Here is a 288,358-nt window from a genome sequence, read left to right on the forward strand (position 1 = left end):
ATTACGAGTTTTGCTCGTGGGTTCCCGACAGCCCGCCAGGTCTCACCAGCGAGCAGAACTCGTGATTGCACCAGCACCGTTATCAACCATGCCGGTGCAACCATGCTCCCCACCCCCATTCTGCCCTATCGGGCATAATGGGGATCGGGAACCCGGCATTACCGCCACCTGCGAATGGTCAATTGCCAGCCCATTCATCTCGTAATGGGCCGGTTATTGCCCAATCGTGGGAGGCAGTGCCGGCAGCGAGCATGGCGATTGCCGGGCCTGCCATACAGGCACGGCTACCGCCAAGCTCGTAATGAGGCCCAATATCTGGTATACAATGGCCTCGTGGGACATGCCATGTGGCTCAAAAATTCCGAAAAGTCAAGACACGTTGGACATAGCATGGATCAAACATAATCCAAAGTAGCTCACCCTTTTTTCTAATGTAAACTGAACATTTCCCAGCTATGTTTTGTGGAATTAAATGCAATTCACAAATCACAGCACTGTGCGGCCTCTGGAAGACTGATGGCAAAAGGAATTAGAAACAATGTAAATGTATATTTAGAACTTACATAAGGTAGATTTTATATAAATGTTTACTAGGAGTTCTTTATGAAACTTTGTTGATATGGAGGAGTCTACATATTTATATTTTATTCCGGTTTTTTTCTTCATTTCTATCGTTATTGTAAGCTAGAATTGTTTTTACTTCAGCATTTTTCCTTTTATTTTCATTCTTGTATAGTTTTGGCCTGTGAGTAGCTAGTACATCACATTCTGCATCCTGGGAATTGTAATATTTTTGGTCAACTAATAACTTTTCTATGTTTTTTAACACATAACTTTCATTTTTGAGAATGTGATGATGGACTGACCACAGAGATTAGCATTTTCATCTTCTGGCACTCCATCTTTAGCAAAAGGTTTAGTCCTTACAGTCTTCTCTAGCCTATTGACCTTGCCCTCAGCAGATAATGTTCCCCTGTAATTGTAGTCCCCATCCTTTTGAAACAGGTTGGTTTTGACTTTCTGGATATGGTGTTTGATCAACCGCTGTGAATAAACATTATGTATATATCATGGATGCCTAACATCCACCTGAGTACTGACAACATGGTGGCATCTGCCTTTTTTCTGAAAATAGATTTAGTGCCTAGAAGGTACAGGGCACAGTAAAAACCTATTTTGAGACCCTTTTTTAAGAAGCAGCAAATGTTAAGCTGTTTTTTACCTTTAGTTCTGTTGCCCCTGAAGACGGATTTTATTGATTCAAAATATCTTGGACTAATTGAAGGCATCATGAAAGGAATAGGATCTTCAATATGTTGAATCATAAGGTTACATTGATTATGAAATTAGTTTTCTACTTTCATTTGAATTTTTGATTTACACTCTGTATACAAACCTAATTTGAGAGTAGCTTGTTTTCTTCAGTGCCCAGCGAGGATAGGGGGGCAGACTAGCTGGACCTTCCAGACAGCATTAACTATCCCATGATGAGAGAAACATCGAAGATTTCATTATGTCTCCTGAATATTTTACGTCTCTGGGTTAAACGGGATTTGTCACCCAGTAGTGGTTGAGCAGAAATAGAAAACACACTTTTTATTCCTTTAAAGGTCTTTCCCGTAGTGAGATGCTAACTATGCTTTACAATACCAAGACTGAATCTAAAGACTGAATATCCCTGCCCCTTAGTACAGCCAATCTCGAAACAACAGTAACAGAGCTATTAGGAGACAGGACAAATAGGAATCAACATTGTACATGCACGCCTCTTGGAGAAGGGTGTGTTTCCAGCCAAAGTGAAGTCACGGAGGCTCTCCTTTCAAAAAAAGACTAATATTAATACCCAACCTTGGAATAATTATGGATCTAGTTCTTATCTTCCCTTTCTCAGAAAAATCATAGCGATGGCCATTGCAATTCACCTCTAGATAAACATTGATAAAGCCAAATGAAATTAACAATATCAATATGCTTTCCGGCCTAGTGCCATATTGAGAAGGTGAAAGTCCATGAAGCGACTGATACTCTTCAGATGCTGGATATGGGGAGGCCTAACCACTTTTGCTGACAGATATATCTGTGGCCTTTGAGATGGTTGAACGTGGACCATCGTTTTCCACATTATGCCACTCTAGGATGACACAGGAGAAAGCCCTGTAGTTGTTCACATTTTTCCTATCTAGATGCAGTCAATTCATCCATATGAATTCTTCCAGGTCTACCCACTGCCTGAAACCTGCAGACTGACATGGTTTCACTCATGATTTTTAATCTGTGCATGGAACCACTGGGGTATCTGGTGACAGAGCGGACTGTGGGGGTTTTGAGATGCTATTATGCAGATGACAAGCAGCTCTATGGGAAGGTGCCTTCTGTGGGCGGCATCCAGTGCTCGGAGGCGTGTCTGCTTTGCCTTGGAGCCAGAAGGGCCCCAGTGAGCCCGAAGCTGAATCCATTTCAGATAGAACTCATTCTGCCGTCCTCAGGAGGGAATTTACAGCAAATCCAAACATAGACTTGTTTTTTCCAACCCTGTCCTCTAGTGCTCAGCCCCTGTTTCTTTGTTATCCACCATGTTTCACAGAAGGATTAAGTAACTCGCTTTCATCTACATCTGCTAGGTCACCTAGATGGGGTAAATGCCCTTAAGGCAGAGGTACCAATTTCAACTCTTGTTACAAAAAAAGGTAATTGATGTCATTTCACAGTGAATTTAATGGGAAAGATAATATGATTAGATGACACCCATCCGGATGGATGACTTAGCACTGGTTGCCTTCAGAAGCACATCTTCTTTGGACAATTGGTTCTCTTCAGATACTTGGCTTGTAAATAAATGGCCTCATGGACAGAATGTGTAACACATATTTACGACGTGACAATCTGGAGATATCAGAAGTGTTTTCGTTGACCCTCTACACCCTCCCGTCCCCCGCCGCCCCTATCCTTCTCTCTCTGCACGCTCCTTTGGCTTCGTTCAGAGCTTGTTCCTTCCTTGCTCGGTTCATGCTAAATGCATCTCATTCCCTGACACACCTGCACAGGAGAACCAGGACACCTGCCATGAATTGCGGAATTATTCTCCCATTGCATTGTGGCTGAACCTAAATTAAATTGTGAGAAAAGGTTTCATTTTCTGTTAGCTCAATATCTTTCAATTTGACCCTATAAGCTTGAGCGGCGCCCTAGAAAGATTACGAATGCTTCACGAACATGTGTAAAGTCACAGTTATATTAAATCATGTTTTTGGACCAATTTGAGTGCTTTCAGAATGTTCTTTTCGAATGCTATGCTTTTTAATATTGCGAAATATATATATATCTCTCAGAATTTTTCCATTTCAGAACCTGACATGTATTTATTAAAAAAAAGCCTAGGATCTTTTTCCTTTGATCTCATCATGTTAAAAATAAGTTCAATCAATATTGAGGGCAGCTGTTCAGCAAGGGAAAGCAAGGACTGATGCAGTGCCATGATGGAGGCGGGCGTCTGCCTGGTCAGGGTCATGCATGGTGCTGCTTCACATGTGAGACTGAGTGTGCAGCCTGCAGAGGTAGCCGTGCAGGGAACAGGGTGGAAATCCATGCTTCTGAACCAGAGATGGCGCATTGCCATTGTACAATTGTACAACCTTAGGGGAAGCTGAACTGAAAAGGTGAATTTTATACTAAGTATTCCGTCAAGTAATTCAAGTCTTGGAAGCAATATTGCTCTGAGAAGGGTCTCTGAAATAGGGTCTTGTTTCCTTATTTTTTATCAATGTAGTAAACGGGGGCACGCTTCAAAAGCAATTCAATCATGAGGAAAGTACCAAGCAGACTGTTACTTAAGAGCTTCCGAAAGCAGATCGCAAACAACCTCTGTCAAATACTGAATTAAGATTTCAGATGTGTTATGCTTCATTTGTGGAGACCTTACTTGCTTGAATGATAACTAAATGAAAACATGGTCACGTTCCATGAAGGTCCCCATTACAAAATGGGTGGATTTCACCCTGGAAAGTGTTCATGGGTTAAATATCGTAGCAGCGTGTGGAGTGGTAAACAACTCTGCATTGTGTGTCTGCATGTGGAGAAACCAGAAAGTCTCCATGCAGTAAGTGGGAAAGACTGGTACTGCATGCAGACCTTTCCAAAAAGACTTTTATGCTGACTATTCACAAAAGACTGCTACATCCACACAGAAGCATCCAGGCCAAATGAAGGGCCAGTCACAGTCTGTAGAGCATGTAGAAGGCCCTCATAGAGCTGGTAGTGATGGGTGCCACTGTAAGGTGAACTTCACCGGGGTGGGGGAGGCAGCTGAGGAGGTGGCAAAGCAGGCAGGCCCGCTGGCTCTTTTGCCACCTAATGAATTATTCCAATGACCAAAGGCGGACTCGCTAGCGGGGAGCCGCTGTGGAAGGACCTCAAGTTCCTGGCCTGCTTAATTGTGGCTGAGCACTGGAGGGAGAGCATGGCCCCAGGAGCAAGACCATTTACAGTGATTCCAATGACCGTAATTAGTTTGTGGTCTTCTAGTTAGACTCTTAAATGTTGACCTTTTTCTTAATTTCTTTTTATATGTGTGTGTGTGTGTGTTTATGTCTGGGTAATATGGGTGATAGGAGGGGTAGGGTAGGGAGGGGTAGGGTAAAGAAGGAGGGCAAATAGGAAACTCCCCATTTAATAAACCCAAAAATAGGTGACATTCAGAACTCGAACTAGAAGACCGCAAACTAACTGTGGTCGATGGAATCACGTAGAACTGTGGAAGAAATGGTCTGTCTCTTGTCCTTAGACAGTGCAAGTAGAGGGGCCTATGAGTCATTGACATGTGTGGAATCTGAACATTGGCTCCCATGAGGTGACAGCAAAAATGTATCCTGAGGGCAGAATGTCAAGGAGTCCTGCACTGCCCTGTGTATAGAGGTGAGCTGTCTTGGGGATCTTTTGTGGTTTGAGACAAGGGGCCTCATTACGACCTGGGCGGTAAGGGATTACCGGTACCGGTAAGGGCACCGGTGACTGTAATCCCTTACCGCCCTATTCCGAGGTCCCTTTGCGGGTCCTCCCTTAACGGCTGGTAAAACCAGCCGTTAAGGACGGGTCCCGCAAACGGACTTTAGAGGTAATAACGGTACCGCAATTTGCGGTACCGATTACCGCCTTCCCCATTCCCATTGAGCCCTATGGGGGCTAAAATGGGAATGGGGAAGGGCCAAGGTGAATGGGGAATTACCGCCCCCGCCAACCTTGGAATGGGGCGGTAATTGCTCCATTCACCATGGCGGAATCGGTAAGGTTTTGGAGGCAACCATGGCGCTTATAGCGCTATGGTTACCGCCCAAGTCGTAATGAGGCCCAAGGTGTATTCCCCACAGCAGGGTCTGAGCCTATGGGAAAACACTGTTTGTTTCTAAGGCCCTCATTTGGAGTTTGGTGGTATCCCATTGCTAATTCTGTCAGGATACTACTGGCAAACTCCACTTACCGAACCTGCTGACCGATATCCCAGTATTACCGGGATATTACACGTAGCAGAGAGCCAGTAAGTTCCCATTCCCTTGTAGTCCTATGGTACCGGTGATTAAGGCATTTATCTACCGGTGGGGGCCTGATCTACCTGCTGGGAGATCCGTGGCCTCCAGGTGCAGACTTGAGCTTTGCCGGTCTGAAAAATTGCCAGGTGCCGGAATTACCAGCATTTTTTTCCTGCATTGTTTCCAGACCAGACCGGCAAAGTTGTACTGATGCCGAATATGTTGACTATTTCAGTGAAGCAAGCTTGCAACCAATGGTAGCGATGCTTTGATGAATTGCTCACAGCATGATATCATGAACGCGTCCTTTCTAACCAAGGATGTAACTGTGCACTTGAAGTCCCTTGGATCCCCGTATGGGGGATTAAAGGAAACTCTGGCTGGAAAGCATCTCCAATGACAGAGTGCCCATGGAGAGTAGTGATAGACAGGTGTTCATGCAAGCTATAAGGCTCTCAGCGTGCACACCCATGATGATGTTTTTAAATATATTTTGGGGCAGTTTGGTCCTGGATTGGAAAAAGGTAGTCTATTTTTTCTTTTTAAATCACAACATTGCGGTCACGACAAATGTTATGAGGTCGTTGAGAGATGCTGACATTTGAGCAATTGGAGGTGGTTTAAACAAACAGAGGGCTAGTTATGACCTTGAAGCTAGGTTTAAATCAGGTCTGTCATAGAGAAGTTTGTGTGTGGTCCTCTGTGGTGAGAACTGCAGTCTTGTGGTGTTGTGGCTAATTTTGCCTGGTGTTTACTGGCCTATCTGCAAGCTTTTGGCTGGGTCCCTTTGATCTGTGTTACTTGGCACTGGTAGATGGTTGTAAGGGTCGAGTTAAAAATGTTTGGACTTTGTCAGGCAGGATCGAAGCATGTGGGGGTTAGCACAGCCATTGTCACTGTGCCACATTCGCTTTACATGGGCAGAGTTTTGGGTTAGTTAATGTTGGCATTCATAGGTGATCCCTGGCAGCATTAAAGCTCCTCCACCATCATGGGAACCCCACGTGCCATCCAGCCTTGTGAATCCTGCACATGTGTCCGATTCCCCTGTGGGATCCGATTCCCACATAATTGGTTGATTTCAACATTGTGTGTCTAGTTTCCTTGATATGATAATGATATGATATGATAGGTTATTTATAACGTGCCCACAGATTTCTAAGCGCGTACCCAGGGAGTGAACCAGTGTTGCTCCGTGTCGTCTTGTTTCCAAGGCGAGCACCTTGCCCCTGAGCTATCCTCCTGAGACCAACACAAGACCTTAGAGAGCAACACAAAATGCTGGAAACGGCACCTGACATTGCTGATCTCTGCCACGCGCTTGATTGCCAGCTGGAGTTCATCCTGAGACCCTTGACTGATGCAGCAACTCAAGCGAATCTCGGGTTTGCTCCGCCATCACCTCTCTTACGTGCCTCTGGTGTTTTGCGCAGATGGATCAGAATGCCCCAAATACGCCTACCCTCACAGATGCACAACCCGCCAGGATCTTTCCAGGGGTTTAACTCCCAAGCTTCCGGGTCCTGATTCATGGAATTTTTTTTTAAAGTGTTTTTTTGCATTGAAAATTGACTTTGCACTGACTTTGCACCACTCTGTGAATCATGGTGTTTGTTGGGAGTGCTGTCACTTTGCACCAGTGTAAAGTCACTTTGCACCACGCTAACAATTCCATGACATGTCTTTAAAACCTGGCCTTTCTTACACTAGGAAGTAAGTTGAAGGGAGGTTGCTATGCTATGCCGTGGTGCATTGTTCAAATGCACCCACACTAACAGTGACCACCAGGCATTGTGGAAGGCCTCAAAGCCTGACCGCTCCTGAGCCACAGAGAGGCTCAAATCATAGACCGTTTCCCACAAAAGTGTGTGAGACTATCACTGCATACAAAAGGACAGACATCTACCCCACCCCTCCGCACGCACTCTGTTTGTCGTCTCCCCCCCCCCCACGTTCACCTTTCACACATTCTGCTCTTGACGTAGACACCCTTGCTGCTAGGATTGGAAGCCCCACAATTATTGTTATGAAGCTTGTTTGTTGGAGAAATTAAATTCAGCCCCGGGCAATACAAGCAGACACCTTCAAGGTGGGTCAGCTTGCACACAACTCCAGTCCATCACACAGCCACACAGTAACACTAACTGTCACGCAGGCCTGAAACGAAACTCACTGACAAGATGGAAGAGGACTGTGCAGCGGACATCGTGTCTATTCTCTGTGCCCCCTTCTGCGTTGCCACTGCATCAAAATGGTTCTTAGAGGTAAATCAAGGCGTAGAAATATTACGCCTTGCATTTACGCCCTGGTTTGCCTCTCCGCCCCATTTAAAATGAGGCTGGGTGTGTGTTTTTGCTATCTGCAGCATACATCTGATTTTAGTTTAGACTTTGAAAGTAGCGCATAAGAAGCACACATCTATCTAGAATGCACCCACTTAAAAAAAAGAATTGAACTTCTATTTAAGCATTCCTTTCTCCTGCTACTTGCCCATGAATGCGTTTTCGCCATTGCATAGCTAGGTCAGTGCATTTCTAGGTGTTCATTGTCCCCCTTTTCTCTGTATTGTTTTTCTCTCTGCTCGTAATGGGCATTCAGCATTGTTCGACATCTACCCACGTGAATCTTCGGAGCACACAGGCATGGCCGGCATTTACCGCAAAGCCATTTCAGAAGAAGACACGTCGCTTGCGCCCCGTAATGAAAGGGTCCACAAACCACAAAATGCACGATGTTCTCGCAAGCATGAGGTGAACAGTTCGTCATGGACTTGCAAGTTCGGTTTTAATAATAGATATAAACACTGATGCGGTGAATGTCAGCTGATAAGGGCTCCATATTAAATGAGTTCAGAATCCATTCCTTTTTGGCTTACTGCACAAAAACCCAGACTCATTTAAAAAGTGGAAAAGGTCGCTTTAATGTGACAGGCCAAAGCTTACAATTCAAAATGCTTAACTGGCTCCATGGCCTAACAAACTAAATAAATATTACAACAAACAATTAAATAATTAAACATTCTCCTTTTTCATTTTCATCTTCCCAGCAATTAAATAAATAACTCATCTATCGCCTCCCTACTTACCCCTTGGAGCCTACCGTCTCCTTGCCCTTTTCCCAGGCGTCCCGCTTTCTCCCAGGGGCCATGCCCCTCCAGGCTCAATACCTGCTCCCCCGGGGTGACCTGCTTGTGCAAACAGCGCCACCCCCTCCTTTCCCATGTCATTCCCCATTGTGCTTCCCTCCCCTCACATCAAAAGGGGCCATGCCCCCGGCACCAGAAAAACCCTCCCCTGAGGAGTTCTTTCTGCCCCACTCCCCCTCCCCCTTTTTTTTTTTTTTTCTATCTCCAACTTCTTACCCAGTCTCCCAGCCAGGAACTCAGATCCGCCAGGTAATAACTATTCCCATACATGGACAAGTGTACTCCGTCCTCTCTAAAAATAAGGAGCCCTTCATACGTTATGTCTATGTGGTCCATCACCTGTACCGCCACCGAGGCACAAAACTTGACCATTTCCCTGTTTATCCCTTTCCTTGTCCTCTCTATTGCTCCCTCATTTCTCGCCCCCCTCCAAACTCTCCGCGGCAACAACTTGGTCCAAACCACCTTTGTTTTAGGCCACATTTCCCTCATCCAAACTAAATCCCTCTTCATTTTCCTTCACAGAGAGACCCCCGTATCCTTCACAAGGTCATTCTCTCCTGCGTGAATAATTACCACATCTGGAACCCCATAGCGGCAACAACTTGGTCCAAACCACCTTTGTTTTAGGCCACATTTCCCTCATCCAAACTAAATCCCTCTTCATTTTCCTTCACAGAGAGACCCCCGTATCCTTCACAAGGTCATTCTCTCCTGCGTGAATAATTACCACATCTGGAACCCCATAGCGTTCCTTCATCCCTGCTAGTATAGGAAGCAGCTGATCCCAGCGCAGGTCCCCCAAACCGTGCCATCTCACCACCACCTCCTTATAGCTGCATCCCAGCTGCCTCCCAAACACCCTTTTTTCCGCCTCCTTCCCAGCCCACTTAACAATTGAATGGCCCACAATCCACACTTGCGCCAACTCCCCTTCCTTTCGCGCAGCATCTGAAACAAGAAAATTAACAATCACTGGCAAGTCAAAACATCACAATAAGAGCAGTCCTCCCCAAAATCCTTTACCCCATCTCATCACACATTCCCTTTATCGAAATCCCTGACGTACTCCTTGTATTTCCCAGACCTCCAACGCCCCAAGCTTTTCACTTTGTCTTCGGAAAATCCCAACCTACTGCCTTCAGATGCTGCGCCCATCCTAAAAGAATGAGTCCCAAAATCCTCTGCTTTTTCACCCACCACTACCAACGCCTTCCTCAATACCCCCAGCACATGTGCCGCTGCCACCGGCGACCCATCCTCATGCTGAAACACCAAGCCTGCCCTACCCCCACAATGCTCCTTCCACACCAATCCTACCTGTACTGGGCATAAATTCCTACTCCCTCTACCCAGTAGAACCCAAGAACCCCTCCCCTTCTGGTCAGTCTTGGATCTTCTGATCTTGATGTCCAGACCTTCCTCTGTAATTCGTACATCATCCCATTGCAGTCCTCCTACCCCCCCTTTTCCCCCTACCAACTCCGAAACCCTAAAAGCCCCAAAAAATAACCAAGTAAAACAAGTCACAAACAGTTCCCCCTCCCATACTGACCAGCAAACTCCCCCCACCACCTCAGTCAGCCTCTGCAACAATTCCGCCGATATCGGCCTCCTCTTATCCTTGTCCCTCTTACTCTCCCTAGCCCAACCTTCCAACATCCTATTTGCCATTTCCCCACCACTTGGTTGAAAACCCCAAAACCATTTCCCATAGAAAGAAATCCCAGCTAACTTCCCCACAATCGTTGCCTTTGACCACCCCCTGTCCATACACCTCAGGAGAAAATTCATAACATCATCTCTCCTCCTCTCTTCCGCGTCCCATTCACCCTTCCAACTACACGCTCCCCCTCTAATAAAGTCCTCCCAGGCCCTCCTATATGCCTCCTTAGATGCCGAGGCCAATGAACCCTCCACCAGTGAAAGCGCTCTCAGTTTCCTATCTTCCACAGCTCCTCCGGAATCTGTTGCCCCTCCTGCTCTGCATCTGGAGCCAATCCACGGAATTTCTGCCATTGAAAACGAGATAATGCATCAGCGATGCCATTATCCTTCCCCGGCACATGTGTTGCCTTAAACACCACATTCCATTCCATGCACCGCAGCACAAATTCTCTCATCAATCTCACCACCCTCTGATCCTTAGCTGACTGCCTATTCACCACATGAACTACGCATTCATTGTCAACATTAAAATTCACCTTCTTATTCTGAAAATCCATCCCCCACAACTGCAATGCAACTAGAAGTGGAAAAAATTCCAGAAATGCTATACTCCTTCCTTCCTTCAGCCACCATACTGGCCATTTCTCCGCACACCACTTTCCTCCCCAGAAAACTCCAAAACCTCCCGCTCCTGCTGCATCAGAAAATATCTGAACTTCCCAAGTCACCGGGTCTCCCTGCAACCACATTGTCACTCCGTTGAAATTCTCCAAAAAGCGCAACCAAATTCTGCAATCCTCCCTCACTGCCCCTGACACTCTTTTTCGATGATGTGGGCACTTCGCTCCCGCCATAGCCCTCGCCATGTTCCTGCAAAATGTTCGCCCTGGGGCCACCACCTTGCATGCAAAATTCAGATGCCCCACCAAACTTTGCATTTCAACTAGCGTCATCTTCTTGGCAACCACCACTTTTTCCAACAAAACCACCAATTTGCTCACCTTGTCGTGCGGCAAGCGTGAGGTCATGGCCACTGAATCCAGCTCAATTCCTAGAAATGTCAATACCACTGCCGGCCCCTCAGTTTTGCTTTCCGCTAATGGCATCCCCAGCTCCTCCATCAGCTCCTGAAACAACTGCAGCATTTTTTTACACTCCTCCACTCTTTCTGCCCCGCTAATGAAAAGAAAATCATCCAAATAATGCAGCACACTATCCCAACCCGAACCGAATGAAAAGACCCACTGTAAGAAAGAGCTGAACCGCTCAAACAAAGCACAGGAAATTGCGCACCCCATTGGCAAGGCTTTGTCTATGTATATACCTTCCTCAAACTGCAAACCCAACAACCAAAAATCCTCCGGGTGCACCGGCAATAGCCTGAAAGCCGCCTTAATATCACACTTGGCCATGAAAGCCCCTCGCCCTTCCTTCCTTATCAGTTCCACCGCCTGGTCAACACTGGCATACACAACTCCGCACTCTTCTGGAGCAATAAAATCATTAACTGACATACACTCCGGCCATGACAAATGATGTATCAGTCTGAACACCCCCGGAGCTTTCTTCGGCACCACCCCCAGTGGGGATATTACTAAATCCCCTGGCAAGTCATCAAATGGGCCCACTATCCTTCCTGCCTCTATTTCCTTGGTCAATGTATGTCTCACCACGTCAATATTTTCTCTTGCTGACTTCAAATTTTCAGCCCACCTGCACACTCTTGGGCCCTGGTACCCTAATCTGAACCCCTGACAGAAACACTCACTCAAGATCTTCGCCCCTTCTCTGCCCGGATAAAATTGTAACCATTTTTCTAGCACCCCCACTTTAATTGGAGTAAAAGCTTTTCCCCACAACCCCTCTACCTGTCCCCCTCCCCCTCCCCCTGTCCCCTTCCTGGAAACACTGCGTGAGAGGGTGTTTTCCACCACACTTGCTACACTCGTGCCTGAACCTACACAGGGTCCGTGCACATCCATCCTTATTATACCCCCAGCACGCTGCTGATGACTGCCCTCTACCTCCTCCCCCCGCCCCTTCGTGGGCGGGGCGACCAAGAAAGGGCCGGAAAGGTACAGGCAGCCCGCTCGCCGTGTGCAGCGTCGGGGCAGGCCTCGTTGGAGCCATCCATTGCAACCAAAGATCCATATCTATCTCCCCCCAGACCACCTGACTGTCCTCCGCCAATCTCGCTCTGAATTCCTCATCATACCTTACCCATGCAAAACCCCCAAAACTCATGAAAGCCTTCCTGATAACATCCATATATTTAAGCAGAGCCACGCAACGCTCTGGAAATTTTTCACAATAAACGCTGGCATAAATGATAAATGCCGACGTCCAATTCTCAATCGTCACCGGGACCCTTGGGCGCGACGCCAGTTCCCTTTCTTCCTCTTTAGACCCCTCTTTTGCTCTCACTTCCCTATGTAGCAATTTGAACACATCTACAAACTCCCCTGCCTGAATCTTCTCCCTTGTCGTTGCCATCAAGTGTGCCCCCAATGGTTTTGTTATCCCCATGTACGGCAATTTTTTCTCCTTTCCTTTCACTTCAATCTCTTTTTTATTACCAGCTTGCACTTCAAGCACCAATGGCTCCAACGCCTTATCCGTTTGGACCTCCACTGAGCACATGCTCTTTTCAACCCCCAAAGCTCCAATGGCCTGCACACCAGCTTCTTTTCTTACCCCATGCAAACTCGTCCCTTCATTCCCCGTCACCCTTCTCGTGACCCCTCTCTGCCATGCAGAGGACCATTCCCGTTCCTGCTCACCTCTTTCCACGCCCGCCGTCTGTGGTCTGGCATCCACCCCGATGCTCCTCATCTCCTTTCTGAGAGGGCTCCTACTGCGGGGACAAAACATGTCAACAGACTCACCCAACCAATAATTTCCCCGACCCCTTACCCCCCTACCCCCCTCCCTTTCCATATCCCACATCAAACTTCTTTTCTCTTCCCCCTTGCCCTTGCCAGTCTATGACCCTCTTCCTCCCACTGCCCCACATATTCCTCCAATCCCACTTCATCATCCCTTATGTACCACTGCTGATGCGAGCTCCTGCTCAAGTTGAGGCGATCTTCTTCTTGCGAGCCTGGGGCGTACGCCCCGTCACTCCTTTGACGTCTTCTTGGCGGGGCTGGGGGGACCCCTGCCTGGTCCTCTTCTCTCGGGCGAGGCGTTCCGTCCTCCACCCTGTATTCCTCATTGCTAGGGGCCGTGCTGCACCCTCTAGGCTCTCCTTGTGCTGATCGAGGTGGGGCCGTACTAAAACCCTCAACCTCACTCTGACCAGTGGGGTCTGCGCAGCGCCCTCCACCCTCCATCCTCATACCCCTGGAGGCCGTTCCGCGCCCCACTCTACTTTCCTCAATTGATGGGGACCTCTCCCTCCTTCTCCCTCCTGTACTCTTCTGCAAATATTTTCCCCCTCTTCCCCTCTGCCCTGCCACCCCCCTCAGCACCCTCTCGCTCGGGTCCCCAAGAGCCCTCTCCATCTGCGTACTCCCCTCTTCCCTAGGGCTATTACTCACTCCCTCCCTCAGAGGCTCCCCACCTGAAATCATCTCTCCCTCAGACGCTCTCCTGTCTATCTCCCTTCTCATCCTCCTTCCCCTGGATTCCCATACCTCCCCTCTCCCTGCCGTGGGGGTGCAAGCCACCACTGCCGCGAGAGCCCCATATGCCGCTGCTCTCCGCTGCGGCCTCCCCCCACTTATCTCCCCCTCCCCAGTGCCCTCTCCCCCTGTGACCTCCCCAACTGCCCCTTCCAGTTGGGCCCTAGATGCCCTACTAATTATTGCCAAGGCCTACTTAAGAGCCTTGGAATCAACCAACCCCTTCCTGTTGGCACCCTGGCCCACCATCGTGCACTACTAATAAATTGTTTGTGCACCACAAATATATATATATACCCCTTGAAAAATGACCTAGCAAAACTAAGCCCCCGAGCCGAACTACTCGTGGAAATCTTAAAAATTTGAAACTGATAACTTCTAACTCAACTTTATTATTATTATTTTTTTTTTTTTAATTTGCCCCACTAAATACCCCCAAAATACTGCCCTAACCCTTGTAGCCCCCTGCCCAGGAGCTAAGTGCCACCCTCTAGAGCAAAAAATCCCACAAAAAACAGCCTAACCAGTAACCGGGACTATTTTCTTCCTTGACACACTGCCCCCTGGCGGTTAGTGAGCGCCACCGCACCTCAGGCCCACAAAATAGCCGAGGCCCCTTTAAATGGGCGCGCTCTGCCCCCTCTGTCCTTCGACAGACACCGCACGCAACGTTCCCCTCTCCCTGCTTGCCCAACACGGGACCTCGGATCCCGTATCACAAGAAAACTGCTATTTCCCCCACCCACTCCCGAGCGGATGCCTATTCCAGGAAGCCTGATGCTTCCAAAATCCCGCCCCCCGCCGGCGAGCGAACGGAGCACGGATGCTCTTATACCAACTCCCCCCCGCACGCCCACGGCACCCCGCGCCCTCGATCCGACACCAACAAACCACTCACCGCGACGCGGACCCGGAGCTGCGGTAAGTCCCAGGGGGTGTCTTATTTACGGCACCCCCAAAATAACCCTTCCCCAACAGTATATAACTAGTAATGTTATAATTATTATATTTTTTTTTTTTTTTTTATACTAAACAAAGCTAAACTGACCGCCCACTATACCCCACTACCCTCGCCAATCCCCCACCTCACCTGCTCTACCCCTCACACTCCTAGGCCCAGCTACACAGGGAAGGCTCGGGAGCAGGCGACCAGGACAATCTTCAAGTCCTAACCGTCGCCTGGCTCCCGAACCTTCCCTGAGCCCCTTAAATACCCCGGGAGGCACTCTGCCTCCCACGGCCACTCGCTGGCCGTGTGCAGCGCCAAAAATCTCCCCGGGGGGAAACGCTACGCGTTCCCCCCGGGGCCCCCCTTCTTAAGGAAAATCGGGAAGTGTAGTGCGCTGGGCGAGTCGTGTCAACATTTAAATGCCATGCGAATTCTAAAACATGCTTCCATGTTTGATCTAAATGGACAATAAGGGTTTAGAAATGCACAACTTTTCATCGGCTCTCAAGATATACGAGAGATTTGCATTTACGTATTTCTTTATTGTTTCTAACATTCAAATGTTGGGTGAGGGTGAAACCCAAGACGCAACTTCCGTGGCGCTTTCAGGGGTTCATTCCATTGGTTTGTCACTGTCATGCCTTGGTAGGAAGCCATTGTACAGCAGCGCGGCTGGGTGAAAAGAAACGGGCCAGTCTCTACCTGGGAGATCCAGGTGGTCCTGATGGCATCTCTGTAGTGGACACTTTCGCTGCTCTTTTGAGAGTGGGCCGGTTTGTCAAACCGGATATTAAATTATACCTCTTATTACAAACGATTTGTATGTATATTGGCCTACGCCAAGTTGCTTAAAAATTGTATGCGAATAACTCTCTGCGGCAAGGTCTTGACCTTAGAAATTGATGTAAGCCGCCATCTTGAATCAAGCCTCCATTTTAGGTTAGAAACCGCCATGTTGGGGTTTTTCACCCTGTAATCTAAAATGGCTGTCTTGTGTGTCCTTGTTCTTGCCTTAACCTCTCCAACCTCTGTAGGGGAGTTAATGTCCAACCTGCCCTCAGGCTACATGTTAGGGTCATGTAGACCTTGTCCTTTGTTGACCTCGGGAGCAGGGGATTACTTGAATTAGCAATGTTAAACTACAAGTATACGAGAACAGTAATGCTATCCGAATATAATATGCGTGTTTGGTCTGTGTTAAAGCAATATATAAAGAGTGTAAATGTTAAATTGAAGAATAATGGAATGTGTTAGTAAATGTATTGAAAAGTAAACCGCATGCACAAGATATGTAAATTAGGAAAGTGAACCTGGCGGGACCCTAGCCCAGTGCATGATTAACCTGTAAGGGCTGGACATCATTTTACAAATTGTATAAATGCGTCGATGTCCAGCTAGGAAATTCCCTCACTGCTCATATTGAACCCTGCTGGTGGTCTCTGTGATGTATTGATGGCCGAATAGCTATTTGTGTACTTTGTTGAATACTGTTCAGTTTTGTAATAAAGATTCTGGGAATCTTTATGAGCCTGTGTCGGTGTATTTTCCTTTGCTCGGTGTAACAGCCGTAATATTGTATTTTTTCCGATTCCACAGATGGCGCCCGAATAGGGACCCTCAAGATTGACTTCGTCTCGTTGAAGGTTAGCCCGGCTATCGGACCGGGATCGGACGGTGTCAACAGGACCGGCCACTCTAAGACAAGAAGTGAATTCCTCGACGAAACTGCACGATCCGATCCCTGGACGGTGAGCTATAGCCCGAGATGACGTCTTGACGAGGGTCCATATATTTGAGGTGGGTAAATTTGCAGAAAATCACCAGACACGTTGGTCCTTTACATTGTCCTTAGTAACCCGATCGGGCCTCCCAGTCCTTTGGTCAGGTGAATCGTGTCCCGATTCTTAATTTAACCCTGACAAATTTGAATTTGGAGCATTGTACTCGCGAGCACAATTATTTAACCAGGTAACACCAGAACTTTGATATGCCTGGGAAATTGTCTGCCTACTTTAGGGCATTTTTCCGCAGTGACAGACAATCTTTGGAAGATAGCCGTCCCGCACCACAGGAGGGGTCGCCGGCATGTACTATGTACTGTAAGAAAGGCTTTAGGTAGTATAGCATTTAATGACATTTGGCACAGACAAACCAGACATAATTCTAATCTTCGTAGGCCAACCAATGGTAGTTTTGAAATCCCTTGTATAGAATATTTAAAGTCTGTATTAGTAAAGAAGAAGGCTAGGCCTGCAATATTTGACGTGTTGCACAGTTGGAAAATAGAAGCTTTGCAGCAACAAAAGAGTAGAGAGAAACATATGCGTCGACATATGACGAGTGTCGAAAAGGCATGGTTATATGATCAAAATAAGCAATTGGAGTCAGTTAGGAACATGGACAGGGCATTTCAATTAGGCATTCAGAAAATCTACCCTTCAAAAGATTTTCATACGTCAGACAAATTGATTAATAAACTTTTGCATGAACAAAGGCCTGATGCCTCCGCGCCAGCTCCATATGTCCCTCCTCCTGGCGCTTTGCCCCTTCCTGTTGTAGTTCCCACTCCCATAGTTCCTCCGATCTTCCCTGTTGTTCTTCCTGTTGTTCTTCCAGCCGTCGCCCCTTTGCCTGCCCCCTTGCCTTCACCTGTTGTTATTCAGAATGTGCCTACTCTTTCTCTCCCAAGTGATCCTGCATCGCTTGTATTAGACCAGGGAGCAAAACCAAGGGTTGTGACTCATAATACTTTTTTATTTTTTTTATTTATTGTGATATAACCACATTTGGGTTTTTTTACACATTCAAAAACAAAAGGTATATACATACAGACATCACATTATAAATTATATCTAGATAACATTTAAAACTAATTCATCACAATCTTATAAAGTTAGCATATTAAAATTGAATTCATCACATCATTATCTAATTTTCCTATAAAACAGTTTTCCCCCTTACTTCAACAATCAATTAACAGTATTCTGACGATATAAAACCTGTCAATTGCAAAACCCTTAAAATGTTAGGGTCAATTTTGTTTCATGGCCCGCAATCATTCTTTTCCAGAAAGCGTCGGAGGATAATCTATCCAATGACCCAACTGAATTCCCTAAATGTTCCACCCTAATTTCCCAAGTGCCTTTACAGAATCTTAGCAGGTGCTCTAGGGTTTGTTTGCTTAAATCTGAGCATTCCGTGCATAGACTCCGGGCCCCTTCAGTGACTCCCCATTTGGTTAGTACTGATCCGGTTTTAATCAAGTTTAACCGTACCCTCATAAAGTTTTGTCCTCCTTTTGGGTTTGGGAACTTCATCAAGTATCTTGGTACAATACCCTGTTTTTTCCCGTACTCCGGAATAGAGGATGATCTCACCATATCCCCTGTTGAGATCCAATCTCTCAAAGATAAGGACTTCTTGACTTTCAGCGGATTTGAGATCAGTATTAATTTATCTGATTCACAATAAGGTCAGCAGGTTTTCTGCCGTCTTTTTGAGTTCTATCAAAGTTAATGAGGATTCAAGATTCATATTTTCTAGGAGATTTCCGTATAGTGTATTAGTCATTGACACAATAATTGACCTATACAAGGAAAGAAGTTTCCAATCAACTGCGTATTTTAAAGATTTTAATCCTAGCTCATATCTGAGTGTTATCGTATGTAATCCTTTAGGCAATCCTAATACCTGTTTCCAGATATAACCTTCTATTTTTTGCCAGTCTATTGACCACAGCAAAGGTTTGGCCTCAATTCCGTACAATAGTACAGGGATTACTTTGGCCACATAGAAGTTTATAACAGGCATAATGGAAAATTTACCATAAAGGCTAACAATCTTCTTCATCTGGGCTATTAGTTGTGTCCCTTTAGCCAGGATTTCACCATACTGCATCCCAACTGTAGGGGTCGCATTCACAGTAATGCCCAGATACGTTACTTCTTTTACCACCGGTTTCTGGTTACTGCCAATTGACCACCGATATTTTGTTTCTTTGAGGCCTTTCCGCTCAAAAATTACAATCTTAGATTTATCAGGGTTTACCATCAGGTCGTTTAATTTCATATACTTGTCGAGGGCATTCAACAATCTTTGTAGACCGATGGGAGTCCTGTCAAGAAGGACTATGTCGTCCGCATACATAAGCCATCTTACAGCCAAGGACCCCACCTTTGGGCTTATTAATGATGAGGATTCTAAGGCGGCTCCAAAATCTCCCAGATAAAACTTAAAGAGAAATGGAGCCACCATACAACCCTGTCTGACCCCCCTATCTATAATTATATATTCTGACAAATGCCCGTCCGTATCTAATCTTACCCTGGCTGTATTTCCTTCGTGAAGTTTTACTAGTATATTAATTAGCGTTTTCGGTGCCCCTTTCTGTTCCAATTTGCTCCAAAGTTTATCTCGATTTACCATGTCAAAAGCACTTGACAGATCGATAAATGCTCCATAAAGTCTTCCTTTATTATTTTTATCTTTCAGATTTGTTAATGAGGCTAATATTATACCATTCAGAGAGGTTGAATGGCCTCTTCTGAATCCGGTCTGCTGTTTAGGGATTATGTTGTTTTGTTTCGCCCATGTTTCGAGTTCTCTTAATATCAGACTGGTAAACAACTTACTCTCCACGTCAAGCAATGTAATTGGCCTGTAACTAATAGGGTTTTTGCGATCACCCTTCTTGAAAATCGGGATTATAATCGCGGTCTTCCAAGAAGATGGAATTATTCTATTTGCAATCACTTTCTTGTACAAGGTATATAGGATTTCAGCCCACAATGTCCCATTTCCTTTGAGGACTTGATAAGTTAGACCATTTGGGCCCGCAGATCTCGACGCCAAGGATTTTATGATCAGATTCAAAATACCCTCTTTGTCAAAGTTTAAACCCCAATTTCCGTTGTCACCTATATATTTTTGTCCTCCCACTGGTTCCTGATATTTTACGCCGAAATAGGTTAGCCAACTTGCTTCCGACACATTATTTGTCTGAGCAATGGTTTGATGTATTTGGGGAGCATTTACTAGTGACCAGAAGTTTCGCGAGGTATTATTTTGTAATGCACGCAGCATCTCTTCCCCATCCTTCTGCCATAGTTCTTCTCTATGTTGTCTAGACCAGCTCTTCAGATCATTCTTAATTTTTTTTGATTCTATCTCTAATTCTAGTGAGCTTTTAGCCCGTTTCTTAGCGAGTCTTAACTGTATTTGCGTCTCGCGTTTTTTTACCCAAACTGCTTCATCGAAAAAGTGTTTGTGCACTCGCTGAAAGCCCTTCTGGGTACTTAACGGGGGGTCAATTGACCACAGAAATTCATGGAACCGTGATGGGTCACAATGCTGATGCAAAATATTTTGATCTCCCCAGTTGGAAAGTCCATCCAGGGCTTTATTTAACCGCTCCCCTTCCCTCTTGTATTTTACCAACCGATTTCTCTGTGCATTAACTTCTACTCTCTGGTCCCAAATCTCTATTATTTCCTCACTACACCAGTTTAAATGTGCAACTAATCGCTTATGGTCATTTGTTCCACCATCTGCCACTGAGAAATGTATACAAGTATCAAGACACTCTGTTGATAAAAGCATATAATCCAATGTCGAGTCTGATGAACCCCTCTCCCACGTTGTAACCAATGGAACATCACCTTCTATGGAGCCGTTCAAGAATTTTAAGTTCCAATCCTCAAAGAAGTTCAACCACTTTCTCCCGTTATTTGTTACTTCTTTCATTTTCCCTGTATAGCATTTGGAATTGATACATTGCGAATTTAAGTCTCCTGCAACCAATATATGTGCCCCAGGGTACGTTATATTAATATCACTAAGGGTTACCGCAATTGTTTCTAGAAACTCTGAGAGTTTTTCCCTCACGGGGTTCAAATACAAATTCACAATTATTATCTCCTTAGCTGGAAGGCTTTTGAGGGGAGTGACCACTCTCACCACCAGAATTCCTTCCTGTTTACAGGATAACATTGATATTTCTTTGAATAAAATCTTTCTACAGGCGATCAGCAAACCTCCCGTCGGTCTACCATTGGCTTTACAGTTAGCTGATTGTGCTATCAGTTTAAAGCCTTCGAGTTCTGGGGTGTTTACTAACCATGTTTCCTGTAACAGGATCAAATCGTTCCCCCCAAATAACAACGCACTCATTTTATTATTTTTAAATGAACTGGATCCCCGAGAGTTCCAACTAGTGATCCTCAATTTGTCACTATTAAAGAGACCTCTGCAATACACCCAGCTTCTGGCAGACTTGCATAATTATCTCTGGTAACATTGACCAAGATGGTGTTTGTAACCCTTCATTGATGATATTTTCATTTTTTCCCCGATGGGTCTCATGCAGTGAGGAGACATTTCCCTGAGTTAACTCGTATTCCTCAGTTTCGGCCGTTTCTATTGCATGAGATGGCAATTGCTCATACACTTCCAAACCCAGCTCCCTTAATCTTTCTTGTAAGTTTAGAAAAGCTTTTACCCCCAATTTAGAAACAAATCCTACTTCAACTAAGCTGATACACTCTGGTTTAGGGAAACGAACATATTCAATGTCTTTTGTTGAGAAAAAATATAGTTCTGGAAGTTTTTTAACCAGTGATAGAATCGAACTCCCATTCAGTGGTATACCAGACTTTCGATTTTCCTCATTAGTGAACCAAAGTCTCGGGATTGCATATGGATTCGGATCATCTTGGGGATTTGTTATTCTTTCAGTTGCCATTTCAGAGGATGAGTTTCCCACCAGAACATTCATAGTCTCTTCTCTTCCAACCTCTTTGGATTGATCTTGATAGTCCGTATTCGATGTAGATGTTTGAATACGTATTGTGTCCTCTGCATGACCCATCCTAGAACTTTGGGTGGCCACCAAATCTCCAGTCTTTGTTTTTGTTTGATTGAATATTGGAGCAATTCTTAAACCAATCTGGGTCTGCATCGGTACTTCAAAACTTCCCTGTAATCTCTGATCTAATCGAGTGGTGTTGTTGTTGATTTCTGTCCAAGTCTGCAATTTTTCCTTCTGTTTCAGTACTCATAGATTTCTTTACCATATGTACATCTCCCTCTGCTTCGGGAATTCTATCAGTCTCGAATCTTTTTCTTTGTTGTTTTTTGGATTTGTTTACCCTAACGATTCTTTCTTGTTGTGGAGAATCATTACCCATGCTCCTACCATCTTTGTCTGAGATATTTTGATTCTCAGGGATTTTCTCAGGATCTGAAATCCCCTTGACGAAGGTATTTACCTTTAATTTTTTTGATCTAATATTCTTCACATTTTATGTTTTCTTTACTTGTCGACCTCGTGATTTTGAATCTGTATTTTTTTGCTTTTGGTTCTTCCGCCTTTCTCTTCTCCGTCTCTTATAGGTTTGTTGCGAACTCTTCTTCCACATATAGCTGTTTTCTGCCTCTTCTTCATGATTCTCAATAACTTCCCCTCGGTCTTCCACCAGCTGTTCCACCATTGACTCAGCAATCTGTGCCAATCGGCAGAATTCTTCCATTACTGATTCGGATAAGGGAGTGTCATCCGCAAAAGTATTCAATTCAGAAACTAAGTCTTTTGTTTTAATTGCTAGATCTTGGTTTAATGAAGAAGTCGATACATTTCTTGCATTCATTTGTAATAACAAATCCTTGATCTCCTTATTCTCCCTCAGTAGAGAAGTCATTTGGTGCTTAATTTCCATTAGGTCTCCACTATACTTTGTAAAGCCATCTTCCATCTTTACCATCATGGGCAGAACTGAACAATTTATTACATTATTTTGGCCTACCACTGAAAATTCAAGTTGTTCAATATCCTTTGTCATTTCTATTAAAATCCCTGTGTGGGTCTGTACATCTCTTTTTAGAAGGTCAAAAACCTTCACCAAGGAATTTAGAACAAAATTTAAAGCCGAGAGAGAGGAATCACCATCATTAGGGTCATGATTCTTGTTTCCCTGTGTCATACTTGGTATTTGCACCGGTTGGTCTAATAAAATTCCATCAGACACAACCGTGTCCCCTCTCGATATCGCTGTTGAGTTTAATCTTTCCTCATGTGGTTGTAAATTCTGAACCAAACTCAACAGATGATTTGGGGTCCTTGAAAGTTCCGTAACTGGATGAGTAGTTCAGACCCGCTGTTCTCCGTTTGTAAGTTAATATTTTGATTTAAAAGTTTTAAGGAATGTGGCATAGGTCCATTTAAATTTTCTTGTGCAGATTTCTGGAAATAATAATCAATAGTCCCTTTTATATTAGTTGATGTCAAAGTAAAGTCTTTCGACTGTCTGAATGGGGTGTTTCTTGTTGAGTCCCTTAAAATTTCTCCCTCCGTTGATTTGTCCACTTGAAGTTCTTGATGAATTTGTGCCTCTATTATGTTGTTATTTGTTGTCGAGGCAATCGGAGTTTGAGAACTTACGAGGTTCACATCTTCATGCAGGGACTTTTCAATGTAGGAACCATCCCACTCTGGAGCTCTTAGATCATCAACGTGTTGTCCACTCCTTAAGTTGTAGCGGGCCATTTCTTACCCCTTCGTTGTCTATGAGAATTAGGCAAAAGAAAAATGAGGGATCAAAGGAGTAAAATCTCCCACAGTCTCCCCCCTTTTTAACTTTTTATTGCCTAAACAGGGCCCCAGCCGCTCCCTTTCCACTGTCCACTCCAAATTGCCCAGACTCCAAAATTCCTGTCAGCGAACTGCGGGCTGTCTCAGATTAATCTCTGAGGCTCTTGTTTAAGGGGGCTTACAGAGGGGCTTACAGCCAGTGGCCACTGCTGTCTAATGCTAGATTGCAACAGCCCACCACATGCAGGATAAGAATTTCTATTCTGCAACCCTTCAAATCCTCAACCCACTACCCTTTATCAATACCGGTATCAATATGTTTGCACAGGCCCGAGCCCCGGTTCAATCACCGTCTCTCCGGCAAGCTCAGGCTCATACTCAGGTACTGAAGGAGGAGGAGGAAATTGGCTCTAGCTTGGGCTCGAACTCAGACAGTTACCATACTCAATAGTCCATGAAATGGCACAAAAAATGCAGAAGGTACCGATAGTGCAAATAATACAGACCTCACTGTCAGTGTCTGTGGAGCAGATCAAAGCGGCTGCCGCAAATCGGCTACGCGGCTGAAGACCCACCGGCACCCACCAGCACTGATACGGGGCCTCCAAGCGTCATACCGCACCTCCGCGGGTTTCGCTAGGCTAGCAGCCGAGGCTGCCTCGGGCCGCCGCGGTCACCCACCTCTGTGCCTCCCGGGTACGCCTCGATACACGATATCAGTAATATCGAAGCTCAGTGCCGGTCCGGTCTGAGCTCGTTCTTCTCTTTAAACGCCGCCGCCGCCGCCGTCTGCTCACCGTCTGCTCGCAAAAAAGAAAAATTTCCTAGGACTTCCTGGGGCTTCCTACTAGAGGAAAGGACCCATACACGAACACTTGCACGTCACCGGCAGTCAAGCCGCACTGAGGATCTGTACGATCGAGCCACAAGTGTACAGAGTGTCAGCCGCTTCCGACCGCTTTGAATTATCACGCAATCACTGATGACTATCTTAATACTGTGTCGCCAGACAAGAGGACTGAATTGACTGCTTGGGCTAAACATTGTATGGAGAAGGGTGAACAAGCTAACGTTTTTTCCACACTCGAAAATGTAAAAGATATTCCTGAGAAAAAAAAATTTATTGAAGGATTAGGGACTCATTTAAGTATAATGTGGAATAGACTAAATGATGTAGATTTCCCACAAGGGTTATGGGATTTGAACGCCTTAGCATTGTCCAGAGATACTGCAGAGAAGGCATATAAGCATGTTGAGAGGATTTGTGAGTATAGGAAGGAGTTGGAAGAGTTACAGAACGCGGAAGTAGATGGTGATAGTTTAGGTACTATGTATTTACAGAAACGGTTTTCTCCTCGTCGAGAATTAAAAGGTAAGGAAGCACGAATTTGTATAAAGGACGCGATAAGATGGATTTCGGATATGTCGATAACTCCAAATGAAGTATATGACACATACAGTCAATATACGTTAGAAATGCAAAAGAAAGTGATACAGGTGATGGTAGAGCAGCTGCAGAATGAGTGTGTAAGAAGAAAGATTTGTTGTCCTGCAGAATTGTTGAGTGTTTATAAGAGAGCTTTTTCGATTGATACTTCTTCGACTGCCTTAGCGCTTGATTTGGCTCTGTTGCTTAGTAAGCATTCGGAGCTGCCTACTTCTCAGTTGCCTATGAGAGAGGTCCCTCCGACATTTGTCCCAAAAGTTGAGATTGCGGCTGATGCTGCACGGGGTATAGTAGCCGGAGAAATTCCTGCACATTACGTTTCACAGTTTGTTCACGTCCCGTTTTCAAGACAGGAAGTGAACACCATAAAGCAATGTATTCCTGATATACGAAAAAATCCGACCGGATTCTATAAAGAAATAGAGTCGGTCTTACAGTCGTCGGTATTCACTCTAAGTGATATTGACCTATTATTTCCCATACTCCTGCCAGTTGATTTGTGGAAGCAGATTAGGGCTATAGATGACATACCTGGGTTGGGAGATACATGGGATAACATGACTAGGCTGGACAGAGAAAGACCAGCTGGCGAACGACCACCTCAAGTGATATTAACCTTGCCTGATAGAATTATTGTAAAATTGAAAACTATGGTTCCAGAAAAAAGAATCATATGGGACAAGCTTACGGCCTGTGTCCAAGGAAAGTCTGAGGGTGCTACCGATTTTTTCAATTGGTTCGAGCAGGTATTCTCGGATTTCAGTGGACAAGACTTGGGCACAGAGTCAGGGAAAAGGTTGTTTGTCGACAAATTTGTATGTGGATTGCTGCCTGACATCCAGTTACAGATTATGTCCTCTGAAAGTGCTTGGCAGGCGAAGTCCCAATCAGAAGTATTGCATATGGCTCAGTATTATGAAAATCGTGTAAACACTGAAAAAGAGAAACTTGAGAAAAAAAAGGGTGACTTGAAAACTAAAGTTTTATTGCAGCAGATTGTTAGAAACCCTAGAGGGGGTAATCAATTTAGAGGTCAGTACAGTCCACAGGGAAGTGCCCCCTTGGCTCAGGTAACTATTAACCAGTGTGCCTATTGCCGGCAGGAAGGTCACTGGCACGCACAATGTCTGACCTTACAGCAAAGGTCATTTGGGAACATGGGTAGACGATCCAGAGGTCGCCCAGGTGCAGGGGGCCCTGGCGGAGGTCAGTTTGCACCAGAATCACAGCAACCTCCTTCACAAGATAAGCAAGTTTCGAATGTGGATAATAGAAACATTTTTGATCACCCTTCTGCCGTCTACCTCTCCGAAGAACTTCCTTTTGATAATATTCACTTTAGCGTTGTTGATCTTAAAAACGCGTTTTTCAATATTCCTATACACAAGGATAGTAGGTATTTGTTTGCGTTTACCCTAGGTGGACGCTCGTTTACATTCACTCGTGCACCACAAGGGTACACTGAGAGTCCAAGTATTTATAGTAGGGCATTGAAAGAGCAGCTTGATATCCTCGAGTTGCCTACTACTTGCACGTTACTATAGTACGTAGATGACCTCCTCTTGGCCGCTGATTCTGAGAGTGCCTGTAACGAAGGCACTGTGTTGTTGCTTTGTCATCTAGCAAAACATGGCCACAAAGCTTCACTTAAGAAATTCCAATATTGTTGCCAGGAGGTCACCTATTTAGGCTATCTCCTGTCAAAGGAGGGAAGACGGTTGACACCTGAACGAATAAAGACCATTTCTGGTATGCCTGTCCCAAATAGGCAGAAGGAAGTTAGAGCCTTGATAGGTATGGCTTCTTATTGTAGATTTTGGATCCCAAATGTTTCGTTAACGATTAAACCAATGTTGGCTTTGACAAAAAAGGGCATTTCTTTGCCATTGCCATGGATCTTGGAACACCAGACAGCATTCGATTTGCTCAAATCCGCGCTGTGTTCGGCGCTGGTTTTAGGAACTCCGAATTATGATAAGGCCTTTGTATTGTTTGTGCATGAACATGATGGATGTGCTTTGGCTGTGTTAACGCAGGAACATGGAGGGAAGAATAGGCCGTGCGGCTACTATTCCTCCGCCCTTGATCCTGTAGCATGCACTTTGCCAAGATGTTTGCGCGCTGTTGCCGCTGCTGCTGCGTCTGTAAAACAGAGTGAGGGAATGGTCCTGGGTCATGCGTTAACCCTAATGGTACCTCACTCTGTAGATATTCTATTGAATAGAACTCAAACGCAACAACTCACTTCTGCACGATTGACAAGATATGAACTGATCTTGTTTGCTCCCTACAATCAAATTCAGAGGTGTTGCGTATTAAATCCGGCTGAACTTTTACCTGTCTTACAAAATATTGTTGATGATGATGATACGTCACACGATTGCCTTTATATGACAGAACAAGAGACTAAAGGCAGAATCGATTTGAAAGACACGCCTTTGAATAGCCCTCAAGGAGAGCTATTTTGTGATGGCTCTTGTTTTAAACTTCCAGACGGTACATCCACGGCTGCTTATGCTGTCACTACTTTAAGCACGGTTGTGGAAACTAAAAGAATTATGCATAACTCTGCGCAGGCCGCAGAAATTATAGCGTTAACTCGAGCTTGTGAGCTTTCTGAAGGGCGTACAGTGAATATATATACTGACAGTCAGAATGCCTTTGGGGTGGGCCACAATTTCGGTAGACTTTGGAAAGAACAAGGTTTCTTGACCTTGCACGGAACGAAAATCCAGCATGGCACTTTAATAGTGTGATTGCTTTCAGCACTTGCACTCCCTGTTCAGTTAGCTATCATAAAATGTTCAGCACATCAAAAAGTTACAGATGATGTAGGAAAAGGGAATTCCTTCGCCGATCAGATAGCTAAACAGACTGCCACTGATTTCAGTTCAGAAATGTATGCTGTAAAAGAAGTTGTAAATGTTTGCACTTTGGGAGAAAGTATCGATGTTGTAAAAGATATTCAAGCAGATGCTACCATAGAGGAAACTAAGAGATGGATTGAGGGTGCAGGACGATTGGATGATGATGGGTGTTGGGTAGACAATGTTGAAGGAAAATGGTTACTCCCTGACGCCTACATTACAATGATGGTTATTATGGCTCATGGTCCGACACATGTGTGTGCGCGTGGAAACTAACAAAAATGCTATGCAGTGTATGGGCCAATGATAAGATTTTCAAAATTGCGGAGCGTTTTGTCCAGAACCTCATGGTTTGCTTGCAGCACAATGTAGGGAAAGGTACCTCAACTCCTAGAGCAAGTTTTACTCCACCTTCTGTCCCGTTTGAGGTTATTCACTTTGATTTTATTGAAATGGAACAGTGTAACAATCTTAAATATGTATTGGTTGTTATTTGCGCCTTTAGTAAGTGGGTTGAGGCATTCCCGGTTAAAGATCCAACGGCAATAACCATGTCAAAAAACTCTGTTGAAAGAGTTTTTTCCTAGGTTCGGGATGCCGAGAGTCATCTGGTCTGATAATGGGCCACACTTTATTGCCACTGTAATCCTGCAAATTTGCAAAGGACTGCAGATTGACAAGCGGTTCCATTCAGCTAGACATGCCCAGAGTGCCAGATTAGTGGAAAGGCACAATGGCATTATAAAGAACAAACTTGCTAAGACGTCTGCTGGCACCAAGCTAAAATGGCCGGACACCTTACCGATCGTGTTACTATCGATGAAAACGACCCCTCAAACTAAGACTGGGCTCTCTCCCTTTGAGGTGGTAATGGGGAGACCTGCTAATATTTGGGATATGCCAAAAAGTCGCTCATTACGGGATATAGAAAATGTGCTTCTTTCAGACGACTGTAACCAGTTGACTAAAAATCTGTTTTCAATTTATCACCAGGTGCGAGAGGCATTACCTGTACACTACGAGGGCCCCGGTCACAGTCTACGACCGGGGGACTGGATCCTCACGAAGGTTTTTGAGAGGTCATCTTGCCTTGCACCTCGGTGGAGGGGTCCCTACCAAGTCCTGCTAGTCACCCAGACTGCTGTGCGGGTAGCGGGTCATAAACACTGGATCCATGCGACGCACACCAAACGGATCCCACAGCCCGTGCCATACGATACAGAAGACACAGAATCTCTTCTCACTGCTGTAACTCGCGTGCCTCAAACAGCAACAACCAACAAGGGAGAATCGGAGACCGCTTCAGAATCCGCAGGGCCGGACAAAACGGCCATCTTGTCTCCGCACTCCCCAACAGTGGAACTTCCGGATCAATTCTTTCTTGATCCCATTTCCGTCCGTTCACCACTTCCAGGAGGAAGTGATGACACTTTGTTCTCACCAGAAACTGCAAAATATAATTTGCGCCCAAGGAAATAAATGTACAGCATGGTCTGACTGTGCAACTGAAAAAAAATCATTTGAGGGCTTGTCTTTTTGGCCCGATTGTACGGAAAGATTCTGTTGGCTAAGGGTTGTGGGAAAGACATTAAGAAGACGCGCGACTGGAGTCGCCAGCAAACGAACAATTGCTGTTTTTCGATTGAAGACTACGATGTCTGCACCCGCTACCGCTCGTACTGAACTTTTAGATAAAAATGTGACTAGCAGAGACAATGATCAAGTATGTGAGGGGACCCCCAAAGTGTATTGTTGCTTTCTCGTACTAATTACTGGATTTATAATGACTTTTGGGTTTGGGTTATGGTATCTGGAAGAAGCATATCCGTTAGAGGACTTTTTACCTATTGAAAATGTATCTGTGATTCGCACTCCTTCTGTGCAATTGCATACTTTGTCGCCTAGAGATTCTTTGCATAGACAGAATTATCAGAATAATACCCTTTTATTAATAATGAATGCCACTCATGCAATTTTTAATAAGACCAATTGCTGGATCTGTACACATTTACCACAACATGGGGATAAAGGGCTAGGTTGGTATATTTACCCTTTGCCTCTGACAACTGCCTGTTACGCTTCTCTTAGAGCACTATTTTTTGGTCGATGGAATGACAGCATCTCAGGGAACTTTGATGGTACAAATTTAAATAGTTTTGAAAAGAATGTTTTGATGCCCCTGGGATGCTCGCTTTTTGCAAATAGAAGCAAGCCAAATGTTACTTCTGTTAGGCCCTCTGATAGATTGTCTCGTCCTTTTCAGTCTTTAATCTCTTTCAAAATGGCTCCTATAGGCAATAAGGATGCCACGCCTCCATCTTATTCTCTTAATCACAGCCCCGATTCAGTGTCCTTTTGCATACAGAGGAATGGAACACAGTCAATGGGTAATTTTAGAAAGTGCGCCAACATTGCGAATTTGACTAGTGAAAACAGACCTCTGTACATAGGCGAACCTGTCTATTTTGTTTGCGGTAATGTGGCATTTCCGTGGTTGCCCAGGGATTGGCAAGGAACCTGTTATTTAGGGATTCTATTACCTGGGGTATTTATTGCCAGTACTACAGAAATTTCAAAGACTCGTCCACGACGAGGTGTAAAAGGGGATACTCCAGCTCAAATTTAGGAGATATTATGAAATCTTTTGTGCCATTGTTTGGGCAAATTACAAATTCAGAAGATATTAGAGGACTAGCGAGAGTATTGGAGAGAACCATCAATCGGACCACTGACATAACTCTCTGCGGCAAGGTCTTGACCTTAGAAATTGATGTAAGCCGCCATCTTGAATCAAGTCTCCATTTTAGGTTAGAAACCGCCATTTTGGGGTTTTATACAAAGTCACCCTGTAATCTAAAATGGCCGTCTCGTGTGTCCTTGTTCTTACCTTAACCTCTCCAACCTCTGTAGGGGAGTTAATGTCCAACCTGCCCTCAGGCTACATGTTAGGGTCATGTAGACCTTGTCCTTTGTTGACCTCGGGAGCAGGGGATTACTTGAGTTAGCAATGTTAAACTACAAGTATACAAGAACAGTAATGCTATCCGAATATAATATGCGAAACATTGTTTGGTCTGTATTAAAGCAATATATAAAGAGTGTAAATGTTAAATTGAAGAATAATGGAGTGTGTTAGTAAATGTATTGAAAAGTAAACCGCATGCACGAGATATGTAGATTAGGAAAGTGAACCTGGCGCGACCCTAGCCCAGTGCATGATTAACCTGTAAGGGGGCTGGACATCATTTTACAAATTGTATAAATGCGCTGATGTTCAGCTAGGAAATTCCCTCACTGCTCATAGTGAACCCTTCTGGTGGTCTCTTTGATGTATTGACGGCCGAATAGCTATTTGTGTACTTTGTTGAATACTGTTCAGTTTTGTAATAAAGATTCTGGGAATCTTTATAAGCCTGTGTCGGTGTATTTTCCTTTGCTCGGTGTAACAGCCGTAATATTGTATTTTTTCCGATTCCACAGGTTGGGTTGACCCTTTACTTGGGGATCCAGTGTGCTGGAATGGAAGGAGTCACCACTAAAGACGGCTGTGGTCCCTGCAGCAATGTGCAGTGGCTGTAGCCATGGAATGGATGGGAGTGGGCTGGGTAGGGCTCCATTGTTTGGGACATAGGCCCAGAACTGGGGCTGTGACTGGAACCGATGGGATATGTCTGTACGATGGGTCTCCGGGGAACACTGCAGTCTGGATTCAGGAGGATACAGTCCTTTCCCAGCAGTGTGCATGTCTTTCTCAGTTCCTACACCTGACCCCCTGCAGCACAGGGCCAGATGGTCTCTTGTGCCAGTGCCAGTGATGCGGCTCAACCAATCTTGATAGGCTCTGTAGTTGTGCTATTGTTGAATGTTGTCAAGGGTCAAGCTAGGAGGCTAGGGGTGACTATGACTGACCCTGAGCACGAACTGGAGTCTGGCTGCACCTTGCTGTTAAGCCGTACCCCTCTTGGTTCAGGGGCTGCAGCATCACTACCACCAACCAGTGCAGTTTGTAGTTCGTTTTCTGATAGGGGTACACTGTATGTGCTGTACGATTCTGTCCAGCTGTTTGTCAGTACTGTGGGTTCCATCTTGGACACTTGAGGGCCCAATGAGACGCACTCGGCACTCTCCTCTTGGGCCACTTTTTTGGTTTTTCTTCTGTACACCACATGTTTCGCTATGATTGGTTTTTGGTCCTCTTTGTTTTATGGCTATTGTCACGAAGCAGTGCAGAATTAACAGAAGAGTGACACAGACGTTCCAGGTAAAACAGGCAGCATTTCTAGGAATTGTTGCACAAGTGGTCCAGATATAGAAAATAGAACTCAACAACTGGGCGGCCATTGGCCTTATGAACCAAGCAACACAAATCTGTGGGTTTTCCAATTCTCTATTCAGGGGTTCTTTTTTTGGCATATTCCTTTCACTGTTCCAACCCAAACATGAACACCTCATGCAGGGTAAAATAAAGTGTACTTTGAAGCCCGAGGAGCAAAGCTCTGCCTTCCAGAGTAATGACCATGAGCCGGAGCGGTAGCCAAAGTTATAAAAGCATTACAGCTTGCTTTTACGCTTGGGTAACCCACTCTGTGCACTGCAAAGTGACCCACTTTGTGAATTAGGTCACTATTGTGGCTACCGCCCTTTTGATGAGCGCAGACTCCATAGAAAGACATCTAGCTTTACTATACCACACAAACTGTTGCTATCCATATTGAGACCTATGCAGAATTCCAAGTGTAACCATTCATCGGTGTAACAACTCTACAATCAACCTGGAGACCATGCAGATCTTTCTACAATCCATGCAGCCTTTGCCACTCTGGGGGCGTTCTGTGCTCATTAAAGACCTGACTGGGAGCAACTATAGCATTAGCTCAAGGCCTCACATCCTGCTTTAGCCTCAGGTAATCCTGCTTCCACCGCAAGGATTGAGTTGATCTGCAAGCTTCTTCACTGCAAACACGTGTTGAACAAATAGCTACTTTAGAACTTCCTGCAACAAGTTTGAGAGGACTGTCTGTCTCTTGTTGTAAATTGTAAATCTCCTGGGCGCCCGTCTCTTCTGCTGGGCTCCACTCCTCACTGCTTCTGTTGGTGACTAAGAGAAGCAGTGAGGCGCAGAGCCTGGCACACGAGATGGGCACCCGACGATTTACAATATTAGAATTCGATAAATAGGTGGGAAATGAAATCCCACCGTGACCAGGCAGATCTGTCACCCTTCTGCAGTGTTAGACTCCCGACTATGAATGAGGGGTTTCTGGACGATTTCTACTGGAAGGATTACATTGTTCAAAATGTGGAGTATGCACATTTTGAATTGATGTCGTCATGAGAAGAACAGAGGGGCACATTAAATGTAGTTTAAAAAAAGGTTTTCTGTCCTGATGAAGGCTTTAAACACATATGAGAAAGAGGAAAAATATTGTGTATCCTCGCAAAGTGGCCGAAACACCTGGTGTCAACGGTATGTCCATTTGGAACTTCCAGTGAATGTTTGTAACCACTGAAGGCTTAGTCCATCTTGGGGGAAGTGTGACACATTCACGTGTCATTACGAAGCACGCTTTGAGTAATGTTTAGATATTGAAATAGGCAACTGGACCAGCCTGATAACTGGTTATGATTGTTTAACAATGGAAAGCTTGTGATTCATATCAGCTAAATGATGTTGATTCATACTGCACATTAGCACTTTACTCACCCCTCTTTGCACATTCACTTGTTTTTAGGGTTACCTTGTTTGTGAACAGTTTTAAACATGTTTGTATTGATTAAAGATTTAAAGATATCTTTTAAGGATTATACATGTGTCCCTATTCGTCCACAGTCCTCTAATGAGATGGTCCTCTGGTTGTAATTTTGAGTATTGCCAATACCAGTGTTTTGAGGACATCGCAAATTTGGAAGTATCTGGTTCTCCAATGTTATTATTTAGACATACTGACTGAATGAAGAGAATATTGATTCCTGTAAGGTACATGTGAATTAAAGCATGTCATATCTCTCCCACAGGCACTCAGGGCAGCCAAGCAGGAGATGAGGGGCCACGCCCATCACGACAACATCTGTCACCTCCACCCCTTTGCCATCTTCTGGGCACACATCCAAGGATGCAGGGCATACATCTGCAACTCGCTGTTAATCCTAAATCAAGACAACTAGGGCCCTCTTCTTGTCCGCGCCCCCCACAGGTGTGTCCAAAGATCCAGTGGAGAAATAAACCACGAGCAACATTCCCCTCCAGACATCAGGGACACTAGTCCCAAAACAACCACAGTGACCAACACCATTACAAAAGCTCACCACTGTGCCTAAAGCCATACCAGTTCTGGCGCAGCCTGCACACGTGTCCACCACCATGCCTTGTGTGCCAACTGGGGTTAGCAGGGAAATTCACCTGCCAAACTCCTCTCGCTTCCCATCCTGTCCCCCTTTCTCATAACTCCCTCACGCGTATCCAGTGGCCATGCACTGCAGAGGCACCATGGTAGCTGACCCTGGCACCAATGCTGAAGACACAACAGTGCCTGGTGCTCATTCATCAGAGAGGGAGTAATCCTCCAACCTATCATCCCAGGTACGCCAGATCACCTGGCAAACAATATGAGAGAGACTGAATGAGATGGAGCAGCACCAAGAATGCATGAAGAGGATTGCTGAGGAGCAACTGGGCCATTCACAAGCTATGTGGGATGCCATGCAGGAGGCATCAAGGCGGCGGTCAGTGGCATGGCGAGGCAGAGCAGGCGCATTGCCGATGGCACAGCTGCTATCACCCTGGTTGGACAGAGGGTGTAAGAGATGACAGAGGTCATTTCAGCCAGCAACGACGCAGTCCTTAGAGCTATTATGCTGACACCCATTCTATTAGAGGGGACACATCCAGCTCCACCTCTACTACTCCCACAGAGTGGTCCCTCCTCAACACTCTGGTACAGAAATCATGTCGGATACTGGCTCACTCCCCACCACCTATGCCAGGACATGCCATGCTCATACGGTCTCGGGAGGATAGTTCAGGAGCAACGTCATCGCCTTGCAAGCAAGACGACACGGAGGAATACAGGTTCGATCCCCGGGTCCGCACTTAGAAACCTCTGGGTATTAAGCGCGTTATAAATAACATATCATATCATATCATGAACAGGCGAAAGTAGGGACCCTTTAGCAAAGTCATTGCTTCTGGGCATGGGTTGTTGTGTGGGCATAGGTGGTGGGAATTAGGGTCGTGGGTGGGTATGGGTATGTCACTGTATAATAGAATTGTTAGAATTCCACCAAAGGTATCCAGTGGTTATGTCATGCTTGCCATTGATTTGTTTTTAGCGATGAGTTCTTGTACAGTGAAATGTAAACCCATATGTATTTCACAAATACTTCTCAGGGGGCTCCTGGCGGTTCATGCGTCCTTTCCTTCATCATCACATTCTCCCCTAGGTGACCTGTGATGAGACCTTCATCATCATAATCAGAGTCTGGCTGAGCATGGCTGTCCTCTGGAGGCATAGCAACATTCCTCCTAGTGCACATTTTGTGCAGCATTGCACAGGCCACGGCCACCTTCCCCACTATCACAGGGCTGTACATGAGTGCCCACCGGTCCGATCTGGGCACCAGAATCTTGCCTTTAGCAGTCCAAATGTGCGATCTATCTGTGCCTAGTTCTATGCCGCCTCCTGTTTAGTTGCAGGGTTTCCTTGCAGGGTTTCTGATGGGTGTCATCAGCCATGGCAGCTGCAGATAGCCAGAGTCACCTTCAATAGGTAAAAAAAAGTACTTAATGATTGGAGCATTTGTTCAAGCAGTCATTATTGTACTATGCTGCAGGGCTGTCTTTTTCATCTGGTACATCATCAGAAATAGATAGCTGCTTCCCTTAAATTAAGGCTGTCTTTGTCTTAAAATGGGTAATGGGTAAGGAGTGCTGTTCATCATGTTGCATGGGGAATGAGTTGGCCACCGTTCCCGCCTCACTATCTCAGTTGCAACATCGCCCTTACTCAATTCTATTGTCCTTGTCAGTTGCTGCTATTCAATGGTACTCATGCTGTGCATTGTTGGGAGGTATTATCATGTTTATGCCTTTCTCACTGTTACAGGGTGTTAGTTATTGTCAGGGATAGTGGTGCATACTTCAGTGCATCCTCTGTGTTGTGCCTGGGGGAGGGTGTGATGTTTGCGATGGCTATTCACTCTGGAGTTTAGAGATCTCTTCCACATGTAGGCCGGCATTGTTTGACTCACTTGCATCATGTACTGACAGCGGTTTGGCTATGCATGTTGTGTATTACACTACCCCTGTAACCCCCGCCAAGTTATTCCCTTCTCATTCTTTGCTCCACATATGCATTGCATTTTCTGTCATTTTTTTTTACCTGTTATCCATGTGTTCTGTCCCCCGTGAGAGTTGATGTATCCTAGCAGGGTGCTGTTTCGCAGGACCATGGCGTCATGGGTGGAACCTGGAAAACAGGCACATCATTGGCTCACCGTTAGATTGGCATCACACATAATTTGCACATTCATCGAATGGTACTACTTCCTGTTGAGGTAGATTTGTACCTTTGCTTGGGGTGGGACCAAAGCCACATGCGTACGGTCCAGTGCAGCAATCACATATGGGAAGTGGGATGTTACCTAGAACAGGACTTGGTGGCATACACCTGGTTCCGGTGATGAGAATTGTTATGTGATTTGGTGCATGTCGCATTAATGCATCAAGCACCTGTGCCAGCACTTTTTAGAAGGTTGGCTGTGATATGCCATGTAGCGTTGCAATGATGTGCTGAAAGGTGACCATTGCTAGGAAGTGCAGGGTGGTCGCCAGCTTCAGCAGGGGTGCAATGGCGGTCCTGATGCTGATCTCACTCTGGAAGTCTACCTGTATGAGAGTGAGCAGCTCTGCTATGGTGTCCGTGTTCAGCTAATTCAGTGTGATTATCTGCTCGTTGGTCATTGCCCAGGCAGAGGGTCTGACACGAGCTATCAATGTCCTCCTCACACATCTCCTCTGCTTTTGCTGGGCCAGGATCTTTGGCAGCTTCTGCACTACATGTCTCTCGAGCTTAATGTACAACTGCAAATTGATGAAATCCCATAATTCATTGTGGGTAGGGGCAGAATGTTGCCTGCACATGGGTTTGTTCAAAGATGATGGTCTCAAATACTCTTTTGGATGCGACTGGATGCATTCGAGGTTTACTTTTCATCACCTGCGTTCATTTACCTCCACCTCTGAGGTGGAGATAACTGCATGCTATTTTCGAAGACTTACTGCTTGTTTTTGGTGCCATTATGAAGATATTTCACATTGTAATACGGTGGAATTACCGTTTTATTTTTGGTGGTAATTCCACTTGCAGAATTAACACTGGAGGAATTACCTGTGGTTTTCGTGGTAATTCCCTCAACACTAATTAGCGCTGGAGGTATTACTGTAGATTTTGTATTGCCTGTAAAAGTGGTAGTAATTCGATGACTGCCACTTTTTTACCGCACTGCCAAACTCAGAATGGGGCACTAGCTTGTTTAAGGCAGGTGTCAACATTCAATCATACATGCTGCTGCACTACGCTAATGACGTGTTGGGCTGAATGTCTGTTGAAAAGCAGTAACATCAGTTTGAAGAGGAAGATACCTGATGTATATGGATTCAGAAGTAATTGTGAAAGATAATTTGTGAATGGAAACTCGAAACTGTGAAGGCTTCCCCAAATGGTGATAGTAAAGGCCTTGTGTTAGAATTTACATTTGATGACTTGACAGCTGCCAATGCTTTTATGTTAAGTTATCTGGTGAACATGAATGAGAGGCCAATGAAAGGGGGTATGCTTGCCTTTCCTTCTTGAGTGTTGCTCTTTGCATCAATAGAAGAACATTTCAGAAAAAAGTATAGCAGTAAGCAGCACCACCTGAATTAATTAATATGATAAAACAGGTGAAAGGTTGCGTACATGAATACAGGAGTGGTGATTAGTTGTGTTAAAGAGGATTGGTAACAGAATAATTCTGCTCTGTGAGAAAGGTTTTGTCTGGGTGTTGTGTTTATATGTAAAGTATCTGCATTGTTGAAGAAATAGGTTAGAAAGCACAATGGTGCCTTTCTTGTTAGTATGTTAAGATATGTTAAAGGATATTTGTACCCTGCACTATCACCACCAGAGTGGTCTTCTGGCGGTCTGGTGCATCTGAAAAGCAAGAGGGTAGGGTAGGTTAGTAGGACATAGCAGAAAAAGGCTCAGGAGAGCTGTGGTGTGCTGTTGGCAACTTCAGTTTGGTTTACACCATTTGCTGAGCGAGGGTGTGATTTCTTTCGGTCTGTAGATGTCATTTGCTACTGTGCGAGGTTATGTGTGGTTTGTTTAGTTGTTACAGTGTGGTGAAGTATGTGCGGTTTGTTGTTGTATTGCTTGCCAAGAGTGCACGGTCAGTTATTTATCCCCAGTAAATTGCATTGCAGAGCAAATACTTTGAACGCAGGTAGACGAAAGCAATGACTCACACCCACACACGCTCTTAGAGGATAAGCGCTACTATACGGCTATTTATTCATAATTAAACATACATAAAGCAGTAAGTGATAACACAGAAGTAAATCACAGAAAAGATAATAAGCTAACAAGAATACATCACCATGGGCGTAACTGAATTCCTCATCTTGCCAGAAGCAGCTGGAAGACCCCGGTAACAGCCAGACTGAGAGCACAACAGCCCATGGGTATTTCAGAACAAGACGTCCCCTTCCGACTGAGGTCTTTCTGCTTTTCCCCGCCTGACCTTACCAGAGCCCTGCATTATATGCCCTCCCCAAAAGGGGTGGCAATTTCATAAACCTTCTGGTATTAGCCCTTGCGTGTTAATGCGCGACCGTTGGTTGCCGGCCGGGTCGACAGACGGTAACCCCGCATTATACGCCTTCCTCAAAAGGGGTGGCAATTTAGCAAACCGTCTGGTATTAGCCCTTGCGCGTTGATGCGTGACCATTGGTTGCCGGCCGGGTCGACAGACGGTAACCCCAAGGAACAAAGTGCTTCCCTCTCCTAAAGCACCACAGAAAAAAATCCATAACTCATCTTCAACCTTGGCACAGGGCATAGCAAACCTTATCGATTTTGGAAAAAGATATCAGGAGGAAGTTTGGAGAGTGGAGGGAACCAGAAATGCTAACGACAATGGAGCAAGCAAGAACAAGAAGGAATAAGAGGGTACAAATAGTCACAGGGACGGGGTCAGGGTGAGACCACAATCCGAAGGGGTCAAGCCCACAATGGGAGGAGAAATGAGCAGGTGGTATGGTGGCCGGGATAGTTAGGACGAGAGCAGTAGGAGAGAGTGGCTACACAGGGTCGAAAACAGGAGCCAAGACATGGGAGGTGACATGGTGCTCTTAAACACTTCTGAGTAGACTAGTAGCCCCACACACTGCTGGCTCTGCCTGCCAATAGGAGAGAAACACTATCTAAATGTGTGTCTTGCGGCATATGCTCAGCAACATGGACAGAACCAGCAGTTGGAGATACTCATATCAACTCATATCAACAGTTCAGATGGAGGACTTTTTGAAGAAGAGACACAGAAATGGTGAGTGACAGGGAGATCACCTGGAATCTGCAGGCTGTAGAAGGAATCATATTAATTGGTGGAGCTGGTGACAGCAGACTGTCCTGAAATTCTTGGTGGGTTTGAGTTTGCCCGGAGGAGGAGATGTTTTTGTTATGTTAAGTAACCCCTTACTGGAGACAAACTAGGAGACCTTTTCCATAAAAAACTGTGAGTGGTGGGAAAGTGCCTTGAAATTGGCTAACCTCACATAGATATGTGCAAAAGTACAACCATTTTTGTTTGTTGAATAGGGACTGCCATTGATACTCTCTTCAGAAAGACAGAAATAGAGAAAGGGACAAGTCCAGTATTTTACTAAAGGCCCAGGAAGGGTGGCAGGAGAAACCAACCTAATTGCCCCGAAGAGGGCATTTCTTTTTTTGTTAAGAACTGGTAATTGGCTTTCAAGAAGTTTTTGAAAGACCTATCAGGCGTAGAGAAAGAGCTTACCCAACTCAAACTTAGTAGAAGGGAATGCAGGTGGAGTCCAGTGCAACTTGCAGAATTGTTTGTGTTTTATGCACCAAGATATTTACAAAGAAAGAATAAAGTTCCCCAAACCCATGCGACAGGCTTAGCCAATTCTGTTAATCAATGTCCAAGATATGATATTTGTTCAAATGTGACTGCCTTCTGATCGCCTTGCCAAAATACGTCTTTAGATCTGTTAATGAACACAATAGCATGTATGTGACTTTGTGTGTGTGTGTATGAATGTGTACTTTTGTTTGCATGTATCCATGAATGTCTGTGTCTACTTGTGTGTGTCTGAATGTGTGTACTTGTGTATCTTATGTCAGGTCATGTGTGGGTGTGTGTGCTTTTGTGTGCATAATGTGTGATTATCGTTAAAAATCTTTATTTTAAAATAAATTCCGTGAAAGTGCACTCTAAGTTAAAAATCTAACAGAGAAATAATTCAAATAATTCATAATGCATAAATCAATATGAGCAATCATAAAGAATCCATCACAGAAAAATAGAAAAACACAGAACAGTAAAAGCAATTGCTAGGATACAAATTCAAGGGTTTGATCCAATTTACATAAAGTTATAACTGGCTCACACTGTGGTTAAGTCAATGCCTTTGGGTGAAGTAATGTAAAGCATTCCAGGTCTAATTGCATAAAGTGCATAGTGTGCATAGCACCATAGAGATCTAACATGCACAAATCACCTCTTAACTGTATTACGCAGTGGTTTACTCTGCATCATTAGTGGTCAAACCACTTACAGGCAAAGTGCTAAGTAACTGTGAAACCTTATCACTTTCAATGTTTTTAAACCCAGAAGAGATAAGATACATTTGACTCATCTACTATCCTCCAAAAATGGAAACATCTTTTCTTAACTACAGAACCCTGTCAACCTTTAAAAACCTTACCGTCAGGGGTGACTTTAATATCAATTTTGATATGACAAACGATTCGATCTCCAACAGCCTTCTAGCGAACTTGGGCAATCTACCTCTGATCCCATGGGTATGAGTCTAAGCCCATGATAAAGGTACTACACAGTGAACCCCAAGGATCGATTTTGACATTAATTCTGTTAAGTTTGTTTATGGAACCACTGGGGGAGAGTTCAAGTAAACATAAAGTGCATGTACACCAGTATGCTGATGATACGCAGCTATACATCAAGGTCTCCTCTAAATCAGCAGTCATGCAATTGAGGGTATGTTCAAAGGAGATTGTTGAATGGATGGCAGCACATGCAATGATGTTAAATCCTGCAAACAGAGTTTTTTATTGTTTCTCACAAAACACCAAACCCCCTTATGAGGAATTGTTTTTTTTTTATTTGAAGGTTCTGGGAATGCAGGATGCCAAGATTGGAGACTTGGGGAAATACTTATGTTTCATACTGGATTCTAAACTATGGAGGTCATGACGAGTCTGGAGGTAGCCATGGCGCTATTAGAGCCATGGCTGCCTCCAAACTCGTGTCTGGGTTCTCTGAATGGAGAATTACCGGGTCATTCCAACCTTGGAGGACCCGGTAAGTCCCCATTCAGAAAGCCATTCCCCAATCCCATTCGATCTCCCATAGGGCTCAATGGGAATGGGGAGGGAGCTAATTACGGGCCTGTTATTAGCTCCCCGGTCCCTTAGCGGCTCCCGCTAAGGACGGCTGGTTTTACCAGCCAGCCTTAGTGGGACCCGCTAAGGGACCTCGGAATGCGGTGGTAAGGGGTTAACGGTACCGGCATCCTTAACGGTGCCATTAAGCCCTTACCGACGCACTCGTAATGACCCCATATGTCTTTTGCCACTCATAAATGCTACGGTGAAGGCGGTACACTTTCACCTTTTTAAACTGAGAGCAGTGAATCCCTTCATCTTTGATGTGAATTTCCGCCTTCTTGTTCAAACCTTGTAATGTCTCGTATAGATTTTGGAAATTCACTGTTAGTGGGTCTTCTGAGACGCGATTTAGCCACATTAAAAGCTGTTTTCAATGCAGCTGTGCGGCTGATTGTGGGGGCAAGAAAATACGATCACGTGACTCCAATTAAAAACTCCACAGTGGCTTCCAATAGAACAGAGGATTGCTTTCCAATTCCTCACTATTATGTCCATATCACTTTATTCCAAGACTTCAGTTTATTTTCCATGAAAAGTGAAAATCTCTGGAGGACAGAGAGGTTTAAGGAGTCGTGGCTCTTTAAGATTAAAAGTACCCAAATTCAAAAGGTTGAATCGGTTAAATCGGTTATTCTCTGGGGCGCTCTCCCGCTGTTTCAACTAAGTAAATTATTTTGTGGTAATTTACTTTCTTGCAACCACTTCAAATCACTTTCGAATTTGGTACATGTATTTAAGGGGTAAAACGGTGGGTTTGTGAGCTTGGGGTAGGGGTGTAGTGAAGAGGTAGGGGGGTATGGTGAGGGAGCCCCCAAATTAAAAAATAAAATTGAAAAAAACATTTGGAGTGATTGCAACGAAGTCAATTATCACCAAGTAATTTACTTTGTTGTAATAACGGGGAACCCTCTGGGGCATCAGCAAGATACTGGAGTTCACTTCCCAGTAATTTAAGAATGACACCTGATTACCTACAATTTCGTAAATTTTGATTTTGACGTTTAGTCATTCAGTACTTTTAAATAGATTTGTGAGATTAGCCACGTATCACACTTAGATTGTGAAGTTTGGCCACGCATCACTTTTAGATATATCTGTGAAGATTTGCCATGCAGCGCTTTTAGATACATTTGTGAAGTTTAGCCATGCAGCATATTTAGCTAGATCTGCAAAGATTTATCATGCAGTACTTTTGGATAGATTTGTGAAGATTAGCCATGTAGAACCTTTAGATACATTTGTGAAGATTAGCCACATGTCACATTTAGATACATTTGTGAATATTAGCAACATCTCACATTTAGATACATTTGTGAAGATTATCCACGTGTCACATTTAGATTGTGATGTTTAGCCATGCAGCACTTTTAGCTAGATTGTGAAGATTAGCCACACAGCACACTTAGAAAGATTGTAAAATCTAGCCATGCAGCACATTAAGATAGATAGTGAAGATTAGCCACACAATAGTTTTACACATAGATTGTGAATTTTAGCCATGCAGCACATTTAGTTAGATCTGTGAAGACTAACCATGCACCACTTTTAGGGACAATTGTTGAAGATTAGCCACATGTCACACTTAGAGTGATTGTGAAACTAACCTTGTGTATCACTATATAGATTTGTGTAGATAGGCCACACAGAAGAGCTTAGAGAGTAGCCAAGGTACTAACAAACCCTGCTCCTGCTTCCTCCAGCACACCATCCAACACTATACACACCCACTGGACTAGCCATCATATACACTGATACACAAGTAACACAAGCTCACAACAACAAACCTGGCCACTGGACCTTACCCATACGGATAAAACAAGCCAGTGTGCACAACCTGCAATACAATACAAACTACACATAAATCACACAGAGACACTCCTACATAACAAACAGTAACATTGAAACAGCCCAAGTATTGGACCATACCCATACAGACACAACAAGCCAGTTTGCACAACCTTAAATACCATGCAACCTACACATAAAACACACAGACACATTCCTACATAACAAAGAGTCACACAGAAACGATCCAGGCTGTCATGGCCACTGGGTAAGGGCCCATGTCTTCATCAACTACAGGGTCCAAATGGACCCAGTCCTGGCGCCTCTGGCACCATGCTCATAGAAATGTGTGCTTTGCGCACTTTGTGCCTAAGGCACGTGCATCAGGGCCAGGCGTGACCATAGAGGATCATTGGGGAGCACAACAAGAACCTCTGGGAGTGGCAAGGTGAAGCCGCAAGGCGAGGCCAAAGGGAAGGGCCGGGCCAGCCTTTTTAAGGCCAACCCGCCCACATACTGGCGCTTTGCGTTAGTCTGCTTTCTGCAGTGTAACGCTTACCGCCGTCCTTACCTGTTTTCCCTGCTCTTCTCCTCGTCGTGCATCTTACCTGATTCTAGCTACTCCATCGCTGAAGGGGCATCTTACCTGATTCCAGCCACTTCATCGCTGAAGGTGCATCTTACCTGATTCCGGCTACTCCATCGCATATATAAAGTTTATATACATTTATATACATTTATATACATTTTATATAAAAATGATATCAAAATGTGTTTATATCATTTTGATATAAAATACATATTTAAATACATTTTATGTATAAAATACATATTTAATATAAAGTGGGTATAATTTTTATCTGTTTGATATAACGTCAATATACATTTGATATAAAAATGATGTAAATATTGGAACAGCGGGTTGTAGTGTTGCTTGACCGTCTATGGTGGGCGAAGTGAGCTCTGAAGACAGAGACTGTGAACCCTCAGGGTTTTGCAGAGAAATGCGACAATGAAGTTGGAGAGGGGCTTGGCCTTTAATGTTATAGGAAGCGAATATACATTTTATTGATAGCATAAATGACATCATGATGTTATAATTGTAATGACACTGGATAGACAGCGAGTATAGCTGTATATAGATTTGATATACTAACTAACGCTCGGCCGCGCCAAACCTAAGCCTAGCGTTCTACATTAAAAGCCAAGTTACCATCTAGTTCAAAGGCTTCATCATCCTCTGGGAAATCACTGGACTCGCTCCAAACACCGTGACTCCAGGCAGCCATCTTCACACCTGTAGAGGAGAGAAAAGACATTGCAAGAATTACAAACTATAATCACAGCAAAAGACATTGCATGAATTACAAACTACAATCATAGCAAAAGACATTATAATTAACAAACAATAATCATTGCTAAAAGACTCACCTTCTAAGTGGTTGGTCGCAGCAGGTCTGCATCGCCACTTCCACAGGCCAGTTAAGCAACTAGGTCCACTCCAAGTGCCCCTGCTACAAGAAACAGGACAGAGAGCTCATCATTACAAATAAATAGGTGAGCTTGCATGGGTAAACGCTGCACACTTCATTCTGGCACGAAAGGGTTGAGGGGGAATCACGACACCACCACGCCATTCTGATTGCCTCTCATCTTCTCTCAGGGGCAGTATCAGCATCCAGACCAGTTGAATCCGTAGCAGCTGGGTGAGAGAGTCGATCCCGGGGACCCAAGTCGAGGGAGGGCTCCAACCGTGCACCAACATCCCCGCAGAGACCAGGTGAGCGTAACACAGGCATTGGACCTTAGTCACACGGATACAATAAGCCAGTGCACACACCCAACCATCCGCAAGCCAACACATACAGATGCCAGTTTCTACTGGTTCAGAATCTATCCTATCACTCTTCCCTCTCCCTCACTAACCAACCGTGTCCTTTTTCTTGCAGAGCCACGTGAGCACCTGGAGACTGCCCTTGGGTGATAGCAGTGCATGGTATAAATCAACATAACATAACATTAACATTAATGGTTTAGTTTGAATTTGAAGTGTTTTTTAATTATAACTGATTTGTTAGATGATGTTTGTATTTTTAAGGGCTGAAAGGTTTGTACAGCACTAGGATACAAGTCATTTGTCAAGTTTGCACTATATACAATCTAAAAATTAATAAATAAAGGTCATAAACTTAAAAGGCTCTAGATTTAGTATTCAGTTCCCACTTTTTTGGTCAGATTGAATGGAAATCCTATTCATTACAAATATAGAAGGGAAACAGACTAGCCCTAAATCTTAAAAATACAGACAGGAGCGCAGAACTGCAAAGAATTTTCCAGAAGTGGCTCCCTGGAAAATCTCTCAAATATAGAAGCAAGAGTAGATACTGCAGAGAGTGTAGACTATTTGCTTCTAGCTTTTAACAGCCTAATGAATACCAGTCTGGATGAGCATTTACCAGTAACTAAGAGAAACATTAAACCTATTAAACCATTCACTAAATAGTTGATGGCAAAAATTAAACCACATAGTATAGCGTTAAGACACGAAAGTGCAGGCCGAAGAGGAGAAGTTAGTGGGGCCCCCTTTTCTTATCATGTTAATTTTGACAGGTGGACACGCCTCCTGCTTCTGACCTTAGTCCTGCCTTCTTTTTGATAGGGTTTCTGATATAAAGTTTATATACATTTTATATAAAAATGATATCAAAATGTGTTTATATCGTTTTGATATAAAATACATATTTAAATATATTTTATATATAAAATACATATTTAATATAAAGTGGGTATAATTTATATCTGTTTGATATAACGTCAATATACATTTGGTTTAAAAATTATGTAAACATTGGAACAGCGGGTTGTAGTGTTGCTTGACCGACTATGGAGGGCGAAGTCAGCTCTGAAGACAGAGACTGTGAACCCTCAGGGTTTTGCAGAGAAACGCGACAATGAAGTCAGAGAGGGGCTTGGCCTTTAATGTTATAGGAAGCGAATATACATTTTATTGATAGCATAGATGACATCATGATGTTATAATTGTAATGACACTGGATAGACAGCGAGTATAGATGTATATAGATTTGATATACAGGTAATATATATCTTTTATATCAAAAATGAAATTTAAAAAATTGATATTTTTATATAACATGTATATACAAATTAATATAAACATTTATATGTGTAATATAAAAATGTATATAAGGATGTATATACAATAATAATACAAAAAGTTACATACAAATTATGTTTTTTATATAAAATGAATGTACATTTTTTATATAAAGTTGGCTAAAGAAAAGATATAAAAAATGTGTTGATATAATTTTGATATAAAAGGTATATCAATTTTATATGATTTGGACATCAAATCTATAAATGGTATAGATGAGGTTTGCTCCATCACCTAGTAACATTAAACATGGATGTAGATTTTATATAGACTCTAAATAGAGGCTGGCAGCCCAAAATAACCCTATGGGAATTTGTTTTATAAGCAAAGGGCGTTTCATAGAGCTTATATAAAAGTTCAATCTATTACTATGGCAAAATACAAATGACAGAGTGCAAAGTGTGTTTCACAGAGCCTGTACAAAAGTCAAAAATATTGCTATGGAAAAATATAAATGACAGAGCACAAAGTATCTTCACCAGAGTTACACTAGAGAATGATGGTCTGGACAATGCTTGTTTATAAGAAAATATTCAGACCAGTTTGCTTTTATATATTTAAAGTGTGGTTTACAGCACCAATGGAAACGACCACTGCATGGGTAGTGCAGGGGGTTCTTTGCCAAATAAAAAATATCAGTGGCAGAACCCATCTCTTGTTAGCCAGTGAAAAGTGTTTGCTTTTTAAACGTTCATGAATGGATGACATTTTTGCATTTTGCAGACCTCAGCAAAAAAGACATGTGTGACTCTTGATAAGAATGATTTGTATTTCACTGCGTAACCATCGGAACAACTCATGAATGGATGATGTAATGCGTTTTTTACTGACATTTTTGCATTTTGCAGATCTCAGCAATAAAGACACGCGTGGCTATTGATAAGAATGATTTGTATTTTGACTTGTAAGCACCAGTGCAGAGTTGGTTATTTAGAAGCATCAAGGTAATATGAAGCAAATAGAAAGTAGATGTATCATATTGTGACTGTTGATATAATGTGCATTTTTCTGTGTCATAGAGAACACATTGCAGAGTACATGTCGGTTGACTGCTGATATTTGTACAGACCATGCGTTTCTGTTAGCCGGAGGTGGCAGGCAGGGTGTGTTGTTTTTGTGCTCCCTTAAAAGGGCCAGTTTTGATAAAGGAGGAACAGCTGTTGTGAACCATGTGTATTTTTATTTGGAATTACATTCTGACAGAAGAATCTAACTGGCAGTTTTAGCTGTGAAGTACAGAGCTCATTGTCAACAACCAACTTTCAGGACTGTAAAAGGTGAGTTTTTTCTCCAAACTATATGTATGTGATGTGTTGTTATTTAAAGCCATGTGCTCTAACAACCTGTAAATTCACCACTTATTTGTGGTTGTAACATCTGTGCTAGCTTGAATATTTTACTGCCTGCAAAGTATGTGCTGGGTGAGATAAGGAAGGCTTTTATTTATACTCATATTTTTTCACTGCTGGGGGCATTCTGCAGGGCTTATCTAGTCCTGTTTCTAGATAATGTCATTACCGCGGCTTGATCAGCGTTCAATTGGGGTGTCTTGGAATTTCCTAGTTGCATCTTCATGTATTGTCTGAATAATTTAGTGTTTCTTCGGGCCTATTGTGACACGTTAGCTGTGTGTATATAGTTTTGGGCTGTTTCATATCTAGAGGTTGTGATGTATTAACCAGCACAGAAATGTAAAGGCTGTATTTGATATTTAGACTCCGGGCCTGGACAAAGTCCTACATTGAAATGGTGTTGGCACTGTGCCTATTTTCTGTGTGCTAGGGAGGCTTAGAGTGTTAGGACTCAATTCATACATGTGAAAGCTGCAATGTGTGCTTTATTAATTGCGAGTTAGACGTGTTATATTGTGCGCTAGCAATTTGAAATACAGTTTTAACTTTTGCTGTGTTTCATAGAATATTGACACAGCTTTTTTAAAATGCCGTGCTTTGTGAATTTATAGTTTGACCGGCGATACGTGACAAGGTTTGAGTGTATGTCAGAGATTACACATTTGATGTGGCGTAGCCAAGATTCTTTTATACAAATGGATTGAAATGTTTATTTTTGTTAAAATGGTACAAGTGCTAGGGTGCTGCATTGGTATTAGGACTCTAGCTGTGTCTTTGCAACATTCTGTGTCCTGCTACAGTTGGAATATTGTTGGTTAATATTTTTAAAAGAGCTGACTGGTGTAAAAGCTGGCTTCTTTTAAGCTCTAATCAGTGTGTCAATTCATGCTGTGCACTGTGCTGGACTCATTAGGTATTTTTAAGTATGTGCTACAACTTACATTTTTGTTTTGTGCACACAAAGTAGTATATGTTACAGCATGTGCTTTGTGTACAAATACATTTGTGCCTTTTTTCTGTGCGCTTGGAAGGTGAAAGTGCTAGAACTCATTTTTACATGAGAAAGCTGCAATGTGTGCTTTGTTAATTATGAGCAAATGTGTGAAAGGGTATGCTAGCAAATTAAAATACAAGTTTAAGTCACACAATACTGACACAAATTTTAAAATGCAAGAATTTTTGGATTCATAGTTTGACAGGCTGGGCGTGACAAGGTTTGAGTATGTGTCAGAGATCACACATTTGGTGAAGTGCTTGTTACATACATAGACTGATAGTAAGTGCCCTTTAAGAGCACACGTTATGAGCAGGGGGAAGAGGAGGAGTCACGGCCGGATACAGTCAGTAATAAAGTAGTAGTAATAGCATATCACGTCTCCCGTGTCCCACTTTCCAACTCCTGTTTGGAGTTAACAACTGTCGACGAGGCGGAATGAAAGACCGTCATTGTCCCCCTGCGCCTGTTGCAGCATCCTCCAGTGCTACAGGGTAGCAATTCCAGTGCATCTGTTGACACGTCCTGCTGGCTCGCCCAGCTCTCCCGCGTCCCATGACGCGTACTAAGATGTCGCTGCATCTGCAGCTCCTCATTCAGTTGCACCCAGAGTGGCCGCCATCCCCTCTGGGATTTGGCCTGGAATGCCGCTATGTGCCACAAGCATCCAGCTTCTCCTGCAGCTTCCGAGCTACGATCAGAGCCTGGCAACTAGCTCATAGTAACCACACCCATCTGGAGTGCGCAGTTGGAGACCTGCAATCCCTATTGACATTTTTTGCGGGTGATTGAAGTGTGCCGCATAGTGAGCAGCAGGCTCCAGTTCTTATGATTAACGGCAGGCTACAGTGATTATGCTAATGTTACTACGTTTCTGAACATTAAATGAGACAGTCTTTGCACAAGCTGCAGGGTTTATCAGAAGGATGAGTGAGTGCTGCCAGTGAGTGCACAGTCGACTTGAGATTACCCATAGGACTGCACACTGCCTGACCAACACGTTCCAGTTGGCTACGTACAGTTCTCCACTGAAGCCCAGAGTACACACCCAGGGAAGGCCAATTCACTGGCACCATCAGCACGCTGGTCTGTAGCGTGGGGCAGCGCAGGGGAGGTCTGCGAGTGGAAGAAGGAGATTGGTGTGCTCGCTGACAGGGGCTACTACGTACAGTGACTTTTGTGCCGCAAATGAAATTACACACCTGGAGTGCTCCGTAATCCAGAAGAAGCCAACATGGTGAACCAGGCTGACACTCAGGGGGTACTACAGCAAAGCAGCACAAATGTGGCCTATTTGAGGAAACTGTGCCTGTTTAACCTACAGCCCCAACAAGATAAGGGACCGCTATGGACAGCGTGGGTCGAAGACTTTGACATCTTCTTCTGGGCCACTGGGGAGGAGAAGTCGCCGTCTCTGAAGGACATTTTTATGACTCTGGCTGCGAAGGAAATTAAAGGCATCATCAAGACGATCCCAGCTGAGGACAGAACCACCTATGATGACCTTGTGATGGCTCCAAATAAAAAGCTGGTGATGCAACCCAGGTGTCAAAAATACAGTATGCGTAACGCACAGGCACCTAAACAAAAAATATATGCGTATGCGATACCAGTATAGCTTCAGAATAAAAGGAAAAAGCAGTATGCGATATGCAGTGGCACCCAGCAACACATGAAAAATGTACTTCAGAAAGCTACGAGAAAGGTATGAATAGTGGTATACAGTACACAGGGGCACCCACAGTTGAAAATAATGCATACGCCACTCACTGCTAGCCTCGCAAAAATCAAAAGTAGATGCTCCTATGCGCAGAGGCAAATCTACCACCAAAATAAGAAATTTGTACGGTCCCTGAAGTGAACGGATTGTGTGTCACCCCAAAACAGGCCGTACTCCACTTGTCCATCTCCTTCCCTTCGCACGCACATCCGGAGTTGCTTCTACACGTACCAATGTATCCTCGAACAAGGTGTACTGAATGCCTGTGTGCAGCGTGTGTCACGTATGTTTTGAGGGCCATTCCTCGGATTTCACTTGTCCACGCTCATTTTTTACACGCAATGTCCCTTCACTCTGTTTTCGGCTGCCTACATTGAGAGACACTGAAGACCCATGCTCCTGCCTCCATGCCTGCCTCCTACTACCCTGTGCTGCCTCCACCTTAGCCATCTGCTGCTGCCCGTCCAGTGTGTGTGCCTGCTGCCCACCTGCACTGCGTTTGGAGTGCCTGCTGTCCAGCTATTGCCTATGCTCTTGTATTTGGTCCTGTGACCACCTCAGCTGCCTCATTGGCTCCCACCGTGCCATTCAAGCACTACCGCATCACATCCCAGCTTTGATAGCTCTTTTTTAAGCCAGTCCATCTCTCCATTCCAAGTCATGTGTCTTGTGGCATGCATGCTTGTGTGTTGTTGTTGCTGGGATGGTTGTGGATGGTAGGATGCACATGTGTCTGACATGTGGGGGTGGGTCCATCAGACGACTGGGTCTGCACTGTATGTTTTCATTTGCATTCACCTGTGCAGCATCACTGTGTGTTTGGCATCAGTGTGGTTGGGGTGAGGGGAGGTGGGCTCACTGTGGAGGATTCCCATGGTTACGTTAATAGCACGTTTGTTTGTCATTGCTGTGTAAAAGCCATGTTGTGCAGACATGCCCACCATCATGTGCAGTCACATACTGCCTTCTCGCATGTGTTGCTGAACCTCTACCACTGGAATACATTAGTGGGCTATGTTTGCTCTTCCGGAGTGGCTGCACAATTCTCCAGTCTCAGTGATGAATGCTCCCTCTGACTGCCCTACCATCACCCATGCATGGCCCTGTCATGTGATTGTTCCATGACAGGTATTTTGCCACCCTCTCCACCCAGGTCACTGATGCTCAAGCTGTGACATGCCTGCCCATTGTTTGTGTATCTTACAGCATCTTTTGGTAGGTTTGCTTCTGTCGTGGGCACACATTCAGTTACTGTGCTTTCATGGCTTGGCAATGTGCCATGGACAACATGCACATGGATTTGCATTTACTTGTCACGTTTTTATGGGGGTGACTGATTAAGTAAATGTTGGTGTTGCACTTCATGGTGCTGTCAAACCATGGAAATTCAGGTGAGCTGCTGACATGCATGGCACTGGCATTGTGGGAGACTGTCAGCGGGCTACCGGTGGGGGATATCCAGTCTGGAGGGGGCTGCCTGAGGGGGTGTCCATTCTGGAGGGGGCTACATGGGGGGTGTCCAGTCTGGAGTTGGCTGCCTGGGGGGGTGCCCAGTCTCGAGTTGGCTGCCTTTGGGGGCGCCCAGTCTAGAGGGGACTGTCTGTGGGGGGTGTCCAGTCTGCAGGGGGCTGCTGTGGGGGGTGTCACAGGTGAGGGGGGTTGGTTTTTTTTGTCCAGTCTGGAGTGGGCTGCCTGTGGGGGGTGTCCAGTCTGGAGGGGGCTACCTGTCGGGGGTGTCCAGGGTGGAGTGGGCTGCCTGTGGGGGGTGGCCAGTCTGGAGGGGGCTGCCTGTGGGTGGTGTCACATGTGAGGGAGGCTGAGGGAGGTGTTCAGTCTGGAGGGGGCTGCCTGGGTGGGGTGTCCTGTCTGGAGGGATCTGCCTGTGGGCGTGTCTGTTCTGGAGGGGGCTGCCTGTGCAGGGGTGTCACAGGTGTGGTGGGGTTGGGGGTGGTGTCCAGTCTGGAGGGGACTGCCTGTGGGGGGTGTCCAGTCTAGAGGGGGCTGCCTGTGAGGGGTGTCCGGTCTGGAGATGGCTGCCTGTGGGGGGTGTCACAGGTGAGGAGGGCTGGGGGGTGGTGTCCAGTCTGGAGTGGGCAGCCTGTGGGGGGTGTCCAATCTGGAGTGGGCTGCCTGTGGGGGGTGTCCAGTCTAGAGGGGGCTGCCTGTGGGGGTGTCTGGTCTGGAGATGGCTCCCTTTGGGGGGTGTTGCAAGTGATGGGGCTGAGGGGTGGTGTCCAGTCTGGAGTGGGCTGCTTGTGGGGGGTGTCCAGTCTGGAGTGGGCTGCCTGTGGGGGGTGTCCAGTCTGGAGGGGGCTGCCTTTGGGGTGTGTCCAGTCTGGAGGGTGCTGCCTGTGGGGGGTGTCCATTCTGGAGTGGTCTGCCTGTGGGTTGTCCTGTCTGTAGGGGGTTGGCTGTGGGGGGTGTCCAGTTTGGAGTGGGCTGCCTGTGGGGTTGTCACAGGTGAGGGGGGCTGTGGGGTGGTGTCCAGTCTGGAGTGGGCTGCCTGTGAGGGGTGTCCAGTCTGGAGTGGGCTGCCTGTGGGGGTGTCCAGTCTGGAGAGGGCTGCCTGTGGGAGGTGTCCAGTCTGGAGTGGGCTACCTGTCAGGGTGTCCAGCCTGGAGGGGGCTGCCTGTGGGGGGTGTCCAGTCTGGAGTGGGCTACCTGTGGGGGTGTCCAGTCTGGAGAGGGCTGCCTGTGGGAGGTGTCCAGTCTGGAGGGGGCTGCCCATGGGGGGTGTCTGGTCTGGAGGGGGCTGCCCATGGGGGGTATCCGGTCTGGAGGGGGCTGCCTGTGGGGAGTGTCACAGGTGAGGGGGGCAGGCAGTGGTGTCCAGTCTGGAGGTGGCTGCCTGTGGGGGGTGTCCAGTCTGGAGGGGGCTGCCTGTGGGGGGTGTCACAGGAGAGGGGGGCTGAGGGTGGTGTACAGTCTGTAGGGAGCTACCTGTGGTGGTTGTCCAGTCTGGTGTGGGCTGCCTGGGGGGGGTGTCTAGTCTGGAGTGGGCTGCCTGTGGGGTGTGTCTGGTCTGGAGGGGGCTGCCTGTGGGGGTATCACAGGTGAGGGGGGCTGGGGTGGTGTCCAGTCTGGAGTGGGCTTCCTGTGGGGGTGTCTGGTCTGGAGGGGGCTGGCTGTGGGGTGTAACAGGTGAGGGGGCTGGCAGTGGTGTCCAGTCTGGAGGTGGCTGCCTGTGGGGGGTGTCCAGTCTGGATACCTTGCGGGTTGAGGCGCACGATTTCGCTAGGGTGCAGTCTGGGCTTGCGAGGAAGAACCTGCATTTTCGCTGGGGTACAGCCTGGGCTTGCGGGGTGAGGTGCCCGATTTCACTTGGGTGCAGTCAGGGCTTGTGAGGTTGGACCCACGTTTTCGCTGGGGTGCAGCCTGGGCTTGCGAGGTGAAGCACGCGATTTCTCTGGGGTGCAATCTGGGCTTCCAAAGGAGGACCCGTGTTTTTGCTGGGGTTCGGCGTGGGCTTGCGAGATGAGGCATGTGTTTCTGCTGGGGTGCAGCATGGGCTTGCGAGGTGAGATGCCCGATATCGTTGGGGTGCAGCCTGGGCATGCGAGGTTAGGCGTGTCTTCTCACAAGGGTACTGGATGGTGGGCCCGGGGTGGCGCGGAGGCTTGTGCCATCTTTGTCCTTTTGCTTTCTTTTTGGTGAGCTTGGGGGCGTATTGTGGGTGTTTCTCACGCAGTCTTGGCTTGCGAGGAAGGACCCACATTTTCGCTGGGGTTCAGCCTGGGCTTGCGAGTTTGGGCGCACATTTTCGCTGGAGTGCAGTCTGGGCTTGCGAGGGAAAACCTGCGTTTTTGCTGGGGTACAGCCTGGGCTTGCGAGGTGAGGTGCCCGATTTCACTTGGGTGCAGTCTGGGCTTGCGAGGTGGGACCCACGTTTTTGCTGGGGTGCAGCCTGTGCTTGCAAGGTGAGGCACACGATTTCTCTGGGGTGCAGTCTGGGCTTCCGAGGGAGGACCCGTGTTTTTGCTGGGGTTCAGCCTGGGCTTGCGAGATGAGGCATGCAATTTCGCTGGGGTGCAGTCTGGCTTTGCGATGGAGGGCATGTGTTTCTGCTGGGGTGCAGCATGGGCTTGCGAGGTGAGATGCCCGATATCGTTGGGGTGCAGCCTGGGCATGCGAGGTGAGGCGTGTCTTCTCACAAGGGTACTGGATGGTGGGCCAGGGGTGGCGCGGAGGCTTGCGCCATCTTTGTCCTTTTGCTTTCTTTTTGGTGAGGTTGGGGGCGTATTGTGGGTGTTCCTCACGCAGTCTTGGCTTGCGAGGGAGGACCCATATTTTCGCTGGGGTTCAGCCTGGGCTTGCGAGGTTAGGCGCACAATTTCGCTGGAGTGCAGTCTGGGCTTGCGAGGGAAAACCCGCGTTTTCGCTGGGGTACAGCCTGGGCTTGCGAGGTGAGGTGCCCGATTTCACTTCGGTGCAGTCTGGGCTTGCGAGGTGGGACACGTGTTTTCGTTGGGGTGCAGCCTGGGCTTGCGAGGTGAGACACGTGATTTCTCTGAGGTGCAGTCTGGGGTCCCAAGGGAGGACCCGTGTTTTTGCTGGGATGCAGCCTGGGCTTGTGAGATGAGGCATGCGATTTTGCTGGGGTGCAGTCTGGCTTTGCGATGGAGAGCATGTGTGTCCGCTGGGGTGCTGCATGGGCTTGCGAGGTGAGATGCCCGTTTTCGCTGGGGTGCAGCCTGGGCATGCGAGGTGAGGCATGTCTTCTCACAAGGGTACTGTATGGTGGGCCAGGGGTGGCACAGGGGCTGACGCCATCTTTGTCCTTTTGCTTTCTTTTTGGGGTGCTTAGTGCGTCTTCTGGGCGTTCCTTGTGCAGGTTGTTTTTACTTCCGCAATGGATAGTAATGCATCTTTAAATCCATAAATATGCCTGGCATGCAAAAACAAATCTGCACACAGCTCGCACAGGGTCCTTCTCGGCATGCAGCCCTTGCGCTATTTCTGCTCCCGATTCCATGAATCAGGCCCAATGAGTTCAGCCAATGTACAGCATGAACTGACTCACTAACTTCAGCTTAAAAGAAGCCAGCTTTTACACCAGTCACCTCTTTTAAAAATATTGACCAACAATATTCCATTTGTAGCAACACACAACATGTTGCAAAGACACCGATCGCACACCAATCGCGTCCTAATAACAAGCACCTTAGCACTTGGACCATTTAAGTAAATCAACATTTCCATCCACTTGTGTGAAAAAATCTCGGCTGCAGCACTTCACCAAATGTGTGACACATACTCAAACCTTGTGATGAAGCGCACAATATTTTTACTTCAATATTTTATTACAGTTAACAAAAGCACTTAACACCCCATTGGCAGCTTTCACGTGTAAAAACGAATCCTGACACTCTAAGCTTCCCTAGCATACAGAGCGCTTTGCTTGCACAAAACAGAATAATGCCAATTGTTGCACTTTGTCCAGGCCCTGAGTCTAAATTGCAAATATAGCCTTTATATTTCTGTGCTAATTAATGCATCAAAACAGGCTGCAACAGGGACAAAACATCTAAGGTCTGTTATAAATCACACTTTCCAATCAGGCCCTGAATATATTCATAGATATATAGCCTTTTTTGGTTGTTGGTGGTCAGTGCTATTGCCAGTGGCATGGAAACACCAGCTGCTTGTGCTGACGCAACTGGCTGGGGCGAAAGTGCCAGTGGTAGTGTGTTTACCGTGACACAGTTGAGGTATTCTATGTCTCCTTTTCTTGTTATTTGGTTTCCTGTGGGGTGGCGTGGGATGCAGTCTGCAGTGTTCTGGTCCCCCCGGTTCTGTGGATGATTGAGTAGTCGTATTCTTGCAGGCATATGCCCCACCTCTCAATCTTCATGGCATTTTGGTCCTGGGATTCCCAAAGAGTGAGAGGAGGGCCTTATAGTTTGTGATCAAAGTGAACTTCTTTCCTATGACGAAGTTGTGGAAATATTTACATGCCGAGACTGCTGCTACGCTCTCTTTTTCGGCCTGCGAGTATGCTGTTTCTGTGGCCGAGAGAGCCCTATTCGCATATGCCACTATGTGTCTGGGATGCGTTTCCTCACCGCTGGTCTGGGCGAGTATGGTTCCAAGTCCAACCGAGCTGGCATCCACGATGATCTATGTGTACCAAGTGAGGTCAAAGTAGGCAAGACGTTTAGCTTCGGTCATTGCTTGCTTGACGCTGTCGAATGCACCCTGGCATTCATCGGTCCACTGGAACGGCGTGTCCTTCTGTAGGAGGTGTTGTAGGGGTTCTGCATGCATCATGTAGTGCGAGATGTATCAAGCGTGGCATCCTGCCATTCAGAGGAATGATCGTACGTCCGCCACTTGTCGAGGTGCTTGGAGGTTCGTGATGGTACTCACTTTGTCTGGGTCAGGTGTCATCCCTGCGTCCGGGAAGATGTGCCTAAAATATCTGAGCTGTTTCTTATTGAATCTGCATTTTGCTATGTTCAGTGTGAACCATGCGTCCTGTAGTGCCTTGCACGTGAGTAGTAGCGCAGTGTCGTGTTCCTCCGGTGTAGCTCCAAAGACTAGGATGTTGTCGCTGTAGCTCAGCGCGGACTTGATCGGGCAGATGACTTGCCTGATGGCCTCCTGAAATATCTCTGCTGCCGAGGAGATGGCAAAATGTAAGCATCGATCTCGGAAATAGGCCTTTGTGAGTCAAGAACGTGGTGATGACTCTTGACTCTGGGTGAAGTTTCAACTGGTGGTACCCCTGGACCGGATTGAGTTTCGAAAATATGCTTGCTCTGTTTAACTGTACTATCATGTTTGCGATGCAAAGGCTGGGGTGCCGTTCCTGTTGAATGGTGGTATTGGCAATTCTCATATTAATGCATAGTCGTATGCGTCCACCCTCCTTAGGGATGATCATGAGTGGAGAAACCCATGGGGTGGGTCCTGTGGCTTGCTCTATGATGCTGTTTCTTAGTAGCTGGTCTAGTTTCTCTGACACCGCCTTCTGGAGATGAAATCCCACTCTCCTGGGGTGCTGGGGCACAGATCACACTATCTCATTGATGTGCAATTTGATTGGTACGTTCTTCAGTTTTCTGAGTCCTTTGCACAGGTCCGGAAACTTTGACTGGATGATCTCTTTTGTAAATGGGTGGTCCCTGGCATGCATGCCGGACATGGAGTATTTTGTTTCTGTCGCTGTCTCAGTAGACTAAATTACATCACAGTTTTGATAGTGTATGTCTATTAGTCCTAGCCGGCTTGCATTGTGGTAGCTTAACAGGCAGCAACCTTTGGTGGGGCTTCTAATCACATGTATGAAGGTGTTGAATGAGCAGCTATTGTGTACCAGCGTGTGCCGAAATTGTCCTACGGATTGTAGTGGCTGGGCGGCACCCCACTGGAATATTCTCGACGATGTCTTTGTGAGGGACGGTTTCACTGGAATTTTTAGGAATTCTTGTTCCTCCATTATGTTCACTGTTGCGCCCGAGTCCACCAAGAAGTGGTAATGTCTGTTTCTTAGGTTGATGGTGATCCTGAGTGCCTCCTTTGCTTCCTGATAATCACGAATGAGATTGACGTATTCATCTGCTTGAGCGTGGTCGTAGTCATAGGCGTAGTTGTATGAGAATCCTGGTTGTTGCTGCTGCTGGTCTCCATGGTACTGATACTGGTGTGGTGGTTTGTCGTATTATTTACTTATTGTTATTTATCTGTTTCTCCTCTGCTTCGCACTTTCCACCTCTCCCTCCTTTCATGCACTTTTCCCCTCCCCCCTCTCCCACGCACTTTCCGTTCTCAATGTCACTGGGCCTAGTAAGATCACTGCTTTGTTCTCCCCTGTTCCCCTCCCTTGCCTTGTCGCGCTCTGAAACACTTGTGTACGAGTGCAATAGAAATAAAATATCAATTAATCAATCAATCGTATTCATCCCCGAATCGTGTGCACAAATGAAATTGATCATAGCTTTGCTCTGGGTCCTGACACGTCGTCTCGTCCAGGGCTCTTACGAATCACTGGTCACTATGAAACTGTGGCGGCTGGGGGCGTAGTGTGCAGTGTGGCTGTTGAAATTTCCTGTTGAAATGTCTACCCTGGGGTGGGAAGGTTCATCCTTGGGGTGGGGAATGGCTTCCCTTCCCAACTGACAGACTGGAAATGCCCTTCTCTTCCACAGTTTGAAAATGTTTGGGTGAGTGCCGAGCTCATTTCCGAGTGTGGGAAGTTCAACCCGCTCCAAAAGCATTGTCTTTGAGTTCGTTGGAATGTTTGGTTGCTTGGTCTCCCTGTGGGAGGTCCCACTCTGAGATCCGCTGGGGGTGGATTGCTGTGATCGATTCACTCTGCCCTCCTTTGTCCCTTGGCGCATTTTCAATGGGCGCCGCCTGTGTGTCAACTCTCTCAAATGTTCTTGCAAGTTCGCTTACCTCATCAATGGATAGTGGTTTCTTGAGGAGTTGTTTCCTGAATGTTGGTGAGAGGCAACCTTCGATTACTTGTAGTCTAATCGCATCTTCTACTGAGAACTCATGAAAACGACAGTGTGTGCTATTTAACCGCAGGCGTTTGATAAATTTATCTATGGTTTCGTGTGTCCTTTGGAAACACTGGTTGAAGACGTAGCCATGATTGGATTTGATGATGAGTTTTTTGTTGAGTGCCTACATGAGTGATGCATAGCTGTCTTTCTCATTTGGAGTGATTGCCTTGATGAACCCTACATGCTTGATGAACATTTCACACAGTATAGGTGACTGCTCTTCTCCTGCTTACTTGACAAAGTAGTTGAAATCTTCGAACCATTCAACCCATCTGGGACCTTTGTCACTCTGTGGAACTAGTGTGAACAGGAGAGGCTTTCTGAGTAGTGCAGCCTTTGACGTTGTGCCCATGATAGGGTGTTGAGTCCCCTAGCGTGTGAGTGAACTTGGGCCGTTCATGGTCACCCAAACGTTGTATGAGTGTTGCTTCGTCCCTCTCCTGACTGTTGCGTTTCTCTTAGGTCACTGACTGGAGGGTTTGTGATTTATTGACTGTTTGATAGGCTGCAATTCCCGTTACCGCCACGAGGTGGTGTTGTGAAGTCTCTCTGTTGCTGTGGACTTTCACCTGTGAAATGTGTTCCCTTGAAGGTAGGTGGTGTTTTTGCCTCCACACAGGCGTGAGTGTGTGTGTTGCAGCGGGTGGCCTGCGGGGCGCAGGGCTCACCTGCTGCTGCTTGCACTCACACATGTCGAGGGATGACTTGTGAGCCGCGTTGCTGGGATGCTGGTGCGTGGCTCCTGCTGCGTAGCTGAATGGGGCCTGTAATTTTTCTGTGGGAATGCCGTGAAATACAAATTGCTGGATGGAGCTGCAGAAACGCTGTGGAGGATGGGTCGGTGGGATTGCCCTAGCCTCAGATGTCGGCAGACTGCCATGTGGATGGAGATGTGGCGGGATAGCCTGAAGACAGGAGGACGGCAGACTGCCATGAGAGGTGAGCGGAATCGCCTGGCTTCACCTGACAGCGTTGCAGGATCTCGGTGGGATCACTGTGGTACGTTGGAGGTTGGTGCACCAGACAAACCTCGTCACCGTATGTTGTACCCAAGTACAATGAAGGACGCGACACCAAGTTCAGGGAGCTCCTTCCCTTTATTACCTCCTTATACACCATACAAGTATTAACTGCTGTTTACCCTTGGCTCTGCCCCTTTCTCCTCCTCCCACTTCCCGCTCTGCTTTTCTCATTCAGCTTAAAGACACAGTCGTCTCCAACAGGTGCTAATTCAGCTTTACTACTTTCTTATACATTAGAATTATCTTAACTTCATTGCACTAAATTTACTAACATGTTACTACAAGTGCTTACAAAAGAAATATATGTACATTCAACCTCTCTTACCATTTACACTAGATGACCACAGGTAGAACCATTGGCTTTACCACAGCTCGATCTGAGCCAGCAGCCGTAGCTGATCAAGTGTGGTAAAGTATTGAGAAAGCCACACAATATTTCAACATGTAGTGTCCCAAACAATTAAATTTAGCACAGCCATGTCAAGAATTCTGAAACTGCTTGAACCCCCAGCTAAGTACTTTCATTTAGGACTATGTGACAGATGCTTGGTTGACATGTTTTTTAGTAAGCATTGCGCAGCTTAATAGCTGCAATCAACCCACTACTTTGGTCAGCTGTTTTGACGCGATTTTACTGCAGATAACCTAGCGGATTCACTACTTGTGATATGCCTGGCATATACGCTTCATGCCACAATTGCCAGAAAAAGGAGGCAAGCCGACTAACTATACCATTGATTTTTTTCCTATATAGTTGGCTAAAGACAATAATAAAAAATTGATTAATGATAGTAACCAGGAAAAGATGAATATGCACATATATGTGTGTTTCTGTGCGTGAGTGTGGTGTCTGCGTGAGCGTCTATATATGTGTGTGTGTGTGTGCTGTGCGCATGTGAGAGAGAGCAAAAAGTCCACATTGTGTTCATGTGCTAACTCTATCACGTGCTTTCGTCTGCATCATGTGTGTCATTCTCATATCCTGCGCACCCATTGCAATTCTGCATGGCAATGGCAATCCTTCCTCGTTAACGACAGCCCTGTGTGTGGCGTGTGGCCTGGCAAAACCTCACTGCACTAACGCTCATGCCGTCAAACACCGTGGCACGCTCTTTCCCCCTGCTGTCTCCGCTAGCATTCCAATAGCATGCGCGCGCTGTCATAGCAGCAGCCCGTCTTCGGATCGTTGCCTTGTCTAGGAGCAGATGGCCACGTCGTGGGCTGTATTCCACGAACAATCCACACAGGGGATTCATAGCTACCCCTTCTAAGGATCGTTGCCTTGTCTAGGAGCAGATGGCCACGTCGTGGGCTGTATTCCACGAACAATCCACACAGGGGATTCATAGCTACCCCTTCTAAGGATCGTTGCCTTGTCTAGGAGCAGATGGCCACGTCGTGGGCTGTATTCCACGAACAATCCACACAGGGGATTCATAGCTACCCCTTCTAAGGATCGTTGCCTTGTCTAGGAGCAGATGGCCACGTCGTGGGCTGTATTCCACGAACAATCCACACAGGGGATTCATAGCTACCCCTTCTAAGGATCGTTGCCTTGTCTAGTAGCAGATGGCCACATCGTGGGCTGTAATCCACGAACAATCCACACAGGGGATTCCTAGCTACCCCTTCTAAGGAGGGCGAGCAATGCCGTGGAGCTCAGTTCAGCTCCTGACTTTCTGCAAACTGGCCCAAACCCCTCTGTGTCCCTTTCAAAGTGTAAGTGAATGAGCGTCACAATGAATATAGTGCACACCGTGGGCTAAGCGGCCTCTGGCCCTGCAAGGGTCTCACTCACTTCATGAAGGTGACCTAGTTATGCATGTCTTAGAGGCTAGCTGCACCTAATCTGAGACATGTTACTTTAATCTAATTCAAACATACCAGGCATACCTTCACATGCGTAAGCCTGACTGACTGGCCGGTGACTGATATATGACGCATTTGCATCATCACTATAATGTCAGGACGATATCAATGAAGGGGTGCCATAGGCTTGTAACCAGGGCTGGTCTTATCGGCAGCAGCGCCCTGGGTGAATTGGCGCCCCCCCACCACCCCAGTGCGCCCTTGGTCAACAGGGGGGGCAGGATGCGCTACATTCTCTTAATACCTCCTTGCTCTGGCGCCTGGCAGGGAGCTAATCATTGGAACAGGGCGCTCATGCTAATGTATGAGCGCCCTATTGCAATGAAAACCGCCTCCCTCCCGCGTCAGAGTGAGCAGGTCATCATGTGTGGGGCGCATTTAATAACAAAAGGGCGCCTGTCGCACCTTCCCCCACTACACCAGCTCAGGGGAACCCTTGAAAGACTCCCCTGAGCTGGCGTGGCGGGGGGCTAATGACAGCCTGGGGGCATGGCGCCCCGGGAGGTCGCCCGGCCCACCCAGCAGGGCCCTAAGGCCGGCCCTGCTTGCAACTGAATGGATCTCTTGTTGCGGGTTCAACAAATAGCCGGGGTTGGTTGTGATCACAAGCAGTCGGCCTCCATAGGTGGCGGACGCAAGGCCAGGCACTCATGGCACCTTCGTACAGTACAAAAGGTCAAGGCCATGAGCGAGATGACCCCTGCAACACCCCCACGCGCTCTGATAAGGGGTAAGATGCGTTGTCAGTGACAGTGTTTCTGTTGCCTGCTTTGCCTGCACTCTGTCCCACCTGCACAGCAATACATGCTCTTGGCCCAGTGGTGGAAGTGAGCACAAGTGGTTGGGAGCAGTGCTCCTCTACTTTTTTTTAATTAACTTTTACAGTTCCTATACTTTTTTTTTTTTTAAAAAAAACCGTTCTGGAATGGTTTTATAAAAGTGTAAGAAGTTGAAACGCTCCTTTATTTATTTTTTTATTTATTTGCATTTATATAGCACACACACAGCCCAGGGACATCAAGGCGCTTTAAACAGTAGGCGTGTTTGTTTGGGAAGTTTGCATTGCGCGTGGCAGGGGGGCGTGGTGATGAGGTTTGTGAGGAGGGGGCCAGGCCAGCAGGAGAGATAGTTCCACTACTTCTTTTCGTAAAAACTTCGACCACTGTCCAGCTGTGGAAGTGAGCAGGAATGGTCGGGAGCAGTGTTCCACTGCCTTTTATGTTTTACTGTTAACAGCTCCACTACTTTTTGCAACCATTTTCACCATTTCGGAACTGTTCTTTGTGAAGTTAAAGCACACTTCTCCATTTTACCACCGGATATCAGTCGCTGCTAAACTGAAATCTGCTTCAACTAAATTGGCTGCCAGCCAGCATGACTGCAACCCTTGAAAAATGTACTGCAAGTGGCTCAATTCCTTCCTACTCAGTCCCCCGCCAGAGTCACAATTCCATTGCTTTTTTGGTACACTTCTATCACTGCCTAAGGTCCTCCGAGGCTATCATTAGAAGCTGAAACATTTCTTTTGAATCCTTTGATTGTAAATGCAGGTTTCCTTTGTAAAGAAATATTACTCCTCCCTCCCTCCCCATAAGTAACATGGGTGGGAGGAGGAAAGGGCCTATGCCAGGGGAGCCCCCCCCTTATAATCCATCCAAAGTTCCCCCACTCACAAATCCCTTTCGAAACTCAGCCGCATGGGGCCCCTTCTAAAGGAGGGCCGGTTCCCACCGAGTGTTGCGCCCACCTGTGCATGCATGTCCCCTCCAGCCCTGGAAAGGGGGTTTGTTTTGCTTTGACTCCACTTTAAATCCCCTCAGCAGTTTACCATGAGCCTTCTGCCGTGTCTGTGTGAACCTTATTGCGAAACCCGCACTGCGTGGTTAGCGGACAGCCCCAGACAGGTACCAAGGAGTGTCATCCGGGTAATTAAAGTCTAAACAATGCGCCGAAGACCTGCGGTTTGCGAGGTGCAGACCCATTGAGAGGCATTTGCCTAATCTGGGGACGCAGCCATCTGTGTGAGCACAACTTGCCCAACAAACATTCTCAGGCAGTGCAGCAGCAAAGCAAGGCTTTCATAAGCACAGATGTGTAATATATTTCTGGGAATTCACCGGCTTCATTTCAGAGCTCATTAGAGCAGAACACACTTTCAACCTAATTCTGCTCGACTCCCTGAGAACTTGAAATCCAGCCCTTAGCGAAGGAGGGTGCATCCATTTAAAACTCTGTTTGTCCTGGGCATTACCTTTCAAATGAATGAACAGAACTGTAACACAGAATATAGACAAACAAGAAAACCCAGCGAGTTCAATAAAAGTATGGACCTGCCTATGTGTTTAAGGCTAACACTGCATAGCAACTATGGGCCTGGGACAAGTGAGGTGTATAGCCATAACTCGATAAAGATAGAGTGGGCAGCGTTCCTGTAGCGTTCCCGTAGTGTCACGCGAGGGCTTATTTTCCAGCTGGAACCTTGAATCAGTGCTACATATTCTGTTCCTTCTACTCACTACAACAGCACTTAATTCAGATTTTTTTTTAAATGGTAGAAGACTTACCATGTCCTCCCAAATCTAAATTTCCCCCCAAACGTACTCCATAGCGTTTTTTAGGGCCTCATTATTTCTTTTACCGCTGATTACCACTTGCGCTAATTACCATTATCGCATGCAGTAATGTGAGGGTGTCTGCGGTATTTGCGCTTTACTGACCTACCAGCTGCAAATCTATATTTCTTTAGATATACATGTGCCAGTTTTGAACATCTGCCTGTTTAGTGACGTTTTAAACATTGCCTTCCCACCCCTGTTTGGGGGGCAGACCTGAGTATGGCACACTAGCAGATGGCACCACTAACGACCCATGCAGAATAATGAACAGCCGTGTCTGTGATGACTCTTTGGTTTTGGTGCATCATGTCCGAAGAGGCTGAGAAAGAAGGCCTCTGTGATCCCCACATGTGCAGGTCCCGTGCAGCTCCACCCGCATGCCCGTGCTCCTAGTGTGCACGGATGCACACGGGCAGCCCTTCACATAAGGGACATGTTGCTGCTGTCATGCAGATGGGGCTTAGATGTATTCCTCTGTCTTTTGGGTGGGAATCCATTGCATGCAGATATCTGCAAGGAAAGGATGCCGTGTTTACTGTATGTGGTATCGCACACAAAATGACATGAGGTAAATACCCCCTGACCTATGATCAGGAAATTGCTAAAAACAAGAAGTATTTGAAATGCTGATTATTTTCACTGTGACCATCTGATTCTTAAGAAGGGCCTTTACTCCATCAGCTCAGAGCTGATTATGCCAATCCACCCTGTATGAGCTTATTTACTTTAAGATGTGTGTTCTCACTCTAATGGAAGGAGGGTGGTGGTGACTGTTCATTAGCTCATTTAGGAAAATCTCTACAACATCAGCTTGCATCTGATTGATTGTGTGCATTTATACTGTATCAATTTTCCTTGGTGGTCTCTTAGCAAGCAAATGGTTGGACAGTGCATGGAAGCAAAGTCCATGTTAAAGCGCTCTGAACCACAAACCATGGTCTTCGGTTTGGTCATGACTAGCATTTTCATTGTGTTGCAAGGACATGTATAGAGAGACGGGCCCTCATTACAACACCGGCGCTAAACCATGGCGCTATTAGCACCATGGTTGGTGCCGGTGTTGTAACGGGTCCACCATGATTCAATGGGGAATTACCACCCCATTCCAAGGTTGGCGGGGCGGTAATTCCCCATTGAACCATGGCCCTTCCCCATTCCCATTTTCGCCCATAGGGCTCAATGGGACTGGAGAAGGCGCTAAGTACGGTACCGCAAATTGCGGTACCGTACTTAGCACCAAGGTCCCTTTGCGGGTCCCTACTTTAACAGCTGGTGTAGGCCAGCCGTTAAGGTCGGGTCCCGCAAAGGGACCTCGTAATCATGCATTAAGGGTTTAACGGCGCCGACACCTTTTACGGCGCTGTTAAACCCTTAACTGCAGGGTCGTAATGACCCCCACTGTCTGTAAGACACAGGATATCTAAAGTGACATTTTAGTGCCAAAAGATAACTTTGGAAGATATATTTTCCATAATTGGTAGCCAGTGTAAGCATTTGCTAGCTTCAGAAATGCAGTCTTTTCTTCTGTTCACAGATCAGGCGGACTAATCTATCTATCTATCTATCTATCTATCTATCTATCTATCTATCTATCTATCTATCTATCTATCTATCTATCTATCTATCTATCTATCTATCTATCTATCTATCTATCCATCTATCTTTTGTCTAGCACCACACACCCAGAGGCCTCAGAGCGCTGACAAGACAGACAACAGTAAAGCACACATGCTCGAGACTATTAAGACAGCAACCTCCTTAATCTTTGCCTTTATCAAAGAGGAAGATCTTCTAACCTTTTTTAAAAAGGGCAAAAGATGGTATTGTCCTAAAAAAAAGAGCCAGTGAATTCCACAGCATGCGAGCGCAGACATCAATGCTGGTGCCATCAAGCTTTTTTAGATGGAAACGTGGACAAACCAAAAATACATCCTTATTAGACCGCAGAGTTCGTCTTATGGGTGCCCTTTGGATGCGAGAACAAAGATACAGAGGGGCATCACCCGACAAACACGTGTGAACAAGGGAATTCGCTTTATGCTGTACTCTCTGCTCCACAGGGAGCCAGTGTAGCTTCCGACGAGCCTCCGACGCATGCGCTAGCCTCCCCAGCCCACATATCACTTGGACTGCTCCATTCCGAACAGTTTCGAATTTCTTAATATTAGTCTGTGGGGTGTCCACCAAGAGACTATGACAGTAGTCAAGGTTTGCATTAAAAGTGGCAGATGCCACTACCGCCCTATTCTGTTCAGATAGATATGGACGTATCTGCCACAGCAATCTTTTCATGCATGAGCATGATTAACTCAAATGTGCCTCATGCTTATTTTATGTCAGGAGAGTCTAACTAGACTCCCAACATTTTTACGTGCAGGACAACAGGAATAACATTGCCCGCAATCAGAAATTGGCTGTATTGGGAGTCCATTTTCTTTAGCCTCACACTGTTTCCAATAATCAGCAACCCAGTCTTCTCATTATTTCGGGCCAGGGAGTTTAAGGCCATCCATGACTGGATTGCCAGAAAAACCTGGTTGGCCCTTTCCACGTCCTTAGAATAAACCCCAGAGAGTTGAAGAAGAATCTGGATTCCATCCGCATAGTTGACGAACTGCACACCCAAGCTATCCAAACGGTCACATAAGGACCTAATATAAACATTAAAATAATAATGGGGAAAGGCAGGGTCCCTGTGGCACACCACAGGCCAGAAGTACAAAAGCGGATTCATAATTATTTTTGATAAACTTAGCTTGTCTAGTCCCATGAAATGATCTAAGCCACTTTGCAGAATTATCTCAGCATTTCCCTATTGTAACAAGTCCATCAATCAACAGTTCATGATCGACTAAATCAAAATCAGACGATAAGTCGAGCAACAAAAATAATACATCTGGCCTTTGTCAACAATTTTTACAAGATTAGACTTTACATCCAACAACACCGTTTCCGCACTGTGTTGTGAATGAAAACCTGACTGGCCTGACACAATTATTTTGTGTTGCTCAATAAATTAATAATATCGACGATAAGCAATTTTGTAAAAAATCTTCAACAAGAACGGCACATTGGTTATAGGGTGAACATTTGCGGTTGCAGTTGGATCTAAATTATCTTTTCTTTAAAAGAGGAGGGATCCAGGCTTCTAACAGACAATTCGAACCTAGGCTTCAGAAAAGGGTATGTTAATTAATTTTGCCACCCACGGTAGCAATGGGAGAAGACAGTCTTTAAACAGGGAAGCAGGGAAGACGTCACCTTTACAGGAGACTGGTTTCATGGCTTGAACCTCTGTTTCCAATATTTCGTTAAATCAGAAAAGTGCTATTGATCCGGCAATTCTCCTGAACCAACCTGAGATTGGGGTTCAGCCAATTTTCAAAGAGAACTCGTCCTGGATGTTCTCACACCAACTATCAACATCCACACAACTGGGCTTGAAGAATAGAAAAACGTTCAGGTGAACTAGATTTGGCCGTAATAATTCCGTCATTAAAGTTGACTTGCTGGGCCATCGAGATAGCCTCTTTATATTTTTGATGGCCGTTTTATAGGCCATGATTGTGGAGATACAGGAATTCTTCCCCAGCTCTGTTCAGCTGCGTGTTTGTTTTTCCTAACTGGGGTTATCGCAATAGTAAACCAGTGCTTAGAGGCCTTTTTCGGCCTAATGGGATGTAAAGGTGCCAGGGTATCCAATGCACTATTAGTAATTATTCTAAAGTGCTTTGCAAGGTTTTCCAGAGACATGTAAAGTGATAGGCTGTCTAATTGTGGAAGCACCACAGAGGAAAAAGCCTTAAAGGCCACTTTCCTGATATTCATGTCTCTCCTTCTCTCCTCACATCGCGGACCTTGCTAAGAAAGCCCACTATCAGCTGCACCTCCTGAGAGGTATTCTCCCTTTCCTCACCTTCCTCTAGAAACTCAATGTCTTCAGAGCTCTTGTCCTCTTTAGGCTTGACTTCTGTAACAGCCTCTTCCTCAATCTTCTTTCATCCTCCCTTCAAGTAATCCTGAATAGGTCTGCAAGACTTATTCTTGGCCTCTGTTGAGCCCTAATTTCTCACCACTGGCTCCCAGTTGCTCCTAGGACCATACTCGAGACATATTCGAGACCCTCTGCATCATTCACAAGGCTTTCTGGGGCCTGGGAACCATTACATCCAACTCCCTCATCCTAACTACCTCCCTGCTAGAGCCCTTCTGTCTGCTAGCTCCAACTCTCTGCAAATCAGTTGCTTATCTAAGCAAAGAGTGGGGGGTAGATGTCTCTCTGGAATGGTCTCCCTGCCCCCATCAGGCTTGATCCGGATCTCCTTAAGTTCCAGAAGCTCTTCAAGACCCTCCTTTGCTCCCCCTCCTTCACTCTCTTCCTCCCCGGCTAACACCTTCTTCTGCCTCAGTGACTGGCTGCCCGGTTCCCTCTGAGTACTATAGGGTCCCAGGCCCCCCGTCCACTCTACCTCCCATTCCCTTCACTTACCTGCATTCCCTGGCACTTGTCCTCTGGCCTCTCCCAAGGACTTGGCCAACCTTAGCACTTTTGGGCAGACCAGCACTTCTCCCCAGCCCCCTCCCGCGTATGACTTGTTCTGCACTTGCATGATCCGAATGTCACAACACCAAGTATGACCGTTATTGTATCTTTCTCCCTTACCCCCCACCCCTTTGTCTTGTGGTACCTTGAAACACCACGTGTTGTACAGGCGCCATACAAATATCCAATAAATAAAGAAATAAATAAACATGTCTGACCATTACATGCTTCATTACCTCAGGAGGACAAGCAAGCAATGAACCAGGCAGGGGGAGACTAAAGGTAATACAAGAATGATCAGACCGGGACAAACATGCGCCCTAACAGGTGATATGTTAATATTGCTGGACTGGTAATATCCAATCCAGGATATGTTCACCACTATGAGTAGAAGCCTTTGCATGTTGTAAAAAAAGAGATGGATCCAGCAGATTCAGAAGAGACAGAGCATCCACATCTAAAGGATTGTCTGCCCAAAGATTAAAGTCTCCTAATATGAGAACATGAGAGGATCACTTCAAGGAGGCACCCAAAATAGCCAGCAATTGCTCCTTAAATTCTACTGTTTTAATAGGTGGACTATAAAGTACTAGGGAACTCACGGTGGAAGTTTTATCAATGCTTGGTTTGACCATCATAGACTCACAATGATCTAGCTCCAATATGACTGTACTGTGAATTTGTAGATGATCTTTATATATTAAGGCAACACCCCCACTCCGGGAACTACCACGGTCAGCTAGTAAAATATTAGATCCATCTGGAGAAGCAACAAGGGAGGCATGAGTTGCATTTTGGTTCCACTGCAGTGTACTGATTAGATATGCGGGAGGCCAACGTGGAGCGTATTAGCAAAGCTTACTCCAGCATTGATGGATGTATTCACTTTCATAAAACCCACAATATCCCGAATGGCCAGTGGAATTTCTGTAGATCTAGATGCCTCAGCCACCAGTTAGAACGATCGTCTCTCATTTTGACTTATTTATCTTGCTTGGGGAAGTATCCTGAACCCAACACTATCTTACTTCCTCCTTTTCACAATGGCTTTGCGGGCAAAAGTAGAGGCCTCATTTACCTCACAATCAGTGAGATCCTCCACCATGTCCTGATTCCTTCAGCCCAGTAATGGCCAGGCAGCTCACCCCACCCAAACACAGCAGTGGGTGTAACCTCTGGTTTCTTGAGATCTGCAAGTTCAGTTGCAAAGCCATGTGTCGGTACGTGATCAGCAGTGCTATTCTACCTAATGGCTCTTCCTCCCTTGTTAGCCTTCCTTCTGGCCTGCGCTGTTCTGAATCTCAACCACATGAGCTGCATACAGCAGTATCTCAGCATGCTAATTAACCTGCAACAATCCCTGCTGCCCACTGCTACTGAACATTAACTTTGCATGTGCTTTGGAGGGCAGCTAGCAAACACACTCCATAAATACATTTGCCGTTTTGAAAAGTAGCTATAAGAAATGCATGTAATTGGTTCCATTGCTTTTCTTATGTAAGCAACTTAATTGCCGGCCAGGACTCTGATGGTGACTGGATCTGAAAAGGGGAAGGAGCCCCACTACCTGTCATGAATCAGGCTCCACTGAATATAATAACTTACACTCAACAGTAAAATCTTTGAGCATCTGCTTGTTGTGGAAATCAGATGAAGGTCTCAATCTCTGGTTTATTTAGTTTGACAAATGTGTAATAGTAGCACTGCAGGTGAACACAGACTAGAAGAACACACAGGGCCCCATGCAATTCTAGACGGTGTTCTCTCACCATCTAAATCAACCCGTTATGTGCACTTTTCATTCCATTGGTTTGAATGCAGTGAGCGGAATATCCTATGACCTCTTCAAGGAGGGGTTCGATCTTTTCCAGTTAACACAATGCCAGGATCTCTGGAGTCTGACCATTCCAAACATCCACAGTCAATGCTGAGCACCCATGAGATAACTTTTGGAACTCCATACAACAAATACAGTTTCGTATTTTCTCCTAACAGTGATTGTCAACATTCTGAATGCATATATTTGCATGTGTTCCTGACATTCTGTAGGCACAAGCTGGAGACCAATCATATTATGTACAACAGAAAATGAAATATGTGGCCCTTGGAAAAGAAAACATATCAGTTCTCTTTAACAAACCCACATCGCTATCTAGCGACAATGGGGATTCCAGGTTATTCATGTTTTTGCATTTTTCTGTTATTCCCCTCTCTTTTTGTTGGAGACACATTCTCAGAGCTGGTTCATGACCAGTAAAGTGTGCTATTCGTCCCACCTACCCCTGCAGCCTATTAGAATGTGACAGTTGCCTAATGAAAACATCAAAGTCTTTCACACTCAAGCAAATAGTCTTCTGTAGAGGGCAAGATAGCCTTTCCATCAGATTGACAGAAAAGGCATCCAATATAAACTGCTACGCACAATTAACAAGAAATGAAAATGGCAAGATGTGAGGGTGGATCGGATGCCAGCTATCCCTCCCTCCACTTTATACCAATTGTTTCGGCACATGATTAGCAGCACTTGTTATGTTATCTTGGTGCCGCTTTATAAAGCGCAACAAATACCCAAAGGTGTCTTGATGCTTCATAGAGGAAATGGTATGACACTGAGGGGCCGATTCATGGAACAAACGTGCGCCGAAAATCTACACGCAAGCAGGCGCAAGCGGAAAAAAACAGGCGCACGCGTGCGATTCATGGAAGTCCCTGCGCGTGTCTTCCTCGGGATGTGCGCCAAACCCGTGTATGGCGCACACGTCACTGCAACATCCCGAAAGACGTGCGGGACGCGCACAGTGAAAGCGCAGAACCTCTGCGCATACACTAGAAAGTGGGCGGAACATGGGGCGTAACGCGCGGAATGGGGAACAACTCGCGAAAACAAGGGCGTAACTGGGGATGTACTGCAGGGAAGCAGACGGAACGCCCACACGCAGCCGAACCACACGTATTCATGGAATCGAATAGGGTAAAGCCACGCACAGCGAAAGACACTCAAAAGCTCAAACACGTCCGCCACACGAAGGCAGGCGGTAGCGTCCGTGCGCATTACAAAAGTGGCAACATACAGCAATAGTGCCTGTGCGAGCAGGGTACGCGTATCTTAGGGGTGCGCGGGAAGTTCCACACGCGATTCCATCAGGGTACGTGTATTTCGGGGTGCGCGTGAAGTTCCACACGCGATTCCATCAGGGTACGTGTATTTCGGGGTGCGCGTGAAGTTCCACACGCGATATCAGCAGGGTACGTGTATTTCAGGGTGCAGGGGAAGTCACACACGCGATTCCAGCAGGGTTCGTGTATTTCAGGGGTGCGCGGGAATTTCCACACGCGATATCAGCAGGGTACGTGTATTTCAGGGTGCAGGGGAAGTTACACACGCGATTCCAGCTGGGTACGTGTATTTCAGGGGTGCGCGGGAATTTCCACACGCGATTGGGCCCGTGCGAGCAGGGTACGCGTATCTCAGGGGTGCGTGGGAAGTTCCACACGCGATTCCATCAGGGTACGTGTATTTCGGGGTGCGCGGGGAGTTCCACACGCGATTCCATCAGGGTACGTGTATTTCGGGGTGCGCGTGAAGTTCCACACGCGATATCAGCAGGGTACGTGTATTTCAGGGTGCAGGGGAAGTCACACACGCGATTTCTGCAGGATACGTGTATTTCAGGGGTGCGCGTGAAGTTCCACACGCGATATCAGCAGGGTACGTGTATTTCGGGGTGAGGGGGAAGTTACACACGTGAAATCAGCAGGGTACGTGTATTCCAGGGGTGCGCGGGAAGTTCCACACGCGATTCCATCAGGGTACATGTATTTCGGGGTGTGGGGGAAGTTCGACACGTGATTCCATCAGGGTACGTGTATTACAGGGGTGCGCGGGGAGCACCACACGTGAATTGCACGTGTGGGCCCTCCCAGGTGTTCCCTCTACACCCTCCACGGCACCTGCAGGTGGCTCACACCACAGGGGCCTACCCTGCACATGTCCTGCAGGCACCCCATCCACCATGGCCATGCCCCCAGCCAACCCACATGTCAACTTGCACTACTGCCCACCAACGCATGTCCCCCTGCACCCCCAGGCACCAGGGGCACCAACCACCAGGCCCCCACCCATGTCTCCCACCACCCCCACCCCCCCAGTCACCAGGGGCAGCCTCCACCAGGCCCCCACCCATGTCTCCCACCACCCCCACCCCCCAGCCTACCAGGGGCAGCCTCCACCAGGCCCCCACCCATGTCTCCCAGCACCCACACCCCCCAGCAGTGCAGGGGCACCCACCACCAGGCCCCCACCCATGTCTCCCAGCACCCCCACCCCCCAGCCACCAGGGGCACCAACCACCAGGCCCCCACCCATGTCTCCCACCACCCCCACCCCCCCAGTCACCAGGGGCAGCCTCCACCAGGCCCCCACCCATGTCTCCCACCACCCCCACCCCCCCAGTCACCAGGGGCAGCCTCCACCAGGCCCCTACCCATGTCTCCCACCACCCCCACCCCCCCGCAGTGCAGGGGCACCCACCACCAGGCCCCCACCCATGTCTCCCACCACCCCCACCCCCAGCCACCAGGGGCACCCTCCACCAGGCCCCCACCCATGTCTCCCACCATCCCCACCCCCCCAGTCACCAGGGGCAGCCTTCACCAGGCCCCCACCCATGTCTCCCACCACCCCCACCCCCCAGCAGTGCAGGGGCACCCACCACCAGGCCCCCACCCATGTCTCCCACCACCCCCACCCCCCAGCCACCAGGGGCACCAACCACCAGGCCCCCACCCATGTCTCCCGCCACCCCCACCCCCCCAGTCACCAGGGGCAGCCTCCACAATGCCCCCACCCATGTCTCCCACCACCCCCACCCCCCCAGTCACCAGGGGCAGCCTCCACCAGGCCCCCACCCATGTCTCCCACCACCCCCACCCCCCAGCAGTGCAGGGGCACCCACCACCAGGCCCCCACCCATGTCTCCCACCACCCCCACCCCCAGCCACCAGGGGCAGCCTCCACCAGGCCCCCCCCATGTCTATCAGCACCCCCACCCCCCCAGTCACCAGGGGCAGCCTCCACCAGGCCCCCACCCATGTCTCCCACCACCCCCACCCCCCAGCCACCAGGGGCAGCCTCCACCAGGCCCCACCCATGTCTCCCAGCACCCCCACCCCCAGCACTGTGGGGCACCTGCCAGCAGGCCCCCACCCATGTGCAACCCATGTACCCCTGCACCCCCACCCCCCAGCACTGTGGGGCACCTGCCAGCAGGCCCCCACCCATGTCCAACTCATGTTCCCCACCACCCCCAGCCCCCAGCACTGTGGGGCACCTGCCAGCAGGCCCCCACCCATGTGCAACTCATGTACCCCTGCACCCCCACCCCCCAGCACTGTGGGGCACCTGCCAGCAGGCCCCCACCCATGTCCAACTCATGTTCCCCACCACCCCCACCCCCCAGCACTGTGGGGCACCTGCCAGCAGGCCCCCACCCATGTCCAACTCATGTTCCCCACCACCCCCACCCCCCAGCACTGTGGGGCACCTGCCAGCAGGCCCCCACCCATGTGCAACTCATGTACCCCTGCACCCCCACCCCCCAGCACTGTGGGGCACCTGCCAGCAGGCCCCCACCCATGTCCAACTCATGTACCCCACCACCCCCACCCCCCAGCACTGTGGGGCACCTGCCAGCAGGCCCCCACCCATGTCCAACTCATGTTCCCCACCACCCCCACCCCCCAGCACTGTGGGGCACCTGCCAGCAGGACCCCACCGATGTCCAACTCATGTTCCCCACCACCCCCACCCCCCAGCCACCAGGGGCAGCCTCCACCAGGCACCCACCCATGTCTCACACCTCCCCCACCCCCCCAGCAGTGCAGGGGCACCCACCACCAGGCCCCCACCCATGTCTCCCAGCACCCCCACCCCCCAGCCACCAGGGGCACCAACCACCAGGCCCCCACCCATGTCCAACTCATGTTCCCCACCACCCCCACCCCCCAGCACTGTGGGGCACCTGCCAGCAGGCCCCCACCCATGTCCAACTCATGTTCCCCACCACCCCCACCCCCCAGCACTGTGGGGCACCTGCCAGCAGGCCCCCACCGATGTCCAACTCATGTTCCCCACCACCCCCACCCCCCAGTCACCAGGGGCAGACTCCACCAGGCCCCCACCCATGTCTCCCACCACCCCCACCCCCCAGCACTGTGGGGCACCTGCCAGCAGGCCCCCACCCATGTCCAAACCATGTTCCCCACCACCCCCACCCCCCAGCACTGTGGGACACCTGCCAGCAGGCCCCCACCCATGTCCAACTCATGTTCCCCTGCACCCCCACCCCCCAGCACTGTGGGGCACCTGCCAGCAGGCCCCCACCCATGTCCAACTCATGTTCCCCTGCACCCCCACCCCCCAGCACTGTGGGGCACCTGCCAGCAGGCCCCCACCCATGTCCAACTCATGTTCCCCTGCACCCCCACCCCCAGCAGTGCAGGGGCAGCCTCCACCAGGCCCCCACTCATGTCCCCTATCACCCCCACCCCCCAGCCACCAGGCACCCTTCCATGTCCAACTCATGTTCCCCACCACCCCCACCCCCCAGCACTGTGGGGCACTGCCAGCAGGCCCCACCCATGTCTCCCACCACCCCCACCCCCCAGCCACCAGGGGCAGCCTCCACCAGGCCCCCACCCATGTCTCCCACCACTCCCACCCCCCAGCAGTGCAGGGGCAGCCTCCACCAGGCCCCCACCCATGTCTCTCACCACCCCCACCCCCCAGCCACCATGGCCAGCCCCCACCAGGCCCCCACTCATGTCCCCTATCACCCCCACCCCCCAGCCACCATGGGCAGCCTCCACCAGGTCCTCACAATCCCCAATCATGTGCGTTATGGTCAGCCTCCACAGCCAAAAAGCCCTACTAAGTAACCCATTCACCCACATGGAAATGGAAATTACATGTTACACCCCCAATGTTCATAAAGCAAATGAACCCATGTCCGTCACACACAATGGTTGCAATTGAATGGGAAAACACCCAACATGACATGCATGAAACCAATGAGATGATACCACACAGTGAAGTATGAAAACAAAATTGTATTAAAAAAAAAGAATGCAAAAGAAATGAAACAAACTACAATGGCAATGAAAAAAAGATAAGCTGCATGTCCGTTTAAAAAAATAAAAACACCAAATCCTAATCCAAAAAAATGTTGTCCAAAGTCAAATGAAAAATAAAATCAATCCAATGAAGAACTATGTACAAAACATCCAAGGGTCCATGAGCCCAACTGTACAAAGGAAACCTACAAAAAACCCTAACTAAAATGCAACTATATACAAAAAGTGGAGCAGTGTCCGTCGACTCCAAATCATAAGAACAAACAAAGGAAACCTAAAACTAAAGAACTATATACAAAGGCGGCGGGCAAGTCCAGCGGCTCACTCCGTGGTGTTCCGGGCCAGGGCATCATCGAACTCCTGTTCGATGTCCCGGAGGCGGTCCTGTTCCATGGCCCCGAGGGTCCGCAGGGACGACGCCGTGTCCTCCTCCAACCCCCTGCGGATTGCCTCGAGGCACTCGGCCCGCCTCAGGGCCCTCCGCATGGAGTTCTCCGCCCTGACCATTGTGAGCCGCGCCTCTTCCGCCCGCCGCCTCTCCGCACCTATCTGCTGGCCCAACCGCTGCCACACAGAAGACACACCCCGTCCTGGGTCAACCTGCCCTCCGGCCGATGCCTGCCCCTCCGATGTTGAAGGCCCCGAGCCTTCATGGCTCCCACCACGTTGCTGCTGCTGCTGTGCCTCTGCCCGTGAACTGCCTCCAGCTGCCTGCACATCCTCTGCCGGCTGGGGTGCAGTTGTTGATGTGGCCACCCGTGCTGGACGTCCGACTCCCGACTGTGGCAGGAATGCCTCCTCCACCAGCCTGGCCGCACCGTCAGAGGCAGCTCCACAGGGCACCCAGGTGACTGATGGGTGGGAAGATGGCACAGAGGACGACTGGCGCGTAGGGGGTCCAGTTGAGGAGGGGGTCGGAGCAAGCCCCATCAGACGGAGGAATCCGGCCTGGGTGACCTGTCCCAGCAGGCTGACGTGGTCAATGAGCCATTCGAGATGATGTGCAGTCTCTCCATGAAAAGACTGCAGGTCACCTCGCATGGCCCGTTGACGCAACGCCACACCAGCCAGGACAGGCTCAACCCGGACCTGGATAGCCACGTCCGCAGGCAGAGGAAGACCAGTTGACGTCAGCTCATCCCCTGCCTGAAAACGGGTCTGGACGTAGGCATCCCTGCTGGTGCAAGATGATGCAGGGACAGGATCGGGGACAGGATTGCACACAGGCACCTCCGTGGCGGCCTGTGCTGCCTCCTGTCCCTGGTCCTGCACTGCACCACTAGCACCAGTGGGATCCCCACCTCCAGACCCCGTCTCTGGTGCTTGCACGGCCTCCTCCTCCACCAAACCCCCCACCAACCTGGATGACTCCGTGCCATCTTCCCCTGTTGGGCCCTGTGGGGTCCCAGCTTCCCCTTCTGCTGCCGAGGAGTCCAACTCCAACCTCCGCCTCTTGGACCTCCCCCCGGCAGCTGCAGCCTGGGACGCGGCACCGGATTCCTCACTCCCCGACGAGATGACAACACGGGAGGGGAGCCGGGCCTTGCGTCTCCGGCTGGCGGTGGGATCCCCGCCGCTGTGCTCCACAGCACCTTCTCCGCCCTCTTCATCAGTTGACGCTGCAGATAGGGAGAAACAAAACACAGGCATCAGGGCACTGTACAATGGACACATACACACATGACAGTTGCACATGAGTGGCATTGGCAAACCTCAGACATGTCATCACAATCCCCAACACACATGTCATTACAACTCGCACACATGAGCCATACCACAGCCATATCGCAACTGCCACCACCATCCATACAGATACAACAGCATGAGCAGCCAAAGGTGAGCCAGACATCACATGCAACACAGGAAGTGCACCACACATGTACACACACCACCACACTTGCATGCATGTGTACACCTCTGCCAAGTGTCGCACTGTTCAGACGGGCATCCATGTCACATCTGCCAATCAGGCTTCCACATACCGCTGTCACATGCATCCATGTTGCATCACTGTTGCACCCTTGTCAAATACACACACATGCACATGTACACAGTGCTGATACATGCTGCCGAAAACAACATACATGCGTGACATCACGGACATGTCTACTTACATACACATTCATCCAAACATGTGTGCCCACACAACTGCATTTGGCATGCAAGCCTACACACACAAGCACCATCCATGTCTCACACATTACAGCCCTCGCATGTGTCAGCCCCACGGCCCTGTACACCCCCACCCATACTCGACCCCATACAAACAGATGTGCAACCTGCACACTACTGAATAATCACCACACGCACTGCTCACAATCAGGATGCATGTACCCTCACCGCTCGACTCCAGACGGGTCTGCTTCTCTAGAACCTGGACGTGGAGCGCTGGGGATATGCGTTCCAGGACCCTCATCTGTTCTTCCGACAAGTGGCCCCGGCGCCCCTTGGCATCCGCTGCCTTCAAGAGGCGCCGGGCCTTGTTCAGGGTCCTGGACCTGAAGTCCTCCGAGCGCTTCCTGACATGTTGTAAGTCGCGGACTGCCACCCCCTCCGCGTTGATGGCAGTCATGATGTCAGTCCAGATCCGAGTCCGTCCTTCCTTGTCGGCGCGGGAACTTCCGAAGAGGGCATTATACTGCCCCAGGACTTGCTCCACCAGGACACCAACTTCGGTGGCACTGAAGCTGGTGCCCCTCTGCCTCTCTGGCCGGGGGTTGTCAGTGGTCACAGATGGTATTTGCCCCGACATGACAACCCCAGAGGCAGGAGTGGGTGGGCAACTGGGTCCTGGGGCTGGGCTGTGGAGCGATGGAATCCCAGTCGGGAGTCTTCGGTTCCAGCAGGGGTGGTCACAGCAACAGCACCCCTGGCTGATGTGCAGGCAGCAAATGGCAGTGCACGTGGGCAGCAGGCAGTCAGGCAGCAGCAGATGGCAGGTGGGAGCGTGCTCGGGGCTCTGGGGGGCAGTAGTTCGGCCTTCTGGGCAGGAGCGTGGTCTTCTGTGTGCTTACGCGTGGCCAGCTTGATACGGAGTGATTTGGCACGTGAAAAATCTGCACGTCAGCGTGTAATTCGAGGAAAGGCCCTTAGCGCGTAAGCGCGTCTGCACGCATACGCATTTTCATTGGACAGAAGGCCCCTCAAGCGCAAGCGCCCCTGTGACGTGACGCGTACAGACGTGCATGGGCATTTCAGCGCGCGTGAAAAACTGCACGTCCGCGTGTAATACGAGGAAAGGGCCCATGCGCGTAAGCGCGTGTGGAAACTGCACGTCCGCGTGTAATACGTGGAAAGGGCCCATGCGCGTAAGCGCGTGTGGAAACTGCACGTCCGCGTGTAATACGTGGAAAGGGCCATGCACGTAAGCGCGCGTGGAAACTGCACGTCCGCGTATGATACAGGAAAGGGCCTATGCGCGTAAGTGACGTGACGCGCGCGCGCATTTCCCTCAGCACGGGTTAAAGGTGAGCGGGCCCAGCAGTTCGCTGTACGTGCCTTTCGTGGAGACCGACGTGTGTTGCTGCTTCCTGTAGTTTCGCGCGCCATCACAACTTCACAGCTATCAAGGACGTATCTCTTCTTTTGGCGGGGGTATTGGCTACGCGTGTTTTTCTGCATCGCGCTAGTCAGACGGTGAGTCACACACGCTCTTTTTCCCACTGCGGGTGCCCCTGTGTCTCGCACCCATTTTCGATGTCATAGTAGCCTGCTTGTCCCACGCGTCCGCGTTATTCGTGTTACTGGGTGCCACTGCGTACTGCGGGAGGTTGAATCCATGCACGTAGGCTGCAGGGTTGCGTGCACGGTTTTACTGCAGTTTTGGGGTGCCTGAGCGTTGCGTGACCCGTCACCACATCACCGGGGTCACATACAGCCTTGCAGGTGCAGGGGGGCTGTTAACATCTTGCTTCCCACCCCCTTCACACCAATTGCCCAGGTCAATTGTGGTGTACACCTCCCATTGGCACCACTCCATCTGTGCCAGCACTACTACATCTGTGCCATGGTTGGGAGGCCACCAAAAGTGAGGGGCGCCTCAGCTGGGCGTACTCCACGTGGCGGGCGTGGTCGGGGACGTGGCCGTGGTGACCAGGGAGTAGGGGGACTCCAGGGTGTCCAGGGCAGCCACAGAGGGGGAAGAGGCAGGGGTGCGCCACTTGAGCACAATGTTGTGCCATGTGTCGGTGCAGCCATGCCACCACCCCCTGTGGTTCCGGGGGATGCAGCTCCTGCATCTGGCACTGGCACCCATATGACCCGGCAGTCCGTTCCATCGACTGCCACGGGCCCAAGGGTGGTGGTAGCTGCAGGTGCAGCTGTGGACACCGCCACCCAGGCACAGGGTCTGCCAGCGCAGGCTGCGTTGGCACTTGAAGAGCCCTTGGTAGATCTCCAACAGGCCAGGGGGGAAACCATAGGGGCAGGCCGGGCTGCTCAGACCAAGACACATGTCCTTGGGGCAGTCATGTCATCTGCTGCCCCGAACAGCCGGGTGTTGGCAAGTGCAGGGGCAGATGCACCCAACAGCACCCCGGTTGTGAGTCTGCCAACCAGGACCGTTGCGGTCAATGACCCTGCCACAGCTGATGTTGCTGCGCAGGGTCCATTAGTGGGCACCCAGCTGCCTCTGACACAAGTCAGGCCTCTGGTCATCCCTCCACCTGCCACTCCCTTGGCTCAATCCACGCCATGCTGGTCAGGGCGGCATTAGCCAGCCAGGGTCTGCGCCACAGTCCAAGAGGAGGAAGGTTGCACCTGCAGCACAGGCTGGGACCCCACACACAGCCACGACCTCCTGCACGTCGAGGAAGAAGCCTTTCTGTAAGCTGGAACTGGACTTCCTCGTGGACTACGTGCGGAGCCACAGCCGTGACATGCTAGTGGGTGCCAATAGTCAGACCACGGCTGCCCAACGTGACACCCACTGGAAGCATGTTGCGGAACATGTCAGTTCATTCGGCCATGAGGTGCGCACGGTGCAGGAGTGCAAAAAGCGTTGGAATGACATCAAGCGCAGCACTAAGGCCAAGCGTGCCTCAAATTACAACTTGACTCTGGTGACTGGCGGTGGGCCTGCACCAGAGGAGGCTCTCGTTGCGGAGTTCATACCACCTGAATTGGTCGAAGGAGTGGGAGAGAAGCTGGACTTTGATGCCCAGTCCAGTGAGTGTTGATGCGTGTTTGTTGAGGACGTGTGTGTATCACTTGTGGGATGTGTTGTGCATGATTGCTGTAACATGTGACGTGTACATGGTTCTGATGTGTAATTAATGCAATGCTACCGTCATGCATGTCTCCTCTGCCTGCATGCGGGACTCCATGTAGGCATGCTCCCTTGCCCCTCCTCCGCCACTCTGCACCCCAGTTCCACCTTTGCACTGGTCTGCTCCAATCTTGCCAATGTGTAGTTTCTTGTTCATGTATCCTGTGTAGATGCTAACTTCCAGCGTAGAATCTGCCAGACATATGCCATGTGGTATAGCCTTAGTACTCGATGCAGGGTATCTCACTTGTACTGTGCATGGGTCAGATGTCCCGCAGAGACATGAGTGCCCATTCATGCTCCATGTGCATTGCACGCATGCCCCTATGTGTCCTTGACTGGATGATCACTGTAATATAAGTCCTTGGTTACATACATTGCCTGCCATCTCATCAGCCTTCCCATGTCAACTGTGACTCAGTCCTGCGTTGCACACATGTTTAGGCTCTGACAATCTGTGTGGCTCACAGGCCTCAGCCTGTTCAATGGCCAATGACTCTGTCCAACTCTTGTTGTGTCTTCTTCACACGTGGGCGGCCTCCGGAGTTTCCATCATGTGTCCTGCCCACTGTCCCAGCATCATTTGCAGTGTTGTAATTTGAATCACATGAAGCTGTTGATGCCAGTCAACACTGCCTGTCAATACACAGGTGTATGGTCAGCCTTTTGATACCATGCTAGGCATCCCTGCTTTGGTACTGGGGTGGAGGGGTGCTTGGCTTCTAGACATGGTACACATTGAATGCACAATGCACGTGATGTCTGATTTTGACATTGCACTGCCTTCACATTTCCTGGCACACACCATGTAGTGCTTGTACATGTAGGTAGTGAGTGGCGTACACCTTTTCTGCACTGCATAGACCCACTTCCATGGAAACTGCCACCTTTCAACAGGTCTGATCACAGAAGCTATTCAAAGTAGACCCAGCATGCATGCCAGGTCATATGTTGTGTGTCACATGTCTGCCTGATGCCTTTGCTGTCGGTGTGTGTGTGTGTCGTGTGCTTCTGACATGTGTATTGACCTTTTCCTCTCTATTTTTCAGGTGATGACGCAATGGAGGCAGAGGATGGTGTTGTCATGCCAGACACAGGGTTGGTAACGCCACATCAACCCGGCACTAGTGGGGGTCGTGGGGTGGTAGGCCACGAAAACCCCCAAGTGCTGCAGTCCATCTTGTCTCTGGCTGCCTATGAGTCCAGCCTTGATGACGACTCTGACGTCCATGTTGAGTTGGATGACCATCAAGTCCATGTGTCAGGGGTGAGTGATTCTGATGTGGAGACTCCTCTGTCGGCGACCCCTGCACTGAGGGATCAGACAGTCTTGGTTCCTCCGCCCGTGGTGGATCGGGACGCAGGGTCACCCTCCACACCAGTCACTGATGTGCCTGGGACATCACGTCAACGGGGGCATGTAGTCGTGCAGCCGCAGGCGGTGCCAACACAGCGAGGACCCCCGGTCCTTGGGTCCCGCAGGGGTCAAGCCCGGCAACGCGGTCGCCGCGCGCAACCGCTGTATACTGAGTGGGAGCAAGACATGACTGCCAATTCCAAACGGCAGGGGGCAGCAATGGAGAACATCGCTGAGAGCATGGAGCGTGTGGCCCGATCTGTGCTCCCCACTGCTAGGCAGGTGCTTCTTCAGCAGCAGGCGGCACGGTCCATGGCCCGCTCGCTCAGGCTGGGCATGGCGGCCTCAGACAGGGCACGCCAGGCTGAAATGTCGTCTCTGCGTCAAGCAATTGCTGCTCACGCAGAGGCGCACATGGATGCCTTGAGGGAGGAGTATGCTTCCCTCAGATCCACTCTGGGTGTCCTTATGATGTCCCAGAGGCAGCGGGCAGAGGAGAGGTTTGCACAGCTTGAGTGTACCATCTCGGCTGAGCTACAGGCTTGCCGGGAGGTGCAGCGGTTGTCCAGCCAGGCCTTGCAGGAGGAACTCCGTGTTACACGTTCTACCTTGCAAGAGGAAGCACGTGTATCACGGGAGGTTCTGCATGCAGACCTACGTCACATCGCCACACAGAACCAGGCTCACCCGTCCGGCAGACTTGCTGCCGACGAGGGGCAAGCTGCGGCTAGGCGTGGCCAGGCTACTGTGCCACGTCCTCCTTTCCAGGATGAGCCAGACTCGGACGACCATCTATCTCCCACATAGGTCGTGCTGTGCAGGCGTTGAGCCCATGGAGGGTTTGTTTTGGCTCAGCATCATCGCATGTGGATGTTGAGCAGCACCCTGTACTTCCCCCCTCCTGGGTGCCTCCCCTCCCCCCGGGTCGTATGTGGCCATTTTTGATTTTTCTTTTAGTTTAGTTAGTTAAGTTTCAGTTTGATAGTTAGTTTAAATAGGTAATGTAGGTTTTCCATAGTTAGTGTAATTAGTTAATAGTTGATTTAGTTTAAAATTGCTAGTCTATTGTGCTTTCATGTGACGGTGCGGTGCTTTGTGGCTTTTGAAGGCATCCACTGTCTGTTCCAGCTGGGCCCTTCATGGTTGTCTTGTGTATGTGTTTGCTGCTTGGGTTCCTTGACTCACATATGCCACTCCTGCCTCCCTTATCCATGGGCTCGCAAGGATGGTTCGGTGTTACAGCATTTTACACAAGGGCATTGGACTTTCATATCTGTGGCATGTCTGGTGCTGTGTGACTTGTGTTGACACCCCTAGTGGGGATGATTTAGGTGTCATTGTCCACTGTTCAGCTTTTGCTAGATGGGGTGTGTCATGATTAATGTGGACATTGATTGGTATGCATTGTGTAGTATGTTTCATTTCTTTCCTGTACATGTGCTTGTTGCAATTCATGCTGTAGATAGTGTTCTACACTTTGTAGGTGAAAGACGGACTGATGGTGTGATTTGTGATGTGACTCTCTGACATGGTCAAGTAATGAGATGCCTGATGAGACACACACAGATGACTTTGAAGCATTAATCATGTGTTTCATGCCCTTTCTGCAGGGGGATGAGCCTCCAGAGCACCTTTGCCAGCAGACATGTCCCATTGGACGACGGAATTCTGGACCCGTTTGTTGGTGCCCACATGCACATGTGTGCAGAAGCAGAGGCACAGTGATTGCAGACCCACATCCTAGAACTGCTGACATGTTCCAAGGAACTCCAGGCAAGGTGAGCATCACAGGGGGGCCACGACACAGCAAAGCTTGCACCAGGCGAGTTGCACATGCAGGCTTAGTCACAGCACTGAGGGTGAGCTTAGACGAATATTGGTGTTGAAGCACACAATGCAGCTCAGATGTGTTTGTGGACTGATGGCTGCTGATAGTAGGGTTGTCTGGGACACATGCAGGGGCAGTGCGCACATACCCTCCGGTACACCAAGGTCCATTGAGGCACTTGTATCAACCATGTAGCCTTCCGAGACATGGAAAGGGGCAGCTCACAGGGACATGCAGCAAGGGACATACTCGGGTGCAGTGCATGTCTTTTCCACGTACTTCATTATAAATGCACTGCCAACTTTGTTTCGGTCATGGTGGTACGCAACTTGCTCTGTAGTCATGGCTTGCTATATGGGTCTGTCTGCTTACCCAGGGAACATTGCATGTTGTGTGAATTGTGACACATTGGTGTTCCATTTGCCACGCACCCAGCAGCGGCTGCCTTACTGCATTGACTGTGTATGACCCGTCACAGGGGTGATGTTATATATGGGTACGAAGCATCAACCACAGATTGTCTGTTTGTAGAGTAGTCTGTTGCTATGGGGCATGTTTGGTGTTGTGTTTTCGTGCAATTGGCACGTACAGGTTGTTGACTGTGTCTCTCTTTGCAGCATTGCAGTGCTCCTGTAACCGGACCTGAGAGTGCGCAGGCAGGAGGCCAGCACTCAAAACCAGAGCTAAGTGTCTTGTTGTTTTTCTTACAAACTGCTCTGCATAGGCTTGCTGGGGAGTGTACTGATGCATGGATGTGTGTGTGGTTCAATTTGGTATGTTATTTTCTCCCTAATCACCTGTGATCCTATGCAATTTCGAAACCTGTACCCTCTACCCGGTGTTCCTGCTTCCCGTGCCTATCCAAGCAACGTTCCCTGACCCTCTTTCCCCACTGGGGTTGCGGATGCCTGTGTAAGCCCCGAACTTGCAGGCGCCAAAACCCTAGAGGGGGTGGTTGGTTCGTACCACTCCTGAGCCTGGACTACAGAAGTCCATGACAATGATGTCCAAGTCTGTTTGGATTGTGTATGTGTTCATGCAGGTTGTACATTTTCGTGCATTCCCTAGTTTCATGTGTCATTCCTCCTCCCCTCTCCTGCCGCTCATTCCAGTCATCCAGTGTGTCAACACCTGTCCTGACTGCATATCCCTGAACCTCCTTCCCCACCAGGGTCTCAGGGGCCTGTGTGAGTTTGACCTTGCAGGCACCCGGGACATGGTGGGGGTGGTTGTTTCGTGACACTCCCGCGCCTGTACAGGGGACCTCTGACAGTACACATCCATTCATGGTGCATCATCCTATGTCATGTACCACACATGTCTCACATCCTGTCGTGACATTGTTTTGCTGTGCTACCTTGGTTGTTGCATCATTGTGGTAGTATTTGGCCTTTGTGAGGTACTGCTACGTCAAGTCATCTACTGGAGGGTGTTCGGGTTCGTTTTTATGCCTTGGATTTTGGGATTTTGGAAATGAGTGTGGATTCTGAGGGTTCAGGCATCTTTTTACACACAAGGTGGGAGATGGTGACGAAGGGTAAAGGTGATCCTGTGGCCAGGTGGAATTGAGGTTTGGAGGCTCCATGACCCAGGTGCAGTTGTTCAGTGGGTCATGGTCATTTGTGAGGGAGGGGGGGTTGTTGTTGATAGTTGCCTTGCCCTGCAGTGTGATGGGAACTCTGACATAGTAATGGTGGTATCCCATGTACATGTTGTGTTCTGCTGATCAATGCCTGTTCATGTGTTGTGTTTTCCTTTCAGGTGCGAGGGGATAGTTGTGGTTTGACATGCTGGGGTGTACACATGGTGGATGTTCACATGTGATGTGTAGGGAACACTGATGGTCACTTGAGTGCACATGCATATGTGGAGTGCATGTCCTTGCAGAACCACACACTTGCACTCTGATGCACTACATGTACTCCCACCCTTGCATATCCACGTGTACACTGTTTGCCTTCTGGTGCCCACTGTGTCCCGGCAGCACATGTTCTGTGACCGATCATGGATCCAGTACATGCCTAATTTGATGTTTCACGTGGTCTGTCACTTAGATGTGATGCTCAGGGTGTGCATCACACACAATGGCTGTTCACTGTGCTGTGCGCTGAGCAGTGTGATGCAGGAGTAGGACACTGCACACATGAGCTGCAGTGTGGATTTTGCAATGCATAATGTGCATGTAGACAGGCATTCATTGTGATGTTACGTCTACGACTGTTGTAATGCATTTGGAAATGACTTATTTTGGGTGGGAGTTTGTTGGTCTGTCATTTCATCTGATTCCGGGTCAGGCAGCAGTGTCCGATGCCACTGTGCATTTAGGACATGGCAATGTGCACCTTATCGTTACTGCATTGGTGTATGGGTATTGCGTGCCATGTCATGTTGATGTTTGGGAGGGTTTGAGTGACATGACAGTGATGGCCATGGCCTGGTTTGCAGGTGTGTGTGATGCACACCTTGCATGTCCGTGTCATCCGCTTCTCAGAGCAACTAGCTGGGGGTAGATTTCTCTCCGCAGCAGGGCCCTCCCCCTGGAACAGACTTCTGGCCTGACTTGAACTTGAGGGGAATCATCTCCAGTTCTGGAAGCACCTCAAGACCTTCCTCTTTGCTTCTGCTTACTGTCTGCCTCTCCCTTGCAGGATTCTCCACTGGAACTGCACAGGAGCTGCAACTGGGCCACTCTCACCGACCTCGGTCCCTGGCCCAGCCACTCTCCACTTGCACTGCCTCCCTGGCAACCCCTGCACTGCAGTACTGTCTCTCTATCCCTACAGCCCTCCCTTCCCAGCACTTGTCTGCACTTACCTTTGTAGTTGCCACCAGGCGACCTATGTATTATTTTTTTGGGCTACTTCCCCTGTACTGGACTCCCCCCCCACCCTTCCCCTTGCACTTTTCCCATTCCCCCTACCCCTGCACTTGCACGATCCCAATGACACCTGGCCTAGTAGTACCGTTCTCTGTGTTCCCTTGTTCCCCCCTCCCTGCCTCATTGCGCCTTGGAATACTTGTGTATGGCCCATATCATGTCATATGTCATATGTGTGCCTTTTGGTCACACAGGATTGCTTGTGTTTAAGTAGCTAGGGATGCAGACGATGTGGCACTTCCATGGCAACAATCTCAGGGTGGTAAGGTTGTGACAGTTGACTGTTGTGCCAGGCCTGTGTGCACTCCGCAGGGGTGGGAGTTTAGGTGAAAAATGTGGCCACAAGCTGGGTCCGGGCTTCCTCGCCACGTGCCCTGTCCCCTCCCATGGGCAGCGCCTGTGGTTGGGGATGTGGGGGCACCACCATGTCCACCGGGACGCCCTGCCGTGTTGCAACATTGTGCAGGACACATGCTGCCACAATGATCCTGCACACTACTGGTGGTGCATAGAGTAGTTGCCCACCAGAGCGGTCAAGGGAGCGGAAACGTGACTTGAGCACTCCGAATGTGCGCTCCACTATGCCCCTGGTTGCAATATGGGCGGCGTTGTATCTTACCTGGGGTGGTGTGGTGGGGTTCCGGATTGGCGTCATCATGTGGTTGCTCAGAGGGTAGGCACTGTCCCCTGGGGAGATGATAATAGTTGAGATTGTTAGGGTTTGGGTATTTGTCTGTGTGTGACTTGCATGCATGTGCAAGGGCATTTGTACTGACCTAGGAGCCATGTGTCGCCATGCTGCCCAGCTTCCATGGCCCGGCTCAGGGCGGACATTCTGTATATGAAACTGTCATGGGTGGAGCCAGGGTAGTTTGCATAGACAGAGGTGATGATTCCCTTTGCATCACATACGACCTGTACATTGATGGAATGCCAGTGCTTGCGGTTTCGGTAGATGTGCTCAATGGCCCAAGGTGGACGTAGGGCCACATGGGTGCAATCTATGGCACCGAGCACTTTGGAGAAGTGTGCCACCCTGAAAAAATCCAGGACAACGGCCTGCCTTTCTGCGGGTGTTCTGGGCATGTATATGTGCCTGCGGACTGAGGGGCGCGCTGTCATGATTGCCAGTACCTGGTGTAGGCAGCGTGACTGCGTGGCCTGTGAGACCCCCCCCACTATGGCAGTGGTCCGCTGAAATGACCCAGTGGCCAAAAAATGCAGGATATTGAGCAGCTTCTCCAAGGGGCTCAATGCTTGGGAGCAAAGGGTGGGGGATGTGAGGTCATCTTCCCACTCCCTGACCAGGTCTAGGATGATATGGGGTGGAAACCTATACCTGCCATAGACCTGGTCGTCAGGCATCCCAAAAAGGCTTGTCCGTGGTGCGAAAATGCGTGCCCTGGCTATTCTCCTCCTCCTCCGGTGTCCCACGATCAGTGCAGCGACAAATGGGGCATTCATCGTAGCTGTATATACACGTTTGTTGTTTGCGCGCACTTTTATGCTGTGCGCGGGGACGCTTCCGCCTGCCTTCGTGTGGCAGACGCGTTGACGCCTGTGCACGTCTTTTGCCGTGCGCGGGTTTCCCGTATTCGGATACGGTCCGAGTGTCATCGCGTGTGATCGGAGGGGAGTGCGCGTACACGCAACTGGCCTGGGTACGTGTGTTTCGGGGTGCGCGGGAAGTTCCACACGCGATTAGCCTGGGTACGTGTGTTCCGGGGTGCCGGGAACTTTCACACGCGATTGGTGGTAATCCACGTGTGTTCTGTCATCACGTGCAATGAGGGAAACACCAGCGCGCGTCACGTCACAGACGCGCTCACGCGCTAAGGGCCTTTGGTCCAATGAAATTGCATATGCGTGCTGCCATGCATACGCGATAAGGCCCTTTCCTCGTATTACACGCGGACGTGCAGTTTTTCACGCGCGCTGAAATGCGCATGCACGTCTGTACGCGTCACGTCACAGGGGCGCTTGCGCTTGAGGGGCCTTCTGTCCAATGAAAATGCGTATGCGTGCAGACGCGCTTACGCGCTAAGGGCCTTTCCTCGAATTACACGCTGACGTGCAGATTTTTCACGTGCCAAATCACTCCGTATCAAGCTGGCCACGCGTATGCACACGGAAGACCACGCTCCTGCCCAGAAGGCCGAACTACTGCCCCCCAGAGCCCCGAGCACGCTCCCACCTGCCATCTGCTGCTGCCTGACTGCCTGCTGCCCACGTGCACTGCCATTTGCTGCCTGCACATCAGCCAGGGGTGCTGTTGCTGTGACCACCCCTGCTGGTACCGAAGACTCCCGACTGGGATTCCATCGCTCCACAGCCCAGCCCCAGGACCCAGTTGCCCACCCTCTCCTGCCTCTGGGGTTGTCATGTCGGGGCAAACACCATCTGTGACCACTGACAACCCCCGGCCGGAGAGGCAGAGGGGCACCAGCTTCAGTGCCACCGAAGTTGGTGTCCTGGTGGAGCAAGTCCTGGGGCAGTATGATGCCCTCGTCGGAAGTTCCCGCGCCGATAAGGAAGGACGGACTCGGATCTGGACTGACATCGTGACTGCCATCAACGCGGAGGGGGTGGCAGTCCGCGACTTACAACATGTCAGGAAGCGCTGGGAGGACTTCAGGTCCAGGACCCTGAACAAGGCCCGGCGCCTCTTGAAGGCAGCGGATGCCAAGGGGCGCCGGGGCCACTTGTCGGAAGAACAGATGAGGGTCCTGGAACGCATATCCCCAGCGCTCCACGTCCAGGTCCTAGAGAAGCAGACCCGTCTGGAGTCGAGCGGTGAGTGTACATGCATCCTGATTGTGAGCAGTGCGTGTGGTGATTATTCAGTATTGTGCAGGTTGCACATCTGTTTGTATGGGGTCGAGTATGGGTGGGGGTGTACAGGGCCGTGGGGCTGACACATGCGAGGGCTGTGATGTGTGAGACATGGATGGTGCTTGTGTGTGTAGGCTTGCATGCCAAATGCAGTTGTGTGGGCACACATGTTTGGATGAATGTGTATGTAAGTAGACATGTCCGTGATGTCACGCATGTATGTTGTTTTCGGCTGCATGTATCAGCACTGTGTACATGTGCATGTGTGTGTATTTGACAAGGGTGCAACAGTGATGCAACATGGATGCATGTGACAGCGGTATGTGGAAGCCTGATTGGCAGATGTGACATGGATGCCCGTCTGAACAGTGCGACACTTGGCAGAGGTGTACACATGCATGCAAGTGTGGTGGTGTGTGTACATGTGTGGTGCACTTCCTGTGTTGCATGTGATGTCTGGCTCACCTTTGCCTGCTCATGCTGTTGTATGTGTATGGATGGTGGTGGCAGTTGCGATATGGCTGTGGTATGGCTCATGTGTGCGAGTTGCAATGACATATGTGTTGGGGATTGTGATGACATGTCTGAGGTTTGCCAATGCCACTCATGTACAACTGTCATGTGTGTATGTGTCCATTGTACAGTGCCCTGATGCCTGTGTTTTGTTTCTCCCTGTCTGCAGCGTCAACTGATGAAGAGGGCGGAGAAGGTGCTGTGGAGCACTGCGGCGGGGATCCGACCTCCAGCCGGAGACGCAAGGCCCGGCTCCCCTCCCAGGTTGTCATCTCGTCAGGGAGTGAGGAGTCCGGTGCCGCGTCCCAGGCCGCAGCTGCCGGGGGGAGGTCCAAGAGGCAGAGGTTGGAGTTGGACTCCTCGGCAGCAGAAGGGGCAGCTGGGACCCCACAGGGCCCAACAGGGGAAGATGGCACGGAGTCATCCAGGTTGGTGGGGGGTTTGGTGGAGGAGGAGGCCGTGCAAGCACCAGAGACGGGGTCTGGAGGTGGGGATCCCACTGGTGCTAGTGGTGTAGTGCAGGACCAGGGACAGGAGGCAGCACAGGCCGCCGCGGAGGTGCCTGTGTGCAATCCTGTCCCCGATCCTGTCCCTGCATCATCTTGCACCAGCAGGGATGCCTACGTCCAGACCCGTTTTCAGGCAGGGGATGAGCTGACGTCAACTGGCCTTCCTCTGCCTGCGGACGTGGCTATCCAGGTCCGGGTTGAGCCTGTCCTGGCTGGTGTGGCGTTGCGTCAACGGGCCATGCGAGTTGACCTGCAGTCTTTTCATGGAGAGACTGCACGTCATCTCGAATGGCTCGTTCACCACGTCAGCCTGCTGGGACAGGTCACCCAGGCCGGATTCCTCCGTCTGATGGGGCTTGCTCCGACCCCCTCCTCAACTGGACCCCCTACACGCCAGTCGTCCTCTGTGCCATCTTCCCACCCATCAGTCACCTGGGTGCCCTGTGGAGCTGCCTCTGACGGTGCGGCCAGGCTGGTGGAGGAGGCATTCCTGCCACAGTCGGGAGTCGGACGTCCAGCACGGGTGGCCACATCTACGACTGCACCCCAGCCGGCAGAGGATGTGCAGGCAGCAGGAGGCAGTGCACGGGCAGAGGCAGAGCAGCAGCAGCAACATGGTGGGAGCCATGAAGGCTCGGGGCCTTTGACATTGGAGGGGCAGGCATCGGCCGGAGGGCAGGAGGACCCAGGACAGAGAGTGTCTTCTGTGTGGCAGCGGTTGGGCCAGCAGATAGGTGCGGAGCGGCGGCGGGCGGAAGAGGCGCGGCTCACAATGGTCAGGGCGGAGAACTCCATGCGGAGGGCCCTGAGGCGGGCCGAGTGCCTCGAGGCAATCCGCAGGGGGTTGGAGGAGGACACAGCGGCGTCCCTGCGGACCCTCGGGGCCATGGAACGGGACCGCCTCCGGGACATCGAACAGGTGTTCGATGATGCCCTGGCCTGGAACACCACGGAGTGAGCCGCTGGACTTGCCCGCCGCCTTTGTATATAGTTCTTTAGTTTTAGGTTTCCTTTGTTTGTTCTTATGATTTGGAGTCGACGGACACTGCTCCACTTTTTGTATATAGTTGCATTTTAGTTAGGGTTTTTTGTAGGTTTCCTTTGTTCAGTTGGGCTCATGGACCCTTGGATGTTTTGTACATAGTTCTTCATTGGATGGATTTTATTTTTCATTTGACTTTGGACAACATTTTTTTGGATTAGGATTTGGTGTTTTTATTTTTTTAACATGCAGCTTATCTTTTTTTCATTGCCATTGTAGTTTGTTTCATTTCTTTTGCATTCTTTTTTTTTTAATACAATTTTGTTTTCATACTTCACTGTGTGGTATCATCTCATTGGTTTCATGCATGTCATGTTGGGTGTTTTCCCATTCAATTGCAACCATTGTGTGTGACAGACATGGGTTCATTTGCTTTATGAACATTGGGGGTGTAACATGTAATTTCCATTTCCATGTGGGTGAATGGGTTACTTGGTAGGGCTTTTTGGCTGTGGAGGCTGACCATAACGCACATGATTGGGGATTGTGAGGACCTGGTGGAGGCTGCCCATGGTAGCTGGGGGGGTGGGGGTGATAGGGGACATGAGTGGGGGCCTGGTGGTGGGTGCCCCTGCACTGCCGGGGGGTGGGGGTGGTGGGAGACATGGGTGGGGGCCTGGTGGAGGCTGCCCCTGGTGACTGTGGGGGTGCTGATAGACATGGGTGGGGGCCTGGTGGAGGCTGCCCCTGGTGGCTGGGGGGTGGGGGTGCTGGGAGACATGGGTGGGGGCCTGGTGGTGGGTGCCCCTGCACTTCTGGGGGGTGGGGGCGGTGGGAGACATGGGTGGGGGCCTGGTGGAGGCTGCCCCTGGTGACTGGGGGGGTGGGGGTGGTGGGAGACATGGGTGGGGGCCTGGTGGAGGCTGCCCCTGGTGACTGGGGGTGTGGGGGTGGTGGGAGACATGGTTGGGGGCCTGGTGGTTGGTGCCCATGGTGGCTGGGGGGTGGGGGTGCTGGGAGACATGGGTGGGGGCCTGGTGGTGGGTGCCCCTGCACTGCTGGGGGGGTGGGGGTGGTGTGAGACATGGGTGGGTGCCTGGTGGAGGCTGCCCCTGGTGGCTGGGGGGTGGGGGTGGTGGGGAACATGAGTTGGACATGGGTGGGGGCCTGCTGGCAGGTGCCCCACAGTGCTGGGGGGTGGGGGTGGTGGGGAACATGAGTTGGACATGGGTGGGGGCCTGCTGACAGGTAGTGCTGGGGGGTGGGGGTGGTGGGGAACATGAGTTGGACATGGGTGGGGGCCTGCTGGCAGGTGCCCCACAGTGCTGGGGGGTGGGGGTGCAGGGGTACATGAGTTGCACATGGGTGGGGGCCTGCTGGCAGGTGCCCCACAGTGCTGGGGGGTGGGGGTGGTGGGGAACATGAGTTGGACATGGGTGGGGGCCTGCTGGCAGGTGCCCCACAGTGCTGGGGGGTGGGGGTGCAGGGGTACATGAGTTGCACATGGGTGGGGGCCTGCTGGCATGTGCCCCACAGTGCTGGGGGGTGGGGGTGCTGGGAGACATGGGTGGGGGCCTGGTGGAGGCTGCCCCTGGTGGCTGGGGGGTGGGGGCGGTGGGAGACATGGATGGGGGCCTGGTGGAGGCTGCCCTGGTGACTGGGGGGGTGGGGGTGGTGGAAGACATGGGTGGGGGCCTGGTGGTTGGTGCCCCTGGTGGCTGGGGGGTGGGGGTGCTGGGAGACATGGGTGGGGACCTGGTGGTGGGTGCCCCTGCACTGCTGGGGGGTGGGGGTGGTGGGAGACATGGGTGGGGGCCTGGTGGAGGCTGCCCCTGCACTGCTGGGGGGTGGGGGTGGTGGGAGACATGGGTGGGGGCCTGGTGGAGGCTGCCCCTGGCGGCTGGGGGGTGGGGGTGGTGGGAGACATGGGTGGGGGCCTGGTGGAGGCTGCCCCTGGTGACTGGGGGGGTGGGGGTGGTGGGAGACATGGGTGGGGGCCTGGTGGTTGGTGCCCCTGGTGGCTGGGGGGTGGGGGTGCTGGGAGACATGGGTGGGGACCTGGTGGTGGGTGCCCCTGCACTGCTGGGGGGTGGGGGTGGTGGGAGACATGGGTGGGGGCCTGGTGGAGGCTGCCCCTGCACTGCTGGGGGGTGGGGGTGGTGGTAGACATGGGTGGGGGCCTGGTGGAGGCTGCCCCTGGCGGCTGGGGGGTGGGGGTGGTGGGAGACATGGGTGGGGGCCTGGTGGAGGCTGCCCCTGGTGACTGGGGGGGTGGGGGTGGTGGGAGACATGGGTGGGGGCCTGGTGGTTGGTGCCCCTGGTGGCTGGGGGGTGGGGGTGGTTGGAGACATGGGTGGGGGCCTGGTGGTGGGTGCCCCTGCACTGCTGGGGGGTGGGGGTGGTGGGAGGCATGGGTGGGGCCCTGGTGGAGGCTGCCCCTGCACTGCTGGGGGGTGGGGATGCTGGGAGACATGGGTGGGGGCCTGGTGGAGGCTGCCCCTGGTGGCTGGGGGGTGGGGGTGGTGGGAGACATGGGTGGGGGCCTGGTGGAGGCTGCCCGTGGTGACTAGGGGGGTGGGGGTGGTGGGAAACATGGGTGGGGGCCTGGTGGTTGGTGCCCCTGGTGGCTGGGGGGTGGGGGTGGTGGGAGACATGGGTGGGGGCCTGGTGGTGGGTGCCCCTGCACCGCTGGGGGGTGGGGGTGGTGGGAGACATGGGTGGGGGCCTGGTGGAGGCTGCCCCTGGTGACTGGGGGGGTGGGGGTGCTGATAGACATGGGTGGGGGCCTGGTGGAGGCTGCCCCTGGTGGCTGGGCGTGGGGGTGGTGGGAGACATGGGTGGGGGCCTGGTGGAGGCTGCCCCTGGTGACTGGGGGGGCGGGGGTGGTGGGAGACATGGGTGGGGGCCTGGTGGAGGGTGCCCCTGGTGGCCGGGGGGTGGGGGTGGTGGGAGACATGGGTGGGGGCCTGGTGGTGGGTGCCCCTGCACTGCTGGAGGGTGGGGGTGGTGGGAGACATGGGTGGGGGCCTGGTGGAGGCTGCCCCTGGTGACTGGGGGGGTGGGGGTGGTGGGAGACATGGGTGGGGGCCTGGTGGAGGCTGCCCCTGGTGACTGGGGGTGTGGGGGTGGTGGGAGACATGGGTGGGGGCCTGGTGGTTGGTGCCCCTGGTGGCTGGGGGGTGGGGGTGCTGGGAGACATGGGTGGGGGCCTGGTGGTGGGTGCCCCTGCACTGCTGGGGGGTGTGGGTGGTGGGAGACATGGGTGGGGGCATGATGGAGGCTGCCCCTGGTAGGCTGGGGGGTGGGGTGGTGGGAGACATGGGTGGGGGCCTGGTGGAGGCTGCCCCTGGTGACTGGGGGGGTGGGGGTGGTCGGAGACATGGGTGGGGGCCTGCTGGCAGGTGCCCCACAGTGCTGGGGGGTGGGGGTGGTGGGGAACATGAGTTGCACATGGGTGGGGGCCTGCTGACAGGTGCTCCACAGTGCTGGGGGGTGGGGGTGGTGGGGAACATGAGTTGGACTTGGGTGGGGGCCTGCTGGCAGGTGCCCCACAGTGCTGGGGGGTGGGGGTGGTGGGGAACATGAGTTGGACATGGGTGGGGGCCTGCTGACAGGTGCCCCACAGTGCTGGGGTGTGGGGGTGGTGGGGAACATGAGTTGGACATGGGTGGGGGCCTGCTGGCAGGTGCCCCACAGTGCTTGGGTGTTGGGGTGGTGGGGAACATGAGTTGGACATGGGTGGGGGCCTGCTGGCAGGTGCCCCACAGTGCTGGGGGGTGGGGGTGGTGGGGAACATGAGTTGGACATGGGTGGGGGCCTGCTGGCAGGTGCCCCACAGTGCTGGGGGGTGGGGGTGTTGGGGAACATGAGTTGGACATGGGTGGGGGCCTGGTGGAGGCTGCCCCTGGTGGCTGGGGGTGCAGGGGGACATGCGTTGGTGGGCAGTAGTGCAAGTTGACATGTGGGTTGGCTGGGGGGCATGGCCATGGTGGGTGGGGTGCCTGTAGGACATGTGCAGGGTAGGCCCCTGTGGTGTGAGCCACCTGCAGGGGCCGTGGAGGGTGTAGAGGGAACACCTGGGAGGGCCCACACGTGCAATTCACGTGTGGTGCTCCCCGCGCACCCCTGTAATACTCGTACCCTGCTGGAATCGCGTGTGTAACTTCCCATGCACCCCTGAAATACACGTTCCCTGCGGAAATCGCGTGTGTAACTTCCCCTGCACCCTGAAATACACGTACCCTGCTGATATCGCGTGTGGAACTTCACACGCACCCCTGAAATACACGTTCCCTGCGGAAATCACGTGTGTAACTTCCCCTGCACCCTGAAATACACGTACCCTGCTGATATCGCGTGTGGAACTTTACGCGCACCCCGAAATACACGTACCCTGATGGAATCGCGTGTGGAACTTCCCGCGCACCCCTAAGATACGCGTACCCTGCTGGCACAGGCCCAATCGCGTGTGGAACTTCCCGCGCACCCCTGAAATACACGTACCCTGCTGGAATCGCGTGTGTAACTTCCCATGCACCCTGAAATACACGTGCCCTGCTGATATCGCGTGTGGAACTTCACGCGCACCCCTGGAATACACGTTCCCTGCGGAAATCGCGTGTGTAACTTCCCCTGCACCCTGAAATACACGTGCCCTGCTGATATCGCGTGTGGAACTTCCCACGCACCCCTGAGATACGCGTACCCTGCTCGCACGGGCCCAATCGCGTGTGGAAATTCCCGCGCACCCCTGAAATACACGTACCCTGCGGAAATCGCGTGTGTAACTTCCCCTGCACCCTGAAATACACGTACCCTGCTGATATCGCTTGTGGAACTTCACGCGCACCCCGAAATACACGTACCCTGATGGAATCGCGTGTGGAACTTACCGCGCACCCCTGAGATACACGTACCCTGCTCGGTCGGGCCCATTCGCTTGTGGAAATTTTCCGCGCACCCCTGAAATACACGTACCATGATGAAATCGCGTGTGGAACTTCCAGCGCACCCCTGAAATACGCGTACCCTGCTCACACGGGGCCAATCGCGTGAGGTACTTCCCGCGCACCCCAGTGATACACGTAGCTCGCTTGCTGTGCTGGTACAGGGTTAGCGCAGCCCTTTGCGCTGGATTGGGTATATTGATGCCTTTTCCCTGTGCGGGAGGCGTTCTTGGGGGCGTAACTGGCGCTGCTGCAGGGTCGCTGCACCACTGTGCGCCACGGCTGGTTTTGGTGGCTGGAATCCATGAATACGCTGTACGCGGAAATGGATTTCGGCGCTCGCGGCTGGCACAGGGATTAGCACGCGCACACTGTGCGCCAGCCGCGTGCGTCACTTGTGCGCTGAATTCTATGAAGTACCCCCTGAATGTCGTTGAGCTAGAACATGGGGGGATAGGATGGGATGTCTACGTTGGCATTATTTACGCCAGATTGAAAAAAAGGTTTTGAGCTGTTTCTGAAAGGCCACAAGATAAGATTCTTTATGGAGGGAAAATGGAAGGTAATCCAAATTCTGGTCTCCAGGCCCACAAAAGAGCAGACACATGCCTTTCTTTCCGATATCTGGGTACAGTAAACCTTCTATCCTGATTGGATCGTAAAGGTCAAGAAGATGTGTACAGGCTAAGCCTAGAGGCAAACGGGTTGGAATTTGAATGTTGAAGGATTTTAAAGACCAGGCCCATGCTCTTCAATATAATCGGGTTTCTTAGAGGGAGCCGGTGCAGTGAGCACAGTGCTGGAGTAAGGTGGTCACATTTGTTGTATTTCAGTAATGTGCTGGCTGCTGCATTTTGCACTCTCCTCAAGCGCGAGATCAGACATCAGGGAGTCCCAGGTAGATGTCATTCAAATCCAGGTGAGAGGAAACTAGGGAGTTCATCACAAGGATCTGGTGAGAAAAGGAAAGGAAGGGGAGAATGTACCTTATTTTCTTGATCTGAAAGAAATAGGATTTTGAAACAGGCACTCTTTGGCTGTTCAATGTCAACTTATTGTCCACGTTAAGGGCCAAAGTCTTGACTTCAGATTTTGGGTCTGGGCATTGCCTGATTATATATTTGGCCAGCACAGTGGCATCCAGGTGTTGGGTTTCTCGTTCACTACAAGGATTTCAGATTTATCAGTATTTACTTTTAAGAATTGTAAGTCCAATGAGCATTTAATAGCTAGCAGACAGTCGCTGATCTGAGCAGACAGTGTGAGAAACCTGACGGTGTCTCCCTGGCTGGTTCCCGGGTATCTGTCATCCAGGTGGCCAAGACATGGCCCTCGTTATTGGATCACCTGGATGGGGGGTCCTTGGGGACTGGGAGTGGGACACTGACGGGCGAGACATGGTGTCCCCCTTCTTTTGAAACCTTTTTCCCATCTTACCACATAGGATATTCCAAAACACTGCCCTCCCCCTTTGCCACTTGAACATTTTCACACAACACAAAAGACAATGAACTAACACCAAAGCCGTTTACCTGAAGTGGCCCAATACCAGGGTCAGGCAAAATCAGGCAAATGATCACAATCACACACACCTGACAGCCATTTCTCTTCCCCACAGGGATAAAGGGTGGATCACAAGAGCACAGGACGAGCAAGGCAGACTGCACGGCTTAAGAGGAACTCAACACAGCAGTTCAAGATTAGGAGAAAGACAGTGCAGAATGAGAGAGTCGACCTTGCCCTTTCCCGACCAAAGCCTGTGGAACCTCCGCAGAGGGAAAGATAAGTCTGCGAACAATAGCCAACGTGTATTGCAACAGATGTGCCCAGGAAGCGAGATCCTCCTTCGCTGATTACCAAGCTGGGGAGAGACGCTGGTCTCATTGGTACAAACCTTGACTCCAGGACATCAGAAAGTCAAGCAGTTCATCACAGCCGGTGAGTTGAGGGGAGTGTCGATAAGAAACCAAAATGTGTTGAATGAAAAGTAGTTGAAGGATACATTGAACTTTGAAAGCAAAATGATACTTTTGAGAAAGAGGGGGAAAGCCAGACACAGAGGAGTCGTGGGTGTTCACACAGGAAACTCTGGGCAATTACCCACAAGAAAAAAACTACTGTTACCAGAAGGTCTTGGGGAAAGGTGAAGAATGGTCAAAGTGGTCATACAGGGGTCTCGTAAAATCCTCTATACCGTAGAAAGTCTTTGACTGACAGAACTGTGAACGCTAAGGGAAGTGAATCCTGCATGTTGAAAATTAACACATGAACTGTGGTAATTAGTAAGAGTGAACTCGGATGAGGGAAGCTAATGAAAAGGGACAGAGTCAGAAAGTCCTGTGAGGAATTATTGGTAAAAGTCGATGAGAGTGAACCCGGCAGAGGGAAGCCGACAGCCAAAAGTTGGCGAGACTGAATCCAGAAGAGGGAAGCTGACAATCAGGGGAAAAAGCCAGAAACCTGTCTAAAAAGACTTTGAGATTTGTGAAAGCAAGAGACATTGTAAAGCAATAGGAAGGGAAGTATCCCTCTTGTTATCTAGGGTTCGAGCCCGACTGAGGGAGATCCAGGGGTGGAAAGTTACCATCCAAGTTTCACTGAGAAAGGAAATGTCCATTTAATTTTTAGAAAGTGTTCTGAAGGGTCAGCATCCAGAAGAGGGGAATCGAGGGGTGAAGCCATCACCCAAAGTGTTCTGAAGGATCAGCGCCCAGAAGAGCAGGACCCAGGGGTGAAGCCATCACCCAAGGTTTTCGTAGAACAGAACTTTGTGTTTGCTTGTTGAGAGTATCAGGCCTAGAAGGCAAAAGACTTTTCATTATAAAGAGACTGAACCATCGAAAAGCCTGATAGGCAGTGGTGTAACACAAAATGTGGGGGCCCCCCTGCGAGCCATGCTGAGGGGGCCCCCCAACTCGGCAACAAATCACGGGTTGCGCCACACTCTGGGCCGGCCTAGACTGTCACGCTTGCACAATACGCATGAACGTGCTGCTGAAGGGGTATGCCGCACACTGCACTAGGAAAAAGATATAAATATGTGTTTTAATGCAATATACAGCACACTTTCTGAGATAAATTGGCTATAAAGCCAGAGTGTTTGCAATTGTTTTGTAGGGTAACACAATCCAATACATGCAAGTCACCAACAGTGCACAGGAACATTAATGCTTCCAACTGGCTGCACAATGTAGACCAGTGTAAACACGTAATAACATTATAGTACAGAATGCCAGGCCATATTTAGACATACCTAGACTGTTTTCAGCAAAATGCCAGTCAAAGCAATAACACTCATCAAGAAGAGAGCACACAATAAAGCATGTGTCTCCATGGCCTCGAACAACACGGCCAAACTCTTTAAAATCTGCAAGGAACTGGTCAATCCTGTTGTGGTCTATACCTCTTCTGTTCCCTCCCATGGTCTCTGTACAGCTCTGGCCTCTCATTTCTCTGCTAAATCTCAGGACATCCTGTCCTCTATGTCCTCTTCCTCTCTCGGCCCATTTTGGCCATCTCTTCTCTCCTCCTCCTTTTTCCTCTTTCTCTCTGACAACACCTGACGAGGTTTCTAGACAAGTCCGATCTATGAAAGTGTCGTCCAAACAGGTGCTCCGCTGCTCCTCCAGAACCATCAAAGCCCATATTGACACCCTCGCTCCAGCCTTGGCCGATTTCTGTAATCACTCTTTCGCCACTGCAATGTTCCCCTCTCCCTTTGAGCACTCCCTTGTGCACCCACTCCTCAAGAAGCAGTCTGCTGATCCTACCTGCTGGAAAACTATCGCTCAATCTCCACCTTTCCTGAGCAAACTCTTGGAAAAGCTTGCCATCTCCCAGCTTACTCTCCACACTGAATCTGTTGGTTGTCTCCATGACCATCAGTCTGGCTTCAGAGCTGCCAGAGGCATGGAAACTGCTCTCCTTAACACCTGTGCTGCTCTCTAACCTTGATTCCAGCATTCCTTCTATTCTCATCCTTCATCTTTCCTCTGCTTTCGACAGGGTCAACATCCCCATCCTGATCAATCGACTCTGTGAGAACCTGGGCATCACAGATCAGACCCTAGAGTGACTGACCTACTTCCACTTGGACCGCCACTCCGCTCCCAGGTCGATCGTGGTCCCATTCTCTCCGCCACCTCTCTCTACCTGTGGCATTCCCAAGGGCTCTATCCTCTCACACTGGTTTTTCAACCTCTACTTGGCCACTTTGGCCTCCCTGATCTCTACCTTATCCTCTAACTTTCAGTGTTGTGCGGATGACTCAGCTTTCCTTCAGGCTCCCCTCATCCTCCTTTCCTCTCTTGCTCATTCCTGACTGTCTATCCACGATTCAGGATTGGTGCGCCTCCAACAATCTCTGCCTTAATGCCAGTAAGACAGAGATCCTTCTCATTGGGACCCTTGCCACTGTGTTTCCTCTCTCACTATAGCAGACCACCTTGGGCCCTCTTCCTTTGCCTTCCTGCGAGGCAAAAAACCTTGGTGTCATCTTCAACGCCACACTCTCTTTCTCTCCTAACATCTCGGACATCACCAAGAAGTCCCACTACCAGCTGCTCCTCCTCAAAGGGACTCTTCCCTTTCTCACTCTCCACCAGAAGCTCACTGTCTCTAAGCTGGACTACTGCAACAGCCACTTTCTGAATCTGTCTTCCTCTAGTCTCCTTCATATGCAAATAATCCAGAACAGGACTGCAAGACTTAGCCTTGGCCTCAAGCCCTGGGATTGTATTTCTCCAGCCCTGAAATCTCTCCACTGGCTGCAAGGATCAAGTTCAAGAACCTTTGCATTGCCCACAAGGCTTTCTGGGGCCAGTGCCAACACTAAATCCAATGCCCTCTTCCAAAAAACCTTCTTTCTCTAACCCTTCACTCAGCTACCTCCAACTCTCTAAGGCTTAGACATTTCTCCAGGCAGAGAGTGGGGGTAGACCTCTCTCCTCTGCTGGTGCCTCCAACTGGAATGGCCTCCCTGCCCCTCTCAAACTTGAGGCGGACAACCTGAAGTTTCGGAAGCAGCTAAAAGCTTTCCTCTTCTCTGCTGCTTTCGCTCTCTCTCCCCCCCTGCTGACCTACCTGACCTACATGTCTGCTGTACTGACTGGCTGCTTGGCTACCCTCAGAGTCTCTCTGAGTCCAGGCTCTTTCTTGATTGGTCACCCTTGCACTGCCTCCGGGCCTACCATGCACTTAGGGGCTGTAACTGTAACCCTGCAGTCCATTGTTCTCCTTGCACAACCAATAGCTTCTCTGCCCTGGCTGCACTTACTGAGAGCATTGCTGCCCTGTTTTCCCCTCCCCTCTCACTTGCACTTCCCTGCTCCCTTTTCCCTTGCACTTCTCGTCCTCACAATGACACAAGGCCTAGTGAGATTGTTTGTCTTGTCCTCCCTCTATCATCCCTCCCTTGTGTACACTTGTGTACAGGCGCATTATAAATGACTTCAATCACATCATATCATTTTATCACAGATGCCCAGAAAAATATACAATGCCGCAGTAAGAAATGGCTAGACTGGCAGCACCCAAATGCCAATCTAGCCAGGTAATTAAAGTTAGCAGGACTACTTTATCAGAAATGTCCAGTTAAAAGAAAGTCATACCAAACTGAGGAATGACTAGACTGGCTAAATCAAAATGCCTCTCTAGCCACTAATACCACATATCACGCCTGCTTAGCCTGGACATGGACAACCATTATGATTTATCACACAATCCTGCCCCCCCACACATCCACTCTCCCTCCCACCCACCACCCCAACCTCCACAATCAGCTCCTTGGCCCAGAATTACCTCTGCGTCCCTCTTCCTTGTCCCAGAGCTTTCGTATGAGGCTCCTTGCCTCATAGGTAAGTACTGGGATGAGGAACAGTGGGACTAGGAGTGATGAAGATTACAGGTAGCTAAATCAGGCATTACCTCTATGTACCTCTACCTCTTCCCAGTACTTTTGTATGAGGCAGAGTGCCTCGGACACACGTACTGCCTCGTATATAAGTACTGGGACGAGGAAGAATAGGGCTAGGAGTAAGCAAGGCATTAAACACAAGTAGTAGCGCAACACCATTGAGTTGACTGGGCTTCAGCACTACCCCCCCTGACATTTTGGGCTATATTGACTCAACTTGGCTAACCTTTAGAGCAGTTGCCAGACCGAACAGGACACAGATTTTAAACGGCACCTGGTTTTTGCTGTTAACAAGAACCCAGCAATTACCAACGTAAAGCATTTCACTGTTAGTACCTGCATTCAAATTCCACATTGTTTAGGCGATTGAAATCGTGATGTGGGTTTAGTACTTGCATGCCAGGGGAGTGATTGGAAGGGTAGAGAGGGAACAGGAGACTTATAGGAGAGAGCTAACTGCTTGTAACATTGAATCTGCACTAGAATAGTCTCATTAAAATGCGTAAATAATTTGGATGCGCCCACACAAATAAGTTTCCCCCTCCCCACCGCATGTGAAGTTAGCGCCTCTCCCAACATTTGAAGGGTTAGCCCCCCGAAATGAAGGTTTTCTTGTGCCCCTGTACACAAGCACACACACCATTTACCTTATACACACCCAGTCATCCACACATTTAAGTGTGCACCCTTTCACCATACACTCACACAGGTAGCCACCTATACATTTATGTGTGCACCCTTTCACCATGCAGGCACACCCCCACAGCCACCCATACATTTAAGTGTGCACCCTTTCACCATACACACACAGGCAGCCGGCTATACATTTGAGTGTGCACCCTTTCACCATAGACTCATACACGCACACCTCATGGAGTTGAGGGGGGGCCCTATTACTTAAAAAAGAAATTGGGGCTCATTACGGGTCCAGCGGTAACCGTGCCGGTGCTACCGGCGGGTTGCCGCCAGACCCATAAAAAATTACTATGGCCTGACTTCCCGGTGCCACCGTGCTATTTCAAGTCCGGCGGCTGGGAAATCAGGTGCCGGTAATTTCGTTAAACCCCAGACTCCACGGGAATGGGGACACAGAAGCACCTGCACCATTGTTAACGGTGCCGGTGCTTCCGTGACAGGTATGCCTACCGTGGCTGCTGTGTCTGGCAGGGTCAGACCTGTCGGGCACGGCAGCCCCACCAGGCAGACCTGTAATATGCCGGTCCGGAAAAAACAGTGCCTGTAAGCTTACCAGCACCGTTGTTTCCGGACCGGCATGGTCAGAATGAGCCCCATCGTTTCTTTTTTAAGTCACTATAACTTCATTAAGAAATTATTTCAGTTAAGGACCGAACCATAATCAAAATAATTTCTTTATGATGGCTGAGTGGCTTCAAAAGCAAACAATTTCTTTTTGAAGGCATAGGGTTCCCCCCCCCCCCACCCCATGACATGGAGGCCTCCAGCCTAGGGTCTTCCATGTCATGGGGTACGGGGGCCCTCAGACTTCAAAAAGAAAGTTTCTTTTTGTAGTCACTCTGCCTTCATAAATACATTATTTCTGTTACAGAAATGTTCTTTATGAATGCAGAGTGAATTTCAAAAGAAACTTTTTTTTTTTAGAAAAAAATATATATATATTTTTTTTTTTACTGGGGCCCGCTCCCAGCCATGTGCTGGTGGGGCCCCCCACACCGCGGGCCCCCCCGCACCGCGGGGGCTGCGGGGGCCCCTGTTACGCCAGTGCTGATAGGTGTTATGGAACTGTTTGCCGTGCTTTGAAGGCTCAAGTGTGTGTTGTGCTCCAAAGTCCCACCTTGTCCGGTGCAAAAAATGTGGGGAAGGGAGACATTGAGGCAATCAGATCCTGACTTATTATTTGTGAACACTTTCTTCTTTATTTTGTTATCCTATCCCACACTCTTTCTGTAATTAGTTGTAAGAAATTAGCCATAGGTTTTTCTTAGTATAGACCCTTTTAATTTTACACAACACCACTAGGACTGTCTTATTTTTAATTTGATGGTCGACGCTTGCTCCTATCCTACATTTAGGTTTAGTTTAGTCGTTTTCCCACCCTGCCTTTATAGTTCAATAAACACTCTTGAACTGCGATCACTTGTGTCTGTCTTTACTATTGTCACCATGAGTTCCTTACAACAGGGTATCATCTCCCTCCTGAAGGTCGACCAGAATCTGGGTGTCGTTTATATGATTAAAGAGATGTAAATTAAAGAGGACTGGCGGCAGGGCCGAACACTGTTGAACCCCACATTTCAGTGGTAGGGGATGGGGAAAAAATGGGCATAATGGTATTTTATAGGGGCAGTCTGTCAAGAAGACAGAATCCACTTAAGGACATTGCCCTGAATGCCCAGATTGTAAAGCCTGTCGAATAGAATTTAGTGCTCGACAGGTTGAACAAGATGAATGCACTCGTGCCATTTTTATCTGCTTTCTCTTTTTGGAGGTCCAAGATTGAGGTGGTGATTAGCTCGGTGCTACGTAGTGGTGTGTAGCTAATCTGTATAGAACCAACAGATGTCCACACTCTTGTGGAACTGTCCCGTCCCCTGCACACCCATTCTATTGTAAATACAATCAAAACTCAAAGAACTTAAGTAATAACTTATTAGAAAACAGTATATAAAATAATGCTTTAGAAACCAATTATATCAAAAAAGATAATAATCAATGTAATTAGATTTAGGTGTGAATCACATGCTGTTCATTTACATTTCAGTGTATCAATTTTTTAGCATCTGTATTACAAACTTCATAGAATATATACATTTTCACATTCACCCTAAGTTGTGTTGCACTTACATATTGTACAATGATCCTTGTGGGTAAACAATACACTAATCACACTTTCCTCACTTTTGTGAAGAGATGCCTAATGGCAAATGATGTTTATGGAGAGTGTTATTATACATAACTCGACGCATTTCGGGGTTTGTTCTATCCCCTCCTTCAAGAGTTTTTTACCCTCTTTTAGTCCTTTTTCCTCATTTACCTACAGTATATAATCAAATAATAATCAAAACTTGTTCTTAAGGTCAATTCAGCTTCTGTCATGTTTTATCTTAAATCATAGTTCCTGTAGTAATGACCTGGATGTCCAATGATATATCTCCTTTCTGGATATCCAAAGGGGTTATGCTCTTTTCAATTGAAACCAAATGGTTGTATAATTCAACAAATGGTAGGCAACCTATAAAAACTATGGAGTGGGCTAATTGTAAAAACACGGAAAATAACTTGAATAAGGCTCTCATTTAAAGTACTAGTATACTTCCAACTCCTCATTTGGAGAATGTCTTCATGTAGTGGAGGATGTAGCTCTAGTCTACTGCCCGCATGTTAAATAGGCATCTGTGTAGAATAGGTTTCAAAGATGCATCTGTGGAATACACATATATATGTATATTTCATTATATATAGTCTTGTGATTCATGTTTGCACTCTAGAAAATAACTGTGTGAGTGCTTCTTACTATCCTTATCTCATGTCAGAATGAAAACATGTGGTCCAGTCACTCTATATAAAATGGTGGCCATAAGGAATACTTGGGCAACATCCCCTCATTAGTATGATCTTATGTTGGTCAAAGAAAGTGCTGGCTGTACCATAATATCTTTTAAACATCCATAGAATTACAGTCTTTCATGTCCCTCTCACCTTGATCACGAGATGCTCCTGATAGTATTGCTGCTTCCCACCCCTGCTGGACCTCCGACTCCCGACTGCGGCAGGGATGGGATCTCCACCAGACTGGCTGCGTTGGTTGGGGCAGGTCCACATGGGGCCCTGGTGGCATCTGGGGCAGAAGACGACACGGAGAACGACTGGCGTATAGTGTGCACAGAGGAGGAGAGGGCTAAGACTGGCCGACATATGGAGGTAACCCCCGACCATGGCCCCGTCCAACTGGGTCACGTTGGCACACAGCTCTTCGTGATGACGTGCGTGGTCCCCCCAGGAAGCACGCACGTCATCACGAATGTCACGTGTGTGCAACACGACACCAATCAGGACGGACTCAATCCGGTCACGGGTCCCCTCGTCTGCATGTAGAGGAGTGCCAGATGACGTGGACCTTCCCCCTACCTGCAGATGGGCCGGGGACGGGGCATCCCTGCTGGTGCATGGTGATGCAGTCACAGTGTCAGGGACAGTGACATGCACAGGCCCCTCCGCGGCGACCTGTGCTGCCTCCTGCCCCTGCCCCTGGACTGCACCACTTGCACCTGTCGTACCACCCCCACCAGGCCCCATGTGCAGCTGTGTAGCGGCCTCCCCCTCCTCCGTACACTCCACCAACCTGGATGGCTCTGCACCGTCTTCTGCCATTGCCAGCCCCTGTGGGGGCTCACCCGCCCCTTCCGCTGCAGCCGTAGTGGCGGATGTGGCACCAGTCCCATTGCTCCCGGATGATGGAATTTCCTGGGAGCCTGACTGGGCCCTGCGTCGCCCGCCGGTGGAGGCATCCCTGCCGCTTACCTCCACAGCACCGTCTCCGCCCTCTTCTTCCCGCACCTCTGTGTAAAGGAAGACATCGAACACAAGCATCAGGGGACTGTACAATAGTCCCCAAGACAGAAAGCAATAGCTGTCAAACGTCACTTCCATCATGTCCATCCACAACACATGGGTCAGTGTAGGCAACACACATGCAGGAAGGGGCGAAGGGGCATGGCACATGCAACAAACATTGGCATCCATGCCCAAGGCACCGTAGATACATCCAATGGTGGGCTGATACTCACATGCATCATGGGACATGCTGGTCACATGCAAACACATCACCGGAGGGTCATGCATCTGGCCCTGTATACCCCCAGACACAGTTGATACAAGGATGACTAGGCTGTATCAATGAATCAACACATCGTCACGGACATGTGTCATGCATCCATGGCGCACACACTACTCAGACACACGGATATGTACACCATGCATGTCCATGACAGCAGCACACATCTCTCACACCCCAAACATGTCCAAGTACAGACACAGGCATGCATACATGTGTGCATTCCGCATGCTGCTCCGCATGATGCATTGCAACACATACACCATCCATGTGGGTCGCCCTGACCGGACTCACATGCAGCACCATCATGTCCCTGCACACACACATCCATACATGACCCATGTCACACATGCAGCCAAGTAGCTAACTACCAGCACACTGCAACATGCACTGTTTTAAACGTGAATGCATGGGCACTTACCGCTCGACTCCAGACGGGCCTGCATCCTGAGGATCTGGTGGTGAAGCATTGGGCGAATGCACTCCAGGACCCTCATCTGCTGGGTGGTAAACTGGACCCGGCGCCCCACTGCATCCGCTGCGTCCAAGAGGAACCTGGCCTTCTTGAGGGTCGTGGACTTGTAGTCCTCCCATCGCTTCTGGACGTGTTTGATGTCATGGGGTTCCACCCCCTCCGCGTTGATGGCACCCACTATGTCCTTCCAGATCCTCTTCCGTCCTTCCTTGTTGGTGTGCGATGGTGTGAAGAGGGCATCATAATGCCCCAGAACTTGCTCCACCTGGCTTTTCACTGAAGCTGGTAGCTCTCTGCTGGGGGGTTGCCACGCTATTTTTCCCAATACAGGTGTCCCTGTTAGTCGCGTACCCCTTTTTTTCGGGCATACTAGCCTGCATGTTGATCACGTACGCATTTTTTGTGTTCCTGGCTGCCACAGCATACTGCGTGTGTTCTTTACACGCACATGGGCTACAGGGTTCCCGTATCTCTTTTTCTTGCTTTTTTGGGATGCCTGAGCATTGCGTGACCCGTCATTTTCCCTAAGGGGCCACAGGCCGCCTTGCAGGAGCACCGGGGGGCTGTTTGCATCACGTACCTTGCCCCCCTCACCCAAGTTGGCCAGGACAATTGTTGTGTGCACCACCCATTGGTATTAGTACATCTGTGCCATGGTTGGGAGGCCACAAAAGGTGAGGGGCGGCTCAGTTGGGCATCCTCCACGTGCCCTTTCCCCTACCATGCGCAGCACCTGTGCGTGTGGTTGGGGATGTGGGGGCACCACCATGTCCACCGGTACGCCCCAGCGTGTTGCAACATTGTGCAGTACAGATGCTGCCACAATGATCCTGCACATTACTGGGGGTGCATAGTGGAGCTGCCCGCTAGAGCGGTCAAGGGAGCAGAAGCGTGACTTGAGCACTCCAAATGTGCGCTCACTATGGCCCAGGTTGCAATATGGGCTGCGTTGTATCGTACCTGGGGTGGGGTGGTGCGGTTCCTTTTTGGCGTCATCATGTGGGTGCTCAGAGGGTATGCACTGTCCGCTTGGGAGGTGATGATGGTTGTCATTAGTTTGGTTTGTGTATTTGTCTGTGTGTGACATGCATGCATGTGCACAGGCATTTGTACTCACCAATGAGCCATGTGTCGTCATGCTTCACAGCTTCCAGGACCCGGCTCAGGGCGGACATTCTGTATTTGAAACTGCCATGGGTGGACCAAGGATAGTTAGCATGGACAGAGGTGATGATCCCTTGTGCATCGCATACAACCTGCACGTTGATGGTATGCCAGTGCTTGCGGTTGCGGTGGATATTCTCTGTGGCCCTAGGTGGATGTAGGGCCACATGGGTGCAATCTAGGGCACCGAGCACTTTGGGGAAGTGTGCCATCCTGTAAATGTCATGGACCATGGCCTGCCTTTCTGAGGGTGTTCTGGGCATGTATATGTGCCTGCGGACTGAGGGTCGAGCAGTCATTATTGCCAACACCTGTTGTAGGCAGCGTGACTGTGTGGCTGTCAGCTCCCCCCCCATGGCAGTGGTCCGCTGAAATGACCCAGTGGCCAAGAAATGCAGTACATTGAGCACCCTCTCCAAGGGGTTCAGTGCTTGGAAGCACAAGGTGGGTGATGTGGGGTCATCCTCCCACTCCTAGACCAGGTCTAGGATGATATGAGGTGGAAACCTATACCTGCCATGGACCTGCTCATCACGCATCCCAAAAAGGCTGGTCCTGGGCTTATAGAAATGCGGGCCTGGCTATTCTCCTCCTCCTGCGGTGTCCCATGAACAGTGCTGCATGAAATGGGACAGTCATCGTAGCTGTATATACGTGTTTTTTGTTTGCGCGCACTTTTATACTGCACAGGGACTCTTCCGCCTGCCTCCGTGTGGCGGACGTGTTTAGGCCTGTACATGTCTTTTGGCATGCGTGGGTTTCCCCTATTCGATTCCATGAATATGTGTAGTTTGCGAGCGTGTGGGCATTCCGTGTATTTCCCAGCAGTACTTCCCCAGTTACGCCCTCATTTTCACGCAATGTTCCCCATTCTTTGTGTTCCGCCCCGTGTTTCGCCCCCTTTTTGGTGTGTGCGTTACACATTGTTTGCTTTCACTGTGTGCGTCACGCACAGCGTTCAAGAAGTTGCAGTGACACACGCAGGGCCTTCTATGAATCGCACTTGTGCGATTCGCACGCATGCGCAAGCTTTTTCACGCTTGCGCCAGCTTGCGTCACAAATTTCGGCACACATTTTTTCCATGAATGACCCCCTCTGCTTGCTACAGTACACTGCTGTCAGGTTATTCACACCCAATCTTGTTAAAAAAAGCAGCAAACCACTCAGTTTCATTGCATAATTCATAATTACAAAAATTTGGTTCCATGTCATTTCATCGCGGGATATTTTTATGCAGGGTTTTTTACTGCGATTTTTTTTAACGAAAAACCCATCAAATATTTTTTACATTATTTTTGGGAGGTTGATGAAAGGACATCGTACCAAACATTCACATTTACTGAAATGCACCATGGCATGAATGCAAACACATATTGCTAAATAAATAAGCACATTAGGAGAAATTATGACTTGGAATACTGCTGACATTCTTTGTTGCGCATTTCCCATCCCACTTACTGAAAATAAACCACCTGGCTGGATGGGTATGTTTTGTTCTTTAATCCAACAATTACAGAGCCAAAGGGCCGCCCTGTTTCCGGGCTTTTGATAGGCATCCGTTCTGGGCTTGATATAGATGCAAAGGCCTCGGGCCATCCTAATGCTTTTGTTTAGAATTAATGTGAGACGCTAAAAAGTTCCCAACTCTGAAACAACTTTTGTTGTTTAACATCTATTGGAACACAAAAAATATTATTATGTGAGTCTGTTGAAATCACGCTTGAAAAATGGTACTCGAGAAGGGATGTTGGTAACGTAATAATCTGTGGTGACTTAAATTGCAATTGTCCAGATGCACACGAGGGTCCTGATGAGAAGGGTTCTGTCAAGGCTTAGACAATTGAAAGTGGAGATCCTTGGTTGGAAAACATGCATATGTAGGGCTTCACCAGAGTTAATGGTAATGTGCCGCCTGACTCTCCTGCTAATTACTCTTGGTTTGTGATTGTGAAATGAGCACACTGGATTATATATTTGTCTCAGATGCTATTTTTCCAAATGTATTCTCGCTAAAAGTGATAAACTGTAAAGCTAGCGATCATCGTCCAGTGACTTTGGTTTTGAGGGTTGGAATAGCACAAGTGATGGCTGGCATTTATACACCCATGGTAGAAGTTAATAAAGCTGGGCACACGCTGTCTTGGAAACAGCATTCTAGAGAACAATTCCATTGGGGGTTAGAGAGAAGGCTCATACATATGGACTTGGACGAGTTTTTGGGGATATATAAAGGCACACATTTATTAAATAAATAATATAAATCGTTAGGCACTAATATGAAAAAAGCCATTATTAGAACCCATTGTTGCGACCCTTTAGTAAGAGAGCACAAAATCAACCGACGTAAGAATTTGCGCATAACCAGGCTATTAAACAAGTCGTTATTGAGAGCCAGAGGAAAAGCTCTGTTACATCAACACAGGAATTGGATTCGTAGCCATGAACATACATTGATGATAAGAGATCTGCAAAAGATTCTCAGTGTGTTAGAATTGAAGAAGTTCTGGAAATAGATTACAATGAATGAGAACTCTCAAACCAAGATTCAACTCAATCCAATTCCGGAAAATGCTTGGTCGGCCCACTTGAGGTCAGTTTATTTGAGCCCAGTAGTGGTAAAGATGGTTTATATCCCCCTTGCTGATGAATGGAGTCGCGACTTGGAGCTAGAAAGAATTGAAAGGTTGATTAGATGAAGAAAGAATTCTACAGCACTGGGTCCCAACGTGCCTGAAAACATAAACTTAAAAACAAGTTCTGTGTTATAGGCAGACATTTTAAAGGGGCTATTTGAGAAAATCCTTGGATCTAGAACCATTCCCGACTCATGGAGGTCCTCATTATTAACGATTTTTAAAAAGGGAGACAGGTCAAACCCTACAAATTACAGACCTTTTTTCCCCTCTTGGACATTCCTGGCAAGATGTTTGCTTCATTATGGAAGGAAGGTCTGCTGCTATGGGCCGTGAACAGTGGATTGCTCGATACATCCCTAAATGATTTCTACTAAGTTTGCTTTAAGCAGAAGCGATATAGAAAGATTTGCCTATTTATATTGCATTCATAGACTATTCTACGGCATTTGACAGTATCAATCAAACCCATCTGTGTGTGAAACTAAATGAATGGAGCTGTCCTTTAGTGATATTAAATAGGGTGATTGCCTTCCGTTCAAATACCCAGGTGCTGATTAAATAAAATAAACAACGGCTTCTTTCCTTGCCGCTGGACCCAAACTGGGCACTGAATCGATGGTGTGTTCTCTCTTCCCTTCTTTTTAATCTTTTTGTTTCTGAAATTGTTGAAGTCTTTAAATGTTCTTCCTCGTTCCCCCCCAAAATTGGTCATGAGTCGATTCAGTGGTTGCTGTATGCAGATAATCTTGTGCTCCTTGATTATACGCCAATAGGGCTCCAACGTCAACTAAGGGCTCTTGAAAGCAATGTTTCTAGGAATTATTTAACTGGAAACCAAGATTTTTACATTGAAGGCATGTAGTAAAAAGGTATGTGGAAGTTTTAAGATTTTTTTTAAGCACGAACACTTGGAGAGAGTACATTTTATATGTATATAGGTGTCCCATTGTCCATGAGCTCAAAAGAGATGTGCGTTTTTAGATTGTTTTTAGATTGTTGAAGAGTAAAATCTCTAGTTTGGCCTCACAAGCTCTGATTATAAATCAGGCAGTTCTCGCTCCTACTGATATTGGAATGTTATAAAACAAAAGTAATACCGATTATCACTTACGGGGCAGAGACGGACTATTCCATTGGAAACTTGGTGTCTTTTGGAAGTGATTTCTGCAATTGCAGCAGGGTTGCCTAATTCAGCACTTAGATTTGAGCTTGGTCTCACCTCTTTAGACGCTAAGGTAGGGTGAAAAGGCTAACACTGTTTTGTAAAATTGTAAATGCCCAAGAACATGCAGTATGCAGCATGGAATCTAAGATTAGACAAATCCAATTATGCTTTTAACAATTGGATTGAAGAATGTACGAACATGTTAAAAGAAATTGGAGCAACCGAAGAGTTGATCACAGTAAATCCGTTAGATGTTAAAAAGAGATTATATCATTTTGACTGGATATCCCCACCCCCTCCAGTCCCCCCGTGATGTTCCCTTGTGACCACCCCCTTATCGCACAGAGGTGTTGTCTGTTTTGCTTGATTCTTCTACCGTGCTGCCCATTGCCCTCAGCCTACTTCTGTAGGAGTCTGTCCTGATACATTCTGGTTTCACCATCACCGTCGTGTGGCCAATGCTGGATTTGACTTTTATGGACTTCATTGATTTACGGTGCGTCACCCTTTCTCAACTCTCATGCTGGACTTTATTTGCATCTTGTACTCCTGGTGACCTTGAATCATGCTGTTCCCATCTTCATCTTGTATCCTGGTTTTCAACATTATGTGTTACTACTGATTTCTGCAATTGTAAACGCTCTCCATTCTTACTTCTCCACTCTTTTTGACTGCTTACTCTCTGTTCTCTCCTCCTCTCCCTTTCTCCCTTTTCCTATCTCCTTCCCACCTCCCCTTACTTTCTTCTATGTACTTACTCTATCAGAATTGTCACTGGACCTAGTATGATAGCAACCACGTCTGTCTACTTCCTCCACCCCTTTCCGGCCCCCCCCCCCCAGCAGTATCTGAAATGTTGGCAGGCCTAGTACGATAGTCGCTTGTTTTGTTCCTCCCCTCCCTTTCTGCACCCCTCTCCCTCATCTTTTGATTTTCTCCAGCTCTACCAGAAATGTCATCAGGCCCAGTGCGGTAGTTGCCTGTCTGCTTCCATTTCCTTCCACTCTCCACCTCCCTTTCTTATCTATGTCTTAGCTCTTGCACTATCTGAGACGTCATCAGGCAGAGTACAATAGTTATTTTCACATTCTTACTGTTCACGGCCTGTAAGAATGTCATTGTATTTTCCCTTGTTCCCTGCCTTGCCTTGAAGTGCTTTGAAACATATTGTGTATAGGCGCTATATAAATAAACTAAAATATCATATCATGTGCACTGTTGATGAGATTAAAAAATACAATTCTCTGTTACTAATGGCTACTAAAGTGAAGCCCTTAAATTCTGTTCTGCATTATTTTATTAAGTTTACTAGTGCCCAGCGGCGATCAAAATTCTTGAGGCTTTGCCTGAATTTATAACCCAAAAATGAAATTATGGGGGCCAGAAACATCATTCCTAGGAAAAATCCAATTTAACGTTTTTGTGTCCTATCTGGGAAGGTCGCAACCCTTTGCCATTTGAGTTTAGAATGCATGGCCCTAACGATAACCAGTACTTAGCTCTTCTGTTCTCTTACCAATGATTTTAGAATTTGGGAGAAAATATTGGCAAGCCAACCGAGAGCGTGGGTGCTTATTTTCCCGTAACTGGATGTTGCAACGGAGTAAAGATGAATACAAGGACATAGGAAAGCATTTCCCTTATGTAGAGAATGTGTCTGCTAGTTGGAATATGTTTTAGACGACGATGTCCTGTGCACTCAGTTTTATTATTTCATTTTCCTTCTTACTGAGATTACATAATTTCTCTTTATTCGCTATGTTATGAAATATGTGTGAAATGTATGTATTCTGTTTTAACATTTTATAAATGTCCTTTCGTAATGAAATATGTAAAAAGTTCACGATTTAACTAAAACACTTTAAATAATAAATAAATAAATAAATAAATAAATAAATAAATAAATAAATAAACCACCTTAAACAGCTAAACTTCCAGTCGCTAACAGCAAAGTCTTTAATATGAAATGTATACAGTATAAGGAGCTACTTTGTCAGGAAGTTATTTTCACTAGGGTGTAGATGCAACTATGCCCAAGCACATACAATATCAGCGATTACTAGGTGTTAGGGCACACACCATAAAAATCTTCTTTTCTTGAGCTAAAGTGGTCTTTCAGCAAACCTGCCTAATCCCAAAAGACCGCAGAGTAATCAGACGTGTGCATGCACATCTGCCCTTAGCAAATATGGCAGCTGAGGCACGCCAACACTTAGAAAGAAAACATGGCGCTGGCGACGGTTCTCGTCCCTGCAATGGAATGGGGATGCCTACTATCAAAATGCAGCAGAACACCTGGTTCAGATATTGCTATGCAAGGTAATGGCAATGGAAGATGCTATGCATCCCATTTGTAAAGGTTTTGCAAACATAAGCATATATTAGGTGGCAAATTGAAACTCGCAGTCACATTTGAAAGCATCTGGGGCTTTCAATATTCTAGTGAGTCATAACTGAAATTCAATGGGGCCAATTCACAGATAAGTTATAGTGAATAGCTATGACTTGTACCTGGCATACTGGAAGTCACGGTGGAAGTAAGTCAGGTGTAAGTCAGAATTATGCAGTGTGACTTTCATGACTCATCAATAAAGCCAGCACTGAAAGCAGAGTAGAAGACTGATTCCTGATTCCTTAACCTGGAACACATACTTATTTTTAAGACCTAAAGCCATGTTACAGGTCTTAACGAGGACAGTCAGAGGTTGTGATGATATTTAATTAGCATTGCATTTGTACTGCAAGTTTGAGGCACATCCATTTGCATGTGTACATCCATGTTGCCACTATCCTTGCCATTTGTTTCACCAAACTCTCTATTACCCTTATACAATGTTCATGATCTTATGAATATGACCTCTCTATCTTTACTAAGCATCCCTTTACATTCCACCGATGACCCCATTACACGAATCGTATAGGAAACTGGGCCATTTCACTGCCACCTACCTGCCATCACTATAAATTCACTTACAGGTCAGAGCCAAAGAGCTCTGCATTGTGGGAATGCAAATAATATGAAATGCTTACATTTTGAATCAATTGGAGATCAGTTGTCTGATCCTACAGACTATCCGTAACCCTGATTGTCAGGTACTGAAAACAATTGGCTGCGAGTTCACTGCTTGCATCACTGTTAATCGTCTAATTTACACTGTACGTTTTTGCTAAACACCATAACAACATGTCTGCCACCTGAGGCACGTTCCTACATGTTGCCATGTCCCTATCAGAATAGAAAAGCTACTACGCATAGGTGCTGATTAGTTGGTACTCAAACCACATACACGCCCTCAGTGGCCAGGAGGTCGCCCGGAAGCCTTCCTCAGCTTAGCAAAGAACCCCCATTCAAGGAGCACCCCCGATTCATACAAGTTCATTATAAATAGCACAAAATGTAGACTGTCCTTACATCACCCAGTGTAAAAAAAAAAAAGACCTAAAAAGGGACTTTGTATAAATCCTGATGTGCCTTCATATGTGAACCCCTGGAACATGTACCATCAAAGGGCTTGCTACTGCCTTGTAATGTGGACTACAATATGACAGTCCTATACGGTACGGCTGTGCCCTGTGCCTTCTATGGATATAAAGGGGGCACCCTGCACGTTTTATCCATTTCTGAAGCTTAGTTTCCCTGCACACAGGACTGGCACCTGATCCATGAAGTAGGAACGAGCACAGGAGCATCTGGGGTGCCGTAAGCGAGGTTAGTGAGGGCACTCTACAATCCATTCATGGGAAGGATCTTTTGTGCACAGCCACATATAGTAACTTTAACCCTTGCTTCTCTCTGGGGGCGCCAATTATGCGGGTGCTCTGGGGCTTGGGCACCCCCACCCGGGAAAGGCCATCTGCGTAGAAAGTCCCTATGCTTTCAATGGACGTCCGAAAACATTGTCCGCCGAAAAGTCAACTCCCCTGTCTCTCTCTGCAGGTTCCTCCCTGTTGTATGTAGAAAAGAGAGACATTTTTCAGCTCCCTCCGGTAAAATTGGTAACTGTGTACATCACCTTTCTCCCCAGCTATTATACAACCCTCCATTCCTTTATATATCTACACTTCCCTAGATACGAACATTGACATAAGCCACTATCAAGTTTACTCCATGAAGGTCTCGGGCGGGGACGTCATTTATGGGTCTCCAGAGGTCGCTACCCCTGTGGTCTCCCTTGCTACCCCTAAAAAAAGAAAATAAATGTGTCTTTTTTTCTGTAATGCAGCTCCTAGGCTGTGGCCAGCACCATGTGGCTCTTTACTTCTGGAGTGGCTGGCTTTCTTGTTCAGGCCTCTTAAAAAAACAGAAAAATAAAGAGCAGGGGTGCCACAAGTCTAACACTTTCAGCACTGACTCTAAATAAGAAAGAATAGGAATACCAAATAATGTGTCTTTCTGGAATTCGATACTATAATTGCTAGACTCATTAAAGGCTTAATTCAGGCACACTTCAGGGGGTGAGTCACTGATTTAGTCTATTCTTAAACACCTCAACTCAGCATTTCATCCTTCTGAGGTCGATAAATGAGTACCTACACAGGTTGGGTGATATTGGGTGTATACTTTGTCTATATAAAGCGCTTAAGCATAAGTGCTATATAATAACACATCATTATCATTTGGCCATGCATGTCTGCTTGCATTCACAGTAATTTGTTAATATGGGTCTATACACACTGATCCTAACGATGCATATGGCGATCCATTCTTGTATGAAATGTACATCGAAAGGTCAAGTTCGATCGCTTCCCACAACATCACTTCGGGGTGGGGTCAAATGACATCACTTCCTGTGATGTCATCAGAGGTCAAGGGTCGTGCGATGTCACTTCTGCTACCCCTGGCATTTTGGTGAAATTACATCCCTGTCTTTCACTCTCCCATGTTTCCTCATTCCATTCTAAGAAGGTGGCCAACACCCCAAAAACGCAGCTTCAGTTTAGTTTATTGGTAACATAAGGCAAAAGTACAGCAATAGTAGGACCCCAAAGTGTCATCTCCTTTAGTTCAGAGCAAGGAGACTTCTAACTGCAACTTTACTGCCCAGTGCCCTGCTCCACAATCCAGTCCAACATTCCACACTCCACAATACACATTTACTATCCACTGAATCCAGGCCCGCTATGCAATCCCCTTCTGCCACCCTTCGAGAATATAACACCATGCTTTGCCACTTGTATCACTTTCAATTTTGGTACTTGCAGCTTTACTTATGAAACAATAAATACAGGACCGTGAGTGCAAAAATGCAAGTCATTTGAGCTAAAAGAGAAGTTTTGTAACAAAAAACAACACGTGACAGCAAGACAGCACCCACCATTATATCCTCCTCTGGTCTAACACCCCTTCCACTTCTGAACTTCCCACTGAAACAAATGGTGAAAGCTGTGTCATGGGATCAGGTCACAGGAAATGGACACATTGTGGGTGCGGTAATTATTTCAGCTCCACTGAGTAAATGATTGGGTATGCTGTGGTAGAGGGTGCACGATGTGTAGATAACTTACCTAGTGTTGGGCTCCCTCGTACTCGCCGGCTATCTTCCCATAGCCTAGCTAAATGACGACAGGAGCCAATGAATAGTTCGACCTTCCTTTATTTCTCCATTCCCCAACTGTTCCACTCCCTCCCGTGTCCCTCCCCTTCCGCCCTCTTCCCGCCTGGTGTGTTTCCTCCCTTAAATGGGATGTGTCCCTTTATTCAGTTACAACACCTCCCCCGTGCTTAACATGAAAGCCGGGGTCACATTTGTTCGATGAGTCTCACCGGTCTCCTCACTGTCCTGTGTGGTCTGCCCGGGGACTCTCTGGTTTCACCAATCACTTCGACCGGGGGGCTTGTGCTTTCTTTGGATTCTGAGTCCTCTGTGATCATTTCTGATGTCTCTTGATCTTCGAGATATAGTCTTTTGAAGAACGACGCATTCCGTGTTATCTCCCCTGGTGTCCTGTGGCGGTTATCATGGGTCCCTTTACAGCCATAATGATTCAAGGCTCCGGGCTGTAGCGCGTGTCTGTTTTCCTTCTCTGGTTTTATCGCACTACGACTGTCTGACCTACTGCGAGCTGGGAATCTCTTGCATTCCTCTTTTTGTCAGCCCATTCTTTGGCTTTCCTTTTTCGGCATCTCGTTCCCTTATGGCTGCGTCTTCCTCTGGTGTGTAGTCTTCCCATTGATGGATGCATGTTCAAGGTCTGTATTTCACCATTAGTTCTGCTGGTGTTTTCCCCGTTGCATCATGCAGTATGTTTCTGTAGCTCCTGAGCATGCCGCAGATGGCTTGTGGGTGTGATACTTGCTCGGCTAGGGTGATCCCACGGTACTTCACCTCTGCTGCTGGGCTCACGGTCCGGGAGCACTTTTCCACTGTTGCTGCCGGATGTCCTCTCCCGCAACGTTTCGCTGCTGCTGCAGGGCTCCTGCGGCGTCCTCTCACACTGCTGGGCCACCCGCTGTGGGCGATGGTCCTCCTCTGCTGTGGTCAATAACCGCAACGTTATCTTGCTGCTTAATTACTGGCGGCTGCCTTTTCGTCCTGCTGGGCGGACGAGCCTCTCCTGCTGCACGCCTGGGACAGCGGCGTCGTCGCCAGTTGTTGGGCTCCCTCGTGCTCGCCGCCTATCCTCCCATTGCCTAGCTAAATGACGACAGGAGCCAGTGTATAGTTCAACCTTCCTTTATTTCTCCATTCCCCAAATGTCCCACTCCCTCCCGTGTCCCTCCCCTTCCGCCCTCTTCCCGCCCTGGTGTGTTTCCTCCCTTAAAGGGGATGTGTCCCTTTATTCAGTTACGACACCTTGTTATCAGTCTGGAGCAATTTAAACTCTATGAATTGGAAATGTGAAACAAAGTTCCCAAAAGTTGAGCTAAGCCAAGCCACCCGCTGTAAAGAGACTATTGCAGAAAATGAACACAGAATATTTGACAACGGTTGCACCATAACAATTGCAAAAACACTTTTTGACGCGGCATGGTGCATGTAGATGGTGCCTGATGTAGGGGAGCAAGGTTTGTAGTCAGTTTTGAATGCCTTATGGACATGTCTAGTCAGGTGCCACTCCACCGACTCCTTCTGGAGAAATGGTACGGTCCAGCCAATGCCCTCTATTAAAAGGTCAGTTATCGGGAGCAACTGCGGTTTCCAGAACGGAGCAAGCCATCCTTACCTGTGCATACTTTGAGGCGCAAGAGGTCATATTGCGGGGCATCAACAATTATCCAAAGTCCTTTTTCTTGAGGACTCTCTCTTTGCACAGATGCAGCGCGGCAGGGTTTTTACAATAACAAATTTGGGACACGTTTGTGTTGCGGGTGAGTGCCACCCGCATGCTGCCACCTAGCCAAAGGCAGGTACTGCACGGATGTGATTGGTATGTAGTTTTTGTTCCCACTTCGAATCACTAGGCAGCGGTGTTATGCAGGGACCTGCTGCTGACTTGTGCAGCACCTTGAGATGAACACCCGGACCAATCTACACCTGGGGTTTTCTGTAGCCTGGCCCTAGAGGTGAACACCTGTCTCCCCCATAATATTTACCTCATAGATGAGAAATCCTCTAAACCTTTATTCCCAGTGTGGCAAGGGGGCTAAGCTGCAAGTACTCTTCTGTGAACCACCTTCCTGACCACAGAAGTAAGCAAGGAGTGAAGGCGAGGCGTGTGTGGCCTAAAACACCAGGAATAGAGTGACATTTACAGATCACTAGGGTCGAGCTTATGACAGCTTTGAGATGCTATGGCCCCCTACATCTGACTGGTAGACCCTGAACTGCTTGAACAAGCAGGACTTCTGTCAGATGGCAGCCAGGAATCATGTGTGCTCTTTAATGACCCTGGCCTGTTCTCTGTAAACAATAACATCTAGAGCTCCTAACAGCCTTAATTTGTCCTCGCTGGTGCCGTGGGCTGGGTTAATCCATGGAACCCACAGCACCTGCCGTCACCAAACCACAGAAGGAAGTGGTTTCTCCTTCCCTTGGAGTGCCTGTGCAGCCACTAATCCTCAGTCGCCATCGCATCAGTCTCTTGCCCTGTATGACTAGAGGCGTGAGCACTTTGGCGCATCATGCCATGCTGAAGAAAGCAGCCAGAACTGGTATCTTGAAAATCCCTGACTGTTTTTTGCTGGCTGTTGGAGCCACTTGTGGTTGGCCTGGCAGAGGGCCCCCTGGGGATTGCAATAGAGCCAGAGTGTGGGACAAGGGGCGAAAACCACGGCTTTTGTGACACCATGATAGAATGGGAAGTTGAGGAGCTTAGAGCAGAGTGGGGGCATGGTGGGTTGGTGGGTAGGGGCTTTACTGGTCTTGCTATCCATTGCCCTTAACAAGAGCCCGCACAGCACTGCCTAACCTCAACGGCCGAGCTTACTCCATCAAGCATCCGCAGTTAGTGGGTTCAAGCTGGTCAAGGCATCAGATATGGAGCTCCAATGTAACGGGTGTGTAACATCAGGGTGCAGACATCTCCACCCCTTGCAAGGTTAGTAGCTCATCTGGCACGTTGAGCTCTCCCCATGCATATTTAGCAGCACCTTGGCATATTGGAAAACACACTATACACAGAAGAACACTCTGGCATGTCCATCAAACCCGATCATTTATTTATTTACTTATTAGGCACCATAACATAAACACAGAAGGACGACCATCAAGAAAACAGGACAACAGTCCACGGAGGCTCTGGCTTCAGAAGCGGCTGCTCTTGCAGTGCGGCTTGACACCTCCCCCTCTCCTTCAGCTTCCTACTTTCTTGCAGGGGGCTCTTTTCTAATCAGCCTGCTCGCGTTGTGCCGTGCTGCTACAGTGATGCCTCATTGGAACGGTGTCTCTGGAGCGTCGGCTTTACATCGCCTTGCTACATTGTCCTTGCCACCTCGAGTTGCTGGAATGGGTGCATGGATCTCCGCACCTCGACCCTGACCTGGCTTGGGCACAGAGGACATGGCGTAGCAGGTACGCTCTCGGTTGGTGTAGCACCGTCATGGAGTGTTTCTTCCTCACTTCGTTTCTCTACGGTGTTGCCCGCCAGAGCAGTTTTGTTTTCCTCCTTTAAGTAACATTCCGCATTAGTAATGTCTCTTACTCCGACTAATTCTGTGCCCGCTACCCCGGCTATTTCGTCCTCTCATATAGGGGACTGATTGTCAGAAGTTCTTGCCTTAAGTGTACATAGGAGGCAGCGTATTCGTGCTAAGCACACTGAGACACTTTCTGACCTCAGGGGTTTGCCCACTAAGCTCTTTGTCACTCCCATTAAAGACCAAGACCGGGGCCAATTTCTAACAAGCTCAGTTGCCAAGGCCCAAGTAAGAAAAATGCTCTTCAGCCCATGTGGCAGTCCATTGTGTGGAATTGTTGAGCCCCCACCTCCCTGGAAAGCTCTCGTGGGGTAGAGGGGGGTGCAAAATCTAGCTATGTTACTCCTCTTAACCCCGATAGCAGGGGTTGGGTTGCTGACGTCCACCTCTCTGGCAACCCCCCCACAGCTGGGTGGGGTGGCAAAATCTAACCATGACCCCCCACTAGGCACTCTGGCTGACCCTTAGAGCAACATTATTGCCGAGCCCTGGAGGGATTGGAAGGTCACCCTTATTATGAGCTGAATAATTGTGCTCCTGCTGTGGACTTTGATGCGTGGCTTGTATCTTTAAACATTTCGGCTGATAAATACCATTATTATTATAAATACCACCTTTGAAAGAAGTCTTCATACACTCCAGGTTCTACCTGTGAGTCATCCACCTATCAACAAAGTGAACTGTTCTTCTCAAACAGACTTGTCTCTAAACGAAATTGACATCCATGCGTATACCTCGGGTGTTCATGGTGGTAGTTCTACCCCGAGATTATGTTACCCATGAAGGAAGTATCATCATCCTTTCCTCACCCAGGTAATAAGCAACTACAGAATCGCTGCTCTGTCGCTCCTGAGAAAGTACCTCTGGATGGTCCTTGTGAGTCCATGAAGTCTAAATCGGCCAACCTACCGAGTTTGCAATCCAATATGTAAATTCGCAAAGATGCCTCTATAAAAGCTCTGGTTTTTGACCACCATAATTTAATCATTATGAATGTTATGAAACCTGTTCAGAGAGAACCAAGAGATGCGGTGCGAAACAAAGTTCTTGCATGGCTTCGCGCAAGATCCTGTCCCGGGGTTGTTCGCTACTCAGACTTGAAGTTCCTGCACAGGATAGAACTGGATGATTGATGTGCCCAGGGGAATAGGGACTGCATATTTGTTGGGTGTGGAGTCAGTACTTTGCCCCTTTATCTGAGCAGTGTAAATACTTGCCTAGGGGCTCTTCGAACCTCGGACTCGTAGTGTGAGCTGGATCTACTGTCTGAAATTTTGGGTTGATGGGTCAAACCCGGTCCATTTTATTGTGCCCTCTTTGGTTTTGTTTTTTAATTGTTTGTTGTTATGTATGTTTGTATATGTGTAAATCATGTTTTTTGTAGCGCTTTGAGGCCTAGTGGCAAAAGACTCTTTAAAAGAACTTGAAATAAATAAAGAAAGAAAGAAAGAAATAAACAAGAGCAACTAGATTAGGCTGGAAAAATGCATTTGAACAGATGAGTTTTCAGAGATTTCCTGAATGTAGCAAGGACGGCTTCAGACTGCAGGGCGATAGAGAGTGAGTTCCAAAAACTCTCTGTCTTAACAGGGAAGTATGTTCCCATTCCGTTCACACATTTATGCTCCAGGCAGATAATCTGCATTTTTTTGGAGGAGCGAAGGGTTCTGTTAGGACAGTACTGTGGAATAGAGGTCTTCAAGTAGGTGGGGGCTTCACCAAAATAGCATTTATGCACCAAGGTTCCCGTCATGAACAGGATTCTCTCCTGGATGGGGAGCCAGTGAAGATTCTGGCAGTGTTTAGAGATATGGGTACACCTGGAAGCATTTTTAACAATGCGTACTGCGTCATTTTGCAGAATCTGTATTTTTCTGATACTAGCGCTAGACGCACCAATCAGCAGGGCATTACAATATTCGAGCCGAGCAATGATGGTAGTTTAGTATAGTTTAGTTTATTTATTTATAGCGCACACCTAACCCTCAGGTATCTGGGTGCTTATACTTGAGCAAAAGTTACAGAAACAAAACAAATAGTAGTTGATTTGTGTTGCATATCAAGTCTGCATACAAGAAAGAGGGCACGTATACCATTTGAATGAAGGATATAGGTAAGATGAAATAAATCACATAAACATGCCAGATAGTGGCCACATATACCAAGTGAAAAGATACAGAAAGCAAAAACATACAAAGTTACAAAAAAGGCAATAATCAATCGGTATAGATAAGCAGAAATGTAGGGAATTGTAAGATTTAGTTTTGCTAGTCGAAAAGCCAAGCTTTTACTCTTGTTTCTGAAGGACCAAAAGGATGGTTCAGCTCTAAGTGCTGTGGGCAAGGAGTTCCAAACCTTGGCTGCTAGCACTGGGAAGCTAGATCTGCCAGCTTTTTGTAATTTGTATTTAGGAATGATGAGGCAATGAAAATAGTTTGATCTGATAGGTCTGGTAGATTGGTTCCTGATGAATTTGTCAACCAGGTATTTTGGAGCCGTGTTGGGCAGGCATTTGTGAGTGATTACTAATGTTTGCAGTGAGATTCTGTCTCGCACTGAAAGCCAGTGTGTATCCCATCTGATTGCTGATACGTTGTTGGTTCATGGGATATTTACGGCTGATCTCAGTGCGTTATTCTGAAGCACTCGAAGTTTGTTCAGGTTTTGTTCATTGGTGCATAGATATAGGGCCTCATTCTGAGATTGGTGGTAGTCATGGCGCTATTTACGCCATGACTGCCTCCAATAATGGGTATGGCACCAGCGTTGTTCAATGGGGACTTACCGGTGCAGTGCGACCCTGGCGGGACCGGTAAGCCCCCATTGAACAAACCATTCCCCATTCCCATTTGAGCCCCCATAGGGCTCAATAGGAACGGGGAGGGCGCTAATAACGGGCTCGCGACTTGGAAGCCCGTTATTAACGCCCTGGTCCCTTAGCGGGACCCGTAAGGGACGTGTGGTCAGAACACACATTCCTTACGATCCCTGCCAAGGGACCTTGGAACAGGGTGGTAAGGGACTACCGGCACCGGTTTCCTTACCGGTGCCCATTATCCCTTACCGCCCAGGTCATAATGACCCCCATAGAGTGTTACGATAGTCAAGCTTGGATAAAATCAGAGCTCTAGCGAGAGTAATGGAGCTGTTGGTGGATAGATAAGGTTTGCAGGTATTAATCAACTTGGTAATGTATGCTATTGCTGAGGCAGTTGCATTGATTTCCCTAGTGAGGGAAAGGCTGGAGTCTAAATAGATGCCTAGGGTTTTGACCTCACTGGAGACTTTGATGATGTTCCCTTCAATATTGAAATATTTGTAGAGTGTATCTAGCTTGTTTAGTAGAGATTGAGAGCCTATGATAAGACGCTCTGTCTTATCATCGTTTAGGCACAGGCCATGGGCGACCATCCATGCCTGGACGTGAAGATAGATTTTGTTTATCTTTTTGGTATCTTTGTTTTAGCAGCCCGTAAGAGTGATGAGGACTTGGGTGTCATCTGCATAGTTAGTGTAGGAGACACCCAAGCCGTCGAGGTGGTCGAACAGTAGCTTTGTAAAGATATTGAATAAGGTGGGAGAGACGCAGGAACCCTGAAGGACTCCGCAAGAGATTGGTACTGGTTCGGCGGATGCCGTCGGTGCAAAGACCCTCATGGTCCTGTTTGCTAAAAAGGATTGGATCCAGGTGGCGGCATTAGGGGAGAAAGAGGCTGCTGTAGTTAGATGTTTGGTAAGGATCTGGTGGTCAACCAGATCAAAAGCTGCTGAAAGGTCCAGCAGCAGGAGGATGGCAATGTTTCCTTTATCTTTTAATCCATCCATTTGGATTTTTAGATCAAGGATGACTGTTTCAGTACCAGGTTTTGCTCTGAATCCTGATTGACACAGGCCTAAGAGGTTGTTGTCTTCTAGATGCTTTTGTATTTGGAGGTATGCCGCTCTATCAAGGATTTTCAGGAGGAACGGAACTGGGGTTATGGGTCTGTAGTTGGTAGGGGTGTTTGGATCTAGGTTTGGTTTTTTGAGAAGAAGCATGACCCAAGCCTCCTTAAGATTATTTGGGACTGTACAGGTTTCAAAGGATGCATTAATCAAGGATGTGATAAACGACGCAAGATCCTTTGCTCCTTCCTTTATGGCCGTAGATGGGCAAATATCCCCCTGACATCTTAAGGGTTTTAGGCTGGTTATGATGTATTCTAGCTCTTTAGTAGTGACTGTAAGAATTGGAATGGATGACACAGCATAGGCTGTGGGTCATGAGGCTTGTTGAGGTTAGTGCTCAACGTCAAACCTTGCTTTTTGTCCTCTCTTTTAGATTGCAGCAAAGCTATTTTGTCCAGTAGGGCTTTTTGGATCCTAGCACACCAAGAAGCATCTTTGATGCAGGATTCTGTGGTTGGAACTGGAGTCTCCAGTTCCCTGAGGATGGTGAATAGCTCTTTAGGACAGACAGTGTTTTTTTCCAGATGGCTTCAGTGATTCATTTGGAGCTGCATAACGCTCCTAAGTCTGCAGAGAACCACTTGTTTAGGTGGGCTATTGGTTTAGCTTTTGTTATTTTCAACGGGGTGATTTTGTTTAATGCCTGAAGTAAGGTATGGTTATACATGTACACGAGTAGTGATGGGTCCTTATCAAATCTTTTAGCTGGATCGGTAATAGGATGTAGTAGTGGCAGTAAATTATCCGATGTGATGTGACAATTGTTTCAAGACATGACCTGCGAGGCTAGGATGGCACTTGAGATCAGACACAGGCGGTGCTGTATGGTAAAGGAGATGCAATGGTGGTCTGATCATGCGCAAGGCGAATTGGCAAGGATCGTGGTAGTGCAATTTAGGTCTGCCAGCCAATCCAAGGTTCTTCCCTTATTATGTGGCGGCTGACACAGTGTTCAAAGCCAAGCAGTGAGATAGTACTCTCTACTGCTGTTGTGATTATATCATTCACATCATGTAGACCAAAGTTAAAGTCTCCGAACAGTACAATTTGGGAGCTCAGTTTGGAGTTCCGAGTAAGGAGGAAAGTGATGTCTTCCACAAAGGAGGATATTGGACCAGGGGGTCGGTATATGAGATGTGAGATGTAGCAGGAGAGTATGAGAGGCTGACAAAGGGAGTTTGACTGATAGAAGTTCGCCTGAAGGGAAGCATTCTTTGGTGAGTTCTTTGAGGCCCAGTTGGGTTTTAGCTATGAATGCCACTCCACCACCTCTGCCAGTGTCTCTATCTGCTCTGATAAGGGTGTAGTTTTCAGGGAGCGCTAGGGACAGAGATGGCCCTGCAGCTGGGTGTAACCAGGTTTCAGTTATCGCCAAAAAGTCAAGAAGGTTGGTTGATATGAGATCTGATATGTCTAGAGCGTGAGCAATAAGAGATCTTGTATTGATGAGTGTACCTTTGATGATTGGTACGTCAGATGTGGGTGCTGCATTAGCTGAGGTTCTAGTTACAAATGGAGATGTGTTTTTGTTAGTGTGTTGGGGCTTACCACAGGGTCTGGTAGCGCTGGTGAGTATCGGTTTACTCTTGGTGAAGGATGTGCGGGCAGGTTGAACATCTTTATGCAATTTAAGCAAGATCCTAGTCTAGCATTCCTGACGCTTAGTGGGCAAGGTAGATTAGGCGTAGGCAGTGATGCTTAGAGATGGATCCATTGTGCTGGAGTGATTGGGCAGGAGGCACTGTTGGCAGTTACAGAGTTAAAACTGGACAATGGTAGGTTAGGCTTGAAGAGGGGGCAGGAACCTAGTGGGTGCTATAATGTTGAATAAAGGTAGGAGAGTAGCCACAGTTAAGGTTACTTTACATAGGGTAGCAATATGTGTCAGAGGACGGGTAGCACAAGGCTATGGTCCTGTTGGGAAAGGGGAGATCAGGTAGTAGGTGGGCAGAATAGTAGGATTAGTGCTTTTTAGGTTATGTGCCGCTTAGGCTCTGAGAGTTGTTGTATAAACACTGCGCAAGCAGACCCGTTGGACTGATCTCAGGTAGTAGTCCCAGTGTAGTCCAAGTCAGGCTAGGCCAGGGGCAATGACTCATGCAGCGCTACAATGGTTAGGTGCAACAGATAGGGGCAAAGGGATAGCTAAATATAGCAACTGACTATACAAACAATAAGCAGGGCGAGCACCACCGTAGCACAATGCTAGTAATACAGTTATCTGGTGATATGTGTGAGGAGAAGACCTAGATTAACAGGCCGCATGGCAGAGGCATGTTATTAATAGTTAATGATACAAGACAGGTGCCGTGAGTAGGTGGCTCTAGTACGTATGTTAGATAAACATTGCTCTAGCAGACCCAGAAGGCTAATCTCAAGTAGTGGTCCCAGGGACGGGCAGCTCAGGCTAAGCAAGGAGCAACGCCTCATGCTGCGCTGCAGTGGTAAGGTGCAGCAGATAGGGGCAAAGGGACAGCTAGATGTACCAGATGCGTATGTAATCAAAAGGCACGGCACGCACCAGCTGAATATACAATCAATAAGTGAGGCTAGAAGCAAAGTAGAACAACAGTATTACAGCAAATATCAGGTGACAGGGGTGAGGCGAAACCTCTGGTTGTGTGCATTAACAGTTGATAATGAACATACAATGAGGCGAAAAGGCCCCATTTATAGGTGGCACAGCAATCACAAAGGAAAACGACATAATCATCTAGAGACAGTAATCGCTGGGTTATGCTTTTCTAGTGCACAGGTAGCCCTGGTGCAGTAAAAGTCTGGATGTAAGCTTACTGCAGCAGTGTAATCTGGTACAGTTAAGTCAGCTTGATAGACAGCAGTGGTAGTAGACCGTGAAGAGGGGTGAAAGTTCAGGTGAGCTGCGGATAGTCAGGCCAAAATAGGGAGTGGGCAGCAGTGTTTTAGGGCCTCGGCCTGCGACATGGACAGACAAAGACAGCGGGGCCTTGTGCTAGGGGGCCTTCGGCATGGGGGCCTGGTGTCACGATTCGAGGCTTCCTCCCCTTCCTCCTCACCTGAATCTTCAGAGGCGGATTCCTTAGGATTAGTCTCCGTCTTCTTACGGTCCTTTCTCCTTGTAGGAGTCTTGTCCTTTGGGGTTCGGACCTTCTTTTCGTGTAGATAGGGTCTGGCCCCTCCGGAGGCCACCTTGGCAGAGATAAAACCCTGTCCACGGGGACCCCCAGGGGGTCAGTCCTGGTTCCAGGGAAAAAGCACAAAAGCGGAAAAACCCTGTTTCCAGATGGGTTCAATTTGGGAGCAGTCTGTTCCCTTCTCAATACAATGAAAGTCTATTTCCAGCTAAAACCGAAGGAAGTCGGTTTCTACTCCAACTCTGATGGGTGAAGTCTGTCTTCGCTCTACTGTTCCAATGGAGCGAGTACAGGCCTTAGGAGCAAGAGATATGGGAGGCTCCTTTTTAAATGCTATAGGCACAAAAGTAACACAGGAAGGATTAAGGAAATGAAGAGAGGAAATAAAGGGGATAGAATCAGTACACGTAAATAGCAGAATATTAACAGTTCAGGGAAGGAATGAATAGACAGACAGGTATGCCCAAAAATGACTGTGAAGGGAAGGCTGGGAAAAGGAAGTATTGAAACAAGTGCGCTTTAATTGCCCAGGCTACAATTAGAAAGAGAAAGAAAGATGCATCCAGAGCGAGAGAATGCTCAGTAAGCGAGATGCGTGGTGGCGCTGGGTAGCTGAATACCTTAAGGTGCCGAAGCCACTGAATTAGAATGAAACGGCAGAAAACAAAGAGACAGAATACCGGAAAGCAACAAGAAAGAAACAAGGAAAGGCACAATGCGGCTGGAAAGGACAAGAAGTAAGGTTGCTAATATGGAAGATATGGTCAGAGAAGGCTGTCGCTCAGACAAGGCGGAGCCGCCAGCACGGGCGAGGAGGAAAAGTGTAAACAAGGTAGAAGCAGCGAAAGGCAGCGAAAACTCAGAAAGCAGGTACACGGGGAATACAAGGGAGCAAGTACAAAAGGTAGACACAGGAAGGCAATACTGCAAAGGAGGAAGAATGTTAAGGAGGAAATCCACGGACGAAGTTTCCACACAAACCGGAGCGTTAGAGTAACAGATACAACACATCGGTTTGTGGGAGCAGCCAGCATTTAAAGGCACGACCACCATATTGGGTGACGACTGGAGCGCGCGCAAGGCCAGTCAATGTTTCCAGCGCTTCCAAAGCTTCCATTCACAGTTCCTGACAGTATACCCTGTCTTCTCGGGGGACCCCCAGGTTTGCCCGGATGAAGTCGATGGAATTTCTGCACTAGACGTGGGGCATGTATATGTCTCACAGGTTCCCATGTCCTCTCCTCTACCGGATGACCTTTCCAATGAACCAAATAGTACAACCGCCCTTTGCGGTATCTGGAATCAACAAGATGAGGCACCTCATATTCTTCAGGTGCCGGGGCCACTTGAGCACGCGTTCTGAACACTGGCCTCTCAAAAGGGTCCTCCTTATGTTCCTTGAGAAGGGAGGCGTGGAAGACTGGATACACCTTCCTGAGATATTCTGGTAGTTTGAGCTTGTATGCTACAGGGTTGATCTGTTGCAAAATGGGAAATGGCCCAAGGAAACGAGAGGAGAACTTCCCCTTATGAACCCATCTAGGTAGAAATCTGGTGGACAACCAGACCAATTGCCCTATCTTCCAGCTTGGATTGACACTACGACCCTTGTCTGCCCATTTCTTTTGTGTAAGTTGACTCGCTTGGTGTGCTTCCTTAGCGAGTCTGTGTACCTCCTGTAGGTCCTGTAAAACCCCATCAAGAGCCGGAATTTTGGTAGAAGGAGGACTGAGCCAGGGTAAGTGTTGAGGATGGAATCCGTACGTACAATAGAAAGGACTAATCTGGATCGAGGTATGGAGGGAGTTGTTGTATGCAAATTCCGCTTGTGGGAGGAAGCGATACCACTCTTCTTGTTGTGGACTGCAGAAACACCTAAGGTATTGTTCTAGGCTGGCATTTAATCTTTCTGTCTGACCATTGCTCTGCGGATGGTATCCTGAAGAGAGTGCCTTGTGAATCCCTAGAACTTGGCAGAGAGAAGCCCAAAATTTTGAGGTGAATTGGGGTCCCCTGTCCGAACTATGGTCCTGGGTAAACCATGTAGACGGACTATGTCCTGGAGAAAAGTTGCGGCCATTTCGGAGGCAGAAGGAACCTGTTTGAAGGCTGAAAAATGGGCTAGCTTGCTAAATGTGTCGATAGTCACCATGATTGTTGTCATGCCATATGACGGAGGGAGATCCACTATAAAATCGGTAGAGATGTGTTCCCAGGGACGGTCAGGTAAGGAATGTTGCTGCAGTAACCCCAAGGATTTTCCCGTTCGGTGTTTGTTAGAAGCGCAAACAGAACAAGCAGAAACATACTGGCATACGTCTCTTCTTAAGGTCGGCCACCAGAAACCCCTCTGTAGCAGATCAAAGGTCTTCCTAATTCCGGAATGTCCAGTTAAAGGGGTGTCATGACACCAAGAAATTATCTGTTTCTGCAACTTCTTAGTGGGTATATAGAGAGCTCCTTCATGATAATACAGTCCGTCCTTATCCTGGTTGACAGTTGACGGAAGCTCAGTGCACATCTGATACTGTGGAATTAGGTCTTGAAGGAATGAAACAGTAGAAGCCAACACAGTAAGATTTGGGAAAACCAAATCGTGTCCCTTGTAGGAACCAGAAGTATCCCCACGACTTCTTGACAAGGCGTCAGCGTTCATATTTTCTGTACCAGGTATGTATGTGATCACAAAATCATATTGTCGGAAAAAATACGCCCACCTGGCATGTCTGGCATTAGAACATTACAATTGTTGTAAAACCCGAAGGTTACGATGGTCTGTTCTAATCGTGAATTGATGAGTAGCTCCCTGTAGAAGATATCTCCACTCTTGGCAGGCCAATTTGATGGCCAACAGCTCCTTTTCAATTACTGAATAGTTGCGTTCATTACTGGTAAGTGTCTTGGAGTAATACGCAACAGGATGTTCATAGCCGTCTTCTGACCTTTGAAGTAGCACTGCCCCCACCGCCCCTGTAGAAGCGTCTGTCTCCAGAATGAAATGTCTGGTCTAATCCGGCTGGACCAGGATGGGTGCTGTAGAAAAACATTCCTTTAGAAAACAGAATGCTCTTTGGGGCTCATCACCAAATATGAACTTAACACCCTTCTTCAATAGGGAGGTCAGAGGAAGTACCTTGTTGGAAAAGTTGGGGATGAACCTCCGATAAAAATTGGCCAATCCTAGGAAGCTTTGGAGCTCCTTGATGTTGATGGGATTCCTCCATTCTCTGATTGCCTTTACCTTATTGGCATCCATCTCGATACCCTCCTTGGATAATATGTATCCCAGGTAGGACACGGATGTTGATTCAAATGAACATTTCTCCGGTTTTACCAGCAGATGATGGGATTGCAGACGCTGTAAAACTAGTCTGACCAGTGACCTGTGCTCGATAGAGTCTTGGAAAATATGAGGATGTCATCCAGATACACTACTACCGAAAAAAAACAGCATATCTGCAAAAACCTTGTCCATGTATCTCTGGAAGATGGCCGGTGCGTTCACAAGACCAAATGGCATAACTCCGTATTCGAAGAGTCCAAAAGGGGTACGGAATGCCGTCTTCCACTCGTCCCCTTGCCTGATTCTCAAGAGGTGATAAGCTCCTCTCAAGTCAAGCTTGGTAAAGTATACTGCGCCATGTACTGCCTCCAAGGTATCCCTGATCAAAGGCATGGGATATCTATCCCGAATGGTAACTATGTTGAGACCCCTGTAATCGATACAAGGGCGTAGCTCTGCTGAGTCCTTTTTTGGAATGAAGAACAAGGAAGCCCCACAAGCGGATTTGGACTCTTGGATGCGTCCGTTTTGAAGATTAGCGTCGAGGTACTCTCTCAGAGCCTTCCTCTCTGGTAGCGACAAAGGGTACATCCTTCCAAAAGGGACCACTGCCTCGATATCAGGTCTATACCGCAGTCCTCTGTTCTATGGGGCGGGAGTTGTCTGGGAACAGCATACAGGAATACCTCTGAGAAGTCTTGATAATGGATAGGAACTGAGGCCACTGTTATTGGTTCTTGAGTACTGCTTCGGCCATACTCTAGGGTGTTAGAAGCCGAAGACAAGTTCATACAGTGTGATTCACAGAATGCAGAATTGAAGACTACCTTGTTAGCAGTCCAGTCAATATGAGGGTTGTGCCTCCTTAACCAAGGAATTCCAATGACCAACGGAAAATGAGCTGCTTTGATCTGGTCAAACATCAGGAACTCCTTGTGATGGCCTAACCTCATCCTCAACGGAACGGTCTCCTTGGTAATGGGTCCGGAGGACAAGGGCCTTCCGTCCACCCCTTCCACCAGAATCGGAGTGGTCTTGGGTATTGTGGAGACAAGATGTTCGGTTGCCCACTTGGAGCCGACGAAGTTTCCTGCCGCTCCGCAGTCAAGCATGGCAAATACCTCTGTGGGACCAGCCTCTGACAACCACAAGTGAACTCGGAACACCATTAAACTGTTATCCTCTGGAGTGCTTACTGCTCTTGTGTAGTTGCAAGGGTGCTTGTTACTTCCCCCTAAACTTCCCTTGCTGTAGATCGGGGGTTGAAGTTTCCCTGCCTTCGAGGTGGAACTTCAGGACAGTCTCTCAATAAGTGCTTCGAGGAGCCACAATACATACACAATCCAGCCTCTCTTCTTCTTTTTCTTTCTTCTTGAGTGAGAGGGCCTCGGGCAGCCCCTATCTGCATAGGTTCATCTGTAGCATGGGTAGTTCTGGTGGGAGGAGCAGGAGAGGGTAGACTGGTTGGTTGTGGGAAGCCTCTGGTTCTTCTTCTTTCTGATCGTCTCTCTTGTAGACGGAACTCAATCTGAAGAGACAATGTAACCAGTTCCTGAAAAGACGCCGGTCGAGCCACTCGAGCTAGCTCGTCCTTGATCTCTTCATGTCTGTAGATTGTTTGCTGAGCGGAATCAGCCCAATCTGCCTTGGCTGCCAGTCTCTGGAAACGAGATAGATAGGTTTGGACGTCAGTGTTTCCCTGTCTGACATCTAGGATAACTTCTAGAGAGGAATAGAACACTTCTGGTCTGTCGAATCGTTCATTAAACACCTCCGTAAAACGATCATAGTCACCCAAAATCGGATCGTTTCTGGTGACAAATGGTGTAGCCCATGAGAGAGCGTTTCCAATTAGATTGGCTATGATGAACCCGACCTTGGATCTAGCTGTCTCATAAGCATGGGGCCGAAAGGCAAAATACACCTTACAAGCGTCAAGAAATTCCTTCAGCCCTCCCGAGTGACCATCATATTTGCCAAAGGATAGAGGCATCGTAGGCAGGTCTCCACGGTCGTCACGATGCAACACAACCTGCTGTCGGAGGGCGATGTTCTCTCTTCTCAGGGCCTGAACCTCCATAGTAAGGTTCTGCATAGCTGCTACCAATTCTTGATATTGCTCTAACGATGCCATGGTAGATATCGGGAGTTGTATGCTGAAAGGATTCAAGGCTTCCTCCCCTTCCTCCTCACCTGAATCTTCAGAGGCGGATTCCTTAGGATTAGTCTCCGTCTTCTTACGGTCCTTTCTGCTTGTAGGAGTCTTGTCCTTTGGGGATCGGACCTTCTTTTCATATAGATAGGGTCTGGCCCCTGCGGAGGCCACCTTGGCAGAGATAAAACCCTGTCCGCGGGGACCCACAGGGGGCCAGTCCTAGTTCCAGGGAAAAAGCACAAAGGTGGAAAAAAACCTGTTTCCAGATGGGTTCAATTTGGGAGCAGTCTGTTCCCTTCTCAATACAATGAAAGTCTATTTCCAGCTAAAACCGAAGGAAGTCGGTTTCTACTCCAACTCTGATGGGTGAAGTCTGTCTTCGCTCTACTGTTCCAATGGAGCGAGTACAGGCCTTAGGAGCAAGAGGTATGGGAAGCTCCTTTTTAAATGCTATAGGCACAAAAGTAACACAGGAAGGATTAAGGAAATGAAGAGAGGAAATAAAGGGGATAGAATCAGTACACGTGAATAGCAGAATATTAACAGTTCAGGGAAGGAATGAATGGACAGACAGGTATGCCCAAAAATGACCGTGAAAGGAAGGCTGGGAAGAGGAAGTATTGCAACAAGTGCGCTTTAATTGCCCAGGCTACAATTAGAAAGAGAAAGAAAGATGCATCCAGAGCGAGAGAATGCTCAGTAAGCGAGATGCGTGGTGGCGCTGGGTAGCTGAATACCTTAAGGTGCCGAAGCCACTGAATTAGAATGAAACGGCAGAAAACAAAGAGTCAGAATACCGGAAAGCAACAAGAAAGAAACAAGGAAAGGCACAATGCGGCTGGAAAGGACAGGAAGTAAGGTTGCTAATACGGAAGATATGGTCAGAGAAGGCTGTCGCTCAGACAAGGCAGAGCCGCCAGTACGGGCGAGAAGGAAAAGTGTAAACAAGGTAGAAGCATCGAAAGGCAGTGAAAGCTCAGAAAGCAGGTACACGGGGAATACAAGGGAGCAAGTACAAAAGGTAGACACAGGAAGGCAATACTGCAAAGGAGGAAGAATGGCAAGGAGGAAATCCACGGACGAAGTTTCCACATGAACCGGAGCGTTAGAGTAACAGATACAACGCATTGGTTTGTGGGAGGAGCCAGCATTTAAAGGCACGACCACCATATTGGGTGAGGACTGGAGTGCGTGCAAGGCCAGTCAATGTTTCCAGCGCTTCCAAAGCTTCCATTCACAGTTCCTGACACCTGGCTTCTGCCTTCCGGCTGCTCTTGTAGCCTATAGGAATGACTTGTGTACTGGTTGCTAGGCAACCTGCTGTAAACAAAATACAAGCATCAGTGGCGCTATTCTCTTCACGGATGAACGGGAGAATATTTCTCAGGAGACGAAGATGGTAATCACAGTTGTTGCTCAACAGATTGACATGGGCCTCAGAGTTCAAACTGGCCTCCAACTGGACGCCCTAAGGCTTTACCTTGGTTTGAACAGGAATAGTGTTATCACAGATTGAGAAACACTTAAGGGATAGACTTAACCAGAGTTCAATCTGTTGGTAAATGTTTACAAGAAAAGTGTTGTCAATTAAATGATCCCCATAAGACTCAAAAACGAGCAGGGTGTCATCAACGTAGTTGGTAAAAAACACACCTAAGTCATTACAACACAATGATCTTATGTAAAGATTGAACAAAATGGGGGAGAGGCTAGACCCCTGGGGAACACCACACCAGATAGGGATTGATGAAGAAGCACAAGTTCCCCACTGGATTTTATATTCACGTCCTGATAAGAAGGAGTGCAACCAACCAACTGCCCCATCTGAGCATAAACCCGGTTGACGTAGGCAGTGCAGGAGACATTCGTGGTCCACCAAGTCAAACACTGCGGATAGGTCCAAAAGGACCAATAGACCTACTTTACCCCTTTCCATCAAACCCAACATATGTGACTGCAGATCTAGAAAGGCTGTCTCTGTACTATATCGAGACTGAAAGCCTGATTGACTATCATGTAGAATGTTCTGTTTTTCCACAAATGCTTGACCCTGCACACATGCCAGTTTGTCAAACACCTTATGGAGAAACTAGCAGTTCATTTTGTGTCTAAAGTTGCCAAGGTCCCTAGGATCTAAGTCGGTTATTTTTCACATAGGTGTAACCACCACAGGTTTAAGTGACCTAGGGATCATGCCATCTCTAAAGGAGGCATTGAAAAATCTGGTCAGCAAAGGGGCAAAAAGATCTCTATGTTCTAGAATCAGCTAGAGATGGAGAGAGGATATTTTCAGAACATGAAGTGGGGTGCATAGAGGATAGTAGTTTCTGCATATCTGGAATAGTTATGGCGGTGAAAGCAAAAGAAACAAGTCTCTCTCCAGCATATTCCATGCCATTTATTTCTCTTGAGGTGGCGGAATCAGGCAAAGACTCCTTCATTTTTTTACTTGCCTTTGTTATTGTCATGATTACTGCCCCTCATGTCCCCAGCCCTCCAAGATGTCAGGCTTGAGCCAGGCCACTATCACCTACATGGCCCTCAAGGGCCTCTCCATCCCTCCAAAGACCCCTTGGAGTCAGACTTGGCGCTTGTGGCACCAGACTCACTCACTCCCATAGGATAACATTGGGGATGGGACTTATAGTGCTTTGATGGGGACAAGATGGATGCCCCCACATATTTCGGTTCCAAGAACTGCATGTGCAGTCTAGTCTTTTGGGTGTGGTTCAGCCCAGAGACACCTGGGATACCCAGAGACTATTTAAGCCACGCCCAGGCTGAGAAACATGCTTTTTGTTTTCTGCACCTGCAGCGTGACACTCACCGTGTTCGGATCGGTCTCCAGTAGGCCTCCATCTTTCTTCTGCGCTCAGCTCATGCAAGAACAAGAACACTGTTAGGAACAGCCTTACCTTGCAGCACTTCTGCCCATCATTCATCGCTTCTTCTGTTCTGCGGGCATCTTCGGCGGTGTCATTCCCATCCCGGCACGCCGCTTCCTAAGGAAAAGGGAAAAGAACAGAAAAAAGGCATTAGTAAGCATTCAGCAAATCTTTGCTTATTTTTAAAGACTGTACAAGCTTCAAACGCTTACCTGAATCCCAGCCGCTGTGGGGGAACTCTGTCTCCGGAACTTCTCATCCATCTGCAAGAGGGCAAAGACACTCCAGGTTAGCGTGGAAACATCTAGAGGCGCCGCATACCGTGCTTACTCACCGTATTTCTTCTTCATAACCGTCATCCACGCTGAAAACGTTGCGGCACCTAAAAGACACAGAAAAGGAACTCAGTTCAATACAAATACGAAAGGGTCCCATCGCGCATCGCGCTCTCACTCACCTTCAGCGCTACTCATCTCAGCAGCACGTCGCCATCCCCGGACGCTGGCCATCATCTAAGGAAGGAAACGAACGAAGTTAGAGAACTGTTCAAAAGACTTGTTATACTTACCTGTCGGACTCTTGCCAGTGAAGTAACTAGGCAGCAACGAGCCTGCATCAATCAACGCACGCCTGTGCTGAAAGGAGAACGGAGAGCACACTTTCCTAGAAAACCAGGCCCAGTCTCCAGTTGAGTAGACTCCAGGGAAGGGTTTGAGGTCGTAAGAGGTCAGAACAGGCTGAGTAACGTCCCCGTGGATACCAGGTGAGCGTTACAGAACACAAAGCCTCACATCAAAATCCACCTGGGCGTCATGGAAACATCAGAAACCGACCAGTTAGCCCACATGTTGGGGCAGCTACATTCCGAAGTACATGCAGCCAGGCAGGAGACCAACACCCTGAGGAGAGAGCTGATAGTAGCCAAAGAACGCACTGATGATTTAAGCCGGAAACTTCTCCAGTCACAAGCAGGGCATGCACCATTGCCGGGAAGCGTGCCCTTGATGTCAGCACCATCAGCCAATCCCGTTCAGATAACCCTTCCTGGGGCAGTTCCCTTAGACCCTCCCGAACGATTTACGGTGATCCCAAGAGGTTTGCAACGTTCATGAACCAGTGTCGCCTGCACTTCCTTTGTAGACCAGGGGCCTTTCCGAATGACCAATCACGGGTCGCTTTTGTGCTATCCTACCTGAGTGGTAGTGTCGCGGACTGGTCTGTTCCCTTTGTGGCCCAAGATGATCCTTTGCTGCATGACTTCAGGGGCTTTCAGCAGGAGATGGAAAAGCTGTTCGCCTGTCGTACTCATGGGCAGGCATTAGACAACAAACTTCTGTCCCTACGCCAAGGGAATCAAGACCTATTAACATACATAGCCCCGTTCAATAGACTCGTAGTTGAAGTAGAATGGCCAGTGGAGAAGAGAACCACGTTATTTCATCCGGGTTTGCAGGGGGAGCTCAAGGATGTTCTCGCACAAGTAGTGAACAAGCAGTGAACCCCCCAAAAGACTGCTCAGAATTCATTGACCTCATTAAGGCACCACAGTTCCAGTTGATTTTGGGAATGCCATGGTTGGTAGCTCACAATCCTCGAATCGATTGGCGAGCAAAAGAATTGGCCTTTCCCGAGACTTGCGCCCACACATGTTATCGCCAAGAGAAACAACCAACAGACACCAGAACCTCCACGCTTGCGGCTGTGGCAATCGGCACCCTACCAAGTGAATACCAGGACTTTCAAGATATCTTTCAGAAAGAATAGGCTAATACCCTGCCACTGCATAGACCATACGATTGCCAGATCGACCTGATACCCGATGCACAAATCCCTTGTGGGCGAATTTACGCACTCACGGAACCAGAAAACCAGCACCTGAAGGCCTATCTTGACCAATACCTGACCAACGGGTTCATCCGTCCCTCGAAGTCTCCAGCAGCCAGTCCTCTATTCTTCGTATGGAAAAAGGAGGGGGACTTGAGAACGTGCATCGACTATCGCGCACTGAACCAGATTACCGTAAAAAAACGCTACCCCCTGCCACTGATCTCTGAATTGCTTGATCAAGTCAAAGATGCCCAAATCTACACAAAACTAGACCTGAGGGGGCATATCACCTTGTTCGCATAAAACAGGGGGATGAATGGAAAACCGCTTTTTGCACCAAATACGGCTTGTATGAATATCAAGTAATGCCCTTTGGCCTTTGCAACGCGCCTGCAGTATTTCAATACTTCATGAACGATGTCCTACGGGAATTGATTGATGTCTGTGCTCTAGTGTACATCGACGATATTCTAGTATATTCCGCATCAAAGCAGGACCACGTTAAACACGTCCGATCGGAATTAGAGAAACTCTCAACTCTAGCTCTATGCCAAGCTCAAAAAGTGCTCATTCCACGTCTCCAAGGTGGAATTCCTGGGCTTTATTCTCAGCCCAAATGGAATCTGAATGGATGTACACAAGGTAGATGCTATCCTGAACTGGCCATCCCCAAATTCATTCAAAGGGGTTCAAAGTATGCTGGGTTTTGCAAACTTCTACCGCCGGTTCATCCCAGGATTTTCGCAAATCGTGCATCCCATCGTGTCATTGCTAAGGAAAAGCAACAAAAAGTTCCAGTGGACAGCAGAAGCCGAGGAAGCTTTCCGGGAACTCAAAGCAAGATTCACATCTGCCCCAGTCTTACGCCACCCTCGCCCTGATCTCCCATACCTGGTGGAAACGGACGCCTCAAGCATGGCTATAGGAGCCGCCCTCTCACAAAAGGACCCAGAAACGGGCCAGTTACACCTTGTTGCCTCTGGTCATGTAAATTCACACCCCCTGAACTCAATTACGCTATCATAGACAAAGAACTCCTGGCCATGGCATGATGGCATTACCTCTTGGGCGCCAGACACACAATCACCATAATAACTGACCACCGGAACCTCCAGTACCTAAAAATGGCAAAGGCCCAATCCTCACGACAACTACGTTGGGCTCTTTTTTTGCTGAATATGACTACGTGATTATATTTCGACCACGGGTGAAAAACGGGAAGGCTGATGCCCTTTCCCATATGGGGGTGGAAGAGCAAGTGTATTAGACCCCTGACCCAATAGTAATCATCCCGAGTGACAAGCTCCTAGGAATCACAGCAACCATAACTCAAAAAGAATTACTTGAAGAAATCCAAAACCTGATGTGTCCGGAGCAATTACAAGCGTGGAGTGCACAAGGAGAACATTACATGATAAAAGATCAGTTGCCCTACTTCAGGAATCGTTTATTCTTACCAAACCAAGAACTACGAGAACAAGTCATGTCCGGTTATCATGATTCCGTGATCGAGGGCCACCCCGGAATTGCTAAAACCCTAGCCAAGGTAAAACGAAATTATTGGTGGCCCACGTGGCGTAAAGACATTATCCAATTCATCCTATCTTGTGGAGTGTGTGCTCAAAACAAGTCATCCAAGCAGAAACCGGCTGGGCTATTACAAGCATTGGAAATCCCATCAGCACCCTGGCACACGTTGTCCCTCGATTTTATTACTGACTTAATGGCACATTTCATTCCTCTTAAGGGGCTCCCAAATGCTTCCATTCTGGCAAAGGTATTTCTTGAAGGCATCATACGGCTCCATGGGTTTCCTTCAGTTTTAGTCTCAGACCGAGGTACTCAATTTGTATCTAACTTCTGGAGAAAATGCTGCTCTGTGGCCCAGATCGACATCCAGCTATCCACCAGTCACCATCCCCAAATGGATTGTCAAACTGAGAGGACAAATCAGACGCTCGAGCAGTATCTGCGTTGCATGTTACACCAAGCTGAAGGAAGCTGATTCGACCTATTATGGATAGCTGAATATGCTTATAATAATTCCCTACACACCAACACTGGGCAGACACCCTTTTATACCATGTATGGCAGGCACCCACGTACCTCTGAGTTGGATGTTCCTACAACCCTGGAAATGCCAGCAGTCAAAACCTTGCACACAACCATTTCTCAAATCTTTAAAAGGGCAGCTGAACACCTACTTCAAGCTAAGAATCGCCAAAAGAAGTTTGCTGATCAACACCAAGCAAATGCCCCCAACTACCAAGTGGGAGACAAAGTCTGGCTGGCATCTAAACACGTGTTCATTAAAGGAACCCGAACTTTCCGTCCAAGATACCTGGGTCCATTCACCGTCACCTCCGTGATAAATCCTGTGGCAGTCAGACTAGCTTTGCCGTCAAACATGCAGATTCATCCTGTATTCCACGTGTCTCTCCTTAAACCTGTTCAACCTGGGACCCGGTTAACGACGCCACCGCAGCCAGTAGTAGTCGCCGGGGAGCCAGAATTCGAAGTCAAGGACATCCTGGATTCAAAGTACGTCAGATCCAAATTATACTACTTAGTAGACTGGAAAGGGTATGGTCCACAAGACAGGACATGGGAGCCTTGTGAGTACGTCCATGCACCTCGCTTGCTTAGACGATTTCATCAAAACCATCCAGACAAACCAGGACCAGAGAGAAGAGCCACCTTGAGAGGGGCCTTGGGGGGGAGTGCTGTCATGATTCCTGCCCCTCATGTCCCCAGCCCTCCAAGATGTCAGGCTGGAGCCAGGCCACGATCACCTACATGGCCCTCAAGGGCCTCTCCATCCCTCCAAAGACCCACTTGGAGTCAGACTTGGCGCTTGTGGCAACAGACTCACTCACTCCTATAGGATAACATTGAGGATTGGACTTGTAGTGCTTTAATGGGGACGAGATGGATGCCCCCACATATTTCGGTTCCCAGAACCGTATGTGCAGTCTAGTCTTTTGGGTGTGGTTCAGCCCAGAGACACCTGGGATACCCAGAGACTATTTAAGCCACGCCCAGGCTGAGAAACATGCTTTGTGTTTTCTGCACCTGCAGCGTGACATTCACCGTGTTCGGATCGGTCTCCAGTAGGCCTGAATCTTTCTTCGGCTCTCAGCTCCTGCAAGAACAAGAACACTGTTAGGAACAGTCTTACCTTGCGGGGCTTCTGCCCATCATTCATCGCTTCTTCTGTTCTGCCGGCATCTTTGGCGGTGTCATTCCCATCCCGGCACGCCGCTTCCTAAGGAAAAGGGAAAAGAACAGAAAAAAGGCATTAGAAAGCATTCAGCAAATGTTCGCTTATTTTTAAAGACTGTATGAGCTTCAGACGCTTACCTGAATCCCAGCCGCTGTGGGGGAACTCTGTCTCTGGAACTTCTCATCCATCTGCAAGAGGGAAAAGACACTCCAGGTTAGCGTGGAAACATCTAGAGGCGCCGCATACCGCGCTTACTCACCGCATTTCTTCTTCATAACCAACATCCACGCTGAAAATGTTGCGGCACCTAAAAGACACAGAAAAGGAACTCAGTTCAATACAAATACAAAAGGGTCGCATCGCTCATCGCGCTCTCACTCACCTTCAGCGCTACTCATCTCAGCAGCACGTTGCCATCCCCGGACGCCGGCCATCATCTAAGGAAGGAAAGGAACAAAGTTAGAGAACTGTTCAAAAGACTCATTATACTTACCTGTCGGACTCTTGCCAGTGAAGTAACTAGGCAGCAACAAGCCTGCATCAATCAATGCGCCCCTGTGCTGAAAGCAGGACGGAGAGCACACTTTCCAAGAAAACCAGGCCCAGTCTCCAGTCGAGTAGACTGCAGAGAAGGGTTTGAGGTCGTAAGAGGTCAGAACAGGCTGAGTGATGTCCCCGTGGATACCAGGTGAGCGTTACAGTTATTTTAGCCTCAAAGTCTAGTTTAACAGCAATAGCCTTCTGGTGTGTCGGCACAAACAGCGTTAGAAGGGCTTTATGTTTCTCCAGGCGTCTCAGAATCGCAAAGTTTTCTGGGACATTTGGAGGCCTGGTTAATCTCAAGGTTATAGTACTCCTTTTTCAATGCTGTGATTTTATTTTTATAGGTTCTGTCTAGTTCCTTCCGTGCTGCTTTATTTCCTTCGGTTGGATGTTTTAACCCCAGGAGTTTCAATTTACGTTTCACCTTTTTCATGGTTGTAAAATGGGGTGTAAACCATTTTTGGTGGCTGGGGTTCTCTCGCACAACTTTAGACCGGAGCAAGGCTTTTTCGTTGAGCATTTTCAGAATGGTATTGGACAAGGAGGTGACTAGATGATCAACAGAGTCCCCAATGTTAGTTTCATTCATAACCGTTATTAAGCATGCAGAGAGGTACTGAGCCCTCATGCAGCTACACCCTGGCAAGTTGAACGGTACCTCAGTGTCAATGGCAGCCCATCTTTATTTTAAGCAACACTTTGATATCAGTGGCAACACGCTTGGTGTAATGAGCAGCACCCTGGCATTTTGAACAGTCATCATATTAAAGATTCAGGCATATGAGCCACACCCCGAAATATGGAGCTTCAGCCATGCCATATTGAGGGCCTCCCTAACATGTCAAGAGGAACCCTGATATTACTGCCTGCAAACCACATTGGACAACATCAATTGAAATAGTATTTCATGTTAATGGCATGCTAATTTTGACTTATTACTGGCAACTGAACTTTGATGAGAATTACGCCCCAGGGCATGTTACTTCAAGTGGATGTAATTTCTGCTCGCACATGATTTATAATCAGAGTAGGAAAGGGTCTGTAGTGGGCCAGAGTGATGCTACGGCAAACATTCTCTAACCAGATTGTCTTTTGGGCTCTACAAAGTTGGGCTTATACCCACCTTTCCTTTTTCTATATTGCCTTGTACTCGCATCAGCAGTAACTCACCGAAAAAATACAATGAAACCATTTGGGTAGCCAAACAGGCTTTTTGGCTGAAAACCTATCAAAAGTTGCTCACAAATAGATGTGAAGATTTTGACCAATTATGTTGTACACAAAATACAAACTACAATGGATTGCATTGATCTATCTGTTAAGCCCAATTCTATTCCAAATGTGTCGCCACTCATTATGTCCCGCTCCATTTTAATTTGCCCGGTACAGGAGGCACCAATCGTCTCAGGCTTTAGGAGGGTAAAATGGATTAAGTTACCAGGTGAAGGTATTCCAAGCTGGAGTGTGAGAGTCTGTGCAGCAGAGATAACCCGATTTGTTGCCAGTATTTGTATCTGCTGAGTTGAAGAATGTGTTGTTTCTACCTCGCTTAAAAAGGGGTCAGTAAAGTCATTGCTCAGTGGGCCTGTGACCGTTAGTAATTACTGTTCCTTCACTGTCCGTCTGCCTATGTTTAAAATCCTGCTGATAAATCCAACCAACTTCACCCTGTGCAATCAGAGTGCAAACCAAAGCAAAGGACTGAGTCGGCATTCGTGTTAGTTTGAGATGATCTCTTGACTATGGCATTTTCTGGGATAGCATCACTGTTGGTGTTACTGGATCTACTCACATACTTTGACACATTTGATTTTTCTATCTTCTTGTCTTGATTTCCAGCGGTTACGGTTCTGGTACCAGATAAATTAAAGACGACCTTCATCTTTCTTAGAAGCATGCACTTTATCGTTCAAACTGCGTTAGCAAGAGTGTACTTGGCCTATTTCATCTTGAGGAGGGCCCCAGCGCTCTCCACGTTCTCCATTTCCTTCACAGCTCATCAGCTCCTTTGACGTAGACTATGATTCAAATGTGGATGACACCCAGGTACCAGGCCAGGTTGTATCGTGGAACTATACATCCATCTCATCACTATGGGGGCTTCGATGAAGGACAACTGGACACAGGTAAACACGGGTAAAACCGGGATTATTTTACTCGGAGTGGCAAAGAAAAACTATTCGGTGGCAGGCTCCCTGATTTCTTCCCTGCCAACATAAAGTACAAATTCCAGGGGTTCTACTGGACACTGAAATAATGTGTCAGCCCAGGTGCGCCAGCAGTCGCTGCTATCTTTTGATCAACTTCACTGTTTAAGACAAGCCCTGCAAAATATACCTCCATGAGATGGGGCACTCGAAGGGGTGTCTTTTACCAACTGCTGATTGGACTATTGCAATGTCTTTTTGCAGGAATTGCTAAGGGCCTGATTGTTCCGCTGCAGATCGCACACAGATTGCTCTGTAGTCTTCTTAAAAGGGACCACATCTCTGCCCATAAAAGCTCCTTACCCTCGGCCCATGTTAGCGCCCATATCACTATGACATTAGGAGATTTCTTGACTATGGCATGTTCAGGGATGCCTTTATGGGAACACTCTTAGCTATCCAAAAAAGAAAGATGCTTCGTCACGCTCCCTCCTGGGCATTGTGAACTCAGAGCTTAAGCTTGATCTACATTCCCCATTGGAAAAAGGCCAGCTGTGTTTTTGGGCCTTCTGTGTGCATGTCCCCAAGCAATGGAACAGTCTCCTAGTTGAGTTGGGATTTAATAGCAACATATGCTCCTTTAGGGAAAGAAAATCATTTGTTTTACTAGTAGTTGTGCTGGTGGGGCCGAGAGGCATTTCCATAAGTAGTGGCTAGATGACCAGCACCTCAAGGTGGTTACGTTCATGGGAGTGTTAATTGGTGTTAGTCTTCATTGATTCATTCATTCATTTACAGTACTCCTTAAAGTGGTGATTGCTTCCAGCTCTGGCACAGCTGGGGCACAGTACGCAAGACAGGGACGGCTTTCCTAGCAGGAGGAATGTTTTTCTCCTGTGCAGCCCAGGCTTGCACTGGACATAGAGCACGTAAGGAGCACAAAGATGTGTTTGCTGCCGCAGAGGCAACATTGCTGTAGAGAACTAACTGTGCTTGACGTCTTCTATTATTTCACGCGCTCCCAGTGGAGTAACTTTGCTGAAAATGTTGGGTGGTGGGTATAACATCTAAAGGACAGTAGCACGTGCCAAATGAAGGGGACACAATGGTGTACCACGAATGTTGGGGAGGGCAAACACACTTGTCCCCTTCCCCCCCTAAAATTACCCCCATGCCAGTCCCCCTTTTGATTGTAAAAATCTGTCCTTGTACTGCAACTATACTATTCCAAAATATGCCATACAATATACTTAAAAATGCATCGTGTAATTCTATTTTTCAGAAAGAATTCTTGGTGGAAGACCCCTTCATATTCATCTTAGAAAGGCTTCTGCACTGTGCTGTAACCATTCTGACTGTGAAATTGGGACAGCACTTTGCAGGCTTCTACGCAATGATACTCTGATGCAGAGTTCGTTTCACTGACATCTTGGTTCCATTCCTCTGGCACTGGAGTTTTCTGAAAATTACCCACTCTCTGATTGCTGCTCTAGGAGCAGACCTCTGCAATCCCAGAGTCCTTGTTACTTTGAACTGTCTTCTAAGGCTGGATCTCCAGCTTGGTGTCCTCAGAGATGGCTTGAACCCTTGGATCCACGTGTCTTGCATTGAGGGACTTCATTGCAGACCACTTTACATCCAGCTTATAACTGTGACAGCTCCACTTGCTGCCATCAGAGATCCACTCTGTAATCGCCAGGTCGATATGGTTGTGAGTTGCCTTTGGTGAATGGACTTCTTCAACGTGATCAACGCTGCCTCTTCTGGTTCTTCTTGGGCTCCTCTGACTGGTGTGGGAGAGCCTGGGGGGCTTTGTGTTGGAATCCTGTCCTTTTTTTTGGAACACGAAAATAATCAGAATTAGTACCTGACGAGTGGGGTGTGGCAGCCTCCCAGCCAATGAGGAGACTCGGAGCAGGGGTTTAACCACACCTCCGAGCCTCGTCAGAGCGGGTGGCCACCATCTTGCCTCACCAGGTTTCCACGTAAGAGCGCTGCCTCACTTCCCAGCGTGCCTAATAAGGCACCTCCACCCCTCCCCACTTACCTTCTTACTCCTTGTCAGTAGTACAGTACAGTAGTGTTCCGGCGCAGCACCTATGTCAGCAAGGCCACTATGGAAAAGGAGAAGGGACTATGTATAGTCCCTTCCTCCCAATCCATGGTTGACATTTTATTTTGCTGTTGAAAGTTGTGGTTTCACAACGTACAAACTATTAGTACCCCAGTACAACGGGCTGGGGGTACTAATAGCAATATTACACGGGCGGGGGGAGGCATTACCGGGCCTGGTAATGTCCCAGGGCTTTGTTAAAGCCCTTGCTTTGCTCAGGCCTATAACTATGGCCCTGGGGCATTACCTGGCCCGTTAACACCCCCCACCCCCATGTAATATTGCTTAATTAAGCTCTATTCTGAACAGAATAAACCTTATTGAGGTTGAAGGGATTTCATTCTAGAGTAGCTTGTTTGTCTCACCAAAGATGCTGGTGGTCTTTGCTGAGATTTTTCAACATTTGTATGACCCTCTGTGGTCATGTTCTGGAATGCTTTCCACTTCCAAAATGTTATCACTTAACTGTAAATTGTTGCTATTTTCCTTGCACAGCCTTTATATATTGTGTGGATCGTCTATCTGTGAATATATTGAACATGTTTTCCATCCTTCTTCTTCCAAAGAGTTTGCCTTGACTGTTCAGCCATCCTACAAGTAGGAGAGTCCATATAACCCAGAGGAAACAACTTGTGAGCCAAGCAGCCAAGTAAAGCCTAAGAAAAATATCCTTGACAAATGGCTCCTTAATACCCCAATCGTTTTAGTCTGGTATGATGTTGTCTTTCTTGCCTTGTTTGACTTGTAATGTCATCCTAAATGGTTTCTGTTTAGATCAGCCTTTTCTTGGTGAAATATTTGTATTTTGTATTTATATTTATTTTAGGAACAGTTCGATCAGAAATTACTTAAAATAACACATTTACAGATGTTAAGGCATTCCCTGGAAAGGTGCCTGTGCAATAGCACGAAGAGGAGAACAAGTGGTAAGCCAATTGATGAGGGTGTGAACAAAAGAAGAGGAGCATAGGGGCATGATAGTGGGTAGACAGAGATACAGTCAGACCATTGATAGTTTTGTGGACTAGGAGAAGGATATTGAAAAGGGAGCAGTTGTTAATGGAGAGCCAACCAGCATGGTGCCAGTAGGTAGAAGTGAGGGAAGATCTGGGTGGGTTGTAGGGAGTGTGGGTAGTGAAGTTGAGGTCTTTGTCTAGGAGTAGGAAGGAATAGAGGGGAAGGCAAATGAGTAGGCACAAGCAGTAGTCACTTTTACTGCATATGAGGGTAGAGATGAGAGTTTTTGTAGAGTGGTAAGAGATAGATACATTTCTGAATGTTGAGAAGGTTAATACAAGCAGCTGATGCAGTGGTAGCGATGGATTGTTGCAGTCAGAGGTCGCTATCCAAGAAGACCGCAAGGTTGTGAGACTTTGGCGAGGGAGCAAGAAGATCAGGTAGGAAGGAGATAAGAGAAAGATGGCACCAGGAGAAAGATCACTTCAGTTTTTGCAGAGTTCACCATAAGTTAGTGAAGACCCTTTCAGTGATGGACTACAGTGAAACAGTTGGTAATCCGTTCTGAGCTGCCAGGGTTGAAAGAGGGAAAGAAGAAAAAGGTTGGGTGTCATCAACAACAAGTTGATAGTGTAAGCCAAAGGACAAGATAAGTCTTCGTCGGACACCGGTATAGAAGCTGAAGATCAGAGTGCCATGTAGCGATCCTTGGGGGATGCATGCTGAGAGAGGTGTGGTCAGATGTTAGGTAGGTGATTTTAAATGAGGTAATACAGGCGAGAGCAGATTTGTGAAACGTAAAGTTGAAAAGTTAGGCAGAGAGAGCAGTTGTTGAAAGAGTATAGAAGAGTTAGGAAATTAGAGAAACACATGACTGCAGTCTCGGTGGATTGTTTAGTACTGAATCCAGATTGAAGTGGATATCCAAGGCAATTATCCAGAAGGTACTTAGTGATTGATTTGAGACAACCCGCTAAGGACCTTTGAATAATGGGGAAGAAAGGAAACTGGGTGATAGGTTGCTGGGTCTTTTGGGCCAGCAAAGTGTTTCTTCAAAAGAGGTAGAACAGTTGACGATTTGGTGGTTGTAGCGAAGTGTCCAGCGAAGAGAGAGAGGTTAAAGAGCTCTGAGTGGTAAGGGCAGATGATTGACAATATATCTTAGACTGTTTGAGGACCAATTAGGTTGATACCATAAGATGGATTGGCGCTGCGAAGTATGGGTGCTAATTCAGTAGAAGAGCTAGGGGAGAAGTAGTTGGAAGTAGAATGGGTGACGAGAGAGGTGGTGGACAGAAGGATGGTAGAGGACGGCTGTGAGAGTGTCATGATTTTCAGAGAATTTAGAGGAAAAGAAATGAGCAAAGTAATTATCAGAGAGGGAGCAGGCAATGGATATTGGTTTGAGACGTGTGAGCAAAGCTTGGAGGATAAATTAACATTTGTGTGTGTGACTGCGAAGGGAGGAAAATAGGTTTGTGAAGCAGGAGTCCAGTGTAGAGGTGAGGGCAGCGAGGGAATTTTTGCAGTCCAGGATCCCTGATTTGCAACAGCATTGTAGGCCATGACACATGTTTGTTTTGATTGTCTAAATCTCAGGCGTGACCTAGAGCTGAGGAGGGGGATGGGAAGGTGTGAGTGTGCGTGCAGGATATTTTTGGCCAAAGAGAGTCTTAAGTGCATAGTGAAAGTCAGAAGAGGCATGGTAAAATGAAGAGCAATAAACAGGGGACAGAGACAAGAGAGAGGTCCTCACATCTGCAAGGTAATGGGAAAGAGAGTGCTGCTTGAATTTCCTTTGAGAATGCAGGATGTGGCACAGAAATAATGTTAAAATTACTTTCACTATTTGCACGTAGTTGTAGTATTTACTCCAACATATCTATCAATTGTTTTTCCCACTGCATGCTTCTCTCTCTCTCTTTCTCTCTCTCTCTCTCTCTCTCTCTCTCTCTTGTGACTCAATGCCAGTGCACATTGGAATTGCCATTCCTGAAATTAATCTTAATATAGTTCTCATTCTCTACTATTCAGACATAGGATGTAACAATTCTGCCTGTAGATTTATCTTGAATCCTTGTGGTCTTCACCTCTGGCATTAACATTGAATGATTAAATGTACAAATTAAACATTACTTTCCCTTTCCTTGATATTCCGTTACTTGTGTCCCTCAGGACTTCATATTTCAGGAAAATTCAAAGTGTTCATTTTTATTTTCATTTTTGTTCTGGCTACATTAGTCCAGCTCCAAGCTATAACCTCATCTGATCACATTTTCTTCACGTTCCAGCAGAACTGGACACCAAGCTGGAACTCTCTGTTTCTTGGGTTTGTGGAATCCCCTTCCCGACCCCAAGTAACATTCTGCCTTTTTATGGTCACGTATAGGTCATTCTGAGACTAGCAGTAGCAGAGTATACCTGAATGGACCATCTTTGCAAGTTTGTTTTCCTCTACCTCAGATTCAAGGCATTGTGGACCCGCGGGTCAACGCAACTTTGTGGAAAGGTAACTCGCATGCGGCAGCGCTCTGTTCAGTGATGCGTGGATAGTCTGATGCTCATGACCACAGTGCAGATTCTCAGGGTAATTCATAGATTTCAGTGCAGAGGCAGCGCACGCGAGCAGCGCAGAGAGGTAGCGTGCGCCAGCGTGCGCCAGCCGTGTGCACTAAACAGCATTCTGGAGCACCGCGTATTCATGGAATATCAAAGCCATTTTAAGCGCTGGCGCAGAGAACACCTTGCAGCGCCAGTTATGCCCCCAAAAATGCCCCCTGGCAAAGGATTAGGCATTGAAATCCCCAATGCAGCGCAAAAGGGCGCGCTAACCCTGCACCAGTTCACAGGGAGGGGACAGTGCATTTGGCAGATGCGCGGGAAGTTTCACACGCGATAGGCCTTGGGCGAGCGGGGTACGTGTATTTTGGGGGTGCAGAGGAAGTAATACACGTGATAGGCCTTGGGCGAGCAGGGTACGTGTATAACGGGGATGCGCAGGAATTTTAACACGCGATAGGCCTTGTGCGAGCGGGGTACATGTATTCTGAGGGGTGCGTGGGAAGTTATACATGCGATAGGCCTTGGGCAAGTGGGATACGTGTATTTTGGGGGTGCGCAGGAAGTAATACACGCGATGGGCCTGGGCGAGCGGGGTACATGTATAATGGGGGTGCGCGGGATGTTTAACACGCGATAGGCCTTGTGCGAGCGAGGTACGTGTATTCTGAGGGGTGCGCAGGAAGTTTGACATGCGATAGGGCTTGGGCGAGCGGGGTACGTGTATTTTGGGGGTGCACGGGAAGCAATACACGCGATAGGCCTTGGGCGAGCGGGGTACATGTATAACGGGGGTGCGTGGGAACACCCACATTTTCACGCGTTGTTCCCCATTCCGCGTGTTACGCCCCGTGTTCCGCCCACTTTTCTTGTGTGCGCTACACTACGTGCGCTTTCCATGTGCGCGTCGTGCACGCCGTTTAGTGACGTGTGAGCCTGCGTGCGCCACCCACGGATTTGTCGCACATCCCAGCTTTTACTGGCGCCGCGCATTCCATGAATCGATCAACGGCTGCGTGCGCGGCTCTGGCACGCGTGCGCTGCGATTTTCACACTTGCGCTCCCCTTTTCGGCGCACATTTATTCCATGAATTACCCTGTCTGCCTGTTCTGACGCACCCACTCAAACCAGGCACAATTTGTCAAATTTCACGAGCGCAGGTGGCGGCAAAGGTTGCAATGGCACCTAACATTTTTCATCTTCGTCCCGCGCATGCTCAGGGCATTGCGCATGGTGGAGGTGTCAAGGGGATCACGTGCATTGACAGACCCATTTTATGAAGAGTTATTGTACATATGCAGCAACTCTTCATTCCACCTCCTATGTACCCAGGGATAGTCTGACCACTGGATGCCATGTCAGTTGGGATATTGCCACATGCACAGAATGGCCATGTAAGAGTTTTCCCTTATTCAATTGACCTTTTCTTCTATTCGTTTTTTTCCCGGCACCTGGCAATGGTGAATTACCGGGGCATTACAGCCCCGGCGGTCCCAGTAATTCCCCATAGCCAGGGCCGGGAAATATTACTCCCCATTTCCATTCGAGTCCCATAGTACTCAATGGGAATGGGGAGGACGGATGCACCGGCACTATGTGAAACAGTGCCGGTGCATCCGTCAAGGTCTGTGAGCGGGTGCACCCGTCGAAAGGCACCCATCGCAGAACTCGGAGTATGACTGTCCAGGTAACAACAGTGCCGGTAGTTTACCGGCACCGTTGTTACCGGATCGGCATACTCATAATGAGGCATTTCGCTTTTTCTTGTCTCTTTGTGCCCGTAGATGGATAAGGAGGAGGGGCAGGAGGCGTGTGATGATACTGTCCTGGCTCCCCTTGTACTCTAGCTCGGGAGGAATTGTAAATTGCTTTTCCTACACTTAAGGCACGGTATTGCGCATATTTGGTATTTTCTTCACTGCTGCCGTTAGGGAAGGGCTTGGGCCTCATTACAGGTATGGTGGTCACGGTATTAAAAAGGAGTATATAAATTACCTACTTTTAAAACATCCCCCTAATTACAGGTTGGGATCTCATAGGATATTTACAGCATGGGCTGCACAGAAAGTATTGCCTGAGGTAGATATGGAGATATGGGTTATTTTGGTTATCCATTACTTTTTCTTTTAACCCTATGCCGATGGGGTAATTATAATGTTATGCATGGGATAGGTTTGGGGTATTTACCCCATGTAGCGCTTTCAATGTACCGCTTCCAGTAAACAGCCAATAAAATGTCAACTTGTAATTGTGTTATTTTAAAAATAGGTGGTATTTAAAATAACACTTGTTTTCACTGTGACTAGCATACTTGAAATAAGGCCCTTAATACCTATTTAGCCAACCCCAATATCATGCTTATTTTGCAGATAGGAATAGGGAATAGTAAGCTACTCTCTTCTACAGTGTCCTCGTGCAGATGTAAATGCGCAAATGTACATTGACTAAATGTGAGCATTAAGACCACATCAATAATATATATATATATATATATATATATATATATATATATATATATATATATATATATATATATATATATATGTGTCACTTAATTAGTGATCGAATGGAAGAAGAGGGCTCACGTGAGGGAATGGTAACAATGATCTCATCTTGTGGGTCTATTGCAAAGTAGCTGCAATAGAACCCACAAGCCACATCAGTAGTTATTAATTAAAAGAATACTCTTGGAAACACTGTAAACAACATTGTCCAAAAAAACATTTCACAATGCAAAGCACCTGCATGGTAAATTGTTCACTCCTACCCTGCAGGCAAACAAACCGCAAGTCAGACAAACAGCTTGCAGGTGGAGATCTTCAGGTCTTCCTCCAGGAAAGAATGACTTACTCATTTAGGAGGAGGTTTCCTACCCTGAGGCAGCTTTGAAGTTTCATCAATACGTTCGTCAAGAAACACCACATAGGAGCTCATGTTCCATAGGGGTAAAACATTCATGCAAGGCGTAGAAGCATTGAGTACAGATTTAACGCATTCCATTAGCTTCACGCCCCATTTTCAATCATTTGTATGGCGTAGAGGAGGGGTGGAACGCAACTTGCGTTTCTGCCACCTTCCTTCCTCTCCACCATACAAACAGCATTTCCACCGGATATTCATGTAGGCACAAATGCTGAAGATCCCTAAGGGGTCCGCGACTTTATGCATCAGCATAAAGCCGGCAGGACTCACAGGGATCTATTGTGGCTGCTGCGTTCCATGCTTGCATGGCAGGCAGCGTGTACAATTACATTGAAAAGGTTGAGCATGTTGGCCAGAGTTAATTGTAATTGTGAATGCTGCTTACCATGTGCCACGGTAGCTTTTGCGATCCATCTCCTTGAACTCCTAATAGATAGTCGTAGTACACTTAATGAAACACAATGTGCATCATTACAAGTTTGGCGGTAGCCTTGCCAGTAAAAATGGCAGGCTGCAGCCAAACTTGCGATTTTTCTGGCACATGTCAATGGGCAATTACCGGGTCCCATAGGGCTCAATGGGAATGGGGAGGTTGGATGCAACTGCACCAGTCAGAATGGTGCCGGTGCATCCGACATGCTCTGCTCGCGGGTGCCGGTACGCCCGCCAGGTCAGACCTTGCGGGCAGGAAGGCACCCGCGAGCAGAACTTGTAGTTTGCCGGAATGGTAACAATGGTACCGGCAAGCTTACCGGTACCGTTGTTACCGCACCAGCAAACTTATAACAGGGCCCAATATAATTTGCTTGAAGGTAAATGGGACTCAGGAACATTCAGATAAAAAACTCTTCAAAAGTAAAAAGAGCACCAATAAACAATTATTTCAGTAAATGTTTGTTATACAGGTTTGTCCATTTAATATTTCAATATTTCAGGACTTTTTCCTAGAATCAGTTCATAAAATTATATTCTCAGCTCAATACTTCTCCAGGAAAAGAAATTCGTGATCTGAGTGTATTAAACATGCAAAAAAACATTATAAACCGTGTACGTACGTATTTGTCCATTTTCAAAATACTATAGAAGTGCATTTTCTGACTTATTCTGCAGTGTACCCTTTACAACAGTAAACAGACTGGATAATTTCCCCAATATCAAGGATCTATTTTGCTCATGGCCATTCAAGTCCCATTCTTCTACTGGTCAATTAGTAAAGCGTATACATACATTCATCCAGCACTTACATACCCTGCATAGACTTCAATGAGAGCAGACAGAGCAGAATGTCTCCTTCTCTAGTTCGTACTTATAGTACAAAAAGTTGGATAAAAAGTGCTTAAGATTTTCCTCCTCCAATGCTAGTCACATGATCTAGGGGACCTTTGCAGGCCTTTTCTCCAGATTCCATGGCTGTCGTTTAGAGCGAGGCCGACTTTTAAATGCGTTCTTATCCAACGGCTTTTTAAAGAGCTTTAAGTCCATGAGGTAGAAGTTTAGTTCAATGTTGCTGAGGGTGGAGACTGTATCATCTCTGAAACTTAAAAATGGATCACAGAAAACGACACATCTTGCATTCACATGCAGGGTCGGACTGGGGCGAGAAATAGGCCTGGCCACCCAAAAAAAGTACCCCACCCCTCGCCTCACGACCCTTGAACTCTGGACCCCACCCCAAAGTGACATCCTGGGAAGCGTTGAAACACGACCTTTCACCCCTTGACAAAACAGGAAGTGTCATCAAATAGCATTGTTCCTAAGTACACTGAATTACTGTGAATCCCAGCAGATGTCCAAGGCCAAATGATAATGTTATTGTTTAGGGCTTAAGCTCTTTTTTATAGAACAAATATGCATACAATATCACCCAACCTGTGTTGGTAATCATATATCGACCTAAGAAGGCTTTTTGAAAAGAAAAAAAAATGAACAAAAATATATATTTTTTTCTATTCTTTTTTTTCCAAACCGGCCCAGGCATAGCCAGAAACCTCACAAAGGCCAAGGGGCGAATCCGACCCTGTTCACATGGGTAGGATATTCAATAGCCCACAAGATACGGCCCTTGAACATGTGAAATATTTGACTCGAGGCTGGGGGGTTGAATGCTCTCTATCGCACAAAGCAATATTATATGTATAAAAAAGGTTATTTTGCTAATTTACCAGGTTGATTCTGTTATGTTTGCCTGCACTGTAGGTCTGTGCCTCTGTGACAACATTGTAGTCTACGAGAAGTGAGCTAATAGTGATTTTAATTAGTATACACTAGGAAAATGCATGCATTTGGACTGACACGATGAGGGTACACATTTGTTTTTCATAAATCGTCAGGCTGGAGTTATATTTGAGCCAGGCCTGAACGCTGCATCAGAGCTTGTCTGTGTTTGCCTTGCCCTGTTATTAGATATATTCTACGGGTCTTCTACAGGTGCAGAACATGGCTGATAGAATTATTTAGAATTTTACTACATTTGATAGGATCTCTTCTGCCCATCATGTCTTGCATTGGCATCACAGTAGAACACCAGGTAGGCTTGAAAGTGCTCTGCTTAACCACTATTTATTCCCCACTAAGAGCATTGCATTTACCTTTTAAATGGGCGGATGGTCTTTTTTCATGCTGGAATCATGCATTGAGGGGGAGGGGGCCTCACTTTTCTGGCCACTTCAGTGTGGAACTTTCTTACCGAATCTATCGGCCTCCAAGATAACTAACTATCTGAGGTGTTGATGGTGGTTATTTGACAGTAAATCCACTGACAAATCGATCAAAATCATTTACCGTTACCAACACTAGGTCCTGTGAATTTACCACAGGGTTACAAGTGGTGGCAGGTGCTATAAATCAGCATTTCTGCAAGCCGTCGGATTACATGGGAATTTTAGCAGATTTACCTTGAGCAGTAATTCTGTCGTGGCAAATCCACTGATTTTTGGAGTTAAAGTGCAGGATTTACCAGCAGCATTTTGCTGGAGGTGAATCCTCCACTTTATCTCAAAACTCTGAATTCAGCGGTGCAGTAAAAGTGGCAGTAGTTCCTTTACCGCCCGAAAAATGGCAGTCACAGAATCACCAAAACAAAAACAAAGAGGTGATGGGCAGAAGGTTTATAATGCATCCTAAACCTCTGGTAATTGCTCGGGGTAATCCTCCAGACCATCGTTCTTCACCTGCCAAGCCATTACAGGAAGGGGAAAGACCATATGCAAATCAGGTTTGGTTCCACTCCCAAAGGAGCAGTCCAGTCCAAACTGCTAGGTCACATCCCTTCTGCATGAGACCACAAGCATCCCCAGACAAGTTTCGGCCTCATTGGGAGTCATCCCATGCCCAGCAGGCATGGGACCCATGTCTGGGCATACCTGTCGTACTTGGGATGACAAAGAAAAAAAAAGAGGTGGCGGTAGGACAGTTTACAATTAGTTTTAAACCTCTGGCAATTGCTCTGGGCAACCCTCCAGACCATCGTTCTTCGCCAGCCAAGCCATTACACGAAGGGGAAAGATCATATGCAAATCAGGCTTTGGAGTGCCGGCATAGAGACTCTGGTGGCAGTCTGCACCACCAGCTACGTTATGTTGTGTGCATGTAGAGTAATGGGAGGTTCTCCTGGTAGCACCCACAGCACCGGATGGACTGGAGGGAGATTGCCACATTAATATAAAACTACACATTTTGTCAATTTGAAAGCACCATTTTTTGTCTATTGCCATGCAGTCCATGGATCCTTGAAAGTAGGACCTGGGTTGTCACATTTGTTTGAGTAGGCAACAGGATTTACAGATGCAAGATATTCAAAGTTAATGCTCACCACTATTGCAGTCAGCAGGTTTACAGATACAGATTGCACTCAATCAACAATCATCAGTACTGTGGAGAGTGGACAACAGAACGGGGAGTAGACCGTGCAGGTGCTGGTTCTACCTGCAGGATCTGGCATCTTCGGTCTACCACACATGCACAGTTCTAACAAACAAAGATGGTATACAAGCCTTTTAGAGGTTCGGTCCGCATCCAGAGCAAATGAAGTAGAATTGGTTGAAGCACAACGGACAAGGGTAATCCATTAGCCGCCCACTACTTCCTGAAAAGCATTAATCAGGATACCCAGTTGTGGGGCCTTGGGGAAGACTCAGCCCTGAGGAATGTAAATGGGGGATTTAAAAGCCCACAGTGGGAGCGCAGCAGTGTGGCTGGTTGGAGTAGCAGAGCAGTGAGCTCTGAAGAGGCAGAGGCAGGTAATGATTGGAAGGAGCTAAAGGTGCTGTAGAATGTTGAGGTGCAGGGAGAGCTGGTGGTGCAGGAGGAGGTTGAACATCAACGAGAATTGTGAGATACTAGGGGCAGTTGTAGGAGGTGAGGAGTTGGAGAGAGACAGAGGCAGAAAGAGGGTGAGAGAGAGAGAGACATAGAGAGAAAAAGAGAGAGAGAGAGAGAGAGAGAGAGAGAGAGAGAGAGAGAGAGTGAGAGAGGGGGATAGAGACAGACAGAGAGAGAGAGAGAGAGAGCGAGATGTGACACAGTCATATCGTATGGGGGGCTAGGTACCCCCCCATCCTGCAGTGGGAGGCATGTTAGGTTTGATACCAGATCCAATACTTACCAAGAAGAGGGGTGTTGGAGTTGGGAGGGCCCCAGCCCCTACACCATTCCCATGTGCCTGGTTGCATGCCAAAGGTCCTGGGAGGATAGCTCAGGGGCAACGTGCTCGCCATGGAAGCAAGACGACACAGAGCAGAACAGGTTCCATCCCCGGGTCCGCGCTTAGAAACCTCTGGGTATTAAGTGCATTATAAATAACCTATCATATCATATCAATAGTACCACTGTTTATCACCCCAGGCCCGCACAGCCCCATTCTGGCCAGTGTCTTCCTATTTGCCTAGAGCCAACAAACTCATCACCCATGACAGCAGCACTAGTAGATAGTTTTAAGGGAAGTATAGCAGACAATAAAGCACCAGAAGAACCAGAGAATCAGCCCAGAAGCAGCCAGCTGCCACGCTATCTAGAGTGTCAGTGCAGAGCAAGGTAGTAGTCGCAGACCTTGCAGGTACTGTGCATCACAAATGTAATATGCCGATGTCAGACACCCGGAGACGCCTGCTCAGGACATGTCAGTCACCCATGCATAAACTGCAGTTCGCTGTTCTTGATGAACCACCATTTTCTTAACGGGAGATCCTCACGCGAACTGGGACATTCACTTTGGCACACTGCCATAGTGGTAGGCCTCTTTTAAAGAGCTTGATGTTCTAAAATCTTCCTGGTGAAATGAGCAGCCAGTGGTTGGCCTGGGAACCAGCAGAGATAGCTAACCAATGAAGGTGACAGTGGGAGGATAAAAGGGAGGTTAGGAAGCAGGGTGGTGTGGGTTATTCGGGGGAGGTCAAGGGAGGAGCAGGAGAACCAAGAGACCGGGCGGAGGAAGCACAGAGCAGGGAAGTGTGGAGGAGACATATTGGAGGAGTGTGCAAGGTGAGGTATTGATTGGTGAGAGAGAGTGGTACTGTAGTTTGAGTGTGCATGAAAGATGATTGAGAGATAGTAGTAGTGAGAGAGTAGAAAGTGAAAGGGGGGTGACTGGGAAAGTGAAAGTAGGGTGCTTGAGGGAGAGAGTGTGGGCAGAGTGAGTAGTAGTTGTAGTGTGGAGAGGGGAGTAGTTATAGAGAGGAGAGGGGAATAGTGGTGGTGTGGAGAGGTGAGAGTAGTAGAGGTAGTAGAGAGAGGAGAGAGTAGTAGGGAGCAAGATCAGAGGTTGGAGGCAGATAGTATAGAGATGAACATTAGAGGGAAAGAAGAGGAAGTGTTAGGGAGAGAGAGAGGAGATGGTGGATAGAGTAGGAGTAGGAGGGAAGAGAATTGGAGGAAACTAAGGAGAATGATAGAGAGACCTAGGGAGAGAAGTAGTCTGGCATGAAAAGGAAAGAGCAAGTGGGGCGTGAGTGTCAGATAGGCACTCAAATCCTATCTAACTCACACTGGGGATCTTATAGCAGGGACCACCTCAATTGATCCATGTGGGAGATTTAGGTCATCCCCGTTGATAAGACAGGCGTTGAACAGTAGAGATTACCGATCTCCAGTGACCAACCTAGGGTTGAGGGAAATGAGGGGTAATGAGCAACTGCCCATCTCTAGATTGGATAGAGAGGAATTGCTAGAATTAGGGAGGGACTGCTCAGCTCTAGATTAGATAGAGATGGTTGGCCTTTAGAGAGCCCTTTGGCTACTAAGCTAATACAACTTGAACTGTCTTCAAGAGTCGGTGTGCTCTTGAGCTTGAGGCCCTCTCTGACAGAGAGACAGCACCTGTCAAGAATAAGGAAAAGAAGTGCAAAGTTCCGTGGAGGTGTAGGGATGTTGATAGTTAGACAGTATTACAGCAGTGGGCCATCATATGGTTGAGAGGAATGGAAGAGGAGCAAGCATGTGGGGCCATGTAGAAAAGGTTAGGCAACAGCCAGATTGAGGAATATTGTTAAGGTTCAGCATTAGGCCCCATTCCACAAGTGAGTGGCAAATCAGTGATGAGGGGCGTGAGACAGGGTTGGGTGAAAGCAGGATATGGACCAAGAGGCAGAGAAGTGAGCTGACACCCCACCATCCACCTAAGTATCCTCCTGGCCCTCAGCACCTCTGGGAGGCACTATGAATATTTCTGCAACAGATCCTACCGGAAAGGAATACCCTACTTGGGTCCTCTCACGAAAGGCCAACTAGTGACATTGACATTGCTCGTCAGAGGAACCTTGCACCTAACAAATGTGATTAACACCGGGGAGTGATACAGAGAGACCTTTGAGAAACTATTGAAGCAAGACAATTTTCTCTGTGCCATTGTGACCATTTTTTGAGTTGAATACATTTGTATATAGTCCTATAACCTATGAGTTGCATCCTCTATGGATCCTCTACGTTTCCTCTTGCCACCAGGTAGTCTTCTCTGCCTGGAAAGATTGTCTTTACAATTCAATCTTCAGCAAGATGGAACAACTGTCCTGCCGTTTCTAAGCATTCTCCTGTGCACTACTACTACTGCCAAAATGGATTCTGACAATTCTCTTCCTTTCAGGAAAAGCCGAATATGAGATAACTCTAAAAGAAAGTACAGCTGGAGATGGGAGAGTGTGAAACAAGATAGTGAATGTATTGTATTTAGAACATTGTAACGCGCAGACCACAAGGAAGTTTACCGGGCAGAATGAACTGCATCTGGCCGCAGGTGGAACAGTTGGTGAACATCTTGTGTAAGTATCAACAACCCTGTCAGGAGCTGAGATCGTTTTGGTGATCAGTTGGTAAGAAAAAGTTGCATTTTTAGGTTTTTTTACGAAAGGCCATGAGGGAAACTTGGGAGCACAGTGAATGAGGAAGATTGTTCAAGAGCTTAGGTCTGAGCACAGAGAAGCAGCACCTATCACCTATGGTAGAATAACGACTAGTGGGGACATTGAGCAAGAGGATATTAGAGGATCGGTGAAGATTTGCGGGTTGGTAGAGTTCAGTACATTCAGTGAGATAAAATAGAGCCAACCCATGTATGCATTTGAACACCAGGCATCTTGAATCTAATCTGAGAGTGGACAGGGAGCCAATGAAGGCTACTCATAGCAGGAGAAATTGAAGAGCGTCTTAAGAGTTTACAAACAAATCAAAACATAGCATTCTTAGCCACCTACAGCCGGTGAATCAGATGTTAGTCTGGCATGGAGTGTGTTAGCATAATCAAGCCTGATATTAAACAATGCTCCAACTACCGGGGCGTGTTCAATGTGTGGTAGGTAGGAAAGAACATGGCGCAAAAGACAGATACTTGAAAAACTTTCCTAAAACTGGCATTGACTTGTTTAAGTAAAGACATATTGGGGTCAAAGACGACCCCGAGATTTATTACCTTGGTGGTTAATGTGGCTGGGAGACCAAATAGAGAAAGTGGTAGTGGACATCGATCGAGGTTTAATAAAAGATGTTTGGGGCTGAGGAAGATTGATTCTGCCTTAGAAGCATTGAGCTGGAGGTTACTTGTGACAAGCTAGCTTTTGATTTGGTCAAGGCAGGCCTAAAGCTGGTTGAAGGAATTTTCCAGTCCTGAGATTTTGATGTATAATTGAATGTCATTTGCATATGAAATATTAAAATTGGCGGTGATGGACATGAGTGGAGAAATATAAATCTTGGAAAGAAGAGGAGACAGAGAAGATCCCTGGACGACACCACAGGTAACTTGTGCTGAAGACGATTGTAGGGATTGAAGTTTGACAGTTTGTGTTCATCCAACTGAGAAACTACTGAACTATTCCAGGTCTGCTCTCTGTGTCTCTATTGTGCCTGCATGTCATGATAAAAGGATGGAGTGATCCACTGTATCAAAGGCAGCAGAGAGATCTAGTATGACCAGTAGCGATAAGTGACCTTGGTCGGAATAGTGTAAAAAGTCATCCCAGACAGCAAGCAGCTCAGTTTCTGTACCGTGGTTGGATCGAAAGCCGAATTGAAGGTTGCGAAGTAAATGATTGTCTCAATGAAAGACGTACGTTGTTGCATGATTATCTTTTCAAAATGTTGGTAATCCAGGGAAGACCCGCTATAGGACGATGGATATTAAGGACAACGGGGTCCAGTTGAGCTGTTTTCGGGAGAGGGCTGATAAGGGTTCCTGTAAGGCCATGGGGAAAAACACCTTCCTTAAGTGAGAGATTAGCAAGGTTGGTAATGCAACTTGCAAGAATCAGGGGCCTTGGCTTGAGCCACTAGTGCTGGGAGTGAATCATTCTGGGAGCATGTGGGTTTGAGCGTGGAAAGTAGTGGGAGGATCTCATCCCTTGTGACTTCTTTAAAAGCACAAGAGCAAGGAAACAGAGTGGAATTGTTGGATGCGATGTTAAATCTATCTAATGCAACCTCATTTAATAAGAAAGAAATTGTTACATTCATTAGTCTATTTGATTGTAGGTCACATTTGCTGCCAAATGCTGGGGGGTGAGTGAATGTATGAATAGCAGTGTTTTGTAGGCCTCTTAATGGCCAAATTAATGTGGGCATGCAGGAAGTCCATTTTGGCCCTCAAAATGGCTTTTTTACGTATGAGAAGTGCAGTGCGGGCAATCCTGTAAGTGGTTTGCATTTCTGGTTTTGCTCCACAATTGTTATTTTTTCCTAAACTGTTGCTAAAGTAGCTTAGGATCCTGAGAATACCATGGGTTAGAAGAAAAAGGGATTGCATCGATGATAATCCTAAAAGAAGTTAGACATTAATCGAAAAAGGAGTTAGATTGCCCTTCAGGTGAGCAGCAGAGGAGAGCTTTTTCTGACGGTGTTACATTAGGTAAGGTGGTTGATTTAAAATTGGTATGAGGAGTACTTTTTAGCATACATATCTAATAAAATGAAAACTCGCTTGATGCAGCCTTTCCCTTCTGCAACCTATGTGACTCTTTCTCCCTCACCATTATTCCCTGTGGTCCATCTCACTCAGCGGGGCACCCTCTGGATGCGCTCATCTTAGTTGGCCTCTCTCTCTCTAACCATCTCATTACACCTCTCTCTTGTTAAACGGAATATTATATTGTGCCTCCTTTATTGTATATATTGGCCTAAGCCCAGTCGCTCTGCGAAGAAATCCGCGTTGCAAAGTTCTGATCTTAGATCAGTTTAGCAGCCATTTTAGGTTCATCCGCCTTTTTGATTCTCACTCCAAAGTCACCCTGTGTTCTAAAATGGTGGACAGTGTTCTTCTGTTTGTAACTTGGCCATCCTGACCTCTACATGTAAGTTAATGTCTAAACTGCCCGCAGACCAAATGTTAGTGTCATGTAATGAGACCTTGTCCATCGTTGACCTGTAGATCAAGGATTAACTGTGCCAACGAAACTGATCCGCGAGCATATATTAAGCACAATGTTGTTTAAATACTGAATGTGAACACTTGTTGAACTACATTGTATAAAACATGTACGAAGGCTTAATGTTAAATCCAAAGATACACTGTTGCCATTGTGACTTATTTGTTTATAAACTAGGAATAATCCATATGCATATAGGTGAATAAATTAGAATGAACTCGGCACAAACCCCTAGCCCGAGCAATAATTAACCTGTAGATGGGCTGGACATCATGTTAGAAATTGTATAAAAAGAGTGAGTGTTCTGATGTACAGCCCCACTCACTTCTCACACCGAAAGTGCTGGTATTCGCTGTGATGTACTGAGGGCCAGATATCTATCTGATACTTTTTTCCTTTGAAAACTGTTCAGTTGTAGAATAAAGATCTGTGTATCTTTGTAAGCCTGTGTTTGATGTATTTCCTTTTGGGGTACTCAGCCTCGATAGTCTCTTTTTGCTTTTACAGATGGCGCCCGAATAGAGACCCTCAAGATTAATGCCAGCTCATTGAAGGTTGACACGGCTATCGGACCGGGATCGGATGGTGTAAAGGGGGCCCCTTTCTTGGATGAGACGCGACACCTCAGCAGCGCTGCACGACCCGATCCCTAGGCGGTGAGCACGCGGTCCGAGTCGGCATCTTGACGAGGGTCCATATATCGAGGCGGGCACATTTGTCGAAATCACCAACCCCGAGGAAATCTTTGTTAGAAAACTTTGTAATCTGATCGGACCTCCTTAGGATTTGATCAGGTGAGTCGTGACCCAATTCTTAAGTATCCTGATTATTTGTTTTGGCGCATTGCACTTGCGAGTTCAATTATTGACCAGGTAACACCAGTATTCTGATATACCTGGGAAATTGTCTGCCTGCTTCAGGGCATTATTCCGCAAGGACAGACAATCTTTGGAATTTGGCCGACCGGCACCAATGGAGGGGTCGCCGGCGTGTACTATGTACTGTAAGCATGGCATTGGTAGTATAGTATTTAACGATATTTGGCACAGACAAACTAGACATGCTTCCGAACTTCAGTGGCCAATCAATGGTAGTTTTGAAATCCCTCGTATTGAATACTTAGAATCTATATTATTGAAGAAAAAGGCTAGACATGCAGCATTTGATGAATAACAGAATTGGAAGAAAGAAGCTTTGCAGCAGCTCAAGAGTAGAGAAAAGCATGTGCGACGTCATATGACGAATGCCGAAAAAGCATTGTTGTATGACCAAAATAAACAGTCTGAGTCATTTAGGAATATGGAAAGGGCTTTTTCACTTGGGATTCAGAAAATGTATCCTTCTAAAGACTTTCATGTTTCTGATGAACTTATCAATAAACTATTAAACGAACAAAGGCCTGGTGCCACTGTGCCACCTCCGTATGTTCCTCTTCCTGCTGTTATTCCTCCTCCCATAGTTCCACCTGCTCCTCCTCTTGTTCTTCCTCCAGTCGTTGTTCCTCCTCTTGTCGTTGCTCCTCCACCCGTTCCTCCACCTTTGCCTGCTGTACCAGTAATAGCACCTCTGTTCCCTCATGTTCAAAACTTGCCTACTCTGCCTCTTCAAAGTGGTTCTACACCACTTGTATTAGATCGGGGAGCAGAGAAAAAACGTGAGTTAACTGTGTGGGCTAAGCATTGCATGGAGAATGGTAAACAAGCTGATGTTTTTGCCACACTTTCTAATATAGACAATCTTCCTGAGAAAAACGTTTTATCGAAGGATTAGGAATTCATTTATGTGTAATGTGGAACAGGCTAAATGATATAGATCTCCCACAAGGATTGAGGGATATGAATACTTTAGCGTTCTCTAGAGATACTGCGGAGAAGCTGCTAGAGCATGTTTAGAAGATTCTTGAGAATAGAAGGGAGCTGGAAAGGTTACAGAATGAAGATGAAGATGGTGATAGCTTGGACGTTATGTTCGTACAGAAACGGTTCCTTCCTTGTCAGAAATCGATAACTGAGGAAACACGAATTTGTATGAAAGATGTGATTAGATGGATCTCAGACATGTCGATAACTCCCGTAGAAGTATATGACACCTATAGTCAGTATACGCCAGAAATGCAGAGGAAAGTGATACAGGTAATGGTAGAGTACTTACAGGATGAGTGTGTAAAAAAGAAGATTTTTTGTCCTGCAGAGTTATTGAGTATTTATAAGAGGGCTTTTTCGTTTGAGACTTCTTCAGCTGCTTTAGCACTCAATTTGGCTCTGTTGCTTAGTAAGCGTTCGGAGATGCCTACTTCTCAGTTGCCTATGAGAGAGGGCCTTCCGACATTTGCCCAAAAGTCGAGGTTCCAGCGGATGCCTGAACGGGTGCGCAGGCCTATGATATTCTTGCACATTATGTGTCGCAGTTCGTTCACGTCCCATTCTCGAGACAGGAAGTGAACACCATTAAACAATCTATTCCCGACATTAGGAAGAATCCGAAAGGGTTCTATAAAGAAATAGAGCCTGTCTTGCAATCATCGGTATTCACCTTAAGTGATATCGATTTGTTATTTCCCGTACTCCTGCCTGTCGACTTGTGGAAATAGATTAGAACTGTAGATGATGTACCAGGGCTAGGAGATACATGGACTAACATGGTTAGACTCGATGGAGAAAGGCCAGCTGTCGAAAGACCGCCTCAGGTAATACTAACTTTGCCTGACAGAATAGTTACGGAATTAAAAACTATAATTCCTGAAAAGAGAAATATTTGGGACAAGCTTACAGCCTTTGTCCAAGGGAAGTCCGAGGGTGCTACCGAGTTCTTTAATCGGTTCGAACAGGTATTTTCAGATTTCAGTGGACAAGACTTAGGCACAGAGTCTGGGAAAAGATTATTTGTGGACAAATTTGTGCGTGGATTGCTGGCTGACATCCAGTCGCAAATTATGTCCTCCGAGAGCGCTTGGCAAGCAAAGCCTCAGTCAGAAGTATTGCACATGGCTCAGTACTATGAGAATCGTGTCAATAACGAAAAAGAAAGAGTTGAAAAGAGAAAAGGAGACTTAAAAACAAAAGTTCTATTGCAGAAAATTGTTGGAGGCCCTAGAGGGGGTAATTCGCAATTTAGAGGTCAGTACGTTCCGCAGGGAAATGCGCCCTTGGGTCCTGTAAACATTAACCAGTGTGCTTATTGTCGACAAGAGGGTCATTGGCGTGCACAATGCCCGATCCTCCAACAAAGGTCAAATAAATATTTGGAAATATGGGTAGACAATCCAGAGGTCGCCCAGGTGTAGGGGGTCCTGGTAGAGGTCAGTTTTCACAGGATTCACAGCAACCTTTTTCGCATGACAATCAGGCATCGAGTGTGGATAATAGAAACATTTTTGATCATCCTTCTGCTGCTTACCTCTCTGGAGAACTTCCTTTTGACGACATTCTGTTTCGCTAGGATTTCCAGAAACAGGGTTTGAAACCAACACCTATTCCCGTTAATCAGAAAGGTCCCTACGTTGAGATGTTAGTGGGAAATAGGAAACATCTATTTTTGATAGATACAGGGGGAAAGAAGTGTTCCATTGACCATTCACAGGTCCCAAACATTCCACTGTCAGGGCAAACCAATGTTTATGTAGGGTTTTCTGGCACACCAGTTGTCTGTCCGGTTTTTTTGCCGGTACCGATTACCTTGGGTCAATTTTTGGACCATTGTCCATTCCTTTTGACTAGAAATTGTGGAGAGAATTTGTTGGGGTTGAATCTGTTGAAGGAATTAAATGCGGTAATTCATTGTTCTTCTGATGGAGTGCGTTTGACGATTTCACCACAGCAACTTTCTGTCTCTCAATTCTTGACCAGACCTTTACCGCCAGAATTTAGTGATGTTCCGGAGTGTTTGTGGGCTATTGATGATAATGACGTTGGTGTCTTACAAATTGAACCCGTTAAGATTGTTTTGAAACATGGACTGAAGTTGCCACGTATTCCCCAGTATAAGATCTCAGTCGATGGTAAGCAAGCCTTGAAATGCATCGTCTCCGATTTTGTGCATCAAGGGGTGATTGAGGAAATTGCAGGTAGTTTGTGCAATAGTCCGATTTTACCCGTGTACAAAAAAGGCGATATTGCAATTCCTTTTCGTTTCATAATTGATCTACGTGCCATCAATAAGATCGTTGCTCCACAATTTCCAATTGTGCCTGATGTGACGACAATATTAACCATGATCCCGGCTTCAGCTACTCATTTTAGTGTTGTGGATCTAAAGAATGCTTTCTTTAGTATTCCTATACACAAAGACAGTAGATACCTGTTTGCGTTCACCTTAGGGGGACGTTTGTTTACCTTTACCCATGCACCGCAAGGTTGCACGGAAAGTCCTAGTATCTATAGTAGGGCTTTGAAAGAGCAGCTCGATACCCTTGAGTTGCCCTCTACTTGTATACTGCTTCAATATGTTGATGACTTGCGTTTAGCTTCAGAGAGCGCTTGTAAGGAGGGCACTGTGTTATTGCTTATTCATTTGGCTAAACATGGACATAAAGCTTTGCTTAAAAAATGTCAATACTGTTGTCAGGAGGTCGCCTATTTAGGCTATCTCCTGTCAAAGGAGGGAAGAAGGTTGACGCCTGAACGGATAAAACTCATTTCTAGCATGTCTGTCCCAAATACGCTGAAAGAAGTTAGAGCCTTGATAGGTATGGCTTCTTACTGTAGGCAGTGGATCCCCAATTTCTCACTAGTGATTAAACCAATGTTGGCTTTGACGAAGAAGGGCATTTCTTCGCCATTACTGTGGAACTTGGAACACCAGCAAGCATTTGATGTGCTCAAGACTGCATTGTGCTCTGCACCAGTTTTGGGCACACCAAACTATGAAAAGGCCTTTGTGTTGTATGTGCATGAATGTGATGGATGTGCTTTGGCTGTTTTAACGCAGGAACATGGAGGGAAGAATAGGCAGTGTGGCTACTTTTCTTCCGCCCTTGATCCTGTAGCATGCGCTTTGCCAAGATGTTTGCGAGCTGTCGCTGCTGCGTCCGTAAAAAAGAGCGAGGGAATGGTCCTAGGCCATGCTTTAACCCTGATGGTACCTCACTCTGTAGATGTTCTATTAAACAGAACACAAACGCAACATCTCACCTCCGCACCATTAACAAGATATGAATTGATCTTGTTTGTACCACACATACAAATTAAGAGGTGTTGTGTTCTTAATCCGGCTGAACTTTTACCTTTCCCGCAAGGTACTGCTTGCAGTGACGAAGAGTCACATGACTGCCTTTACACTACCGAACAAGAGACAAAGGGTAGAATCGATCTGAAAGATACCCCTTTGAACAATGCACAAGGGGAGCTGTTTTGCGATGGCTCCTGCTTCAAACTTCCGGATGGTACATCCACAGCTGCTTATGCAATCACTACATTGAGCACATCCTTGCCCCTGCCACGAGGATCCGTATGAAGCCTGCCTCCAAGTGCAACCGTTGGTATGATTCCTACCTAGACTCACTGAAAGGCAATGGCAAAGTTGTGGAACGGAAGTGGTTGGCCTCTCGCACATCCTCTGACAAACTGGCCTGTTGCCTGCTCCAAAGGCTTTACAGACTCTCTATCTGGTCCAAGATGCAGGCCCAATTTCAAGCCTGCATCTCTGGGGCCACCAATAACACAGCTGAACTTTTAAAAATTATGTAAGGAACTTGACAATCCTGCTGCAGTCTCTACTTCTCTTCCTTCCGAGGCCCTCTGCACATCTTTGACCTCCCACTTCACAATCAAAACTCAGGACATCCTATCCTTACTCTCCTCTACTCCCCTCTCTCCTCCCCATGCACTTAGGCCTCCTTGGCCCCCCTCTCACCACCCCTCCTACTCTCCTCCTTTGCACCCATAGCACTGATGTGGTCACCAAGACCGTTTGCTCTATGAAAGTCTCCTCCAAACAGGTGCTTCCCTGCTCCTCTAGAACTATCAAGGACAACATTGCCTCCCTTGCTCCATCTTTGGCTGAGTTCTGCAATCACTCTTTTGCCACTGGCTTCTTCTCATAATCTCTCAAGCACTTCCTTGTGCATCCCCTCCTAAAATAGCCATCTGATGACCCTTCCTGCCTAGCTAACTATCGCTCCTTGGGCAAACTCTTGGAGAAGTTGGTAATCTCCCAACTAATTGACCTCTCTAAATCTGTTGGCTGTCTTCATGACCACCAGTCTGGCTTCAGAGCAGCTAGGGGCACAGAAACTGTTCTCTTGAACGCCAGTGACGATTTGCTCTCAAACCTCGAATCCAACGCTCCTTCTGTTCTTTTCCTCCTCGATATGTCCTCTGCCTTTGACACTGATAATCATGTCACCCTCTTAAACCTACTCCAAGATACTCTGGGCATCACGGACTGGGCATTGGCTTGGCTGACCTCTTTCCTTGCGAATTGGTCCTCCCAAGTTCAAATGGGCCCTTTTCTCTTCTCTGCCTCGCGCTATACCTGTGGTGTCCCTCAGGGCTCTATCCTCTTGCTGTGGCTTTTTAATGTTTATCTTGCCCCTCTTGCCCACCTGATCTCCACCTTCTCTCCTCACTTCCAGTGTTATGCGGATGAAACTCAGAACTCCTTTAAGCTTCCCTCCACTACCTCCTCTCCTTCCTCTCTCATTCCCGACTGTCAGACTGCTATTCAGGCATGGTGTGCTGCTAATGATCTCTGTTTTAATGCCAGTAAGACAGAGATCATTCTCATATAACTCCCCCCTACCTTCCTCCCTACTCTGTGACCGCCCTCATTGGCCCCCCTTCCCTCACCCTATTGTAAGGCAATAAACATGGGTATCATATTGGACTCCTCTCTCTTCTTCTCACCTCAAATCACTGACCTTGCCAAGAAGGCTCAATCTCAGCTTCACCTCCTCAGAGGCATTCTCCCTTTCCTCACCTTTCCCCAGAATCACAATGTTTATAGAGCTCTGGTTCTCTCCAGGCTGGACTATTGCAAAAGCCTCTTCCTCAATCTGCCTCTTTCCTCCTTCTGCCCTCTTCAACTAAGCCTGAATAAGACAGTGAGACTTATCCTTGGCCTCAAACCCAGGGACTGCATCTCTCCAGCCCTCAAATATCTCCGCTTGCTCCTGGTGTCTGCAAGGATCAAATTCAAGACCCCCTGCATCATCCACAAGGATTTCTGTGGCCTGGGATTGTGCTACCTCCAACTTTCTCTCCCTAAATCCCGCCCTGCTTGAGTCTTTCGGTCCTCTAACTCTAGCTGTCTGCAGGTCAGACGTCTCTCCAAGCATAGAGTGGGGGATAGATCTCTTTCTTCGGCAGGAGCCACCCTCTGTAATGGCCCGCCCCTCTCAGACTTGTACCAGACCTCCCTAAGTTCCAGAAGCTTCCCAAGACCTTCCTTTTCTCCTCCTCCTTCCCTCTACCCCTTCCGTGCTAATCCCCCCTGCTGCTGCAACTGGCTGCTGGTCCCTTCTGAGTCATACAGGGGCCAGGTCCACTGTCAATCAGTCTGCCTCAATCCCCTACCCCCCACCAGCACTTGCCTTCAGGCACCCCTCCCTGACTAGACTATGGAGTCTGGTCCACCACCCACACACAAGTTTACCCTCATCCGGTCCACCAGCGCCCTTGCCCTCCAGGTTCCCCTAGCACTTACCCCGCCCCTGGGGCCTCTTCCCTCCAGCATCTCCACTCTCCCCGTCCCCTCACCTTCACTTCACCCTTAGCTGCCACCCCCTGCACGTCCTGTTGGCTGCACTTGCACAATACGAATGTCATAAGGCCTAGTAAGACCGTTTATTGTTGTTTATCCTCCTCTGCTCCCCCTTCCCCCTTAGTCGTGTGGCACCTGGAAGCAATTTCTATTGTATAGGCGCCATACAAATGTTCAATAAATAAAAAATAAATAACTCCACGTTACGGGAAGAGTAGAGTCAATGGACAAGGCCAAATTAGAGGTGAAAATTACATCCAGACAGTGTACTCCAGTATGTGAGCTAGAGATAACAAACGGGTGTAATGCATGTCAGCTGATTCTTTCCAGGAGCTGGGAAGAATTAGGGGTACAAGAGCCATCAAGTCGAATATTAAAATCCACAAGAAACAAGGGTTTATGTTATGTTTTGTGATTTATACTGTGCACAGCTGCCATTTTATGGTCTCCAGTGTTGGGGTGGTCAGAAAAGGTCTCCACGAGCAAGGGGAGGGGCTTATGTTGCATGCACCATATTGATGACTTTGGGTGCAACGAACTAAGTGCGATGTTGCATTTTCATATGCATCGAGTCTAGTTGATTGTGGCTGGAATATGTTACTTTTTAGTGTCACTTTTTTGTCTAGAATGGATACATATTAGCTTACACGCAGACAGAAAGATAAAATGTTAAAATCACCAAATGAAACATAAACACAATGCACACATGGGTGCTCTGAAACATGTGGAAACTGAGAGAAAGGGAAGGTTTTTAATGTGCATTTAAGGAAGAGGACTGGTCACATAGAACCCACAGTGAAGAAAATAGGACAGTCATTATACATGCGTGCTCGCTGATACAAATACATAGGGAATTTGTGACTCTAAATGTAGTGGATTAGAACATGTCAGTGAGGGTTGTTTGCCAAGTTTACTTTGACTTTGAGAAACTGACTCTGCATGACTTCAGAGGCCAGAGGATGGGTAAATAAGCAACTTCAACCGTCACAGTCAGCCCAGCTGAATGAGAGGGCCATGGGGTTTATGGTCTGATAAGTATCGCAGACGGCAGATGTAATCTCCTGAAGGCAGAGGAGCTTGACATAGGGGTTTCGATATTTCTTTTTGCCCAGCAGTAAAACATGGGGTGAGTCAATGCCCGAGGCTAAAGTAATTGGAATCCAAGAATTTCAATTGTATTTTCAGATGTGCTGTGTGCATTGAAGTGGCACTTATTTAGATCAGAATGTTCAAATGAAACCAGTGACCTGGGGAATGAAATAGTATCACTAATCCAAAGAGAACTTATTTACCAAGCCTTCTTCATATAGCTCGGAAATGTATGCGAACCATGTATACTCAAGAGTTAAGGTTAAAAGGGCTCAGGGCAGTTATTGCTACTAATAAATTATGTTTGCATATACATGTTTAACCATGTGCTGATGTCATGATCGACCACAAATGAATTCTAAGAAGAGGTGTATTTGTATTTGTATTTGTATTTGTATTTTATGTATTTATATAGCGCACCAGGCCCAAGGACATCCGGGCGCGTTACTTAGTGTTACACTTCGGCAGATAAAAACTTCCCTGCTGCATACGTCCCATTCACAGGCTCCTTTGTGGAGCAAATACAGGTTGCCATGGCGTTTGTACAAGCTATGGTGGAACCCGTGTCAGCCGACACGTCTCGTACGTGAAGGACATACAACAAGGCACGCCCCCCTTACGGGTTTAAAACTACCGTCTTCCAGCGGGCTTGTTGCTGCTAATAAGTGTTTCTTACTATTTGCGGTTACGTCCGTTTTCCTTCGTGAAATCTTGTGACGAAATCCCAACTTGATCTCCTGGTTCCGAACCTTGCCCGAACTTTTGGATTGTTACGTCTCCTATTCCATTAGCACTTCTTAGACCGCTACGGTATCGACCCGGACTGCCCCTGGACTGCCTTCTTTATGCCCTTATCATTGTCGTGATCTTCTGGTATTTGACACGGAACGTTACTTGGATTGTCCTTCCCTGCTCCTGCTGTCTTTGCAACTAATTCGTCAGCAGTTACTCGGAACACTTCAGTTGCTCCAACCTTCGTTTGGGAAGCATGTGTTTCAGGTAACCAACTGTGTTTATTTTCTTCCATTTCTGCCAGCGCCATCTTTGACTATTGTACCGTATTTACCTACTGCTCTGTTGGTATTCCTCTCTACTGGATTTGGGACATTCATTGAACTACAACACTCAACAAACTTATTTTCAAAGTGCATATTGACGCTCTCCTGATCCTGCACCAACCCGGCTCTAGCGCGACCCTCGTGCCGCCCGGGTTTACTTCCCTGTACTAACTTCCCTGTTTATTATTTTGTCCTTACGTTTTCTACGATCCTGGAAATCGTTAACCCTTGATAGTCCCACAATTCAAGTCTGTAGTTTTGGCTAACACTCTCTATAGGAAGAATCCATTAGATTATAATTCACTCATTAGGGTTTACTTCTTTACTTGTAGGTCCATTCCGGGGAAGGTTCCACTCCAATCCCTGCCTAGGTATTTCCTGTCCCATACTGTGCTTGATTGCTTATTTGTTTTCTCAGCACTGTCTAATATCTTTGTATTCCTTTGCAGCTTTGGTATTGGCGGTGTGTGTTCTCCCCTTTCTTTTATTCAACTGACATCTCTGCCTGTTCCAATAGAAACAGCAGAGAGGTACATTGTAAAGAAGAGCCCCTCTCTTGAGGAAGCCTGAGTCTTGTACTCAAGGGAGCTGGAATTGGAGGCTGAATATCGATTCCTGTGTGCATATCGTTTCCAAGGTCATCTATCTATCTTCCTGACCTATTTACGGAGCGGTGAGTAACACTTAGGTTACATAGCAGCTTTACATAGACATAATATACAGGTTAAATGGCAGATTGACAGAGCATAAAATACAAGGTAAAATACAGTAAGGAAAAAGAAGTATAATTTAGAATCATAGCAGTGTGATAGGCGGGACCAATCACAAGCACAAGTTTGTGCAGGTAAAGATGTAGGCAAAGTGTTTACAGGACATATACACAAGCAGCTTTATACAGTGAGGCAGAAAGCACAGGTGGTAGGTAAAGGCATGCTAGTGCTGAGTGTTTTCTACACATGAGCTGAATACGGTAGTTAAGATAAACGGCTACCAATAAAGTGTAGCAATTGGAGATAGATGGGATTTCTTTGAGGAGGGTTTTGTCGAATCGCATGTGGGGGTGGAATGTAATAAAGTATCTGGGAGTGTTTTAACTGTTCCAAAAATGGATATAAAATGTCAACTGATGTAGTTTTGTTGAGACTTAGGTTAGTTTGGTTCTACAGCACCATCTAACCCCCGCCCTGCATACTTACTTTACGTACAAAATGTGCACTCGTTCCTCAGGTAGTGGGCCTGCTTGGGTCAAGGTGATTAAGGGGTCTGCCCCCCAAAACTTTGATGAGCCAGATAGGAGCACAAGCTTCCCGAGATGTTGGGGGTCTTCTGTCCACACCACTCAGCTAAAGCACCTCAGTGTGGGGTCCAGTCATTCATGAACAGTAAAAAAGAGAGGTTTGCTGATGCCATTTGGTTAATGGTCCGTATGCTCCCCAGAGGCGTGGTGCTTTGACCCAGCTCTACAGGATGACTTGACGGAGCACCACATCAGAGTGCTTTGGGTTCATGTGAGTGCACGTTTGGGGTGTAAAGTAAGAGCAGAAATAAGGTTAAAAAGGGTCGTTTCTTTGATTTAAGGTGTTGTGTAAGGGTGGACTTGGAGTGTGTGTGTGAAATTAGTTGAGGTTGTAGGGATTGGAAAAGTGGATGTTTCTGATGGAGTAATTAAACTGTTTTGTGTTGTATGTTCCTTGTATATATTTTTTACCTAGTTTGTTATTTTAGAGGTATGCGGTGGTTTCCTGCCCCACACGCCCAGTGTGAGGTTTGTCCTAATACCCTTTAGTTTGCTTGTCTGGTTGGCGGGATTCCTCACCTGAAGGTGGGGTGGCAACTTATGGTAAATCCAACCGTAGTTACCTTTCTGAAGTAGGCCTTTGACATTATTTTGTATTAGCCGTGCCGGTGGAGCCCGCGCCTTGATTTTCTTGGTTAGTTCAAAGTAGTGAAGGGGAAACTTCCTGCAGTCAGGGAAAGACGGTTTTGTAGTAGAGAAGGCCATACTACCGATAAAGAGAGCGAGAGCACAGGTGCTGTAGTAGAAAGCATTGTGCCCCAACTATGCTCGAGTGGTGGGAATATCTCAGAGATATTGGCCGGCAAGTGTTTTTGATAAGATACTGTCTTTTGTGTAAGAGTTAGAAGCAGGATTAAAGCTTTGTGAGGTAATTGCTGTATAAACATGTACTGTAAGTGATTATTGTAAGTGTCATTGTTTATTTGTTAAGCACTTATACATAAGTGAAGTGCTTCAAAGGGCTTCAAGGCGGGAAGAGAACAAGGGAATACAGTTGCTATTCTTAGGCCTTGAAGATTCTGATTGATCTAACAACCATAACTAGTGTACTAGGCCAGAAGCATATCTACTAGTAAAGTGCTTGACAAAGGGTGAGGGGAGAAAAGGGGGGGGGACATACAGATTAATAAACTAGAGTACTGGTCTAGCTGCTTGGTGGTTGGTCATCCAATGTGCTTATGTATGTGTATTTCAAGCATGACCAAGCTGGGGGGGGGTGCGTTCAGAGGGAGGACTGGACATACAGACTTGCTAGGCCTAAAACATTTAAGGTTGAGTAAGTACGGAGAACAGGAAGTGTGAGGGAGGGGGAGGGGGTCAAGTGAGCCCAGCCTAGCAGGGTCCAGGGTTAAGTGCAGAGTGGTTGTCCCTATCATGGGGCCTATTGCAGTAGTGCCAGGCACAGTACAGAGGCCCGGTGACAAGGGGAGGACTGGCGGGGGAGCCTGTGACCTGTGAGGTCCTGGAGGTGCAACAGGCGGCCAGCCAGCTAACTGAGCAGGTGGGGAAGAGAAGGAGGGAGGGAAACAAGCGAAAAGAGGAAGTCCAGCTCAAGATGAAGAGAGGTCCAAAGACTGTTCCAGAGGGAGGCACCTGCAGAGGATAGGGATCTGCTCCCAAATCTATGTTTGGAGAAATGGCTCACCCGCAGAGAGTTGGAGGAATCCAAGCGAAGGGCTCTAGAAGGAAAGTATTTGGGAAGACAGTGTTGTAGATAGTAAGGGCTGAGGCCCCAGAAAGCCTTGCGGACTATGCAGAGGGTCTTGAACTTGATCCTTGAAGCCACAGGGAGCCAGTGGAGAGATTTCGACACCGAAGAGATGCGGTACCTGGGCTTGAGGCCAAGGATAAATCTTGCAGTTCTGTTCTGTATAAATTGAAGAGATCGGAGAGTAGGAGTAGGAAGATTGAGAAAGAGACTGTTGCAGTAGTCAAGTCTGGTGAGAAGCAGGGCTCTGGAGACAGTGAGCCTCTGGGGGAATGTGAGAAAAGGCAGAATACCTCTGAGGTGGTGCAGCCGGTAGTGGTATTTTTTGGATATGTCCAAGATGTGAGAAGAGAAGGAGAGAGTAGAGTCGATGCCAGATTTCTTGCCTCACCGGTGGGTCGGGGCGCAGGGCCAAGGGAGGCCAGCCACAGTGAGAGTGGGAAAGTGGGAGCAGAGGTCCCAGTGAGGATGATCACTGTCTTGCTGGCATTAAGGAAGAGGTTGTTAACAGTACACCAGGACTGAATTGCAGACAGACAGTCAGCAATGTGAGAGGAGGTGGAAGAGGCCGAAGGTAGCCTGAAAGAGAGCTGTGTGCCATCTGCATAGCACTGAAAGTTGGAAGTAAAAGCAGAGATTTTGTGGGCCAAAAGGGCCATGTAGACATTGAAGAACCACTGGGATAGATTACATCTATGGGGGACACCAAGAGTAGAGAGGGTAATAACAGAGAGAAAGGACGCAAGTTCCACTTGGGAAGGACGTTCAGAGAGAAAGGACGCAAGCCACACCAGGGCCTGATCTGTGATGGCCAAGGTATCACAGAGACGGGAGATCAGGATTTTGTGTTTTACGGTATCAAAAGTAGAGGAGAGGTCAAGGAGATGAGGACAGAGGGAGAGTTGAGGTCAAGGTTTGAGAGCAGGTCTTCAGGGGTGTTCAGAAGAGACGTTTTTGTGCCTCTGGATGCTCTAAAGCCAGACTGATGGTCATAGAGACAACCAACAGATTCAGTGTGTGGGGTAAGCTCAGAGATCGTCAACTTCTCCAGGAATTTACAGAAGAAGGGAGTGAGGGCGAATGGGAGATAGTTAGCCCGATAGGATGGGTTGGCAGAGGGTTTTCTGAGCAGAGGGTGTGCAAGAGAATGATTGAGAGAAGTGGGGAAGACTCCAGTGGCAAAGGAGAGATCGCAGAGGTCTGCCAAGGCTGGAGCTAGAGAGTCAATGTTGTCCTTGATGGTTTTGGAGGGGCAGGGGTCCACCTGTTTGGAGAAGGCTTTCATGGACTGGACTTGTCTAAAAACCTCCTCAGGTGTGACAGGGGGAAAGGAGGAGAGACGGGGGATGGTGTGGACAGCCGATGGGGGGGCCAGGAGATGATGGTGCACGAGTGGGTGTGGAGGAGAGAGAGAAAAGGGTGTCCTGTGTTTTGGCAATGAAGTGTGCAGCCAGTGCCCCACAAAGGCCCTGGGTGGGTGCAATAGAGGATAAGGCTGCAGTAGGATTGGTCAGTTCCTTACAGACTTTGAAAGGTTTGGCCGTATTGTTGGAAGCCGTGGAGATGTGGACTTGAATATGGATTATTTTCTTGCACTGGATGCAGAGTCTATATTGCCTTTGCAGAAGGTGGCAGGCCAGCTTACCAGAAGGTGCGCCTGAAGATTCCCATTTATGCTCCACTGCCCTGCACTTGCGTTTAAGGTCAGCTAGGCCAGAGTCATACCATGAGTTGCACTTTTTGGGGGGCTTCAGGCAGACCCTCATGATAGGGGCAAGGATGTCGAGAGTATTTGAGATGGAAGGGTGAAAGTTAGGGAGGGTTGTGTTAGGTTGGGAGTCAGCCGCAAGAGTATGAGGAGGAGAGTTGGTGGAGGCAAAGGCAGCCACTGACACTTTTTTCATGGGTCGGCAGACCTTGTATTTGGGAGGCAGTGCAGGGTGTACCAGTGTTGAAGGAGAAGAGAGCTTCTAGTGAGAGGAAAGAAGAGATTGATCAGTCCATGAGAGTAGGTAGTGGGAGGGATAGAGAGAGGGATGTCTGTGGAGATGAGAGCATTCAGGATGTGGCCAGCAGTGTGTGTTTGACCAGAGGGTAGAATGGAGAGAGAGGACGAGTCGCATAGGTTGCGGAAAGCTCCGAAAGAGTCGGGAGAGCCAAGATGGATGTTGAGATCCCCCAGTAGGAGGAGTTGGGAGGCGGAGGACAACAGAGAGGATGCCAGGTCAGCCCATTCTGAAAGGAAGAGGATGGAGGGGCCCAGCGACCGATAGAAGGTGGCCAGAGTAAAAGAGGAGACAAGGGAGAGAAAAAGCCTGCAGACCAGGCATTCGAAAGAGGAATAGGCCTGAATGGTAGAAACAGGGATCCACTCAGGACAGATCAGGGCAGCTACCCCTTCTCGCCCGATGAGCCTGGGCTCAAAGAGGATCTTGTAGCTTTCAGGGAGAAGTGTGTCAAAACCTGTAAGAGAGCTGTCCTTAAACCAGGTCTCAGTGAGCGCAAGTACATCAAGGTCCAGGTCTTCAAGAAGGAGGCAGATGTCAGAGGAGTGCTTGACTGCAGAGCGAGAGTTAAGTGTGGCAATGTGGAGCAGATTGCCATTTTTGAAGGACTTACCGGGGTGCAGGGGACAGAGGTCCCAACCGTAAGTAGCCTGTGTGCCAATGAGGTAGGGCCAAGAGAAGGCAGAGGGGCCAAACATAGTGCAGGCAAGGGATCCTGGACAATAGTAGAAGGCAAGGGATCCAGTGGAGTATGTGCCGCTGAGTGCAAGGGAGCCCCAGATGCATCGGACGTGGGTGGCAACGGCATCAGCTTGGGAGATGCGTGAATGGCAGAAAGTAGGCACACACAACAGGCCGGCCGAGGCTGAACACAGAGAGCGGGTAGGAAGGCACCAGGTACATTTGGTCTGGAGGTATTCTGCCCCCAATGCATGCAGCGCCCGATAGACAATGCAAAGTGCCTTCAACTTGATTCGCTGCGCCACCGGAAGCCAATGTGGGGTGCGCAGCACAGGAGAGATATGGGCCCCATAAGGAGACCCCGTTGCCACCCGGTTGGGCAGATTTTGAAGGTGCTGAAGCTGTTTGATCATACCCTTGGGCTGAGCAAGGTATAAAGAATTACACTAATCCAATGTGCTCAGCACCAAGGCCACAACTGTCACACTCACCTGTGTCTCTGCAGGAGCGATGGACCACCTCCTTTGACCCCAAGTACACACTTCCCTTGTTCCATCCCAGAGGAATACCTGTCAAATAAAAGATCCACACTAAGATCTGGGTTAACCTGATTCCCTAGAGCTCCCTCCCTACTCCCTAGAAATGTGCTGTGATGTTCCCCAAAAGGCTTACCTTGGTTTTTAGTGGGGTGCGCACTCCATCCTGTCTTCGCAGTGGCACGATTCTATTGGGAGGACACGCAGGTATGATGGCCAATGTCTGTTTGCCTAGTTCTGATGCCACACACTGTTCAGAGTTCAAAGCGAGTGCAGTAGTGTGAAATTGTCTTGGAGAACTTGCACATTTTCTTGACTATAAGGCACAAGGACTCGAAACTAGAGAAGGGGTTAAGGAGGATGTATGAAAAAGGCAGGAAAGGCCATAATGTTGAAATTGTGACGGAAGGACTAAAAAAGGAGGGTGCAGGAATTCCTTCTACTAGAACAATCTACTACGCAATCTACTCCAGTGGTTGCAAGACAGACACAGGTGATGCCTCCATCAGCAGCGAGTCCTATCAAGTGGGATTTCTAGGGAAGTGGAAGGATAACCCCTTCAATGGTTAGGGCTGCAAAGAGGTTCAAACGGAGAGCGGAAAGGGAACAACTCTGCTAGATTAGCAGACAGATTAAGGGTGGAGGAACGAGAGAGAGTAAGGGCGTCAGCTAGAAGTGTGGGGGAAGGAACGAGAGCAAGGGAGAATGAGGAGGCAGGGCCTTTTCCTGCTAGGATAGAGCATAGGATGCAGGAAGTGGTAGAGACAAACGACTGGGAAAAAATTAAAGTGCTAAGTCTAGCAGAGGAAGATGTAGTGCTGCTGTGGCAGCAAAGAGATAAAGAGCGGGAGGAAGTGAGAAGGCAGGTAGGGGATGTAGAAGAAAGAAGGTGGAGACATGGGCAGGTTCTTGTTAGGTTGGACAAATCCGTTATCAGAGTGGTTGAGGTGGATATGGAGAACAGGGATGCTGCCACACGGGCTGAGCAGTGAGGATGGGGTTGGCACCCTATGGTAGTGCTAATTATGCTTCCGAACCTGAAGAAGGGTCAGTGGATGTGGTAACTGGAGTAGGAGATAAAGAGGGATGGGAATCGGATTTTGAGCAGGGAGAGCAGGGTGTAGTCGCCCTGCCTCCTGCTCCAGTAGCAGCAATAGAAAGTACACCATGGAGCCATAGGACATGCCAGGGTGCTCGCATGGCTGTAGCAGGGGAGAGATGGGGAAGCCCCAGTAAAAATGGGTGTAACTTGGTGTCCTTTGCTCCAGAAGGGTCTGGGAAAGGTGTATTATGTCCTGTAGTCATATATGGACTGGAATAACTTGATGAAGACACTCCCTTCGCTCACTGCAGGGGTGGGGAAGTGGATGTATGCATTAGAAAAACATCCTGCTGGTGTCATGTTGGCCATAGGGGACATGAAGAGCGTATTCACGCCCTTATGGGGGTGCGGTCATTTGAGATTTGGAGGAGCTCACGGTATCCGGGAGTTCCATTGGATGCAAATGCCCAAGATGGAGCCAATTTTAATAATTGCAGGGTGCAGGTATCAGAGGCCTTGTGGGTTATGTATCCCAAAATGCCTGATATAAATTTGATTCTAGCTAAAATGATGAAAATTGGATGATGATCCTGCCAGACACATCCAATTAATTCAGGAGATGTAGTGGGCAGAAACGGGAGAAGCATGGGACCAAAATGTGGTGATTTCTTACCATATTCTAAGGAAGGGACTTCCCAAGGAAGTTCAGCACCATCTAGATAAGTGGTAGGAATGGAGGCCAGGGGTTGGCTAGAAATTCAAGCACTAATTGTGCACTTTTGTAAAAGAAGGCAAGAAAAAAGAAAAAGGAGAGTATAGAACAGGCATAAAAAGCAGAGGCTAAGCTTGTCCAGAAGAAATTAGTGAAGATTTGTTTGGAATGGGCAGCGATTACTTACTCTATGGAGGGACAGCAAGGGCAATTGGAACAACAGACACAGGGTGAATCGGGTAGGACACAGGACTGGATGGACGGGGATGCTCCCGGTTCAAAGCAAATGAGAGGGTTTCCGAGAGGTAGGGGAAGGATTTCTGCAGGGAGGTGGGACCTCCTGGTGGGACCTCCTGAGCAAGTTTACAGATGTCGATTGCTTTCACAGAGGAAGGTATAGTATGCTTGACCCCAGCGTTGTATCCGATAATGGAAGCAGCACATTTTCAGGCCTATTGTAGTGACAGCGCAATTAGAGGGGCTACCTTACATTCAGCATTGTTTCTTTCTGGGTTGATGGTTTTTGTTGAGTTGGTTCCCGGGGATCAGAATTCAGATATGGCGGGTATCGATTGAGTCAATAATCTGCTGAAGCATACCACATAAATCCTCTCTTGGATTTAGAGGACACCGTTGGTGACAGATCCTAGGTATCTGCGCCTCCGCAAGACATATAAGCCACTGTCAAGTTGTGTTCATCTCACCTAGGTCTAGTCAAGAGCTGCATGTGTCAGAGACACCACGCTGCAGGGCCTCCGGCTGCCTGCTCTAGAACACTGTGGCGCACAGCGTTCTACAGCAGGCAGCCGGATGCTCTGTAACATAAAGCGTTCTACAGCAGGCAGCTGTAGGCCCTGCAGCGCCGTGTCTCTGACACACGCATGCAAATGTTTAACCATGTGCTCATGTCACAACCCACCATGAATGAATCTGAAGAAGAGGTGTGTTCTGCACATGAGCTGAAGATGGTAATTTAGATAAACGGCTAACAATGACAGTGTAGGAATTGGAGCAAGATGGGATTTGTCCAATCACTTGTGGGGAGATTTGAGTTAGTTTGGTTCTACAGCACCATCTAACTGCTCCACAGATAAGTGTACGATAAACTTACTTTATGTACAAAACGTGCACTCATTCCTCAGGCCGTGGGCGCACTTGGGTTAAGGGTATTAAGGGGCCCACCCCCACACCAGGCACTCTGGCGGATCTGAAAAGGAAAGGGGGTGGGGAGGGTTTAGCTAGTGAGATTGAGGAAGGTGGGCAGTGATAGGGAAGGAGGGATGGCTAGAGTAGGAGAGGGAAGTCCAGAACCGAGCGCAGTAGCGTTTGATTCCCAAATAAATACATACATAAAATCCGGGCCCGTTCAAGAGTGGAATCTCTCTCAACTTACCAGGATCTTGTTGGAGGAAGCTCCTGCACAGAGCGTGGATGCAGAGGGGAGGGCCTGGGGGCAGGTAGAAAAAGTTGGGGAGCCAAGAAGATCCTCTATGCTAGACAGAAAACTACTGGTAGACCCAGGGGTCTATACCAAAAAATTACTTTATTGAAGTCAGTAGCAGATAGTTCAGAATAAATTGTTTCTTGATATGTTTTGTATGAATGCATGATGGTGTGATTGGTGTGATAGTGTTTTTTTCGTTAGGTCGATAGGGTTAAGCACTTGCACTTTACAATGGAGTGTTCTCTTAAATTCGTTTAAGGTATGTTCACTCAAAAAGTAACAAGGTTAAACTGTATAAATAATTCATTACAAATAATTCTATAAATTGCATTGCAGATGGAGTGTTTTCTTTTTGAAACTGATGTCAAAAGCATAAAGGGTTATTCTTACTGTAACGTGTTCATGATAAGCCTTTACCCCTCTGCAACAGAATTATTAATGGCTTGACCTCACAAAATGTGTCTGTTAACCCCCTAAGTGCGAGGCTATTATGCAAGTCTATGCAAAAAGGAAGAGCATACTCGTCCTTGGCACTTATTTATGAGTTCAAAGCAGCAAGTGATGAGGATAGTGCCTCGGGATTGTCCAGCTGCTGTCAACCTCAATGAAATGGAACCTCTGCACTTTAGAGTTGGGCCTGTCGCACTCATATTTTTCAGGTTTAAATGGCACTGATGGTGTTGACTTCAATGCAGTGACTGTTTCTCAGTGTCAATATGGAGTTGGCTTTAATTGTCCTGTCAGCCATCTGGGCAGGTGAGGAGCCACAAAGGTATCTCTACTGGATGCTAGTGTTTGATGCATACCGTTGTATCCTTACCTGAATGTATACGCCTGTGCCTGTGCCAATGGAAATGGGGTGCAAAGAACACCCAGCAATGACAAGTAGGTGCAGTGAAGTGGACACCATACCCAGGTGGCACTGGGCCACAAAGACTAGTTTGAATTGCATGAGAGAGGAAGGCAGTGTGACTTGATGTCCTCACAGGCTCGATCGTGGGTTACAGCCTCAGGTCTTTGACTTGTTTTAGAGGGACATTTCAGTTCTCAGGTGGTCCTCAGACCCAACAGGAAGATCACTTTTCTGGCTGAGGCATGGGAGATTGCACAAGTGTGGATACTTTGTCCCTCCTTGTTCCAACATGACAGTCGTCTTAAGCACAACGTTGTGATCTTGTTTTGGAGGGTAGGAAGCTGGCTTCCCATAGACAGAAGACAGAGCTTTTCAGTCAGAGGAATTTGGAGAGCATTTGGTGGCTGGTACCAAATGATATCACATCTCATCTTGAGCGCATCTTCGTGGTCTACACTGCAGCAAGTAACTAGCATGAACTCCCCATATGTATGCGAAATTGTAGCCTTGAAAAAATGTGAATCTGGTATCACCCATGCCCTGGAGAACCTGGAGGATTTAAGAGCACACCTCAGGAATCTTATCCCTATCAAGCTCTGTGGATCAAATCTCTCCAGGGAAAGTCATGCACACCACAGGTTGTCAGACAGCAATTTGGACACATTATTTTAGGAATCCTGCAAATGTGGTGTGAGTGCGTAGAGGGGGTGAGTGCATAAAACTAGGGAATGCTTAGAGGGGGAGAGTGCGTAGAAGAGCACATGACGAATATAGTATGACTTAGAATGCAGAGAATGTCTGAAAGGGCATATAACTCATCTTATCTAACCACCACGCTTACTCTCTCCTTACATAACCACTCAACTAGAACACAGAGATACTATGACACCATTCGGTATAACTGTTCTCATAGCACCACTCGCCGCTCACTCCACATCATTCTAAATCATCACTGCTGGTTACACACCCCACAGCCAGGCGTTCTCCTCAGGCCTAACGCAGCCACATCTGATCTGGAAAAATCCTGCCAGAACAAACGCATATTCCTGACCTCTCTACCGGCACACCTATCGCTAGAAAGCAGCTATCACACGGATCCCGCACGAGCTGCACACATACCTGGTGCTCACTCGCACCCTTTTTTTGACTATCTCTACTCTCTCTACTGATATGAACTTCGGTTCCCAAGGGCGTTCAATCTACTAGCGTCTTTAGACCATACCAATGGTCTATAAAACGGTATATAAATGCAAAATAACAATAACAATAACAAATGTGATGTAGTTTATGATCCATTCTTACATACTGAGAGAAAAATCTAGACAGAAGAGACATACAACAGAAGGTTAAATTCAACTTCGAGTAGAAAAATACAAAGAAAGATGAGCCAACGATATTAACGATCCCTAATGCATCATGAGACAACTTCGAGGGGGGTGGCTGACACGGAATGAATTCCCTCTTCCCCCCTGCACTCAATGCCACTCAATGTCCTACTCTAGTAAATAACAAGAAAGCTGCTCTTCATAGAAAGTGTATTCTGAGATATGTGGTCTTAATAACAGGACTTTCCTCAGGAGGTTTCCTGTTACTTATCCTCCGAGTTTGTGGCCAGTTGGAATTTGGCCTCTGACTGTGTCGGTAATCTCTTAGAAAAGTGCCCACTGAGCTCTTGACGGACTGATTTAGGGCCTGTGGATTGAACAGCTGCTCACAGGCTTTGTGGTTACTCCAAATGGGATAAGCCAAGAAGGCTAGAGGGGAGTGTTACATGATTTATCACTGCTCTGAAACCACAGGAAGGCTTTGTTAATGACTTCCTGTACAAGGATGCCTATTTAGTAGTGTAGCCTCAACAGTTAGGTTAGTCCAGCTCCTCGCATGTCAGTTATTCCGAGCTTTGGGGTAGTGATTTCCTAGTCACTCACATATTCTCTTCGTGCGTTCGTCAAGCTCATTGTCTCCACAGACAAAGATGAGTAATGAGCTTGGGACATAGGAATGCAGGAATTGTAAACGTTTTAAAAGTTAAAAGGGACGTCAATCTTGCAGCATTGAACTTGCCAGGCTGAGGACAAGATTGCTCAAAGCTTTTTTGCTTACGGCCAGGTCAGGGGACAGGCTATTTAGTGGGTTTCTGCTAAACTTGAGCCATCTTACCAAGAGGTACAAATATACCCCACAGAGAGGGGGTTGAGGCATAGTGATGGACCATTCACAGATAGGTGAGTATTTGAACTTTGCAGATCAATTGTAAGTTTTGCTTATTTTAATGATATGGTGGTCTTGCTTGGGGTGTGGGCTTGGTGGGATAGTAGTGTAAAAAAGGAAATATGCCCTACCATCTTTCATGAGGTGTGGGTACTGAGGAAGTGACCTATGCAATCTAGAATATTAGCTACAAACATAGCCTAATAAAAGACTAATTTAAATTTGTTGAATAAACTGCTTTTATTTCCAAAGAAGAACTTCTTGTAGACGTGATGACACAAATACATTTCCAAAGAAGATATTTTCTCAGAGGAGAAAACACAAGGGGCCTCATTATGAGTATGCCGGTCCGGTAACAACGGTGCTGGTAAGCTACTGGCACAGTTGTTACCGGACCGGCATAATCCGAGTTCTGCGTGCAGGTGCCTTCCCATCCACCAGGTCTGACCTGGCGGGCGGAACGGGGCGGAATGGGACTCGAATGGGAATGGGGAGGCATTGGGGAATTACCAGGACCGCCGGGGCTTTAATGCCCCGATAAGTCCTCATTGCCGGGCGCCAGAAAAAAAATTACTCTGGCGGCAGCCGTGCCGTTTTTATCGGCACGGCTACTGCCGGGGTAACAATGAGGCCCATGGACTCTCATCAGAGTGATATGTCGTTAGAAACTGTGGAGAGGAAGAGGATGACGTTCTAAGGGTCTACCTACTGGATGTTCTGGTGGTTGGAACCAAAAGCACCCATAAAGAGGGTGCAAGTCTACAAAATAGAAAGTTTTCTTTGCTGTAAGCAAGGAAAAGAATAAGTTAACAGAGGATTCTCAGCCTGATGTCAGGAAATATTCACAGCATGTGAATCTATGAAAGATCCAATGCTGGAGAAGTATTGTAATGCAAATGCGCTATCCTGCTTTCATTTTAACGTACCATCATTGCTGGTGACAGGGGTGCACCAGTAGAGGTGCAAGTGTACTGTTGTGTGGGGGAGAAATAGATACATTTGTTCTACTCCAAGATAGAAGCGCAAGTGAGAACCATTTGGCTTAAGCCAAATGCGTCATTAGCGGCTGGGGAATGTGTGGGGAGGGCTGTGTTAAGGTATCTAGCTGTCAGTCTTAATGATCCGTAGCGGCTGGGGGATGTGTGGGGAGGGCTGTGTTAAGGTATCTAGCTGTCAGTCTTAATGATCCGTGTTTATTTTATCAGGGCGGAATGCATCTTATCAGACACTTAGATATTTGGTCAAGTGTAAGCTCACTTTAATGCTGATGTACTGGAGGGGTTCCATCAGGAGTGACCCCAAGAAAGATGCTAAGTAATGGATTAACGAACCACTATAGCGCAACGCGGTCGCAGTGGTGTGTACAAAGGCTATCCGCTGTGCCCAGCCCCTTTAGGGGTAACCTGCTGCTTGGAGTACCAAATGGACCTTCTCCAATGCTGTTGTGATTAGAAGAACTTTGTGTTAGAGACTGACCTTTGGCAAGGGCATTCCGCTGGGTTGAAAGTGTGTGCCAATGCATGAATGCAATTGTATACCTCCAAAATAATCACATTGAATTACCCCTTTCGGAGCCCCCACCACCCCCGATATGTTTTTGTGGGGTGGGTCTAGGTTCCTTGGCAAAGAGGGTAGTTAGTTCTTGAGCACACTAAAGGTGAATAGAATATGGTCTGAGCTATCACTCACCTGTGCATAATACTCAGGTTTATGTCACGATGGATGGAAGCATGGAACTGTTACACACGCAGACTGTTGCACCCTCATTACAGTTGTGATGGGAACAGTAAAAAAAGCGTTATTAGCAAACGCCCATTTCACCACACACAACAACATAGGTTCATATGTATTTGCTGCTGCTGGTATTACAAAGGTGGAATGCAGCAGGTTAACACCTCCAACTATAACCTCCACCCAAATGGTGATGGTAAAGATTGAAGAAAGACTCCCGTAGGTTTATACGCGTTTTTTTTCCTGTTGTGAAGCAAAGTGCATGCAGTTACACATAGTAACATTTCTGAATGGGGATCCCTAAAGGAGTGAGAAAGTAGCAATCCCCGATTTCCCCTTCTCACCCCTTTGCGATGCAATGCAGGGAAGGGTCAATAATGGACACCCCTTGGATTGGGAGGAAGATAGATACCCTGGAAACTGAAAAGGAGAAGAGCAGAGGGTATTACAAATATGTCTGGATGTTATTGTGACAGATGACAGAACACCCTCCAAACACATGTAGCACCTATATATTATCACTCAAAGCCTGAGCTGCCAAGATGGAGGCGAGGAGGAGACTGGGAGATGAACATTGGAGGATCTGAGCTGGAGGAGAGGAGGAGGCGAGGAAAAGAGGGGTGAGACAAAAAAGAGGTCACTTGGAGAAAGAAGAAAGAGGAGCTGATCTGGAGGAGAGGAGATTATTGGGAAAGCTGGGGAGGAGGAGAGTTGGAGAGGAGCAGAGGAAACCGTCTAGAAGAAGGAAGGAGCAGGGGCGGAACAACAAGGGAAGGTGCAGGAGGGAGAGATCTCTAGGATTGGTGACAAAGGCACCCCTAAGATTGGGGAGAGAACTACCGCTAGCATTGAAAAAAGCCCTTAGGAATGAGTGGAGGAATGCGCCTAGCATTGGGATGAGCCGTAGATGGGAGTGAAACACCCCGCGGATGATGGTGAGTGATACCACCGAGGTTAAGAAGGAGAAGACCCCAGGACCAAAGAAAAGAGAGAACCAAAAAGAACCCCCGAGCGCCTGAGGCAGCGTGTACCCCTGCATTCAGCTGGAGGCATTAGATCTTTGCATGCTGTAATGATAATTACAGCATGTCGTAATCCTAGCAAAATACAAGTTGCAATGGGTTCAGGTTTCAGCTGTGGATGGAGAGCAGCGAGCTGACAAGATGGCGGTAATGTTCATTATATTTTGTGTTGCATTTTAGATATAAGAGCAGCCGTGTCCCCACCTGATCCTTTCCGAAACGCTCATGTGTGCTCACAATAAGGTCAGGAACCTGAGAGTGTGACGTAACTGATATCGTACAGTGAACGGTCAGTGCCATTGTGAAAGGAGTGTTTTTACTACTCTATTGCTTCAAGCAAACTCTTCACGTGAACCCCAAACATGAATGCAGCACTGGCTGGGGTGGGCGTCACAACTCCTGCCTCAATTGTGACTGTTTTTACTCATGCCCACTTACCTTTTTAATCCATCAGTTTCAGAAGGCCAAGAACACTGCAGTAACAGTGGCTGCTGGAATCCAAAAAGGAAAGTCCAGCCTGGCTGTGCACAAGATCACACAAGGCTCTGCCTCATTGGGGACCTGGTGAAGAGTGATGCCCTGGTATCTAAAAACTTGTACTTCGGCAGTTGCATCCGTGGCAAAAAACGTGTTTATGTAAAAGGGGGATTTGTTGAAGGAGGTCCGCGGATAGGTCACAGCCACCGACTTGTAAACGGAAGGAGAACCCTCAGATGTTTCAATGCCTTCGAAGGTTTGTTGAGTCGCTGATTGTTGTCTTTATTTTTCCAGGCTGCTTTAATGCACACGACACTCGGGAGGTGCCCCCGGTGTCCCGCTGCTTGTCACCCCTCACACTGATGGTCTTCAGCTCCATTGACACCAGCTGAGTGACGTGAACACAAAAGGACATCTGCAGCACTTGCTCTTGGGCTCTCTTCCCTGGACTAGCCCAACTTGGTGCTCCCTGTTGGCAGCACCCATCCTCCCACCACCCCTCCACCTGGCACTTGCCACCCTGGCCTGCTCAGCACTTTCCCTCCCCCCACCTATGAGGGTATCCCACGCCTGCACTTCTCCCTTTACCCTCTTCCCCTTGCACTTACCACCTTGTCATGCACTTGCACGTAAGGATTGTCACAAGGCCAATATAACCGTTTTTTGTTGTTCTACTTTTTTGATTCCCATGTCCCCAACCCCCCACCTTGAGTTGTGGTGCCTGGAAACACCTGTGTTTAGGCACCATACAAATGTCCAATAAAATAAAAATGCAGATTCAGATCAGGCTTGGGAAGCAAATCAAAGCAGGTATGAGATTAAGACTGTGCAATTTTAAATTTGAACTTTTCCCTCAGTGGCAGCTTATGGACTTTCTGGGATGCAGTAATGCGGTCAGACTTCCTTAGGTTCAGCCATTGCCTGGCTGTCAAATTCCTTTAACTGCAACATTTATTTTCTGTAAGTTCCAATGTAGACTATGTTGCATTAGTTTAATCTTGACAGTAATAAGGCACTGGTGAAATAAAGCCAGTCATTAGTCTGGTGGTATGTGTGACCCTGCCTTACTTTAGGGACTGGGGGTGGTGTTTCTCAGGGGGTTTGAAGACACCACCCCCTACCAGATGCAGGGACTGGTGCCAGTGTGCGGAGGATCCCTCGGCAAACACCATCCAGAATGGTGAATGCCACAGGGACTCATCACAAAAGTGGCACAGTAAATATGGCCCTTTATGAAGGAACAAGCTGCTGGCATAGTTGCACAGACAAGCGGGAGTAACACATGCGCAAACCTCTATTTTATGGACCAGAGACTCTGTAGGGCATGATCACAGTTACCTGTTATCAAGTTTGTTTGTTTGTTTGTTTTATTTGCTTGTATAGCGCACCAAGCCCAAGGGTATCTGGGCGCTTTTCTTGAAGTATATGTTACATAGTTATAGGCAGTAATATGATACAAGGTACATTGAGTTGCAAACCCTAATGACTAATCCTACTTGATGGTAGGTGTGGACTCCGGCAAACTGGCCAGCTTTGTTCACCCATACACTACTGCATGGCTTGAGAGGTGCACGCTGGGCCGCCGACTGCCAGATGCGACCACGAGGCTTCAGTCGACTATGAGAAACCAATATAGCAGACCACTGAGAAAAGGCCTTGGTCTGCAGAGCAAGAGGGGCAGAGCCAGAAATACAAACTGGCAAGATACATTGCCAGGGAATAAACATAACTAATCAACAGTACAGGTGCCAGACACTGCACACCTACAGACCATGGGCCTGAAACCAAGCACATGGGTGGGGTTCGAAAAGTATAAGAGGCGTACAAGGGGAAAAGGGTACTGTGCAGCGAGTGGAGAGAAGGAGATGGAGAAGGAGTGGACCAGAGAGAAGAAAGAGAGAGATTCTGTTCTGGTTAGAGGAGAGGAGAGGTGACTTGGAAAAGGAAGGAGGCAAGCTGGAGGAGAGGATGTGATTGAGAGAAAGAAGGATGAGCAGCAGATCTGGAGAAGATAATACCTATTAGATGTATTAAGATTTTGTCATACCTGGTGGATTGCTCAAAGAGAGACAGACAATCTCTTGGATCAGACACAGTGATGTCAGGTAAACAACAATGAACAACAGTGGGCTTTGTGAGGAATTGATGGTGGCAATTGTAAAGACAGACACAAGTCATCAAATTTCAAGGGCGTTTATTAAACTGTATAGCTGGGTTGGAAAAAGGCCTAAACCTAATCTAAAATGGGAGAAAGCTACGACCATCAAATAATAATAAGGCAGTCCTTGTGGCAAATGTTTAAATAAAAGGGCCTATACTAAAAAAGAAACTATTGCCAATCTTTACAACTAAATACAAAAAGAGAGTGGGATAGCGTTCACAAGAAAGAATTACTCACAAATGATAAGTCAGGATGTGGTAGCAGGGGATCTCCCTTCCCCAAGTTTTGAGCACAGGACAAGGCGGGACTCCAGAGCACAGCACACACTCAAGCTTTCCCAGAACGAGACTACAGTTCCGTTCTCAGGTATCAGGACCTTCGGTGGTTAAGTCTCTTTTCTATAAAAGTCTCTTGCCTCCAAGGACCTGAGGTGTTCAAAATAACAAACAAAACGTTCCTTTCAGATCCTTCTCAAACGTTTGCCTCCCTCTGTCGGGTTCACTACGGCTTTTTCCAAAATAATTTCACCTGTAGTATTCGCAAGTCTTAATGTCTTTTTAAACAATTCACTTTGGACATCCCTCTCTCGGGTTCATTCTTGTCAACACAATGTTAATTGGAGCATCAGACTTCACCCCGTTCTATCAGCATCCCTCCGTCGTGTTCACTTTTGCCAACCACACAGTTCTTTCTCTTTTCTCACTAAGCGGGTTTCATCTCCCTTAGCTTTCCAATTAGGTGTAGGTCAAAGGGGGTCATTACAAGGTTGGCAGTAAGTGGTTAACAGCGCCGGTAAAGGTGCCGGAGCCGTCAACCCCTTACCGCCCCATTACAAGTCTGCTAGCGGGTCCCAATAGCAGACGAGGATGCTAACAACGGGCCTGTTATTAACAGGCCCGTTGTTAGCATCATCCCCATTCCCATTGAGCTCTATGGGGGCTCGAATGGGAATGGGGATGTACCAGGTCCGGGTTCCTTGAATGAGGAATTGCCGGGCCCTCCAAGGTCGGAATGGCCTGGTAATTCCTCATTCCAGGAACCCGGACCCGGTACCCGGTAAGGGGGTAGTCATGGCGCTAATAGCAGCATGGTTACCTCCTACCTTGTAATGACCCCCAAAGACTTTCAACTGTATTGGGGATTTCGCTTGCTCCCTGTATGACCACTTTGACCTTTTCCTTGCGGCTCTTCTAAGGCCTTCGGTATCGGTAGTTTCATCAAACGGGGGATCAACCAGAGTCTCTTGAATGAGCACCCACGTGGTGCCGGACCCCTCTGCTGCTGGTTTTCCCAAAAGAGTTCAACAGTTCTTTGAACTTCCCTTAATTTGCCAGTTTTATCTTGCCTTAATGATGAAGAACTTCACGCCAGAATTATTCTCTTTTTACATAACATGCTTTTATAAAGATTTTTTTGTAGATGTTGACTAGTTGCTTTCTTATGTGATTTGTGTACTTTCCAAGTCAGTTCTACAAAACAGGGTATTATTGTAGTTCATGACAGTCAAACATTCAGAAATAATTGCACCTTGCTCTATGGTAAGAACTGGGCAACAAATACGTCAAGTGCAGACATTGCAGATTTTCTCAAATCTAAGTGTCACCTCTTAACCAACGTGTTTGATCCTGGGAACCTCATTTAATCTTGTGGTGCCAAACCTATCAAAATTGCCATTCTCTAAACATTTCAAATTGTCAGTCTCTAAGAGTGTTGTAGTTCTCAGGGAATGCTCTTTAAAAAGGTCTCCCTCATGGTTTAACTAGCTCTAGTGTTGCTTCATGTATAATAATATTGGCATTAATATATTGCACACACATAGGCCCTCATTACAACCCAGGCGTTAAGGGTTTAACGGTGCCGTAAAAGGTGCTTTTTGCAGGCGTTAAAAACCAACCCGCAAAGGGACCTTGGTGCTAAGTACGGTGCCGCAATTTGCGGCACCGTACTTAGCGCCTTCCCCATTCCCATTGAGCCCTATGGGGCAAAAATGGGAATGGGGAAGGGCCATGGTGGCATGGGGAATTACCACCCCGCCAACCTCGGAATGGGGCGGTAATTCTCCATTCCGCCATGGCAGAGTCGGTAAGTTACCGGCATGGACCATGGTGCTATTACGCCATGGTGCTATTAGCACCATGGTCCAACGCCAGGGTCGTAATGAGGGCCATAGTCATTTGGTTCTTTGCGGGCTAATATCAATACTGCTTGAAAACCATAGTTCTCTTTCAATCTCAATCTACATGTACCGTTTGGGTAGCTTCTAATTAATGGCATGTGTACCTTTCTTATAGCTTCCAATCTATCTGCATGCTTGGGCACATTTACATTCTGCTAGTCCTCTGTCTACGGTGGCGTCTGTGCACTTTTTCATATGGCTACTGATCTGTGTCCCGCATCTAAATCTGCACCCTCCTTGTGGCTGCTATTGTTATTTTTGGCTATTAGGTGTTTCAAAAGTGCCACCTAGAAGCTGATACCTTTGAATTGGATACAGCAAGACGGCAGATGGGATGTGAGGAGGGAAACACAGCCTGTGGGTTGTGGGTGTTGTTTGTTTATTTACCCAACCATTGACTGCCCTTGCCCATGCTTATTCCTATGGCTATTCCCACACAGAACCAACCCCCGTCCAAAGCACATCCTGCTAGGATCTCTTTGAGCTAGCTTTTTTAAGCAGTAACATCAAACTTTTACCTGCCAATGTTCTTTCTAAACAGCCTTTTCAGAGTTAATGGCTTAATTGCAATTGTAAATGTGCTACTGGTGCATTAAACATGTCTTACCAAGTGTGCCTTCATACGCTTGATTTATAAGCAGTATACATGTCCTTGCACTGACGGCCTGTTATAAGCAAACATTGGTTGAGCCAACAGTTTTGGCATGCATATAGTTATGAGATAGGTATTTGTCAGGCACTGCTGTTATATGCCCAGGTACTCACACCATTGTCTAGCTGTTACCATTTTATGGCCAGGTGGTACCATTATTGCAGTGCCTGGCAAATGCCTATCTCATGGCTGTGGGATTTGCCAATGCTTGTTGAAATGTTTCCTGTGTGCTTGTCTTGTACTGCTAATGTTGCCCTTGAATTGCCACTTGGTTATTATTCTAATTCCATCAAGTCTGAAATGGGTAAGGGGACTCGAAGGGAGTACCTATGAATATGCTGATGGATGTCAGGCAGCATATCTAGATATTGTTTGCAATCACATTGAGTGCTGTGTGAGAAACCGGAGGGTGTTGTCCCAAGTAGATACCGGGAACCCCTTCTTATTCAGGTGGCCACAAAAGGACTGGCCTTCTCTTATCCCAACCTTGGAGGCAAACAAACAGGGAAAGATCACCTGGGTAGAGGGATCGGGTTACACTCAGGAGAATGCCCAAAGTGAGACGCAGTATGTTACTGAGGAGGGAAAAGAGGAGGGTGAAATCTCTCAGACCTTTATGGGCTGTTCCACATCTGCCCCCTTCCCCTATTTAAATCTCTCCTACACAAACCCTGCTTTGCTGTTCCCTGTCCGAATACTCCCACTCATTCTTCTTACCGTCCCTCTGATTATTATTTTCCGCACTCCCAACCTACTCAGGTAAAATACTACAGTTCCCACAATCTCTCTTGTTTATATCACAGTCCCGTTTGTCTCACAAACCCTACCAATCCTGTCCCTCTGCTTGTCATTTTCCGAGCACCCAATCCACTATGACAGAACATTACAGTTCCCACAATCCTCTCTGTTCTGATCTCCATCCCAGCCATTCTCGTCCATTTAACAAACCCTCCAAAATCTACCCTTCCACGATCACCCCAAATATGAAGGATATGATTCTATATAACACCTCTTTTCCTTCCGACTCTGTAGGATGCTCTGACACTGAAAGCTTCCCCTTTTCCGATACATACACTTGAGCACACGACAAACAATGGTCGAATAAAACTGTGTACCGGACATGTCCCAACTCCAACTTCAGGCAAAGTCAGGTTATTAACTTGAATCACACACACCTGATGGCCCTTTCCCTTCCCCACATAATTAAAAGGTGGAGCAAGAGAGAGCAAGGCGTGCACAGCAGACAGCACGACGAGACGGCTAATCAGGTGCGGCAGTTCAAGAGAAGGAGAAAGGCAGCAGGAATCGAAAGGACGGTGAGGCGAGAAGGGACCTTGCCCTTTTTGTCCCCGACCCGTGGAACCTTTGAGGAAGAAAGCTAAAACCACGAACAATAGCACAAGTGTCTTGCAGCAGATGTCAACGGTGCACAGGGCAAGCTTATGCCGATAAGCAGGAGCGAGGGAAGCTCCTGTGACTGTGGTACCGGCCTTGACTCCACAAGAAGAAAAGCCAAGCGGTTCATCACAGCCAGTGCGTTGAAAGGGAAACGATAAGAACCGGGCTGTGTTGAGTGAGCATCACAAAGTGGCAAGTTTGAACCAAGTTCTATGAATGTTGAAAGAACTGTAACAAGTGGCAAAGAGGAACCCAGCTGCAGAGGGAAACCAGCAACACTTGGGTGCTAACTCAAGAGACTCTGGTCGAGCCCCATATGAGAGAAACTACAGATACCAGAAGGCCGTAGGAGAGCCAGCGGAATAGGTCAAAGTGGTCATACTGAGGGTCAAGCAAAAATCCCAGTACAATCGAAAGACTTTAATCTACAAACTGTGTGAAAGGAAACACGGGGGGGGGGGCGAATCCCACCAACATTGAACTGTGTAACAGAAACAGCAAGAGTGAACCCAACCAAGGGATGCCAGGGAGAACGGGCAAAGTCTAAAGTCCCAAGAAACACTGTGTTGACAGACGTGAACCCGGCCGAGGGATGTTCACTATGAACTGTTTGAAAAGACATTGAAAAGCTAAGGGAGGTGAAATACTGCAATAGTCAAGAGGGGTCTGAGCCCGACTGAGGGAGATCCAGGGGTGACGCTATCACCCAAAGTTAATTGATAAAGGAACTGTTATATAATTTGTGGAATATGATACGTGAGGGGTCAGCGCCCAGAAGAGGGGGACCCAGGGGTGAAGACTTAACCATATGTGAATTGTGGCTTAGAATCGAGAAGGGTCAGCACCCGGAAGAGGGGGACCCAGGGGTGAAGCCATCACCCTATGTGAATTGTGGCTTAGAATCGAGAAGAGTCAGCGACCAGAAGAGGGGGACCCAGAGGTGAACCATATCACCCTAAAAAACTTTCATTTGGGTAAAGGAACTTTTGTTTTTGTTATTTGAACATGTCAGGCCCTCGAAGGCAAGATACTTTCCAAGGAAACAAGACTTAGCCATTGATGGTCCTGAGATCTGCACCTTTTTCAAATTTATTTTTTACATTTGTTTATTGATGAATGGACACAGCTTATAACAATACACTGTTTCATAATATTCATACATCGTTGTTATTTCTACGAGTCTTCAAGAACTTTCCTTGTGTCTCAACATATATTTCAAAGTAACGTTAAATCAGCATGTCAACATTTTTGTGTATGACAAGAAATCAGCAGTTGTTGTCAATTATATACTTTACATGTCCAAGTCGACCCCGCCCATAGAGCGATGTGTGTGCTCTAGGTTTGGGTGTTTGGGATAGAGGGTGCCTAGTCCTTCCACCTGGTTGCTGCACAGGTGTGGGTCTTTCTCATGGCACCCACAACACAGATCATCATCCTTCTTTCTTTACACTTCAGGGTGCCGCAGAGAAGAGTTTGTGTCACATCATATCAATCCTGGTACCCCTCTCTTCACGGGGGTCGCAAATTGGCAGAGGCCATCATGTCATTCACCATTTCTCCCCAATACATACTATTGTTCACCTCTGTATCTAATGTGGTTTGGTTTTTAAGGATTTCCATCTCTGCTGTCCCCCAGAGGTATACATCTTTCAACCATTGTTGGATCGCAGGGCCTTTTGGGTGTTTCCAGGAGATCGCCATTCTACGTTTGACCAGTATAAGGAGAAAGGCTACATTTTTTCTCGTGGTTTTAGTGCGTTTCCCTCCTGATAGTATGCCCCATAGACAGGTTTCGGGTGTATTTAGGTATGTGCTACCAGTCCAGGTGTTAATCATATCCATAACCTCTTCCCAGTATACTTGGATTACCTGGCATTCCCAGGTCATATGCCAAAACCCAGCCATGGCTCCCTTGCATCTAGGGCAGGTGTGTGATTTCTGTGGGCTGATCATGTGAAGTCTGAATGGGGTCATGAATACCCTGTGAATAAAGTTATATTGAATGAGTCGAAAACCTGGCGTTTCTTGACACCTTACGGGTCTGTTCCCATATTTTTACCCATTGTTCATCTGGTATCTCTTTTCCTACATCCCGCTCCCATTTTGCCTTTATTGTTAACTTAGGGAGTCTTTGCCAATTTTTTATCTGTTGATAAAGACATGATATCAGTCCCCGACTGTTGGTGATATCTAGCATTTGGTGTACTAGAGGGCTCTTTTCCGGCTCGTCCATGGTGTCTACCCACAGGGAAGCCAATCTTTGGACTAATCGGGCATAACACAAAAAGGTCCCCTGTGGCATATCATATCGTTGGCGCCAGTCCTGGAATGATAATAGTTTCCCTCCCTCGTATTGGTCTCCCACCCTTATACATCCTCTGTTTCTTAATCTAGCTCTGTCCAGATTGGCCAGTATGATTCTAATTTCTGGGTCGAAACTCAGCGATAGGCTCGGCCTATACGGATGTGGATCTCAAGGGTCCTTTAATATTTGTATCCAGACCTCTCATGGTACTGTGTATATTGCGCTCTGTTCTTCAATTATTGACGAATCCCACAATAGTTCTATCCCTTCCCTGTGTCTGGGGAAATCCCTTAGGAGGCGTTGTAAATCTCCCTCCGGTGTGTTCACCCAGTTAGAGACCATCTGCAGCTGGGCCGCCGCATAGTATCCCTCGTGATCTGGTAGTGTGAGCCCTCCCTCCGTATGCGGTCTTCGCAAAGTAGTCAGAGCCGCCTGACGTCTATTGGATCCCCAGAGCAATTCCCCAATGTACACGTCTAGCATCTTGAAAAATACCTTCTTGATTTTGTATGGGATGTTAATAAAGTATTACAGTAGCCTGGGTAGTACCACCATCTTGCACAGGGCTATTCTCCCCATCAATGAGATCGGGAGAGTTTTCCAAAATGTTACGGATTCCCCTATGCCCTCCAGTGCCCTCCCCGTATTAAACTCAAATGTCTCCTCCAAGGTATGAAAAATTGTAATACCCAAGTAGCGAAATGACTCCCGTTCCCAATGGATACTTTCTTGGGGGAGTGAGTCCAATGACAGTGTGCTCATGGCGCCCAGGGAGAACAACAAGGATTTGTCCTCAATGACACTGTAGCCCGACAGTTTCCTGAAATTGCAAAGTACCTGCAATATCACTGAAATATTGACCCAGGATTGCTTACATATATCGGTGCGTCATCCGCATATAATGAAATGTTGTGCATTATGCCACAGATCCTGATCCCTGTTTCATTTACATAGTGTCTGAAATATCCCACTGGGGTTCCAGTGCCAGAGCAAATAGTATCGGCGATGCCGGGCATCCCTGTCCTGTATCCCTCTCTAATGTCCACCTCTCTGAGACCCATTTGCCTGTTTTAACTCTCGCTTGAGGGTCCATGTACATTAGACAGATCCAATGTTGCATTGTAGGGCCCATTCCAATACCTCCCAGGACCTTAAATAACCACTTCCAGTACACTGAATCGAAGGCCTGAGTTGCGTCCAGTGCCATCAATGCTAATTCCTCTACTGATTGTTGAGTGTGTTACATTATAAAGTGCAACTGCTGGAGATTCATAGAGTTGTTTCGCCCTCTGAGAAAACCGCATTGGTCCGGATGTACAATGCCGATAGCAACCCTTTCCAGTCTCAATGCTATGATCTTCCCTAGTAATTTGGTATCTATGTTTCAGAGAGATATAGGTCTATATGACTCACAAAGCAGCAGGTCATTACAGGGTTTCAGGATAACTGTAACAAGTGCTTCTCTCGAGGATTCAGGGGGAGCTCCCTTGGAGAAAGCCTCCTTGTAGACCCTCTGTAGGACCGGTAGCAATATATCAGAGTATTCTCGATAATATTCAACCGGCAGGCCATTCTTGCCCAGGGTTTTCCCTTTCTGCATCGCCTTTAATGCCCATTCAGTTTCTTCTACATCTATGGGGGATTCTAGTGTTTCTTATTCGGGTGCCATCAGTTGGGGGATTTTTTAGATTTATAGGTGGTCTGAGACATCCTCTTCTGAGTATGTCCCCTCACTAGTATATAGTGCCTTATAGTATTCCCAAAAGGTCTCATTGATTTGCTGCGGTGTGGTTACCCTGGTTTCCTCCGTGTCTATGATGTGAGTGATCGTGCCCCTTGGTTGTTCCTTGTGAATCAGCCACGCTAGGAGCCGACCCGGTTTGTCTCCCTCCCCGTGGACACGTTTGGTATAGCGGTCCCTGTCGAAATTATTTAGGGCTTCTTGGTGCGTGGCCTGAGTCGGGATTGCCTCTGCTAATTCCTGTCCCACTTCCATCCTTCTTCCCTTCCTTCAGTTTCCGGGATAGAGTCTTCCGTATCCCTACCGTTTTTGATATGCACACCCCTCGAATTGTCGCTTTAAGGGCTCCCAGAAGACTCCTACTTCTTCCACTGAACCGTCGTTGTTGCCCAGGAAGGAGATTATTTCTTCTCTTATCGTTGCGTTAAAGGCTCTATCTTTAAGTTGTTCTATTCCCAGCATCCAGGTCGGTACTGCCAGTCAGCGTCTACCCATCTGCAGCACCGTAAGCAGAGGGGCATGGTCAGAGATTGTCTTGCACAGATATTCTGTTTGGGAGAATATATGTGCACCCTCGGTGCCAGTAAAGAGGTAGTCTAGACGGGAGTGTGACCCGTGTACCTGTGAGTAATAAGAGTACTCCCTGTCATTTCCTTGCAACCCGCTCCATAGTTTGTGTAAATCTAATTCCTGTATTATTCTGTTTAGGGATTGTGATGACTGGGGGCGGTTTTATGTTCCTCTTCCCGATCAGTCTATGTCTGGATTCAAATAGCAATTGAAGTCCCCCCCAAATATGAGAATGTCGGGTCTGAGTTTACCTAGTAGCTCTCTTACTTTTTGGAAGTAGTCTTCGTTGTCTAGGTTGGGTGCGTATGAGTTCCCAATGCAAATACAGTGACCCTCTAGTGTGTCCCTTATCAGGAACGTGCGTCCTTCCTCATCTCCCATCGCGAACTGTATTTGTAATGGTATCGTGGGTGCTACCCAAAAGAGAACCCCCCTGTGAATATGATGAATATAAAGTACCTACTAATGTACTTCCCCAAATACTTTGCAGTACCTTGAGATCATTCTCAGTCATATGCGTCATATGCGTCTCCTGTATCAGTGTAATTTGGACGTTATGTCTGTGTAAGAACTGTTTCACTTGGGCGCGTTTTGATCTTCTGCCCAGGCCCCTTACATTCCAAGTATTTTACATGACCTACACTTTGTGGTTGCCTATTAATCCTTCCAGTTGTTCCCTCTAACAGTGCCGCCCGCGCACCCAGTTGTGTTCCCGACCGTATAGTCCCATTACCAAATATAACTATCCTTTTTTTTAAGTTGCTCGCTACCTTCCGCCCATACCAAGTCTGGTGTATCTTACCATTCTGAATGTGGTTCGCTTCCATGTTGTTTTTGTGCTGTGTCTGCCACTCTTTACCATTGTCACCCTCCCCTTCCTCCCTCCTCCCCCCTCCCGGCCCTTTCCCCCCTCAACTAATCGCATCTCCCAAACTTTTGAGGTACAAGAGCGGACTCCTGCCTCGAACTGTGACGGGGCTCCGTCAACAAACTTTTCTAAGAAAAAAGATACAAGTGGGACTGCTAAGCCCCCGGTCTCGCTTATTTAGGCGAGATGGGCGGGGTCGCAGTCGGAGGTTGGGCTCAACGTCAGCTATAAGTTCTGGTGGATCCTCCCTCCATCCTTTGTGATTTCACCGGGTATTAGTCTTATAATATGTCCATCGTGATCTGATTCTGTGTTTCGTTATTATTTCTTTTCTCCTTTCGTGTTCTGTTCAGCTGAGCTGGTGGGTTGGCCGTAATTGGATTAAAACCAGCCCCACTCGTCGGTCGGTGTGTGGAACAAATATGACTGGTTATCTGCCAACACTTTCGATTTAGCCAGAAAGAACATCATGTATTTCAATCCATGTTCCCGGAGTTTCCTTTTTACTGAGTCAAAGGCACGTCTTTGTATCTGTACCTCCTGAGTGAAATCTGGGAATATCAGGATATGCGCTCCTTCCATCAGGATGTCCCCTTGTTTCCGAGCTCCTTTTAGGATCACATCCCGATCTCTAAAGTTAAGGAGCTTGGCTATGATAGCTCGTGGGGGCACTGCTGGTGGTGGGGCGGCCTGTGACCCTATGCGCTCTCTCCACTGTGAATAATTTGGAGAGGCCGCGGGGTCGTAGCATATCGAGTACCACTTTCTCAACAAAAAGTTCTGTGCTATCCCCATCCATTCATTCCGGGACCCTCACCAATCGGATATTGTGCCTCCTAGAGCATCCTTCGACATCCTCCGAGAGTCTGTGCGGCTCCCAGGAGACCCTGGATCTTATTGTGCATAGTCTCTACAATGTCTTCCAGGTCACTTATTCATTGTTCTGCCATTGCCACTCTCTCGTTCACTTTCCCCAGGTCTGCTCACACCAGTGAGACATCTACCCCGACTTCTTGGATTCTGGTCTCCAGCACTTTCCTTGTGTCTTGAATTGCTGCTTTTAGGTTCTCTAGGGTTACTCCCCCTGATGCTGACGGTATCCCTGGATCATTGTCTGGTTGGTCAGAAACCTGTTTAGTTGTTTTGTGTTTAGCTCCGACATCATTTTCCATTTTTTGCTGGCCTTTCACCATTTTGTGAGTGGTCCTGTCGGTGGTTACCACAGATGACACTGCTTTGTCTGTCTTCTTTTAATCCAATTTCGTTTTAGGATCTTGTATGTACACCTTGTCTCACCACCTTGTAGATACTTTGTAGGTTGTTGGGTTTATCCCGGTATCTGAAGTATCCCCTTAGATTGTATGTGTACTTTCACTCAATCAATAATACTGGTTCACTCTCCTCTTTTTCTGTGGTGAGATGTACATTTAGTACACTGCAATGTCTCAAACATTAGGGTATTTACTTATTGCGCAGCTCTGAGGTACTTTTATCTGTTTGCAGTACACTGCAATGTCTCAAACATTAGGGTATTTACTTATTGCGCAGCTCTGAGGTACTTTTATCTGTTTGGGTGTCTCTTATTCAGGCCAGTGTGTCATCTGGTGCAGCTCATATCCACAAAGGGGTTTAAGCTAGCACTACTTATATCCCCCTTACTGCGTGTAGTATTTGTTTGATTTTTTCGCTTCTACGCTGAGGTTTTTGGATGTTCTCCTTGCCATAAAACAGAAGGGCCCTGTGTGTGCTACAGTTAAATCAGCTTTGTGCCCAATAAGTGATCCCGCTGTGCATGCTGCATTCTTGGAGCATGGAAATCCGTCTTCTCCTCGGTCCGACGTTCATATTCTGTTGCGGTATGGCACTTCAAGCGTGTGGGGCGCGGGGAGTGAACCAGCGCTCTGTTATAGGCAACGCACCTCTCTGGTCTGGTCACAGTCGATGTCTCGCATCACCCTCTGTCAGCGGGTATGGGCAGATCAGTTCCCTATGCGGTTGCAGCGTATTTTCAGCTTGTTAGTCCTCTGTGGTGATGTGGTCGGGTGTTGCTCCCACTATTCTCCTCTGTGGTGGGCTGAGTCTTCTCTCGCCCGTCCGTCCACAGGGTTGACTGATTCGGTCCACAGTCCGGTGTTGCAGGAGGAAGTCCACCACCGCCGGTAGCCGCTTCGTTGGTTACCCAGTGGGGGCTGACGTTGCATCGGAGTGTAAAGAGTCTGCGGGTTACCGCCACACCATTGGCGGAACTCCTCACTGTGGTATCTCGAGTGTCACCGTCGGGTGAATCTCACTCCGGGGACTGCTTCTTGATCCGCTTTGCGTGACTTGCAAGATGGCGCCCGGCGTTGATCGGATTGTGCTCCGTGCTCAATCCCTCCTTATTTCATTGTTCTTTCTTATCACCGGAGTGAACATTCCACTGAGGGAGTCTTCTGATCATGCTGCATATGATTTGTTAGGTCAAAATCAGCTGTTATCAGGATATTTCATCAGGATTTCGAATAGACCCTGAGGAGCAATGAGGATTAGGTGCTCATCCTCGCTCTGCTCAACAGCGCCCCTTTGAGAGCCGCAACTTGAACTATCGTCTCCTGCTGGAGAGGCCCGAGAGTGTACTGTGCTCCAAGCTCCCATCTTACCCCGTGCTCAAAACGTGGGGAAGGGAGGTCCAGGCTACCGCATCCTGACACATTATTTGAGAACACTTCTTTCTTTTCTTGGAAACTATCTTACACCCTTTTTTGTATTAGTTGTAAGGTTTGGCAATATGTTTCTTAGTATAGGCCTTTTGATTTGACACAACGCCACTAGGACTGCCTTATTTTTCAGTTGATGGCTGATGCTTGCTCCCATCTTAGATTTAGGTTTAGATAAGGCATTCTTCCAACCTGCATACAGTATTCAGTGTTCAATAAACACCCTTGAACTGTGATCACTTGAGTCTGATTTACTTGTTGCCATCATGAGTTACTCACAGCGGGAAGGGGGCATGACCAGAGATTCTGATCTCCTTAGTTATTTGGTTCGGTGGCCCCAAAGGCACCTCTGGCCCAGGAACCAATATTCCGTAGATGGACCTGATCCCAACCTCTTTTCTTGCAGGGACATATTCAGCAAAGCCGTAAAATGGAAGAAGTGCACTACGAAAGGCCACTGTACATTATATTACTTTACATGAGAGAAAGAAATCAGTACTCCATGCCCTCCCCTTCCACCACCACTGATAGTGAAAACCAAGTCATCCCTGGATAGTCTAGAGCATGAGGAGGCCAGGATCCTCTACGAGACAGCAGAGAAGTGTCAGGTGCTTGACTTACAGGTCGTCTTGGTCTCGCTGTCAGCAATTCCAGCGTCCCTCAAGATTGCACAGTACACGATTTCCTTTATTGTATGTCGCTCAACAGAGCAACTTGTCTGCTCTTGGCATGACTGATGGCGTGCTAATGGCTCATGTTTGTCAACTGAAAACTTGGACCCGGATATGGTAAAACATGATTTGCCTTTACTCAAATAAAAAGGTACATATTAATTTTGCTTTGTCACATTGTATCATACTTCTTACATTATTGTAATTAGTTATTTATAGAGCATTTAATACCAAAGAGGTTTCCAAGCGCAGGTGCAGGATTCGAACCTGCTCTGCATCGTCTTGCTTCCAAGTGGAGCATGTTGCCACTGAGCCATATGACCCGCGTCATGAAAAGGCTGTAATTAAATGCATTGTTGGATAATAAAGATGCATGCCTACGCTTTCAAATCATTACAATTCCAATGTAGAGTTTTCTATGGTACCTGCACGCAGGCAGGGCCATAAGGCACACACAGACACTGACAAATAAAAACAGATGAAACCGTCACCAATATTTACCAGATCTAGTGTAAAGGTTCTTTGAAGTTTTTTTATGGTTGCATTACCTGTTTCACTTCTGCATCATAAGCCTCCAGTTAGAAGGTCATACATAACTTGACGGATACATCTTAATGTAGGCAAAGAATGAGACTAAGTTGAAAATGGAAAGAAAGAGAGAGAAAGGGTAGGGGCCATCATGGGAAAGAGGGAGGATTAAAGAAGAGAAAGAAAAAGAAAGAAGGAGAAAGGAAATATGCGAAAAGGTCAATGGGAAATATTAAGTGAGGAAGAAAGAAGTCAATATGAAGTGAAAGAGGAATAGGGAACACAATAATGAGAGGAGTGAGGCAGGAAGGAAAGAGGGACGGGAAGGAATATGGATAAATGGAGAATAGTTGGATGGGCTAATGAAAGGCAGATGTATGGGTTGATCAAGGTTGAATATATTGATGGATAAAGGAAGAAAGTGTAGATGGATAAAAGAAAAATAGATTAATGTGTCTGTTGAAGGGGATTCGATGTGAACTGGGTAACCCAGCCCTTTAAGATGAGTAAAAATACCACGGAGATTGATGGGGATGCAGATTTTATTCATACATCATTAATCAAAATTACTCAGGTAGATTGGCAAAAGGATTACTGTTTTATTTTCAACTGTCTAAAACGGGGAGTACAACAAACATCAATGAACCCGCTCAATCCTCTTACTCAATGCATCTTATAAAAAACTGAGTTCTTATACTAAAAATTTGTCATCAATGACGTTGACCTGCGTCACAACCAACGTCATCCTACATGGCAAACTACAAAAACCTATGGGCAGTAGTGATAGGGTCTAAGTGAATATCTAAGTATATGTGATCCCAAGATGTCACTTATCCTTCAGACTTTCTTGATGCCTTGTAGAATATCTTCATTCTCTTATATTTCTGCATCCTTTTGTACGTCAGCTCGACTCAGTGTGACGTCACCATTCATCTTTGCTGTTTATCTGCTCTGCTTCTTCAGGAATCTCATTCAAACAACCATCATATTTCCTTGTATGCACATATGATTTCCTCAATGGGAATCTTGCTTCTAGGATACTCTTAGGTATTGGTATTCTTAAAAGCACAGCACGGTTCTCATACTCTGCCTGTTGTCGTTTTAATTTCTCAGTGTATGTCACATACTCTGGTTTCCACTCTATGGGTAACATAGGTGACATAGTTGAGGTGGGGGTACTTGGCTCCTCCTCTACAGATGAATCTGTGAATGAATGGCAAATTGATGGTTAGGTGGGTGGTTGGAAAAGAAATATATTGGATGGATGGATAAATAAGCAGGTAAGGGGAATGGAAGGGAAAGAAAGAAAGAAAGAAAGAAAGAAAGAAAGAAAGAAAGAAAGAAAGAAAGAAAGAAAGAAAGAAAGAAAGAAAGAAAGAAAGAAAGAAAACTGCATAAGAAGTTTATTGAGCAATTGTGCATGTGAATTTTAAAAACCTTGCATAAGGCAACTCTAAGAGCTGCACTGCATGAAATATTTTAAGTTTGAAACATTGTGCTTTTTAAAATAGTCGTTTTTATTAAAGGTAGAGTCAGCATGAACATGCTATCCAGCAAGCATAAACAAAGGTACACCTATATCGACAAATACTATCATCACATGTTTGGAGCACAGTCTGAGTTTCTTCAATAATCCAACTAACGAAAAAAACGAGCACGCAGACACAATTTTCAACAATCCCTCGCTGATTCTATTTTCAACCCCCCCAAAATACAAAGAATAAAACCCACCCACCTTCCCTCTTTCCTTTTCCCCCTCCTTGCCACCCTCCAAAAGAACAACACATGGCAGGAAACTATAAACTTCACCATTAAATGGCACATGCTACCGAGAGCTATCTATCTGTTGGCACTGCCTATTGTTGGGCTCCGTCTGTTACACAGTGGGTGGTGGGACCTGTCCTCAACCACTCTCTTACTACGGTCATAGCAATAATCCATCAATCGCTCCTCTTGCCTTTCAACTTTTCCACCTTATATAATTCCAGAAAGTAGAACCCCATTGCATCCAAATGAGAATGAGTTTCTAATAGTGCTGCCGTAAGGCTCTCCATGTCGTATATCTCATGAGCTCTGTTTAGCCACTCAGATTTTGTGGGCAGAACGTGCCTCTTCCATCGAAGCGTGAGGCAGACACGTGGCACCAAAAGTAGGTTTCTGGGCACATATGTTAAGATAAAATATAAAGAATAATGGTCGTCGATGAACCCCACACCAAACAGAGCCAATCATGGAGTAATTTCCCTACGAATGTCGTCTATCTCAAGTATCCAGCTCAGAATCTCTTTCCAGACCATGGGACACTCCCACCACTGGTGCCAGTAAGTACTCACCATGAAACAACCCCTCCAGCAATAAGGGCTAACCCCTACATACATTTTAGCCAGCCTCTGCGGGGTTAAATGCCATTGTAACAGCAACCTGCAGTTATGCATGTTATATTATATTGAGATCGTAGAAGACCATACCATCTTATAAATGGTTGACCCTCCCTCCAAATTTTTTGCCCATCCCAGGTTTATTTCCCGCAGTGCCTGCGTGTGCGGGACCGCCAGATGGCCTCTGCCCAGCAAAGCGGCATATAACCCGGCTATCAACCCTTTTGACCCCTAATGAGAAATCCGAATGGACTCAAAGGGTGCAAGCTGGCGTTGAAGTTGCTTTTTCCATTGCAAATCAAAAAATGCCCTTTTCAATTGCAAAAACAACAATGTTGGCATTGGGGGACCTTGCTTGGCCTGCTCAAACTCATCTTTTGTTAGAAAAACCCCATCCTTCCAAATCTGTCCCACTCTAACTAACCCTCTTTCATATTGGGTCTGAAAGCGTATAGGATCAACCATTAAATCCCTAATAGGACAGGGCCAAATACAACTTAATGGTGACAGCCAAGACGTACCTCCTCACATTTAGAGAATGTTTCACCATAGGGACCACAAGATTGTCAGCACCTAGTGTTTGCGGATTCTAAGTGGAAGAGATTCTGGGGTACCCACAACCAAAAAAATAACCATTCTCTAAATGGACCCAGTGTTTCTCTCCTGAGTCTTGCAAATGGTCTAAAAGCACACGAAATTGTGATGCATGATAATACAGAGTAATCCATGCCCAACTCGCTTTTTGACAGTATCATCGTTTTATAAGCTATTCTGGGTCTTTTTTTCCCCCCACAGGAAAGACAGAAGTGTTCGTTTTACCTCTATGTGTAATGCATCTGGGAGTAACACCAGAAGCAACTGAAACAAAAAGAGAAACCACAGTAAAATATTCATCTTTATAGTCATAAATTTCCCCACCCAGGAGAGCACAATTTTCGACCATTTCTGGATATCTTTCTTGATAGCGCTCCACAACGGGGGGAAATTGGCATGATGCAAATCTCGTAACTGCCTTGTTATCACCACTCCTAAGTATTGGATCCTATCTTTCTGCCTTTTAAGGCCGCTCTCTGCTAAGTAATGGTCAGAAAGTGTGTGATTTTCCCCTAGCGATAAGACCTCTGTTTTGCTCAAGTTATGGCGGAATCCCAAAAGGGACACATATTCAGTTAATGTGGCAAGGAGAGCTGGAACGGACTAGGCCGGCTGAGTTATGTACGCCAAAATGTCATCCGCAAACAATGCCAATTTATGTTCTCAGGCATATTTTGACATTCCATGTATCTTATCTTTCCTCTGATAATTTGGCCCAGTGGCTCCAGAAGAGAGAAAAATGTATGGGTGACAAAGGGCAGCCTTGTCGAGTTCCTCAGCTCAGAGTGAATGAATGCGAGGCTACTCTGCTGACCACCACCCTAGCTCTAGTATTACAGTATAATGCACATGCTCTCATTATCCAGTGTCAGCCTACGCCTAATCTCTGCATTACTGCGTACATGAAAGGCCACTCAACGTGGTCAAACGCTTTTTCTGCGTTGATTGCCACTACGGTGGGACTACATTCATTGCCATCTACGGAAGAGATTAAGTCCAAGGTTTTGCTAATATAATCTATTGACATACCCTACTTGATCGCTAAGGACAAGCAGAGGCAGTAATCTACTCAACCTATTGGCCAAAATTCTAGCATAAACCTTAGCATCAACATTAATGAGGGAAATAGGTTGATATGAACCACAATCAATTTTATCTCTCCCCTCTTTTGGAATCACATTTATACGAGCTTCCGTAAAGGACTCAGGAGCAAGACCAGTGTTCATTACGTTATTAAAGAATTGCGTTAAAAAGGGTGTTAGGGCTCCACTATATGCTTTATATGAAGCTGGAGTAAAACCATCCTGCCCCGGGGCGGAACCTGCCTTCATGTGTGAAATGGTTAAAAGCACTTCCTCTGCCGTGATTGACGTATTCAGATGCTCCATATCACCCTCCTTCACTGTACTGTCACCAAATAATCTGCAACTCCACTATCTGTGGCTATATTTTCCGTGGTGTGCAGCAACTTGTGGAACTGGGCAAACTTGCCTGTAATTGCAGTTGGATTGTTTAGTACCTCCCCCTTCTCATCCTTAATTGTATAGCTTGCCCTGTCTGCTCACTGCCCCCGTAACCTCGCTGCCAACAATGTATAGGCTTTATCACCTTTGTCATAAAATCTTTGTTTCAGGGGCCTAAGTTGATTTAGCGCTTTCCCTTCCAAATATTGTTCAGTTCCTTCCTTAGCTCCCCAATTTTTACCAAAACTTCACTGGAAGAGTGCACTCTGTCTAACAGGCTGGCTTACTTACTCCTAATTTCTTTTCTTATTGCTGTCTCTCGCAACAATCTGTCTTTCTTTTGAAAAGTCCCCTCCGCTATCAGTAATCCCTGAATCGTGACTTTAGCTGCTTCCCAGACTATAGTCAGGGGAAGGTCTCCCGTATTATTCCGAATTAAAACATATGTAATTTCCTCATTAAGGGTCTCCCTGAAAATTACATCTTTATATATATTATCGTTGCAGACCCTCCTCCGATCTACCGGGACTCATGGGCCCATGTCTTTATCAAGGGTTCACATATAGTCATCCGACCACCACACTACCTCAGTGGACAAATCTGTTATGATACATTGCTGTGCTGCCTCTATAAATATAATCTATATGTGAGTACATCTGGTGTGGGGAACAGTAAATGGTAAATGCTCTAGTTTGTGGGTGCTTTGATCGCCATGAGTCTATTAAGAAATATTCCTGCAACAAGGATATGAGGTGTTCTTTTTCTGGTCTAGTCTGAAGAGTAGCTCCCACTCTGAATGAATCCCAGTCCAAAGTAGTGTCTGCAACCACATTAAAATCACCCCCACAAATCAGCATGCCAGTTTTCCACACATCCAGAAAAGCAAAAAGCTCCCTACTATAGGAGATCTGCTGTTGATTGGGGGCATAAGCTGAACACAGAGTAACTGATCTGTCTCGTATTGTACCATTAACTGGTACATACTGACCGTTACCATTCCTATGGATCTGTCTGACTTGGAGACCTAAAGATGCTGGGTATAACATACCAACTCCCCCTTGCTTCGGAGGGCCCAATGTCCAAATCGCCCCTCCTAGGTGTTTCCCTTTCAAGGCAAATTCCTCCCTTTGTTAAATTTGGATTGTGCACAAATAACACGTCCAACCCATATAACATAAATTCTCTCATCAGCATCGAACTTTTTGTGGCGAGTTAAGGCCTTTTACATTGAGCGACCCAAACCGAATCACTTTAGCCGCCATTACCATGATCGCGGTCAATTCTGTGTTTCACCCAGTCCACCCTTGCACACCTGTCCCCTGTCCAATCACAATGCCCTATCATCAACATTACCACACCTCTGCACAATCGAGCAGCTTTCGCTGCGCCCTTCTTCCTCCATGTGCTGCAAACCCCTCGTGAACCCCTCCCCAAAAAAAAACCACCCCCTCTAACTAGGTAAATGAGAACTGTAATTCTTTTAAAGATGGAGACGCCCTAAAAAACTGTGAGGAACCCCTCGCTACACAAACTTCATTAGCCTTCATGAAGTGTACATTTACCTAGGCGCTTCCTGCCAGCTTCCCATTCCGGAAGCCATCTGCTTTAAAATAAGTACACCAATTTTTCCCAGAAATGGGCTACTATTTGTAATTTCACCAGCACTTCAATCATTTAATAGCACCAGGATTTCCGCCGTACACCCGGCAATAAACAAAAAGGTAAAAGAGCTAACAGGACGCTGTACCAAGCCCATCTCTACGCCATCAATGTTAACAAGAATATCACAGAGTATTAAAACGTTTACATTTTCTAGATCCATACGCACGTTCCCTCCTGGGCCTGGGACCCTTCGGTTTTCCTGTTGATTCTGAGGAGGGTTGAGATTCCTCCCCATCCATGCCTCTTGCTTCCAAACTCAGTCTCTGTAAGACCCCACTTACCTCCTCTCCGGACACAATCAATATTCTTCATTACAATGCTCAGAATTCAGTGAAAAAGGGAACCCCATCTGTAATTAATTTTTTGTTCCTCTAGCCACATTGTTACGGGACGACAGTCCTTTCATTTAGATAGTGTGGCGGCCGACAAGTCTTGGTAAATTTTCATACGTGAACCTTCAAAGTCAATATGTTCCCTTTCCCTCGCTCTTTGTTTCCATTTTGTGTCGGAAGTGGTGACATTTTGCCAGAACTGATCTCGGACCTTTCGGGGGACCTCCTCCCCTATGAACCCAGTCGAATTCTATGCCTGGTGTTAAAGGAGTCTCAAAAAGCGAGTTTTCTAGGGCTTTCATCTGTCTTTCCCGGATGATTGGCGACTCATCCAGCGTCTCTCTAAGATCCATTATACGAATGTTGGACATCCTTTCACGATTTTCCAAATCATCTATTTCTGCTGCTAGGTCCGTGTCTCTTTGTTCAAGTTCTTGAAAGCGCGCTTCTGCTTTCGTTTCCAACAGATCCATGGACAACTGGTTATTCTCTAAGGTTTCTAATGTGTCCTCAACCTTGTTCATCCTATTTTGTAGGTCTGTTACTGTTGCCGTCAAGCTACTCTTCATGGACCTAATTTCATCTAACAGCAAACGGATATCGTCCCTCAGTGAAGCTTTGTGGTCATCCCCAGGAATACTCAGCGAGTCTAAGGGAGGTGGCTGCTCCATTTTTGCTTTGGTACGTCGGAAGCCTTGCAGCTTCACCGCTGTGGTCGGGTCCAGCGTAGCTTAATTCGAGGCACAATGTTAACGTAACACTATCTCTATTAGTTTTCTTTGCAGCCGCTTGGTCTATTTTAGAACCTTAGATGGGACTTTTACGTATTGCCAGGATCACCTGCTGCCAGACTGCTATACGATCATGCACTTTATGATCCTCTCAAGTACTTTATTGGGGTCCTTCCGTAGTGGGGATACTTCCCTGTTCCAGCCCAATGAAGCGCGCAGCTCAGTTCGCTGACAGTCACACTTTACCTAGTGTGCTGCCCTCTTCTGACTGAAACCTCTCACAGAGCTTGCGCCTAGACCAATAACCGGGCTATCGTGTATGAATGTCTTCTATCCGCGGAGCATTACTCGAGGTACGCTGTATCCTGTCCCCCAATGTAGCCAGCACAGTGTTATCCACGGCCCTCGGATCTGTCTCTAAATGTTTCCCCTAGGTGTTCTGGGCTGTATAGCTAGCCATCCAAACGATCCTCCATAACATTCCCCACTCCGGGATTTATGACAGTTCTGGCTTCTCTGATGGTCTTTACTTCATGAGAAGCGCTCTATGGGCGCTGGATTCCACCTGCCTGATGGTTCTTTGTCTCTCCTGGCCTCCAAACAGGCAGGGGCTGAAGTCTGGCTTGACAGAGATCTCGCAGCAATCCTTCACCAGCGGCTCCTGGCATGAAGGGCTTTGTTCCTTCCGAGCACTGCGCTGTCAGTGAGCGGCTAATAGGAGCCGTTCGCACTTTCCCATAGATACCCCTTCCACTTGCCCGTAGGTGCTGTGGCACACAGTCTCCACTGTGCTCCGATGCCTTCAAAAAGCCTTTTTCATGGGGAAAACCACAACGTGCCGCCATTCCTTTGTGTTAGGCGAGGGAGACGAAGGCCCAGGCAGCCATATCGTCTGCGCCCCCTGTTGGTCTCAAAACATTGTGGTTTAATGCTATCAAGTTGCTCCCCTTTTGTGTTCTGAGGTGAAAAACATTGAGGAGCTAATTTTGCTCTGGGTTTAACGTGAAGGAAAGGTGTAAAAGTCTTGCATAAGGCTTTACACCTTTTATTCATTTGTATGGCGGAGAGGAGGGCCAGAAGGCAACTTGCATTTCAGCCGCCTTGCATCCTCTCTGCCATACAAATGCCCCAGCATTTGCGGCGGCATACATTGCTGGGGATGCCTATGGAGTCCACTGGAGTTATGCACCAGGAATCCATTGTAAACGCTACAATTTAACGGTGCCTACCATGCACACAGCACACAGGCAGCAATTAATTGTAAAAGCTGCCTGACATGCAAGCATGATAGGCAGCGTTTACTCATTTATACAGTGGAGTGCAAATATGCTGGTCAAAAGGTGGCGTACGCATGCGCCGCCTTTTACCCTGCACATCTACACTATGCTGTGCAAATGACCATAATTTGGCAGCAGGGATCCCCCTATGTGCATGTTTACTCGTAATCGCTCCATGCTACCAGCAAAATGAGCTCATAAGGAAAGGAAAAGTAGAGCACTACAGAAGGGTTCAAACCCAGCTCACTTGATGCTCTATTTTCCAAGACACGAGTACAAGTCTATCAAGTTTGGTCGCAATGCTCTTGCAAGAATATAGGAAGTTGTATGGACTACATAAGTCAGTAAGCCTCGAATACCATCATGGGGAGGGCATTCAGAGCTTCCGCTGCAGAACAGTATAATGCGACATGTTGGGAATGGCTAAACCTTTGGAAATGGGCATTGCTTCTTGCACGTTGCGCCTAACCCATGGAGAGAGAGGAGTGTTTTCATCAAGGGAGAGGCTTGCCCAGCTGCAGGCACTCACATCGTGCAAAGGGCACACGATTGCAAATGTCCATTTCAAGCCCTGCATACAATGAATTAAATCATAACTAGTTCTCTAATTAATTAATGGAAAGACAGTTAAGGGCATAAATGTACACTTTAACGCTGTTGTTTGCTATTTATTTTTTCATAGTTTTACTCTAATCTTGAAAATGTTTTATTACACTATCATTTAAAAAAAAATTTAGAAAAAAAATGGTCTGCATATTGAGGCACAACCCGCCAGGTAAAGGATACACCATCTTCATATTGCACTGATCACATGACTTATTATGGAAAGCGCAAAACAGCGTCGCGTTCTCTCGCGCTGTTAGGGAGCGTGGGAAGCTCCAAGAGACACGGACGCCAGCGGGTATAACAGAGAACCTTCTTTATTTCCGTACAACTCGGAAGTGTTCCTAATCACACCCCCGTTCCTCCTCCTCACGTCACTTCCTACGTGACGTCCCCGTTACATGTGGCTTGCCTTAAAGGGGCAGCCACTCATAACAACACCCCCGGCAAATGTCCTTACAACCAACTCAACTTGGCCAACTGGCACCAATGTCAACACTCCTCCACTAACCTGGGAGGCCTCCTAACGTTCCTTTGTGGCCTTCCTCGCGGCTCCGGGTGGGGGCCGCCGTCAGCGTCATGCTCAGGGTTGACCTGACTTTGAACCTGTGGTTCGAGGGGGATCCACGTTTCATCACGACTGTCCATGACTTCCAGGTCGGGGTCCTCGGGGGGCGACTCCTCCTCAACCGGTCTAGTAACGAGCTTGAACCTTGAACAGTTGCGAGTCACTTCTTGATGTCCATTTGTCGCGGTTATCATGGTGCCTTTTATCGCCACCACTCTAAACGGCTCAGGTGAGAATTGTGAGTCTGTTTTTTTTGTTGCGGCTCTCTGCACTCACACTTCATCTCCTATTTGTAGTTCTTTGGGTTGTGCTCTCCTCCTCCTGTCAGTCTGTTCCCTCATCTTCTCTTTGGTCGCTCTGTCTCGTTCGATGACTTCTTGGTCTGCCTCAGGCCGGTTCGTCGGGTTGTTGACGAGCCTGGTCCTGACCTGGTATTTCATCATAAGCTCTGCTGGGGTTCTGTTCGTGGCTTCATGAGGGGTGTTCCTATAGTCTCTCAACATTCTGCACAGCGCTTGATGGGGGTCAATCCCCTCTAGGCGAGCCCTTTGTATGGTCTTTTTAATGGACGCCATAAATCTTTCCGCCATGCCATTGGCTTGTGGCCATCTCGGTGTCACTCTTTGGTGATGGAAGCCCATGTGTTTCGCGAATACCCCAAACTCGTGACCACTGAAAGGGGCACCATTATCGGATTTTAACGTGTCTGGTAACCCCCACTCGCTGAAGACTTCATCAAATGTTGCAGCGACGTGGGCGAACGCTGTTGATTTGACTCGTTTTACTATGGGGAACCTGGAGTGTTCGTCAATAAACAGTAACAGGTAATCTCCTTCCTCGCTTGGTCCATAGAAATCAACTGCAACTCTCTCCCAAGGATGATCAGGGATTGTGGTTATCCTGAGCGGTACTGGCGGGTCGGGTCTTGCTGTGCACTGGCATGCCCCGCAGTTCTTGACCCACCGGTCGACCATATCGTCCATGAAGGGGAATCAGACATTGCATCTTAACAGACGTTTGGTGTTCTCCGCACCCCGGTGCCCCTCGTGGGCAGTTTTGATGACTTCCACGCGTAGTGTGGAAGGTATGACAATTTTGCAACCCCTTACCAGAATGACTTTGTCTTGGACTGCCAACTCGGCGTGTACCTTCGCCAGTCTCTCCATCTCATCGCGGCACGCTCCAGGGTGGTTTTGTACCGCTCTGCGGAAGTCCTTCCACTTTCCATTTTCCGTCAGACTGATGGCTAGGGCCATGGACGGGTCTGCAGCCGACGCCACCGCAATTGTTTCAATGGATATGGCAGGCGGTAACGCGTTGGTCGTTACGTAGCTGATGTATTCTACATCACCATGTCGAGGTGTGGAGCTACCGCCCGGGTGTCTGGAGAGGTAGTCTGCTGGGTTGTTCTCTCCTCCGGGTCGGTGAACAATGTCAAAGTCATATTCTTGCAGACGGATTCCCCACCTCTCAATCCTGGGTGGCATTTTTGTGCGCGGGTTGCCGAAAAGGGAAAGCAGGGCCTGATGATCTGTGATCAATGTGAACTTTTTCCCGATGACAAAATTATGAAAATGCTTGCACGCCCAGACGGCTGCCAGGCTCTCTTTTTCTGCTTGGGAGTACGCCGACTCCGGCGGGGCCAGGGCTCTACTGGCATAAGCAACTATGTGCCTTGGATGCAGAATGGCACCTAGTCCCACCGGACTGGCATCTACCACTATTTCAGTGTGCCAGTCAGGGTCAAAGTATGCCAGTTTTCTCGCCTCAGCCAACGATTGTTTGATGCTGTCAAACGCAGCTTGGCACTCCTCAGACCATGCAAACGCGACCTCCTTCTGAAGCAGGCGCCGGAGAGGTTCAGTGATGGATGCGAAATGTGGGATGTACCGAGCACAGTACCCTGCCATTCCCAGAAATGACCTGATGTCGGCGACCTGAGTGGGCCTTTCCAGCTGAAAGATGGTGGCTACTTTGTCTGGGTCGGGAGTCATCCCGTCAGCTGAGAAAATGTGGCCAAAGAATTTGAGCTTGGCCTTGCTGAACCGACACTTGTCGATGTTAAGTGTTAGTCCGGCCTCTTGCACTGCCCGGCACGCTTCTCGAAGGGCAACATCATGTTCCTTACGTGACTTTCCGAAAAACCAAGATGTCGTCGCTGTAGTTGAGTGTCCCGCTTACAGGGCGTATGATCTGCCGGATCGTTTCATGGAATATTTCCGCCGCCGACGAAATTCCAAAGTTTAGCCGTTTGTAGCGGAACAGTCCTTCATGTGAAGCAAAGGTGGTTATGGGTCGCGAGTCCGGGTGGAGTACCATTTGATGATACCCCTGATTCAGATCCAATTTCGAGAAGAGGACGGATTTGTTCAATTGGACTATCATGTCCTCAATCTTCGGACCAGGGTGCCGTTCTCGCTGTATCGCTGTGTTGGCCACCCTCATGTCCACACATAGTCGTAGGCGACCCCCTTCTTTCGGGACAATCACAAGGGGAGAGACCCACGGCGTCGGACCGGTGGCCGGTTCAATTATGTCATCTTTCAATAGTTGGTGCAGCTCTTTCGACACCGTTTCCTGCAAATGGAACCCTACCCTGCGCGGGTGTTGTGGGACCGGTGAAATTTTCAGGTCTATGTGTAATTTGATCGGCGGGCCATTCCATCTGCCCAACCCCTGGCATAGTTGCGGGAACTCTTTGATAATGTCTTCTTTAGTGATGGCAGGGGTGTCATGGGTGACTATGTTGCCTATGTGCTCCGTCTCGCTACGTGATGGCTCCGCAGACTCAATGATATATCCAGCCTGGACAGGAATGTTGATTAGGCCCAGGTGCGATGCCGTCCTGTAGCTTAGTAAACACCGACCTTTGGTGGGGCTTTTTATGACGTGGATGACTGTGTCGGTTACTTGGCCAGCAAATGTGAGTCTCCTTTTGAACGACCCAATGCACTGTAGCGGGGCATCTGCACCCCATTGATAGATCTTCGACTTTGACGGGCTCAGCTTCGGTTTATCCTGCAGTCGTTGAAACTCTGTTTCCCCTATAATGTTCACTGTCGCCCCTGAGTCAATTAGGAAACAGAACTGCTGGTCGCATATGTTTATCAAAATCTTGGGTGCCTCCTGGGCTTCCCTTTCATCCATGATAAGGTTTACAAACTCATCCTGGTCATGCAGGTCATACGCGAGACCATAGTCGAGCTCCCCGTGTGTTTCTAGCGAAGGGTCACAGCGTGTCGACGGTGGTCCATCATATTCGTCCCTCAGTTGCACGGTTTGTCCTTGTGTGACATACTCTTGGCAGTCTTCCTCCGGGTATACCTCCTCAACTACTCTTACATATCTCCTGGGTCCTTGCTGGTATGGTCGAGGCTGGTAAGACTGGTTGGGAAATGATCTTTGAGTTGGTCTCGGTTGCGTGCCCGTGTATGCTCTCGGAGTGGGGAATGGTTTTCCTTCCCTGCACACAGACTGGAAATGTCCTTCCCTGCCACAGTTGCCACATTTTTGGGACAGCGCAGGGCAGGAACCTGCATGTGGGAATGCCATTCCACATCTGTAACATTGCCTTTGCATTCGCGGGGCTGTCGTGGCATGTCTGTCGTAGCTTTTCTGGTTGCCCTGTTGCATTGCAGCTATTACGTCACTCTTGTCGAGTTTTGTGGTGGCGTTGGTGGCCATGTGAGTGGCCTGCTTTTCCACTCTCTCGAGTATGCGCGCCATCTCACTCACTTGTTCTATTGTGACAGGTTTCTTCAGAAGTTGTTTCTGTAGTGTGGCTGACACACAGCCCTCAATGACCCTGAGTCGGATCGCTTCGTCCAGTGAGAACTCATGGAATAGACAATGTGCTCCTTTGACTCGAAGTCTCGTGATGAACTCATCGACAGTTTCTTCCATGCGTTGCGTGCACTGGTTGAAGACATATCTCTCATAGTCTCTATTGGGGGCGATGACAAGGCGTTTGTTTAGGGCTGTTATGAGACTGCTGAAATCAGTGATTTCTGTTGGCGGTATGGTTTTGATGAGCATCTTTATCTCAGTGCCGGCCGTGTTGATGAACATACTTCGTAGTCGCGGGGAGGTTTCTTCTCCAGCTGCCTCTATAAAGTTATTGAAGTCCTCCAACCATTCCACCCACCTCGCACCCTTATCTGCTTGAGGCGTCATGGCGAAGGGTGGAGGCATGCGCCAAGCCGTGACGGTGGACCTAGATACCACAGGCGGAGGCTGCGAGCTGGATGATGCCTGGTCCGGAGTGGTGCTCATATTGGATGCGGTCGGTGTTGCTTGCAGGTCGTAACCGTCAGGTGACTTCCTTGTGGGCCAAACCGGCTGGTCTTGGGCACCACACGTCGAACTGTGGGTTCTTGTGGGTTGATAGTGGCACTGTTGTAGTGGATGCAGGTACTGCGACGAAGAAGAAGGCTGCCGGAGGACTGAGGAGTATGGGGACATTTTTTTTTTTTTCACTACTTTAACGTGCTTGCTGGAGGGTACACCCTCGTGTAGTTGGGTGTCTCCGGAGTCTTGTCTGCTCTTCTGGCGTTGTCCTTTTCTTAGGCGCCGTGTTTGTATATTATATGTTATTGTTTCCGACCACGGCGGGATCGCACGTGTGGAGCGGGTGCCTGCAGGGCCGTAGCGGGGATCCGTGGGCTAGTGGGATCACTAGCAGTGGAGGAGGACGCACGGAGGGATCTCCGTCAGGAATAAGGAGGACCGCTGGCTGGAGAGTCCTCGTCACCAATTGTTAGGGAGCGTGGGAAGCTCCAAGAAGACACAGACGCCAGCGGGTATAACAGAGAACCTTCTTTATTTCCGTACAACTCGGAAGTGTTCCTAATCACACCCCCGTTCCTCCTCCTCACGTCATTTCCTACCGTGACGTCCCCGTTACATGTGGCTTGCCTTAAAGGGGCAGCCACTCATAACACGCGCCTCCCTTTTTCTCAGTCACAGACTTCAGAGCCCTGCCGCTACATTATTGGGGCTCAGCGACCACGTTACCCAGGTGTTCCATGAGACTATCAAAACTAGGACAAACGAACCCTCCAGAGATTTCACGTTCTCACATAAAATATATTAAAATAATGTTACCTACAGCCTTACTTCCTGGAACTCTAGAGGGAGCTCCCCTCCGAGGCGAGGCCCGTCTCATCCAGATGTCACTGGCAGCTTTTCTGCTGACGTCCCGTTACATGTCTCCTTCGATCTCTCTCTCGGTATCTCAGTACAAAGAGGGATGTGGTCCCACCGGGACCCTGCAGCGCGGGCCTCTCATTCCCTGGACCGGGCGAGGCCGCTGTCCTTCTGTGCAGAATGTCCGGCTCCTGAAACAAAAGACTGCAGCTGACACCCAGACAGGCAGGGGGTTAATCTCTGAAGTGTAGGACTTCAGTGTTTTCCAGTGTAAATTAGAACACGGGTATACCAGCCCGGCCTCGACAATTAATGGGTTAAAACGTTCCAACTGTCAATCACACGCCAGGTTCATCCAAACTGCAGGATGCGTTTACAAACGCATGGCAGTTGAGGAAATAAGTACAATGGATTAACTCAGTTTTAATTTTCAGGAACATTAAGATAAACCTTCACATTTGGTACATCAGCCAAATGAGTGCAGGCATTTTATAAAAATATGTCACAGTTTAGGGACAGGGAGTTTGCTGCGCAAGGGAATTCGTCGAATACGAATTTATCGATTATTTTCAATCAAATTTATCCACCAAAATATGCAGTGGGGTGGGAAAGAGCAACACAAAAGCTGGAGGGTGAGAAGGGGGGCCCCCACCTGCATATATAGGCAAAGGAATGGATTAAAAGATAAAACAAAAAGTACAACAAATTCAACTCAATGAAATCACATAGAGCGGTAGAACCACATGTCGTTAATATAATAACCATATGCAGATGCACAAGAGTAGTTTAATGTTCATATTGATTTATTTAATATCTTTAACAAGCTGCATGTCACAAAGGTGGTTTACGAGCACATAGGCAATAGGTTGCATCAACATGCAGCAGTGTGATGAACCATTGAACCAAAGGGGACAAGCTAGGACAGAATTTGGGGTACACTAGGCGGATGATAGTCAGCTCCATACTTTAGAGTTGACAGAATCGCTTCTGTCTTTGAGAGGAGATTGAGGCTCTGCTATGGCCATGCTGGGGCTCAAGGACGGAGGAAGCGGATATTCACTCTAGCGATGGGGGGCCTCGTCGATTAATAAGACCACATGAGCAGGTGTCCTTATGAAGCGCTAGCACTGGCTGGCTGGGATCATAGAGCTAGGCCTGGAAGAGGCAATGATCAGGAGCTAGAAGGAAGGGACATACCGGGTGGTCAGATCAGAGGAAACGGCGCTTATGGTGACCGACTTCTGCTACTGGCAATCTTATGAATCCAAGGGGATCGCACAAGTAGAAGCCCACATCTCACACTGAGCAGTGACACAAAAGCCCTAGGTTGGAGCAATTAAGTATTTCAGGCCTGCATTTTCCTACCTTCTATGCAACATTTGCATACAAATAAGGCACACTGTAAAGATTGTAGGAAAGGAGTAGGGCATATTAACTTTAGTTCTAAGGTCGAGTATGTTCGTCTGGAATTCCCATAAGGAATCATTGTAGGCTCTGGACACTCCCGCACTTAAATTCCGAGAGGCTATGTAAAGTATATCAATTGCAATTGGTATTTATTTACAAAGCGCTTAGGCACAAAACGAGTGCTTCAAAGCGCTCCAAGATGGGAGGAGTACATGGGGTACAATCATTCATAAGGCCTTCAATAAATTCTGTATGATATACAATAATAATGATCATACTAAGCCTGACGGCTTTCCTGCTAATTCAAGTTTGTTAACAGATAGTGGGGGACAGCATAACTACCACTAGCACTGACCTTCATTTGCTCTTCTTTACCTAATTTCCCAATTTCGGTTGCCAGTTGCTGGACTCTAGAACTTTTTTTTTTTTTTTAACTTTGTTTATTTTAAATCAAGGCAGAATGATAACTACAGACATTATATGCACAGATTATCTCAGCAAGTTGACCCCCAGTCTTTAGACCCCCCCTGTGTCTTCTTTCTCTGTCCTCCTCCCTGGGTTATCAGTCCCCCAGTCTTTGCCAGCGGGCTCCTCCCGCCTGGGCGGTCCGGCTGGAGCCTCAGCGGTCATGAGTCTTCCTCCGGGCTCTCCTGGTTCGCCACTATCCAGAGGGCTCTGGCGGGCTTATAGGTCAGGGCGGGGAAGCGCTGGTCGAATTCCAGGACTGGGGCCCAGATGTTCCGAAAGCGATGTAGCATCCCCGCTCGTGCTGCCGTTACCTTCTCCGCTATCAGAATGTCCCATACTTTGGTCCACCATTGGGCAATGTGGGGGCCTTCCGGAGCTTTCCAGGTTCGGGCCACCACCGTTTTTCCTGCCAGTAGGCACTGAGTCAATAATTTCGCTCTGGGTCCGGAGCGCGGGTAGATCCCGGGAATTGGAGCTCCTAACAGGATCGGTTCTGGTTTCAAGGGAATCATTGTTCCGGTAATCAGCGAAATCGACTCTAGACAAGCTTTCCAGAATGGTCGAATCTTCGGGCAGTCCCACCACATATGGAAGAAAGAGCCAGGGAGGCCGCATCCTCTCCAGCAAGCGTGGTCTATCTGGGGGTTCATATGGTGGAGTCTGAGGGGCGAATAGTACCACCGCAGCATGATTTTGTATGCGCATTCCCTGTTGGTGATGCAGGTGGATGCGGTATGTGTCCGGGTCCATATGTCCACCCAGGTTTGATCCTCTATCGGGTGTCCCAGGTCCGCTTCCCATTGGGCCATACATCGGGTTCTTGTGGTTAAGAAGTCGCTTAAGAAGCGTCTGTAGAGGGTGGATACGCTGCCGCGAGTCGGAAGGTCTCCTAGGGTAAGTTCTAGAGCAGTGGGAGGACGGGTTGCTGCTTGCAAGGTTTGGGGGTGTGAGCACCAGTGGCGTAGTTGGATGTAAGTAAATCTGTCACCTTCCCGAAGTTGGAACTTCTCCTTACATTGGGCGAAAGTGAGAGGTTTCTCCCCTGCATACAGCTGGTCTATAGTTTCTAGCCCGCCTTTGGTCCAATTTTGGAAATTGCGGGGATGCATGCCCGGTGCGAACATTGGGTTGAGAAAGACCGGGGAGTGTGGGCTCAGTCCTCTTGGCACTCCCTTTCGTTTCAGCGCCCAGTCCCAAGTGCTAAGGGTGTGTTTGGTCGAAAGCAGGAGCTCTCCCCCATGGGACCTGAGGGGGGGCGGGATGTGTGGCAGAAATCGCAGAGGCAGGGGGGTCCGCGACTGTTCCAGCTCCACCCATCTCGGGCGGTCTGTCGTATTTTGCCAGGCCTGGACCCGGGCCAGTTGGGCTGCCGCTCTGTAGGCCTGAAGGTCTGGAACCCCTAGACCCCCCAGTTTGGGACTCCCCAACATAGTTCTGAGAGGGATTCTCGCTTTCTTACCTCTCCAGATAAAGTTCAGCATTTTCCTCTGGATCCCTCGGAGAATCGGCGTGGGGATTGCCACTGGCAGTGAGGCGCATATGTACAAAAATCTCGGGAGAAGGTTCATCTTGCATGCCGTGATGCGTCCAAGCAGCGAAATCTCCTGGGTCCCCCATCGCTTCAAGTCGCCCTCCAGTTCCTTGAAAAGTCGGGGAAAATTGGACTTATACGTCTCTTTTGGATCCGCCGGAATGTACACCCCCAAATAGGGGATGGCATTTCTTTCCCATACTATCGGGCACATCCTAGTCAGCGGTTCTCGCTCTGCTGGGGTGAGGCCAATGCCCAAGGCGGAAGATTTATCAAAGTTTATGGTGAAGCCCGAGACTTCGCCATAGCTGGTGATTTCGCGAATCGCATGTTCAAGCGATGAAGGGGCCTCCGAGATTGTAAGTAAGATGTCATCCGCATATAGGGCAAGTTTATGATGTGAAGGGCCGCTTGTTATGCCCTTGATTTGGTCATTCCGCCTAATTTTTTGTGCGAAGGGCTCCATGGTGAGTGCAAAAAGTAAGGGTGACAACGGGCAACCCTGCCGAGTCCCGCGTGACAAGGGGATTGGGGCCGAGAAGTGGCCATTGATCCTCAGGCTTGTTGTGGGTCGATCATAGTTGGCCAGCACCATCGTCCGGAACGCCGGTCCGAAGCTGAAGGCCCCTAAAGTGTGTTCCATAAACGTCCAATCCACCCTATCAAACGCCTTAGCTGCATCGAGGGCCACCAGGATTAGTTTTTGGGCGTTCCGGGAAGCGAGGTCCACCAGATTCAGGGTTCTCCGGATATTATCGCCTGCGGTCCGATGCCGGATAAACCCAGCCTGGTCTGGATGAATGATGTTCGGCAGGATGCGATTCAAGCGGGTCGCCAAAATTTTCGAGTAAATGTTCGCATCTATGTTCAAGAGTGCGATGGGTCTATACGAGGTTATGCTTCTTGGATCCTTTCCAGGTTTGGGCAAAAGGATGGTGGTCGATTCCTGCATCGATGGGGTCACCGCCCCCGTTTCCCTGAAGGAGTTGAATAGGGTGGTGAGATGGGGGGTCAGTTGCGACCTGAATAGCTTGTAGAACCTGGTTGAGAAGCCATCCGGGCCCGGGGCCCGTGTTTTGAGAGATTTGATGGCATCCTCAATTTCCTCCCCCGTGATGGGCTCCTCCAATTCATTTCTCATTGCGTCGGAGAGCTGGGGCACCTCTGCCTGCCGAAGGTATTCCTTCTGTTGTGCTGGGTCTCGTGGGGTTGCCTTCATGATTTGGGCCAAGTGCTCAATCGCGTGGCGTTGCTTCTCGGGTTCTGAGAATAGTATGGCCCCGTTGGTATCTCGCAGGCCCATGATCGCGCTGCTGCGTCTCTGCCTGGCTAGCTTGGCCACCAGGAACCTATTTGCTTTGTTGCCCTTCGCATAATACGACTGTTTGACCTTTGCCATTAGTTGGGCGGTTTGTTCCGCGTAGTGGGCTTCCAGTCTTTTCCGTGCCGTGCGAATGGCCCGTTGTGTTCTGGGGGACCAGCCTTTCTCCTTGTGGAGTGCCTCGGCCTCTCTCAATTCAAGCTCCAGGGCCGTCCGGGTTCGTCGTCTATCTCGATGGTAGGCCGCACCCTGGGATATCAGGGAGCCCCTGATTACTGCCTTCATGGCGTCCCAGTTGTTTGCTAATGAGGTGTCTGAGGCCGGGTTTTCCACAAAGAAGTTCTTTATTTCCATTGCGATCTTGTCTCTGGTGGCCATGTCGTTGAGGATTGGGTCGTATAGCATCCATTTGCGCGGGGTGGTGGGGTCAGGGTTCTGAACCCGAAGTTCCAGGAGCACTGGGGCGTGGTCGGAGATCGCTCTTGTGCCGATAGTGACCTTCTTAACTGAGGGGAACGTGTGAGGTGAAATCAGGAATAGGTCAATCCTTGAGAAGGTGCGGTGGACGTACGAGTAAAAGGAGAAGTCCTTTTCATCAGGGTGAAACACCCGCCATGAGTCTATTATCTCCAGGGTCCTAAAGAGACGAAGGAGGCTAAGTGCTTGGGCGAAGTCGCCTGGGGTCGGGGGGTGTGATCGGTCTTTAGTGGGGTCAGGAACACCGTTGAAGTCCCCACCGACGATCGTTTGGCCCTCCACGAAGTTGGCGAGCGATGTGCCCAAGGCGTCATAAAAATGTGATTGTCCAGAGTTGGGGGCGTATACTGAAACGAGAGTGTACAAGTCTCCCATCAGGAGACATTTGATCGCTATAAATCGGCCTTCTGGGCATGTCTTTGTTTCCAGAATCTGTGGGTTCAAGTCTTTCCTGAAGAGAATCGCCGTGCCTCCTTTTTTGCTTGTGCCGGAGGCAAAGAATTGAAGCGGAAATAGCCGAGACCGAAGGCGGGATACATCAGCGGGCAACAGATGGGTCTCTTGAAGCATAGCGATCGCAGCTTCCTCGTCGCGGAGTTTTAGCAGAATTGCCTTTCGCTTGTTGGGAGAGTTCAAGCCATTAACATTCAGGGAGAGGATCCGAAGCGACTGAAGGTCCTCTGAAGGCTCACTCTCCGTTCCCTGCGTTAGGGGGGGGAGGTCCTGGGGTGGAGGTTCAACTGCCATGACTGATGGAAGCACTCACAAAATCATTCTGCACTTGAGGTTTTAATGCGAAATCCCAACGGGGGATCGCAACTTTAACAGGGAGGTCGACCGACTTTGTCAGTACGGTCATACCTAAGGCCAACATGGCCAATTGTCCCATACTGTGGGTTCCCAAGGAACAGAAGATGGAAAGTATCCTTGGGGTGGGTATGAGCCATGGGAATGCCCCGCCGCCGTCGTGTACTTAAAAGAGGTTGGCAAATAGATAGCGGGTTCTAATTCAAACGAGCATATCTGTGTCCCGGCTAGCTCGATGACGGAGCCTGGGACCTTGGAGGCATCAATTCTTGTTATTTCGTCGTGTCGACGACCAAGGCGTGCGTTTAGCTTTTGGGGAGGGAGGAGGACCAGGGTTCTCAGTCCCCTCCAAGAGTGGCGTGGAAGGGTCCCGGGGAGCGGTCGGATGCAAGATTTTCTCCGCATCTTCCAGGTGGCTGATTCGGCGTAGGGTGCCCTTATATGTGAATTGAAGAGCTGTCGGGAACAGCCATCTGTACCGGATCTGTTGCTCCTGGAGGAATAATGTTAGAGGCCGAAGTGCTCTTCTTTTCTGGAGCGTAAGTGGCGAAAGGTCCTGGTAAATTTGAAGAGGGGTGCCCTGGAAAGTGATCTCTTCATCTTGGCGGCTGATCGCTGATATCGCTTCTTTCGCTGTAAAGAAGTGGACCCTGGTGATCACGTCTGGAATGGGGTCCGAATCTGTCCCGCGGCGCTGGCGAAGCCTGTGGGTGCGGTCCAATATGAGCTGAGATTTGTCCAGATCTGGAAGTAGAGCCTCAAAGAAATTTGCCACGTAGTCCGCTAGCTTGTTATCGGGGACGGAGGATGGAATGCCCCGGATGCGGAGATTATTGCGCCGGGACCTATTTTCGAGATCTTCCTGTTTGAATTCCATAATCTCGCATTTGTGCTGTAGGGAATCGATCGATTTTTGCATTTCCCCCATAGCGGTGGTTTGCTCCTGGGCATGATCTTCGATCTCTCCAAACCTCTGCTCGAGTTCCGCGACTCTCTGATCTGTTTGGTCAACTTTGGTGGCGAGTTCCGAGAGGCAAGCGCGGAACTCGGACTTGATGTCCGCCATGAAGGCTATCAGGTCTCCTTTAGTGGCAAGCTCGCCCCTGTCCTCTTGCTGCTTTTGTGGGGTCAGTTTGGGAGGTTCCTGTTTCTTGGGTTTCTCTGTAGCCGTGAACATGGCGGAGATATCCGTGCCTTTGCTCACCTTCGTTTGTCTCGACATGTTGCTCACAACTGGAGAACTCCGTCACCCTGGCCTCCGCTGCCGCTCAGGTATAGGTGGATGGGCAGGGGCGCCCCAGGAAGGGTGAAACGGGGAGAAGGACTTCGGCAGGACTTCGGCCGAGCTGATCCAAGATGGCCGCAGTGGTCCAGTCGTTCTGCAACGAGGGGGGAGGAGTGGAGGCCTGCTCTCGGTAGCAACCCAGGAGGAATCCAGGCCGCCCAATCGAGATCAGGGGTTTCTATATTAGGTATCGCTCCCCCTCTCCGGTTCTTCTGCCTCCCAAAGTGCCGCTATCGGAGCGTGCTGCTGAGCCCCGGAATGGCGGCCATCTTAGTTTCGTCCGTCGGGTATGGGAGAGGAGTTCAGCTTCAAATTTCTAGTAGAACGCCGCCACGGTCGAAGACGATATTTAGCCAGGTTATGCCATGTCGGTTCCGGTCGCTGTAGATGGCATTAGCGACTCGAAACCCCGCCTAGAACCACCAGATTTCGACGGCGGCGGCGGACATCCCACGGGCGGCCTCAGAGGAGCGACCACATCGATGGCGCTCCAAGCCACGCCCACCGACTCTAGAACTTTTAACATCTATAAAAGATACTCATAAAAACAGTGAATGATACTCAAGAGGGACAGGACTGATAAATACCGTCTTTCCTTTTTCACACAATAAAATGTGTCAGAATCTATAGACCTCAGCCTTTTGTCAGCACACTTCAGATCTCGTGAATCAGTCTCCTCTTTATTGAGCATACAACAGCCTCCAAAAGCCAAACGGATCCTTGTACTAAATAAAAGTAGAATTATACAAAAACTGAAATGCACAGAATTTACTGATAGAAAATCTAGTTTTATTTTATTCTCAATGTATACAGAGAAAGCGACAGTACATATCATTTCCATTTGTTTGTTTTGTTTGTTTTATTATTTATAATGCGCGATCATACCCTTAGGTAACAGGGCGCAGCAGTTACATGTAAATGTGAAGCTTGTTAACTCTGCTCCCTTTGTTGTGATATGATACCACAGATTTATTTCTTTTCTCCCTGACAGTCATATGCCTAAAAGGAAACTGACTGCACCTCTTCAGTCTCTCCATGGTCTGACCCTGGAGGCAAACAGAACTCTCATACCCGACAATGGGCTCTATATCAGCCTTGTTGGTATCCCGGCAGTAACTGCACCGGGATACTGTCAATGCAGATAGCGTTACCGCTACATGGTCCAACGCAATTCGCTACAGATCCCAAGTAGTGGTAAGGCTGTAAATCCCAATTTCTTTAAGAGTCTGTGGGGGTAATAGCGCTGGCAGTAATAGTGCCAAAAACTGCAGAAAACGGGCAGAAAGTGGAGATTTTTACCTCCAGTTAAAAGCCTGGAGGTAAAACTCTAACTTTCTTCCCAACTCGTGATTGGGCCAGCCCTTAAATGCGGTGGTAATAGCATTACCTCTGCATTTAAGGGCTACCATCCAACTCGTGATGAGGCCCAATGTCTTGCAATGTTGGTAATGAATGCCAACCCCAGGACGGCCTCTGTGCAAATTGACATCCATACTTCATACAAGTTGATATATGTTTGTATGTGCATTGCAGCCAGAGTATTGGTAATGTAGCAGATCAGGCCCTCGACTTTGAAAAGGTTTAGGAAATCACTTTGTGTTGGGAAGCCATTGCGTATATTTTGCTTTGGCAACCTTTTGTTGTGTTTTCTTTAATAAAATGGCAGGGTTAAAGACCAAAGCTGCAGTTCTGTCCATCAACTAGTAGACCAATCCTGATGAAGTTAGTAACAGGGAGGTCAGGAGGATGATGCTCTTTTCCCAATAAGTGTGAAATGCATGCCTAGAGTCCATCCAGAGGCATGTGCAGGATTGAAGGAACCACCCTCCCAACCCCACATTTCCACCATCCTCTAGAGCCTGGGATTATTTGAAGATGCTTGTGGGGATTTTACCAGCAGAGGCTGAAACCTTAAAGTGTACCTTGTGCTAGACGACTGTCAGGAGGGTTTAGATCTTGGCCACCCATTCCCTTGTTGCCCCTGCCTTCCTGAGCCACTTACATTGCTGGTGCAGGTAGGGGTATGACACTTTGCACCCCTCTAAAGCCAAACAGGTTGAGAGGTGTAGGCTGACCACTCAAAGTACACGGGTAAATTAAATCAATATTGGTGCGCGTTATCAAAAAGATAAAAAACAGAGAACATATAACAGAAAGAAGAAAGTCACTTCACTGGCTGAGAATAGAGGAAAGAATTGCTTTTGATTCAATGACAATTGTTCATATATGTCTATATGGGTCATCTCCTAGGTATCTGAAGAACCAATTCTCCAGATACATTCCATCTAGACACCTTAGATCAAAAGATCAAGGTTGGCTGAATGTATGCCGTTTCAATCGAGCAACAGGTATGGGGAGATCTTTCCCTGTGTGTGCAGCACAATGTTGGAACAAGTTACCACCAATCCTACGACTGGAAGAAAACGACCAGACATTTAGGAGTCACTTAAAAACATACCTGTTTAAATAAGCCGCAGGATCGGTTTCAGCAATTGACTAGAATAGTACCCTAGAAATCAGGAAAGGTCATTTATAGGTTGTCTTCGTTTCATGCTTTACGCGCCCTGATGCCTGAGGGTTCACAACACTATAAGCACATAAATAAAAAATAAAAAATAAAAACATTGTTAGTGAAAGCATGTCCCTCCGGTGAATGGGTCCACAAACAAAAAGGCCCAGGAAAAATATAGAAACCAAAATATACCAAAACTTGCAATGTTTCACTTGGATTTAATATAGTTTGATCTAATGTTTGGGTTGTTGCAGAAAAACGATTCAAGTGAATCTAGAAAGTTGAAGAGCAGGTGTCCTACTTCAGGAATCAAGACACCTTTTGTTTGAATACTAATGAATCACTCATTGAGGATTTATTTAGGCTCTCTACTCTTTCAGATGGATGGTGAACCATTTTCATGCCTACAGGAACCCTATACATAGGCTCAGTTATCTCTCCAAAGGCAACAAAGAGGAATAGGTATTACATAAGGTGCATGTTTTGGGAATGGAATGCAGATGATTGCAGAAATCAGTGAAGAAAGGCCAAGCATCCGTCATCCCTCCACTGGGTATTACCATCAGGGCCTATCTCATAAACCTGCCTCACTGGCACACAACACTATACTTTAAAGGTCCTCTCCAACTCTTGATTTATTTACATACATACATATATACATACATACATACATACATACATACATAAATAGATACATACAGGGAAACAAGCTCTTTTGGTCACAAAGGAATGTACAACAGGTAATATAGCAGATAAACGGGAGGCAGTGAGCCTCTCATAATGGGGAGAGTTTGAATGGCATGATTACCGGGTTTGAGAAGGGGTATATTAGTCTTCATGCATTCAGTGGTGTAGCAGGGGCACCTGCAGCCCCCCACGGTGTGGGTGGCCCCGCTGCCACATGTCCTGGGGCTGTGAGGGCACCCTGTGACTTCAAAACGTTTAAATAATTTCTTTATGAAGGCAGAGTGACTTCAAAAATAAACTATTTCTTTTTGAAGTCATAGGGCTTCACCCTACACCATCACATGAAGGCCTCCTACTCTTCTGCGATGACGCAACAAGCGTTGCTGCTGCAGGGAGCTGGAGGCCTCGTTTTCTGGGCCAAGTATTCAAAAGGTATGAAACTGTATTTTGTGCATGTAAGCGTGTGTGTGTGTATATAATGTAATGTGTATGAATGAGTGAGTGCATGATGCATGGGTGGCTGCCTGTGAGTGGTGTGTCAGTGTATGGTCAAAGGGTGTACATGTCAATGCATGGGTGGCTAGGTATGTGTGTCTGTGTGTGAGTGTATGGTGAGTGGTGTGTGAATGTGTGTGTACTTGTGTTTAATACCTGGATTACTTATCAGTAATCTTCATTACTCCTAGCCTACTCTTCCTCGTCCCAGTATGCAATATGCCTCATACATAAGTACCGGGACAAGGTAGAGGGATATGGAAGTAATTCCTCACTTAGTTACCCGTAATATTCATTTCTCCTAGTCCCATTCATCCTCTCTCCAATACTTACCTATGACGTAAGGTGCCTCATACGTAAATACTGGGAGGAGAAGGGGGGGCATGGTGGCAATTCTGGCCTGAGGAGCTGATTTTGGGGTTTCGTGTAGGGGCTGAGAGGGAGAAGGGGCATATGGGGGTAGGGGTGGGGCAAGGCTTGTGTGCTGAATCGTAATGGGGATCCATGTCCAGGCTAAGCATGCATGATATGTGTTCACATGTGTTAGTATTGGCTAGGTTGACATTTTGGTGCAGCCAGTCTAGTAATTTCTTACTGTGGCCTTTCTTGCAAGTGTAATCACCTAGCTAGGCTGCCATGTGCGTGCAGCCACTCTAGCTGTGTCTTTCTGTGGCATTGTATATTTTTCTGGGCACGATAATAGTTATTGCTTCAACTGGCATTTTGGTGCAACCAGTCTAGGTATGCCTTAATGTTAAATGTTTTTTGTTTAATTACCAAAAATAACATGTTGCCAAAGTACAGTCTGAGCGATTGAAGAAAAATTGGCCTCTTACAGAACGTGACATATCTGATGTAGCAACGTAAGTGCTGCTAGTAGTACTCTGCTTAGGGCTTAATACACCTGCTTACTTGTTTCTGCTTTAAACAATGCAATCATTCCATACATTCCTCTCTCTCTCATTCACATCTGGTTGTTGTGCTTGAGGACAATTATTTGGTGTTGCTTGTTGCCTCACACAATCAAATGCTCACAGCTCTGGTAGGTCACTTTTCAAGACTAGCTAGATCGTGCGCCTGGTCCACACTGTTAAAGCAAGCTGCAGTGTTTCAATCAAAATACCTCAGAAAACATTCCTCCTTCAAATTTCAGGTGGTGTGTTGCATCACGCATCCAATCATCGTGGCACTAATGCCACTGCCTGATCACCAATACCACCAATGCAATGTTCCCCATCACATGCCAAACACCTTTTCCCTTATCACAAAGCGATGGCAATTAAGTTGAATACACTGATTATGTCATGGTTAGTATAGTATGGTATTTTAAGCTATGCGTGGGCACTCATTCAGTCAAGCCACCATATCACAGGCTATGTGAGTGAACTGGTCTTGGGCTTAGCAGACAATTCCGTTTAAAGATGCTGGAAAATATTTAAAAGAAAATGTATGTTATGTTGAGCACTGCATAAAATCACACCTAAGATTAATGTCTGAAATCCCTGCTTAAAAAAAGGCTCCACCAGCAACAGACATGACCCATCTCCCCCTTTTAAAGATTCCCATTGACTAGTCTAGAACTTCAGAAGCAAGACCTTTACAGAGAGAGGTGAATCTGAGTGTCTGAACTTGATTACTGAAATCCTGCAAGAGGTTGAGACGTTTGGCAGAGGGGTCGCCTGCCCATAATGGACCAGACGGGGCCCACCTCACACCCATTATGGAGGAGCTAACCAAGCCAGCCCAGTGAAAATGCAGAGCGTTCCCTGAGCTGCAGAAAGCGAAGTACATCTTCCTGGGCTGGATTTATACTGTACTGTACAGGGAAATGTGATTTCTCTTTGGCAGTTTACACCCCCAGCCATGCATGCCCAGTGGGGCACACAAGACCAGGCGCAATGTGCTTCCTCAGCCTTGCATGGCTGACTGGGGATGGAGACTTGCATAATGCAGGGCCAAATTCCACATGAATATATTTGTCCAGGGTTGACCATTTGGTCGTGTTTTGCTCCAACCTCTCATGTCAGGATCTTCCTGATTCCTTTTTGTTTAATGTGCAACAACTGGAGGGCTAGCCTGTCAGCGTCAGAACTCCGGATCTGGTGCTGGTAAGAAAAAAAAATGGTATATAGGAGATGTGTGTTTGCATTCATGCAAGGGTTTGTGTCTGTTTAAGTGTGCATATGAATGTGTGCAGTGTGTATGCTGTTGGTAGCACGTGAATAAGAACAGTGTGTATATTGCATGGGTGTGCATGTGAATGAGATTGTGTGTATGTCGTATGTGTGCATGTATGAATGTGTGCCTCAGTGGTGCGCTGTGGAGTGTGCCTCTGATGTGGCAATGCTACATTGGTGCAGCCAGTATGGACATGTTTTCTTACAGTAACATGTATTTTACAGACATTATGGGCAAAACCATCATGATGTGTTTTTACATGGGTGTATGGAGAGGGGCTACATTGTTGTTTGTAACATGAAACCTTGCCTTACAGAGTGCATATTATTTTTACTGGAATTATGCACAAAACCAACATGAGTGTTCTTACATGGGGCGGTGGAAGTGCATTGGTGTACACAGCATGGATATGTTTTCATAAGGTGTTGGCAAAGCATTTTTACTGGAATTTGGAACAAATCAAACATCATGAGTGTTCTTAAATGGAGGGTACAACGATGAAGGCAGCATGGACATGTTTTCTTACTGTGTTGGCATAGTATTTTACCACCATTATGGGCAAAGCGAATATGATGAGTGTTTTTATGTGGGGGGTATATTGGTGCAGTCAGTATGTATATGTTTTCTTACAATGTGATGGCATTTCATACTGCAATTGTGGACAAAGCCAACCTGATGAGTTTTCGTACATGGGCATGTAAGCCTACATTAGTACAGCCAGTATTGGTATGTTTTCTTACAATGGCATAGTATTGTTTTACTGCAATTATGGGCAAAGCCAAGATAATCAGTGTCCTTACATGGACATATTAACCTACTTCGGTGGTGCCAGTATGGACACTGTTTCTTACAGTGGCTTGGCATTTTCTACTGCAATTATGTGTTGCACCAACATGATGAGTGTTCTTTTGTAGGTCTACTGGCCAACATTGGTGCAGCTAATATGGACATGTTGTCTCACAGTGCATTTGCATTTCTTACTACAGTTAAGAATGCACTGCTCTCTTCTTCCTTGTTATCAATCTGGGTATTGCACACACCACGTTATGCAAAGTATTCTTCCATTTGTCAATACTTCTCTTGTGGCTGCTCCTCACTCTAAAAAATCTTTGATTTGTATGTCTGCTTTTTGTGACACTATGGATCACTTAACTCTTCTTTCTTTTCTCTCTTCCATGAGGTTCTCTGGATCTGTCTTAGAGTGGAATTGTTCTTATCTAACGGATCGGACACACACAATTGTATGGCTTGGAAAATTGTCTTTAGCACTTCTTTTACAATTTGTGGTAGCTCAGGGGTCAGTTCTAAGTCCACTCCTCTTCTCTCTTTATACTGTTCCTTCTTCACCAATTATTTCTTCACTTGTCTTTTCATGTTATTTTTACACTGATGTTTTCTAGATTTTTTTTTCTTTCTCTTCCTTCTCTGATTCACTCCATGCTTCTCTTTGTCTGTCTTCTTGATGTTTAGTCCTGGATGTGTTTGAACGCTCTCATCTTAATGCTTACAAAACTGAGGTTCTTGTTTTTCCTTCTTCATCAACTCCCCCTCCTCAACCCCTTTCTGCTCTCTCTCTACACCATCTCCTCTCCCATTCTCCTTGTCTGCTCATAATTTCAGTGCCACTTTTGACCCTATACTCTCCTTTTCTCTCCATGTCCATAACATTGCTCGTTCCTGTCGTTTCTCACTTTTATAATGCCCATACATCTTGCTCTTTTCTTTCTTTTTATGCTATCAAACTACTTAGCACATCTCCTGTCCTGATCATTGATCTGTCTTTTTAATTGAACTTCTTGCTTATCAACTCAACCCCTTTCACTCCATCTTTTATTCTGTATTCAGCTCCTCGTTTCTTTCTGCTTCTATTTCTTTTTCTCTCTCCTTTCTTTCTTGCCTTCCATTTGATTATCGTCTTCTTTTTCACTTTCTTTGCATCGTCTTTCAGTGTCTTTATGTTCTTGCGTCACCTTAGCTTTCTTCCCTCATCTCTTTTTATATTCCTTTCCCCTCCTTTACCCTATGATGGTCAGTTTCTTTTTCCTGTGCCTAAGCCTCTGTGTGTCTAATCCTGCTTGCACTCCTTTTCACTTTTAGCACCTGAGCATTAGAATTCTCTGTGTCTATCTGGTAGGTATTCTCCTTGTTGTCTGCATTCATTCTCATTTGAAACTAATGTTCTCTCTTCCTAAATTTGTATTTTACAATTTTACATATTGCCTGAATTTTGTACAAATTTATGTTCAATACTTTGGCAAAAGTGCTATTTAAATTCAATAACAATATACAAAATAATTATAGGGAAAGTATCATTTATAGGCAAAGCCAACATGATGAATGTTCTTACATTAGCATAGTGGCCTACATTGGTACAGCAAGTATAGACTTGTTTTTTTAACAACAGCATGGCATTTTCCACATGCATTATGGGAAAATCCAACAGGAGTAGTATCTAACATGGGGATATTGGCATATATTTGCACATACAACATGGACATTTGTTCTTATAGTATCATTGCTGGCATTATGGGCAAAGCAAATAGGAATATGTTCTTACATGGAATACTGGCATTTATTGTTGCAGCCAGCATGGACATGTTTGGGAACAGACATCATGAAAAGGCTTTTTTTAACACTGACAGTATACTGGAATATTTTGTGGGTGAAGGCGTCATGAAAATGTGTTAGAAAATGCTACTGTTCAGTGTTGGTGGCTTGGCATCTATTGGGGGTTTTCATATGATACCCCACAACACTGATTTTAAACTGTGTGGCTCTTTGCCCACTTTTTCACAGAAAATGTGCTGTAAAATGTACCATTTTAACTCATAATTTAAAAAATGTTCTTAGGAGGTCAATCCCCCAAACTGCCATTCGTTGGTTGAGGCTCCTTTGCTCTGCTCAGTCTCTATCTCACATTCTTGGGAAATGTTTGCACCGGTACAATTAAAATATTCACCATCTAGAACTAGTTTGGTGGATCCTGAATACAAGGAACATTTAGATTAATTCTGATTTGGCCAAACTTATTCACTCAGGCGTACTGGTTACCTCCCTCTATCTGGTGCAGCAGGACTTTAGAGGTCATTCTTAAGGGCCACTTTCTTTCTTTGGTCATTACAACCTGAGAGCTCCTATACCCTTCTTTACTTTCCAGCTTCCTAGTACAGAGCAATAACTAAAATGTTAAGACAACAAACGAGCACTGAACCGAAGCAACTGTATGCTAGTGGGAGTGCCATTCGTGAACATCTCCTTTGCACGTTTAACAATCCATTAGCACACCGGAGGAAGAGATTGCACAGACAAGGATAATTAAGCATGCAGGCAAGAAATTGTTCTTAGAGGGTGTTTATATGAAATAAAATGTTTAGCATGGTTCTCAACACTAACATTCCCTTCCACTTTGTTTTGTTGACTTTTTGATTCCTGTGTGTGTTCATCGATTCACTTCTGCAAGAACCTTATGAAATAACTTTGCTACATATGAAATCTCTGCTTTTCTCAATTCAAGCAACAATTGGAGAAATATGCCATGCTTGCAAAATTCAGAGTTGAAAAGGAGCACTTCAACGAAAGTCTCACTTAATTGTGGATTGACATACAAATAATGATACTACACATTATAGCAGTGTACAGCAGGTACGTTTACATAAGTAATTTCCCAACTTAAATATACTGTATGATAAGTGGCTTGTTGGGAAGCAGGGTAGCAGCAAGTCATGGCAAATGGCACACCAGGAGTCACCAGCAATTACAAATGTCCAGGTGGACAGAGTGGTAACAGGGACCATATAACTAGTAAGCTTCAGCTAAATCTTCCAGTGAAAGTCCAGGTCACAAAGCCAAGTAGACTCAATAAAAGAGTTACACAGAAGGTGTGGATACAACTTACACCTGTTTCTGGGATTGTTACACAAGCAGGCCAACTAATGAACATAGGACTCGACAACAGGGTTATCTTCTTCTTGGAAATCAAACGACAGAACATGTTAGGGTTTTCCAATTCTCAGTTCAGGGGTCACTTTCATGGTGTATTTCCTCACTGTTCAGATACTCAGAACCTTGGGGTTAACCTGTCCACACACTTATTTTGTGGCTCTTTTGTTTGTTGTTGTGTGTCCTCTGCTTCTCGCTCTAGACTCCTGGGAGACCCCTTTCCTGGTTAAGCTCAAAAGCATACTCCAGGGGACTGGCCATCTCAGTGGTTCTGCAGGTATTCTTTGGTTAACCACTTCCTGTCCCAGTCTCAGTGTCCTGACTATAGCCGCAAAACCACGTTCTCATCTAGCTCTTTGATGATTTGCAACCACCTTGTACCTAAGGGGATCTTTTCTACACCTCTTGTCCTCTATTCCTCACTGCTTCTCTTGCTCACCTCTTCTTGTGTCTTCTTGTGCACATTCCTTCAGACTTCCTTAGATCTATTCTTTCAAGCGTATAAAGTGTGTGCTCCTTCTGAACTCCTGCCCCTCCTCCCAACTATTTCTCTATTCTTCTCCTTTTCTCCTTTTACTTCTCTCCACCAGTGTTATCCTCAAGCCCGACCTGGGTGTCTTCCTCCTCCCCAGTGCTCTTCAGATCGTTCCCTTGATATCTTCTCCATACCGCTTCTCAATGATCTCCTCTTCCCACCCCTTAAAATGTTCTCCAACAGCTTCTTCAAAATGTCACTCCTCTCTCCTTATGGTATCTTGTCCAACCACCTCCACAATTAATTTTACACGCTCTCAATTTCTTCAATATTCAAGGTGGGTGTCCTAATGTCATTGAATGGCCGCATCCCAGGAAGATTTTGGATTTACAAATAGTGGCACTATATGTTTATGAAACACCTTATTCAACACAGAAAAAACAGTGATATATCAAATGCCTTATGTTTAGCATACAGAGTTCTCCCAGTGAACTGCTTTTATTGTGGGGGTGTGGACAGAGGGGCAGCAGCTAGTTACACATGAGCAAAGCTTGCTCAAGGCTGTTTACCTCTCAGTGAGTTAATTTACATGGCCCACTTTCCTCAATCATAAACTATAAATTACACTAATCCTGCATTGTTTTTAAGAAACAATACAACTCTGGCTCTACCAAATGGAACACTTGATCACCGCCACCTAAGGTCAATTAGTGGCAGCCTTACTATGCTTTGTGAAATAAATTTTCGTGTTGTGGACCCACGCTTGCAAAATAATCTTCAGTCGTGGATAGTACTGCACTTCCCAGTATATTTCCTATTGTGTATGTCCCTCACTACATTGTGCCATATCTATGTGTATGGTGATCCACCATAGGTCCGCTGTAAGGTGTACACTGTCCTGTAGTACAGATGTACTCTACCATCTCATCTATTGCAATTGCTCACTGAGTTTGAAATGGCACAATAATTCTGCCATCATATAATGTGTACGATATGGCACATTTCTCTTCTTTTTCAAAGTTATAGAACACCTTTGTACTGAAAACTGGCGCAGCCTTTGACCTTTTTCAAACTCTGCACTCTAGTTCAGCCGATGCTGAAGCACTTTCATGCCGGCTCATGATGCATCCTGCTCTACTGTACTTGTCTGATCCTTAATGGGGTGATAATATATGCTTCCCTATTTTAGTTTTCGGAGGGTTGATCTCACAGTGGGAAGGTATGTGTGTGAAAATTAAAGGAAGTGGGAACAATTACCCGTCTCTACATCCTATTAGTTTCGGTAAGTGCACCACCTTTTCACCTTATTACTACACCAATTGTAGATAGGTCACACATGCTTTCTCTGGATATTACCCGTGTGTCCATTTGCACAGACATATTTTTACACAACAAATCTGCAACATATTTGTAGAAAAAAACTCAGTGCAGTGCCAATAAGAGTACCTATACCTAAGAAGATCTGGGAGGCAAGGTACCCATTGAGAAAACCGTACTTGCATACAAGACAATATGATGGCCATTTAAATGAGATTCCTGAAGAAGCAGAGCAGATGAAGGGCAAAGATGAATGGTGACGTCACAACTGAGCTGAACTGACGCACACAGAAAAGATGCAGAGGCCAGAGAATGCATATATTCTATAAGGCATCATGAAAGTATCAAGGATAAGTGACATCTTGGGATCAAGGTGAAGAACTTATGCCACAGAAACAGATGAAAATATTAAGCTAGTTTAAACGTGTACAGATGCAACAGAAACACAAGCAGCAAAGTTATCTGAAAAGCTAGCTTCAAGCTTTATAGTAAATGAATTGTGGCAAGAGCCAATATATATATAGATGCATATGGACGAGTAAAAGACGGATATTTCCACTACGTATTATAAGCAGTGCTGAATGTTAACAAGAAGGCCTCATTTCAGGGTGTTGCAGTTAAAAAAAGTTAATTGAATAACAAGTGAATCTCAGCAGAAGGAGTTGGGTGAGCCAAGAAGCCAAGATCTTATCAGAACTGGAATTGTCTGACATTGGATACAAATTGTGTGAAAGAGCAGAGACTCCTGTTCAGAAGGATTGAGCAAAACAAAAGATGTCAGGGGACTATTAGAAAATAATATTAAACGAAAAGGCTCGATTTCATGGTGTCCAGTCACGTGGAAGAAGGAAGTTGGCCGATCGAGGTGGTCACACCTACGCACGAGGACAGGCTGCCTACACTCCTTAAAAATTCTCAGACCACAGTACAAATTCAAGGCCAAACTTCAAAGCACTAATTGACACTGGACAATTGAGATGATGATGGATTGATATATTAATTGGTGGGAAGCTAGTGTTAAAACGAGCCCACCAGCACATGGACGTTCAGTCTGCATGCTGCTAGACGTAGGTGTTACGCTCACCTGGCTCCCACAGAGGCGTCGATCTGGACTGGACTGCTGTGGTCTCCACCAATGTGACACGTAGGGCTGAGATGACGGACTGGACTGGCCCACCTAGCTTCGTTTGCTTGGCCAGTAAGAATATTCTTCTGCAAATGGAGAAAGGGAATTAACCACCCGTGAAGTTGAGCGTAAATCCCCCACCCCACTGTTCTCCCCACTGATCACCTTGGATGTCCCCTCTTATATTCTCACCTGATGATTTGAAAAGATGAGCTCTCCATCCTGCATTGAGCGCAGGGGCGCGTAGATAACCAGTTGCTTCACTGGCTCGAAGGAATTGGTGAGTTCCAGGACAATATTGACTCCGATATTCCCGGCAAGACGCCGTAAGTATGTAGTTCGTAAGAGTTCAAATGCCTGACTTTCACTCTTGTCCGATTCCTTGCAGGTTGCAGCTTGACCCTACTGAAGAGTTCCTTGTGGCAACCGGTAATGTTCTGGTAAGGATTTGTATTATCCAACACAGTTCGATAAAATAATGTCCATATGTAACCTGTTGCTTTCTCCCTTATTCAGGCGCTGAGAGAAAGTATGAAGTCTCGGGGAATAATGCCTCCGCCGGTAAAATCAGGTACGTCTTATGTGGTGAGGAGGGTTCCCCTTGTTAGTCCCTTGTTTCACCTTGCTGTCCTTTTGTTTACCCTTAGGGGCCGGGGTTCGGCTAGGATGCAGTGGAAGCTGCGCCGACCCGTGAAGAGGAATAGTACCCCCGGTGGTAAAATCAGGTAAGTCTATGGGGGGTATTCCTCTGTGTATTCCCTTGGCTCACCTTGCTGTTCTTGTCTTCCCCTTAGGTGCCGGAGTGCGGCAGGAACATGCAGGAGGATGCAGTGAAATGTGAAGACGCTGCGAAGGCCGGTGAGTTCAGCGCGGCGCTGCAGCAGGCGAGGCGACGCGCATAAAATAACTTCTTTCTTCCAGCTCGAAGGCGCGATGTATCGGGGATTTCAGGTAAGGATCAAAGGTATTGCTCTTGTTCTAACCTTTTCTCCTTCTTTCTCCCTTTTTCTAGGAGCTCCAAACTCGAGGCGGGCGTGACAGAAGACTGGATGCAGACTTACAGGCACGGTGAGCATTACGCTGCTGGATGTAGATTAACACGAAGCGTGTGCTGCTCTTCGGGCGTGGTTTAAATAGCCTCCAAAGTAGTCCCACGTAAGTATTCCTCCCCAGCCCCACCCGAGTAAAAAAAATAGTCCCTAGGTAAAATAGTCCCTTCCAAGCCTCGTTTGGCTTGGAGCTCTTGCAGCATGGTCTGCATCAGGTAAGTTTGCAGCATTGTCTGCATCAGGTAAGTTTTAATCTATGAGCCTGGCGCCTATGGTGCCAGGACTGACTCTCCATATGAGCCTGGCACCATAGGTGCCAGGACTGCACACAAATAGCCCCTAGCGGGGGTTGTTGGGCTTGCTTGGGGTAACTTGATGCCTGCTTCCGGGGTTGCTGGACTTGGTCTGGGTCCCCGGGGGTAGGCATCATGACAGTAGGTGGAAAAGTACTGACGGGGGTTAGAAGCCAACCAATTGTAGAGGACCGTGTAATTAAGGGTCCTATAGTTTGTGTAGCCAATGGAACATTGTGTATTTAGTGACGTTCATAGTGGCCATTTTGAGGGGAGGGCTTAGTTGCCCCACCTGATGTTAAGTACCCTATCACACTCCTTCACGGTTCTATACTGATATGGAACTTATATTTAGATATTCACTTAGAGCCTATCACTTTCCTCGATAGGTTTTGTAGTTTGCCACGTACGTAGTGACGGGGGTGAACACGTCACTGGTGACGATTTTATATAATATAACCTCGGTTTCTACTAAAATGAGTTGAGTAAGAAGATTGAGCGAATGCTGATATTCGGTGTACTCCCTGTTTTAGACCTTGATATTAAAACAGACTCCCTTTTGCCAAATGACCATAGTCATCTTGATTATTGATGTATGAATAAAATCTGCATCCCCATTCATCTCCCAGGAATTACTACTCATCTTAAAGGGCTTGGCAACCCAGTTCACTTGGTAGCAGAGAGAGGATGGTTCTTTAAAAAAATCCATCAACCGTAGACATAAGTAAACTTTAGAGTCTCGGTAATATTGCACGACCTTTGCCAATCGGCTGGCAGGACGTGAAGCTCCCCATAGATAGTGGTTAGTGTTATTGAAATAAATCCTTGCAAGGAGGGTGTGAAGGGTCCCCTTAGTTTCCATAAGAATCCCCTCCCACATCTACGAAGAGCGGAACGGAAAACAGACCGAAGAAGCGGTAATGGAGGCATATGATCCCGAGGGTCCGAAGAAGAAAATATGCGAATGGTGAGTAGAAACTGAGGAGTATGGCAAATTGATGCATGCGTAGTAAAATAAAGGAGAGTAAAGGTGGGAGGCGGGATAAAAGTAACGTAAGAGTATAAAGATATATATATATGGGGAATGAGATATTGACTTGAGTGTGGATGAGCAATATAATAAGGACTATCGTGTGAGAGGCCACGATAAAGAGGATACACCCTATGCCTAAGTTTTAAAGTACGTTGAACCCAGAGTCCAATAGCAGAACATTAGGAGACGCAACCGATTAAAGACAGTTTCAAAGGGGTTAATTTGCACTTCACTTGAAGTATTTTTTAGAGACAAGACAAGTCTTAGAAAGAAGATCGTAGGAGATTTATGTGACCGGTCAAGTTTGTCTTTTTGTTTTAAGTGGTTTTGAAAATTGACAATAAATAGAGAAGTGTGAAGTTGAAAAAGAAATCGGATTGTTTTTTAATTGTATTTGATGGTTGTTTTTTAGCAAGATTAAAGTAAAATTGTGATTGATGGGATTGGATCTTGCAACGGTTGGTGTTTGCTCATACTGTTTTGTTTTCTTGAAACACGTTTTTAAACCTGTGATTAAAAAGACAGCAAGCGCTAACAAGTTAAGAGTGAAGGGTTAAGGATGGAGGATGTTACCCCACTCGTGCATCTCTGCAAGCAATTGCCAAAACATGCACCTAAACTTAGACAATACAGTGCAGAATGGGTTAAAGGAACCTCAGACACAATGGTTATGCCGTGGCCGCAAGGCGGATCACAATCAAAGTCAGTTCTGCAGCACATGATGACATATTTGCATGCAGCAGATACTGGGAAGAAGCTAAACAAGCGACTAGCGATCTTAGAGCTTTGGAAAATGTACCAACAAGAGAAAGATGACATTGGATACTTAATGTATGCAAGGAGGGGGGTGAACAGCCCTTTGCTCCACCCGCCCTGCCTGAAATAGCAGACGAGAGTAAGACATACAATGGGTTATACTCATTAAGGGAATTTAAAGCAGCAGCAGGGTATAGCAACCCAGTTTATGAGTCACCTATGCAAAGTAGTGACGAGGGCCTAGAGAAAAATACTGAGAAAGATGTAATCTCTAAAGCCCAGAGGGATAAGGAGAGACATGATAAGGAAAGAAGCGATCGACCAAGTACATCTCTAGATATAGGAAGAGAAATAAAGAGTTGGAAGGGAGAAAAAGATAAAACTGATGAGATGGCACTCTTACAGAAACAAATGGATGGGAGGTCAGATTTTGCTTAAACTCGATGGTAAAGGCATTGAGGGTGTAAGACAAATGGAAGACCAAGACATGCAAGATAAAAAAGACAACGAAAGGGAAGAACGATTAAAAGACAAAGGAGCGAAAACAAAAGATAGACAGAGATAAGAACAGTTCTATCAAGACGAGCAATGCTAAAAAACAAAAGAGAGCAGAAGAGCAAATAAAACTTGACAATAAATAAAGAACAGCTGATGAGCAAGAGAGTCTAGAAAGAAAAAGAATAGAAGAAGAGGAAAAAAAAAAGTTAAGGGATAAACGAATGCAGAGATGAAGGGATGAGGAGATACGAAGGGCACATGAAAGAAGGGATATGAAAAAGAAAGAGGAAGACAGAGTGAGAGCAGATGCTAGAAAGCAAAGAGAATTTGATGATGAAATGGAACGTTAAAGACAGCACAGAGCATGCAATCTCGATTACTTGGATAGCATGGGAGGATATAGAGGAATTTTTTCTAGAATACGAGTCATTACCAGGCCCGTCTAGAGCAAATCTAGAAGACAAGTTTGACTCTAGGAGCATTGGGGAAACGATAGATAAAGTATACCATGAAATGAGAGCTCAGAAAGAGCCAAAGGGGAAGGGAAAAAATGACCGCCTCGAGAGCACTCAGTTGTATGACACAGAGGAAGCCTCATGTAGTGCGAGACATAAAGAGCTGTCTTTAGACAATTGACTCGAAATAGAGATGACAAAGAGAGAAATTGCACGAGTTGGGCCCAAGAATTTTCAGACGAAGAATGGGAAGCCCTCCATAGGGGAGAAAAAGATAATGCATGTGGTTCTGAGGGATGCTTTTCTATGGATAAGGAAGTAAGATGGCTGGGTTTAAACATGCCTGTATCTAAGGCGTCAGAACCATTGACACAGTCAGACCAACCTAGGGGGCAACTCCATGGTCAGAGGGGGGAGTCATTGCCTTATGTAAGCAGATTAAGATCATTGCCAGGTAGACAGCAATGTGGCAATATTGTCCCTGCAGTGAACAGACAAATGATCACAGATGAGAATGAGTTTGGGGCGTCACAGTTTCTGTTGTTAAAAAAAGGAGGGGCCAGACCACAGTATGTACTGTGGCCCCAGATGGACAAAGATAATTTAAGGTGTAAACTCCCGATTTTAACTTCTGGTGCTGGGAAATGGATACATGAATTAGAGAAAATGATGGGAGGAAACACATTGGCCATAGGGGATTTTAAGGGTCTTTTAATTGCCATACTTGGTGAGAGAGCTGATGACAGGTGGACAAGGGCAGGATATGCTGGTGTGACTACAGTCAACACTGCTCACGATGGAGCTCCATTCAATAGCTGTAGGGCGGCAGTCTGGAAAGTGCTTCGAGTACTGTATCCGGAAACATCCGATATGTGAGCTATAATGACGAAAAAGATGAAGGAACGAGATGATCCATTGGTTTACATTCAACATTTTCTGGAATCTTGGACTTTGGAAACACGCAAATCTTGGTGAAAATCTATACCAGCATTCTATCATATACTATGCGAAGGGCTGCCAGAGCCAGTACAGAAGCAGCTCAAAAAGTTAGTGGGGATAGAAGCTAAACCGTGGTCAGAAATTCAGCTGACCATTGCACATTACTGTAGACTCTTGCAAGAAAAGAATCACAAAAAGGCTGATGCTCGCAAAGGTGAGGAGGCAAAGTTAGTGCAGAAGAAACTATCCAAGTACACCATTGAAGGGGCAATGTTGACCAGCGTAGATCAATCGAATTCACAGCAGACCGTGAACATGTTGCAGGAAAACAATCAAAGACAGTTTGACCAAAGTAATAGTGGATATGCTCCACGAGGAAGAGGATTTTGAGGACGAGGTTTGCAAGGTTATCAAGGGAATTGGCAGAATAATCAGGGGAGCTTTCAGAATAACCAAGGTGGGTTTCAAAATATGCAGAATGGTAATCAGGGTATGGAAAATGGGCAGGTTGGGAGACCACCACCTATATGTTCGACGTGTGGAATGACAGGCCACTTTTTTCGTACGTGTAGAAGTCAAACCATGGTGCAAAATGGCCAGTTTACAAGAGGTGGGATGTCAAATCTGCCTGCATATTCGCAGCAGAATGGAGATGGATTTGCGTAGAATGAAACAGTGCAGCAGCAAGCGCCGAGAATACAGCAAGGCTTGCAACCACAACAGGTAGCAGTTAATCTGCCACAAGGACAGTCGCAGCAATCGCCTATGCAGCTTCAGCAAACCACAAAGACATATCAGTTAATGACTCCTGGAATAAGGGATGTCACTGCCAATGGAGGGAATCCTTTCACAAGTAATGGGATGAGGCTGGACCCGCAATAGGACAGCTCACTGGGAGACCTGATGTGTTCCATACTATCTGTGATGCCAAACCCTCATGAGGAACCAAGGGTGGATGTCAATATAGGGGGCAAAAGGTTTTTGTTTTTAGTAGACACGGGTGTGACACGCTCATGTATACGAGAGGGAAAATTTTCAATGTCTGGCAATGACATGAATACTCAGAGGTTCACAGGAGCTACAAGCAGAGTTCCTTTCACTGAAAAATTACCAGTTTCCATAGGAGAATGTGACATGAAAGTGCCACTGTTATATTCAAGGCAAACACCTGTCAATATATTGGGATGAGATTTAATGACTAAATTGAATGTGACAATCTCGTTCACTGATGAAGTTATAGTGTGTTCAATACCAGGAATGGATTATGTAAATGTGTGAAAAATGATTATTCTATATGCAGGACAACTAGCTATGAGAGCAATTCCATTAGAGGTTTTTCAGTTTTTCAGTATGGAGTATGCATTCTGTTGTCATGGTTACCAGGCCTAGCAGGCAGACCATGAGAACACCAGATGAATTTTTGTTCAGACCAAGAATACCTATTCTGGAAGAGAAGGGACAAGTTTTTCCCTTAGAGATACAAGCAGCCTTAGTGTGAGGGGAAATGGCTTTCCTTGATGGACATGATGATGAAGGAAAACAATGGCGCGCAGTAATCGCCATCGGGGAGGGTTACAGACTGACTGATGTCAATGATGAAGATCTGTTTGGAGATCATCCATCTGATGACAAAGTAATAGTCGAGCTGTGCATTACTTATTGGGTAAGAGTAATTAAAAGAAAAGGTCCTCAGAAAATTATGATAGCACAAAAACGTCCCGAGTATTTTGATGAAGACATGGCGAAAGTGCCAGTTTCATTATGGATCACCGACCCCTATGACGTATGCCTACTGAAGGGGGTTGGAGAAGTGAAGATTAAATTGATACCAAGAGCAATTTTACCTCGAGCACGACAATATCCTATATCCAGAGAGGCGGATGAAGGTATTTTTAAGATGATTTCCACCATGATGGATCAGGGCATCTTAGTGACATCAGAGTCACTGTGGAATACGTCAGTGTACCCTGTGAAAAAAAGTAATGGGGGGTCATGACGTTTAGTGCAGGATCTTTGCCCAATAAACTAAATTGTAGAGGCTGAGTTCCCTTTAGTTCCTAACCCGTCTACAATCCTATGTCATATACCTGTTGATGCACAATGCTGACACACGAAATTTCACTGTGATTGATTTGAAAAATGTGTTTTTCTCAATCCCATTGCATAGACTTGCAGGATCTGACGTTGTTTACTTTCAGACAAACACGACTGAAAAGCTGCATAGGAGATTGCTGCGACTGTCCTTGTGGCAGATTAACTGCTATCTGTTGTGGTTGTATTGTGAGTCTCCTTCAGATGGACTTAAGCAATATTGATTTGGAAAGCATTGTTCTGCAATACGTGGATGACATTTTAGTTTGCAGCACCTCAGAGGAAGAGTGCAGACGCGATTCTGTCCAGCTGACAAAGGATATAAGATTGACAAAGAAAAGTTACAATATTGTCAACAAGAAGTGTTGTACATAGGCCAATTGATTTTTCATGAAGGGAAAACGGTTACTCCTGAAAGAGCTGAGGCTATTTTAAAAACAGCCAAGCCACACATGATAAAACACATGCAGAGATTTTTGGGATTATGTAACTAGTCAGAGCATGGATTTTTGACTACAGCTCATATATAAGGCCTCTATTGCAGGCTCTAAAGAAAGCACAGGCAAATCAGGAAAAAATTGTGTCGACTGAGGAGATGGAAGAAGGGTTTGATGAATTGAAAAAAGCAATTTGCATGGCTCCAGTTTTAGGGATTCCCAATTATGCTGAGGAATTCGTTTTGTTTTCACATACAGATGGCACTGTCGTGACAGCAGTCGTTACACAGAGAACCACTTTGGGGTACAAGCCCCTTGCATATTACAGTGGAATCTTAGACCTAGTGATTAGAGGTCATTTTCCGTGTGAACAAAGTTTGGCAGCCGCCGCGTTAGCCATGGAGAAGGCTGCTAGCATAGTAATGTGATGTTCAATGACGTTATTTGTTGAGCATGCACTATTTGCCATTCTAGAAAAACCGAAAGGCACGTTGACTTCTCAAAGGTCTTCTGTCAATGAGGTAGTCATATCAAATCCAGCGATCAAAATAGTTCAATGTAAAATAGTGAATTCTGCATGTTTATAGCACAGATAATGACAGAGGGAGTGCCCGTACACGATTGCGCTCACTATGACGAGTTCTGTGATGAGCTCTCCAGAATAAAGGAGAATGCATTAGCAGGAGGAGGGATTATTTTTATTGACAGTTCTTCAAGATCGATCAAAGTGATGGACAGAGATATACAGGTGCTGCTGTGGTAAAGCACACAGCTAATGGGGAATTTCGGGTACTTCTTAGTACTCGATTGCCGTCTTATTATTCAGCACATTATTCAACATCCAATGCACTGACCACATATCCCAGGCAAGACAGACAGCCAATTGGCTCCCAATAAAAGACCGAATTACCTTCAGAACCCTCATGATCACCCACAAGTGCCTCAACAACACAGCCCCTAAATACCTGGTTGATAAACTCTGCTCTAGGACTTCCTCTAGAGCCACTAGAACCATCTACGCTCACTGTCTTAACATCCCCAAATACAGACTCCAAAAATCAGGCGGTACCAGCTTCCCAGTCCTAGCGGCTAAAACATGGAACTGCCTGCCCCCGTCGCTAAGAGATGAACACTCCTTCCTTGCCTTCTATTTTAAAATCAAAGCCTGGCTCTCCACCACAACCTAACACAACTATACAACATGCATGAGCCAGCAAGGTCTGCAACTGCTTATCCCAGACCTAATGTGTAAATACCTGTACAATGTTTGTAAATGTATGCACATTTTATTTTATTTCCTATTCCTCTCACCCTATCTATTGTTTACCGTTGTGAATAACTGAGTTTATTTCTGTATCTGTATGTATGTAACTTCTCCACAAGCCTAAAGCGCCTAGTTACCTCAGGGTTCAGCGCGCTATATAAGCAAATAAAACAAACAAACAAAACAGGCTGACGAATTATCGGCTTTGATACTCGCGATCGAGAATCACGCAGACGTGAAAGTAACAGTGTACAGTGACTCCACCTATGTGACATCAACGGTGCATGCAGGGCTAGCACGTTTAAAGGAGGGGCTACCTCCGAGCGGACAGCACGCCAGTGCAGCACGCTGCCTTATTGAATAGGCTCATTAAGGCCCTACAACTCCCAGTAGGCATCACAGTCATTAAATGTACAGCCCATACTAAAGGGCCAGATTTTATCTCTCGTGGAAATCAAGCAGCAGACACTGAGGCCACGCGCATAGCGATAACAGATAAAGAGATGATGAATGTTGAAACTCCTAATGTGAAAGGAAAAATGATAATTATGCTGACTGTATCTGAAGGGTACAACCACTTAGTGCAGGTCCAGCGGGAAGCACCTCAAGAGGAAATGAATTTATAGACGCAAAGAGGGTGTTCTTTAAACCCCTCTGAAGCATTGTGGCGACAGGACAGCACTGATAAACCAGTGATGCCTATAGCCTTATTAAGGGTGGTGCTGGAACAGTTACACTACCCCTTGCATACAACTAGGGAGAATCTCGCTGCAACTATTGCTGAGGAATGGTGTGTGCCCAATTTAATGGAGCATGTTGCATTTTTTATGGTGAACAGGCAATTTACAGAACATGATCATATACTGAGCATGATACATACAAAAAGAGAAATCTCTAAGATTAGATAGTTTTAGCAATTTTTATGTGAGCTAGAAAATACTAAGTCTATCATACATACTAATAATTTTTTGTATCTAATTTTCTATAGTTTTTTGTATTCATTCATGTCTCTGATATTTTCTGTTGAATGTGATATCTCCTTTAAGTCTGTTCTTCATGTTTTGAGAAATGCAACTTTTTTTGTGCTTTTCTTTTGAATAATTACGACAAAGAGTGGTCTAGATTGTGCAACATTGAAAACCAACCATGAAAGGAAAATTGCAATCATGAACTTATATTGGAATACAGCGGCAATCAACAACAAAGCCTTCCTAGATGGCGTCTTTCTTACAGTTGATAACCTCATCCTGAAACACGCAAGAATTGAATTCATACTATGTGGAGACCTAAATCTACATCTATGGCAAAAAGATGGACAACAAACGCCAATCGAAAAACAAACAATCCGCGCAAAAAAATTGACCAAAGAAATCAACATCCCTAACCTACAACTCATCAACTATCCTAAAGACGAAACAGGCAAGCTTCTTCCCAACTGGTCTCAAGGCAAATCATCTGCCATAAATGACTACATATATCTCTCCAAAGAACTAAGAGACGCAGTAGAAACAACAAGTATAATCCCAACAACAAAGAGCGACCACAATCAACTTGTCGTATACGGACAAGACATACCGTGTCAACCTCAGCCCAATCGTCCAACTCTGCTCGAAGTCTGTACAGCTGCGAAAAAACTCAGCATAACCCAACAAGCTACACTCCGACTCACAAGACAATTTATCCAAACTTCTCTACCTGACGACCAAAAACAAAATTATCAATGGCTACTTCAACCTCACTATAAAACAGCCAAACAGCACACCTTACAGATTCACCAACATTCCTACAACAAGGAGCTTGCCGAAAGGAAAAGAGCACTGAGGAACACAGTGCGCCAATTGTCGAAAAAAAAAAGATAAGGAATCACTCGTCAAAATAAAAGCGGCTAAACAAACTTACAGGAACTAGATAAAAAATCACAAGATGATCTTACTACAAGCAGACGCAGAAGAAATCTTGAAAACCTACAAAAACATAATCTCCGAGACGTATGGAATCTCCTGAACAATAACGCAGCATACCAACAAATACTGACAGGAAATGTGACAGAACACCAATGGATCGAACATTACACAGAAATATACAAAGCTCGACCTGAAGCTGGAAGAAACTTACAAAGACAGAACGCAAAGTGGACAATAACCTGCAGTCATGAAGACATTTTTGAAATCATCCAAAAACTCAATATATCGCATGCTCCAGGCCCTGATGGGACATCAAATGCAATGATAAAGAAAGATCCGCACTCGTGGGCCAATCTTATGAGAAACATCATCACACTTATAAACAAGCTCAACCAGATCCCTAAATCATGGAAAACTGCAACCATTGTTCCCATCCACAAACAAGGTCCAAGGGACGACCCGACAAATTTCCGCCCAATCGCGCTACTGGACCCACTAGGAAAGCTGTTTGCTTCGATTCTCTTGAAAAAACTGAATCAATGGGCAACCCAAACAAAGCGCTTCGCTACAAGACAAACCGGCTTCACCCCAAACGTCGGGACTAACATCAACCTACTATTGCTAAACTTGATAAAACACAAAGCAATCCACAGCAAAACAAAAATCTATGTGGCATTTATAGACCTCCACATGGCCTTTGATGGGATATCCCGGCAAAATTTTTGGAACAAACTTGAAAAATGGGAATGTCCCAATGACATACTAGGCCCAATTAAACAACTTTATTCAAATACTTCCATAACAATAAGACTCACAAGAGAAGGCCATACAACATCAAAAATAAATGCCGAAAATGGACTAAAACAAGGATGCCCTTTAGCAGCTACATTGTACAATCTCTTCACTGCAGATATCGAGACTCACCTTCAACTTGATGCCCTCAACCCCCCGAAGATCAACTCAATACCGGTTAAAATAATGACATACGCGAACAACATAATTTTACTGGACAAGACCCCATCAGGCCTACAACACAGCCTCAGTCAACTAAGCCTTTACATGAATCTTAACGAACTCACCATCAATACAAAAAAAACTAAAATCATGCAATTGACTAGACCGCCCAACATGAACGGGAAACAACTGAAAATTTACCTCAACGACAATCAGCTTGAAGAAGTAGCAACATTCAAATACTTACATAAACCAATCCAAATCCGAAAAAGAGTGGACGCTGAAACTAGAACAACGAATTCAATCTCTGGCAAGACAAGGATGTGTGATCCAGCGTAAATTTGGGAAATATTCCTTCAAACCCATAACCGCATATTATAAGCAAAAGGTGATTCCGACAATAGTCTACGGAACAGAGGCAATGATACACGCAACAGACCATAGCTGGACAAAACTAGAAGCCCTCTTTTGGCGTAAGATCCTGCAACTGCCACCTGCATTCCCTATGCCTAGAATCAGGCACGAAATAGCCTTACAGTCCATCAGTTCAATAGTTCTATGGAAACAACTAGATTTATACCGAAAGCTCCTCACTGACGAAAAAACACCGGCAATCCAAATCTTGAGGTCCCACGATGGAACAATGAACAACACAATCCTTGCTATGTGGAAAGCCAATCTAGAACAACTAATGCAATCAGAAGAAATCTCACACGAAATGCTCACGCTCCGCCATCAGCACGCAAAAATAAAAATAATGGAAAACGACTGGATAAAAACGCTTGAAGAAAAAACTAAATAATCCCTCAACCTACAATGTGCGGCAGACATCAGATCCATCAACGAATTACCAGCCTACCTGATAATCTTTCCGGATGCCAAAATGCGTGCAATATATTTGAAAATCAGAACGAACACAATCCCAACACGCTACTACCTAGTCAAAACCAGACAAATTGCGTCATCAGAACACTTTTGCCGCTTCTGCCCAAACTTCGGAGCATACCAGCTCGCCCATGAAGGTCAAGATAAGAGAGGCCCAGGCAGGTTCTAGGGCCGAAGCAGAATTAAATACAATAAAAGCTGGAAACTGAAGCAGATCCATGATGAACCGACACGTGACCAGCCAGGCGCAAAGAGGTACCATCGCCTGATGTCATCCAGAACCCAGGATGCCATAACTTTTCCCGATAAGAGACTACAGTCTCGAGGCCAAACCCAGCCAACTAATTGACACATAGCCCTAAGATACTGATTGATGGAAGGGAGGCAGGGTGAAACTTGGTACACCAGACCCTTAGGTGTCCATTCTGCATGCTGCTAATTAAATTGTGGATTTATGTCTAGGGGTGTAACCTGACCAATCACAATGGAACAAGTTATCTGGAGTCTTATAGATAATAGAATCAATGAGACGTTGTACTTGTAGTGACGTCAATCACGTGTGATGTAGTAGGATGGGCGTAGACGCCCACCCGATAAGAGTTATCCAATCTGCATGCCCTATTATCATATACAGATATAGTACCTATATATAAGTTACCTTTCCTAACCAATTAGATTGCATGCCAAGTTTTTGTAGAGTCAGACGTCAATGATGATGAATATTGTGCATAAAAATGCTGTTCAACGGAAGTTCGAGGAAGTCGGAGCGAGACAGGTGATCGCACTACAGCTGATTCCTAGTTGTTTCTCTGTTTGATGTACTTGCCATTAAACGGACTTCCCTTTGCCAACTTACTGAGTCGTGCTGGAGTAAGTGAATCTTGCACCCCCTGTCCTCACATGGTGCATCTATCTTGTCTTACAAGTTCTAGAGGGTGAGTGCTGACCAATGGGCCCATCAGTGAATTCCTCTCCTCCTGAACAAGCGGATTATGCAAGATTTTGATCATGGACATAGCAATTGGAAAAAGGATACGATACCCAGCATCGTTTGACACTAAGTTCTTGTTTGGATTTGCCCATGGTGTCACCCAGTGATGACCTTTCTAGGCACATTGTTACTTATTTCGAGTTGGTGTTTGTGCACTTACCCTTAGTTGGTGGGGAGAACCACTCGCATTCCAGCTTTCTTACAAAATCCTAAGAATGAAGAAATTATAAGAAGATTGCTCATAGTCATCACTGAACAGTTCTTGCAGCTACCTGAGTACAGCAAGGAGAATACAAATGCCCCTATCAAACGAAGCAGCTCATAGACTAGTCAGTGAGGTGTACTTTCGTCTGATTGAAGAGTATCCACACCTTGTTGGAAGGCACACTGATGTGCACACCTTTCTAAGGGATCCTAGAAACACTGCAAATCTGAATGTGATCTTGGAAGGTATTAACATTTAAGTGAGCATCTATTCTGAGCGAAATCACAGGTCGGTGTAGAAACTTTTCTTCGAGGGACAGGTCGAAAGGTTGAAGATAAAAAGAACTCTTGATTCATGCTGAAAGAAACTTGACATGTCGTCTGGGCTGAGGCAGATTTGAGGCATAGATTGGGAGATAATCTATTTCATTGAGCTCATTTAGACTTGCTGAGGCCGTTTTTCTTCATATTAAAAAGGAATCTAGATTTCAACTGATGAGAGACTGATTCCCGAGATACAGAGAAAGTTGTTTTTATCATCCAGAAAGCAGACAAATGATCAAGAACAATTTGCTGAGTCAAGACAGCAGCTTCCAAAAGCAGTTCACAATGTTGATGTTTTAAAATTGAGTGTTTCCTTCCTTAGGTAATCAAGATGGGGAATCTCAGCAGCAACATCATATTACTGCATGAAGAGAGACGCTCATGTTATCCAAGAAGGAAATGTTGTAGGCTGACGCACCACTGTGTTATCTACATTCTATATTGGTGCAAATGGAGCTAACACTCCGGTGCATGTTTCTGAGAAGAGGGAAAATGTACGCGTGGCAACTACTAGGCAGCCTAGACCCTATATATTGACCCACGTTTGAGTCATTAAGCTGCAACAGCTGGTGCTGTAGGCTTAGAAAATCCAAGATGGCTGAAAAGCCCACGTTGCGCCAGAATCCAGGAGAACCGCGCAGTTTTGCGCACACCAAAATGGTCTCCTAACCTGCCACCCACCAGTGTGAGCGTGATGGACCGGAAGTGCCATGGGTAAAAGGTGGTGCCCAAGGAAAAACAGCAGGGCCTGTTAGCTCAAAAGCGCTTTTAAACCACCTCTGTTTCTCTGAATGCAAGCTTAAAATTACCATTTCAAACATTGCAAAATAGCTAATACAGGAGACCATCTGTTCAAAATCCGTTTTAATTAATTTCAAAAATGGCTAAAATTAGGGGCACAAAATTATTCTACTGCAGAATCCACACCAAGGCCATGTTAAGCAACGATCATATACTATCAAGAAAATACCCTTTTTGAAATGGAGTTAATTCAAGACAACTCCTAAAAAAATGGGTGCAGTACCGGCATTGGACACAAACCGGCGCTAGCAGTCTAAACTCTTACAGGAGAACTGTACTTCAGGAGTTGCAAAAGGATCCTGAGCCAGCTGGAAACTTCAAAGCCTTTTGGTTAATTACAATTCTTAAACACCTGCTGTTCCCAGAAGACAGGCTGATTCAATTAACAGTCCAAGAGGCTTGGAAACCTTCTCACCTCAGAACTCCACACAAGAAGGCAGGATATCACATGGCCCTGTTGATTGAGAGGGAGGGGTTTCTCCTCCAGCCTGCAGGACCCAACACAATAGACTCTTTCCATTGAATAGGATATGCTGATTTGGGTGTTGACTGTAAACAGTGCCCTGCCAGCAAAGAAGGCCATGTGAACATCTGACTCCCCAAACTTCTGGGGGCGGACCCAAACACCGAAGTGAAGTGAATTGAAGGCAAATATATGTTTTATAAGAATACTGATAACTAATTGTAACCAGATGACAGAAATGTACACCTTTGGGATCTTTAAAATGACACATTCACTCCCAGTTCAAGACTAGGCTGGTCGCTCTGTGATGCTCTGAGGCAAAACCCCGGGAATTATGAATGCTGCAAACACTGTATTTATGCTAGAGACACGATAACTTAGATTAATATGCTCAGGAAGAGGGTACAGGTCTGTGTAAAGATTTGATCAAAAACCAATGTTGCAAAAGCTACCAAAAACGAAAATAAGTTGTCATTTTTGAATGCAAGCTCTTAGAAACATCAGAGTTGGGCCAGAATGTACCATATGTAATCTGTAATCTGTAATATGTACATGTAATGTCAACCACTCGGGTATCTGGGAAATATGTTTAGTTATGAAAATGATTTTCTAAAGCAAAAGCAAAGGGGCGTTTCTTCAATAGACTGTAAGACTCTGACTCACTCTGAGACACAACTCTGTTCTCCAGTGAGAGCACAGAAAATTCTTCAACCTATCAGAACCCTTAGTGGGTTGGGCATAGAAGATAGCCTTCACACCCACTTCCCAAAAGACATAAAAAGAGCCACTGGAAGCCAGACAGGGACATTCATTTTCCATTTCTGCGGAGCATTTTGACAGACAACTTCACATCCATACTCCAGAACTCCAGAGATCCAGACTGACTCCAGATAGACTACAGAACTTTGAACCAAGAAGGCCTACTGCAAGCAAAAGTATTCTCAGCAGGCCTCAAAATCATTTGCAAATTATTCAAACCGCCGGGCTGAGCTGTTTGATTCTGGCCTAGAACCCTGTGCCAGACCCAGAAAGCAGTGCTATATCCAGAATCCATTTGATCCAGACCAGCAGAACCAGAGATCCGTGCAGTGCCGAGTGCCAGACCAGACCGCTGTATCCAGAACCGCAGACCAGACCCAGACCGCTGTGAGCAGAACCGGTGCCTGATTGACCCACCGAGCAGAGAGAACCGCAGCTAAACCTATTGACCAGATCTGTGACGAGGCCATTCCATTTAAATTTATAGTGTGAGTATCTCGCCAGAACTGTGCAGAACCAATCTCTTAGTTTAAAATAATCTAATTCAAACTATTTTAACCTATTGAGAACTGCATCATAGGAATCGTGTGTTCATTCTGTCATTTTAAAGCTGCAAAACTGTCATCTGTCATTCTGAGATTGACTTTTATTTTGAGAATCTACCTTCACAAAATTGTCCGTATCTCTTGAACCGTTAGTGATAGAACTTTTTTGTTGTAAAGCTGAGATTCTAAGCCTTCCAACAAGCTCTAAACCGACTTGCTACTCCTTATAGTTCCTCCGTAATTGCGCTCGACGCACGCAACTAAATTGCTGCGATTTGACATTTTGCTTCATTTCAGCCACGTGTAAAAATATTTGTCTTTTGCTTCCATTACCGAAATCCATTTTTAACCTGATAATCCCTCATTAATCATTGTTAGTGTGGACCTGAACTGATTTAAAGTATCTCTCACTCACCCTGAACCTCTAGAGGGAATTAAAATCAATTTTAGCATATTTCACTTCCTTGCAAATCACCTGAAAGTCTTTCGCCTGTGTTTCAAAATCATCCCTGGTGCTATAAGCTTGCTAGGGGGGAACTGAATTCGTATTGTACTGTGATTGTATTCCTGAAGACTGTGTGTGTTACTTCCATCTCCTTACATTGCATAGGGGGGGAGTGAATTGTCAGAGAAAAAGTGATCATATTATCTTTTGCTGAAATTATATCAAGTTTATTTCTGTACTGCCTTTTATTCATCTTTGCATCTCCTTGAGACCATAAAGCATTCCCAGCTACCTTGTTCTTTCCGTACCAACTCCTAAGTAATAGAATAAGTGTGCTAGTATAACATTATCCATTGTTGATCAACATTATACTCATAAGTGTGATATCAAATATTAATTTATTATAAAGTGTGATATATATCTATTGTTTAATTTTTCAAATAAACCTTTTTAATTTGCAAAACAAACCTACTTCTTGGCTCAGTGGGGTCAGGTGGATTCGAAGAGAGGGGCGTTATACAAGGGTTCATCATCCAGATTATAACTTGTCATAAAAATATATAAATAAGGGCTTCCCTTGAGCAATCCCAGACAAGGCACGGACTTAGTGGGAATGCTTGATTGGAGTCATAAACAGAGTGGGGGCTCGTAGCCGGGGATTCTCAATTAGTTCTACCACTTGTGCAGCTTAATACAGTGTACTAACTGATAGGATACATAAATCTTGTTGGATCACCACGCTGTGCTACGCTGTGAAAACACCCCTCAAAAAGGAACGCTCTCAAGAAACTGTCTGTTTTGCAAAATAAAATACTAACTTCTGTAAGTCAGGAAGGAAATCAATTTCCAGAATGACGACACTGGTAGACATCAAAATAGCGAGAGAGCACCTCTTACATAAACTGTTTGTGAGAGGTGAATGGTCTGAACAGGACCAAAATGTATGGTTGCAGGCGATCACACAACAGGTCACTACAACTGGGTCAGATATCTGGGGAGATCAGGGTCCTTACATGTGGCCCTGAGTGAACTATATATGGCTCCTAAAGCTAAATATGAGCACGACAAGATTGTCAGGATAGCGGCATATTTATATCTAGATATGGGAGCCATGCAGGACAAATGTACAGAAGGCCAAGATCTGGCGAGTAGGCAACTGCTGGCATTACAGAAGGCCCAATCTGATCTGGACTCTTCTGAGCAGAGGCTGCACAGGAGCCAGGAGTCAGAAAATGATAGTAGACAGTACATCATTAAAATAAAGGAGGATATGGATATCCTGCAACATGAAAAGGCTGACCAGGATACCAGAATTCTGGCTTTGCAGAAGGAGCACCAAGACAGTTTGGACTCCTTACTGCAGTGCCAGAAAAAGCTGGAGCAACAGATCAATTTCAACAGGGCATGCACAGAGCAGGTAGCCACCCTCCAAATCCAACTAGATAGGGAGAAGGCAGAGAGCAACAAACTGATTCTGAAAGACCTGGACACCCAGACAGAATTTGAGGAGCAGTGCCAGAAAGCTGGTGCCTTTCAAAGGCAGAGGGACGACCTGGCGGCACAGATGCAGGCTCTTAGTCAGGAAAGGGATACCTTAAGCCAGGAAGTCTGCCACTTAAAAAGGAAAATGGAAGAAAATCACCTGGCCCTCCAGGGACTGGGTGACCTCCAAAAAGATCACCACGACTTGTTAGAGCACACCAGGAGGGTGGAAGATGCTCTGGCAAGAAAGGAGCAGGCCAGTAGGGATTGTACCCAGGAGGTAACCACCCTGCAGCAAAGACTGGCCCAGTATTCCAGGACCAATCAGTAGGCGCAGAGAGAAAATGAGGCTCTCTGCAAGCACAATGATAGGCTCCAGCAACAGGCAGCCATGCAGGAGAGACTGATAGAGTCTAGTAAGGCCTTAACTGAGGAACTGAAAGCGCAGGCTCTTGCATTGCAACAGGGAGCAGGGGCTGACAGAGATGAAGTTCGCTGGGAAAAGGAAACACCTGAGCATAACCTCAGGAGCCCTAGTACCAGAGGCCTTCATCTCTCCCAGTCCTTGGACTCTGCCACCCCCATGTGCCCTGGCGCACATGAGCACAGGGCCACAGGGATGGCAGATTACTATCCAGCCAAAGGTATGGGGTTCATAGGCCAGTACCTCCCAGGAATGGATGGGCGGGCATCCGGGTATGGGCACCCAAGCACAGTGCAATTTAGTGGGGAACCCCAGGAAAGTAGACCCACTAAGGGCATCCTAAAAACCTCTGCCCAGTTAGGTCAATGGGGGGGTACCCATCAAATCCTGACAGCAAGGAGGGATCTGAAGACTCCTCTGAGCGGCCCAGGACACAGGAGACCAGGTCCCCACATTCTGCCAGCCATTCCCAGGCTCGCAGAATCCGGGAAAACCTGGAAGATCAGACGGGCACCTCTGGGAACAGTGCCTCTGAGTCAGAGGATGAGTGGACCAGGGTTACCCGAACCAAAAAGGCCAATAAGGCAAAAAGGGCCTTGCTTAAGGCCCCCTTAAAGCAGATAAAGGCAATAAGGAGTGTCATCACCCCTCACAAGAACGCCAAGTATTCTGTTTGGGAACACTTGGAGCTTTATGAGCAAATGATGGAGACTTTCCATTTGAAGGACAGCAGTAGCTGCATCCAGTACATCAAATGGACATTCTCCCCAGAATACTCCAGTTTCTTTGCAGGGCTGGGGGACCAAAATCATTCAAGATGGTCCACCTATAGGGCGGCCATCTTGAAACATTTTTCTGTTCATAGAAATCCTCAAGAGGCTCGCAAGGCAGCCTGAAATTTGCAATGTGGGGAGGATCAGGTCCCACAAGAATTTGTGCAGGAGTTAAAGCGTGTTTTTGCGCAGACTACCAAAAGGGTGCGCACCGACAGTAAGGAATTTGTTAATACGTTTTTCCATGCCTTACCCAAATACATAATGACCCAGCTTGTGAGAGATTTTCACGAGAAAAGATCTTTAGACTGAGTCTTTGAGCAAGCCACCCGCATCTATGAGGTGCAGAAACCCGTGGAAAATAAGAATCAGCCCAAAAACCCCAAAACCAACAGCACCCCTGCTGCTGCCAAGGTGGCAGAGGTAAAGGTTGCCCCCGTTTTAGATTTGGAGATGGGGGGGCCTAAAAACCTGCCTGCACCAAATAATTCTAAGCCCAGAAGGCCTTCGGGCCAGTCACAGACAGGGAGTAAAGGAGGTAGTCCCACAAATGGGGTCCCTCACTCCCCTGATTATGTAAGTCCCCGTTACAAGGGAAACCGACCCATCCTGTGTTATGTGTGGACTCCTCCAGCCCAAGGGGGGGATCCAGCCAACCACCTGACACAGGGAACTTCCCTCCTAACTTCCCACAGGAGGGCAGACATTCCCCAAACACTGGGCAGAACTTTTATCCCAGGTATCCACCCAATTTCCAACCCCAAAACCATCCATCCTTATTTCTCCAATTCCCTGAGCCCAGACAACCTAATCCGGGAGAGGGGGGGGGGCAAAGGGTGGAGCGGTACCCAAATCTTCCCAACCCAGGGTATTACCAGAGAAGGGATAGCTACCGTTCCCGGGATCAGCCCAGGGGAGAAAACAGAACCCCGTATCAGCCTAAGCGGGTTTACCAACTTGAGCGCCAGGTCCAAAATATGGCCCGGGATCTGGGTCACATACTGAGGGCTCAACAGAACCCTCAGATGAGCATGCCACCACAGAATGCCCCAAACTCTGGGCCTGGTGCTCCAGAACAATGACGGGGGCAGCACCCCGATAACCCACCGGTTCCCAGGGAGGAGGCACAAGTGGAAGGGGGTTGTAAAGCCTTGGAGGAAGCTTCCTTCCCCACTTGTAAACAGCCCCTGGAAACCCAGGAACCGGAAACAAAATCTCCTACCCCTGAAAGTCTGCCACCCAAGGAGCAGAGAGGAGGTAGGAGAAACAAAGGACCCAGACAGACCCATTTTGTGGAGGAGGTACAGGTCTTCCAATTTAAGGGAGAGGGATCCTCAGAGGATCCTGGGAAAAGGATCTTCTCCTTCAGAGATGGGGGAACTCCTCCCAAGGAAAAAGGGGTCCCAAGGGATTCCAACCCAGACTGGGTAGATGTGGAGATTGAGCTGTCGCCGCCCATCATTCTATCCCAGAACCAACAAGACCGAAAACCCCTGGTTCAAACTCATCCTGGTGACTGCCTCCAAAAAGGGGGGGTGGCCCAGAACCGGAACCAGGGGAACCTAAAACCGAATCAATAGACTGGGTAGATGTGGGGATTGAGCTGTCGCCGCCCATCATTCTATCCCAGAACCAACAATACCAAAATCCCATGGGTCAAACCCATCCTGATGACTGCCTCCAAAAAGGGGGGGCGGCCCAGAACCGGAACCAGGGGAACCCGAAACCATTTCCAGTTGCCAACTTTTTCTTTCAGATTCCCAAGGCTCTCCACAGAATTCTGCCCACATTTCTTCTCTCTCAATGTCCAAAACCAGAAAGTTAGCCCACCAGTTGTCCAAAAATGTGCATTATCTGTGCCCCCTTGAGGAGAAGGAGGAAGATATCATGCCCCGGTACAAGTACAGGGGCAGGGTACAATGTTGGCACTGGTGGACACTGGATCCCAAGCTACCCTTCTGTCCAGAAGGGCCTTTGACGAACTAAATGCAGGAAGGGGGGAGAATTACCGTATTCCTCTCACCTCTCTTCCTGGACAGCTTAAGAACTTTGACGGGAAGAAAATTCCCATCAAGGGGACGGCAGATTTGGACATTAAAATTGGGTGACACAAGGTGAAACACCCGGTCATAGTAGTGACTCCAGAGGGCACCCCTTGTTTACTAGGGAATGACATCCTGAGAAGGTTGTCACCCCTAATAGATTGCGTAAACAGGGTCCTCTGGACCCAGACTAGCTGACCAATAAAACTAAAACAGAGTGTCAACCATGTTAGTTTAAACGGCATGTGCCACATGGTGGAACAAAAATCTGACAAAGTAGAATTTCACTTCCAGAACAACCAAATTCCAGATGTGACAGTAATAGCAGTAGGATAACAGACTGGTGATGGGGGGTCCTCTCTATTTGTGAAAATCAACCTTCCCTCCAGTTTAAGGTGGTATTCCACATTGGAAGGAAACACTCTGAAATTCTTTACTAATCCCCAATCAGACATTCCCACTCCGATAGTCCAGAAAGATGTGAAATCAGCTCAGAGCCTGGCTGATATTCAGCAAATTGGAGAGCAGTTGTTCATCCCTGCTCAGTTAAATGATGGGAAGGACTCTGTTCTCGCTCGAGTGTGTGTGAACAACGGTAAGAGCTTCATCAGCGAAGCCATATTCCACCAACTCCCAAAAGATCCAGCCATTCCCGCATTCAAACTGATAGACAAATGGGAAATGGATCTGGAAACACCCAATTCCAAGGCAGTGATATTCTCAATCGCTTTGCCATTAGTTTGGACCTAATAAACTTCAAAGTTTGGTCCCGATTAGCGGATAATCACATGGGCTTTGATGATCCAGAAAAAGCATTTAGGTCAGCTCAATTGCTACCTTATGCAGTCGAAATTCAGGTTAAAGAGGAAGTCACCATCCCAGAAAGGACCCGACAATTCTCCCTGGGAGTGAAAGTTAAAAGAGGACAAAAATTGAAAAACCCTAATGCTTATATTCATCTAAATGCTTCCCTCCAGCAGCAAGGGTTAGGGGTAAACCCAACACCATTAGTCAACATAGAACATGACACCATTCCAATAGAGGTGGATAACAGCGACTTAAAGAGTATTACTCTAGCCGCGGGCACCATTATTGGAATAGCGGTTGATGACCGACATTTCTCCATTGATTTAGGAAATGAACTGTTAGGACCAATCCCCAAGGACTGTTTTGACAGTGACAGTGATGACAATACAACACCAGACAGGATCTTTACCCGGCATGGGGGGGACTTCCTGGTGTACACTTCCTGCCCTTATGGCAAGGAAGACGTGACTTGTGACTTCAGAAGGGATGACGTGATTTTCCAGGTCCATGAGGGCTGCCTTTCCCACCTGAAGCCTCCAGTCCAAATCAGCACTCTGACCAGGGACTTCTCCACCCAGCTGGAGGAGGCTGCTGAGATAGCAAAACCAGAAGTCTTTCCAGGCTTCAGGCAGATGGTGGAAGAGAGAGTCAACCTAGCTGATGCCTGCGTGACTCTGGAACAGAAGCAAAAGTTGAAACAAGTTTTCTTGGATTTCCAAGATCTCTTTGCAGTAAACTCATATGACTGTGGTCGCACCGACATCCACACAACAACAATTCCCACGGACCCTGGCATGACTCCAGTGTTTGTGAAGCAATATTGTTTGCCTCACGCATCCATGGAGTCCCTTACTGAAATAATTAAGAACCTTGAGTCCCGGGGAATAATCCGTCCAGTACACAGCACCTTCCATAATCCGGTGCTGGGAATATTGAAGCCAAACGGCCAGTGGAGACTCTGCGCCGACCTTAGGGAGCTCAACAAACGGGTCCATACTTCCCGATGGCCTCTGCCCTACATTGACCAAGGGCTGGCCCAGATTCAGGGGTCACAGGTATTCACTGCAATAGACCTGACCAATGGATACTGGACCGTGCCTGTCAGTAGGGAGGACCAATACAAACTGGCTTTTACCTTTGGGGGCCAGCAGTACACATGGACCCGGACTCCCTTCGGATACCTCAACTCCGGCAATGAGTTCAACATTTTCCTACACAAGGCCATGCCCGACCTGGGTGCAAGGGGTAACTTGGCTTATGTAGATGATGTCCTCATCAAAAGTTCATCTGTGGAGGAACACATTGCGGAGATCCGTTATGTTCTGACACAGTTGAGGGCCGCCGGAGCAAAACTTTCCTTTCAGAAAGCACAGTGGTGTAGAACCCGTGCTAATTTCTTGGGGCATGAGATTACTCCTCAGGGTCTCTGTCCCCAAGAAAAGAAAGTGGAAGCACTTCAGAAACTGAAGGATCCCACAAATCTGTGGAAACTAAGGAGCCTCCTTGGACTGACTAATTACAGCAGCATTGAGGGCTACGCAGAGATCACTGACCCCATATTCATCTTTTGAAGGGGGGGTCAAGTAGGAATGGGGTCCAGAACAATCAGAGGCAGTAAGACAACTCAAAAGAAGCCTCTCACAAGTGCCTTGCCTAGCTTACCCTGTCAGAAACAAGGAGTTCTTCCTGGAGACAGGGTTCTCTAATATGTGCTTGACGGCAGTATTATACCAAAAGCATGACAAGGTCAATAAATTAATCTCCTATGCGAGCAAAACTTTATCCTCTGTGGAAGAAAAATTCAACGATTGTGAGAAGGCACTCCTGGCAACGGTGTGGGCATTGAAGAATTACCGCCCGTTCATCCAGGGGGAACACATCCTAGTGGAGACTCCACACCAGCCTCTGCAATACCTCCAAAGTGACAGAATCCGGGCCGGAAATGTGAGTAATTCCCGAATTACTTCCCGGATTTTGTCAATGCAAGGCTTTCCTGTGGAGGTCAGATATGGCCAAAACAAGAAGAGTCCCCTCGCGCAAGGTCTGGCTGACTTGCATGATTGTGCCAGAGAAAACTGTCTCGAGGACGAAAGTCTAAAAATCAAGGACAACATTGAGGCATACCTTAACTCCCCACACAAAGTCTTTGAAGAGGACAAGTGTGAGGGAATGCCCACTGTCTATGTGGATGGATGCTCTTACCATGTTGACAACAACGGGGAAAAAGAACTGGTGGTCAGCGTAGGAAATGCATGGGTGAAGGAGTCCCCAGAACCCTCCGCTGGGTACAAAACTGGTCCCCGAAGTAGTCAGGTGGCAGAATTGATGGCTGTGTATCAAGCCATCCACACTGCTGTCCAACATCAACTCCACGAACTGGTCATAATCACAGATTCAGATTATGTACGGAACGGGTTCGTGGAGCACCTGGTTAATTGGAAAACCAGAGGCATGTTATGAGCTAATAACAAACCCCTGAAACATGGGAAGTTAATCCAAAATATTGATGATCTAGTCACATCGAATGGGATGGCCATCTACTGGAAAAAGATCAAGGGTCATTCCAAAGTAGAGGGACCAGACAAAACTGGAAATGACTTAGCTGATCAGCTGGCTAAAACCAGGGCCATCCAAAGGGATCTAATAGAAATAGAGTCCCTGTTGGGGGAAATCCAGGTCACTGCTATCACTAGGTCCCAGACAAATGCTCACAACAATCTTTCAACTGCACAATGGAGTAAGGAGACCCCTGATGCTGATTTAATTACGGCTCAGAAGGGGGATACAATAATTGGTAAGTTTTACCAACACATTGAGGACCCCAAGAACTTTCCCCTGACGGATACCAATTACATTGGGAAGGAGGACCTTAGAGTGTTGATGAAATGTCCAAAAATGTTCCGAATCCAAGACGGTTTGTTGGTAAGGAAATCCCAAGCTGGCCATGATCAGTGGGTGGTCCCTACCTCATTCCGAAGCCTGATGTTAAGTCACGCCCATGATGCAGCCACCGCCGTTCATAGGGGGTTTCATACAACACTTGAGATCTTAAGAGAGGTTGCTTACTGGCCACACATGGGGCAGGACCTCGACCAATACTTGAAGGGGTGTCTGGTGTGTGCACAATTTCAGCCATCACCCCTCACACACCGTGCGCCTCTCCAAAAGAGGGGGATGACGCTGCCATGGTCAGATTTGCAAATCGACTTCGTAGGCCCTGTGATTCGCTCGTCTAGGGGAAACAAGTACATGTTGACGGTCACATTCTTGTTTACCAAGTGGGTGGAATGTCTCCCGGCCCCAAACTGCAAGGCAGAAACAGCAGCTGCCCTGATGATTAACCACATCTTTTCCCATTTTGGTCTACCTCAAAGGATTGAGTCAGACAGAGGTAGCCATTTCACCAGCGATTTAATGACAAAGATGTGGGAGATACTGGGGGTCAAAAGGAAGCTACATATTGCTTACCAGCCAGCCTCTTCTGGTGCAGTGGAGAGCTACAACAGAACCATTGTGAGCATATTAAAAAAGTTTGTGGCAGATTCTGGGCCAAGTTGGGATATCTGATTACCTCTGGTCCTAATGGCCATCAGATCTACCCCTTCATCTGCAACCAAAATGTCACCATTTGAGTTGATGACTGGACGCCAGATGGTGCCTCCCCAGCATTTGCTCTACAGGACCCAAGAGCAGACGTTGATCAATGCCTCCACAACTCATGAGTATGTGGAGAATTTGAAGAAACACCTCCAACATGCTTTTGCCTATGCTCAGCAGAATCTAGAAAGATCAGCTGATAGCATGAAAACTCACTATGATTTGAAAACCACCAGGAAGGAATATAAGGTGGGGGACCGGGTCTATCTATACAATTTCCAAAGGAACCAGGCCAAACAGCGAAAATGTTTGCCTACATGGAAGGGACCCTTTGAAATTATAGACAAGATCTCCCCAGTTGCATACAAGATCCGCCTCCCCAAAGGCAGTTTGGCAGAGGGGGAAGACAAGTGGGTCCACATCAATCAGCTAAAGTGTTGCCATCCCAGGCACACTCTGTAGCAACTGGAGGAGTCCTCTGCAATCCCAGAGGGGGCCGCTGCAGAGTAATTCAGTTCCAACCCTAAAATATCCCACATATGGTCTCTAAAATATTATGATTCTTGAAAGAAAATGTCTCCTGATTATATCTTGTTTTTAAAATAAGACTGCAAAATGTATCCTGATATATAAAATGTATATGTTCGCCACACCATTAATAGTGGTGGAAAAATGTCTAGGAATGTGTATTGCCGATTTGCTTTATCATCCTAGGAGAGATGAAACCATGGAGACAGACCAAGGAGGACGACCCGGGGACCGGGAGCAAAGATCCGAGGGGCCCGGGGTACCGCCCAATATTCCCATCAGGACCGGTGAGGAGAACCGATCGATCCAACTGGATGGAGGAAAAGATGCTGAACTGTGCCATCTGCGGAATTGGAATAAGATGATGCGGACATACCAGCACGTGGATCAAAACATCCTTTGCACCCGACACCCCCTCGACTCGAAATCAAAGTGCAGTCGGGCAGGGGGCTTGTCAGGGGTATTGACCCGCGTTTGAGTCATTAAGCTGCAACAGCTGGTGCTGTGGGTTTAGAAAATCCAAGATGGCCGAAAAGCCCACGTTGCGCCAGAATCCAGGAAAACTGCGCAGTTTTGCGCACACCAAAATGGTCGCCTAACCTGCCACCCACCAGTGCGAGCGTGATGGACCGGAAGCACCATGGGTAAAAGGTGGTGCCCAAGGAAAAACAGCAGGGCCTGTTAGCTCAAAAGCGCTTTTAAACCACCTCTATTTCTCTGAATGCAAACTTAAAATGTCCATTTCAAACATTGCAAGATAGCTAATACAGGAGACCATCTGTTCAAAATCCGTTTTAATTAATGTCAAAAATGGCTAAAATTATGGGCACAAAATTATTCTACTGCAGAACCCACACCAAGGCCATGTTGAGCAATGATCATGTACTATCAAGAAAATCCCCTTTTTGACATGGAGTTAATTCAAGACAACTCCTAAAAAAATGGGTGCAGTACCGGCATTGGACACAAACCGGCGCTAGCGGTCTAAACTCTGTCAGGAGAACTGTACTTCAGGAGTTGCAAAAGTATCCTGAGCCAGCTGGAAACTTCAAAGCCTTTTGGTTAATTACAATTCTTAAACACCTGCTGTTCCCAGAAGACAGGCTGATTCAATTAACAGTCCAAGAGGCTTGGAAACCTTCTCACCTCAGAACTCCACACAAGAAGGCAGGATATCACATGGCCCTGTTGATTGAGAGGGAGGGGTTTCTCCTCCAGCCTGCAGGACCCAACACAATAGACTCTTTCCATTGAATAGGATATGCTGATTTGGGTTTTGACTGTAAACAGTGCCCTGCCAGCAAAGAAGGCCATGTGACCATCTGACTCCCCAAGCTTCTGGGGGCGGACCCAAACAATGAAGTGAAGTGAATTGAAGGCAAATATATGTTTTATAAGAATACTGATAACTAATTGTAACCAGATGACAGAAATGTACAACTTTGGGATCTTTAAAATGACACATTCACTCCCAGTTCAAGACAAGGCTGGTCGCTCTGTGATGTTCTGAGGCAAAACCCCGGGAATTATGAATGCAGCAAACACTATATTTATTCTAGAGACACAATAACTTAGATTAATATGCTCAGGATAGGGTACAGGTCTGTGTAAAGATTTGATAAAAAACCAATGTTGCAAAAGCTACTAAAAACGAAAATAAGTTGTCATTTTTGAATGCAAGCTCTTAGAAACATCAGAGTTGGGCCAGCATGTACCATAAGTAATCTGTAATATGTACATGTAATGTCAACCGCTTGGGTATCTGGGAAATATGTTTAGTTATGAAAATGATTTTCTAAAGCAAAAGCAAAGGGGCGTTTCTTCAATAGACTGTAAGATTCTGACTCACTCTGACACACAACTCTGTTCTCCAGTGAGAGCACAGCAAATTCTTCAACCTATCAGAACCCTTAGTGGGTTGGGCATAGAAGATAGCCTTCACACCCACTTCCCAAAAGACATAAAAAGAGCCACTGGAAGCCAGACAGGGACATTCATTTTCCATTTCTGCGGAGCATTTTGACGGACGACTTCACATCCAGACTCCAGAACTCCAGAGATCCCGACTGACTCCAGATAGACTTCAGAACTTTGAACCAAGAAGGCCTACTGCTAGCAAATGTATTCTCAGCAGGCCTCAAAATCATTTGCAAATTATTCAAACCGCCGGGCTGAGCTGTTTGATTCTGGCCTAGAACCCTGTGCCAGACCCAGAAAGCAGTGCTATATCCAGAATCCATTTGATTCAGACCAGCAGAACCAGAGATCCGTGCAGTGCCGAGTGCCAGACCAGACCGCTGTATCCAGAACCGCAGACAAGACCCAGACTGCTGTGAGCAGAACCAGTGCCTGATTGACCCGCTGAGCAGAGAGAACCGCAGCTAAACCTATTGACCAGAACCGTGACGAGGCCATTCCGTTTAAATTTATAGTGTGAATATCTCGCCAGAACTTTGCAGAACCAATCTCTTAGTTTAAAATAATCTAATTCAAACTATTTTAACCTATTGAGAACTGCATCATAGGAATCGTGTGTTCATTCTGTCATTTCAAAGCTGCAAAACTGTCATCTGTCATTCTGAGCTTGACTTTTATTTTGAGAATCTACCTTCACAAAATCGTCCATATCTCTTGAACTGTTAGTGATAGAAGCGAGATTTAACTTTTAAAGCTGAGATTCTAAGCTTTCCAACAAGCTCTAAACCGACTTGCTACTCCTTATAGTTCCTCCGTAATTGTGCTCGATTGCCGCGATTTGACATTTTGCTTCATTTCAGCCACGTGTAAAAATATTTGTCTTTTGCTTCCATTACCGAAATCCGTTTTCAACCTGATAATCCCTCATTAATCATTGTTAGTGTGGACCTGAACTGATTTAAAGTATCTCTCACTCAAGCTGAACCTCTAGAGGGAATTAAAACCAACTCCTAAGTAATAAAATAAGTTTGCTAGTATAACATTATCCATTGTTGATCGACATTATACTCATAAGTGTGATATCAAATATTAATTTATTATAAAGCGTGATATATATCTATTGTTTAATTTTTCAAATAAACCTTTTTAATTTGCAAAACAAACCTACTTCTTGGCTCAGTGGGGTCAGGGGGATTCGAAGAGAGGGGCGTTATACAAGGGTTCATCATCCAGATTACAACTTGTCATAAAATATATAAATAAGGGCTTCCCTTGAGCAATCCCAGACAAGGCACTGACTTAGTGGGAATGCTTGATTGGAGTCATTAACAGTAGTCATATCCGTTCCAAAGAAAGAGGGCAAATTGCCTGAGCTTGAGATGGATGTCATTAGCAATAATACACACGCTCGGCAAAACAGACAAGGCAAAGGGTTGATAAGCGGTGAGCCTACACAAATAATACATGCAAATACACCTGGTCCAGTGACAATTGACCAAAAAGCAGTTTCGAAAAGAAGATCCCAAATGGAGATTATGCGAGACATTTTCATGCATAAATGGGCTGCTGAGCAGATGAGACATTCGAAACTTTCTCCTACACAGGGAACCCGGACAGATGTTCCTGTGTTTAATTCAGTCAGAAGAAGCTATGTTGGTACACTTCATGATATGATTATGGAAGCTCACATGAAAAGAATTAGACCTAAAAGAAGCACACAGGAAAATATTTATGAATTGAATGATTACTTGGACAGCACGGCACACTTGGGAAATAACATATGGTACTAACACATGAAGGAAGTTGGTAGAAGAACTTCAAAGGAGGAATACTCCGTGTGTGCACTCCTGTCATACAGCATGGGGAAGTCAAAGATCTTCATAGCTGTTGAAATAGATGTCCAAACAGCACATTGTCTTTCACAAGTAGCACTTTGCAATACCAGAGGCCAGTTCATGGGTAGTGATGCTTCTCTTAAATGGGCAACTGAATGGACAGATCCAGATGAAGACGAATATATTCAAGATATAAAGACAAGAAACAATGCAAAGACGAGAAGTCTTGTGATCATATATGAGAAACCTGTAGTAAAAGGAGCTGAAATCAGAAGGGAAGTGAACAAGAAACTTGAGGTTTCTGGAAAATCTACAAACGATATTCGAATTTGGAAGAACAGAGGTCAGATCTAGGGATCAGTGTTGCCACCAGATGGATGGGAAAAAGGAGTGGTGATCTGCAGAGCCTGGATGGTAACTAATCGTCCTGAATCAACTATTTTGAATGCAGAAGAGGTGTGCAAACCGATGTGGCCAAGATTTTCTAAACTATTGACATGGGTCCAAGACAGAGGAGGACCCCTGCAAATAGTGTCTTTGGAGAGCTGAAAGCTCTGCTTCAGAAATAATGGCCCGAGAAAAGTTGGAGAGAATCAGAAATGTGATCTATCTTTGATACATTAGGATTGGTGCATTGAATAGCAGTAATCATGGATCATTATTGGGCTTTTGGATTCAAGACCTATATAAGGCTACCCTAACGACTGGGGAGGAAAATGCACATTGGTGAATGTCCATGTTCCAGAATTAGTAATTCCAAAGAGTGATCTGAATCTCGACAGTTTTTCAAAAGCAGATGCTCACCTGAGGAAGAAGAGATCTGTGGAGCTGATGAAGAGGATGAAGAGAGAGAGCTATTTTTCAGACATGTCCATAGAAGCTTTTGATTATATCCCAAATGAACACAGACTATGTAGCCAGACTTCTTCAGTGTTCACATTGATCTTCATGCCAAGAATCCAGGTTGGAGCAAATACCAAGTGGCTGCAGATAACCAGATGGGAATTGCTGTAGACAATTAACACTACTATAAAAGATTTCAAAGCAAACAGAGAAGCGATGAGAGCCATAAGACTGATGACTCTCCAGAACAGATACGTCTTGGACATTATCACAGCTATGGATGTCAGTGTTTGTGCAAAAATCAGAGAATCATGTTGCACATTCATACCTTCTCATGATGACGAGAATGGAACCTTGACAGAGGCCATAGACATGCTGACGAAACTCCATGGCCATATGATAGATAAAGTAGAAGACATTGCTGATGACAGCTGGCTTCTCTTGGGTTCCACAATGGATGGCAGACATATTCAAGTTTCTTGAAGCCCTGATAGTGTTGATATTGCTTGGATTTTGGTAATTAAGATAATAATCTTGCAGTGCAAAAAGACAGAAAATAAAGCCATAGGGATGAAGATTATGATTGATGTTGAACCAGGAGGGAAGCCGAGAGATCTGACAGATGAAGAGATCAGAGAATTTGTGAAGGCCAGTATCCATGCACCTGAAGGAACGCAGTTCCTGTACCCAAAGAACCATAAGAAATATGTGGGAAGATGGATCTATTGCAGTCCAAGTGGACAGTGCATGCTCATGACATGGAACAAGGATGAGCATGTGAACTCAGTAGGTTGTCTGAAAGGAGTCATAAAGATATGGATCCCAAAGAAACATTTCTTCAGACAAGGATGTCTAGGTGTGAAGGGTGATGAGAAAGTGGTTGATGAATCTCCCAGAGGGGGGAGTGTAGAGGAGGAGCCAAGTACCCCCAATCCAACTGCCCTGCCTCTATTACCTATAGAGTGGGAACCAAAGTATGTGACGTATGTGGAACAATAGAACCAGAAAAGAGCAGAGCGTGGACTCCGTGCAGTGCCAATAAGAGTACCTATACCTAAGAAGATCTGGGAGGCAAGATACCCATTGAGAAAACTGTACCTGAATACAAGACAATATGATGCCCATTTAAAGGAGATTCCTGAAGAAGCAGAGCAGATGAAGGGCAAAGATGAATGGTGATGTCACAACTGAGCTGAACTGACGTACACCGAAGAGATGCAGAGACCAGAGAATGCAGATATTCTATAATTATTATTATGCCACAGAAACAGATGAAGATATTAAGCTAGTTTATATGTGTACAGATGCAACAGAAACACAAGCAACAAAGTAATCTTAAAAGCTAGCCTCAAGCTTTATAGTAAATGAGTTGCGGAAAGTGCCAATATATATATAGATGCATATGGATGAGTAAAAGATGGATGTTTCGACTAGGCATTATAAACAGTGCTGAACATTAACATGAAGGCTTCATTTCAGGGTTGCGCAGTTAAAAAAAGTTAATTGAATAACAAGTGAATCTCAGCAGAAGGAATTGGATGAGCCAAGAAGCCAAGTTCTTATCAGAACTCGAATTGGCTGACATTGGATACAAATTGTGTGAATGAACAGAGACTCCTGTTCGGAAGGCTTGAGCAAAACAAAATAAAAGACGTTAGAGGACTATTAAAAAATAATATTAAATACACTAAAGGGTTCGATTTCATGGTGTCCAGTCAGGTGGAAGAAGGAAGTTGGCCGATCGAGGTGGAATGCGCATATAAACGTAGAAATAATGGCTGCTTTGAATACACAAGATCGGGAAAATCCTGTGATATCAGGTAATATCAAGTAAGCGTCCAGCACATCAAGGAAACAATGACTTTGTTGAAAAAGATTTTTTCTCCAAATATGTTGCAGATTTTTTGTGTAAAAATATGATATGTCTTCGCAAATGGAAACTGATCCTTAATGGAGCATGCATTATTCCATCTCAAACTGGGTAGACATGTTCGATAGGCCCATGAGTTGCCCCCAATCTAATAAACAATGTTGCTATTCTACCCTTCTGAACATACTGCGTGTAGGCTGTAGGTGTAGAGTGGTGGAGGATGCAGCAGTAGTGGTGGCCCCTTTGAGCAAAATGTGTGTGGTCTGGGGACAAAGGATATTACAGCCATGCACTGTTTTACTCTATGTACTGGGGGGTGATGCAAGGGGTGCGTTTCTAGCCAAGTGTCCTCCAAACTATTGCTTAGTTGTTTATTGAATTTGATGATCTCATCTAATGTCTAGTGATGGTCCTTTTTGATTTTCTAAGGGTCTGACCCCTTGAAGCCATGGTTTCAGACAGAGAAGACACATTGGCCCTCATTACGACCCTGGCGGAAATCGTGGTGCAAAATGCACCATGGAGCACGGCGGAAAGCTGCCGATAGCGCCATGGGGGTTGGCGGATTTTCCGCCCCATTCCGACCTTGGCGGGGCGGTAAATCCCCCATTTTACCCTTCCCCATTCCCATTTTTGCCCCATAGGGTATAATGGGAGTGGGGAAGGCGTTAATTACGCCACCTTAAAATACGGTGGCGTAATTAACAACAAGGTCCCGTAGCGCCATGGATTTCTCCGCCCGGAAAAACCAGGCGGAAAACGCTCCATGGCGCTACGGGAACTCGTAGTAGGGCGGACGGGTCCGCCGCGAATACCGCTGGCGTAAATCCACTCCGCCAGGGTCGTAATGAGGCCCATTGTGTTATTATTCTTGACATTGTACTTACATTAATTGACTTCACATGACTTCTGCATTTAGCCTAATTATGTAATGTAGTCATATTCTGCATTTAGCATAATTGTCTAAGGATCTAAGGAAGCCATATATTGCATATGGTGTTTTCACAAATCAATTAATCAATGTCTGTCTATGTATTTTAGGCCCTGCTCCTCTTTTAAATCTAGGTGTTTTCCTAATTGTGTTGACATTATGTCTTTCTATGCATTTTAGACCCTGCTCCCTTTTTGAGTCTAGGTGATACGCTGCACTGCTCTTTGTACATAGACGGAACCCAGGATGTAAATGTTGTTTGTAAAGCTAATCTATTTACTCCTCTCACACACTGCACCTTCGTAACTTAGCGGAAGGCATAGGGTCACTCCACACACCCTGTGCTCACATATAACACAAACACTATTGCACAACGCCTCTGCCATAAGAATGAAGCTACTTTTAACAACAGAAATTTGAACTGTACCTTCCCACATAATGATCTACCTCCTTAAACACAAACCTCCCCTGCTTAATTCATAGCTTACCTCCGCTGCACCCATCCACCTGTGCTTCGGACATGGGTGACTAGCAGGGTCTCGACCTCCCTCACATAACTTTATTGGCTGAAATGCACACACGCATAATAGCACCTCCAAATTCTCCCAAATTTGGGCTCCGGACCCTCTGAGGGCATTCAACCAACACTGCCTTGGGACCATAATTATGGTGAAAGGCGCTATACAAATGACAAAATGAATTCATGAGTTTCACAACAAATAAAGTACATTGGCTCTGCGGTACGAGTGATTTAGTCACGGGGTGCTATTTGTACTGCAGCAGTAATGTTAATGAGAGCTGTGGGAGTTCCAGGCTGGTGTGTTCAAGGAAAGTGGATACTGCCAAGCCTTCACAGACTAAGGGTGGAGAGGTGCTGATGGCGCGGGCTGCCCCAGGGGCCTATGGATTTTGTCCATTCATCCGTAAGTACTCGTTTATCTTATACTTGCAGCTCTGGGTGTGATCACCTATGGAGATCGATCAGTAACAATGGGTGTGTGACGGAGCAAGCAAACCCCCCACCATGAACTGTGATAAACTGATTAGCTACATTGCGCTGTGATAGGTCACACAAACCTTAAATACGATGGTGTAGGCCAGCACATCTGCACATTTTTAAATTTGGCAACCTTTAGAGAAACGAGGTTAATAAGCTGCCTACATGCTCACCCGAAGGGATGCATGAAATCTATTGATAGGGCGGTACGTATTTGAGGTGAACACACAGTGCCCCTTAAAATAATGTTTGTTTTGATTGAATGTTCCGCTGATTAGAGCGTTGCTGTTGACTTCTTTAGCAAGGATTAAAAATGATTAACTAATATTGCAATACAGATGGTTGGTTGAAAACATCCTGGAAGAGAGCCTGTCATTTTAGGTTGGTTTCTCACAGTGAAATAGTTTACTTTATTTTACTTTAAGTGGATAATATTTATGGTGGGCTGCCTTCTCCTCCTCCAGGTGCCGACTGGTGCCTCACATGTCCTCTCAGGGACATGGAAATGAAAGAAGGACTCCGCTCGAAGCCATGGATTTCATTTCCAAAACGGTTATTTTCCAAAGGAGCCACTCGCATGTTGCAGTACCTTTATTTTAAGTGCCACTCACTATTAGACTTGGGATGCTAACAGCACTATACCCTCTGCTGCACCGTAGCTATTGGTAAAAGCCGGGGGTCCCTCTTTAAAGGCCTTTCCTGCCTTCAGCTTTATTCATTCCAGAATCAGGCTGTTCCCACGGGTGCAGCCTGCAGAATTGCTCATTACTGCTTAATTATTGCAGTTTACTAACGTGGCTAAGGTCTCTCTCCAGCAGTTACTGCCATGCACTGGACGGGAATGGGTTAATCTTTTACAGTGTCTTCTATGTTCCTAGAAGAGTTCTTTGTTGGGTCTAGGCAGTTTGAATGTGCGGGCTTATCCCCCTGTTGCTGTGTCTGAAAGATCTGGGGCATTTTCATGGAGGAAGGTCATGGCAGGACATCAAAGGAGCCCCTGTCCAAGACTGCAAACGGCGAAGCAGTGCTTACAAAGAAGAAACCTACCAAAGCTATGAAACATAAACCGCTCCATGAAATTGTGGAAGAACAAAGGGATTGTTTGGTGAAAAAGATTGACCCACCACATTGGAAGGAGAAGATTCACTTTCGAATAGACTCATGGCTCAGAGAAAGGCCAGACTTGGTGGCTTTGGAAAGAACCATGCACAGAATGCAAAATTGGGAGTAGAAATTCCACTCTATCTGGAACCAGTTCCTAGAAATATATGACAAACTGTGAATCGGTATAATTGTGAACAAACTAAAACGCAACCTTATTTAAACAAGATGTTGCAGGCCTCCTTTAAACCTCACTGTTCAAGGATATTGATGAAAGATGCTATACTATGTGCTATATAACATCATAGCAAAGGGAAGGATTATTTAATGTGAACTGTCTTTTTACCTGCATGTAATCTTCTTTATATATTTGTATAGTTAGTAATGATCAAATAACATTAGAAACATTACTACTGTTGATCCTCGGATTCTGTTTATCTAGTTCCTCGAGGGATTCTTCAACCTATTTGGGAGCATAGGCATTTTACATTGCATAGCATGGTATTTGCGATGTCTTCCCAATTAAAGTGAAATTGCTATGAAGTCTCGTACAGAAGGTTGCAGCACTCATTTTGCTGCATTTGTTTTTTCGCTACTGTGTCCACGAACTGCCGAAATTTATTTTGTTTCCAATTGCTTTCATTAGTTTGACAACACTTTAAATAAATGAAATAAGAACATGTTTCTTTAAAAGTCTGATTATTAAATTTGAGAGGACTTATTGAAAATTGTTTAGGAAATGTCTCAAGTAGAACATTAGGAGTGTTTTGGTCAGAATGGCCCATACTTCTTCCAAATGGGGCGACGGAAGGCTTGAATGGCTTGAATGTGTCTGCATTGAGGCCTTGAAAAGGATTCGATAAATTGCTGCAGGCTGATTTGCAATGAGAGCAGGCTTCCTGTCTGAGGAAGATGGGCTGTTGTTGTTGGTGGCCTCAACTGCACAGGCTGCGTATGTCTGTATCATTTCAGTTGGCTGGCCTGTCTGGGGTTGCCAGCCAGCAATGGTGGATCTTTCTTTATGTTCAAGATTATATTGTCTTTTTGTAGTAAGACATTTAAAGTGCCAGCCTACTTCAAGTCTGGCACTTCTGGCGTGAATATGGATCAGTTATGGGGCCGTGGAAATGGGTGTCGCTGTGATGTCTACGACTGTGACCAATGAGTTGAATTCAGTTTATTGAACTGCATAGGCTTCTTATCCAGTAACTACTCAGACCGGACCCTTGAGAGTCCTATTTGGAGATCCTAGGGAAAAGCTTTTGGGGTACCCATTTAGTAATAAGGGGTCTGCCTTTTGTGTGGAGAATAGACTCACTAAAACTTGACACTGGCCTCTGGAGCTTGAAGAGAAGGTCCCGGTGGAACATTCTCTCCAGCACCCAGTGCAGGAGACAATGGTCCCAGTGTTCTGCCTCAGTGCAATGACTTCATGATTATTCTTCTGTATACTGCGAGTAAGGCATTAACACCTGCCAGGGAAAATGATTATACATCAAATTAGCACCTCCCGTGGTGGTTCCTTTTGAACACATGTATACTCTCTTTTGAAATTAAAAAGGAATCACTTAGGGATGGCCTTCAGTAAAATGTGGTGCCTTCTCTTGTGCAGTCATTCTTGTTCATTGCATTAGCCATCACTGTTTTGCACATCATATCACAGGTCCTAAATGCTGTGCTGCGTCATGTTGTGCAGCATAAACTATTCCTCAGGCACGCAGCTGCTCTAAATACCTTAACCTGGACAAGATGTGCCAATTGCAGACTTTCCTAATGTTGCTGGTGCAACTGCACATGTATTTTACTTTACTTTATAATATTTATAAAGCGCAGCAATGGACACTAGGGCTTGAGGGTGCTACAAGACATAAACAACAATCAACAGATAAAAGCCAAGATCAGAATCCAGTTACGAACATGAGGATCAGTAACCTAATTAAAAAGATGGGTCTTCAATTTTTTCTTTTTTAAATTTTTTTAATCTCAAGTATAGTGCTCTTGAGTGCAGCCAAGATGGCGGCTCTGATGTGAGCTCCGTGAGCGCACCAAATTAATCCTGTGACAAAGCACAGTTTCAGGGGCTTTACACCCCCCCCCAGTGACCTAAATATCAGTCCTGGGCGGTACTTGGCAGATCGAGAGACAGCATCGGCTGCAAGACCTACCACAACCCCCGAACAAGCCTGGGGCCTGCGAGGTGCGGAGCGTGCTGAGGCGATCACCCGTGACGACATCCTGAGGGCTGCCGGAGAGGAGGGTGGGACACCGACACCACCGTACGCCCGGGGCGCCGCTGACATCCCGCCCACAGTTTCTGTGGTGGTTGGAGGTCCCCGCCCGGCGGTCTCGCGGCTGCCGAGCGGACGCCTCGGCGGGGGCACACAGACCCAGCGACCGGCGTTCCCGGGCGGTACGATTGCAGGGGTGGAGCCCTGGCGCTGCGTTCCGGGGACCACTCTCCTGGCCTGAGGCTCCTAGACTCACCTCGCGACCAGCGGAACAGGCTAGGTGGCGAGGGGACATGGAGTAAAGAAAATACATCAGGTGAGCTGGGCCCCCCCTCTTTTCTCCCACACCAACCATAATACCGCAACCGGTCCCCCACAGAGGAATCACTTCGCCCCGGCTGGTGGCCCCCCCGGCCTGCTCATCGCTGCTCGAGTCGCACACCTCGGCAGATCGGCGCGTGGCCGCCGGGGCGGGTGAAGGAAGAGACAGACTGGGTCGGACTCCCCGCCCTCCAGGCCATTGGCCCTGCTCTTGTCGCTAGTCACATCGAAAGCAGCCCGCCAGGCGTAAAATCGCAATCAGTACCCCCCCCGGAGGGAGTGACAGTGTTTGAAGCCACACAGTGCGACGGAGACTGGGTCACCAGGGCTGGAGCCACCAGGCGGGAGTGGAGGGGGAGGCAGACAGGATCGGACACCCCGTCCACAAGAATATAGGCCCTGGAGCTGGCCCGCTGCGACTCTTAAACCGCCAGCCATATCCAAAGCGGCAAACAGTCCCTCGCAGCCCCTCAATATTCACAACAAACTTACCGTACGCAGCACCGCATCCTGCCAAAAATTACACGGCGGTGTGTGACAAAGGCAACGTACGTTCCATCTAAATACCAGCGTCCCCGCCAATCGGAGAGTCCTGACCCCTCAGCAGGCAAGCGGCAAAAGCGCCAAGTAAATCAACAACCAAGAGGCGGGTGAGTGGAACTAGCTGACGGACCCCCTTTATCTGCTGCGGCGACCCTTTGCAGGACTAGCTCTACCCATAACTGCACCCTAACGAGACCGTCCGATATCTCACCAAAACATGAAGACCCAAAGGGAAACCCGCACCAAATCACCATCAAAGCCACCAGCATGGGCAAAGCCGATAAGGCTCAAAGAAAATTGACCTTCGAGGCAGGAACCATATTAAAAACTCCAAAAACAAATGGCGGACCGCAAGGCCTCGAAGAGGTTCCACCCCAAGACGGGGACTCCTCCCAGGCCACAGACATCAGAGAGATCCTTTTGGAATTAAAGGCAGGCATAGGAAACATTGACTGCAAGCTAGACTCCCTATCCGCAAAAGTTGATCAACTACAACACCGCCTAGATAAGCATGGGGACAGGCTAGACACCGCGGAACAACGAATTTCAGACACTGGAGATAACATGGCCTCCATAACCACCAAAGTAACGACACTAGAAACCCAAATGAAAGCCGTCCTAGCAAGGAACGAAGACCTCAAGGGGCGCTCCCGCCGAAATAATATCCACATTGTAGGGGTGAGAGAACAGCAAAACACAGGCAAAATGGAAGACTTTGTAGAGACCCTATGCAAAATCACATTTGGTAGTCCCGCACTGTGTAACATATTTGTGGTGGAAAGGGCCCACAGGGTCCCAACCAGCAGACCGATTCCCGGGACGACCCCGCGTCCAATAATCGCCAAACTGCTTAACTTCAGAGACCGGGACACGATCCTCCGCCTAGCCAGGGAAAAAGGAAAGTTACAATACGACGGAGACGACATTCAATTCTTCCCCGACTTCTCCCCTGCGGTTCAAGCACAGCGTAGAACATTCTCTGGGGTGAAGCATCGGCTGCAAGATAACAAACTACTGTGTTCGATGCTATACCCAGCCAAACTATGCATTCAACATGACGGCAAATCGCAATTCTTCAGCACACCGGATTAGGCAAACACATTCCTCGACAAAATAGGATGCAAACAAACCAGTAACAATCCAAGACCCCAAAGAAGAGACCGTGACGTAAGAGACCCGCCATGACACCTTCTCGTGTCCACGTCCAGGCCATCTCTCGCTGCTCCCCAAAGAGCCCCTGGACCTCTAACAATCACAACAAAATGTATGGTACGCCACCCTTGGAAGCTCCCTAGCGCCCCAAGCGCAGTTCAGTTATGTTTGGGAAATGGGAAGGGGAAACTCGATGGGCATGTTGGGGGTTGCCCATGATTGGGAGGGTTTAAGTTTACGGTTATGGAAGTGTGATTGCGTGGGGTCCGCACCCACCCATATATGCCTGGGATCACCAAGTTGTTACATCAAAAACAACCTCCGCACAAGTGGGCTAAAACCTGGGCACAATACAGTAGAACCCTGGCTAGCTACTATCGATCCCTTTTCGTGTTCCCAGAACCGGCAAACAGACTACCAACAGGTACATTCAAGTTAGCCACATGGAACATTAAAGGAGGCAACAATCCAATAAAATCCAGGAAGATGACGCAGTACCTTCGAAGACATAGAGTAGACATTGTATTGATTCAAGAAACACACCTCCTTCCAGGCACAGAAAACCGATGGGCCCGAGACTGGGGTTGCCATAGGTACTTTGCGTCATACTCCTCATATGCCAGAGGAGTGGCAATCCTCATACATAAATCCCTAAAATGCAAAATAATCTTGGTCAAAAATGACGATGAGGGAAGGACACTCCTAGTACATGCGACCCTGGAAAACACAGAATTCGTAATCATATATTCATACGGACCAAACACAGATGGACACAACAATTTCGACTAGGTAATGACACATCTGGGAGTAGTGAGATCCGCGACAATCATTTGGGCTGGTGACATGAACACTACACTAGACCTTCACTGGGACAGGTCCCACCCGTCTTCTGCGACTGTCCCGAAGGCAGCTCTCCAAGTGCTCGAAATCTGCAAAGCTTATGACCTGGTCGATATCTGGAGACGCCAACATGGTGAGACCCGCGACTACTCCTTCCATTCCTGGGTCCACAAAACAAGTTCCCGTCTTGATTACATCCTGGTTTCCGCACATAGCCACGTCCAATGGACAAATAGTCAAATCCTACCGATAACAATATCTGACCACTCAGCTGTCACAGTGGAATGTACCCCAGCAGATTCAACAGAAGGGAGAAGACACTGGAGGTTCAAAAATGGTTCCCTTCAGGACCAAGTATTCGCAGATGAACTCCGATCTGAAATCACATCATTCCTTGAACTCAATCAAGACTCAGTGACATCAGCTGGAACCCTATGGGAAACCCTGAAGTGCTATGTCCGTGGGATTTGTCTCACCAAAGAACAGGGCATCCTCAAACTTATAAAACGAGAACTGGCATCAAGCGAGGCCCGACTGAAAGAACTTGAACGCTCACAATCTGTAACATCAGAACCACACATATTAGCAGCACTCAAGAAAGAGCCTGATAACTACAGAACGACTGCCGACCGTGAACTAAAATTTCTGTCATACGGCCACTGCATTCGACAATATGGAGAAGGACAGAAACCAGGTGCCCTCCTAGCAAGATTGATAGCTGCAGACCGCAAACCAAGACAGATTGAACAAATCTGAAATCCCCAAGGCGGCATGGTTCACACTGATAAGGAAATAGCAGAAATGTTCTGCAACTATTACCAAAACCTATACAAATCCAGCTACACCGCCTCCCAGGAAGAATTAAAACAATATCTGGCAGATATAGAACTGTACTGGGTGGATGTAATGTTGAGAGAACCACTAAATGTACCGATCACACTCGAGGAAATCCTCCAAGCCATCAAACAACTTCCAAGTACCAAAGCACCGGGCCCCAACGGGCTAACGGGCAAATTTTACAAAGCATTTGCACAAGTGCTCGCACCAGTGCTGCTACAAGTCTATGAAGAGGCAGCGGAGACGGCCTCATTGCCCCCGACTCTACAAGAAGCAAATGTAATCCTGCTCCACAAGGCTGACAAACCCCCCGAAGAATGCAGCTCCTATAGGCCGATATCATTGATCAACCTTGACAATAAAATATTAGCGAAGATTCTGGCCTCCAGACTGATCCCCCTGATGCCTGCAATGGTGATAGCAGACCAAGCTGGGTTCATACCAGGCCGGAACACCACATTCGGCATCAGACATATGTTTGGAGTCATGGAGGAACTCGATCCCTCGCAGCAAGCCGCAGCAATCCTCCTCGAAGCCGAGAAGGCATTTGACTCTGTTGAAGGGCCCTTCCTCTTTGAGATCCTGCAGCGTATGGGGCTCGGCAAGCGATTTATCCAGTTAATTGCCCTTCTGTATAACCAACCCAGGTCACACATCACCCTTAGGAAAATTAGATTGTCAGCAATAGACATTCAGAGGGGAACTAGGCAGGGGTGTCCATTATCTGCGGTACTATTTGCGTTGGTAATGGAGCCGCTTGCTTCCGACCTCCGGGCTAAGCACATACAAAGAGGCCTCTCCTTTGGCCCCATAGCCTCATAGTCTCCCTATACGCCGATGATATCGCCCTCTTTATCGGTGACCCAGCAACCAACCTCAACCCTGTAATACGTGACATAATCAAATTTGGCAAATACTCTGGCCTAAAAATTAACCATAGCAAATCAATTATATTCCCCCTTACCCCTACAACCCAAGAATTCACAGATGACTATGGCTTCAAATGGGAATACACAAACGTCCGGTATCTTGGCATCCATTTGGCGAGAGACCACCAAACCCTCTTCCAAGATAACTATGGTAAAGTACTCCAAACTCTCCAAGAGAAAATCGCTAGATGGAAAGCTCTTCCACTTACTCTCTGGGGGCGAGTGTCGCTGGTGAAGATGGTGATACTCCCCAAGCTTCTCTACCTCTTTGTGAATATTCCCCTTCTTGTACCTCAGACCCATCTCCTACGCCTGCGAAGCTTGGTCCTTGAACTTCTATGGGCAGGCAAACCGGCCAGAATTGCATACAATTCACTTATTCAACCAGTTAAAAAAGGCGGTATGGCACTACCCGATCACGAATGCTATTATTGGACGGCCCAGGCCCAATTCCTAGGGCACTGGTACGCCACTCACTTTATAAGACCCCATGTCCAGCTCAAACGAGCTCTTGCCTCTCCCTTCCTACTCAGAGCAGTAATTTTTGGCCAAACACATACGTCACACAACACATTAAACACGGTGCTCTCCACCATAGCAATATGGAAAAAAATTGCACACAAATGTAATGTCCAAACCAGATTCTCTCCTCTCCTACCGATAAAATTCATCCCCGGAATCTCCCTATCCACCGAGAAGGTATACTTAAACTGGGTCAACAAACTAAAACTAAAATCCCTGGGTGACCTCTTCATCGAAGGGACCTTTCTCACTCCCCAGCAGGCCAGAGACTGTGGGGCTACTACTGCACTTGACACATTTATCTATTTCCATCTCAGACAAGCTCTTCAGGCTGTACTGCCCTTGTTCCCGCAGCAACCCGCCACCTGGCAACTACTACATGGCGTCATTCAATCGCAAGGAGAGGGTAAACTAGTATCGCTGTTATACAAGTCATTGTTAACTGAAACTGCCCCAAACCCGATAATACCCAAAATAAGATGGGAGAGATCCCTCCAGGTGTCATTTACTGATGAAGAATGGGACTACATCCTAGCACAGACCCAAAATGTATCATTAAACACAAGATATAAACTAATACACCTAAAGTTCATTCATCAAGCATATCATACCCCTGCCAGAATCCACAACTTCCATCCCTCTGTTCCTCCGACATGCAGCCATTGCGGCGCCCAGTCGGCAGATTTCATACACCTCGCCTGGCACTGTCCAACAATTCAGTGATTCTGGGGGTCAATACTAGAAAAAACAGACGCAATTATTGGTGTACACATAGAACCCAACCCCAAGACCACACTCCTTGGACTCACTAAACACTTTCCCCACTACACACGGAAACCCGGAGGGCTACTGTTGTTGTTGGCGCGCAGGAGGATTGCAATGTCATGAGGGAAAGGCCCCACATCAACCGTACAACAGTGGATGAAGGACATATCCTACTGCCAGGACATGGAATAAAACTTTCTCAGATTACTGCCTTTACATGCACGGCCCCCGACATCTGGGGCCCATATATCACCTATTTGATATCCACTGGAGAAAATGACTCCTCTTGGGAAGCATCCCCAGTGCTTCAACAGCAATAGCCCAGGAACTTTGCCCTGTCACAAATCGACAAGTCATTGACAACGAATACTAAAACCAAATTCAGATGTAGCATGGTGTTCAAGTCGCGGGTTTGGGGGGTGGTGGCGCAAGGCAGAGCACAAATTACTTCCATGTTTTGTTATGACGTATATTTTGTATGCTTATGTTTTAACATGTTGAAAATATCAAAAATAAAGTTTAAAAAAAAATGTATCTCAAGAGATTGGCCTGGTACCACGCAAGGTCAAGAAATAGGTGTTCAGGAATCAGAGGATGCAGCACAGTATTACCATCCACATGGCGTTTGCAACCAGTGTCCTCGGTCTTCTCTGGACTCAATAACCTTCTGTAATAACTTCCTTCCACAGATCATTGAGGAAATGCAAAAACACAGAGCCTGACTCCTAGACATGCTTGCATTCCACCACTTCCACTGAAATCCATGTATGTATGTATGCATGATGTATTTTGATATCATTTAATTTATAAACCGCTTATCGCCAAAATGCTTTACAAGATAAAAACGGTACAATGTCAATTGCACCTGTCAAGTATATTCATGTAACATTCAAGTCAAGGTTGGATAGCTGCACAAGTAGAGTGTTGGTCTCTGAAATGATAGCGGTCCTCGCTACTGAAGTTAGTTAAAATTCTGCTGCAGGGCAGACGGATTTATTTATTTTATTTATTATTCACTTGTTTGGCGCATATACAGCAAGTAAATACTGTTTCAAAGCACCCACAGGGCAAATGGAGGGAACAGAGTGTGAAAAATATTAGTAAACACAAAAAATAAAAAAATTAAAACTGTGGGGGAAACAAGGGGAAAGAGGGACAAACCTCAGAATGTGCAAGTGCAGCAAGGAAGAGGGAAGGGGGAAAGTGCTAAAGTGTTCGTGCTCAAGGGGGGGCCACAGATAAGTGCATGGTAGAAGTGCATGGTGAGGAGAGTGCTATGTGGTCAAGGGGCCGTGATGGGTAAGTGCGAGCCTCCAAGGCGGAGGGAGTGCAAGGTCAAGTGCTGAAGGTAGACAGGAGCTGGGACGATTGAGTGTCAGGGACCCAGAGGATGAATGAGAGCCCAGGACACCAATCACAGCAGCTGTGCAAATTAGCAGAGGAGAGAAGAAGGGTAGGAGCAGGTAAAGCGGAAAGTCTTGAGGAGCTTCCTGAATTTAAGGAAGTTCTGCTCAAGGCGCAGAGAGAGGGGAAGGCTGTTCCATAGCAGTGAGCCAGCAGAGTTGAGTGATCAATCACCTACTCTCTGTTTAGCAAAACACTTTACACACAGATAATTGGTGCCAGAGGAATGTAGAGGTCTAGAAGGAGAGTATTTAATTAGATAAAGTTGAATATAGTGTGGTCCCTGGGCTCAGACAGCCTTTTGGATGATACAGAGGGATTTGACTTTAATCCGTGCAGCAACCGGATGCCAGTGAAGCCTTTTTAGGGCAGGAGAGATGCAGTCCCTGGGCTTAAGGCCATGGATAAGTCTTGCTGCCCTATTGTGGATTAGCTCGAGGGGTCGCAGAGTGAAAGAAGGTAGATATTCCGGAGGAGGCTATTGCAATAGTCAAGCTTAGAGAGAGCCAGGGTGCGGGTAACATTGAGCCTCTGGGGGAAAGTGAGAAAAGGAAGAATTCCTTTGAGAAGGAAGAGCTGAAAGTGGGACTTCTTGGCATTGTCTTGTGTGTGAAGGAGGAAGGAGAGAGAGGAGTCAAATATGAGTCCAAGGTTTCTGGCTTCAGTTGAAGGCGCAAGGGGGACACCCCAAGGAGGAAGGCCAGAGTGAGGGTGAGAAGGATGGAACAGGGGTCCCAATGTGAAGGATCTCAGTTTTACAGACATTGAGGCTTAGTCTTTCATCCTTGCAAGATCGATAAATCCAATATCATTTAAAAAAAGGGTAATAATGACACGTTATTACAGTGCTTAAAAGCTGAAGGAGTCTGGCATAAAACGTTGTAAAAGAACAGAATGTTTTTATTATGCATAAATGGTTACCTGGAAGCACTCCATGAATTCTGCTGTGTTGAAGAATCACAACCTGTAATTGATGGCATGCATCCTGCACCACAGGGTGACTGACTGAAATGACTTAGGGCCATATTAGAGTATGGTGGAGTGTAAAATCTGCTGGTTTCGCATTGGCGAAAAAAAGCCTATTTCAAGATAGCTTTAAACTGGTTTGCCGCCGGCAGAAAGCTGGCAGAAAATCCGCCAATCTCCATGCATGGCAACGAAACAAAACAAACAAAAAATAATCTTCCTGAACTGTGAGTCTCCACGGCAGTTAGAAAGTGTTTGAAATTTAATTAGTGTCCCTAAATTTAAAGAATTCCCCAGATGCGATTTTACCCCTCACCCCCTAAATATTATAGTATTAGGCAGCAGTGGTGGACTGGAAACTAAAAGAGGCCCTGGAAATAATGTTCAAAGTGGCCCAATATGACACATTTTCAGCAGTCCCAATGTTGTTCCTATGAGAAAATTTGGAAATAACACACAAAAGAGGCCAGGGTTCAGAGGCCCACCGGGAAATCTCCAGAGTTCCCTATAGGCCAGTCCACCCCTTTTAGGCAGGTAGATAAAATAGTTCATCAAATTAAACCTTCACCTCAGACATGTGTGCAACCTAGAGTCACAAGTTTGAATCCCAGCAACCCAAATCATCCCTTCAACCCCTCCCACCCCCCAAGGCAATACAGTGACTGCCATTAACACAGGCAATAGTAAACCCTAACATTACGGTGCTTAAAGCAGGAGGAATCAAATACTTCAAAGATTATTAAGTGTCCTTGACAAGGCAACCTAGCTCTTTGAAATGTCAGGCACCTTCCAAATTCTTATCTAACCTTCTCTCTGCTGGGAAGTTTTGCAGTATTTCTTCTGGATGCAGCTGAGGGTTTTGGGTGCATTTTAAGATTGTGTTTGTGTGATAGGAGGTTCCAAACCCAATGCAAATAGTATTTTTACAGCAAACCCTAAAAAAGATGTAAACAATGGGCTTTTTCCAGTTGTTTGTTCCTTGCTGACACTTGTAATGAGGGAAGGGGGAGAAGAAAGTACACCTGCCACTGCTTCCTTTTTGTTACTGAAATGTGTGCATGTTGAACGAGAGTATTGCTAATAATCAATATTAATAAACTTTGTATTAACAATAACAAATGTACCAAAAATGTCTTATGTAACTTATCGGCCCTCCTATTCGTATCAGCATCAGCATCCCAGACCAATTGCAATTACCACATGCTTTTAATCAGCCCTCTCAAGCACGATGGGGAACCCTTGTGCTTGTGAACCATTTGCATGTTTTGGGAAATAAATCGTTTATTTGTGCGGCTTAATCACCAGCACAGGGGGTGGCCCTGACTAGCCTGTGCGAACTTTTGGTGTCACCTTCAGTGAGCTAACAGCAGTGTCTATGCAATCCTCATGAGTGATAGATTTCAAGACAGCAGAAAGG

This window comes from Ambystoma mexicanum, chromosome 5q, assembly GCF_040938575.1.
Source record: "Ambystoma mexicanum isolate Mex_15411 chromosome 5q, UKY_AmexF1_1, whole genome shotgun sequence".
NCBI lineage: Eukaryota > Metazoa > Chordata > Amphibia > Caudata > Ambystomatidae > Ambystoma > Ambystoma mexicanum.